Genomic DNA, 244785 nt, shown 5'->3' with positions numbered 1-244785 from the left:
CTATTCAAAGTAATGTTAATGGTTTATTTACATGGCATATAGCATCACAACAGGGTGTTTCTTCACCACGACATATTTTTATTGCGCTGCAAAATAATGACCGGACAATTAATCAAGAACATTCACATATGATATTTGACAATCTTGGAGTTAATGAAGTTTATTTACGGATAAATGGACATCAAGAACCAGCTGAAGATATATTGTTAAATTTTGATCAAAATCATGTAGCGCGTGCATATCATCGTTTAATGTCATTCATGGGACGTGATCAAAATATAGATACTGGTTTGCAAATATCGCAATTAGATTTTACAGGTCTATATCCTATTTATTATTTTTCACTGGAACATCTTGATTTGTCCAAACAGTCTGTCGTTGATATACACTTTCGAGCTCGTGTTACTAACCCACCAGGTGCTGGTGCCTTCTACAGAGCAATCGCGGTCATACTCAGCGATAAAGCCATGTTACTTGAAGGTGGTAGTGGTCGAATGAGAGTCGTTGATGCACCAGTGGAAAATCTTTAATTATTCAGAAAAATATTATTTATATAAAAAGGTCGTATAGTCATGTTAATGTTACTCTGACTCCCGGTCAGGTCAAAAAGCTTCAATCAAAAACCACCAGCAAATGCGGAACTAAAATATCACTAAAACGAGATCAGATGGGTGGTGGTCCAAACAAATTATCGTTGACAAATAATCAGATTAAACATTTCAATAAAGCCCTAGAATCAAAAACCGGAGTTCAATTACATCTTTCTCCGAGCGCCATCAAAGACATGGTTAAAACGGGTGGTATATTTCCACTTCTTGCGGCTATTCCAGCGTTAATAGCTGCTGCTGCTCCAGGTGTAGCAAAAGCAGCCGCGTTAGGTGCTGTTGGAACCGCTGCTGGAATGGCTCTAAAGAAAGCAACAGGAAATGGATACAAAAAAAGGGACGCGGTCTAAGATTACCGGGATCTTGCTGGGGAAGAGGTCTGAGGCTCCCAAGATCACTTCGTTAGATGTTCCAGCATCAAATTTTGATTTACTTGATGTTGCTAAAAAATTAAAAACAAAAAACTTTATAGGTGTTTTTATGCGAGATCAATTACCAAAACAACCAAACAAACTCGAAACAAGTATTATTAATCTCGACTCAAATTCAGGACCAGGTACTCATTGGGTATCATACGCGGTTGATCCACGTGGAATTGTTTATTTTGATTCATACGGGTTAGCTCCACCCGTTGAATTTATCAAGTACGTCGCACCACATCACGCAAGAACCTCTGGTTGTAAAGTTTGGTATTCAACGCTACCCACACAAACAATGACAGATCCGCCAATATGTGGCCGTGAAGTAATTAATGTACTTAACGCTATATCAAAATCATCCAAACCGCCACATAAAGTCGTGCATGATTATACAAGTAACCGATTCGTTTTAAACAACAGATCTTATTATAATGGTTGATATTTACGGAAGATCTTCTTCACGCGTTAAGAAAAAGTCCGGCGACGTTGATCTGTCGAAGTACGCAAACTAAAGATGAACTCGCTGATATCATAAGCCTGGCTGGAGTTGACTCAGATGAGGTTGTTATTTTTCAGGATCGATACGGAAAACTAAAAACGAGCAACATCAGATGGAATGATATAGTTCGACGAGTACTCGGTGCAGTTACGGATAATATTCCTGTGTTTACTGACAACGGCAGAATTAGGGATTCAAGTATATCGTTTACAAACATCAGAGATGAAATTGCAAAAAGTGTTGATAATCGCTTGAAAAACACCGGCGACACAATGACGGGTGAACTCAACATGAACGGAAATAAAATAGTAGTTTTAAGAGATCCAACCTCCGGTGAAGATGCTGCAACGAAAAAGTATGTTGACATTAGCTATGGTACCGTAGATGATAAATTATCCACGTTACGGGCTGAGTATGACGTTCACGTAGGTACATTTTCAAGATTTCGCAGAAACCTTCAAAAACCACTGAAGATTTTTTTGGTTCTCCGCAAACTGTTGTCATAAAACTTTCTGATATCAAAACCAACATTGACACGATCAAACAAACACAGCAAGATATCAAAACCAGCATTGACACGATCGAACAAACACAGCAAAACATCATAGCGGGGATTCCTGATATCGTTAACAAAACCAGTCTGATTAAAATTCCCGGCGGGGTTACCCCCGCTGATATCACAAACATCGTATACACAGTATCATCTGGATTTTCAACATGGTCGCAGCAAAATAAAACTATCAAATATACCGCAACAGTCACTGGCGTGTACAGGATGTCTGTGTTCAGTGCTACAAAATTTGAAATATTTACAACGTTTCCATGGCGCCATTCAACTGATAAGTTTTCCGGGGTTGTATCTGTTATATTAAATAGTGGAACCGAAGAGGAATTTATTTTGGAAGCAGCTGATAAGACATTAAACGCAATAGTTTACTGGTGGTGTTTGGAATTTGTAGCTAAAACACCTCAATTATTTACTGCATAAAAATATATGGACGGTGCACAATACAGATACAATCAAGCGCGTGAATGGCAGGCGGCGCTAAAAGATCAATTCGAACAATATACAGTAAAAGTAAAAAAAATATCGACGACGATTAGTTATCGTGGACGTGATTGTTTATTCAGTATCCGCTGTTGTTGCTGGAACTGGTGTTATATTATCAGCGGTGACAATGATGGCACCAGTAGCTGTAACTATTTGTATTTCAGCAGCAACAACTATTGCAGGTGTGCTTAATATCATCACCAAAAAAAATATGCACCTGCACGAATGAAAAATTATCCGATTACATGATAAGATTACATACAGCGACGGTCGCATACTCGAAGTTATCCTCGTTGTTATCAGCAAGTCTCAGTGATGGAATTATATCTGATTTCGAGTTTTCAATGATGACTAAAATATATGACGAAGGTATCGGTATTAAAGATACAAGTACTAATAATGACAGAATTATTTCAGCAGATCGTGACTAATACAACTCCGTCAAAGATAACGATGATCTCGGTAAGTTCAACTAATCCTGAATTTAGTATTAACTTTCTTACTGCAATTCCAGTAAAGGAAATAGCATTAGCTCAATTACGGGTATATTACAGCTGGCCAAATATCAGAACAAAATCATTTAATGGTACACCAGCAAATAATTCACTTGTATTTGCTAACAAGAACAAACCAGATGGTACTCCTGACTGGATAGATGTTGGAATACCCACTGGTAGTTATGAGATCAAACAAATCAATGAAGAATTTCAACGTAGAATAAAATCAATAACCGGAAAAGAAGCAAACATATCAATTAACGTTCATGAACCGACGCTGTCCTCGACGGTTGAGATACATTCTCCTGATTATGCCGTTGATATTTATCAATCCACGATAAGATCCGTACTAGGTTGGCCAGATGTTCCCCCGGTGTATGAAGGACCACCAGAACCAAAAAAATCTGATTTTACGTCAACAAATAGCTCTCGTCACGATATTGAAATGACACTTATTTGGTGGTGGTGGCGTGGACTTCACGCTTGGGATATTAGTTTGGATGATTTAATTGGTTATAGTGGTGATATATTTTCAGGTTTACCAGAAGGAAAACTTCGTCTTCATATTAATGAAGACGAAATTAAAAGAACTATTGACAGTTCCAATCTTGATCATAAAGATCAACTAAATAAACTGCGTGAACGCCTCACTGAGTATCTTTTCGATATAACATCCCACGAGACACGAGGGGAAATTATCAAGCAAATAGAAATTCTGAATTATATCACAGAAGCTATAGAACGCAATCACAACAAAATTATAGATCTAATTTTAAAATCATCTCCCGCTGCAAAAAAGTTTTTAATTGATAAATATAAAATCAAGGAATCTGATATTGCAACGTTCAAATTTCCCGATTATGACCCGGACGCTCGGAGAAAATCTGTCAATGATGTCATTGATGAATATTTTCCTAAAATACTCGATGCGTGGAAAAAACTAGCCCCACCTCCAACTGTTCTAAGACATAATAATGATCCACACGGCGGCGGCAGACACGTATGTCCGGGAATCGTTAATATAACCAGCACGATTGTGGTCAATCTAGTTTGTGACGTAGTCAATGGCAGCTATCAAACAGACCTCGGAAAATCAAATCAGGCTCAACAAGGATATATTTTATATACATTTACACCACAAGTTCCCCCTGGAAGTTTAATCGTGCAAGAACCAACTAATCTTGTGTATCTGCGGTGTCACAGTAATATGTTAATACGAATAAATTTTAAGCTCACAGACCACCTTAATCGCCTAATTGACATGCGTGGAGAAGAGCTTGTGATAAATCTGTATGTGAAATTTTAATTAATCCAGTAAATATTATATAATGTACCAGCACGTGATTGTTTTTATACATGACAAAGAAGCACTTGAAAACGCCATCAGAACAGTGTTTTCACAAGACACAGAGCAATTTAGCGTTAATATAGTTATTGATGAATAGGGAAGCGAGGATTTCTTATTAACACAAGAACAGTTAGATGAGCTCCGCCGAGAACATATTATCGAGATCATCTGTAACAGAGATCAGATTCTAAATGATACACACTCCTGTATTAAACTCGGTCAACTTAAAAAAAATTATATTTCAGAATAAATAAATATAATCACTGATGGGAAAAATTACATAAATTAATCAATTTTGTACAATCTGAAATAATTCTGAAATGAATCAATCTGATGGGGTAATTGGTACTGAAAATTATACAAATCAATCAGTTTGCTAATTCTGATGGGGTAATTGGTACTGAAAATTATACAAATCAATCAGTTTGCTAATTCTGATGGGGTAATTGGTACTGAAAATTATACAAATCAATCAGTTTTCAAAAAAATACTACCAAAAAAATATTGTATTATTATTCTGAAATTTTTTTATTATTATTCTGAAATATTATTTTTTTGTGAATCAATCTGATGGGGTAATTGGTACTGAAAATTATACAAATCAATCAGTTTGCTAATTCTGATGGGGTGGTTGGTACTTAAAAGTATAGAAATCAATCAGTTTTCCAAAAAATACTACAAAAAAAATATTTTATTATTTATGTAAATTAATTAATTTATTAATTCTGATTGGGCGATTGCTACTTAAAAGTATGCAAATCAATTAATTTATTAATTCTGATGGGGTGATTGCCACTTAAAAGTATACAAATCAATCAGTTTTGTAATTTTGATGGGGTGGTTGCTACTCAAAAGAATACAAATTAATCAGTTTTCCAAAAAAATATTTTATTATTCTGAAATATTTTATTTTTTTAATGTAAATTAATTCTGATGTGATATACAGTGAGGGAAATTATACTACTACTCAGGGTTGCTTTGGTAGTTACCCGCTGACATAATTTTTCTTAAGTATCTTATGCGGGTACTGGTTGTTTTTTCATTTCGTATTCGCTGGATAATCCCGACCTGATCTTTTCTACTGCAACAGAAAGAGGAATAAATTCATTTACTTGATCATCGTTTACCATAGCCAGTGATTATGAACTTATATTGAGATGATAGAACATACTTATTTTCATTTTTAAGTTCTTCTAACGTTTCAAAATCAGATATTATTTTTTCAGGATTTAGTTCATCAGATATATTAATTCCGTTTTCTTCTAGTTTTTTAATAGCAGAAATAATGTCGTTGATATTTTCATGGTTCATTATATAATATATAAATCTTTAAAATAAAAAAAAATTATCCCTATAGACCCCTATCGAGTCTTTAGCGAGTTCGTCGGGATGTTTCAATGAAGAGCCCCTATCGAGTCTTTAGCGAGCTCAGATTATGGATGATTATGGATGACGAGCCCCTATTCGAGTGTCTTAGCGAGCTCAGATTATGAGTGAAGGACGGCACAAACATATATTATGAAATGAACTTCTATTCGAGTTTTTTTAGCAAGTTCATTAAGTATGAAATGAAATATATACAATGAATGAATGAGATGAAATAATTAAATAAAGCACGTCACAAACATATACGCTCAGCAAAACCCCACCCACAATAATCAAGCCCGTGGGTGATACGAAAATATGTATCAACCACCGATTGATATGGTGGTTGAGTTTTGCTGAGCGGAGGGGCTTTTTGCTGCCGCCCCCCAATTATTATAAAAATCGCAACTATGCTCACACCACCGACCAGTTGTCAGCCATGGGGATTCGATCCTGGACCGAGAGCGTCACAGTCCAATACGATACCGATTGAGCTATCGAATCTTATTACAAACATATGTTTCGGAAGTTAATATATAGCTAATAATTATTGAAAAGGATCTAATTTCGAATATATTTACTCAAAATACAATTCTGAATTCAAGAAATACGTTTTCACCAAACAAGTTAGATTTATAAAGCTGGATTAAGGAATTTCCTATTTACTATACCACACATAATCACGCCATCTACGATAGAACATCCGGTCCAGATCATCTAATTTCTAGAGTTTTCCATGACTGTTCAATGGAGAAATATATATTACGAGATTTTCCATTCGTAGTCAAAGGGAGTATTACTCGATAAATAAATAATCACACATACGTACACAATCTCGCATTATATTTCTGCACTGAACAAGAAAAATGCAACTAATTTTTAATTCCAAACACTATTATGCACGTATTTTTGTAATCGAGTCAGTATATGCAGGATCCATGTGCTGTACATTGGATCTAAAATTAACCCGCCACGATCGATACAGACTAGACGCTGGATTCTGCACTCAGTAAGCTGGAATATACATGTCGGTTTTCTGTAGGTTAGATGAAATATACATGTATTCTATGTGTTGCGCTGTTCTAAATGTTTCACGAATAGAACAGAAAATACACGAACCGTATATTTTTGTAAGTTAGAAACCATAAACGGGTATGCTCCACCAGGCATCACAGACCTTGGATGTTGTATATGATTATGACCATATACCGAGGGTCATAAAATTACCTCCCTTTCATGAGTCAAAAAATAAGTAGTATAATAATGATAATTTCTGACCAAAAAAATAAATAAATATAATTCGAGGTGGTGATGATAGTTAACAATACTGAAAGGTGATTCTCTGTTTATATTTTTTTGAGAAAGCAGATCTGGTTATATTTTCTGCTACTCTTTGTACTGAAGACGGATTAATATCAAAGTATTTCGCAGCAGAACATATCGAACGAAATATAATTACTTCGCCAGATTCTGTGTTTGTGGAATTTACCGCCCTTCTAGAAACTGTCTTACATCTTCCAGTATTGCCACGTGCAGAGTTCTGACTTTGCGTGACAACCCTCAGATTGGATAAACTATTGTTCTGAGGATCCCCGTCAATATGATCGATCACAAGACCATCTTTGATCACTCCGAAGAAACACTCGTACGTAAATCGATGACAATGATACATTGTATTTCTTCCAGCGTTGAACCTTAGATAGCCAGTATTAGAAACAACACCAACCGGTCTCTTCAACCTACAATTTCTGATGACACCATTACGATCTGATTCATAGTTTGTTATGACAGGATGTGGGACAAATATATTTTGCTCCATTATAATAATATTATTTGTTTAAATCATTGTTCGTCTGAAATCTTGATATATATAATCCTCCACGGATTTTATAGCGTTTTCACCATTATTATTTTTTTGTCATAATATCTTTTAAGTTCCCTGAACCGTTTTCCACCGCACTTTCCACATAATTCTGTTTTTCCTCGCACTCCAATACCACATCGCAGACACGGTATTGGTCCTAGACTCCCCCGCCGTAAGCCTTGTAAGTGCATCCTACAAAATTCACCTCTACAGGATTTGTTGCATCGATTTACTGAACCGATCATGAGCCATCTGCATTAAGACATTGTATGTATATAATATTCTTTATTTAAATATTTGTTTTAATTATATGAACGAGTTTGAGAGATTATCCCAAACTAGGCCTTCTAAATATAAATTTAATCTCGACAGACTATCTCCCGACTTACCAGTACGAGATTTGGTTGATCCGAAAAATAAAAGTTTGATCAATAAAATTCACGACGCCAAGAAAGAATTTTACACGGATGGTGCATCTCATACATGGTCAACGTTCAAGATTATACGCAATACTGTCAAGGACGCTACAATGAATGACAAGCGAGCGGCAACCATCATTAACTACATCGCTGAATACGAGGGCAATCAAAAATATTTCTTTAGAGTAAAATTTATTGTACTAACAGAAACAGGTAGTTGGATTATCCGTGACAAATATGATCCTGTCCTTGGTAATAATAAAATCGCCATATTAAGTAAAAATTCCAGACCAGGTCTGTTGACGGGTATTGACAAACCGTATTATGAGCGAGCGTATCCTGTAACAGCGGTTATTTATGGAATCTATGAGATAAATAAAAAAAACCAACGTTGATAAACTGACACCCATGAAATTTACAAGGTTAAATTGTGTAGCCGAACGAGTAATAGAACACTTTTCAAACGCGATGCGTGGAAATGGATTAACTGATTTAAGACGTGAAAAAATAAACTCGTGGGCTGATTCAGTTAAGGATAGCGGCGCTACAATAAAAGATGTTGGTGAGTTAGGAAAAATATTAAAATTTCCAATAAAAGTATCAACAGTAACGGGAGAAGTACTGTATGAATCAAAATATAAATCAAAAGGAGCTTCAATAAATATTATTGATCATAATGCGCACGCATGGACCAGCGCAGTAACAATATTTCCACGTGATCGAACTATTAGATTTTACCCCCCAGATATGGGGGGAGGCATGTTTGATTTTATCAACGAAATAAGTAGAAACGATCCTGTATCGGTATGGTTATTTAAAAGTAATGAGGAAGGTGGATTTGATCAGTTTGTTAGACCAAACGGTGAAATATATCGAACAGAATTTCTCCATGACGAGATGAAGAGAAGAAGATTTTAGAGTGCAAGCACGCGGAAATACTGACAAATTACTAACTAATTGCTTTACCGTTCCATCTGTTGCGGCTCATTTCGCTAGAGAAAGAAATTCATGGAAACCAACACGATTTGATTTACTTGAAGATGTACGCGCAAGTTGCGTCGAATACGGACACGGCGGATTGTGGAATACCAAGTATAATTACAATGATGTTATTTCGGTTGATATGGTTGCATGCTATCCGGGAAGTTTTCTAGGATACGGAGATTGTTCTGTATACTTTAAAATATTTGGTCACCCTACAAACGTGATGACGCGAGTGGCAATTAATGGACCATTACCTGATTTTGATCTGACTGGATTCGCTTGTGTTGAATCATTCGAGCTTAACGAAAATCTTCACAAGATTTGTTATGTTTGGTTTGGCAGACATTTTTGTGAAAAACGTTGGGCACCTATAGTTTTATTACAATATATGCTAAATTGTGCGGTACTGACATCGTTGGTGGTTAGTGAGGCAATTATATCATATCATGCACAGACCGAAGTTTGGTTGCCCATGTCAGATTCTATCAGTATTGATGAAATTATTAGCGAGTTTAAGGAAAAATGTCCTGGCGTTTCCGAAGATGATATTATCAAAGAAGCTCCTAAAATTCTCGAGATTAAACTCAAAACCGCAAAAGATCTCGGTAGAAAAATTATAGGTAAATTTACTCAAGGTGGTGCATATGATCATAAAAGACATCACCCACGATTAATTTTAGATGATGCCGAGTACGATTTTATAATCGCTGATACAACAGCCAGAAATATATTTGTAAATCCAGAAAGTGTTTATTTATCCGACGGAACAAAATTGGGTACGATCGTTAGTTACATAAATGATGTATCCCCACAGTATACTCATCTAAAATCTTCCATGTTGGCTTATGTTTCTATAAATTTATTATCGATGATTAATAGATTTCCTGAGACCGCAGTCAGAGTCGCAACAGATTCGTTTTATATTTCGAGTAAATATTTAGAGTCTGTTATGAAATTTACAAGTAATGATGAACGATGGAGTTCATGGAGAATTAAAAAGGAAATATTACACAATTATACAGAATCAGCAGATGTTCCAATGAGACATTTTTATCGTAAGGGTAATAAAATATCAGAAATGTCGAAAGCGCCGTCGTTTAGTGATCCAATAACTAGATATAAGACAGTATATCTCAATGGACCTGGCGGATGCGGCAAAACGACTCGAGCAATTAATGTTTTTAGAAATTCAGATATGATCGTGCTGACACCCACACAGACATGCACGCGAGATGAAACAACGGCAAGTACAATCGTGCACGCATCATAGTTTCTTTCGGTGGCGCGGGGATACATGGACTCCTGAACGAATGGGAGAAAAATATGTACCTAAAATAATTATTTGGGACGAGATATGTACGGTGTCAGTGGATACATTAAAAACGTTTCTTGGTTGGTTGCTGACGAAAAATACCACTATAATAATGTGTGGCGATCATGGTCAACCGCCGCCTTTTGTTGGACCATCTCCACATGATTGGTTAAAAAATTTCATTAATTATTACGAAGAAATAGATGATGATCATAGAGCTCTCTATACAAATTTAAAGGAGTTTAAAAAATTAATCAGATTACAATCAAACAAAATTCAGTGTGAAATAATACGCGGAGTAATCTCAGAGACCTCAATGAGTGATTTTTTGAAATTATGGAGACCCAACGATTTGATAGTAGCAAGCAGAAAAATAATCAGAGACGCTTTACAACATCAGTTATTTCAACTGCATAAAGAAAAATATTCAGAATTACCCGTACCGTTGTGTTATAGACCATCAGATACACGAAAACAGAATATTAATGTTGATATTCCAGGACAGACTGAAAAACAGAATCTCGTATTAAATGATATTGTCGCCGTTGATATCAGTGTGGTCGAAGATGCATTACACGCTGACAAATCTCCATGGGTGTTGGGATACGCTATGACGATCCACTCGTCTCAGGGATTAACTATTTCTGACACACGAGTCTGGATTGTAGACGATCACATCGAGTGGTCAAATTTAGTCTATTTAGCGGTATCAAGGGTCAGAAAAATATCTCAATTACGGAGAATTATAATTCCTGAAATCGTTAATAAATTTAACGTCATTGATGATGATATAAAAAGAAAAAAATTAATTGGATACAAACAATCTGATTGAAAAAAAACGCGACTTTGATCTTGATGTTGAATTTATTATTGAGTTAAAACAGCAGCAGAATAATAATTGCGCAAGTTGCAATTTTATAATGCTGTGGAGGTATTCGAGTAATGATTCAAGACAATTTACTGTAGACAGAAAAGATAATAGTCGCGGTCATACACGAGAAAATGTGATGTTGACCTGTCTTGAGTGTAATCGACGTCGGGGTGCTAGTTAAGTGATCGCGGTGGTAATTGTGTATCCGTGGGAATTATTTGTAGTTGCTCACGTACAAATCCACGTTGAGGAGCAGCCGAATCTAGTCTGTAGATTGCGGGTCTACCTGAGGATCTTGTTACGGTGGATATTTTGTGTGTAGTAACACTCCAAATAGGATCAGTCGCTCTCGCTTTACCACCTTCAGGTTCACCCGGTTCATATAAATATCTAACTGTAACATCACCCAATATTTTTTGTTTTTCAATATTCTTTCGTTGTAATGGTATATTTTTTTTTGTAATTGCATTAATGGGTTTCATGTTGGTTGTTCGTGTAATCTCATTATTTAATGCAGCTATCACGCTTGGTAATCTTGCAACCCATTCGCGAGATCTTTTATCTTGAATAAATTCCCTCACGTATTGATATCCAAATAACCGCTCAGCAAGTGTTCGATTAAATCGCTCAACAATTGCTTGATCACGGTGAATTGCAGTATGACCTCGTCGTATTTTGTTATTATGTTGTTTCATCGACGATGATACTGGACCAAGAAATTCCTTACCAGGATCAACCTGTAGTAGCTGTGGCCATCGCAGACCACCTTGTGGTCCGAGTCCTCGTTGATAAATTCGTTCAAACGCATCGGCTACTTCAGATGCTGTTTTCTTTGATAGAGGCTCTGCCTCTTTATTTCTACTTGCAACATCAACTACAGTTAACGCGTACTTGTACGTTTTTCCACGCACAGTATCATGTGGTAAAAACAGAATATCAGCTTGATGAACTTCATTAGGAACACTAACATCGAAATACGCGTACTGAATTCGTTTCGGTGGTGGTAGATAAATTTGCCATATTGCCTGTATGGATAACCACGCTTTAGCAGTAGAATGTTTAACCGCTCCTGCATCAGAGAGTTTACCAATTGCTGCTTTGCCTCTCCAATATCCTCTTGGTGAATAATAAATTAATTCCATTATATATTACCAGACTCAAACGCTAATTTACCTTTCATCGCGGATCTTACTAACCAATTAGCTAATGATTCTCTAATATTTTTATTTTTTATAGAATTTAATGCATGAATTAATTTCACATCTGCAATATGCCTATCTTGTAGATTTTTACTCTTATACGCAACAGCATGAACATGACAAGCTTTATCAATAGCGTTTACTGGTTCCTCGCCTGGTTTTGGTTGATCTTGATTATCAAGTCTGATATCGAGTCGAGTACCAGGACCGCAATAATTATATCCTGGTAGATGTTTTTCTCCTGGGTATTTAGCCCATGGAGCACCTGGAAACTTTGACATTAAATTAGCAATATCACCACCGCGCTTATTAGGTAAAAACGAAAATTTCTTTCTACCGCACACAGAACATTTTCCACCATACGCTATTTTTTTATTTTTTGTTATAACTGTGGCTAAATCAGTAGTCGGAGTTTTAACTCTACAGCGTAAACAATATAAATTCATGTTATAAATTATATGGATATAATTGATTTCTCAGCGACAAGAAAACGAGAACCTGTTAAGCATCATCCTGCGCTACCTAATTCCATCAGAATGATTATCATAGGACCATCTGGATCGGATAAGACGCAGTTATTACTTAATCTGATAATGAGATGGTTGAAATGGAATAAATTATATTTAGTAGCACCATTCGTTGATGATCAACGATGTTATGAAGTATTAAAAGATTTTAACGAAAATGCAAGATTACTGGACGAAGATAATGATGTCATAGAGTTTATAACAGATACTGATGAAGCACCGTCCGTTGATGTTTTAGACGGATTTATTAATAATTTAGTTGTGTATGATGATGTGATGCTGGATAAACAATCAAATCCAGCCAGAATATTTTCTCGCGGCAGACATAAAAATACAGATGTGATCTATGTTACTCAGCGGTATACACAAATTCCGAAAGTGATCAGAGACAACTGTAATATTTTAGTTGTCTTTAATGGCGTAGACACACACACGCTGCGAAATATTCATCAAACCTGGTGCAGCGGTGACATGGATATAATTAAATTCAGAAATTTCTTCTCACGAGCGCAAGCTACTCCGCATGGATTTATAACAATAAATTTGCACGATCCTAGAACAAGATATCGTGTGGGTCTTGATAAAATATTTGGATAGTAGGGGTGATGATAAAATTATATTTAATTAAACAGATATCATTAATATAATGAACAACTGTGCGTGGTTAATTCAAGGAACAACAGATAAATGTAACAAAAGGTGCCGTGGAGAATATTGCAGGAGACATAATTATATTTTAAAGAAAAATCCTCATGTTGGTTCACGAAGTTGTGTTGAATGTAACAACGGCGTTAGAGGATTATATCAGATTTGTAAAAATTGCGGTGGAGATCGATATCAAAGTTTAATGATATATTACAGAAAAAGAAAGAACATAAATCCAAAAATAGAAAAACCACCATCAGAACTTGAATATTACTTGAAACATAGAACAAAAGATTCCCAGGATTCAGATGAAGATTCCCAAGATTCAGATCAAGATTCCCAGGATTATTGAGCAGCAGGGAGGGTCCTGTCTACAATTCTGTTTGGGACAAACAATAATCGTAGACGTGGTATTGACCTCTATGAAGGGTCACTATTTTTTTTTTTGGTCTAAAAAACGTACGTGACGCGTTAAGTGGTCTGAACGCCCTCTCTGCTGCTGATCATCTAAGATCTGTCAAAAAGCAGAGACGATTAGATGCCTTATAATGCATCGATCACTCTTTTATTCACCCAAAAGAAATTAATGATTTGCAAATGCTTTATTAGTTCAAACTTTAAAATATTGTCCCCTGAATTGGCATTTCTGTAGCAACTAAAATTCTGAAAGAATACATGGGAAAATAACTATAAGGCACTGAAATTGTTTTTGTTTTTTTAAATGATTTTAATGACTCGTGTGATTCTCTATTAGGAGGGGCCCCGAGTGGCCGAGTGGTCTAAAGCGCTCTCCGTTACGGATCACTGCCATCTCACCTCTGTCTGCGTGGGTTCGAGTCTCGGATTCGGCTAATGTGGGTATGTGAGAAAGCTTGCCAGTAGCTTCTCGTGGGTCGGTGGTTCTTTCTGGGGTTTTCCCGGGTTCTTCCTCCACCATTAATACTGGCCGCCATGTATAGCCTATCGTGAGCTGAAAAATGGCGTTAAACCCTACAACAACAACAACTCTTATAAGGAAAATTAAGTCTTCCTACTTTAGTAAACTAAAATGCAGACAACCACACTTTATAAAAGACTTCACAAGAAAACAAAATTATTTAAGTAATCTAGTCACATTCTGCAACACTAATCTCAAATATCACAAGCTAGTCACAATGCCAATGGAACAGAACACAAGTTACATTACGCTTTATTTTAAATTTGGGACATTCCTGGTCTTTGCGTTCTTTCATTTCGGTCGGTGGCATTCAGATTTGTGTTTGTCATATTTCACTGAGTTCCTCTCGTTGAAATCTTGCTCACTTCTGTTTAATTTATTTAAGTGGGTATTTATCTTCAATAACAATTTGAGCACGCTCATTTCTCGTTGTCGGACTTATTAAAATGTAGGCCTAGAAATCAACCCCATACCTATAATAATATTGACTGGCGATTTAGGGGCTCATACCGCCTATTCATTAATACTTGCAAACATCTGCTGCCAATCTTAGCTGCACGCATCGATGTATATTTTATACGCTTAACCGGTATTTCGCGCGAATGTTGAACTACCGTTAGATGAAGGGTTCTTTTGACGATATGTACATACTACTTCCGGACCAAATCCTATGTTTTGCAACACGTAAATGATTACTTTGATGATAAAAATCAACGGCTTGCCAATGAGCACTAGTGTGTTCAAGTCACTGAACACCATAAATTTGTGTTTAAAGGGAAATAACTTAAAACAAAGTTTCTTATTTGTAGTCAGGGTTGTCGGTGATTTTCTATTGCTGTCAACACCGTGTCGAATTCCGCTATGCTAATTATTTTATCCCCAATAGCCAATGAATACAGTTTACTAATCGTATCGAGAGTACTTTGTGCTGTCAGCCCTACCTGTTAACAACAACATCTAAAGACGTAAGGTTCACAACAGAAAAGTGCTTGTCAACTCCTGAAATTATGTTCTACTTGTGGACAAGTCATACGTAGCAATAGTGCCAAGGCACACCTATGTCCAGGAAAGAAACGATGTCACATTTGTCACCAAATCTAGGACTTGGAACACATATGCTACATTCAAAAATACCACCCACCCCCCAGCAGGAAGAAGAAGGGAAGAAGGTAACCACAAGAAGAAAGAAAATTTCATCGTTTTCGATTTCGAATGCATGCAAGAGACCGGCATTCACATTCCTAATTTCTGCGTGGCTCATCAAAGAACCGATCTTTTGTCATTGCCCTCACTGTAGAAAGATTCCTGGAGGACGTGTAAAAATATTCCGGGGACCGAACACTCTGACCGATTTTGCCCAATGGATCTTTGACCATATCGACGAAACGTGCAGTCAAGAGGACATCGAGTGTTATGGAGACAGCCATCTCTATGCCATGGTGATGGCTCACATTTTCTCTGGGCATCGTGGAAAGTTACAAGTTGGTGGACCATCTGAACCCGCGGGAGAGTTTGTATGGAGGACGGACGAATGGCACCTGTTTGCTGCTGTACCACGTCGACGAAGAGAAAGGAGAAGAAATGAAATACCTGGACGTGTGTTCACTGTATTCTTACTTGTGCAAACATTGTCAATTTCCCACAGTTCATCTACAATTGCTAACGGAACAGATCGACGTGGACAACATTCGACAATACGAAGGATTAACTTAATCTAAAGTCTTGCCTCCCACAGACTTATACCATTCCGTTTTACCTAACCATTGTCAAGGAAAACTGATGTTTTCTTTGTGCCGTACTTGTGCGGAAACGTGTAACCAAGACCAACCTTGTCAGCACATCCAGGAAGAACGCGTCTTGACAGTAATGTGGGTCAGCCTGGAATTGTTCAATGCTCTGTACCTGGGATACGAATTGTTAGAAGTGTACGAAATTTACCACTTTCCCAAGACAGAACAATGCCACAAGGGCGACGAGACTCAGAAAGGAATTTTCGCAGACTACATGGATGCCTTTTTGAAACTGAAAGAAGAAGCCAGTGGCTATCCTTACTGGTGTCACACTCCCGAAGACCAAACACAATTCAAAGAGAAATATTTGGAGCGGGAAGGCATCACTTTAGACCACATCGAGAAAAACGAAAAGTCGACGATCGTTTGCGAAAGTGATGTTAAATTGCTTGTGTGGCAAAATGACACAACAACCGTGTTTACCCAAGACGGATTATTTGACAGAACCTTCCCGCTACTTTCAGGTGATTCACGATAAAAACTAAATACATGAAACACGTGGACATCCTTCGTGAGGACTTGATCCTGGTCAGTTACGAAGAAGAACTGAACGTTGTACAGGCTTACAAATTTGGAAATGTCATCATTGCAGCCTACGTGACAGTCCATGCTAGCTTAAAATTTTACGAAGCTTTAGAACTGTTAGGAGATTATGTGCTGTGTTTTGAAACGAACAGTTGCATCCACACATCGATCGCCTGGGTCAACGTCACACTGAAGTTTTCCTAGAGGCGGTCCCAAAACGTACGGCTACGAACACCGGGACCCCAAGAAGAAGTGCACACCGAGTGTAAAGTAAAATGATCGACTCTCAATTATCGCATCAGTCAAGTGGTGAACTTTGGGGTATTGGAAAAAGCCTTGGAGTCGGGAGAGGGTCAACATTTTAAAGTGACCATCTACTAGCCTCACAAGATTGTAAGTTTAGCCACACATCAAATCGTCAGTCGACCTTTGGAAACAGTTTATCAAATCATGTACCACAAGCGAGTGCATCTTCCCAACCACTTCACTTTACCTGGCAGACACACTGATATTGGTTAGCATATAAGAAAAGGAAAACGTCCAAGACCGATAGTTTATTGTGACTACCAGACTGTCATCGACATGGACATCCCCTAAAGGCCATTCCGGGAATGTTCCTGTGTGATTGTGCCAAGTGGTGTAAAGACTCTACGAACATTACAAACTGTCCCTTGGACACCACACCTTCTTCACCAGCAAATTATACAGTGACTTGTTTATATTCCACTTTGATCGTTTTCATGTTTTTTATCAATGTACTTAACTCTTTGGCTTTTATGTATTTTTGTCTTTCGTGTTTCATTTTAAAATGTTTTGAAATAACCGTGTCCTGAAAAAATACAAAAACTCTTGTCTTGTCAGTGTTTGTTTTAAAAGTGACAGTCCCTGCACTATGGCTACCCCTGCTGTCTCTGCTCCCTCTTCCTCCACTTTCAAAGTCATCAACGAAAACTTAGATCGTGCCGATTGGGAAGCCTTGTATCTTTGTCATCCATTTAATTTGTTAATTGCTGGACCGAGTGGTTCAGGCATAACCGAATTTGTCGAACGTTTGATATAACGTAAACATCATTTGATCGATCGTCCACCTCAACGTATCATGTGGTATTACAAGAGTGGCAATCGGCGTACAGTCTCCTGCGGAAAAGTCAAGGCGATTGCGCCGTGTGTGTGTGTGTGTGGAAGGCATTCCTGACGAAGACGACGGGATCATGTCTGACCCCAGTCAAGCCCAACTGGTCATCTTTGACGACATGTTAGGAGAAGACAAAAAGAAAAATTAAACTGTGGTTTACGCGCAAAGAGCATCATCGTAATGACAGTGTCATTTGTATCACCCAAAATGTGTTTTAACAAAGTAAAGCCCATCGCACCATCAGTCTTAGTACTCATTACGTGGTCTTGTTAAAAAGCCCTAGAGATGAATCGCAAGTACAAGTATTAGCCGAACAGTTAGGAACATCTTGACTGAATCATTCGTACGACAGTGCCCTCAAACCCATCATGCATATTTACTCGTGGATTTAAAATCCACTATCCCCGATTATTTGCGATTTCGTACCCATCTGTTTCACCACTGGTGTCGAGACGGAGGGCCTGTCGTGTTCACGTTCCCGTCGATTTAAAAAAAATTATAAAAACTTTGGACACTTTTCGTCTGTCTCACACATCGTCAACATGACTTCCCTTCAGTCTCATCTTCTCGTCCAATTGGTTCGAGCATCAGTCGCGAAAATTCCACAAACACGTGCTCGTATCTTAGAAACCAGTCTCAGAGAAGTCTTATGATGGATTACGGTGACAGCACGTAAATTACTGCAAGGCAATATTCACACCCCTAATCAAACCAAACATTTTTTGGACAGAAACAAAGTAGCCTTGACGCAACTGGCAAATTTCCATATCGACACTCAAATCAAAAAGCAAATCATTTTGAAACCTGGAGGCAGCGGTTCTCCAGAGGTGTTATCATTCGCTCCTTCTTACTGTCGACACGAAAGAGTTCTCCTTCTCCTTCCGAAGAAGCAGACCGTATCCTGTCGGAAAGCCTGCATCCAGACTGGGACGCAATCTTAGACGATAAGAGATTCCACAACCCCCAACAAAGCAGCCCTTTTCAGAACTACCCCAACAATCTAGAAAGGAGATAGTAGTCAAATTGCCAAAATATTTGTCTGTATATGTGTTGGTCTGTAGGTAAAATGAAAATAGAAGTGTGCCAATAACCAATTCGTTTCTCTGGCTTTGTAAAATAGTCTGTGGGTTTTTTTTTTGGTTTTTTTTTGTTTTTTTTTTTTGTATGGATGAGTGATAATAAACTGTATTTGTAGGTTAGAAAAAAAGATGAAAATGAGTTTCTTTTAGGTCCGCTCGTTCCATGTTTTGATGGTGGTGTGGCTTTTGTTAGTTCTTGTGTAATATGGGTGTTTTCCTTCAGGCCCACGCTTCAGGGATAACTAGTATGAAGGAGGATGTTGTGGAGGAACATTTCTTATTTAAAAAATATTAAAAAAACAGGGAAAATGCCGCTTTGCATTTCTCACCCGAATGTTTTCAGGAACGTCAATACATGGAACAGCGAGACTACCTTCCGCAGACAGATACCACAGACAGAGACAAAGAAAATTCATCAATAAAAATTCAGAAATTGCTTGTAGGCAATGCTTCAGGCTAAAACATCACGGTGAGTTCTACAAAACTTGACGGAAAATTTTAGATGGTGCGTTGAACCAATCATTCGATGAGATAGATAAACTCACGGACAAATTAGAAGATACGAAACAATAACTGAAACACCCATATGTCTTACGTTCCAAACATTGTTCAGCTGGCCAGAAGAACTTTAAAACTACTGGAAAAGTAATGAAAACGACTAGTGAAAAACATCCAAAAGGGACCTTACAATGCCAAGCAATTAAAGTTTCTTCATGGTACAATGCGTTACGTACAGCGTATATTTTTGGTCATTAAATTTGTCATACCGCAAAGAGTACGGAGGCTATCTATGTTTGTTCCTTCAGCTTACACATTTTTGAATTTCAAGCATCGAGCACTCTATAGACTATAGTTTGAAGAGTTCATTAAGTTACATTTACCAGAATACTGTGCTGATTGAACCAAAGTTATATCTAATTATTTCAGGTTTGCTGCAAGCTAGATTATTCCTTGTTATCGCTATACTTTCGGTACAAGACTTCTTGCGAAGCAGTATTATCGATGCATATAGGTGGTGCTCATTTCTGTAATGTGATGTACTAGAACATTAATAGACAAGGATCACATAGTCCGATACTGCGTTGGTATTAAATACTACAACAACAACAACAACAACAACAACACACACACACACACACACATACACACACACACATACATATATATATATATATATATATATATATATATATATATATATATATATATATATATATATATATATATATATATATGTTACGTCTTGTTTAGGCTCTCATAAATAGTAACCAGAAGAAGAAAAAAAACAAGGTAAAAATGAAGAAAAGAACTTACGGTTTTAAGAATCAAATCCAAAAATAATACAAGAATTAAAAATTAGAAGTCCTAGTAAAAAAAATGTAATGAATTTGAGTTCAGACTAAAATTCAAAATAAAAGGCGATGACTTATTATGTAGCCATTATAGTACTGATGTGCCTACTGTTCTTTGTTCGACCACAGAAAATAATATTCCAGTTTTGAATTCCGAATAAAATTTCAATAAATTTCTTTGTTCAAGATTTCTGTGTGAGCACTTCAATATTCCCAGGGAAGGAATTAATCTCTTAGAATCCAAATAACTTGAAGAAAAATTAAAATTTAACTCCAACTGGTCACAACAAAATGAACACCTTGATATATATGTTTTTGAAGGCCCGACTGACTAAATTCTCTATATACAAAGTGGTTATACACTAATTTAACACTCAAAAAAGATTCCAGTATGGGGGTCACGTGATCACTTTATAGAACAAGATAGAAACTTTACATCACGTACTCCCAGTATAAATTCGATTTCACTCTATAAATTACACAATAAGAATGAATAAAAAAGAATGAAGTTGTTTACTTCAACTCTTACTAAGTTTGTACCAAGGTCAGGAACTAGGTCATCATTAAGATACTAATATTAGGTGTTTACGAAAAAAACAGTTAGGTCAAACTAAAACGCCAAATTCCAGTAAATAAAATTACATTACAATAGCATGTAATGGAATAATAAAAAAATTAAAACTAAGAACAAAATCAAATATACATAACAATATTTGCCTGGAAGTAACCTAATAAATAAAATACGATTTTAACTAGCAAATATGAGAGATACCACAAATAATATGTAGACAAACGTTATATCACATAAGTATGGTTGCTTAGGATCATAAACTTTAACTTTCCTGTTTGACCCCGGTTTGGGTCACCACTGTATGATTCCTGAATGCACTTATCAAATAAAATAGATTATGCGGCAGTCATTGGGATTCAAAGGGTCACATAATACTCAGATGTCGTAAAATAGATAAAGAAAGGCAAGAGTTAAAGAATAAAATTAAAAACAGATATAGTGTATTTGAAGATAAGCAACTACTATTTACAAACAATATTAACGATACAAAGATTTATAATGAATTAATAACCTATATATTAATTCCATAATGAAAGTAGTAAGGGAAGACTTTTAAAATAATATCTACTTTCAAAGCAAGCTTAAATAAAATTATACCTTAGAGATCCTTATACTTAACTAGCAAACTATTCAAAACAAATACTTTGTATAACTATCACATTATCAACCACCAAAAAAAAAACTTAAAAAAAAAGACAATTACACATACAATGGGGGGCCCCGAGTGGCTCTCCGTTACGGATCACTGCCATCTCACCTCTCTCTCTCTCTCTCTCTCTCTCTCTCTCTCTCTTCGTGGGTTAGAGTCTCAGATTCGGCCAATGTGGGTATGTGAGAAAGTTTGCCAGTAGCTTCTTGTGGGTCGGTGGTTATTTCCAGGGGCTTTCCCTGGTTTTTCCTCCACCATTAACACTGGCCGCCATGTATAGCCTATCGTGTGCTGAAAAATGGCGTTAAATCCTACAACAACAACAACAACACATACAATGGGACAGGAATATGGCCTTGCTGACTAAGGAGCATATAATGGCAGTGCATATGCTAAGTGACTCACGTGTGGTAGTACGACTCGTACCGGATCTCCCCAAAAGCAAGACCAGTAAAAAGAACAATACGAAAACAGAAAACGGGAACAAACACGTAAACAATACCAGGTATAAATACACACACACACACACACACACACACACACACACACACCTAACATGCAAATACTAAATTCAATCTTTTCCTACCTCTCTGTCCTTTTACATAAGCGCATACACTAATCTATACTACAGGTTCCGAAACACCGAGAAGCACGCACCGCCGAACTTCCCGAGTAATAACGGAACCAATAAGTAAATAACAACTCAAAGAATTTGATCTGAAAAAAGCAGTCCAGATAAAAACACAAGATAACTTTTAAAAAAACAAAAACCAAATAGTGCATACATATAGCAAACATAGGACAATACTGATCCCAGACAAGGATCACTTCTGTAAATAAAGTTCTAAGACCAGCCAGGCTCATAGTGAATCTATACACAAGAGTAGGGTGGTGTATAAACCCCTAGATCAAATTAATTAAAACTGAAATTCTAATAAACTTAATACAAACAACACCTACACGATAGGGGAAAAACAAAAACACATAAAATCCTTTAACTTTCGGCACGGTGGGGGGGGGGGGCCTTCTATGATGCAAATCTGAGAGGGACCACACCAATAAACAGAATGAAAAGCTATGACAGGTACATAATATGACATAAACAACGATGCAATTTAGGATTGGACTTTGAGGAATCAATCATTAGTGATATTTTGCATGCCTAGTAAAATGTCCACTCTTCTTAAAGGGCGCCAGCACATAGGGGCAAGGGGCTGGGGGCACTAGAAGATTTTCCTCCTTCCCCGCGAATAATTATGCAATAGAAGTATGAGAAGAAACATTGCACTGATATACCAAAGAATACGGTATTGATCCAGTTATATGAAACTGAAACACCGGCTGTATGAATTAGATAACACGCTACCACTCACTGTTTTTTCAAGATGGCGTATGAAGCGGGTATCCGTTCAAGTCGGGTAATTTTGGGCTGTTTTCTCGTCTTTTATATTTTGTAATACTCTTATATTTAATGCATGTGATGTGTATGTTTACGATAAAACGCGAGAAGTGTAATATACATACCGCTTAAAGTGCATTTTTATTGATAAGAGTGGAAATACTTGTAAACTGATATTTGAGTCAAGGTCAAATGTGCCCACAGTCTGTCAATGACTTACTGGCATTTGCAAACTATTTTGAAGAAAAAAAGCTTGTTTCAGTTACTGATATCTTGTATTTCAGGTCAGCCCGGAATTTTTGCATGGAAATTCCACAAGCCATACGTGGGCTTTCAGTGCAATTGCAGAATTGATTGGTACTTTCTCTTTCATTTTCTCTAGGGTAAACTGGTCAAATATTCCTACTAGTCCTACAATGTAAGACATAGCACATCTTTTTGGTTTAGTGCTGTGTCTTACTACCCAAATAACAAACTTGTATAGCGTGTTCCGATGCCAGTTGTCATCGGAATGAGTAGTCAAACTTTCAGGAATATCGCACACTCTTGGCATCTTTTATCGACACTCTTCCACTAATTTATGTGTAATTAATATACTTACTGTGCTGTCTTTATCCTAGCGGAATGAAAATATGACACTAGCAAATGGATGCATTTTCATGTTCCGTTGACATGCATTTGAATTTGTTGCAATGCGACGGTAGTCGAGGTATGCCAAAGTATGTTTAAGTAGGTTCGTGTGGGGCATATGTTTCTTGAACGAAACGAAACGTTGCTTACAGTTCCAATAGGCACACTATATTTGTATTCGTTTCGTTAAAGAATAATATTTCAACTTGACCCGATTGAAATGTAGGCCAACGAAACTTGAAAACAGATCCATTTCTTTTGTGAGAATTTGAATTTATTAGAGAAAAGACATCAGGGTAAGTAAAGTCTGACAATAACATTATAACTTTACTTTGTAGAAAAACGTTGTTATTGGTTGCCAGTTGTGTGTGATATTTCTGAAAATTTGACTTTCATTACACTGTTAGTCGACATTAAAACACGCTACAGAGCGCCGTTAGTTAGGCTGTAAGACCCATCACCCATCCAGAACAAAAATATCGGGCGATGTTGTCTTACGTTAGTAGTATAGTGGGATACCCTACAGACAATGGAAATCGCAGTCAAAAAGGTCGGGGGAACGTTTACGAACAAGGTTTTTACGGACCCCGTGAGAACGTTTACAGACAATGGGAATTGAACATGGGGAATATTGGGACTGTATACGGACAAGGGAAAGTGGGGTTGTTGTATAGGGTGAATAGGAATGGAACATGTAAGGTGACGTCACGGTACTGGACATTGGCAACAATGTGGCAAGGGTGTGGCCTGAATACGCGCTACTCTAGGGAGAGACAAATGCAGTAGAGATATAGATATATATAACACATACATACATGCATACATACATACATACATACATACATACATACATACATACATACATACATATGTGCATGCATGCATACATTGATGAACATCAAACACATATGGCAAAGAGGATCAATATCTTTTTGAGGCATGTGATTTGCCCTGAAAAGTGCCTTTGGGTTGTTTGCTTATTTTAATTTTATTTTTAATTTTTATTTTTTATTATTTATTTTTTCAAACATCATTACGTTAACATAGAGGGCATCGAATAGATCTTCTTCTCTTCCTCAAGCTTCTTCTGACTTCTGGACCGTAAATGAGGACTCTCTTCAGACAGCATTGTCTGTCCACATAGCTTCTTCTTTTCCAAACGCTCGTATCGGTGATCCGGATGGTTGTCCAAAATAATCTGAGATACATGGGCAAGTCCGTGCGGAACAGCATCGACGATACGAGGGTAGACGATTCAACGTTAGTCCACATCTTGTGACGAGAACAGTTGAAGAGAATGTAGTGAACCGGGATTATTTATAGTGGAAGAGCGGATCGAAACGGATTGAGTTTTTTTTCCTTCTCACCAATCCTAACACGCGTTACAAACTTCAGTCACAGCGTGAAGTCTGTCTTCCAATCCGAAGAGAGCTGCCTATGGCTGTAATAATCTAGGGCAACACAATCATTGTGGATCGAAATGATCAGCAAGTCTGGCCTTTTAACCATGTCAGGACGAAGAACAACAATGAGTGCAATGCCCTGCTTGTCAGCGAACTTTTGTCAGCATTACCTGTTACCAACAACATCTGAAGATCAAGGTTCACAGCAGAAAAGTGTTTGTCAACTGCTGAGATTGTGTCCTACTTGTGGAAAAGGCAGACGTACCAATAATGCCAAGGTACACATTTGTTCAGGAAAGAAACGATGTCACATTTGTCACACGAATGCTACATTCAAAAATACCATTCCAAATATCAAGAGGAAGAAGATGACCAGAAGAAATGCAATTTCATCTTTTTCGATTTCGAATGCATGCAAGAGACCGGCATCCATATTCCTAATTTTTGCGTGGCTCATGGAGCGTGCGAGAAGTTCATCCAATAGCTTATCTTTAGTCACTGTCCTCACTGCAGCAAGATTCCTGGAGGACGTGAAAAAATCTTTCGGGGACAGAACACGCTAGCCAGTTTAGCCCAATGGATCTTAGACCCCATCTACGAGACGTGGATCCAAGAGGACATCGAACGTTAATGGAAATGTCATCGCCGTACCAAGGTGATGGCTCACAATTTCTCGGGATACGATGGACAGTCTTTTCTCAGATACTATACGGAACAAGGTACCGAACGTACGAAAGTAACTTTGAATGAGCCAAAATCATTTCCTTGCAAGTGGGACAAGTGCAGTTTAAATATTCGATGAGTTAATTGGCCATGCCTTTGAGTCGAAGGCCTAAGACGTTTGGAATAACAGAAATGGTCAACGGCTAATTTCCGACCTACGGCTACGAATACCGGAACATACAAAGAGAAGTGCCCACCGAATTCAAAGTGAAAGGATTGACTCTCAGTTATCGCACCAGACGAGTAGTGAACTTTGGGCTCTTGAAAGAAGCTTTGCAGTCTGGACACCTACGAACTACACAAGATTGTACGTTGACCCACACACCAAATCATCAGTCGACCTTTGGAAAAAGTGTATCAAATCGTATACCAGAAGCGATTGAGACTTCCGAATCACTTCACTTTGCCGTACGGACACGTCGGTATTGGTTATCATATAAAAATGGTCAACGTCCAAGATCGATACTTCATTGTAACTACAAAGACCAAGCGAGAAAGATGAATACTTTTAAACAGACATCATTCAAATTCGGTGATTCTCAAGTGGAGTGCCATGCTGTGCCTTGCGATTGCATGGATGCCTTATTCTGTAACCTCAGCAATTCAGTACCACATCATGGGAACTTGAAATGACTACTACTACCACTATACCTACCATGGAAAATGATACTGTGCGTGTCAAACCTGACGGATGCAAAAGCGATGGCACTCGTTATCGTTGACTCTTTACTGGTTTTCATGGTGGATATCATCCTCCACTAGAGACCATGCGTCTACCACCCTACCGGATGTCATCCAACCCTGGTAAGCTACTGCGGATTTCACCGTACCCTCGTCAAAATGAGCTTGTGAAAGACGAATATACGTTCCCTGTGCGCTTGCCTGAATACTGCAACTTTGAATGTCGATTCCAACGTTCCAAGGAAAGTGGCCTAAATATTTAGGAGGATCTACCTCCGAAGAATTAGCCAGAGCCAGATTTATCTGCTTGGACGAAGGGGATAAAGTCAAGTGCTTCAGTTGCGGTGTGTCACTTCACGAGTGGGAGCAGAAAGATTCGGCTTACCTGGAACATGCTCGATGGTCTCCGAATCGCCACTACCTAACTTTAGTGGGACGACCTCAGTATTCTTTGGATGGATACTTTACAAGAGAACATTTGGGGTTTGCCTGTGGAGCTGAGAGAACGCATTTACCGAGAGTTGGTCAAAATACAAGTGAAACGCAAACTCCAAATCATTTCTACATTTTTAAACTATGCTCTTTTCTAAAGTAAACGAAGAATGATTATGGGAGGACACTACTTCAGTCACAAATATAAAAGAGGCTATTGGCCACGAATCAGCGATTCTTTATTCTTGGAAGACAGCGAATGGATACTTTATAAGAGAACATTCGTGGTTTGCCTGTGGAGTTGAGAGAACGCATTTACCGAGAGCTGGTCAAAATACAAGTGAAACGCAAAGAACAATTGCATCCGTTACGTCACCGATGTTTAAACCACTGGTACCTGAATGCTGTAGGAGGATGATTCAGATGAAAGTGTTAAAGTGGTCAGAAATTGTTCAAATGGACGTGGGCGAGAAGGATTGGTTCGTTGTGACTGATTCTTTTTACTACAAGAGAGACATACTGCAACGAATTCCAGAAGAAGAGTTAGAGGATTACCAAACTCTTTTATGCCATATAAACTTAGTTTAAGAGGAAACTTTTGAACAGAGTGTGATGTGCAAGTTAGCGGCTAAACCATTTACATTCGCCACTGGAGTACGATCATCTCTGTGCAGATTGTACAAGTATTGCCTTCGACAAAAAGAGGTAATAAAATGGATTACCATGCCACGACCTTTAGCACTCGTGATAAAACAGATTCCGTGTAAGGAAATCAATGAGAGTATTCAAACGGTGGAGGATTACCAACACTTATTACGAGAACTGTGTCAAATCAACGCATCGTGTGGTGTTACAAAGAGTGGCAATCGGCGTACAGTCTCTTGCGAGAAAGTCAAGGCGATTCCATTGTGTTTGTGGAAGGCATTCCTGGCGAAAACGACGGAATCGTGTAAACATCCCATTCAAACCCATCTGGTCATCTTCAACAACGTTTTAGGAGAAGACGAAGAAGAAATTAAACTGTGGTTCACGCATCAGTCTCAATGGTCATTACGTGGTCTTGTTTAAAAGCCCTAAAGATAAATTGCAAGTGCAAGTCTTAGCCAAACAGTTAGGAACGCCTTGGCTGAATCGTGCGTACGATGGTGTCACTCAAACCCCACACGCCTATTTACTCGTGGACTTCAAACCTATCACACACACACACACACACACACCCCACTATTTGCGATTTTGTACCCATCTGTTTCACCACATGTGCCAAGACGGAGGGCCTGTTGTGTACACGTCCCTGTCGTCGACTTAACAAGAACATCTATAAAAACCTTAGGCACTTTCGGTCTTTCTCAAACAGCGTCAACACGATGTCCCTTCAATCTCATCTTCCCATCAAATTGATTCGTGCCTTGTACGGTATCAGTCGCGAACAAAATCCACAAATACGTGCTCGTGTCTTAGAAGCCAGTCTCAAGGAAATCTTACGATGGTTTACGTTGACAGCACGTCAATTACTGCAAGGCATCACTCACATTTTACATCAAACCAAGCGCTTTTTTTAAACAGAAGCATAGTAGCCTTGACGCAACTGGACGATCCCGCAATGACACTCAAACCAAACAGCAAATCATTTTGAAACCTGGAAATAGCGGTTCTCTAGCAGGTGTCATCATTCGCTCCCTCTTAAAATAGGATCCTAATCAGAAACGGAAAAATCGCAACGGTACGGTCAGCTGTTGAAACGACTGCAACTCTTTCAACAGAAAGCTTTAGACCAAACACTCTACCAACTCTGTAAGATTTTAAGACCCTGATGAAAAGTCCATCGCCACCACCAGCACCACCCCAGTGTTCAAGAAAGAGGCAGCCCCACGGATGCCTCGGGAAGAAGAGGCACGAGAAATCTTTCAAACATCGTCAGCAGCTCCTATCCCTAGGAAGATTGTTGCGTCCTTGTTAACCCATTCTCACACCTCTCAACGATAAGAACTTAAAGCTCGGGTTAAAAAGATGATTTCCACTCCTCCTTTGACAGAAGTCAAAAAGAAAGAAGGGAAATCTGAAGTGAAAAAAGAAAAAAGGCCAAGGGTATACCATTACCACCCCCACCGCCACCACTACCCTCGACATATACTCCCGTGGCACATCAGACACGTAAAACCATTTCCAAACCACCATCTCGCCCCATCCAAAGTAGCATCAGCGAAGAGTGGGTGACATTAAAAAATGGAGAAGGTGTTTGCCAGCATTTACTATGATCCGTCCCATCCTGCAGGTTACGGAGGAGTTCAGAAATTGTATCGTGCTGCCAAAACTCGACTGAAAAGTGTCCGTTTACCTCAAGTGCAATGATGGTTACAAGCACATGCCACGTATAATTTCCAGAAGTCGCACCAGAGTGGAGGGCATCGTTCGTCAGTGGCAAGACATAAAAGGGGAAGTGTTAAAAGGAACGTTTTATTTGCCCGTGTTACTACGCGTGACCAAAAAAAACAGAAGACGAAGTGTACAACATCGAAATTATTCTCGAATGAAGAACCCGAAAAGTGGGAAAACGACATTTCAAAAAAGTCAAAGTACGTTAGAAAGAATATATTCCCAGTTGTGATTCTTGGATCAACGCTTCGCACGTCATCTACTATAAAAAAGTGACCATCATGCCCTTCAACACAGGTTCAACCACAACATTGACCACTTCTTCGCCCAGTTCCTCTCTGTATGATCTACAAAAGCAACCCTTGTGGATGTGGTGTGGAGAATGTGTGCCTAAAACACAACTCGTCTTTTTCTGACAAATCTTTGTGGTATATTGTGTCATCGGTGCGGCCATTGCCAATCTGAGTTTGCAACAAGGAAACAAACAATTGTGGACCATTTTACTCGACAGTTGCATCGGTTACCTTCTCCCTTAATCCTTCTCTGAAATACTCAAACGGAAACTACGGCAGCCTTTCGTCCAACGTCAGTCACCACTCCAACAATCACCGCAAGAGCAATCTATTTAGAAACTTCCCTGGAAAATTATGAACAACAACAACCATTTTTACTTAACGTTATCCAGTGACAGTTCCATGGAGGTGTTTTCCAACAATATTTCATGTTGTTAAAATATGGATTTTTAAAGGGCTTTTGGATCCCAGTGAATTCCGATGTGATGGACTACAACGTAGTAGGGCACTCCTCCATACCGTTACTGCGTGTCATTCCTTTCAAAGTGGATTCTGCCACGACCAATGACAGAAAGGTGGAAACACCTGTTCTTATGTCACTTGTTTAGGCTCGAATAAACAGTAACACAAGAAAGAGTAAAAACGACAAGCTTTTAATAAATTCAATAAATTTTTCCCTGGAAAAATTCTGTAAAAATGAAAAAATATGAACTTACGGTTTTATACATTCAAATCCAAAAATATTCCAAAAATAATCCGAGAATAAAAATATTAGTAGTCCTAATAACAAAATATTATATTGATTTCACGTTCGAATCCCGATAAAGAATCCAAGATGGAAGACGATGACGTATGCTACAATATGTATTGTTGAAGTCTACAGTTCCTTGTAGAAATAAGAATTATCACTCCAGTTTCTGATAGCTGAATAAATTATTTTTTAACAAGAAACTGTCCTTGTTCCACAATATTACATGAGCACACGTATTTTCCAGACAAATAACAGAATTAATCCTTTTGAATCCAAGTAATTTGAAATAACTCCAAACAGCACAACATACAACTTCCAGTTTAACAACCCAGCTTCTCCTGATTAATTCGCCCAAACATGGGTAATAAGGCCTTTCTAAAATGTAAACAATGGTCACGTGATCATCTTCTGGTACTTTATAGAAGCGAATACTTGTTACAGATCACGTTTACCTAGTGTGACCCACACGAAAACCAATCATTTTAAAATAAAATAGAACTTGTTTACGAAGGTTGCTACAAATTATGAAACAAGATCAGGATTTAGATCAACACATGGTGTTTTAAACTAAGAATCAAGATCAAACTATTTTCAAAAGTATCATCTCAAATGAACAAATTTACATTACAATATCATGTAATGAAAAATAAAAAAATGTAAAACTGAAAAACAATTAAATTGAAATAAATATATATTAAATCAGATATAATTAAATCAAATATGCATAACACTATCACGTTCACCGCGAATTTGTACATACTCACTATTTACCCGTCAGTAAGTCGTATTTTGACGCTGTCAGCATTGCTGTAGAAGGAGATGTGGGACAAAATATTCCATTCTCCAAAGGGAAAGTCGCGGTTGAACTCCATTTTCGAAAACAATTCTCTAACGAGTTGTAAGTCATGTATACTGTGTACCGAGGCGTAGCTCGACAGCGATAATATGGTTTAGGAGATATGCTGAAATCGGCCTTTCGTTCGGTGGCCCCGGTTTTGAAACCGATGGTGACACGAGGATTGCACGCTTTGAATGATGCTGCATTGACGCACGGCAAAGAATCTCTCCAAAATGTCATCATCAAAAAGCAAAGCGCCAAAGAAGCTTTCTTGAGAGCAGGCAAAAATGTCTTGCTTCAAACGGGCAAATACATTTTGGACCAACGAGAAACTCCAATAAATGCCCTGGACGCTACCGAGTCAGGCGAAGCAGTATCCAGTCTGACTATCCATTGTTGACTAATCCTCCTATGAAGACGTCTTCAAGACTAGCCAAGCTGAACGAAGTTTACGTGAATTTACATTGTCTCAGACAAAGCCTGATACCCAAACCTGAAGAGATAGAGACTGTCAGGATGTTGAAAGTGACCGAAGACCTGACGGAGGAGCTCTTCAAAGAGGAAATCAAGAAAGAAAAAGAATGGACGGAGAAGTACCGACTTCAGAAGCAGAGACGGCAGCAGCATCAGCAGCTACAGCGGGAATCAGACAGAGGTTTTGTCGACTGCCGTGTAGACACGAAATATCTCTCCTTCTCTTTCCGAAGAAGCAGACTTTATCCTGTGGGAAAACCTGTCGCCAGACGGGGACGCAATCTTAGACGATAACAGATTGCCACAACTCTCCGGGCCACTCATATGCCTCGAAAAGATATTTATTCTCTTTTCCATTTATGTGTTTGATGCTCATCAATCTATGTATGTATGTTGTATGTGTTATATATGCCCATATCTCTACTGTATTTGTCTCTCCCTAGAGTAGCGCGTATTTAGGTCACACCGTTGCCATATGGTTGCTAATGTCCAGTACCATGACGTCACCTCACGTGTTCCATTCCTATTCACCCTATACAACTGCCCCACTTCCCCTTGTCCGTATACAGTCCCAATATTCACTATGTTCAATTCCCATTGTCCGTAAACGTTACCCCCCCCACCCCGTATAAACCTTGTCCGTAAACATTCCCACGACCGTTTTGACTGGGATTTCCATTGTCCGTAGGGTATCCCACTATACTACTTACGTTGTAGAACTAATATTCCTACTAGATGGGTAATTCTGACCACTGGCATTGATTTCTACTTAGATCAATTATTGCATAAAATGTCTTGTCTGTTCGTGTATAAATATGTGCATCAGGTAGAGGTCGGTTCCAGCACGTCGTATTCCCAAGTGCAAATTACGTCATTCCATCATCACTTGCTTGTCCGCAACATCTGCAATCGTCAACTCCAAAAGTAAAATGTGGCTTGCGCAACAAAAATCAGATGTTGAGGACAGACAAACCTATGCCTAGTGAGATGTAGCTGCAAATTAATGAAGTCTTAATTTCTAAAAACAATTATATGCAAAAATGCTGAAGAGACAAAACCAAACAATTTATTTCAAGATTTCAGTTGTGGTTTGATTTTCCGCACGGTAATTTGACCAGTGGGTGCCGTATTTGCCGGCCTATAAGACGATACTTTGTGACCAGAAAATATTAGATTCGTCTTATGCTCCGAATCGACTTATTTATGGATTATATCATCCGAATAGATTTATCGACTTTTTCGTATGGAAAATAATTCTCCAAAAGTACGAAAAATAATGCGTATAAAATATTTCATTTTGGGGAAGAGATTGTGTATGAAAAATACAGGATCCCACACTGAGTATTTTAAACAATTACATGATCGTCAGTATTAAAAATTAATATAGATTAGATGTAACTGCGCTAACGCAGCACTCACCAGTAATGTACGCTGTTTGTAATATACGACGATTAAATTTGATTTTATATATATATATATATATATATATATATATATATATATATATATATATATATATATATATATATATATATATATATGTGTGTGTGTGTGTGTGTGTGTGTGTGTGTGTGTGTGTGTGTTAAAATTGACAAGTTAAAAGATGAATAACCATGACAAAGACAAATTCCATCAAAATTTTCTTCTTGCACCCTATGATCAAATAAAACGTTTGCCCCACTGACAGAGAGAGAGAGAGAGACAGACAGACAGACAGATGTCTACACGATTGTAAATATATACTGTTCACTTATCTGATGACTGATCCTTCTCGAATACAAGTGCAATATCATATTCCATTATCATTTAATACCACTAGGTAAGCAATTCTGGTTTTTGTTGCCACTTCCATTATTAAAAGAATGCCATGGATTTGTAATGGTATTTATATACTAATTATATATGCTACGGCTGTATTCAGTCATTCCCAGCTAACACCTGTTTGAGGTCAAGATTCGGCTGACCAGATCAGATTAGCGAGGCTACCAAATGGGAAATGATGCTACCCATGGGTATTATGAATTCCGTACCATAAAAGAAAGGAAATGACATGTGGATACTCGTGTACATTTCTCAGCCAGTGACATTTTTTAACTTGCCGACGGAACTGAAAGCAATTTAAAGTACATCTAGCATGAGCAATGATAAAAAAAACAATTACCACCTATGTGCAGAAGGAGTACATGCACTTTAAACAGACTCTATTTTTGTTGAGAATGGAGAAGTCGTTATACTTGCAAAGAAAATTAGACGCATGCAAAATGGCAATTCGTGTGATTTAATCTAATGGAATCTATATGACATCACTGTGGTGATATTTAAACCATGAAGGAGTATGGCATGTATTTTCATAGTTTACATTTACTGTTTCATTTATTAATTAAAAGCTTCAGCAACACGGGGACAATAAGGTAAAAAAAAATACCCACAAAGAGCTGAACTTTTCTCTCTCTCTCTCTCTCTCATATGTAGGGGGCCCCGAGTGGCCGAGTGGTCTAAAGCGCTCTAGGTTACGGATCACTGCCATCTCACCTCTGTCTGCGTGGGTTCGAGTCTAGGATTCGGCCAATGTGGGTATGTGAGAAAGCTTGCCAGTAGCTTCTCGTGGGTCGGTGGTTCTTCCTGAGGTTTTCCCGGGTTTTTCCTCCACCATTAATACTGGCCACCATGCATAGCCTATCGTGTGCTGAGAAATGGCGTTAAACCCCACAACAAACAAACAAACTCTCTCATATATCGGACCATATTCTATTTTGTTCACGAGGTGCAAGGAGAAAAATCCTATGGAATACATATGCATCCTTCTCTCTGTATCTCTCGTCCCCCCCCCCCCAAAAAAAAAAAGCGTTTTAGTATTAATGATGCAGTTTCCCTGTCGCTGGTAATCTGAAATAGATAAACAGTTATACTTTTAATATTTATGAAACCGGAAGTTATAATTTAATTCCACGCAGCATCGCGAGTTTTATCCTCTCTGTAACTCGATAAATGTTCGGGTCAGCGTCATTATATGTAACTAAAATTACATAGTGCATTTAAAATACTTCGTGTAAAACAGATTATGTATTTTCAGTTAAACTTAATGATCCTGACTGGAAAGGTTGCTGAGTTACAGATAAGACAAAATTCGCGATTCTGCGTGGCGCGAAGTAAAAACCACATTCCGATGTATTTATCTGGCCTCGTCTTATACTCAACATCGACTTATATACGGATGAAGGATGGAAAATTTGCCAAATTTGCTGATTCGACTTATACTCTGCATCGGCTTATATGCCGGCAAATACGGGTAATTTCCATCGCCCAGGAACACAGACAAGCAGCATCGAAAGGTCGTTACTAAAATTAGGATGATAGCTGGAAAGTTTCATTTTAAAGACATAAATTATTATATTTTCTTATAAATTCATGTGCAAAGATATTTTCACAAATTTGCTTCTCTCTCTCTCTCTCTCTCTCTCTCTCTCTCAACTGTCTGTACTTTGTATACAACAAATGGTTTATCCTTTGAATACCTTGCATCTTAATGGCTCACAAATTGATTACTAAACTTCAAAAAGAAAATTAGAATATACAGAAGTGGTTCATTAATACCTGTGCTCTTGCGGTAGAAATTACTCACTTGGTGGTCAGAATTAGCCAGCTTGATTTGAATGCACGAAAATAATCTTTCTTCTGTTATTTACTTTTCCCCTCACATTCATAGCTAACTTCCACTGCTTAAGTTCTCTCTTTGCAACCTTTATCATGTTTACATAAAGATAACATCTAGCTGCGAATAGAGTATGATCCAAGACATGGACTGAATATGACCAATTTACCCTATGTACAAGCTTTATAACCAGATATTTTGCAATGCTCCCTCACTTGGTTTGCTAGAAAATCGTTCTTCAGCCATTCTACAGTTATAACTTTATTTTCAATTCCTTTTGGGAATTTCATCTTGGGGTTATTTTGATTTGGATTTTTATTCACTCACGTCGAAATCCCATTGTAGGTTCTATAAGATATTTGACAAAAAATTTTTTTTTTTTTTTTTATATCTAATCGACATTAGAACTAATTTCAACATTGGTACGCTATTCTACGTCGGAAAACCAGAGGTTAATGTTAGAGTAGACATTTTTCTCACCAAATTCTACCACTCATTAAATTTGCACCTGATTTCTTAGCAGGTGAATTTCAGAATGAAACAACAAGCTTCTGAGATTGGACATGAATTGCAGACAGATTTTTACATCATTATCGCAATACAGTTATTGCTGGTCCTTTAAAAAAAAAATTGCCTTCAAGTGGCACTTAAAAATTGTACGTGATTCTTTCCTGGTGCCTGAACGTACCACCCTAGATTTTTCAAGTCATTACAATAGGCCGTATCAGGCTGAAACCCTGTCAACTTGATTAGGTCAAAACCACTCGAGATAGACAACTGAAATTTGGTATTCATATATGGATGAACAAATGGATTTTGAGGCCACTACATCAATTTTTCCATTTTTTTTTAAAATGCGTTTTTCAATTTTGGGAAGAAAACAGTATAATAATGTTAATTAAACATCATTTTTTGATTTAGAGCAATGGTATATAGTATGCACGTTATATATTAAGCACGTTACATATTATGCACGTTTTTATATGAACACATAAGATAGTATGATCAGTTTTCAATGTCAGTGTATCTACTATTAAAACTTTTATAACTTTTAAAAAACTTATTAAATTTGGTCTGCAGTGGTAGGTTGCTGATATTCTACAAACACAAATCTAGTATTTGTTTACTTTGTGTGGTTTTTAAAAAAGAAACATTCTAGACACGCTTACTGCTTTTTCACCTAATGCAGGCAAATGTTTAAGTTTGCAAATATGAAAGTCGGTACTTCAAAGATTAGACATTATCACACAGTGTACATTCTGTAAAGAAAATTTTTATTAGACAAGAATGACCATATTATACAGCTTGACAAGAATGACCATATTATACAGCTTGACAAGAATAACCATATCATACAGCTTGACAAAGATGACCATATCATACAGCTTGACAAAAATGACCGTATCATACAGCTTGACAAGAATGACCATATCATACAGCTTGACAAGAATGACCATATCATACAGCTTGACAAGAATGACCATATCATACAGCTTGACAAAATGACCATATCATACAGCTTGACCAGAATGACCATATCATACAGCTTGACAAGAATGACCATATTATACAGCTTGAAAAGAATGACCATATCATACAGCTTGACAAAATGACCATATCATACAGCTTGACAAGAATGACCATATCATACAGCTTGACAAGAATGACCATATCATACAGCTTGACAAAAATGACCATAGCATACAGCTTGACAAGAATGACCATATCATACAGCTTGACAAGAATTACCATATCATACAGCTTGACAAAGATGACCATATCATACAGCTTGACAAAAATGACCGTATCATACAGCTTGACAAGAATGACCATATCATACAGCTTGACAAGAATGACCATATCATACAGCTTGACAAGAATGACCATATCATACAGCTTGACAAGAATGACCATATCATACAGCTTGACAAAATGACCATATCATACAGCTTGACAAAAATGACCATATCATACAGCTTGACAAGAATTACCATATCATACAGCTTGAAAAGAATGACCATATCATACAACTTGACAAGAATGACCATACCATTTTACTTTGCAGAGGAACATTATGGCCAATACCACTTGCAAAATATATTGGTGTGCATGCAGCTTGCTTGCATGGTCTTGAAAAAGTACCGGTGTCTCCATACACATCGAATATTCACCATGCATGCATAGTACTATGCCAGTATTCCAGATGGCTAGACCCCAATACCCGTCATAAAGAAATGTCAGCTGGACAGATTATTCTTGTCAAACTAAATGTAACATCCGGTTGGAGAGTAATGAACTTAAAGGTAAGGCTAATGACTGTCATGCAGATTTGCGGGTGTACAGATTCGGAAATTGATTCAAGCAGTACTGGTTTCAGCAAGAGACATTATTCTAATACCTAAATGTACCAGAACATAATGGACTCCATGTGATAGTGTATCATCTTTATGGTTGTATCAAATCTCTTGAGAGCTGAAATAATGGTGATTAAAACTGTTAATCTTAAGCAAAAGTCCTTAATATATTATGAATGGCTTACCACACTAATATGGTCTGATATTTTGTTCTTAGATCTTCTATTCTTTAGTTATATCATTTGACTGATTTGTTCACCGTAAGCAAAAACCAATTTTGTGTTATTGATCTTTCAATTTAGATAATGCATATGATCCCGATGTCAATGCAGCAGAGCTCAGAATTGACACAAGAGTTATTAACGGAACTGACTGTCTGACCTTTGTCGACAATGGCAATGGAATGAACCAGGAAAAACTTCACAAGATGTTAAGGTATGTCGTTAGCGCACAGATATGCAAATATTGCAAATATATGCTGTTGTATAAAAGTTTCAAATAGTATTTTTTTAAATACCACAAATAAATATTTCCTGTGATACTGTTCATTGTAACCAGGGTTTTTCATAGGAAGGATCAAAGGATTGGTGGCACTAGGGATCATTTGTATCGATACACTGGACTAATGGAAGTATTTTCGCTTTGAAGATTTTTATTCTAGCCTAATTCAGTTTTGGGATAAATAAGGATTTGAAGTCATTCAACAAGGATAACATTTAGAAATGTTGTCAACTATCACAGAAAACAATGGTCTAATGTTACGAAAATATGAAATTGTTATAAATGTAATATCCAATTGTTAATGTTAATTCATTGGCCAAACAATTTAGACATGGTGGCAAGCATACATCAGCAAAGTATGGCATGGTGTTACCATCATACCTAACTGATTTTTGTTTTGGCCTGATAATAATGTATCAATCAATACATTTTACTTCTGTATTCAAGAAAGATGTTTGTTATGATCAGAAATTAGGATGAATTGTAGTGTAGTGTAGAATTTTATATTGTCTCTTATTCCAAAGTACCATCGACAATGGCTGCTTAATTTTTCACTAGTTTTAGCTTTAGTGGTACTAAATTAGGGAAACTTATGACCGGTCTCGTGTGTCTAGTTCATTAGCACAAGTTTGTCATTACTACTCCTCTTACTGGAATGATTGCCATAAAACTTTACACATACATTCACCCCATCGTCTTGTTGGCCCCCATTCAAAAGGCCTCCAGTCGGATATCTGATATAGTCGGCACAGTGATCATCTTGACAAGCTTGTTATCACTGATCCTCGTGAAAGTACGGTGATACTAACATGGCGTTTTCACTAAAAGACCGTAATATAATGTCTAGTTGATCCTAAAAGAAAATGATGCTCATATGGATGAAAAAAAGTTGGCTATCTCGAAAAACGTCTTGTCGCTACTTCGCATGAACGAAAATTTATATTGTCATGCGTTTCTTCACAAGAAGACTTTTTATGATGTCATCTTGGTTTTAAATGAAACGGTGCTGTTAGCTCATCCCATTTGGTCACACATCGACCAAATTTAAATATTTTTAATCGCTACCTGATTTGTCATATCAGCATAAAGTTTTGTCCAAAAGACGTTGTATAATTAACCTAGTTGGTTCTAAACGAAATGGTGCCAATCGTACATCCAATATGGCCTCCACAACGACCGTCTTGAAAATCCTGTTGTCACTATCCCCTTGAATGCATGTCCATACTGACATGAAGTTTTCATCAAAAACTTCTAATGATGTCTACCAGATCCTAAATAAAATGTTGCCAATCAGACCAGTAGTGAAGGGGGATACTATACGTACAATGGGAATTAGCATTACAGACCCCCCTTGGGATACTATACGTACAAGGGAAATTTAACATGGCGAAAAATCGTGGGATACTATACGTACAAGGGGAATTTAACATGGGAATAAATCGTGGGATACTATACGTACAAGGGGAATTTAACATGGGATTTTTTTTTAAAAAATTAAAAAAGGGGTAGGCAATGGAAAGGCTATCTCTTTTCGAGAAATATGGCTGGCCCTGAAAAGGGCCTTTGGGTTTTCTTCTTCTTCTGCTTCTAATTTCTTCTTTTTCTCCACCAAGTTCTTATTTTATCTCCTACACTCTTTCTCTTCTTTTCTTTCTTTTTTTTCTCCTGCTCTTCTTTCTTCTTCTTCTCTTCCTCCTCTTCTTTCTTCCTCTTCTCATTTTCTTCTTCTTTTTCAATTTTTTCGTTCCATTTGCATATTCTTATTCTTTCCTCTTCATCCTCCTTCTCCTCCTTTATCTCTTTCATGACACCACTTATCTTGTCCTTTACCTTTCTTAAGTTATTAATTTCCATCTTTACACGATGGGGACTATAGGAATAGTGGTCTTCAACGAGTCTTATTAACATCTGCTCCATCATTCCTAAGTTGTCTAAAACGTCTTGCAATGTTTGCATTTTGTCAATTTGGTTAGAAGCCATCTTCTTTGTAGAATGGTTTGAACGACGAATACTGTGGGTTCTTATAGTGAAAGCGCGTACGTGAAGGAAAACATCCCCCTAAAACATAAAATTGATCTTACCTAGATCATGACCAAACAACGCGCGGACGTGAAGGAAAACATCCCCTACTTTCTCATTTCATATAATAAAACCAAAACTATACTCTCCACATACGCTAAGAATCAATAAAGAAACCCATAATCTACTATTCACACAAACATACCTGAGCTCTTACAATCACAAACACACAAACACATACCCTCACACAATAAAAAAGGAGTTAGTGTTTATATTCACACTACTCTACCTACACACATTGGCAAATGGATCGTTATTTCTTTTCTAGAGTATTGGGTAGCCCTGAAAAGGGCTGTTTTTTGGAACTTCATGGACACCTGGTTAATGGTGGCACCTTCCAGGCCTGGCGCCACATACACATCTTATCCCCCAGTTACTTTTTACCTTTTGGGGGGAGAGAGCAGAGGCAGGATATGTGGCTTCAGAATCCCAATTTTCGGTTTCTGGGATTCTGAAATTTCTTCTTCTCTCCTTTTCCTCCTCCTCCTCTTCTTTGTATCTTCTCTCCTCCTCTTTGTATCTTCTTTCCTCTTCTTCTTTATATCTTCTCTCCTCCTCTTCTTTGTTTCTTCTTTCCTCCTCTCTTATCCTTCCCTCCTCCACAATGGCTTCCGCGGCCAGTTCATTTAATATGCGCCTGGCATATTCCAGATGCACATGAAGTTCCAACAGTTTCTCCAGTCTCGTGTTCATTTTTGGTGTTGATCAATCAACAAGGGTAGCTAGACTGCCGAGCGAGTTTTAATTTATACTGAAAGCGCGGACGTGATGGAAAACATCCCCCTAAAAACATAAAATTGATCTTACCTAGATCATGACCAAAAAACAACGCGCGGACCTAAAAGAAACACTCACTCACTTTTTTATGCTACCCATCACTATTTTAAAATTTTTTATAAATCACTTCAATAGACTATCCACATACGCAAAGCAATCCAATCTAACTCCAAAAATATACACCTCCAACACCAAAAAAAACCCATGATTTCAATCTACTATCCACACTAACGTACGTGAGCACTTACAAACACACACACACACACACACACACACACACAAACACACACACTCTCACTATCAATAAAGAGTTAGTGTTTATATTCACACTACTCTACCTACACACATTGGCAAAATGATCGTTATTTCTTTTCTAGAGTATTGGGTAGCCCTGAAAAGGGCTGTTTTTTTGTTTGCTATGGCATTCTTTTTTAGTTTCTAAGAATGCGATGTCCTCTGAGGATAGACTTTCTGGCGATAGGTCTGCTTCTTCGGAAAGAAAAGAAGAACTCTTTGGTGTCGATACGGCAATCGACAAAGCCTCTGTCAGGTTCAGGTTGCTGCTGCTGTTGTTGTTGTTGTTGTTGCTGCTGTTGCTGCTGTCTCTGAAGTCTGTACTTCTCTGTCCATTCTTCTTTTTCCCTGTTCATTTCTTCTCTGAAGTGTTCTTCTATCAGGTCTTCAGTGATTTTTAACATTCTCACATTTTCTATTTCTTCTGGCTTCGGTATCAGACTGTGTCTGACCCTATGCAAATTCACGTAGGCTTCGTTGAGCTTAGCTAGTTTGGAGCACATCTTTTTAGGAGGATGAGTCGATAATGGATGGTTAGACTGGAAACAACCCCGGTTCTTAAAGTCAAAGCGCGGACGTGAAGGAAAACATCCCCACACGGTTTTCGAGCCGCAACGTTCAGTGAGTGTCATGAGAGGGATAGTAAGAAATGAAAGAGCATGAATCCAACATTCTTATAGCTAAACAAAAGACAAAGGCATTTTTTTCAAAACACAACATTTTTTATTCAAAAATCACTTAACACTAACCAACAACAACTCTAACATTTTTTAACAATAATCCAACACTATAACATCAAACAATTTTTTCAAATCACAAACATTTTTTCTCAATTGACAATCTACTTTAAACAGGGCTGACAACGTTGTGATTTCCACTGTTGGAAATCATTAGGCCATTGATGGACACTACGTTTCCTAGCTTGAGACAAAAGATAAGCATACTGGTCACAAAACCATCGATCTACTTTCACATCGTTTCTAGAAGAAGAACGAGGATCAAAATGAGTCACTAAATGTTCTAAGGAATAGCCCAGGCTGCGATGATGCAGAAAATACACACAGTACTGTCCGCACACCAAGGAATCTGTGCCTTGTAATTTCGCATTATTGAATCGGGTGGTTTGAGCATTTCTTCTCATAAAGTCAATGATATCGTCTTCCAAAGGGGGCAATCCGTACGAATCGAAATATTCCACACATCCTTCTTGAGGAAAGTAGACGGCTACCCAGTGGGTTCCTGGGAGATGACTGTCGTCCGTGTTGATCACGTAAGCTTGATGGTCTTTAGGTTTGCGATGAGGGAGTTCTTCTTTAGCACAGACGACAGGATTCCAAGAAGCCGTATACGAACTGTGATTCAAAAGGTAATAAAGTTCCCAGGTATCCATTGATTTGTGTTTTTTCTTCTTCTTCACAGGTAATAATAAGTCGTCAATTCGATCCTGACTTTTTGCTTGAAAATGTCTGACGAATAAACGGTTATTCGTTCTGTTTCCTCACTCTGATTCAGGAGAGCTTCGATACGATGGATCTCTTGAGTGGTTAATGGTGGACAAGAATGTTCACGCAAGTCTTTATACCACTGGTGCAACACGTCTTTGTCCGAGATGAGACTCCAAGCTTCGTCCAGATACTCGTCCAATTTTTCTTCTTGACTTAACATCAGGCATTTATCGTGTTGAATTTGACTGGGATGATCGTTTTGACATCCATAGCAATCTTTCTTGATTAATTCCGTCATTTTTTCGACCAAGTGTTTGGCAAAACAGGAGACTAAATGGGCTTCTTGTTCTGGCCATCTCGATTTCATCATGATCACTTCTTCTTCTTTTTCTACGGTCTCCTCACATTTCATGTCCAAAGTTTCTCCACTAGGTAAAGAGGGATAACAGTCTTCCATGGTTTCTAGTAATCTAGGATGACTTCTCTCAAACTGTTGATTTCTATCGTATTATCGAATTCGGCATACAGGATGACGTTCACTGTCTCTGGCAGAGGATTTGCAAACTGAAGTTCCACACGAATCTGGCCAGATTTTACAGGGTGGAAATGTCCCTCGTCGCTGCCTTGGTCTGGAGTGAAATCGAAAGCCCACAAAGCATAGCCTCCTGCATAATCCTCGTACTCAATGCCGTGACTGGTGTTGGTTCCTAACTGGCCGGTGGCTTCGTACAGGGACAAGTACGATCTCAAGTAATTCTTCTTGGCAAAGTCAGGTTCGAAAGGTCGGGTACACAAGGTCTTGCCATCACGAATGACTTCGATTTTCTTCACGTTGAAGTGTTGAAAGTTGAAAGGATTTTCAGGGAAGGCTCCGTTGAAGGCTGAATTCTCGACCATACCAAGGATTAAACGTTTGGGTAACTGTCCTTGAAACAGATGATCTTCGATCATGGAATGATGTTCAGCAGGAATGGTGAACGTTTTCACTTCCACACGTCGTATGGGATACTTGGCGGTCGTTCTGCTCAACGTCTGACTGATGTCGTTACCTACTTTAGGTAACACTTCTACGCGTCGTACGTAGAGTTTGGCCTCCTCGATTTTGCTTTTAGGATTGCCAGCAGTTTTATCAGCCAGCAAATGGAAAGCGGCACTACTGCGATTCAGTCTCAAGCGGACATTCACCCCGTTCAGCAAATATTTCTCTTGCAACCACATGTCCAAATGCAAACGATCCATCAGTTCTAAACTCCTCTTGTTTAAGATTTTCTCTTCTCTTGCCTGAAAGGCGGGATTGCTTCCATCCATTTTTTCGAACTTGCCCGCTTCGTCAGATACCCACAGCACACAGGCATTGAGATGAGTATCCTTGGCATCTATTCCGTACGTCAAGAGATTTTCCAGGTAGGCACGGTAAGGGTAAGTATCCATGCTGCTGCTGACTAGTTTGTTATTCAAGTACAAATCCACTGAGCTGAACAAGGAATGCATGAAATTGTTGACGGGAGCTATATTCTCAGTGTCCTCTACTCCACCATCTTCCTTATCTAGAACTTGGACTTTCAAGTACAAGTAACTGCTATTCAGATCGATGTAATCTTCGGGCTGTCCTTTGATTTCAAACTCGATGGGAGCGGAATCGGTCAGTGAGGAGACGGGGTGAAATTCCACCCACTGGGATTCTTGCATGGTCATCATGGTAGGGGGCATGGCAAACAGATCCAGTTCCGTCTTGGAACAGGCGCAAAACTCTCGGTGCATCATTTTTTTGTTGCAGTGTCTCAATAATCGAAAACGTCTAAGTCTCGAACGGTTCTTCTTTTCCTGGCCTTTCTAGCTTGAAGTCTGGTGAAAGGGTGTTTTCTTCTTCGTCGTCTCTTTATACCTTGTCCTTGCTGAATGCCTGACTAGGTAGCGTGCAGGGCATTTATAGGTGTGTCTCGTCGGCCTAAAATGTCTTTGCCCGTTTGCAGCAAGACATTTTTGCCTGCCCTCATGAAGGCTTCTTTAGGGTTTTGTTTGTCGATGATGACATTTTGGAGAAATTCTTTGCCTTGCGTCAGTGCCGCATCTTTCAAGGCGTGCAATGCGCGTGTCACCATCGGTTTCAACACCGGGGCCACCGAACGAAAGGCTGATTTTAACATGTCTCCTAAACCGTGTCCTCGCTGTCGTGCAACCCCTCGGTACACTGGATACATGACTTACGAGTCGTGAGAAAACCGTTTTCGAAAATGGAGTTTCACCCTGACTTTTCCTTTGGTGAATGGAATATTTTGTCCCAAATCTCCTTTTATAGTAATGTTGACCGTGTCTAAATACGACTTGCTGACAGGCAAATAGTGAGGATGGACAAATTCGCGGTGGACGTGGTAAGTGTTTCCACCTTCCTCGTCAGCGTTCGCGGCAGAATCCACTTTGAAAGGAATGACACGCAGTAACGGTACGGAGGTGTGTCCCACCACGTTGTACTCCACCACATCGGAGTACACAAACATCAAATTCAGTCCTTGGTTCAGTTCTACCGGGGTACGAAAAAACTTGGCAAATGTCTCGTTGTCAGAAATGACTGATAATTCGGGTTGTGTTTTTTGTTCTAATTTCTTCCTCAGGTCCATGTCACCGCCCAACATGTCAAACAATTCAGGACAAAATAAGAAAGATATTATTTTACGCCCCTCAGGAAATTTTATCAGGAAGCGACGAGCTGTTTTGTGGTACTCCAGGGTGACATTTTTGCTGACCAAATGTTGACCACTAAAATAATAACCTGGGGGAATGAACAAGTGATAGGTGGTGTACTTTTGATTTTTTGTGCCAGGGGTTTTCTTGTCATATTTGCTATTGTCATCCATCCACTGTTGCACTTGCTCGTCATGAACTTCCACATCAAATTTATTTTGATTGGGAAGGACATTGAGGACTTGGGTCGGGTGAATCATTTCAACTAAAGCCACTTCCTAATGGGCTTCGTGATCTAAGGGGATGGCCTGAGGTAATTTGGCCGTGTAACAGCACAACGTGTTGTTGGGAAACACCTCCATGGAACTGTCACTGGGTAAGGTTAAGTAAAATTGGTTTTCGTGACTCATAATTCTAGAGTTCTGTGGCTGTCCGAGGGGTTAGTGGATGTCAGAGGCGTGTCTCCGCCCAAAATGGGGTTCTGGTTGTGGTTGTTGGAGTGGTGACTGACACTGGCACTGGACACAAGGTTTCCGTTCGAGGAGAATTTCAGGGAGGGATTGGGAAGCAGGTAACCGATGCAACTGCTCAATAAAATGGTCCACAATTGTTTGTCTCCTTGTTGCAAACTCAAATTGGCAATGGCTGCCCCGATGACACAATACACCACGAAGATTTGGCAGAAAAAGACGATTTGCGTTTTAGGCACACGTTCTCCACACCACACCCACAAGGGTTGTTTTTGTAAATCTTGCACAGAAGAACTGGGTGAAGAAGGAGTGGTCGACGTAGCTGCGTCTGATGTGTGAAAGGGCATGATGGTCACTTCTTTTTATAGTCGATGACTTGCGAAGCGTCGATCCAAGAATCAAAACTGGGTGGATATCCTTTCCAACGTACTTTGACTTCTTTGACACGTCGTTTGCCCACTTTACGGGTTCTGCGTTCGAGAATGCTTTCGATGTCGTACACGTCGTCTTCTTTTTTGGTCACACGTTGTAACTCGGGCAAATAAAACGTTCCTTTGAGCACTTCTCCGTTCATGTCTTCCAATTTATAGACGGCAGGATGACGGCCATGCACTCGTCCAGTGACGCGAAACAATTCGGTCGTCCAGTTAGGTAAGTAACCTTTGTCGAAAGTGCGTTTGGTTTTGCCAATGCGCACCCAATCTCCTACGGCCAACTCTCCACTTTTCTTGGGGACAGCCCTCGTCGGGGACGTACCAAACAGACGCTCGAACACCAACACTTCGTTGTCGGGAGTCACGTCTTGCGGGGCACGTCCGATGCTTCGATGGTAAGATTGGTTGTACGCTTGCACCAGGTGCGGTAAGATGTCGATGTACTTCAGAGTGTGGTGATGCGTAAAATATTTCCACATGCGTTCTTTCAAAGTGCGTTGAAAACGTTCCACGATGCTGGCTTTGGTTTCGGGATTCTCGGTGGTAAAAAAATGAATGTCACGTTTCTTTAATTCTTTTTGGAAAGCTTGGTTCAGAAATTCGGTGCCTTTGTCCGTTTGCCATCGAAGAGGGTGACGACCGCTTTGTTTCAACACTCGTTGCAGTGCTCTCACTAACTCACTGCTCGATTTCGAAGTCAAGGGCACGACCCAGACAAATTTGGAAAAGACGTCGATGACACAAAACAAATATTTGTAGCCACGATTGTAGCTGGCCAAATGAGAGACATCGGCTAAATCGGCTTGCCATTGATGATCGATGCCTTCCACTCGGGTGCGACTTCTGGCAAACTTGCGTCGAATGGGTTTGTGTAAAGTGTAGGTAGCTTGTTCTTGTAACCATCGTTGCACTTGAGGTAAACGGAGACTTTTCAGTCGAGTTTTGGCAGCACGATACAATTTTTGAACTCCTGCGTAACCTGCAGGATGCGAGGGATCGTAGTAAATGCTGGCTAAGACTTTTTCCATTTTTTTGTGTTGGTTGGTGTGTTAATAAGGCACCCACTCTTGGAGGATGCTACTCTTTTTCTCTTGGGGTATTTTCTTGGATTGCAATGCTTTGCGTGTGCGACCAGCAATAGGTGTTGAAGAGGAGGAGGATGTCTGAGCGGGGGATATCGGTTCTTGTTTCACTTCTGTCTTCACTTCTGTCTTCACTTTCTTTTTCTTTTGTGATGAAGAAGGGGTGGCCATCATCTTTTTAATCCATCCAATTCTGGAGGTAGGTGGTGTTGTTAACTTGCGTACTTTTTCTGGTGGAGTTTGAAACCCTTCTTCTTCTTCTCCTTTTTCTGTCTTGGTCACGGGTAGTGGTGGGGCTGGTACTGGTGCTGGTGATGGTGCTGGACTTTTCATCAAGCTCTTAAAATCTTTCAGAGTGGGTAGAGCTGTTTCGTCTAAAGCTTTCTGGTGAAAGAGTTGTAGTCGTTGCAAAAGTTGACCGTACTTTTGCGATTTTTCTGTTTCGGACAAATCTTGGCGATCCATCAAGGACTGCAATTCGTGTTGTAACTGGGACATCTCGCTCAAATTGGGATTGGGAGGTAAATGCGGGGTGCGTTGTTCTTGCCACCGATGGTATTCCATCCATCGTTTGTAAGGCACTAAAGCTAGTTTTCGTCCTTCCATGGGGTTGTCAGGGGTGAATTCTGAGATCTTGGGACTTCCGAGGGCCTTTTTATCTTGCTCCCACCAGTCCTCCCAACATGGTTCCCAAGACTCCTTTCAGTATGGGGCCTAACAAGAGAGGCAAAATGCCTCCACGTTGGACCAACATCTTCTTTTTTTGACGAATGGGAATTTTCTTTTGAACCATTTTCCGAAGAACGTGACGATGTTTGCCTAAGCATTGTTTCTGGTGTTTGGACAAAGGGATTGTGCCTTTCAAAACGTTCAAACAACATTCGCACACGGTATCGATGACCTCTTTGGAGGCCGTTTGAATGAGTTTTTTTCGTAGGGGTGGAGAAGCTTTGGACAGGACAGATAACATGTCCCCATGTTTGGCTAAACGTGGTGGCAGTCCTTTCCTTTTCTTTCCTTGGGGTTTTCTGGAGGGTGACATCTTTGAGTCTTCAGGAGCACCAAAAAACACTGATACCCTACTTGGTCACAGGCCTTTTTTATACTGGAACGCGTCGCCACTGATTGTCTTTACGTCGTATCAGTTTGAGGACAGGCATGACACGTCGTGCAGGGGTACGCAACGGACTAAATCGAGCCAGTTCTTGCTTGGACAAATCCAATAAACTTTGTAACATGCCCGATCTTTCATGGACTTTGATTTTGGGAGAAGGTACTTTGTGAGCAGCAGCCACTGCCGCTAAATTGGAAGGTCCTGCCACTGGGGAAGTTCTTTTGGGGGTCATCAACGGAGAAGTTCTTGGTGTGATCAACGTCTCCAAGTACTCTTCAGTTCCTGGTGTCATCAACGGAGAAGTGGACAAACGTGAGGATGCCGGAGACGCAGTCACTGCCGTGGCAGATCGTGGTTTGCGAGTGTAAGGTTGCGTCCTGGCCGAAGTGCCTCTCTTGCGACTAGTTTTCTTCTGCGGACTTTTCTTTTTCTGGGGACTTTTTTCTGTTTCTTTTTCTGGAGGCTTCTTTTCTTTTTCCGGGGTGGTGGTGGTGTCTGGTTAGAGGAGGGTCCTGCCACTGGAGAAATTCTTTTTGGGGACCTGGTCTTTTTCTTTTTCTTCTTGGGACTTCGTTGGACTTTTGTCTTGGGGATAACTTTGGGGGCATTAGGATCCCATCTTAAGAGAGAGCGAATGATGACCCCTCCTAGAGTACCGCTCCCTCCAGGTTTCAAAATGATTTGTTTTTTGGTCTGAGTGTCGATGCGGGGATCGGCCAGTTGGACCAAAGCGACTTTGTTTCGATCGAAAAAGCGTTTGGTTTCATGAGGAATCTGAATGATTCCTTGGAGTATTTGACGTGCCGTCACCGTGAACCATCGTAAGACTTCTTTGAGACTAACTTCTAAGACACGGGCTCGTGTTTGTGGATTTTTGTCTCGACTGATGCCATACAAGGCACGAATGAATTTGACGGGAAGATGCGACTGAAGGGACGTCATGTTCACACTGTGTGAGACAGACGAAAAAGGGTCTGAGGTTTTTATAGATTTTTTTTATGTGGAGTGAAATGAAGTCGAGGACGGAGACGTGTACAGGACAGGCCCTCCGTCTTGGCACCAGTGGTGAAACAAGTGGGTACGAAATCGCAAATCCTCGGGAGTCGTAGGTTTCAAATCAACGAGTAAATAGGCGTGTGGCGTTTGAGTGGCATCGTCGTACGCCTGAGTCAGCCAAGGCGTTCCTAACTGTTTGGCTAAGACTTGCACTTGCGATTTATCTCGAGGGCTTTTAAACAAGACCACGTAATGCGCATTGAGACTGATGGTGCGATGGGCTTTACTTTGTTGAAACAAATTTTGGGTGATGTAAACGACACTGGCATTACGGTGATGCCCTTTGCGCGTGAACCACAATTTAATTTCTTCTTCGTCTTCTCCTAACATGTCGTCGAAAATGACCAAATGGGTTTGACGGGAGTCAGAGACCATGCTGTCGTCTTCTTTAGGAATGCCTTCCACAAACACGATGGAATCGCCTTGACTTTCTTGCAAGAGGTTGTACGCCGATTGCCACTCTTTGTAACACCACACGATCCGTTGAGGTGGCCGATCGATCAAATGATGTTTATGTTCGATCAAACGTTTGACGAATTCGGTTTTGCCTGAACCGCTAGGTCCAGCAATGAGCATGTTAAAGGGATGGCGAAGATACAAAGCCTCCCAACTGGCACGATCTAAGTGTTCGTCGATGACTTTGACAGTAAAGGAAGAGGGAGCAGAGACAGCAGAGGTAGCCATTGCGTGAGAAATGTCACTTGTGACACGAACAACAAACAAGACAAGAGTTTATATACTTTTTCAGAATACGTTTATTGAATGTTTTTTTTCAAACATGAATACGAAAGACAAAAATACATAAAAGCCATAGGCTTAAGTACAAGAATAAAAGGCACATGATAACTATGAACGTGGAATAAACACAAGTGTCTGTACAACATGTTTTGGGTAAAGTTCTAACCAGTTCTATAGTAGGGGGTAAGGTCACACAAGTGTCCTCCCGAAAGGGTCTTTCAGGTCTGTCCAGGACAGTCCTGTCCTGGGTGACGGGTTCTTCTGGCACCGTCACTAACACAGGTTGAAAAGTAACTTTTTTCCTTGAACAACTCTCGTGCATACTGGGCCACTTCTTAGGTCCAAGCCTCAAAACCCCATTCTTTCCAGGCACGGACATCTGTCCAATGGGGATGTAAGTCACAAGCTACACACACATCGTCATACACGTCTTGGGTAGCTAAAAGTTGACGAATCTTTTTTTCCTGTTGAGGTCGAGAAGTATCCAGATGAAAACGCAAGGGTTTGAGCAAAAGGAGTTTTTCGTGACCATTTAAGGCCATTGAGGTGGTAAGTACTGATCGTAAAGAGTCCACAAAGAATCGGCTGGTAAACGAAATCCCAGAAAACAAGTCACTAAGACACACACCACTTGTCGTCCCAAATTGAATGGATACAGTTCTTGTAATAATTGATGGTAATGATCCACGGTTTGAATATGGTCATTGAGTACCTTCCACGGAATCTGTTGAATGATATGTGACATAATCCGTGGCATGGCAAATTGATTTTATAGTGTCTTTGTTTCGGAAGCAATAAAGGTAATTTCTAACCAAACACGTTCGTTCTCCAGTAGGGAATTTAAATGTTACATACTGTAACTGAAACGTCAGAGTTTGTCTAGATGTTTCGTCTTTTTCTAAGCAGATTCCAGCAGATTGAACATGCTCGTTCAGCGTAGGCCGAATCTTGCGGTTCCCAGTGGTGAAGTGACACACCGCAACTGAAGCACTTGACTTTATCTCCTTCGCCCAAGTAGAAAAATCCGGCTCTGGCTAATTCTTCGGGGGTCGGTCCTCCCAGATACTTTGGCCATTTTCCTTTGAACGATTGAAGACGATTTTCAAAGTCGCAGTATTCCGACAAACGCACAGGAAACGAATATTCGTTTTTCACAGGTTCGTTTCGATGAGGGTTGGGTGACATGAACAGGAGTTTCCTCAGGGCTGGATGACATCCGTAGGGGGGTAGACGTGAAGGTGAACATTCCCCTTTAAAACGAAGCCCAGTAAAGTGTCCAAGAGGACGAGCGGCATCACTTTCGCATCCCACAGGTTTGACACGCACAGCATCACTTTCCATGATAGGGGTAGGGACAATAAAGTTCCCATGATGCTTTACGGCATCGCTCAGGTCACAAGGTACAGCATCGTACACATCGCAAGGCTCACAATCGCACTCGTCTGCAAACTCCGTTACGCAATTACAATGGTAACCACATGGACAATCGCAGTTTCCTTCCGGACATTTTCCGTCGCAATGCCTGGGTCTTATCCATCCAGTATTAGTCACACTAGAGGAAGATACAACTTTTTTACAATCCCCAAACTGGAACGATGTCTCTTTCAAAGTATTCATCTTGTTCGCTCGGTCTTGGTAGTCCCAATGAACTATCGATCTTGCCTAGGGTTCCTTTTTATATACAGACCAATACCGACGTGACCGTACGGCAACGTAAAGTGATTGGGAAGTCTCACTCGCTTCTGGTACACGATTTGATAGACGTTTTCCAAGGGTCGACTGGCGATGTGGTGAGTGGGTAAACGTACAATCTTGTTCGGTTGATAGGTGGTCACTTTAAAGTTTCCATCCTCTCCCGATTGCAAGGCTTCTTTCAATACCCCAAAGTTGACCACTCGACTGGTACGATAATTCAGAGTCAGTCCTTTCACTTTGCACGTCATGTGCACTTCTCCTTGTTTGTCCCGGTATTCGTAGCCGTAATTTTTGGGACCACCACTGACGAAACTTAGAATCTTGTCGTTGGGATGCTCGTCTGTCCAGGCTCCTAAACGGTCTCCTTCGATGTCAGGGTGATGTTGAATCGGGTGATGGATGTAAATGCAACTGTCCGTGTCAAAGTACAGGACGCGTTCCCTTAACAGTTCTAAAGCTTCGTACAATTTTAAGCGAGCATGGGCTGTCACGTAAGCCGCAATGATGACATTTCCAAAAGGGTCGTCTTGTACAAAGTCCAGATCTTCTTCGTAATTGACCAAGATCAAATCCTCTCGAACGACGTCCACGTGTTTCATGTATTTGGTTTTGTCGTGAATCATCTGAAAGTAGCGGAAAGGTTCTGTCAAATATTCCGTCTTGGGTAAACACGGTCGTTGTGCCATTTTACCCCACAAGCAATTTAACATCACTTTGGCAAACGATCGCCTGCCTTCGTTTTTCTCGATGTGGTCTAAAGTGATGCCGTCTTGTTCGTAGTATTTCTCTTTGAATTGTATTTGGTCTTCGGGAGTGTGCCACCAGGAAGGATAGCCGCTGGCTTCTTGCTTCAGTTTCAAAAAGGCATCCACGTAGTCGGCGAAAATACCTTTCTGACTGGGATCACCCTTGTGGTATTGTTGTGTCTTGGGAAAGTGGCAAATTTCGTACACTTCTAACAGTTGGTATCCCATGTCCAGAGCTTTGAACAATTCCACGCTGACCCAGGTTCCCGTCAAGGCACGTTCTTCCTGGGTGTGCTGACAAGGTTGGTCTTGGTTGCACGTTTCGGCACAAGTACGGCACAATGGAAACATCAGTTTGCCTTGACAATGGTGAGGTAAGACGGGATGGTATAGGTTCGTGGGAGGCAAAACTTTACACTTGATCAAGCCTTCGTATTGTCGAATGTTTTTCAGGTCGATGTGTTCCGTCAACAATTGCGGGTGCCCTACAGGAAAGCGACAATATTTGCACACGTAGGGATACAGCGAACACACGTCCAAGTATTTGATTTCTTCTCCTTTCTCTTCGTCGGCTTGGTACAGCAAACAGGTGGCATTGGTCCTTCCTCCGTACAAACTATCCCTCGGGTTCAGCGGGTCCATGAACTGGTAACTTTCCACGAGGCGTTTAAATTCGGGATCGGTTTTCAAACGGTGATCGTACTCGTGTTCCCACATTTCCACCACTTGGTATCCTTCCTGTTCTAACTTTAGGCGCCGCTGACAAGTGGCCTGGTACAAGTCTTCCATGGTTCGTTGTAAAAACTGATTTTTAGTGCTACGATCAGGGTAACAGACGGGACATCCGTGAAATAAGCAGCCGTTAAACTCGTACACGATCTTGGGGTTTTCTAAGTCCCAGCCATCGACCGAATGCGTTCCGATGGTCTTTTCGCCCCCTCCGTTGCGGGCATGCTGAATCCACTTGTCTTCCTTGTCGCACAAGTAATGTAACCAGCGTAGGGCTTTGACCGAGTATTCACGCTTGACATAGTGGGTCGTTTGAGGACTGATGACAGCTACGGTGTTTTCAGGCATGAATCGTTGCCGGTACACTAAGGAACACGCTTTGGCAATGGTGCAAGCTTCTTTCAAAGGATCGACCCCTCCGTGTTCCATGAACAGTTCTCGAAATTTTCCACAGCAACGTCGTAAAATGTCCACGTCGGAACGACAATACTTTAACATTTCTTCCTGAAAGTCGAAAGGGTCCGAGGCGTGAGCCTGGTACCAAGTGTAGAAAGCTTCTCGTTGTTCGGTACGCATGTTGTCGGGGTCGTAATAGTGAGCCTCTGGCAAATGGGGTAGAACGGCGTGTTGATTGGCTTCCGTATTGAAAAAGTGTGGAAAGTACCCTTTAGCCATTTCTGTCATTCCAAACGTTTTAGGCATTCGACTCAAAGGCATGGCCAAATAGCTCATCGAATCTTTAAACTGTACTTGTCCCACTTGCATGAAAATGATTTTGGCTCCGTTCAAAGTGACTTTAGGACGCTCGGTGCCTTGTTCCGTATAGTATCTCAAAAGAAACTGTCCATCGTATCCGGAGAAATTGTGAGCCATCACCGTGGCATAACGATGACAATCTCCGTAACGTTCGATGTCCTCTTGGCTCCACGTCTTGTCGATGGGGTCTAAGACCCATCGAGCGAAATCGGCTAGCGTGTTCGGTCCCCGAAAGATTTTTTCACGTCCTCCAGGAATCTTGCTGCAGTGAGGGCAATGACTGAAAATAGGTTCTTGAATGCACTTCTTGCACGCTCGATGAGCCACGCAGAAATTAGGAATGTGAATGCCGGTCTCTTGCATGCATTCGAAATCGAAAAAGATGAAATTGCCTTTCTTCTTGTGACCGTCCTCTTTCTCTGTTGGGGGTTGGTATTTTTGCACGTAGCATTGGTGTTCCAAGTCCACGATGTGGTGACAAATGTGACATTTTTTCTTTCCTCGACATACGTGTGCCTTGGTATTATTGGTACGTACGACTTGTTCACACGTAGGGCACAATCTCAGGAGTTGACAAGCACATTTCTGCTGTGAACCTTGCGTTTTCAGATGTTGTTGGTAACAGGTAGGGCTGACAAACGTGCGCAGACAAGTTGAACAAGGCACTGGTTCTTCGCTCAGACAGGGTGAAGAGGCCAAACATCCTGAGCATTTCAATCCACAATGCTTGTGTTGCTCTCGATTGTTATAACCATGGTCACATTTCTCACAATAATAACCGTATCGCAGGAATCCGGTGATACTGGTAATGGTATCGAAATGGTCATCGTGATAATAAACATGAATGTATTTTCCGTCCTTAAAATCTTGGCCTCGAAACAACAGAGGCCCGCGCATTTCTTGAGGGTGCACTTTCAAGGTGTATCGTGGAGCTAGGGCATCTTGCAATTTTTGCATCTCAGGAATGCCACAGGGTGTGTCTTTGGACAGGCCAGCTTGTTGCAACAGGAGTTCTGCTTCGTTTCGTTGTTTGGCTCGATAGGAACGTTGAATAGTGTTCCAGGTTCTTTTCCATTCTACCGTGTCGTTCTTGTTGGCATAGGTTCGTGCCACCACGATGGCACGGGCTAAACACATCTGGTCATGAGGATTGTGAATTTGGACAAGGCTACGCTTAATGCTGCGAAGCTCGTTCACCAATAACATCTTTTTGCGTCCGGTCCCTTGAGGAGGAGAGACGTGGGTCAGTGGGTCATGTCCAATGTGGCTTTTCCATCGGTGATGTCAAACTGGTCATTAGATTGTTGCACGTGTTGAATCTTGTCCATGACTTTGGAAGCGGTCAATTCTGCAGGGGTGCTAAACTCGATCCAAACAGGGGATTTCAAACCGTCGTGTTGTATGGAAAGTCTCAAGCGATCGTCTGCTTTGGGTTGACATTGTCGTTTGAGTGCGGTGAGCAAAGAATCCCACACCCCACTGATAAACACTTCTGCTTTCTCTAACGGCACTTCAGCATTGAAATCTTTAAACTTCACCGTGTATTTGTAAGCCGTGGTTCTAAATTTTCTAGAGGAGTGCTTTTCCGTCTCTCGAATGGAATAGTATTTTTCAGGGTTGACTAAGGGTGGTGAACTTAGTTTAGAGGGTTTGGATTCAGGTTCACTCATGTCCTCTTCAAAATCACTGGCATGAATTTGTGCCAAGATTTCAGCCCTGGTACGAGGCGATAGATCACGTTTCTGCCTCTTACTTTCTTCTTCTTCTTCTTTCTTCTCGAATGAATGGGATCGTTTCATTTTGAGTGCAAAACGTCAAATGACTCAAGTTTAAACACCATAGACTAATTTATAGTCATAGCAGACCAGCGTATATAAAAGGGTGTGTGTCTTGTCGTTTCACTATTCATTTCACTCTCAAGCCGAACACAACGATGGAAGAGACTAACCAAATCGAACGTTTCGTCAGAGCTTTGCGAGGGGTCATTAGAAAATTCTCTTCAGACCAGCCCACGGACTACTCTCCTTCCTTTCGAGATAAAAGTCAAGATACTTGCTATATCTGTCAGAAGAAAGGGCATTGGTCTTCAAAGTGTCCAGACCGTCAAAAAAGAACAAAAACAGGGGCTAAAAAAGACAAAAGTCAAGATACCTGTTATTATTGTAAAGAAAAAGGACATTGGTCTCCAGATTGCCCAAAAAAGAAACAAGAGGAATCAGAAGAAAAGAGGAATTCTTCAGAAGAAGAGAGGGAATCTTCAGAGGAAGAGAGGGATTCTTCTGAGGAAGAAAGAAGAGAGGTGAAGAAAAAGAAACAGGAGAAAAAAAGAAGAAGGGAAGAAAGAGAGGAGGAAGAAGAAGAGGAAAAGAGTGTGACGGTGAAGAAATTTAAAAAACAGAGAGACTAAACAAGGAGAAAGAAGAAGTGTATGAACTTTATATTAAAGTGATGTGTTATGAATTGTGAATTGGATTGTAAAAAATGGAGAAAAGAATAAATTAATGATACAAGGTAAGTGTCTTTGAGTTTTGATTTTAAAATAAGAAGCTACACTCATGCACTCATACACAGACACGTACTATAAGGGTAAAATGGGTGGGTTATTTTTTTTTTTTTGAGTTATTGGCAAATTGAAATTGTATTTCTTTTCGAGAAATGTAAGTGGCCCTGAAAAGGGCCTTTTTTATTTCGGTGTAGGGGTGAGTTTAAGCAATCAACTTTAACTGCCTTAAGCCTTTGCCACGGCCAAGGCCTACTTCTGGACTACGTAATGTTGATGATGATTGGGTTGAAATCACTAAGGGTGGTACGGTAGGCTTAGTCACAGGGTTGGCGTGTTTAGCTCGGGAAGGTAGTATTCTCTTCGGTCGTAATAAAGAAGTCTGATACATTTGTTTCAGACTTCTTAACTCCGCTAAAATGTCCAACAGTACCGTGACCGTTTGATTTTCACCCTCTTGTTTCTTTGCTGCTGCTACTTCTTCTTGCTGTTGTTGCTGTTGTTTTTTTTCTTACCTCTTCTTCTTGCTGCTGTTGCTGTAGGAGAAAAGCTTGTTGCGCTTCCTTTTGTCGTTGTATAAATTTCTCCAATTCTTCTTTCTGTCTCTGTCTAAAATTTTCCACTTGCGGTAATGAAGAAGGTAACGAAGTTTCCGGAACAAATTCTTGCGAGGAGAGAAAATCCACAAAATCCCAATTCACCTCTTCTGAAAGTAAGTCCGGGTTCCCTTGGGCAGTCTCCCCTGTTGGTGCACCCCAATGGATCGTTTTCTGAATTTCCGTCATGTTGAATCACTGTCGTATAGATTGACTGCACACAAGCGCTAGCGAATCTATATAGACCAACTGACGTCACAGACTGCTCTCTTCGGATTGGATGCGAGCTGACTGAATTTTGTAACGCGTGTTCGGATTGGTGAATGAACTCAATCCGTTTCAATCCTTCCTCTACCTATAAATAAACGCAGTTCACTGCATTGATTCACCTGTTCTCGGCGCCTCAACATGTGGACCGATGTGCACTCTTCAACGCTTGTGTCAACGATGATGTTCAGGACGGACATGCTCATGTATGTCCAATCGAAGTGGACCATTGTCCACAGGACAAACACCAGCCTGTGGATACGTAGGATCTACGTTGAAAGACAAGGATGCCTGAAAAGAGTGCTAATTTACGGGCCAACAGTGAGACGCAGCCTAAGGACAAGAAGAAGACCAATGCGGTGCCATTTATGTTAATGAATACATTAACATAAACCCAAAGGCCCTTTTCAGGGCCAGCCATATTTCTCGAAAAGAGATAGCCTTTCCATTGCCTACCCCTTTTTTAATTTTTTTTTTTAAAAATCCCATGTTAAATTCCCCTTGTACGTATAGTATCCCACGATTTATTCCCATGTTAAATTCCCCTTGTACGTATATTAACCCACGATTTACTCCCATGTTAAATTCCCCTTGTACGTATAGTATCCCACGATTTTTCGCCATGTTAAATTTCCCTTGTACGTATAGTATCCCAAGGGGGGTCTGTAATGCTAATTCCCATTGTACGTATAGTATCCCCCTTCACTACTCAGACCTCCAGTATGTCTACCACAACAGCTAATTTGAAAAGCTGAGTATCGCTACGGAACAGTAGGGCTGGTTTCAACAATTATCAGCTGAAAGAAATGGTTTCATTTTGAATTCCGGGGGATAAAATTCAGCCAGTAGATTATCATACTCTTGTCTGATACAATATGGCTCATAATAGCCCTTCTGAGAAGATTTGGTGATGCCTTTAACCAGTCTATCCGATGTACTGCACATTAATGCATGGTTGTGTACGAGTTTCTACTCCATAGAAAATCCCATCTGTTTCAACAGAAATGGTCTTTTATTGGGATATCCTCTAGAAATAACAGAACTTGTGGGATTTCAATGATAAAAATGTCTTTCATCAACTTTACTTGGCAAAGTTGTATAACAGTAGCTGTATACCACGTTTTTTGTTAAATGTTCATGCATCAAAATATGTAACAAAATCACAATAACAACAAAAGTATATACTGTATTGTTAATAATTATAACTTTCTTCAAGTGTTATGAAGATAATGTCACTTTATGCCAAAATTAATATGAATCGCTGCCATTCCGCCATTTTTTGCAGTAAAATTTATAAGAAATTTTAATTACAAATTAAAATTTCACAAAATAATTAATGGAAAAAGATTGTCTCCAAAATTATGTCAGACACCCTGAAATGTATTCATGTATTGGGAAATGTTGCCATATGTACGTTTGTAAAGATAAGCCTTTGCGTAAATGATTCACGCTATTTTACCTGACTTATTAATGCCGTCTAGAGACTGGTTTGTACAAAGTGGTACTAAATGCCATTATTTTCCCTCGCCTCGCCAAATGTTACAAACACATTGCTTTCATCAGCTTGTAGAACGGTCAATCCGGATGAAAAAGTTACGGGCCGGCTCTCACAACCATGGGCCGGATAATAAATTTCTGAACATGTCCATGGACTATCAAGATTCAATCTTAACATTAACACTAGTATCAGTAACACACTTGATGCCGTACTAATGACTGATAAAAACTCATCGTTATACAAAGATGTGTCTGCTTTTACCTCTTTAGCTCTTTTGAATGGGAAAATGTATAAATATTTTCATCACACGCGAATATTTGTGTGCCTACCGCCTTTTTACATGTTTCTTTGTTTCAGCTTTGGTTACTGTGACAAGAAACAGATTGGAGAGATCAAGCCAATAGGATACTATGGAAATGGTTTCAAATCAGGTTCCATGCGACTTGGCAAGGATGCCATTGTTTTCACCAGAAATAAGGAATCAATGAGTGTGGGACTTCTCTCTCAGTCATTCCTGAAAACTATTAATGCAGATACAGTTCTGGTACCAATTGTGACTTGGGAACTACCTTCAAATATCCTTTTGTTCACAAGTATTCCAGTTCAAGATTTTAATGGTGCTACTTTCAGATACCTAAATGTTGACTATTGAGGCAAAGTACAAACCAAAGAAATATTTTTCAGGACTTTATTTGTGTTGCATAGAGTTATCAAATCATAACCTGTGAGGCAAAATGTTGTCAAAATATTTTTGAGCATAAAATTTTAACGACATTAGCGACTAAACTCATTATCGCTAAATTTCATGCTCACATGACATGGTTTGATATAATATAAACATTGATGATGACCCCATGTGGATAGTTCTCGATGTTAGTCAATTCAATCTCCTCAAACATCCTCATTCACAGGCGTTTCATCCGTTTCCAGATTATTTTCTACTTCATGCCTGGCTCATGTCAGGACAGCCTTTCGTAAAAAAGGAATTTAAATCTTCAGTCGTATGGTGAATCTATCGAGCATGAAGGTTCTCCACTTTGAAAGCCTAAGAAAGAAACTTGTAGCTATTCAGGGACTTGTATAACGAAAACAGTACTTTACCGTTGAATGCCTTGATCTCGCATGTGGCTAACTTTTTCTCATAATATTTGAGCAGAAAATGTTAGATCTGGTTAATATTGGGATATTGCTGTATGATTTCTGATATTTTAAGGCATCATTGTCGAATGAATACAGGTCACGACAAGGGTCTGTCAGTCTTGGCAGCCAGTTTTGACATGAATCGGCCAAAATAACTGACTCTGTTTCCAAATTTGAATATTTCATGGGTTTGGACTTTGTTCAAGTCTGCGAAGTTCGAGCACTTAACCTAGATTTTCCTTGAATGGTGAAATCCAAGACTATCCGAATGCAAACGGCACTGCCGGACCATTTCGTGTACAGACATCAAAATCGGCGAACAATTGTTGCATTTTCTCCAATATGCCACAAACTGAACGTAGTGTGTCGAGCTGTTTTAAAAACTGAACTATTCTTGATTACGACTGACATAAATTGGAAATTAACAGACGCAGTTAGGACAATCTAGCAGGGTAGGAACAACTGAGGGGTGCGGACTCGTGTCTTCCTTTGTGTTATATTGTTACAGGTTAGACTCCTAATTTTCTTTGTAACGAAACCCTGTGGCCTCGCTGTGCAAGGAGAATGGATTGTACGACCTTCAATGGTTCTGAACTATCTCACGCTTGCGATCGGATGGTTTCCTGGCATAGATGACGCAGCTGGTCTCACAGCTGAGAACTGGTTACCATCTGCGGGCAATCAAAGGTAGTTATCCAAGCTCTCTCCTATGTCGTTTCATAGAGCGGGCAGCTAAGCAAACCCTGTTACATACTCCTAAAATTTATTTTATATGCATGGATATAAACCATCGGTCACGAAAATGTTTCTGCCTTCCCAAGGTTATATCCTTTAAAACTATAACCTCGAGGCTAAAGTGGATAATACACTCTGGGTGTTCTGAATTATCCCTGGACCATATACTCCTTATGAGATTTGGTGATTCTGACATTTGAAATCGCCATTTTGATCCGTCATATAATGGAAGCTACTGGCTGTCATATACAGTCAATTTCCTAAAGCTATTATCTATTATCACATAGATCAGTGCTGTCCAACCTTTTTGACACCATGGGCCACTGAAAAATGTTTTTCTTGAAGCAGAGGGCCGCAGCAGAAAACTGAAAAGCAACGACTGTATAGCTGCTCGAGCTCTGGTGGGCCTTTTAAAATCAGCCCGCGGGCCGCGGGTTGGACGGCACTGACGTAGATATTAGGTCAGTCTGCTGGGTTCTTTGGCTACAACCCAGATGGATACCATGAGGTAAGCACAACCTTCTCATATGCGGGTGTTTATGGTTCTTGCTCGATTCGCCGAGACATTTTCTTTGCTCAGGAAATGGAAAGTCATCCATTATCTTTATCTGAATGTTTTGTGGTCACGGATCACGTAACAGTCGGTTGTGCTACCGACATATTAGGATGGCGGTTTCTCCTTCTTAAAGGGTATTCGGACATTCTTCGCTGAAAGGAGACAATTTATACTGAATGTATTGCATATCCCCCTTCTCTTACCTATTCTCCTTACGTTAAAAAATTAGGAAACAGAAAGCAAATTTTTTAGTATGCAGTTAATTTCTCCGAGAGTAATTACCAGATCACATCACAGTTGCTCGTATCGTTGCTTACAAGTTACCTGTTATACATGTACTATATAATAACTACAAAGAAGGACACTTCTCTCCTTTTTCGCGCGACCTATTTAAGAGTAAACGCTGATATTTCAAGCTACATTTCGCGTAGCGTAATAACTTTGGTACCGATGTTTAGCTCAGGCATTCGACTTTGTATGCGTATCCGAAGCTCGGCTTATTATCATACCTTTAAGGAATGCCAGACCATTTTCCCACGCTACTGCTCGACATGACCATGATCGCGCCTGCTTAATATGCAAGAACAGCGAGCTGAATGAAATACTGCCTTCTCATTGGCCAACTGAAAATAAGTTATACATAAATGCAGGACATCATTTTCGTTTAACCAATGAGAGGACAGTCTTCCACTCAGCGGGTTTTACTTGCATATTAAGCGGGCGTTATCAGGGCCATGTGGAGCGGTAGCGTGGAAAATGGTCTGACATTTCTTAAACGTGTCATATTAAGTCAAACTCTGGATAGGAATTCACAGTCGAATGCCTGACCTAAATATGGGTACCAAATTTATTAGGCTACGCAAATCGTAGCTTGAAATATAAGCATTTATTCATAATTAGGTCGCACAAAAAAGAAGAGAAGTGTCCTCCCTTGTAGTTAATACAGATGTTACGTCTAATATAGCAGCCACAGTGACCATCTTGAACCTTTTATCACTGTTCCTCCTAGCTGGTCCTAGTTGAAGATTGTACTGCTCTAACGCCCAGCATGGCATCTAAAGTGGTTATCATAAAATTATTGCTATGACAATTCCTTCGGAGTGGATATTCCTACTGACATTTGGTTTTTACCAGAAAACTTCTTATGGTGTTTATTTGGTCTCAAATGATAAGGGTGCCAATCTGACGTCCAGTTTGGCCAAAATAACTGCCGTCTTGAAAGTCTTGTTTTCGTTACAAAAACCAAGCATAAAAAAAAATATTATGTCATGGGGTTTTCAGCCAAAGACGTTTTATTATATATATTTGGTTCTAAATGAAAATGGTGCTACGTGCACATCCATTATGGCTATAGACTGCATCCTTATTTAAAGCTAGCCCCTACAAAATGCATTTTCTTTCGGTTATTTATCAATTATCTAATAGAATCTTCACAAACTCTAGGTGTTTGTGAATCATTTCAGCTGACAAGTTGACACATTTCATTAGTTTAATGATCTTTAAAATTCATGAAATTACAGACACTCTGCATTAAAGTGTCTTTAAAATCTTGTCATTGCTATTGCCCCTGAATGGAAGGTCGTATCATCACTTTGGTTCTTCCTAAAAACGTCTTATGGCGTTTTGTTACTTCTGAATGAAGATCAGTCGCCTATATGGCCAATATCGTGGCCATCTTGAAAATCCTGTTATCATTACTCCTGAATGCATGGCGGTATCAGCATGGGGTTTTCACTGAAAGACTTCTAATAATGTCTAGCTGTCCTTAGATGAAAATACTGCTGATCTGATTTCCAAAGTGGCAGCCTCGAAAAATCACGTGACGTGATCTGATTTCCAAAGTGGCATCCTCGAAAAATCACGTGAAAACCTTGTTGCAGCTACTTCATCCAGATAGCTGATCGCATTGATTGATATTGTGCTTTTACCAAAAGACCTCTTATGATATCTAGTTGGTCCTAAATGGAAATGGTAATAGCATGATATCCATCATAGCACCAACTATTATGGCGTCTTGATGGTCTTCAGTCTGATATGATTCAAATGAAATGTTACCAAATCTGTGCACAGCTGCTAATTTAGAAATCGTCCTATTTATTGTTCAAGAACATCGGAGATGGATTCAACAATGAGCAGTTGAAAGAAAGCTATGGTCTTATCATTAATGCCTCGAAATTGTTTTTTGACCAGGATTCTTATACTGAAATTTACAAATGACAGGATTACAACCTTAACAGAGTAGTAGAGAAACGCAGAGATGATCGAAATACAACCTCTAACCTGAATGCAATCCTTACGCACACCATCTTCAAAACAGAGGAGGAACTTCTGGCTGAATTATCAGAGCTTGAGACAATAGGTCACGGAACAAATATCATTATTTATAACCTCAGAATGTAAGTATATATATATATATATATATATATATATATATATATATATATATATATATATATATATATATATATATTACGAACATACGCCAGGAACAGCTGACGTGAAAATAATGTGGCGCGAAATTAAAATACACAGAGTAAGAATATTATCATACAGGTTAGATTATTTTTTAATCTATTCCCTCAATGGTCGCCTTAACCAGAGGACCTGAATTTGAGTCTCGGCATGAAATGAATAAGAAATTATTATTTAACCTGGATGATTCTATTCCTTGTCATTTTATAATAATGTAACTCTGTAATATTACCCATCTTCAACGGAAAGCACTTTTTATTCTTGTGCATATTTGACCTGGGCTCCAGTCTCGGGTAAGGACCGAGATAAAATAAACTCACATCTGTATGATAATATTCTTTATAGTGTATACATATATATATATATATATATATATATATATATATATATATATATATATATATATATATAGAGAGAGAGAGAGAGATGCCCGGTAATGCGCATACATTTTCATTCTTACCCTTATATTCCATTTGAAATTAGCCGTGTTGTGACAGTTAACTTGAGCAAATATAGAAAACTTCCCATTGGTGCTGTACAAGTTCTTTTTGTCCACCTGTTCAAATATGTTGTCCTTTGGATCTGTTCTGGTAAAACAAATGTGTGATATATAATTTAGAATACTGTATCATTTGCATTATTACTCTTTGACTACTCAAAGTATCCTTGCAAATATTTTTTTTTAAAAATCAGTCTGCTTTCTCTTAGTATCATGAATGTTTAAATGGAAGAGCACTTAGAATAATACTATAATATGTAATCTGAATGTTTTAGTCGGTGCATATTATAAGATATTCAAAACGCGTTATCTTTTGAGAGAATACGAGTCAGTTGTCATGCTAATTAATAGTGCCCCATTTGTCAGATGTCCTTGTCTTTTGACCCTTTATTTTAAGTTTATTTCTAACTATGAGAAACAATGAATTGCTTTCAGTCATTTAGTCCTTGTATTGATTCCATTGTTACGTTTGAGCCTCTTCAAATTTTTTGAATTTGTTCCATTCTTGGCTCACTAAATACTAAATACTCTGAATTCCTTGCTTTTCATTATTGATTTACATTTTTGTTAATAGTTACATTACATTTTCAATAGCATGACCGAAAAATCAGGATGGATATCCCTCCTTCCGTTTGGAAAAAGGTGATTGTATAAATAAAGGATTGATTTAATGAGTGAATAATGGTATGGCTTAAAAATATAATGCACAATATTCACACATTCTGTTGATTTTGTTCGTCTTGATTTGTTAGAAATTTGCTCGAATCCTGCGATTGTACATCCTAGAATAGACCTAGAATGTAACTGACAATGATATGTATAGCGTCAGGTAGGGTATCCATAATCTCCACATACTGATCAATATTAAATGGGTCTTTGAATTTGTGATTTGTAGTAACCATAAAATCCATGAAGATTGTTAGCCCTTGATAACCATAAAATCCATGAAGATTGATAGCCCTTGATAACCATAAAATCCATGAAGATTGTTAGCCCTTGATAACCATAAAATCCATGAAGATTGTTAGCCCTTGATAACCATAAAATCCATGAAGACTGTTAGCCCTTGATAACCATAAAATCCATGAAGATTGTTAGCCCTTGATAACCATAAAATCCATGAAGATTGTTAGCCCTTGATAACCATAAAATCCATGAAGATTGTTAGCACTTGATAACCATAAAATCCATGAAGATTGTTAGCCCTTGATAACCATAAAATCTATGAAGATTGTTAGCCCTTGATAACCATAAAATCCATGATGATTGTTGGCCCTTGAAAAAATATTGAATACTATAATATTGAATGTCCCACTTAATGATGTCACATAGTACTGTATTGTAACAAAAAATAGTTACAAAGCACCTGAAATGTCAGTGTTTGACACTTTTTACTCCTCGATCTTTCAGGACTAATAAAAATCTTGAATTGGATTTTAAAAGTGATCCATTCGACATCCGAAATCCAGAAACGTCTATTATCGATCTCAACAGCATTGAGAGACCAACAATTCCAAGCCAGCCTGAGTACAGACGTTCTCTAAGGGTATCTTTTTGCTCATTTCAATCCGTTAGGCAATCTGTCTTTTCGCATTTTCTTTATTTTGTGTCAAGCTTAGAAGAGTTCCAGATTGGTCTATTACCCACAATTGTAAGTTTCATGAAATTGCACAAAAACCACAACATTTCTGTATATATTGCATATTAGATTCCTGGAATATGACATTTCCTGTGTTGCACAACAATACGTTTTTCCAAGACTTTTACTTAATCCACATCGTCTATCGTATCAAAACTAAATTTCTCTCCCTCTTTCATTGAGCTTTTATGAATGCACTTGAATGTAATCTAATAGAAAACTCACCAAAGCTTCATTTACAAAGTGGGTAAAATATGTCAGCAGATGTATAAAAAGTAAGATTTTAACATTTGATCACCTATAGAAGTACCCCACTTCCCAATAGTAGCTACATATGGACATTCAATTTAAAACAGCAAAATATACTCAAAGCCATAAACTCTCAGTTCATATTCTTTTCCCAAGCCTGATCACTGGTTTTCATTAGGTTGTTCTATTTTGCAACAAATAACAATCTTGTAACATTTCAAAAGCAGTAATTATTTCTTTCAAGAATTTCCCTGTACTTATAGTAGAGCGTTTCCTCTCTTTATGTACGATCAGTACACAATGGTTCCTCCTGTTATGCAGTAATGAATATTGATTCCATTAAATTGGATTAACCTTACTTTATGATTGCAGCTCAATTTATTCACTTAGTGTTATTTCTTAGCTAATGATAACATAATTAGTGGAAATGCCTAATTGTATGGTTTTGTATGCAACATATACCATTATCAGACAATCTGTTTTGTATTATGCCTCAATATAAGATGCCCTTTCTTAATAAACTGGAAACATATTCTAATGACGGAGTAATGTAAATGTGTTGTGGGTATATTTCAGGAATACTGCAGTATTCTATACCTGAAGCCCAGAATGAAGATTGTCATCCGAGGCAAGAGTGTGAAGACTAAACTAATGTCAAAAAGCCTGTCACAGACAGAAAAGGACCGTTATAAACCCACCTGGCTTGTATCCTTGACATGTTTAATCAATTTACTAAGCAGAAATAGCAGAAAACCACACCCTTACATTTTTAAAGACAATCCAGCAGCTCTTCAGTGCTTTTAATAGTCTTCACTATATTTCCCAGAATTTTTTTATTTTCAAAACAGATGCATGATTTTGCAAAGGTTATCTTTACTTTCTGCATGTTAAAGATAAGCGAAATATTGGAAACCATAAAACTGGTACATAACTGCTCGTGAAATTTGGTAAGTTCCCCAGTAAGAATCTGACTGATTTTACCCAGTTTATGGTGTGCAATCTTCTGCTTTTCCGTATCGAGCTTTCTAATTCGTGACCGTGTCTGTCTCTGAGAATCATGGTTTGAATGTGTTCCTGTTGTGGCTGTTTATAAATAAAAAAATACAAATCATATGGCGAATAACAGTCCTTTCAAGTGCAATGGATCTAGCAAGTGATATAACACTTGTAGTAATTGCTCACAACCCCAAATGTAGTTCCGAACCAGGAAAGAAAAGGAATCTTACTGAATACGCCGCCTTTAACATTAAAACCAAGCGGTTTAAACCATGAAGACTAGAAAAAGACAGCCATTCACAAATAAAATGACCTTTTTGCAGCCGGCATGTTCTCTTTTCAATGATTCTCTAAACTTGCTTATTAGTCACCCAATAACCTATAATTACAAATATAACAATGACATTTCCGGGATATAATTTGCGCGTACATAAATTTACATCAAATAACAGATGACGCTATGGCTCATCGATTTCTAGGTCAAAATAAAATATCTTTCAGCATCCGCAACAAGTCATATTCATGTAAAGTTTTACAAAGACAATGGTTTGTCTGTTTTATCTGTTTGTCTTGTCGATGTTTTGTATTTGCCTTCGAATTTCGACTCATTAAGAGTCTAAAGCGCTCATGATAGCTAGATACTAGTTTTGCACTGTTCGTAGTCAGTTTGTTACATACATACATACATACATATATATATGTGTGTGTGTGTGTGTGTTGGTATCTCATGCTAACAACAAAAGAAAGCCACCGAACAAGATGTCAGATTGTAATGATCCATGTTAACCATCTGCATTTGCCATATTTTCCGGCCTATAGGTCGATGCAGAGTATAAGTCGAATGAGCGAATTTGGCAACTTTTTCATTCTTCATCCATTTATAATTCGATGCTGAGTATTAGACGAGGCGAGATCAGTACCTCGGCTTTGTCTTTTTCATTTTGTTCGACACAGCATCGCGAATTTTATCCTATCTGTTAACTCAGTAACCTTTCCGGTCTTGATCAATAAATATAACTAAAATTACCTACTTTGTTTATGCGCGAAGTATTTTAAATGTATTATGTACTTTTAACTACATATAATGACGCTAACCTGAAAAATTATTGAGCTACAGATAGGATAACATTTGCGATGCTGTGCGGAATTAAACTATATTAACTTCCGGTTCCATGAATATTAAAAGTATAAATGTATGCTATTTCAATATGTAAATTACATCGTTGATGCTAAAATGCTTTTTCCGCATTTCTTTTTTGTTTTTTTTTTTGGGGGGGGGGAAGAGATACATATTTATTCCCTCGCATTTTTCAAAATAAAATATGGCCCGATATATATATGAGAGAGATTCCAGCTCCTTATGGGTTTCTTTCTTCACCTTATTGCCCCTGTTTAGCTGAAGATTTTGTCAAAGAGAGAAATAATTAATAAATTAAATAGTAAATGTAAACTATGAAAATACATACCATACTCCTTTAGGGTTTGAATATTCGTAATGTTTCTATCCATATAGACTCCATTAATTGGGTTAGCTGCCAAGAATAATCATTTCACATTGATGTCTAGTTTTCTTTGCAAATGTTACAACCTCTCCATTCCCAACAAATAAGATTATTTTTTCATGCGCATGTACTCGTCCTGTACTTAGGCGGCATTTGTTTTTGATCTTTGCTCATGCTATATGTTACTTTAAATTGCTGGCAGTCCTATCGGCAAGTTCAAAAGATGTCAATGGTTAAGAAATTGACACAGTAAACACCTGGCATTTACTTTCATTGTACGGAAGCATATTCATAATACCCATGGGTAACCTCATTTCCCTATTGGTAGCCTCACTAATCTGACCTGGTCTGCCTAGTCTTGACCTCACACAGGTGTTAACTCCAGAAAACCTGACTACAGCTGTAGCATATTTAATTAGCATCTACATACCGCTCCAAAGCCATGTCATTTGTGAACAATGGAAGTGAGAACTAAAACTAGAAGGAATTGCTTACCCAGTGGTATTATTTGATAATGGAATATGGTACTGCACTTTTGGTACTCTCTCTCTCTCTCTCTCTCTCTCTCATAATTGGACATAATATTTATTTGATCATGAAGTGCAGAAAGAAAATCGTGATGCAGTATCTGTCCCTGTCCTGGTTATTCATCTTCTAAGTTTTCAATTCTACAATTCTAACGCACCTGTATCAAATTTAAACAACGTATATAACAAACAACATATATTACTAATGCATGCTGCTTTATCGCAATTACATCTGATATAAGTTAATTTTAATACAATAATAAATCATGTAATTGTTTCAGATTCTGTATGTTTTCATAGACGATCATTCCCCCAAAATGAAATAAGTTTTTACACATCTTTTTCTTACTTTTGGAGATATGTTTCTATACAAAAAATTGTGACATATGATAAAGTGATTAGGATGACAAAATCCATAAATAAGTCGATTCGAAATATAAGACGAAGCTAAGATTTTCTGGTCAAAAAGTATCGTCTTATAGGCCGGCAAATATGGTACTTAAAGACAACATAGGATATCTACACCCTGTGTACATCCTAGTATACATGGATTCATTAAACATCATAATTGATTGTGATGATCACTACATCTGAATCGCATAGTATATCATTGTGACCGTTAGTCTATGCTTCACTGACTTGAATTGAGTCTCAAACACTGTTCATTCCAGAATCATCAAACAAGATGATTGTGTCCATGCTATTACCACGACCATGCAATAAAAGAACTACATTGCACACTTACTGGTTTATGTTATATTTTTTACTTTAGTTCTTGATTTTATAGGGATTTTACTTCATGTGTACATGATGTTCTACCAGGAATCCTAAAATATGTTGAATGGATACATCCTGATGAGTACTACATGCTTATTTCAAAGAAAGGCCACTTTGGTGCATTTGTCATGCTTAACTGACTTTGGATTAATTACCTCTTTGTACCAATCCCATATAAAGGTTGGTGACCTACAATTTATTGGCTTATGAAGTTATGTTAACTCCTTTTGTTTATCTTATAACTGTTGTTTCTTTCTTTTCAAATAGGTTACCTGATCTTAATACCTTAGGAAAACTACCACTACCTTGTAAACCCAGGCTAAAACATTTTAATTAAAAAGCTAAATGATATTTGCCCACCTAGATGACAGTTGGATAGATTGATCACCCCTTGATACATGGATTGGTGTCAAATGCAATGATTACTTCCGTTACTACTTCCATTCTTGTCAAGTAGCACACTCTCGACAGAGAGGCATCACAGTCTGCATACAAACATTTTGAAATTTTTCTACCTTCAAGCAAGTTGGAGTACTGTTCTCTTCGAAAAGAAATATACTTCATCTCTGACTTTGCAACTTTTCTGCTTTTTTCATTCTTCAGTGACAACGTTTCTGGCTTTCCAATGGCATTATTTTTTCCTGTACTTGCATCATGATTTATAATGCCCCAAATATCAACTGTTTATCTCAGGAACGAGCATTGATGGTCAGCACAATGGACCCATCCTGGACAATTTACCCACCTGAGAATTTCTTCCTTGTGCTCATTACAAATGAGTATGTTGTCCAGGACTTTGTGCACTGGACCCACTTCTCCCAATGCGTACAAATATGAGGTTCCAACTTAGAAGATGGGATGACCTCACTGGGCTCATGTCGGGTATAACTCGTATAACACACGCCGGAAATCGCAATATGTACGGATACATGTACATTATTTGATAGCTTATTATAATATTCATGCCATTACTGACAATTTATTTGGATTTTATATTCTGTATTTCTCGCTTTTAATAGTACCTTTAGCACTTTCAAATATATTTATCAAGAGTAAATAAACCCATGATTTAGATAAAACAAGTCGGCAAATTATAATTTCATCAAGTGTAAAGGATATAAATGCATAGACCACAAATTAAGCTTTGTCTGTAAACTTAACTTTTAAAGTTCTTGGATAACTTTGAGTGCTCATGCGACTAAAACTATTAACGATGATTTTATCTTTGGAAAGACATTTTAATAGTCTGTAATCAAATGAATAAACCTTCATGGCTTAAAGTTTAGGAGATATTTTACATAGATTGTGTTATGATAATACTGCAAAGACTGTATAGTGAACGATTAGTTGTTATGCTTTGTAGGTCAGGCAGTTGATCAACTAATTATAGTTCTTCTACTTTGACATAAGAAAAATAATATTCCCTTGTACTGGTTTATATCTTCCATTGATGTTGCAGTGCAGTATGTATGTATGTATGTATGTATGTATGCATGTATCTATCTATCTATATATCTTCCATTCATGTCGCAGTATATATGTATGTATGGATGGATGCATGTATTTATCTATCCATCTATATATATATATATATATATATATATATATATATATATATATATATATATATATATATATATATATATGTATGTTTCAGTGGCATGCCACCACAATGCCGGTAATATGGTGTTAATTAAAACTGAAATTGTTAAATTTAAAAAAAAATAAAGGTTTAAATGTAAAGATGCCAAATTGCATACGCCTTTATTCATGAAAGACAAAATAGTTCTTTGTCAAAATCAGTTTAATCTGAATTTTTCTCAATAATAAATAATAAATATCTACATAGTTGCTACTGCAGACTGTAAAATGCTTCACAGAGGTCAGCTATGTAATAATTGATTTCACTGGTTTTCTTAGCAAAGTGACTCCTACACGTTATCCTCTAATTTTTGCATATTTTCATCAATTTCGTTACTCATTTGATATGATGCATGCCTTTAATTTTGGACTATTGCACAGGTAGACGATTGACCTTTTTCTTTTTCAAATGTTTACAAGATCACATAAACAAATTCAGGTTTTTTTTATTCATTTATTACATGTTGCATCAAATCGCTGAATTGCGAATCATTTTACAATTCGTATTTATTTCAGATAAACTTTCCATTTGCCATGTTTGTTCCTTAACCTACTTTTAGGAACAGAAAATTCACATTACATTTGGATTTACCTCCAGTAAGAACCCAGACGATTATGGTATCATGATGTACCACAACAATAGGTTGATCAAGGCCTTTGAGAAAGTTGGATACCAAAAACAGGTATTCATGGATGAAATGAATCTGGAATGCGTAGAGCAATGATGAAACAAACTAACCTGTACGTTTTATAGATGTGATTCCTGTGTTTTCATTAATTTTTATGGAATGCATAGAGCAATGAAGAAACAAACTAACCTGTACATTTTATAGATGTGATTCCTGTGTATTCGTTGATTTTTATAGTTTTGCATTTAATTTAGATGACTTTTAATCTGTACTTAAAATAGCAATTGGAAGTGGGGTTCATTTATTCCAGACAAGATCATTGTTTGCAAGGCTTTTTAATGTTTGGTTTGTAGCAGCTACAACATCCAAATAGGACTGGATTTCTATAATAGTGGATGTACTCCAAATATATTTTGAGCATATAAGTGTTATAGAAGAAACGGTATTTACTCCACAAATTGGTTTTAAAACCTACATTGTAGATGCTCATCTGCTGCAATATTATATAACAGATCTGACCTGGTTATCATTAGACTTGCTAACTAATGTCTGAGCCTAATATTTTGTTTTAAACAATCACAAGTGAAGTTACTTTTGGAAGCTTATTTTTTATTGATACTGCAAAACTGAATCACCGTTTCATGCTCTGGACGAAAGCAGTTTTCAGTTGTATATGCATAATACAATTGGGTAAACACAGTAAACATGTAATGGTAAGTTAATTGCATTGCCCCCTACAGTAGCAATTAATTTGTACATCCTTGAATAATCCTTGAATTCTGAGAAAACAAAACTAGTTTTATTATTGAAAATCCTTGAATATGTTGGAGTACTTTTTTTTTCCCCTTTAAATAATATCATTTTTCACTTTCCATATCATTTTTAAATTAAGAATTGTAAATTATTTTTCAAACATAGTAAATAAATAAATAAAATGGGATACAATTTGATGTATCAAATAACCTACGAGTAATATCCATTTGTTGTAGTGGAAAGTTACTTTTGTTTTATCTTCTAGTTTTGTACCTATCCCTGCGGTAATAAATGAAGTAACGTAAAATGGATGTTTAAATTCCATATGAATGAACAATCTTTGAAAGCTTGTGGGAGTCCTGACCCTTCCTGAAAAGTCATTGAAAATCAAAATCCTTGAGCATGTGTGAACCATGATTTCAACTTGGCATCACGACTCAATCGAGTCATGATACCGCTTTGTGTATTCATTCAATTCAGGTTCGCATACATAGAATAGCAAACAGAAATGATGTGATTGTCAAATGACTGAGTTTCAATTTACAAATACTGGATACAGCTACAAGTAGTATTGTCTTTAAGTTATAAAGTAAAATATGTTTAGTACAAATACATATGCAACCAGTTTTCATTTATTAAAAAGTGGAATTTAATACTTTATATTCAGACTGAATGACAAAAGAAACATGGAAATATTTTTGGATTGAGGGTATCAATAAAGCTAACCATTATGCAATTAATAATTATGTTACAAAGGAAACGAGAATGCTTCGAGTACTCCAAATCACACAACTTGCTTTGAAACCTTTACATTTGTTTTAAGAAATGTCAGTATTGATTCAACATTGTTTTAGCCCAATGACCTTGGTGTCGGAGTAATAGGAGTTGTGGAGGCAAACTTCTTGGATCCAATTCATAACAAGCAGGACTTCAATAGGACAGAAAAATACAGGTTTGTAAATACATCCAGATTTACGTATGTATGTTATGTACCAAATAGGTACAAAATTGACCACAATCTATCTAAAAAATGCACAATGTGCCTTCAGATCACTGTTTATGCTATCTGCTCTAATGTAGATTTCACAAAAACTGTGTAGATTGTAATTTGCCGATGCATTATGAACCGGTTGTTGTGGGTCCAACCTATTTCCCAGTCAGGAATTTTCTACACAGGTAAATGAAGTGATTTCACCAGTAAGCCTATATTAGTGATCAAAGATATGAATGAGTCACACATCTATACACCCTTTTTATAAACCAACCATAGTGTAGAACATATTATGTTATGAAGTTGTTCATCACTTCGTCTATTGGCTTTTAAAAATGCAGTATCACCTGTCATGATTTTCAGATGCTGGATGTAAGGCTTTGTTGTTGTTGTTGTTGTTGTTGTAGGGTTTAACGCCATTTTTCAGCACAAGATAGGCTATACATGGCAGCCAGTATTAAAGGTGGAGGAAGAACCCGGAAAGAACCACCGACCCTCGAGAAGCGGATGTAAGGCAGGGTATCATAGGATATGATGTACATCTATGATTGTGACCACCTCTAACCTCTGTATGATAACTCAAGTTGTCTACGGGATGCATTTATTAAATTTGTTGTATTGCTTGCACTTGGGGTCATTAATAACATTCAATTTTGGGTCAAAAGGTTAGGGTAACTATGACTAAAGGAAGAAAAACATTTCTTACAGTAACACAAGTTGTCCTCTGCAGTTACTGAACTTTCCAAAATTGCTTGGAATTGGGGTGAGGAATAACTTGCACCGATTATAAGTGTCCACATATAACCTGGCCACTTTAGCTGGAAGAAGAAAAGTGGTTTCCACATATTGGCATTTGTTTTACATCCAAGACCCAGACCAAATTATATTGAAAAGTTCCTTGAGGTAGAGATAAGCTATTGCACAATGCATTGCATCATTATATTTGACTATCTGCACGTCGTCTCTTTATTTCACATGAGTAGCTGGTGAAGACATATATGGCAGTGACCACTTTCCAGTGTATTTCAAAAGCAATATTCCCAAGCTGCATGGACTGAAGTATAAATGGAAATTAAACAAGTCAGACTGAGGTATCTTTCAATCCATTGGCTATTCCTAAACATGTCAACAAACCATGATTTGACGATGCCTTTAAAGACAGTATCATGGAACGGAAAAGGATTAACCAACTTATAATATGAATAGTATATGACAAAGCTTGTCATACTGTTAGAGTAAGCAGGACAAATAGTATATGACAAAGCTTGTCATACTGTTAGAGTAAGCAGGACAAATAGTATATGATAAAGCTTGTCATACTGTTAGAGTAAGCAGGACAAAAAGCATAAAAATTCTGTCTCCAGGTTGAACTTTCACTCCTCGATTAAAGTAAGGTACGAAAACTTATTGCCAAAACTAAAATCAGCTGTATGAAGTATTGAAAGAAATCGGATGAAAATGTGATGAAATGGTCACGACCACACCAGAAATATCAAATTCATTGACTGATTGAAGAACTCTTCAGAAGATAATTATTCCCAAAATTTCAAATTTGCCAATAGTCAATGTTACAATAAATCTTTCACATTTTTCATTCGTTGAGGTTTACAAGACACTCTTCATCGAGCCCATTCCATTTCAGCAGGTACCATATGGTATCCTTTATCAACTTTTGAAACACTTAAGTGATACACTGATAAATGCTTCGTTAAAACTTTGGAAACTGCCAATTTTTCACAATCTTGGCCAGATGCAATGGTGATACCAGTGCACTAACCTAGAAAGGATCAAACTGAACCATCCAGCAATCATCTCAAAGCTGTGTTTCGAAAACCATGGAACAGATGATAAATCATAGACTGCTCGGTTATCTCGAATCCATGAAAATACTCTCAGACATTCAATGTGGATTCATATGCAACACAAGCACAACAGACCATATTGTCATGCATGGAGCACTTATTAGAAAAGCTTATCAAATAAAATAACATATCGTTGCAGACTTTTTTTGAGTCAGTTTATGACACCACAAGAAAGTATGGCAATATAGAATGTTCCTGTTTACAGATGCTTCAAAAGACAGACACAGCATTGGAGCTGCCATTAAAGCACCATATGGCACCATATCGAGACGGTTGTGGATTAAGCCTCAATTTGTACAGCAGAAATTACAACCATTCTCAAAGTTTATAACTAAGTTGAAACCTGAAACAAAAAGTAAATTGCACCAAATTTTCAGATTTCCGCATTGAACACCCTCAAAATCTTAAACAATCACAGATATGACAGAAACATTATATTCTCAAAAAATCTGGGAAAAAAGTACTCTATACTGTTAGCTGTCTAGTCACACTGTCATAAAGGCTAATGAAAGAGCAAATAAAATAGCCAAGGCTGCTCTGCTGTCACCAGTTTCAGAATGGAAGAATCAGTATACTGAGTTGAAATATTGTATAAATTGGCATGTTCACCATATTTGACAAATTATGTGGAAATAAAACTCCGCTATCAGATTTAACAACATCACACCCATTATTGGGAGGGGATGATATTCCTTATATAGAACAAACAAGAGTGATGGGGCGGTATTGTTCCAGTAGCATGTCAGACATATATATATGATTCTTGCATACCTGCTGAAGGTGAGCCTCGACTGGAATGCATTACCCTTCCAGTGTCCAGAGACATTGACCAATTGGTCTAAGGCGCTTACCTTCGCTGATCACTGCCATGTTGCCTCTGACCGTGCAGGTTAGAGCTCGACCAATGTGGATAAGTGGGAAATCTTGCCAGTAGCTTCCCGTGGGTGGATTGTATTTAACGGGTTAAGTAACTGGATGCACATAAGTTACTTCTATGCTGACCGCTGATTGGTTTTATAATATGTGAGTCTAATTTGGGCTCTGTAGTGCTAGTTACAAGTTCAGATTAAGAATTTAAAATTAAAATTTCCAAAGTAAATATAAAAAATTGTACAAAAATCACTTGTTGGAAAATGGCCAGGATTAATTTTGTGTGAATTTATTTTCAATATGATAATGTTTACCACAGCTGCCAGATACTATTGAAAGTAGAGGTGAGTTATTATGTAATGGTTGATACACTCTGGTTTTATTCTCTTTATAGTGCATTTATAACAAATCTTTCCAAAAAATTGAATGACTATTGGAATGAGAAAACGAGTGGAGGGTCTGCACGAAATGGGACTTTGAAAGAAAAGTAAGTAATTGGTGATGATATATCTTCATGTAACATGGTGTATTTTTGTATCACAACTAAACGTTGTGTCCTCTGAAACACTGGAGTCTGTCTAATCAGATGTTTAAGAGCTATCCAAATTCATATTACAATTGTGTATTTCCATTTGTCCATCCCATCACATTTTTGTCCAATTGATTTCACCAGAATCATTGTGATATTTTCATTTAATAACAAGAATGTGTCCCATAAAGGGTTTGGTTTCATCTGATAAGTACCATACAAGTTATCTCCCATTTTCAAAATAAATTGTATTTACACTTCATCTCTACAGAGGGAGGAGGGTCCACAATCACTCACTTGGTCCTGGTTTTTATTATTTTGATTTCTTCCCCGTGTCTTTTACAAATAAGAAAAGTTGCTCCACTTTATACTGATTGTAGAAAAACAATTTTTTACCTTTAAAAGCTGTAATTTCATATAGGAAAAGGTAAATTGACCTATATGGCTAAAAGGATCTCAATAGTGTTGGACCAAAATTCATTATTTACATACTTTAGAGGTAATGCTGAGCAGTCATCTAATGTCACCACCATTGTCAAAATGGAAATACATTTTAACAAATCTAGTTTCCTACAGTCATTTCATTGTGCACATACAGTCAGTCTAGGTTATAAAGTACCCCCATGCATTAGAATATATTTGGGGTTCAATTGTTATATTTAAAATGACTTGTCTCAGTGACAAATGGCTTGTAGAAAATACCATGTATATATTGTATATAAATATGATATTCAGCTAAAAAGCTAGTATACTCGTTTAAAAAACCACCTTTCCAAGGACAAGAACTATAACAAAACGTTTTAAAATTGTCAAGAGAACAAGCTCAAAAATACGGTGATAGTATTTGAGGTTATGATATAATGGAGTCGGCTTACATATACAGTGTTCAAGATAGCATATTCTATTTCCCTGGACATTATTATTTCCTCCTCCTACCTTAGTTAAGTCTTGCATTTAGGGTATTTCAAATATTGTGGTGGAAAATAAATATTGCGTTAGCAACTATTTTTTTATGTACTTTATTACTAAAGGTATTTACTTCATGTTCCAATAATTATTTTGTGAATTATATTCATACGCATGTGACATTTTGCAGTTGTAAACTTCATGGTTTTACTGACCTTGATGAACATTGTTGGGCGTTTAATTGAACATAGTCCATGTATTCTCATTTGTTTAAAAGTAACCAGCACGATTATTGTTATATTTAAACGGTCTTGCAGCATTAGAATTTACATTGACAAAGAAATGCATAATATATGTCTCTCTTGCCCAAAGTGTTTCTACCACTGCTAAATTTGAATACTTTCAGGCTGTTATTTCCGATATTTGGTCATTCTTGCCATTTGCAATTTAAATAATGATGACAGTATGTACCAAAGTCAATAAAGAGATACATGATTAGTGTATCACTTTTCTGTTTTGTTGGTGACATATGTGAACACTTTCGGATTGTTATTTCAGAGGGGTGTGTGTGTGTGTGTGTGTGTTGTCATTTCAGATTGAACAATGTGAGCATTATGTGCTAAAGACAATGAGCACAGTATCTCTCCTACACAAAGTGTTAATCAGCTTCTAACTCTAGTGTAGCTGCGACGAGGTCAGAAGGAATCTGGTCCACAGCTTTGTGAAAACCCTTGTAGGGACAGGTTATCTTGCTGTCGACAGAAAGTGATGTAACCTCCACCAATTGCATGGAATTAAAGGGAGAGTGTGCCTCCTTATTTTTTAATCCAAGTGGGCATAATTCTGAGCATGGCCTTCAGTCCTGAAACTCCAGATACATGGGTATTTGTCAGATTTTGATGATCCGTACTCTCACCCTCCAATCCCATAAGCCACCCATTGGGATGCTCAGCTGTCAGTCAAACTGTTTGGCCATTCTCCACAACTAGTGATTTGGTATTGTTCCCTTTGGCAAGTGATGCCATATACTAGCCATCTGCACCCTGCTATACGGAGTTATACAAGGATCTGGTTAACCATTTTCTTCATTTCGCCACAAGCACCAACCAGATGATCACTGAAACATCCATCCAACCAACAACCGGACTGTCCAGCCAGCCAAGACTCAGACCAAACATTACAGATAATTTATACTGGCAAGATTAATTCTGGCACTTGCTCAGCCACCAATACAACTGATGGATCAATTGTTTATGGCTTACCATTTGGAGAGATACTAACGTGCATATATGCCAGTTATTCAAGGTATATCTGTTAGCTAGGTACCCCGCTGCACATGGAATCGTACCTGATGAGGAAAAATCCCATTGTAAGTGTGGGGATATGAGGACAACTCCCATTGTAAGCGTGGTGATAACCTCAGATAGTTAATTTCTCATGACTTTCACAGATTTTGATTTCATGAGACAAAACGCCTGTCTTCGCTTGTCTTTACTGAAGCTTTGGCATTCCTTGGCTCTTCGTTGTAGACCTTCTAATATGTCATAATTGTTTGGGAGTGTAGTTGATAAATATGGAAACCGGCAGCACAAGGACTTCCTCGAGAGCATATATTGCTTCTCCACCTCAGCAGCAATGGAGATGTCACCTGCAAAATGAGAAGAGACCGAACACTGCTCAACAGCAGTTTGGACCTGAGTCTAATTGCAGGTGGCAACAGACCCCACAATTCCTGAGGCAGTTCAGTAAGAGGATATGAACAATGTTTCTCCTTCCCCATGCCTCCCAACAATCATTGATGACTTTCCCATGCCTCCCAACAGTCATCGATGACTTGCCAATGGCTGCCACCTATCCTGATTTACTCGGGACCATCCCAATTTGTTTTTTCATTGGAAACTTACACCCTAACTGACTGCATATATCCTACTCACCAATGTCAAACTCTTTCATATTCTTCAAGATGCCCCACTCAACTCCAATATCCATTCCATCAAAATGACACACGAGAGGCCGCATGAGATGAGTAGGTCTAGCGAATTAAAGGAAACATTGATTGTAGCATTGTCATTCCAACATTCTTCCCTGATAAATGTTGCAGATGGGTTGACTGAAAGAGTTAGCAATGATGCAGTTGCTCACTTCAGGTCAGAGTTTGGCCATAGGTCAGTCGCAAACATTTGGGCCTGTAAATAAGGTCTTATCAAGCATTTGATGGATCTCAATGATCCATTTCACCATCCTTACGCCGCTGCAGCTTTGGCTGCTGATAAACAACTACATCTTTCCAGCCCCCATACCTATTTTCTAATGACCAGAGATCTGGTGCATCACATATAGACTTACATTTCTTGTCTATGTTGAAACATACGCAAACTAGTTTGCACCAATCCATTTATTTTGTCGTACATTCTACATTGGGGTTCAGATCTGACTTTCTGGGAATATTGCATGCAGACAAGAAGGTAGTGGGTGATGAAGAAAGCCCCCTCCCACAATGACTGTAGGGATAACCCCAATCAAGATGCAGTTTTATAAAACAGATAAGAACTTTTCTTTCAGTGTTATGTCTAAGCTCACTGTAACATTGCAGCAACATATTTCATGCTCGATCTAGAAATGATATACCTTTTTGTGGCAAGGTGCAATCACAAATTGTAAATGCACTATCAGTTAGAAAGGAATGGTTTTAGACCTATGCCTGCTGTCACCTTCCATAATGGCTTGAATACCAATCTAAAGCAGAAATTGAAATCACAACTGAAAGTAAACCTTATCTCAGGTGGAACAAGTCCTGGATGAACAACATTCTACTTGATCCAGTGATAGAATTTCCAAGGAGAATCCACGAGAGGTTGAATCTGCACAAACAGCCACATTCACAATGTTTTTCTTCCCTGCCTGAATGGGTTTCTTCTTCACATCTGGTTCTTGTCTGGAGAGTCTTGCCAGGAAAAGAATTGAAACCATCAAGCATGGCAAACATCACAAATGCTAAGGAAGGTCTACGAGGGACAGTGGCTTGATTTCAGGGACTGTTACAAGGTCATCAGCATTGTCCCTTTGCTTGCCTCATTTCTGCAGTTAGCTGACTCTATTCTCTGGTGTTTGAGAAGAACAAGTTTGCTCCAGATACTATCAAAGGGTGGAAGAGATGATGGTCATGATAAAGATCTATTATACCTGCTAGGAAATTTTGACTTTAAAAGCTCAAACTCTCACCCTAAATAGAATCTTTCATCGATTTTGACATGGGTCATCTCATATCAATTTGAACCTTTTAACCAGTACCCTGCTGAAGCTACTTTCTTACAAGATATAATTTTTTATAGCTATAGCTTTGGCACATATAGTGAGTGAGTAGCATTACCTTTCAAAGGACCCAAACTGTCTCTGATTCAGATTAGATGGCGCCATTATCCAAATGCTGAAACCAGGTTTTGTAACTATGAAAGTGGCAACATTGGAAATCAAAGAGTGGTCAGATACTCTCTTTTCCAGTGATACCCCAAGATTGGCGGCAATCAAGGCCTTATCTGTGCTGTCAAGTATTAATTGAATTACACAGAGTAGACTTGTGGGGCATAACGTCTGGGAAAGGGCTGGGAAAGAAGATATAACCCCATATGCCCAATCATCGTGGCTGAAGTTGTTGATATGCCCTTAATACACTAAAGTCTCGTAATACTCTAAAGTCTCAGATACGCCTCTTAAAGATTTTAGCTCATAAAGTTAGAGTGATATCTGAAAGTATAAAGTTCGAACATAACATTGCAATATTAGACACAACTGAAGCTATTAACTGAAATGCCCTGTCTATCAGCCTCTCCCGTTTTTATCTATGTGGTCTGGATTCTTAGTGACAATAGTAAAATCAGGTGGGTTTTGTGGCTGTGGCCCAGATGACCACCAGATCCAGTTGATAATAGCACACCCTGACATGCCCACTGGTGTGTTTTATCACATCTGCTAGGTTCGCCTGGAATTGTTATCATTGAGAAGAATTCCTGTCTGTCTGTGTATGATGGTCACTGATTACCTGACCATTGGTTGTATTGCTTCTCATCTATAAGCTTACTCGTAGTAGAGATAGTTGATCATATTTACTCCCTAATCTCATAATGGTAATGTGATGGGGAAATGTATTCAAATGAGAAAGCAAATTTTGTTAGTAATGTATTCTCCGAGAAACGTAATTTATAAAAAAAATTATGTACTATTCCTAACAGTCTTCAGCACTCCAGAAAATACCAATATCTCTAATGAGCCACTATTTTTATCGATCTCTATCACCTATTGAATTACCTCACCTATCATGCAGGTATATCAAAGACATATAGCCAGCTGTCATCCATGTTTCAGTAAGCATAACTTGTCACCCGATATGCAGTGGCCTACAATAAACTTGTCTTTTGTATTTGTCATGGAAATATAACTATAAGTGCCCCATTGCAGCCTAGAGTGAATTATCCAACTGCCAGAGCACGAGTGCATATGCAAATGTTTCTCACAGCCCTTGAATTATGGTATTGGTTGGGTTCAAGGGTACTTTTGGTGAACAGTACAACATACTTCTGCATCAAATCCGATGTTTCACAACTTGTAAATCTGCTTTGAATAACATGACCCTACCTTATGTTGCCATATTGAATTATTGTGGTACATCAGTGGATAATCGGCCATTTTATCAATAATGATGATTTTTTACTTGATTGTCTGTTGTTTGTCATGTGGCTGTCAGGTGACGAATATAACTATGAAACTATTGTGATGGATGAACAATGTGAATCCATCCATTTTACCTTGTAACCCAAATCGCTCAGAACACTGAATTAATCTATCCAATTTGTAATTTGGCATGCTGTTTAACATGATAATAGATGTATGTGTTGCTGATGTTATGTGTTTAGGCTCGAATAAACAGTAACACAAGAAAAAGTGAAAATAACAAGCTTTGAAAAATTTAACAAATAATTTATTTCCCTGGAAAAATACTGTGAAAATAAAAAAAATAAGAACTTACCGTTTTAAGAATCAAATCCAAAATTAATCCAACAATAATCCACGAATAAAATTGTAAAAGTCCTAATATTGAAATGTTCTAATGAATTCAAGTTTGAGTCCCGACGAAAAATCCAAGTTGGAAGGCGATGAGGTATGCTGTATCCTGTACTGTGTTGAAGTCTACAGTTCCTTAAAGAAATACAAGAAATAATCTGGTTTTGAATTAATGAAATTTCTTTGTTCAAGAATTCTGCATGAGCACTCAAAATATTCCAGAGAAACGAATTAATCTTTTAGAATCCAAAATAATTCAAATAAATATTAAAATAAACATTAAAATGCAATTCCAAAAATGACACAAAAAAAGAAACACCTTTACCTCCCAGTGTTTAGAAGCCCAACTGAGATCTCTCTATGTCTCTAAGCAATGGTTTAAAACTTGAATATTGTGCAAAACAGATGCCCAGATAAGGGTCACGTAATCATGTTTACGTCACATACTCTCAGCAAGGCCCTGACAAGAACCAATCATTTTACTCAAAGAATAAAATTAAAAAAAGTTGTTTACTTAAATAAAACTCTTTACAAGCCTAGGGTCATGTATTCAATACAGCCCCTATCTCATCTTTAGTATTCCCACAATAAAAATAAATTAAAAAAACTTGTTCACGTGACTATTACTAATTTGAAATTAAGGTCAGGAACTAGGTCAGCTTTAAGTGTTTACAAAATGAACAGTCAAGGTCAAACTATTTTCTGGAAAAGTATCGAGTTCCTAGTAAACGAAACTACATTATTTTGACATATAGTGAAATTTAAAAAAAAAAAGATTTTAAAACTTACAAACAATTATATCAGATGTAAATTAAATCAAATATACATAACACGGACAAATCATTCTTGATTACGGTAATTACAGAGTGTAAGGAATAGGTGGATGCATGCCCCAAACAACCCAATATGCTAATAAAAGTTTTACTACATTAAGGCATTCTTAGCATTTTGTATAAGCGACATTGGCTTCTTGTCAAGCAGAGGTTTATCATGTGAGCATATGTTCTATTCTTCAGAAACCTTCCTGATTGGACATGGGCTCAGTGTGAAAACTGCCTAAAATGGAGGAGGCTTCCTGCAGGGATAAATGCAGAAGACCTTCCTGATAAATGGTACTGTCATATGAATCCTGATGCCAGCTTTAAGTAAGTATTCAGATGCAAATCCAGAGAAACTTGCTGATTACTACTTTTGCGTCATTTATTATACTTTACCTTGTCATAAGGTCAAGATCATGTATGGCATCATTTGTTGTCCATTCACAACATCTACTTTCAGTTTCCTCACAACTTCCACTTGCCACTTCACACAAGATTTGACAGCAATTTGAAATCAAGATCTTTCAAATTTAGTAAATGATGTGGGTCCATCATTCAGTATGTCCACCATTACTAAAACTAGATCAAACTTCAAACAACTTCCCAAAATCTGTTGAACAGAATCTGACCCAAGTTAACAGAAGCATGAAGGTCTTTAGATTTGTTAAAATGATGACAATCCACCTTCAGATATTGACACTATCACTTCAAAAACAAACCTTTCAACAATCTTAAACCAAATTAAACCAAATAAGACAAAAAGCATCCTAGAATCAATGACTGTTAAATTTATAATAACGATGCTGAGCCACCCTCAAATATGGTCACAGACCGCTCCGGTGGCCTAGTAGTTAGAGTGTCCACCTTGGATGTGGGAGATTGTGGGTTTGATCCCCAGCCAAGTCATACCAAAGACTTATAAAAATGGTACTAAAAGCTGCCTCGTTTGGTGTTCAGCATTAAGAGGTTAGTGTTAGGACTGGTCAGCCTGGTGTCAGGATAATATGACTGGGTGGGACATCATGCTACATTGCAGACATTGTAGTGATATGACTGAAAAATTGTTAAAGCTACGTTAAAAATCCTAATCACATCACATCACAAATATGGCAACCATTACTAAAATAGAAAAACTCTCAAAAAACTCCTGCTGACCATGCAGCTATTCACCAAAGTAGAAATGTATGATATTAACAGAATACCAGTTTGCTGCCGTATTTTTCCAGCGGTACTTTCACACTATACCAGTATTTTGTTTGTTTCTGTTAGCAAGTAATCTACACAAATTCCAGAGTAATCTTGTTACAAATTCAATAATAACAGCATCGTTTAAATTTTTCAAGAAAAACAATTCAGAAGCTATTATTATTTTTTTACAAAAACAGTTGTACTTGTCACAAATTCAATTTTAATATTACAAGTATAGTTATATATATGATCCTGTAATCACTTTTTTGACATGTGTCACTTATGCCAACATGGTAACCAAATGGGATGTTTTGAAAGCCAACTTTTGAACTAATTTTGAATTAACTCAAAGTGTCATGTTCAAGTTATTTACTAGTATATGTATTAAGTACATCATTCTTTTGTAAGACTGTAAACCATCCTAAGATTTTCAGGAGAGCAACTAGTTTCTGTTTTAATTTTACGTAATTTTTCAAGTGAACTAAATATTTTATGGACTGTTGAGGAAGTATGTTTAGTGGCCCTCTTTGATAAATATGATGCCCAACTCCAACCAATTTCTATACAGGTGCAGTGTTGCATACCTGTTGTTCATAACCATACAAATTCATGGAAAAGACAATTTCTGTTTTCTTGAGCAATAGCCCATTGACCAGTGAGCCTCTTCTCAGGCTGTAATGACAACTCTGCATAGCACTGGCAGTATTACAATTGTGGAATCAAATATGCTGTTTTCTTTTTTATTCTATTACACCAAAGTCTTTGATTAGGGTGAATGTTATCAATAGATATTGTCATTTATGTTTATGTTTCATTGTAAGTTATTCCTATCGCACTTTTTATGAGATCACAGGTATTTTTGTTCTTTAAAATTGCCTTAAGCTTACTTTGTAAAAGATCAATAAGTGGGTGGGTGTGGAAAAGACTTGGAGATATGATGCTCATCTCAAGTCAAGAAATATTTAGATCAAATATCAAAATTTATCGAGGAAACAAATTTTTCAATTTCATGTAACCCCATATTTTCATGTGTACATATTTGATATTTGGTAGAAATAGCAAATTGCATGTGCACCCCAATAGACTGCTGGGTTTAGAGAATACACATCACTAATCATGATTACAAGAGATAAAATAATAATTAACATATTAGCATGTGCCTGTCTCTTATATAGAAAAAGAAAAATAATATATTTTTAAATGAACGCAAATTGCAGATCTAGAATGGCACTCACTGTACAATGCAGGTTACTGATTTGTAACCAGAGTTAACAGTCATGTACAGCATGCAACTCTTTGGCTAAGTCATCTATTATTGAGTAGTTAGTTCAATGGAAATAATTGAATAATTATTTATTCCTCACACTTTTTAAAAGTTTAGACTTTGTTGCAATATGTGACATTGATTGACAATTGGCAAAAGTGAAACAAATGAAAAATTCTTCTAATTAACATTGCTGTTGTTTTGTAGCATCTACAAGCCATATTCGATCAGCAAATTGGTAATTGGTGGTTCCATGGATCTCATTATACTGTATTTCATGGGAAATGTTTGCATCTTTAATAAATTTATTACTTTGACCTTAATCTATCTATTCTACATGTCTTTCATTCCCTTAATGAATCTGCTAGTATGTATCCTTCCATCATTCTTTGAATTTACTCAAATGACTCTTAACCGTACATAAATCTCCCTATTTCTGACCCCCAGGTGGTCATTACACACAGGCTTGAATGATTATTTTGTATTCCGTGCAGCCGCTGTGATATTGCTGAGGAGCCAGAGAATGAAGATGAAGCTCTGCAGCAGCCAGTATACAAAAAGACATTTAAAAAGAAACTGTAAGTCCATTACAATAAGTACCATGCTTATATGTAGATCCAAAACTTGTGTTCAAAAGCCACATCCTCTAGGACAAGCAAAGAAAGATGGAGTCTGAAGCTTACTTATTATTGGCTCTTTTCCATCAAATGTCCCTAATGCTTTATCTGTCATTTCTGACTGTTATGCCTTTCGAAAGAAGTGATTTCTCCAATTTTTGGAGATTAGAGTTGCTTCTGTGCCATGTTCACCCTGATCTGCAGACCCATTGTGCACTGTTTGCAGTTTAGAATGCACTGAAAATGGACAAATATGATACTATATGAGCCAGCAAATGTTCTGATCTTGTTATTAATGTAAACATATACACCATAAATAAGTTTTGCAAGTTAAATTTAAAACTGTTATTGTGCATCACCATTAATGCGTTAGTGTTACTCTTATCCATCCTTATGGAATTCCAAATTATTTTACTAGTAATAAATAGGTCACTGTGACCCTATTCGATATCTATCATTAACACCTATAATGTTTCTGGTGTAGTTGCTTGAACAGTTTTTTTCTGAAAAGTCTCAAAAAGTAATTTAGTACATATTAATATATTGATATTGAAATAATGATAAATTAGTCATGACATTTTTCAGGTTGATTGAAATTCAGACTAATCCAAAAAGTTGTGCTGAAGTAAACAGTGTGCTCCTATTAAATCTATGTTTACATTACCAACTACTGTACATCCATGTTGGAATTGACGAATCTTGGAGTTTTCTTGTTATTTGAATGAATCATTTCTTCAACACTTAATGTTTTAAACTGTTTTAATTAAGCGTAGAAGTATGTGTATGTGTGTATGTATGTATGTATGTATCTGTGTTTAAGATTAGATAGAAATAAACCTAAACATTCATTAAATTACTGCCTTACGTAATTTACAAAGACATAGTATCACTTTGTTATATTGCTTTTTGATATTACTAGATGCTGTAATACAAGTGTGACATACATTGGTAACCATTTTGAACTACATCCACCATCGACAGTGGATACCTTCCTTTTTATGGCCAGAATGTAACGATGAGTACCCTGTATGTGGTATCTCCACTTACCACTCTCTTGCAGATGTATATCAGTTTAAGCTTATACTCTATACAGTTCATATCCTGCCATATTGCCTCTAGATAGCCAACAAAATCAGTGCTATTTTTACCCACACATTAACACATCCACGTGATTCTTAAAAGAAAACAAATATTATTTTTAATTGCACCTTTCCTACTTTATGTGTAATTTTTTCTCACATCTGTGTTATCTCCTTCTTGGAAGATCACTCTCATAAGGACACTTTCCTACTTTATATGTAATTTTTCTCACATCTGTGTGATTCTCCTCTTGGAAAATCATCTCTTATAAGGGCACTTTCCTAGTGCAGAAGATAAAGCCTTATGAAAAAGGAACCAATGTACAATTTAAAAATTAGCTCTGTTATGCTAACAAAGTGTCATTGTTATGAGTTGATTTTTCTCTTTTCCTTGTTCCAGAAAAGAGAAAAAACGGGCAGAAGAGAACGAAAAGGTAAGAAGTTAATGTAACATTATATTGTTCAGATTTATTGAGCACAAACGTTACTTTTGCAACTGAATAATAAGCATATATGCTAATATTGGGTTCTTCTGGTCATAGGAAATGGTGCCAATCTGAAATAAAATATGGTTGTGAGAGTAGCTGTCTTAAAACTCGTATCACTAGTACCCTTGAATGGAACATCATTTTGACCTTGGGGTTTTCTCAAGAAGACGTCTTAGATATCTAACTAGTCCTGAATAGAAATGGTGCCAATATGACATGCAATATATGGTCATCTTGAATATCTTATTATTGCAACTCTGGATTGGATGGCCATATTGACATGGCATGTTCACCAAAGATGTCTTATGACAACTAGTCTGTCCAAAATAAAAATGGTCCTGATCTTTTATACAGTATGGCCACCAGATGGTTTCAACACTCAGTAGTTGAAAAGAAGAAATGTTACTATCTTCAAGTCCAGGAAATTGTTTTGGATAGATGAATGACGGCCCCTTTTAGAAACTTTTGTTTAAATTAGCGAAGCTTGTATGTGCTATTTTTAGAAATATTTAATTACTGTGAAAAGTATCGTGATGCATTTATTTTCAATGTTACAGTTATTTTGCATGTATCAACCAAATTCAAGAACATATTGCATTAAGATGGTTCATAATTGGAAAGATGAGTTCAAAACAAAATATTTTAAGCTACCGTCCCAGAATCTGTTTCGTTGTAATGCTCGTATTATGCTATACATTTCACTTAATTTCTCTTTTGCATTTATTTGGATGATATTGTAAACAGCTGAAGATGTTGGAGAACTAAGACTTAATAAATAACATGAAAATTAATTAAAATCCAATACTTAAACAATTATGAAACAATGCTATTATGTTATGAAATGTGGAAGGTATATTAAGCTTATAGTTTTGGAATTTATTTTTGAAATTTATTTTAAGGGGAACTTTTTGTTATTAGTTTATCTGATTCTCTTTTCAATTTATTTATTTACTAGGGCTTCATTGAATGCAACCAGCATAGCCCTATAGTAATCATACTGAATGCAGTCAGCATAGCCCTATAGTAATCATACTGAATGCAGTCAGCATAGTCCTATAGTAATCATACTGAATGCAGTCAGCATAGCCTTGTAGTAATCATACTGAATGCAGTCAGCATAGCCCTATATTGATCATAATGAATGCAGTCAGCATAGCCCTATAGTAATCATACTGAATGCAGTCAGCATAGCCCTATAGTAATCATACTGAATGCAGTCAGCATAGCCCTATAATAATCATACTGAATGCAGTCAGCATAGCCCTATAGTAATCATACTGAATGCAGTCAGCATAGCCTTATAGTAATCATACTGAATGCAGTCAGCATAGCCCTATAGTAATCATACTGAATGCAGTCAGCATAGCCCTATAATAATCATACTGAATGCAGTCAGCATAGCCCTATAGTAATCATACTGAATGCAGTCAGCATAGCCTTATAGTAATCATACTGAATGCAGTCAGCATAGCCCTATAGTAATCATACTGAATGCAGTCAGCATAGCCTTGTAGTAATCATACTGAATGCAGTCAGCATAGCCCTATATTAATCATAATGAATGCAGTCAGCATAGCCCTATAGTAATCATACTGAATGCAGTCAGCATAGCCTTGTAGTAATCATGCTGTTCATCTGGTTCCACAACAATTATGTTTTCACAAGCATAATGGATATAATGTTGGAAGTTAATCAGGCTTTGTATACAGCATTATGTTGACGATGTTTCCGACATTATGTATCTTCATATAGATCTCCCTTCTAACTTACATTTCCACATCTTAACTTCAGCTAGGATTGTTGGATTTCAACTAAACTGTAATGTATTCTCCCCTTTTCTTAACCTTCCTTCCATTTTAACTTTTGTTTCCACAATATAACTTTATGAACATTTATTGGATTTCAACTCAAATTGGTATACTGGTTCAAACTGATTAGCCCTTAAATGAGTTTGACGTCCAGGCTACAACTTACAGATGTTTTTGTCAAGTGTTGCCAGTCCTCCAGAATTTGGTTTTTCACAGCATAACATTACAAAATTTTCTTGGATTTCAACCAAAATCTGTCATGCACCTTTATAATGATAAGGCCTAGAAAGAGTTCTGTGCCTATGGTGCATGCATTCCACAATCACATTAACATTAGGAAATAAGCATTGCAACCTCTTGAATCCGCCCTCTGTGAAAGAATACAACTCACTCTCTCTCTCACACACACACACACATAACACAGATGCATATGTGTGTATATATATATATATATATATATATATATATATATATATATATATATATGCGTGTGTGTGATGTGTGTGTGTACACAGTATCTCCACTTAGCACTCTCTTGCAGATATATATCAGTTTAAGCTTATACTTGATACAGTTGAGATATCCTGCCATATTGCCTCTAGATATCCACCAAAATCAATGCTATATATTACCCATCTATCCTCATGGTTTGTATCGTTTATTTTTGGGTCAATATTTGTTCTTTCCTGACATTTTGCTCTAACACAGCATCCTGGTGATCATTTTGATTGTTTGCTCATTAAACTGCCTGGTATTTTCGCATGATTAGTAACAAACATTATATTTGTTACACATGTATGTGAAGACTTGCAAGTTATTTTCTGCTGTATTTTGTCATTCCACTTGTTTCCATTCAAACATGTCTAAATTGTCAAAGTGCAGGAAATGTTGTCATGGATGGATGCACATGATACATGCCTCATCTGTAATGTGTTCATCTGCTTCAGCTTGAAGTGTCTTCACAGGTTGATTTGAAGGGTTAGTCTCCTCAGTTCACTGCAAGAGTAAAGAGATGGGTGAAGTTAAAATTGGTGCAAAGCTACATCTTCACCTTTCACAATAAGACATCAATAGCAATGAACAATGCATCTGCTGAATTCAGATGCAGTTTATGTTCTTGTTTTTCAGATATGTCCAAAGCAGAGTTGATGGCAATTGCAAATCATCCTGCTGTTTTTCTTTGTAATCTACTGGGTTCATTCGCCCCCACCCCTCTGACATGCCTCATGTTTAAGTATGGCCATTGGGCCTGTAAGTTCAGACATATGGTGTACAACATGTTACCAACTTCAAAGGTTTGTACTGCCATTAATCCTTTCCATATGCCACTCTTGTGGCTGCTGACTGGCCAGACTCATCTGCCCGCTGGCTCTACCAATTAACTAGCAATCACAGTCCTATGGGAATATGTCTAATTGGTCCATCAATTTTCTTTTGTTTAAGCTACTGAGCGGATTGTCCTACACACTATCTGGCCTCTTTTCCCACAATCCGTACTGACACTGCAAGCTGTGTCATTTGTCTAGCTGCCATTCTTTCAATTCATGACATTTCCAAATTGATGTATACTGTGCCACACACGCAAACAATGGCACTGTCTATCCATTCCACTGGGTAAGATCTATAGAAACATGGATAAAATACTAAATGTAGAAAGTCCACATAGTGAGTCCTGGGACAGCCTTGATCAACTTCAAAAAGTGTCTGTGGATGAGATCTACATGATTTTAGCACACTCTGAAGCTGAAGTGTACAGGTTTTTCCCCGACTTAAAATAGTGCCCTAAGCCAACAAAATTCAAATCTTGTTCTAGTCATAGACCTTAGCTGTCTCAACAAGTATATAGTCTCATCGAGGTTCAAAATAAAAACTGCATGTCTAGTCAGGCTTTCTGTCAAAAGGGATGAATTTGACACATGTCCCTATTTTCATCCAGCATCATGCAACTTCTTTCAGTTTACCTTCAGAGGAACAATATAAAAATTCCATGTTCTTTCATTTAGTGTCCCAGCATTAGCCCAATGGCAATCCACTTATGTCATCACCTTGTTCCGATCAACTTCATCAACCATTAAAGTAGCGTATTTGGATGACATCCTTGAGAAATACATATTAAGGTCATTTTCTATGAAGGACAGGAGCAACTCTTTTCCCTCTCTTTCACCTGGGATTTCTTGTAAATTTAGAAAAGTTAGATCTTACTGTATGCTAACACTTCACTCATGTCGGTATGGGAATTTTATACCAATCTATAATAACATTGCAGTGTGGATTAATAATAGTGAGTGGATCTCGACAAGAATGTGTGCAACTCCTGAGTTTGCTTAAATGCGGCAGTAGATTTGACTCTTCTCATCCACTCTTTTCAAGACATCCTTTGGCTTGGAATTCCTCTAGAAAAGCCCCAATCAGAGATTATTCTTTGAATGGACACCAGTTTGTACAATATGGGGGAGGCATTTGTTGCCTTGCATCATTACTGTCGAATCTTATAGGAAACACATTTCATTTCAGAAGCAGGAGAAAACTTTTCATCATATTGAACAACTTGTTAGCATCCTACCTGCTCAAATGGGGGAAACGAATTCACCATAGGATGAGCCGTCTGTTTGGTACATTTTACGCCAGTACTTCCAGCTAAAGATCATGATCCACATCAGACACACTCACATTCGACTCATTGTTGGGAAGGGGCGAGAAACTTTACATAGAACGGTCCATTCCTCGATTGTCTTTCAGGAAATTTGTACATTTTGGGGGCATCCAATGATAAACCCTTCTGTTATGTGGCATAACATCAAACTGCCCACTTTCATCTGTCCAGTTCCAGATCGACAGACGCCTGGTCCAGGGCACTTATTTGGCCACTGGGGACTATACCTAACCCTCAAACGTTATGGTACTAAGGATAATAATGAAAATAATTAGAGAGAACTACAAAGTGATTCTGATGGTCAGTCCAAATGGGATAAATCCTGGGTAAATGATGTGCTCAGTCTAGTGATAAACATCCTCAGAACGACCCCAGCAAAGATCAACCAGCACAGACAACCCTAGTTGCATGTGTTTCATCACTGCCTGGACAGCCTTCTCTCTCATGCCTGACTCTTGTCAAAATAGCCTTCCATATCACACAATTTAAGTTTCAGTCACAAACATAAGCTCATGAGCATGAATTTACCTAGTTTTAAAGCTTATTGGGGAAAGTGACAAATTTTCTCTGTGACTGATGTACAAGCAGCAACATATGTAGTTCCACTGATTAAACAGTCCTGGTTGCCAGCATTCCATTCGTATCCACTCAGGATCTTCCATCACAACTGGCTCTTCCTAAGATAGTCTTAGAAAGGAAACAATCATTTAGTTGTATGCAAATTATGTGGACAAAAATTTTGAAAACATAGTCCATGAAATAACTTACATAAGTTTATGCCTTTGTTAGATTTATTAGATTTAAGTAGACAATTTCTTTATACTTTCTACTGTACCATACTATTAAATAAAGCATGTATACTAAAAAGAGAAAGATAAGTCATATAAAATTTTTGATTTAGTTTGATCAGAAATCAGAAGTCACAATCATACATCTGTATTTTCCTAATTGTATGGACCTCATAATATATTTTAATAATCTTTGTTTAATTAAAGTAACGCACGTTAATTTTTTTTCAGAATTTATAATATATCATTGAATTTTCTGCAAATTATTAACACTGAAAATAATCAATGCAGAGTGATTTATAAAAAATACAGGGTCTTTATTAAATAGCCAGTATAAACAGTGAGGAAAACTAGAGAAATTCATTTTCTTAAAAAAAACTAATCCTTTGCAAAATCAAAACTGAAGAGTACCACCAGAAAGGGTCAATAACTACAAACGAAACTAAACAAAATGAAATCCTGGGCTGATATCAATGACTATTAAAAACCTGGGGAACAAAAGAGAAAAAGCAAGAAAACTGGTTTAGCAGGTCAAAATGCCTGAAGGGAAATGAATACGAGCTTTGAAACCTAAAATGGGATAATATTTTGCAAGAGAAAAGTATAACAAAACAAAGACACAAATTGCAGATTCTTAATAATATGTAAAATGTATTATATACACCCCTAAAGCTCTCACCAGTTATATGTGCTGGGACAGGGATAAGGGGGTGTCCGTAAATAAAAAGATTTTACATTAAAGATTCAGATTAATTGATAACAGTAAATTACCATATATTACTGTGTTATGAACTATTCATGTCGAAATTTTCTATATACATGTAATAATAATAATAATAATGAGGACTTTGTGTAGCGCCTAATCTTTAGAAGCTCTAAGCGCTTTACAACATTAGACAACACTTATAAGATAAGAAACATAATAATATTATTACAAAAACAGACACACGAAATTAGAAAAACATTAAAAAATATATAAAAAAACATGCTGACAATATTTCAGGTAGGAAACATTATTAGGTCTTTAAGTTTGTTCTTGCAATCGAAATAAGTGAGTTTTGAGAGCCCTCTTGAATGTGATCACTGTGTCTCTGTGTCTAAGTTCAGTGGGCAATTCATTCCACGTTGCTGGGCCCTGGTATGCAAAAGAACGCTGTCCATATAACTTTGTTTTCATAGTGGGAATAATGAGTATACGATTGTCAGAAGAGGAGCGTAAGTATCTTGCTGGTGTGTACACATTGCTGAGGTCAGATAGGTATGTTGGACTAGAGTCCGACAGTGAAATGTAGCACAGAGAATAAATTTTGTGTTTGATTCTGGATCGAATGGATAGCCAGTGTAGGGTACAGAGCAGCGGGGAGGTGTGCTCTGATTGAGGTACTCTAAGTATGATCTGAGCAGCTCTGTTTTGAACTTTTTGAAGTTTCTGGAGTAGATATTGAGATGAACCAGACAGAATTCAGTTACAATAGCCCAGTCTTGAAAGTACTAATGAACACACAAGTGTTTTAGTGGTATCAACTGAAAGATATTTGCGAATTGAGCTGATGCATCTCAGCTCAAGATATGCAGCCTTGCATATGTTCATGACATGTTGGTGCAATGTGAGAGTACTGTCCAGAATAACACCTTTGTTTCATACTGATTGTGTGAATTTAATGTTAGCGTTGCTGATATTTATTGTTTGAGGTAAAGGATGTGAATGAGAAAGTCTTTGTGTTGTGATCAGAATGGCCTCGGTTTTATCATCATTCATCTGCAGCTTGTTACAAGTCATCCATGATTTCACATCAGAAATGCACCTCTCAACACCTTGGATGGTAGCATCAACTTCATTTGGTTGGGTGGCTAGATCTGTATATTTGGGTGTCATCAGCGTACAATTGGTGAGACACTGGATGATGATCTATGACACTTGAGAGCAACTGAGTGTACAGAATGAAGAGAACAGATCCAAGAACAGACCCCTGTGGAACACCACAATATAGATCAAATGGGCTGGAGTGTATTCCATTTGCAGATACAATTTGTGTCCTGTTGACCAAATAGGACTTGAACCACAGTAATGCTGTATCATGAATGCCAAATACATGCTGGAGATGGTGAAGTAATATATCATGGTCTATTGTGTCAAATGCTGCAGACAAATCAAGGAGGGTGAGGACTGTAATCTTTCCACTATCCAACTCAGAGAGAATGTCATTAACTACTTTTAGAAGAGTTGTTTCAGTACTGTGGCAAGGGCGATATGCAGATTGTACATTGCTAAAAAGACTATTTGAATTTAGATGAGATACAAGCTGGGATAGAACAACCTTTTCTAAGATTTTTGAAATGAATGGGAGATTAGAAACTGGGTGGTAGTTCTTTAAATCGTTATGATCTAGTGTTTGTTTCTTCAGCAGCAGCTTTACAATGGCAGTTTTGAAAAATGATGGGAATTCCCCAGATGAGAGAGAGGTATTAGTAACATCAGTTAGTGAAGGCAGTACTGGATCTAAGCACTCAAGCAGCAGTGATGTTGGAATTGGATCAAGTTCACATGACTGGTGCACTCTTCATCATGATTGTATGTATGAAATCCATAGAGACAGGTTCAAATGCTGCTAATGGTTGCCACTCAAATTCTGTATCCCAACTGTATGGTGGCGATGAGTCAATTGAAATTGTGGTGTCAAGCTTATCTCTAATGGTTTGTACTTTGTCACGGAAGAAATTTGCAAACATGTCCAGAAGGTCGACTGGAGAGAAGGTAGTTGGAAGTGGTGTTGATTTGTTCCTTGACATTAGCTTGTTAGTAATCTCAAAGAGCTCTTTGCAGCTGGAACTTTCCATCATCTTAGTAGTGTATTGGGCTGATTTCGCTGCATGGACTATATTTGTGACATTCTTCTTAGCGACTTCATAGATTTGCTTATGAATAGTGAGTCTGGTGGAAAGCCAGAGCCTCTCAGCTTTACGGCGGTCTCTTTTAGCAATGCGAAGCTGGTCCCTAACACTTCTATACCATGGAGAACACTTTTGAATTGACGTGTTGGTTATTCTTCCAAAAACAATTGCATATGAAATATTAATGAAAACAGGAGCTCCTCAGTCTTTTGCCTTTATCTGAGAAGTCTTCTTCTGATGAAAGTGCTCTTATTCAAGGACTAGAGTGCAGCCTTGTTAATCTTCCTATCAATTGCACACATTTGTCTTCAGACTTAGTTTCAGGACGTGTAACATCAGAGTGGGGACTTCTTCGCCCATTGAGGGTGTTCATTTGTTGCTGCGCCCTGACTTAACTGAAGATAAGGTTGTGATTAATCAATTTGTAACTGACATGCCTTGCTAGTATCAAAACCTTGATTCTATTGAAAATGAAATCCCCGATTTATCCCAGTTTGAGTAGTTATGAGAGCTGTGCCAAAAAGAGCTCTTGAGAGTGAAGTTGATCAGGTTAATATTCGTTTGGCTGACATTTACTTTTGATGAGTTCACTATTGCTATAAGTATAAGTTATAAGGCATTGATCACAGTCATCCCTTATTACTACTCATTCTATCAATTCTAATCAAGGCTACAAACAGTAACAAGATCCTGCAGTCTCATGTTTGTTTCAGCAAGCTATTAGCAAACCCAGTTCCTCAAAGCTACCAACCTGCCATTTTCTTAATAAATGTGGTTCTTTTGAGAAAATACAGACCACCTGAGATATCCACTAGTGGCGAGTAGTCAGTGTTCAATCATTTTTTAGTTTAATCCATGAAACTCCCTTGGCTGATTAATTAAGAGTCATTAATACCGATAGACTGATCACAAGATCTTTAATTTTTAAGCTAAGAATAAAACATGATTTTTCTAAATTCTGCAGATCTTGTCGTACTGGTCAAATGGCAGGTTTTACTCTTTGAACCAAATTTTGTATACCAGTACTTTTCGAGAACCATTGAAGCTGTTAGAAGAGAAATGTCTTTCAACAGAGGATTCAGAAACTGATCTTCTTGATTATGCCTCTGATTTTGAGCATAAGCTATCACGGGCATGTGAAGTAGCAAGAAACAAAACTACAAAGGAAATAACTTTTAAGCCTGGTAATAAAGTTCCCTGTCTCTTGTCCATACCTTTAAAATCCTCTTGGGGCTAGATATTATCGTCCTTATAAAGTTAAAAAGAGTGTAAATAACTTAAATTATAATATCAACACTCCTGAGTGGTGGAAACAGAAATAGCTCTGCCATATAAATATGTTAAAGGAATATGTTGATAAAGATAGCCCTATTAATCATTCAGTCAGTTTAGTTGTACCTTTCCCACACAGAGGAGAGTTAATAAATGGTGTGTAATCAAACTGTAGTGACTTTGGTACAAACAGTTGTAGAATACTGAAATATTAAAAGCTTTGGACCAGAAATATTCACATATAAAATAATGACTTAAAGCAGCTAATATGTGAATATGAGCACGTTTCCAGATGTTCAAACCTAAACAGATACAATCTATATGTAGATTTTACACCTGTAAAACAGCATCTTAACAGGTGAGTCCTTTCAAACAGGAATGTTTGAACAAAGAAATTTGAATATTTGCTGGAGAAAGATTTTATAAAACCAAGAAAAAATAATTAGAATTCACCTTTTGCCTTTCTGTATTAGACTGACTACAGAAAATTGAACAGTATCAGCAAAACAGATGTATTCCAGTGCAAAGAATTGATGACTGCATTGACAAAATTGTAAATGCAAAATATGTCACTAAATTTGAATTCTTAAAGGGGTTCTGGCTGATTCCACTTACGGAGAGAACAAAATAAATTTTGCCCTTTGCAACTCCAGATGGATTTTATCAATATAAAGTAATGTTATTTGGAATGAAAATTCTCCATCAGCATTCCAGCATTTTATGAACATGGTAAAATCTGGTATGAATGCATGTGATGTGTATTGATGAAGTAATTATATACAGTGACACATGGAAAGATCACACAGAAACTATCTGGAAATACTTTGTTTGATGGAGTGATGCAAATTTGACAATTAGTTTAAGTAAAGGCTCATATTGACAAGCTTGTACTACAATATTGAGATAAATTATGGTACGTAGTCCAGTTAAACCTGTAGAAGTTAAGGTTAAAGCTATCCCTATCAGTAAAAAAACAAATGATGTGATTTGTGGGTATGGCTGGATCTTATCAGAAATTTTATCAAAAATGTCTATAATTGCTGAACCCCAAAAAACAATCTGTTGAGTAAGAAAACTAAGTTTTATTGGTAAGAAAAATGTCAGAAAGCATTCGATAAATTAGGCCATACTTAAATGTGCACCAGTTCTTTCAGCTCCAGATATCAATGAATAATAATAATAATAATAATAATGACCTTATTTAAAGAGGGTAACACAATTAGCTAAAAACCAATCTACCTTGAGGCCCTCATAGAAAGGAATTTATTTATTTTAGCTGCATCTCTGAGGCCACTGGATATGTTGGATTTGGAAGCAGGAAATAGAGTAGGCATTTCTAATCTCAACTGGAATACAATTCCAGAGCAGCGTTCCAGAGTATTGGAAACTGTTTTAAATAATTCCTTATTTGGTTTGGGAATTTTATACTGTTTGGTAGACACGGATCGCAGGTGGGAAGTATTACCATGTAGCCTATACTGGAATAGTGATTGTAAATATTCAGGAGTACTATTATTGGATATCCTGTACACTAATTTGACTTTTCTCAAATGGATTTGGTCTTTAATAGGTAATATTTTTAACTTACCAGCTAAATGTTCCTTGCTTTCTTTCTGGATTGATATTAGCCATAATGCTCTTTTTTGAAGATGTGCCAGCTTTGCTATGTTTTTATCATTTGAATTACCCCATACTGTATTACAGTAGTCTATATAGGGTTGTATGTAACTATTATAAAATAGTTTTCTGTGCCTTTCAGGGAGAAAATATCTTATCCTACTGAGAAGCCATAAACATGAATTGACTTTTTTAGTGATATGTTTGATATGTTCAGTCCATGATAGGTTATTATCTACCAGAACACCAAGTAGTCTATCATGACAGACCATTTGCAAATTTGTATCCTTCCATGTCAGACATAGTTCATCACTATCAAGATTTGTCCTTTATTGCCATGTTGAGATAAGTAATATTTTAGTTTTACCAGTATTTACCACAATGCCATTGCATATGCACTAGTTTTCCAGTTTGTTTAGGGCATTCTGTAAAGAAATTTCGAGTTAATGCTTTGTGTTTTGGATGTCTGACAATGTTGTATCATCTGCATAGAGATCTGTAGATGATATTGAGTCTCGTAGTAAAAGTGGTAGGTCATTAATAAATAAGATGAATAGTAATGGACCTAGAACTGAGCCTTGTGGTACTCCATATCTAATTGTTCCAGGTTCAGACGGAACATTATTTATGTAAACATGTTGTGTTCTCTCACTTAAGTAAGAAGTAAACCATCTAATTGTTCTTTCATCACATTGGTAGATTTTCAATTTCTTCAAAAGGATTTCATGATCAACCATGTCATTTGAAATGTTTTTGATGCAACTTATGTTGAAGTTTATGATGTAATAATTCAAGAAGACAGACATGATGTGCATCATCCAGTATACTGTTTCTCTAAAAATTAAATGAGCACCAGAAAAATTATTCCACAATCGAGATGGAGTGCTTGGCATTAATTATGGCTTTATAACACTTTGAAGTATGTGTTAATTCACTTCTTTGCCTTTTGTTGAATTCAGCGATCACAACACCCTTTCTTTCATCAATAAATGAAAACTAAAAATCAGAGATTGTTTAAGTAGACACTGATGTTGCAAGAACACAACATTGATATTAGGTACAAGGGAAAATAAAATCGGGTTGCAGACACTTTCACATGTATAGAAGTTCTATATTACTCTTTTGTATAGATTTTCTTCTTCCTGTGTAATTTTTTTGCTATTGTCATATTCTTAATATGTAAAAAGCTTTATCTCATAAATATTACTTTCCTTTTTAATGAGAGGTTGTATGTATATCTATACTTTTTGTAATTTGTGTTTATGACTTTAAACCATAGTGATTATCTATAGCTATTTTTGCACACGGGTATATATTCTTTTTTTAAGTTACTAAGAGTGTATGTAGATAGCATAGGATCTATAAAAAAGGTGTTCTAAAGTTTCTAATAAGATATTTCCTGTTGGATAGGTCAGTCATGAGGGTTCTTAGAAAAATTAAGTTATTTCTCATTGGATGAGTTCAGGGTCAGGTGGGTTTTTGTAAGATGTGGGGAATTTGCAAAATATCATGTAGTGAGAAGTAGACAATTGCGTTTTAAGACTTTTTGCCAATATAAGTAGGTAGATCTGAACAATTAATTCATTCTTATTTCCTATGTTGATGTTGTATCATCAGGCTGTGTGTGTGTATTTAGTTTTGTGTTTAGATAATTAAAGATTAGACATTTGTTAAGCTTATTCATTTGAATTACAAAGTGCTCATTGGACTAAATTGTTCTGGGTCTAGTGTGAAATTATTCAAAGGAGTTCTGGACAATGCTATATTACTGTAAGTTCCTCTGAAATTTTCATTTTATAACTTTGATACTTAAAGTGTTTGTTAATTTTTACAAAACTTGTTGGTTTATCTTCTTTATGTTGCTTAGTTATGACCATAGCGTTGTAACAGAAATAGATGGAGACTCCGGGTATTAGCCTTAAACGTATCAAATTTTATGCACTTTGCGCTTATAAGATTCTTCTCCCAGCATGAACTGAATTCTCAGTAAAGAAACCTGGACTTATAAGCAGGTACAAATGGCACATTAAATTGATGTGAATTTAATATTTCCAGGAAGCATGATTTGACAAAAAGAGGAGTTTATTTTCCTAATGTTCATGTGATTAGGTAAATATTCTTGGAGAAGCATAATTTACCAAAAAATTTATTTCCCAAATTTGTGTCTGTACAATCTATATACAATTTTTCTTTTTCATCTCTATTTTACCAAGACAGAAAAGAGAACAAATAATCTCATGTACATACTAGCATTAGACAGGCAAAATTTGTTTCCATGAACTTAACAGAACTTTATTCAACCCTATAAATTCTGACCATCGGGTGAGATTTTCCTCTTCTACTCCAGGATAGATAACAGATTCTATTAGTTTCACCTTTGTATGCATGGTGAGACATAGATGTCACTTTGCAGCAGCAACAGTGGCATCAATGCTGAAACTTTTTGACGCTTGTGCAAGTCAGCTACATTGAGGGAGAATATATCATAATATGGATGCAGATGAGACAATGGTCTGATGCTGAACACTTGTTTAAAATGCAGCTTCTGCCATTGATTGCGAAGCTGCCATTAATTGCTTTTGCCCAGTTAGCATGCATATTTATTATGCTATGTCATCTAGCCATTCATCCATCCAGATTTGATCTCCTCTCAATGATTATACATATAGCCCGTGTTACATAGCCAAATTTTGTGGTCAGTTTCTTTTAGTAATGAAGACACCGCTAATTACATTTTTAAGATGATTAGGATTAAAGATAAAGCAAATAGCCAAAAGGAAGTAATTACAGGATTTCAGCACAGTGACAACCCTCTGTTTATTGAATATATGAACCATGAAAGAAATTACATACTTTTACCACATTTTATGGATGGCTAACACATGAGGGAAAATATAAAGCCATTGTTTCTGAGGTCCGAGGTGAAGGACATGCTTATTGAAATATAGCAAAAGGTTCATGTGAGACAAAACCTTTAATTAAACACCACAGAATAGCCCCACAATTGAAGGGTGACTGTCTAGTATGGGAAGGACACAGAAAGAATTGCTTGTTGCAGAATGACGTTCTCTTCTGTAGCATCAGCTTTTAGCAAAGTTCACAAATTGTTTCCCTTTTTGGTAAGCCTGATACCGTTAGCTTATTGGAATGAAAAATAATGGTCAGGATCACTGTGGCCCATTGGTTATTTTTACTGATCAGATTTTGTCTTGTCGTGGAGAAGCCTATGAGTAGAACTGTTGTGATGTAGGGCAGATCCCAGTAAATATACCAGATGGCTCTGACAGTGTACATTATGTCCCTATATGGTTGATTGTACCTCAACAATTAAGCAAGCACTGTCAGACATAATATTACAAATATTATCCACTGAAACATGTTAGTGCTGTGCAAATAATGGATTTAATTGGTGATGTGTCATTTTTGGGAGTTTGATAATTACATAGTCATGATTTAATTTCACAGATTTCAACACCAAACTATTTACTGAAATCGATTCAATGAGCAGAAAATTTGATTTATTGTTGCTAAATATAACAACAACAAACAAATTAGTCATTCATCAATCTATTTTTGATCTCTAAATATTTTACCATCAAAGTTTCATTGAATTGAGCCCCAATGTGACAAATCTTGGCCATGCATGTCATTTATGACAGGATTTCCATGCAGCATAAATATATTTCTAGTTATTATCAAAAATGTGATCTCCAAAGAGATGCTTCACTGCCTAAAGTTTACACTCATACCTGATTTTGTTAGGTTTCTTGTCTCACATGTGAAAGCAGAAAACAATCTTCTCATGATGATGTTAACGGGCTAGACATCATGTTTGCATAATATTTGTCAAGTTAACCAAATTTGTTACACATCATTTCAATGACTCGTCTGACTTAGAATGCCAAAAGTTATTGTGCTGCTTATTTATAAATAACAGATAAGGAAAATACAAGAAAAAGAACAGGAACTAAAGCAGCGAGAAGAAGCCCTCAGACGTAAATCAATACAGTTATCAGAAGAGGTAAGGTGGTCTTTAATTTATGAAAGAACTATCATGGCTCAGTAGTTAGCATGCTAGACTCACATTGAGTGGGTTGTATACTTGAATCCTGCTCAGGCTGGTCATGGTCAGCTGTTTGGTGTGTCTCTGAGTGAAGCTTTTAATCAGATTGCTTCAGTTCAAAGGACTTTTATGTGCTGATGTGTCACTATACACCAAGCGACCAATCAGTTAGTCTAATTTATAAATCATCAGACCTGGTCTTTACTATCAGTAATGGGCTATTTGTTTAATTAAGATTTTATACAACTTAATTACCGAGGAGACATGCTAATTTATTTTCAGTAGAACTAATCTGTTTTTTTTTCTCCATAGAATTTTACTAGCTTTGGCTAATACATAGCTTGCGTAAGATAGAAAGGTAGCCATCTATATTTTATCAGCTATAACATTCTAAATTTGATGTTCCCTTTGAAATGTTTTAAAATCTTTGTCACTGTATATTTTTAAAGGAACTGAACTTTGTACACTGTATTGGCTGTTTCACTCTATCAGTGGCCATTTATGCCATGAACAGAGTGATTTCAATGGAGAATAACAAGTTATTTATGTCCTCTCTTTTTGAAATCTACATGTATCACCAGGCACTGCATGGCTTAAGAAGTGTCTTGCGCTAAGGTCAGCCGCTACACCCATTACTGTAGCTTCCTACTTTCAGTCAACATCAGTTAGTCAGGACAGTTCGCACATATACAAGATACTTTTCAATGTTGCACTGGTGCTTCGAAGTTTCTTGATGTACATTAACTATTGAGAAAAACATATTACAAAACCACACACCTTAAAATTTAAAAGATGTTAGTTTGTAAAAGAGAAAGACTTAGAAATGCATTTGATGTAAAATTCTCATATAATAGTGTAAAACTATTGTCTAGCATATGAAAAACTAAATATAATTATTGTTTATTTTCCCAGTTAGAGACTAGCTGTTTAACTTTATTTAGAAAAAAAAGGTCTAGTCGCCTTTATGCATGCCTAAACTTTTCAGTATATAAATACATTTATCTGTAGACTTAGAATATGACTGATTATTTGAGAGTGCAATAATTTTTTAATGTGCCCAATTCATCTACACAGTATTAAAGTCTTAATATTTGTGTGCTCGATGTTTTCTTTAAATATCTCACTGAATTTTAATGGTTTTAAAAACTAATTTTGCTCATTACAAAGTGACCACATCTCAGAATAAAAGAATATTTTAAGTTAAGCTGACTTAATTATTCCTGTATATAGTTATCTCTTTATAACAAAATCTAATACTGTTTTTAGATTATGAATATTAAATATTCTGTTTATATTATGAATTAAAAATATAAGATAATGAATGCACATTCTGAGAAACAATTTGTATTTGATGACCAAACATCAGATGGACTCCGAAACATGCTGACAAACTGTGGTACTTCTTGATAGTGACTGATTTTAATAGGAAAGGGCCCTAATAAACTACATAATTGTACTAATTTGCGATATTGTACAAGGAATAATATATTTCATTTAATACATAATATTTTGTAAGTTGAATTGACCTGAAAACAAGATAAATTTTAAAAAAAGATTATAGAATAAAACTGAAATATTTGGTATGTGTCATCATCAAAAAAAGTAAAATAAATATTGTGTGTGTATCAATCTATCTATCTATATATACATACATATATATATATATATATATATATATATATATATATATATATATATATATGCATGTGTGTATGTGCAGTTTTAATATTATTCATAAAAATATTTTTATTCTTTCATTTCTTTTGCACATGGAAGTCTTCTTACTTGATTCTTTTTTTTCTCAATCATTTAACAAAATGTATGAAATTCTATGTATGAAAAGATATGATACATTTAATTAATTGAGGACCAATTAGTAGACTTACTTGCTGGTAATTCCTTTCTCGATTTGTGGATGATTTTTATATCACACTGTGGCATTGCTTAGCTGACAAGAATTAGGTTGACAGGTTGACCACGCATTACGCAGTCTATCAGGTTGATGTACCAATAATGTTAAAAACAAACTTCCTTAAGCGATATTATTTACCGTTAGAAATAGATGTTCCATCAGTAGAGAATTCAATGAGTAAAATTATTGTTCACAGAATCATCATTTCAGGTTGTAAGCCATTGCATAATTTCTTGCTATTGTAGATCTTACAAGAAGAATTACCTGGTTATGCACCAGTCTTGAAATGAAACTGTATCATTTAAGATGATACTTCATTGTTAAAATTTACAAAACATGAAATACACAGCAAGTTCAATTTCATTCTATATTGTCATAAATATGATAGAACTGAAATATCGGTATAAAAATTGTTCATTTAGTATAGTATGAAATATAGGTATAAAAGTAGTTTGTTTAGTATGAAATATCAATATAAAAGTTGTTTGTTTAGTATGAAATATCAGTATAAAAGTTGTTTGTTTAGTATCAAATATCAGTATTAAAAAGTAGTTCGTTTAGTATGAAATATAGGTATAAAAGTTGTTTGTTTAGTATGAAATATCAGTATAAAAGTTGTTCATTTAGTATGAAATATCAGCATAAAAGTAGTTCGTTTAGTATGAAATATAGGTATAAAAGTTGTTTGTTTAGTATGAAATATCAGTATAAAAGTTGTTCATTTAGTATGAAATATCAGCATAAAAGTAGTTCGTTTAGTATGAAATATAGGTATAAAAGTTGCTTGTTTAGTATGAAATATCAATATAAAAGTTGTTCATTTAGTATGAAATATCAGCATAAAAGTAGTTTGTTTAGTATGAAATATCAATATAAAAGTAGTTTGTTTAGTATGCTTGTTACAGCTCCATTATCATAACCAAAATTTAGACTGCCTGGAGATCTGGCAATATGTGCTTCTTGTTAGGGTGATTTTTACACAGAAAATTACTAACCTGGAGCAATTGGTAACCTCCACCCATGACACTACAAGAAAATATCATCCTTCAAATAAAACTGAAATAATCCATTACCAGAATTATTCAGCAATCAGGGAATAAATATTGATGTGATTGTATGGTGACATGAAACTGGAAGGAATTGTTTTTCTCTTCCAGGCATCTAGTTCTGAGGATAGTGAACATGATCGAAGACGACCCACACAGGGTAATTTAGACAGGATAACGAAGAGACCAAATGTGAACAAAGATGAGATTGTGGAAAAGCAAATAATTAGGATAAATTCACAGACACCAAAGAAAATAATCCACGAACAGAGTCATGAAATGCTGCCAATGGCTGAACAACTGAAATCCAGTAACATAAACCCTAATGTAAGAATTCAGAATTTTTGTGTATGTTTCTATGACTCTTCTGGGCTGCATTCAAATTGAATTTTTTGTAACACCTGCCTAACAATTATACTGCTTGGTATGTTTGTCCATGTCACTGGATTACAAAGGTCAAAGAGTTAGCTTGTTGCACGAAACACATGCCAATATTATTTCACTTACTTTTTTAACCCATCAACATAATATATAAGGTAACTGAAAATAACTTCCCATATACTTCGTCAAGTTGTGTACATGTATGTCACTGATAAAAAATATGCCTCATTACATTTTATGACTTCACCGAAACAATAAGTTTAGTACATTATCATGTGACCCAACTCTTTCATGTACCCACCTTTCTTTGGACATGACATTTTCCGTCAGTCGATCTATCTTTTCATCTGTCCATTCATTATATTTCCTTCCCCAAACAATAATTTAATAGCTGGACATATTGTTATGACATTTTGGCCAAATATTAATCATGTATACAGCTGCCCCCCACCATAATGCACTATATTACTTTTCAGTCAGCCATTGTGGCATTAACATCAGAAAGATATTGTGTATAATTGACTATTTGATAAACGGCACAGAAATAAAATGCCTCCTCTTTGAATCTTTATAATAACTATGGACAATATTTCTCTTAAAACATGTACCTGCTTTGCATGGAAGAAAACATGTTACAAAAATCAACATTTAAAATGAAATATGACAAGATAGTTCTGCCTAGCAGGTGTTATGCAGTCATTTTATTTGGGTTTAGATGTGCCCTCAAGAGAGGATGTCCTCTTTCTTTTAGAAACAGCATTTTTATGTGATATCAGTATGATGTTGATAACGAGTCATTACAAAATCTCTTGTTAGAAATAAGTATGAACTATTCATAATTAAAATGCATGCAGTTTCATAATTAAAAAAATTACATGAGTTATTATTGTTTCAGCCAAAGATATGCTTGTCAAGTTGACCCTGTTGTTTCTAGTTTTGATGGTTACACTGTTCACATTTTCATTGTTCATTATATTTATTTCCCTGATGATCAATAACCTGTGAGACAAACTTGGTAATTAATAATAAACTTACAGGTAGATCCAGTTTGTCCTTAACAGGATATAAAATTTATGTTTGAAAGTCACATGGACAATGGCTTCTGAATACTAAAATGTACCAACATAAAAAATGTGTACTTTCTGGCCTTTTTCAATGAAATCTGAAGCTATGAAAATTTGTCCCTTTAATTGTTCCAGATAGGTTTAGAGGATTTGTGTCACTTAAATGATTAAACATATTGCAGGTATTAGAAGATTGTAACCTGTTTAGCTTGGAAATGTGAAATGGCTGATATTCCAGTTGTAAAAGTCAATCGTCCATGGTAAAACATCTTGGAAAATATACTTCCCACTTGACAAGAGTACATAGCAATCACCAAGTGAACAAGCCTAAAAGGTGAACATGCTTAAATGCACTTACATTAAGAACATAAAGGTATAAAAGAAGCCAGTTGGTTTTTTACTTCCCTCAGAAGAGATTAATCTGAATATTTTTACTGTTATTGTTTGTTGATACAGGGTGCCATGCTTCTTGATGAGACGAGCTCTTCTACTGTTTCTTTCATCAGGTAAGTGACAAGTACACCATTCATAGTGTAGGGCTAGGCTTGTTAGGTCTACTGATCACACACCAAAAGCTATGGCATGTTGTCTGTGACCTGTCTGTTAGCAGAGCCACAGTGCCTTAGTGGCTAGCATTACAGATTTATGACTGAAATGCTGCGGGATTGAATCCTATCAGTTGGATCGCCTACCATGGTGTGTCCTAAGGCAAAGCGCTCTACTCCAACCGCTTCGCCATTAAATAACTTGTGTTGATGGGAGATAAAATGCCGGATTACTTGATGACCAACCCAGTCACATTATCCTGACACCAGGCCAACCAGTCCTAACACGAACCTCTTAATGCTGAGCACCAAGCGAGGCAATTGTTAGTACCATTTTTTGGTATGAAAAAGTAGTATGGAAAAATAATAGCATATTTTCTTAAAGGCAGACATTTTCTTAATCCCTTTGCAACAAAAAAATTAACAATTTTATTTTTGATCGCTTGCAGACCAGTTAATTTCTTACATGTACCCCCAAAATATAAATTGTTGATTTAACCAGACATAGTATATGTGTTTCGACATTTTATCAGAGACAAGTCAAATAATTTTATTTGACATTTTGTTTGAGACAAGTCAAATTATTTTATGCTCATAATATCATGTCAACTCAGACAAACAAAAACATTTCTATTATCAAATTTTGTATGTTGGAGATTTTAAGGAAAGTCAGAAGCTGTTTCAATATTCATCTGTTGAAAGGAATAAAGGGACAGCATAAATGTTCTTATCTTGAACTCCTGGAACATTTTCAGTCAGTACAACATCTGTTACTCTTGGACAAATTGACTTCATTAAAAGCATGAGTTTCATTATCAATGTATTAAAATGAAAGGTATAAAAATAATAAATGCAAAATTAGAATACACATCTGATATGTTAATTGTAAAAGGATGAGATGATAGCTGCAATGCAGACATGAATGAAATGCAAACGAAATGAAAGCTGAATACAGTTCATATGCAGATGAAGCACAAACACGAATTTGATCAAATTCACCATTTAAGGTCTGTATCATTATATTTTTGCACAATTTTAGTACCTAAAACATATTCCAGATATAGATGCTTTTTAAATTACTGATTGAAACACTTATTTTACAATGTCAAAAATAATAATGTTCAAAATGTTATGTCTTAAATTCACCAAACATGTATGCTCTTGACAATGTTGTAATCTCATCCATTATATCAAACTCTCAATTTTGTAGTTCTTATTCAATGGAATTTCAATTTCTATTAAAAAAATATTGAATGTTTCTTCCAACAATACCTTTCATACAGTATTCACGTGCATTTTGAAGACAGTATGTTGTTATGATGATTATAGCATTTGGCAAGTTTTATATAAAACCGTGTTTAGCTTTTTATTATTATCTTGAGAGATGATGTAGTATTCAATTTTATTTAGACTGGTGTACTGGGTTCTTTGGGCTGTAACGAGTATGACAGCTGATGTAACAGGCTTAGTGGGCTGTGATTTGGTTGATGTAATAGTTCTGAGGTTGTGGTTAGTCAGTGTGTGATTCTAATGTACTTATTTTCAAAAGTTTAAGATCTCACCAAGCAGATGAACATTTTATAGCATGAGATTTATTTGTCAATTCATGATGGCACATACAGGTGAAGCACCTTGAGAATGGCTATTGATGTTATAAGATTTTTGTCTACCTAAATAAACATTAACAAAATCTAGAAACAAAATTCTCAACAAAATATTAAACTGTTAATTTGTGACTATTATTATGTCAACTTAATGCATATTCATGTGGACTTAATGCATATTCATGTGGACTTAATGCATATTCATGTTTGTAACACATGTGGCAAATGAAAAGGCAATAAAATGCTGAGTTCACACAAGGCTGGAAATGACTACATACTCCTGCTAACTAGAAATAATGTATTCATGTTCAAAAAAGTCCAGTTTATCTGTCAAAGGCCCCTTCCATTAAATTTGTTGAATTGAATCATGACTTAGGTAGGCAGATATCAACAATGAACCATTAAATTAATTTTGATGTTCATATGAGTACATATTAAGTAAAAAGAAAACTAATTAGGCTAAAGTTCTGATATGGTGGTTATATAATCATTGACTGTTGGATGACCTGAATGTCCAGCTATATTGTTTGTGAATTTGCCAAGCAAACCAGTGTCACATCTTTTGAGCAACAAGGCTGTAGGTAATAGCACAAGGCTGTAGGTAATAGCACAAGAAAAAGAAATGGGTAGTGCATATATCTCAATTACTTCTATATTCAAATGAAGACATAAAAATACAAACATGAGACTGAGCGTTACACTTCTATTTGTATATAGGAAACCAACATTTTCATAATTATTTTTTATAAATGCCATGGCCAGTTAAAACAAGGTTGGACCTTTAGTCCAGTCAACTTATCATGTGTTCTTGGCATCTCATATTATACTAGTGCTAAGCAAGTGCTACAAGCGTTGACCTCTTTAAACTCACTCTTGGATGGTATGTAATAAGTCGGGTGAAAAAATTATAATTCATTTTTTTCCTCCATAGCACCAATAGTGTGGCACACATTTTCAGTATCTTTTAATATTGTACAACATCTTCATCAGAATAATTACTAAAAATTATACTCTTTTTTTCAGCTCTGTTAAAAGAAAATCAAATGACAAAGGCCGACCTAGAAAGATGTTTATTGAGGATGACGCCACCATAACATTTGCTAAAAATGAAGCAGAAGATGATAATGTTTTCGACCTTGGCAACCTGCAGGAAATGGATGAAGATGAGGAACAAAACATTAAGTATAATATCAGCCAACAAGTCTTGAAACCATGCATGGAAGGACTTAATCATAATATCAGCCAACAAGTCTTGAAACCATGCATGGAAGGACTTAATCATAATATCAGCCAACAAGATGTGAAACCGAGCATGGAAGAACTTAATCGAGCAATTATTGTACCCCATCCAAATGTGGAGTTGGTTCATCAGACAGTTCAGACAATACCAGTAGTGATCGGGCTAGCAACCCAAGATGAGGTCGACTTAGAAAAACTGAGCCCACTTGAGAAGAATCAGCATCTTGTAGCTCAGCGTAGGAAAGTCTGTGAACTGCAGAAGAAATTGGAAGATACCAACTCCCGATTCAAAAGTTTACAAGTTAATATATGCAATCTGTTGAAGGTAATTGATCCAGACTTTGATTATGGCCAACCAGACAATATAGAGAATGTTATTCTAGATTTTATTCAAGTTCGAGTGAATGCAGAGAGTGATTGACAGCTGAATGCATCATTAGATTGCAAAACAGTTTTTTTACATGATGCTGAGAAGTGGTTTGCTTTGACAACGTTAAGGCATAATGAAATATGCTTCATCGGTCTTTCAAGCAACCCAGGTGTTTCTTGTGTTTTATCAGACTCCACTTTTTCCCCGACTTCCGAATTGCCCTGCTATGCCTATTTTTTTCAATCTTATGTTGAAAATCTATTACAGTTTGGGCCATGCAAAGTTAATTCAGTTATGGTCTCTATTACGTGGAGCTGGATGTTAAGGTTTATGTGCCTGGTTTATTTTTTCATTTTGCAATGAGTTTGGGTCATCTATATCTAGCAATTAATTAAAACTGGTAGGACTACTTAGACTACATTATTATAATTTGAATCGGTACAGATATTTTAATTAGCTGTCACTCAAGCAAGCAATTTTATTATTTTTGTTTAATAATAATAATAATAGTAATAACCTTATTTAAAGAGGGTAACACAATTAGCCAAGAACTAATCTACCTTGAGGCCCTCATACTAAGGAATTTATTTATTTTAGCTGCATCTCTAAAGCATCATTAAAACACGGCAGACTAAACCAACATAAAGATATTTTGAAATAGCCCCAATAAATAGACATGACACCACATGAACAGCTGTATTCAAACAACAGTGGTCACTTATTCAAAACAACAGAGGTCACTTATTCAAACAACGGTGGTCACTTATTCAAACAACAGTGGTCACTTATTCAAAACAACGTGGTAATTCACTTAAGCCAATGTAGTTACTGGTGTTATAGAAATGTAACCTTAACTTTATAACTGCATATTTTAATGGGTAATTCAAAACTGAATTTGAATTTGAAATTATGTGACCATAATACATGGTGTAATTACAAAATGGGAACATAAGCTTTAAGAACATAGAGGCAACTCGGACTAAAGTGACTGCTAGCATGCAATTAAGGGCATCCTATTGTTAAAGCTGATGAAATAAGTCCAAAGTAAATGTTTCATTTGTTCAGTAAATTTAATAATATTATTTTTCATTATTAAATATCCGTATTGTCACCATAACTTTTAAAAATAGTAGTCACACATTTTTCTACTGTTTTATTAAAGTGTTTCAGGAAAAACAACATACAGGCCTAATTTGAGATTCTTGTTTACAAAAGTATATATAACCTAACTACTTGAAAATATTTTCAAAAGTTGTCCTGCAGTGTAAAAACATGGTGAAATATGCTGGGTCAATAACATGATTCTAAGCCATAATATTCAGTAATGGATCTAGAACACAATGATGTGGCATGATGTACAGTAATGGATCTAGAACACAATGATGTGGCATGATGTACAGTAATGGATCTAGTACACAATGATGTGGCATGATATACAGTAATGGATCTAGAACACAATGATGTGGCATGATGTACAGTAATGGATCTAGTACACAATGATGTGGCATGATGTACAGTAATGGATCTAGAACACAATGATGTGGCATGATGTACAGTAATGGATCTAGTACACAATGATGTGGCATGATGTACAGTAATGGATCTAGAACACAATGATGTGGCATGATGTACAGTAATGGATCTAGTACACAATGATGTGGCATGATGTACAGTAATGGATCTAGTACACAATGATGTGGCATGATGTACAGTAATGGATCTAGAGCACAATGATGTGGCATGATGTACAGTAATGGATCTAGTACACAATGATGTGGCATGATGTACAGTAATGGATCTAGTACACAATGATGTGGCATGATGTACAGTAATGGATCTAGAGCACAATGATGTGGCATGATGTACAGTAATGGATCTAGTACACAATGATGTGGCATGATGTACAGTAATGGATCTAGTACACAATGATGTGGCATGATGTACTGTATTACCGGTAGGTTGATTACACAGTGTTGGGCTTGATATCCAGTAATGGATCTAGTACACAGTGATGTGGAATTATGTACAGTAATGGATCTAGTACACAATGATGTGGAATTATGTACAGCAATGGATCTAGTACACAATGATGCAGCATCATGTATTACATTACTGGTAGGTTGATTACACAATGCTAGGCATGATGTAAAGTAATGGGTCTTGTATACAGTAATGTGGCATAATCTACTCCATTAAATTAATTACACAATCTTAAAGCATGATGTATAGTAATGGTTCTATAATACATTACTATGGCATGATGTAATAACTTACTGTGTTAAGATATGATGTAGAGTAATGGATCTAGTACACAGTGGTGTGGCATGATGTACTACATTAGGTTGACTGCACAATGTTAGGGAATGCACAGTAATAGAACTAGTACACAGAGGTATGGCATGATGTACTGATTCACAGGGTTAAGACATTATGTACAGTAATGCATTTATGAGATAATCAGACCTTATCATATAAAGTACTAAATGAATTGCACATTGTTTAAGTATGATATAAGACATTTCTGGGCAATTCTAGTGTCAAGGTACACTACGTCATATTTGGCATTAACATACAAACTGATATAACATTATATACAGTATGGGGTCAGTTGTACAGGGTAAAATGTACCTGATATAATCATTTGATCCTTGACCCCAAAAATCTTAAGAGTCAGAATGGAAATCTTAATGGTCATTTCTTTTCAAGTCAAGTTATTGTTGCTGGGATTGTTTGTTATTCATGAAACAAACTGACACTCATGATTTCTTTTCTCATTTTAAATAAAAGGAAGCACTTATACAGTATTTTATAACTGGTGCTTAAGATTTTGTACAAAAAAGGAGATGCATTCTCCTTCTCACAATTTTACTAACGTTCTGTTTCTTTGCAGTCTTAGGATTGGAATAATCATCAGTGGCAGGTCGTTTCCAAGACTAAGACAAGAAAGAGAATATATACATGTACTTCTTGAGCCATTGTGATTAATTAATATGAACTAGTATACTACAATTTAATGAGGGAAGAGGAGTACATCTTGTACTTCACTGCCAAGATATTTAAAAAAGTAAACCTAGCAAGCATTTTTAGTTTCATTCACGAGACACTGACCAGTGACCACTGTTGGGATTTTTATGATTATTAATTTTCATACTTAACAGGAACTCAGTAGTTTTCTGGTCCATATTTCACCATGAATAATGTTATTTTTGAGATGAATGGAGAATATCTTACATCCGTCAGCATTAGAATGTAGTAATGATAAAACATCAACACTCAGCCTGCAAGAAATATCAAACGTAAGTTTCACTGTGGCTGGGTTTTTACAGTTGTTGAATGCTTGTCAATACTCCATCAAGCCAAGCTCATCCTAAGGAGAAAGTTTTAGAGTTGGACATGAGACATACTCCTGAATTCCATATTTCTTAGCCATCCTGTTAGGAATTTCTTCTTATTCTTGTATTATTGTGAAAAACCCAATGCTTTGTGATTGTGACGTCAACTGAACATTTATCAACATTCCTCGAATATTCCACTATAAACATAAGGAACAGTGCAATTACAATTAAAAACTACCAAAAAAATCCAAGGTCAGTTGAATTGAACTAAAAGACTTGACAGCTCTTTATTACCTATAATACCTCATCAAACATTTTACATTTGGCTTCAGCTCTCCAGATTACAACAGTAAGGCAATCAGTTAGCAGCTTGTTGCATACACATGTCAGTTTTCACAACCTGATTACATTGCACTGGTATTACATTTCTCTAACAGACTGGTTCTCATTTGGTAATATAATACGGAGAAAATAGACACCCATACACTGATTATTTTTGTCTTAAAAATTAAATACATTTTTTTTAAATAGTGATAGATTGTAAATATAAAACAGTAGACAACCTTTAAAATAGTATATAGGGGCCCCGAGTGGTCTAAAGCTCTCACCGTTATGGATCATTGCCATCTCATCTCTGTCTGCGTGGGCTTGAGTCTTGGGTTTGGCCAATGTTGGTGTGTGAGAAAGCTTGCCAGTAGCTTCTTGTGGGTCAGTGATTCATTCTGGGGTTTTCCTGGGTTCTTCCTCCACCACTTATTCTGGCCACCATGTATAGCCTATTTTTTGCTGAAAAATGGTGTTAAACCCTATAACAACAACAAAAATAGTATTTTTGTTCTACCACAGGTGCAATCACACCTATGATAATAGGCAATAAAAACAAGTGCTGAAATTTGATTAAAAGTTAATACAGTCAAGTCATTATCACAGTTGACTGATGTGAGCTTAATGTTGAAATAAAGCAATAAACTGAATGGAAAAAAAAGTCATACAAAGTGACAAAATTACCTCAGACTGCTCCCATGTCCCATTCTGACACAGGACCATGTCTATCATACTTAAAAGAGTTATTGCATTTCTTCAACATTAAGCCATGCCTGTCACCAGTGGTCATAATTGATTCCGTCTTCCTCTAGCATAAACTTTGAAGATAATCTCGACACAATTTAACCTTGATTTAGCGATGTGCACCTATGCATGACATCAGTGATACGTTGGTTCTGCAAAGTTCAAATTGATTTTGCATAGGGCCCAATAGGGGGGTAAATAGTAGTGAAGCAAATGTCAATCACTAGAGCATACAATCCAGTCTGTTTGTTCTAGGCAGTGAATGCTCAGTGGGAAACTGTGCCTGAGGCAAATCAAGGGTAAGGCTATACATGGTGGCCATGCTCCAGCAGAAATCAATCTGCATCATACAAACTCACAGATTGGAATTTCCATTCATCAGAAATGGGTAAAATAAAGTAAAAGAAGTCAGTATCCTTCTTTTTGAAAGAAAGGAACAATTTGTGTATGGTTAGATACATTTCAGCACTTTTCCCATTAACTCGGCTTCTGATATCAATGGATCATTCATGACCTATCCATCTGATATGAAATAGTAACAGAGAAATTTTCCTTGAGGCCTGATAATGGAGATACAACCAGAGAGCACAAGTTTATGGTGTGAATGAAAATTAAGATGTTTAAAAGTATTTGCACATAATGATTTGAGAAGTGGTGTGAATTTGTGTTGCTTGTACTGACACAGTTCCTACATTCTCAGAATTAACGTGATATACAAATATCAATGGTTCTGATATTTATTTCACAATTGGTAGATTATGTCCAAGATGAATAAATCCGACTCTTGGACAAGATTTTTAAAAAGTGCAGAATAGTACTCAAGGTACTACATTTCGACTCAAAAACTAGATGCAAACAGTTTTTAATGATTTATATTTGTTTTGGTCTGCAGGACAACTTTTCACAATATTTGGGCTTATAAATATACTTACACATTGAAAAAAGCTCTCAAATTAGACAAGTATGTTCTTTTTCCATGCAGCATACAACATACAACAAAATAAAACAGTTACTTGTTTCTTACATTTACTTTTATCCTCATAATGTATCTTTAGCACATTCATTGTTGTTGCATAATCATTGATGTTACTAAAATGCACCAAACATATTAGTTCTGCCATCATCATCACTTCATTGGAGTTAAAAATAGCATATTTCATATGTGCAGTATAATATTTAGCATATGATTGCAACATTACAATCATTATTTCAAAATCGAAGTATCATTCAGCTGGAATTTCTCGGCACTTTATCTCATTTACATGTAAATTCCTTGTCAGGAAAGTGTTACTGATGTTATATACATGTTAATATGTTTAGACTGATGTTCAATATGTATATTATTATAATTCAGTATTGTTTATTTTTTCAAGTTGAGTGATTGTGATCTGAATAGTGATTTGTTTGGAGCATGGATCCTTGCCTACAATTCAGTTTCATGAATTAAAATTAATTTTTGTGTCCGGTGATCTTTGCGGGAGGAACTCCAGCTACAATATCTGTATGACTTGTACTGTAAATCCAAATATTTTCTCATAATAGTAAAACAGAAAATTGTAAAGCAGCTGGATTGCTGGAGTTCATTTCTCCAGCAAAACAAAAAAAAACCCACTTCATTATAGCGGCCTAATCAATCTGTGACTCTCGCTTTCTACCAAAACTTGCATTCTTCAGATGCATTTGATTCAATTTAGTACATGGACTGACTTGTAAAATAGGTGTGCCTCAGAGACTGAATAGCGCTTGGTCTTAAAATGCCTTTCTGTGCTATTTGTAAAGTCTCAAGAGAGCACGGCTCATAGTCTAACCATTCAGTTTGCAAATTGTTATGAGCACTTCTGCTGAGTGTTCAAATGATCAAAATAATATTTTTAATACTGCGTGTGTCACTTTTTTGTCATAATGCCATCACTAGACATTGTGGATATCAAGTTTCTTTTGTGACACAATGAACTAATCCATATTGTCAACTTTATCATCTCTTCTTTCATAGGCTTACACAGCATTCTTAATGCATCCAGAGACAAATCTATTACAACAAAAGCTCTGGCATCTGCTATATGAGCATAAATTATTTACAGTAAAAAGTAGTTCTTAACACACGATACTATTTTGAGGCACACATGTGCAGTATTGAGAAAGACCGCACAATTCTAACAGTGCAAATTTAATGAAGAATAAAATGAGTATAATATTTGTAATCATTTTTGTATATTTTATTAAAATATTAATCACATTTTGTCATGTTTCTACTTTTTTCTTAAAATTGTATAGATGTATACTATCACTGGTACAATTTGATCTTGATTGATTAGATAATTATGCATGGTAAGCTGATATATAATTGGCATTTTCTTAGGTCCAGATATCAACCAGGAAGTGTATATTAAACTGAATGGGGGTCAAAACTTTTAATTTCACAATGATATGTTGGTCGATTTGAACCACATATTTATAGCATTTTATATTTACCTGCAAAGGATAACATTTTAGTATCAGGAAATAATTCACTTATTGTTGAATATATGATCACGGAGACTTTAATCCACTGCAAAATAAGTCTCAGAGAACTAGCTTATGATTCAACCTAATATCTGACAACATTTATAATCAATCAAAGAATGAATGAACACCGATATGGATGCTTTCACTGGTGACGTCGACAAAAACCAAACCGACTAACAATCTCAATTTAAACATTAACATAAATACTTCAATGTTTGATATTGTTTTTTAAAAATGGTTTTAGCTGCACAGTTCAGATAGAGATGTAGTACGTGAAACATTGCTATACAAGCCTTGAGTATATTTGTTACTGTTTTGCACATGGCACTTTTAAAACATTATAACAGCTAATACTAATATATTGTCAGCATTGCAGAAGATAAGAGATTTAATAAAGATGATCAAAAGATAGAGGGCATCACAACAAAATGAATGTGAATGAAGGAATAATTACACCTTTGATAACAGGTTACAATTTAGTTTGTACGGATTTGAGAGATAATATCGAAATCTCAGAGTTTGACACCAAAACATTATATGTGAAAGCTAAGAAATCGAAAAAAATCAAATACAAAAATGTATGTTGAAAAGACAAATGGTTAATCACATCAGCGTGTGCAAGGTAGTTTTGACTAAATGGCCAAAGGCTGAAAAGATACAAAGATTTAAACGATTTGAGGCAATAGCTGACAACAAACACAGTGAAATAGTTTACAATAAATACAGACGCGTTGAAATCATTTACAATAAATACAGACATATTGGAATAGGTTACAATAGATACACACATATTCAAATATTTTACAATAGATATAGACATATTCAAATAGTTTACAAAAGATACAGATGCAAATGGTTTACAATATATACAGACATATTAAAATAGTTAACAATAGATAACAGACATATTCAAATGGTTTACAATATATACAGACATATTCAAATCATTTACAATAGATACAGACATATTCAAATATTTTACAATAGATACAGACATTTTCAAATAGTTTACAATAGATACAGACACAAATAGTTTACAATAGTTACAGACATATTAAAATAGTTAACAATAGATAACAGACATATTCAAATAGTTTACAATAGATACAGATGCAAATAGTTTACAGTAGATACAGACATATTCAAATATTTTACAATATATACAGACATATTAAAATAGTTAACAATAGATATAGACACATTCAAATATGTGACAATAGGTACAGACACACTCAAATATTTTACAATCAACTCATTCAAATATGTGACAATAGGTACAGACACATTCAAATATAGATCCAGACGCATTAAGATATTTGACAGTGGATATAGACACATTCAAATAGTTTACAATAGATACAGACATATTCAAATACTTTACAATAGATACAGACATATTCAAATAGTTTACAGTAGATAATAATAATAATAATAATAATGAGGACTTTGTATAGCGCCTAATCTTTAGAAGCTCTAAGCACTTGACAACATTAGACAACACCTATAAGATAAAAAACATAATAATATTATTACAAAAACAAACACCATGAAATTAGAAAAACACTAAAAAATAAAAAACATGCTGAGAATATTTCAGGTAGAAAACATTATCAGGTCTTTAAGTTTGTTCTCGCAGTCGAAATAAGTGAGTTTTGAGAGCCCTCTTGAATGTGATTACTGTGTCTTTGTGTCTAAGTTCAGTGGGCAATTCTTTCCACGTTGCTGGGCCCTGGTATGCAAAAGAACTCTGTCTATATGACTTTGTTTTCATAGTGGGAATAATGAGTATATGATTGTCAGAAGAGGAGTGTAAGTATCTTGCTGGTGTGTACACATGGGTGAGGTCAGATAGGTATGTTGGACTAGAGTCCAACAGTGAAACATAGCACAGAGAACAAATTTTGTGTTTGATTCTGTATCGAATGGATAGCCAGTGTAGGGTACAGAGCAGCGGGTAGGTATGCTCTAATCGTGGTACTCTAAGATTTAATAAGATACAGACATATTCAAATATTTTACAATAGATACAGACATATTCAAATATTTTACAATAGATACAGACACAGATATTTTACAATAGATACAAACACAAATATTTTACAATAGATACAGACATATTCAAATATTTTACAATAGATACAGACATATTCAAATATATTTTACAAGAGATACAAACACAGATATTTTACAATAGATACAAACACAAATATTTTACAATAGATACAGACATATTCAAATATTTTACAATAGATACAGACATATTCAAATATATTTTACAAGAGATACAAACACAAATATTTTACAATAGATACAAACACAAATAGTTTACAATAGATACAAACACAAATATTTTACAATAGATACAAACACAAATAGGTTACAATAGATACAGACATATTCAAATAGTTTACAATAGATACAAACACAAATAGTTTACAATAGATACAAACACAAATAGGTTACAATAGATACAGACATATTCAAATAGTTTGCAATAGATACAGACATATTCAAATATTTTACAATAGATACAAACACAAATAGTTTACAATAGATACAGACATATTCAAATAGTTTACAATAGATACAGACATATTCAAATAGTTTACAATAGATATAGACATATTCAAATAGGTTACAATAGATATAGACATTCAAATAGGTTACAATAGATATAGACATATTCAAATAGTTTACAATAGGTACAGACATATTCAAATAGTTTACAATAGATATAGACATATTCAAATAGGTTACAATAGATGTAGACATATTCAAATAGGTTACAATAGATATAGACATATTCAAATATTTTACAATAGGTACAGACATATTCAAATAGTTTACAATAGGTACAGACACACTCAAATATTTTACAATCAACTCATTCAAATATGTGACAATAGGTACAGACACATTCAAATATAGATCCAGACACATTAAGATATTTGACAGCGGATATAGACACATTCAAACTTCTTTACAATAGATACAGACACAATTAAATATTTCATAAAAGATAAAGACATAAATATACATTAAGTAAAGTGTTTACCTGAAGGAAATATTTAATTTTTTCGTTGTATTAGAAGTAAACAGTCAACAAGTTGCTTATGCATTAGAGCTGAAAATGCTCATCTGTAAATATACTTTACAGTGTGAAAAAAATCATACATAACATCTAGAAGACATAAATGTTTTAGTAATTGATTGGAAAGCAAATTAGCTGATCTGATAGTATGTACAATATACAATGGTATCAATACCCGAATCTGATGCTCATAAATAACAGCAAAACAAATGGCCACCACACAAATTAGTATTAGATTAGTATATGTAAAGGCATATCGTTTACATGAAGTTGCATTTTGTTCCAGTTAAAAGCAGAAGAATTAATTAAAAGCAGATTCAGTACACTTGACTACTTGAGTGAAACATTGAGAAAGCAAGGTTATGTGATTTGGCACTTTAACAATATTGGCAATGTTTTCTTGTGTTCATGATTTGAGAAGTACACACGATATCAAATTGCATGGTAGCAGTCTAGCATTAGCTGATGAACAGCACATGGTTTCCACTTCCAAATAAATAGAAAAAAAATTATCGATGTCCACAAAGCATATATATTTATTTCGTGTCTGATGGACAAATATAAATTTTAAATAATCAATCAAAATCAATTATGTTTTTAGTTTGTATAAATGTATTTGAGATAACATCATTGCACGGTAAATTGTGGCTTGCCCAATTGTGGTTAACACTGTTTCTGTTAAATCCGATAGAGACTGAACACAAATATCTTTCGATTACATCATCATCATGTATCCAACCTTTCTGAGAAACAATACTTGTGATAAAAAGTGCTACTCCAAGATGAAATGGTGCTTGCGATTGATCCTGATGATATTCTTGGTAAGCAGTACTTTCTTTCTTGTTGATGTTTGCAAACTATTGATGACCTATAAATGAAAGCTACTAATCTAACGAGAATCACTTTTAATGGCAGACGTTTTGAAATATCAGGATGGGTGATCATGACATGGTACAGCTGTATAACTTTTTGATCAAATTATTTGAGAGAAGATACAAATTTTGGTACTCTACTACAGCAAGAACAAATATGCACTGGAAACAGCTTTTGAAGGGAACCGTACTATTGCAGACGAAGTGAAAGTGGGTATTATTATATGCTTTGAACAGTTTTCATGAGACCAGAGATTTCTTGTCATTACAAGGTGCTAATTTGCCCAATGGTAATGTGTTTGTGCTGTAACCAAACCAACGTTCACCAACATACATCGACAATACCGACTTGTTGTTCGACAATACCGATTTGTTAAGTTTGACACTATAAATCTCTTGATTATGACCCTGAGTCAGTTCATTTCCTGATAATTTTTTCTTTATCATCCAAAATACATTTTTCAGTACATCTCAAAAATTTACTTTTTCTTTGGCTGTTGGTTTTACACCCCTGTAATTGTGAAATAGTTTCTTTTGAAAGGGAGATAAGCCATTTTCTTCTGGAATTATTGTTTCTGCAGCAAGTGGATAGTTCTTCAAGAAAAACCTTAAGTAACTCTAAAAGATATTTCCATGTCTACTTCTAAAATGCAAACAATATTAGTATTGTCAGGGATTTCAAGCAGATTTTCTTCAAACCACTGACCATTATATAAATTATCAACGTTACGTAAATAATGAACTACACTGCACCAAGCTTTACACTCAGCTTCGTTGTTGACTCCCCAACAAAGTGTACCATATGCTGATCTTTGTGATTTCTGTAATTGCAGAACCATCAAGTTTTGTTATTTTAACATCGTCTTTTGAATATAATTAGTACTTTGCTTTGGCGAATGTATTAAGCATTATACTAATTCCAATCCTTATTTCGGATTCCATCATCAGTAATATGTCATAATATGTCCAAAGTTCTAGCTCAACACTGGATGAGAAAAAACTATTCGAGTCTTATAAATATTTCATAGAAACTACTGAGGTACTACATTGATAATCTTCCATGAAAAGAAATGTGTCTGGCTTCATGGCATCAATATGCTTCATTGTCTCAAACTTGTCATTCTTTTAATTCTTAGCTAACTTTGAACTGAGGGTATTTAATATTTAATCGTTCTTTTCAGTTATTTGCATGCCATCCTTCATTAATTATCAACTTTGAAATCCAAGCTAAATGAAATATTGTTCTCAGCATTGTTCCATATTATTTTGCCTCTTCAGCAGGGTGATTGTTTTTACAAATATCTTGGTAAATAGATGAATATCTTAACCATATAAGTTGTGAATGAATGAAGGGGTCACTTTGATATTCGTATTTTAGATTGCACTTGATATATACGTGCCTGTTTAGTAATCGTTTTCACGCACATTAGTATTATTTGTTCCTAGAATTCCGTAGCACGATAAGGTCACAGTAATTCTTAAATTGTACAACAGATCCCTGTTCTATTATTATATATCTCGAGGTGGGTTTTTTTACGCCGTAACAATTTTTTGTTTCATGACACACTGTCTGGTGCATTTAAAAGATCAATCAACAAACAGCTACTTGCGTTATATGAAAAAGTGAACAGATACGTTTGAATGATGCTATCCATTTACTCTATGACAACAAACTGGTGCATAAATCCGCTGTCTTACCGGACTCCCTATCGGAGCACGGCATCCATATTTTGCAACATCCTTCATACATCACTGATTTAGCTACAAGCGATTGTAGGTTAAATCCTGTAATCAAACATTCGCTATGGTCCGGAAGAAAGCTGCCATGTGGATGCATCTGCAGTTTTTGAGTGTATGACCAATATACAAAAAAGTGAATACAAAATGGCATTTAATAATTGGATAACCAGAGACAATTTGTAGAGGTGCATAGGAAGTTCTTTAAGCAGATGCACTGACTTATTGTTCACTAGCAAAGGTCATTGTTGTATGAGGTTTAAATAACCCTTGTAGTATTATGTACTTTACAGGTTATATATTATATTGGTGGACAGGGGACAAATCGTGCATATATAATTCAGTTAATGAGGTAATGTCCCAATTTTTCGTTTAGCAAATTGCTCGTATAGAATCGACTGACTAAGCAATTGGATTGTACAATGTACATGATAATGATACTGGTTTGCCATTTTTGACTGGGAATACACAAACAACTAATTCATGGAAATCCAAGACAAAAAGTGCCTAAAACTTTGAGGAAAGATCAGAGATGAAGCCATCGAGAGATTCATATAAGTAGGGTCGGAAATGGAACTTGGTGGTGAGAGAGATTCATAGATCATCAGGCAAACTCCAAAGAATATTAGTTGGATGGTACATTTGAGTGGGATATCAAAGATAGCGTATGATGCCCGCTAGGAAAATGATTTTGTCTGAACAATTTAGGGAGATTTAGCCCCCGTATTTTCTTTATCAATCTTCTATGAGTCTGGAGTCCAAAGATACATATGAGAGATCCTTAGATAAGTGACCTTTTATTTTTCCCCATCTTATACGTTTCCCTTGTTCTCCTCTTTCCATCTCCGGTTTTCCTTCGTTTTCTTTTTTAATATTGCATTATCTATGGTGATAATGAGAATGCTGCCAACCACTGATCATATTTGTTTTGTGAAGAAAAGTTGTACAGTGATGCAACTATGTTGTATTCCTATATAAATATAATACAGGCCATGTTACCATGTACAGCATTACGTATGGTATATGTTTTGATTCTGGCAAACGATTGTGACATAAATAATTGTATTCACTTGGTCGACCAACTTAATATCGCACGTGCAAAGTGCTGGCAAAAGAAGCCTACTTGCCACATGGTTTCCGTTTATGGTTTACGGTGTTGATTTTAACATGGTCAAAAAATGGCTTGCATGGAATTCATTTTCATGGGCTTTAATTTCAAATCGATCCTTTCTACGTTTACGCGACCCACCCTCGAAAAATCAAGGTAATGTAAATATGTGGCACTAGAAAGTTGCTCAAACCCCACAGGTGTCAGCTCACCTGATGTATCATGTCCTATTCTTGTCTGCATCATAACTGCAAGCATTTTGTTGTTTGTAAATAATACCTACCAACTAGCTTTTGGCAAAGGAACGCTCGCAATAAGAAACAAAGAAAAACGTTTAAGATGAAATTACATAAACCGTACATGAGCGGAAGTCAATATTGATGTTGAAGCATTTATGCAAGAAAAGGCGGCATTTTTAACACGTATGAGTGATTTGCCTTTTTCAGCATCGATTAAATGCATACTTTTAGCATTCAGGTGGAAAAAACGGTATAAAAGCTCGTATTAAAATGACGAAGTTTTAGTCCGTTATTATTAGTATTATTATAGATGCGACATAAAGTAAAATTATGATGCCATTTGAAAACACATATCTTCCTATAATCCTATATGATTATACTTGTTGATAGATTAATGCGTGAACTTGTTATCATATAGTTCTATTTAGTCGTTCTTGATGTTTAAATGTTTATCAACTTTTCTGTTTTAGGCAGATTACTGAACTATTCACTCATGATTTTTAAACACACTATTTCTGTGAAGGGTGTACAGATGTCAAATCTTTACAAATTTGTTTGAAACTTTCTTCACGAACATACACTATGTTAATGACAATCGCTTAAAAGTTGCCCTACGTTGATTGCGCATGCGTTAAATATTGGAGTGGAAATACCCAAATTCGACTTCCTGAAAAAGGTCTATAGCAAACTTGCCTGCATATTTCTCACCCATGCGACAGAGAAATCTAGCTGTCTTGCTAACCTTACTTTTCTTATCTCAGTCTAGTCATCTCAGACCAGTCGTCTCAGTCAAGGTGGCCACGCACTCAGAACTACTTTTAAAAAAGAAACCCTTGTTGTCTTCTGCTGTGCCTGACGTAGTTGTACTAAAATCAAACAGCAACAACAACAGCAACAAATATATAACAAAAACATAGTAACTTAAGGCAAATCCATCTCTGAGAACACGCCATGCAAAACCATTTCGAGAGAGACAAAGACACAAACGCATACGATGTCGAGCTTTTTGGTATTATGCTAGTTCATTCCACACAGCATGATCAATTTTTCCTATATACAGGCCTAGCTCAGTACATTTACAGGTCAGTGTCATTAAAAGTAGCTAAAGCTACCTAACTAGTTTTAAATACTTCATGTGAAACAAATTATATACTGTTAGCTACATTTAACGATGCTGGCCTGAAAAATGACTGCTACAGCTAGAATAAAATTCTCAATGCTGTATGAAATGAACTATGACAAACACTGATCCATGCACATAGGCTATAGACCATTACACTTCATTGCCTCCCACCTCTCTTAACAACTATGGAAAACTTAGTAACAGCCAGAAAAGTGTTATATAAAACATGTTTTATTCTAATTTTGTTAAGCATCTCCATTGTGCTCCAACTGATTCAAAAATATACCTACAATACTTAAAGACAAATAATGCACTTACCAGCCAGAAGGAATCATTTATCCATCAGCACATTAATCCATAAGCAAATTTCACTGTAGTACTTGCCATATTTCCAGGACCGAAAAATAAATGTTCAAAGAATCTGTGAACTTGAAAGTATAGGACATGTTTGTCCGCTCGAGTCCGTTTTTGGAGGGTCTATTATACATGGGGGTAATTTTACAATCAATATTAAGGGCAACACAAGTATGCCACAAACAGTTTCACCTCCTCCAAAGAAAAGAATAGTTATATAGGATAGTGACTCAGATCTCTAATTACCCATAAATAATCTAAAGCAAGATGTTACTCTTCGTTACAGCTTGTACTAAGTACAACTACAGTACAGCCGAGTAGCCAATATCATTTTATTGTTTACAATATAACTTTTCAAAACTGGAACTGATGAAAATAAAACAATTTCTTGTAATAAATATTAATTATTATTGTCAATTTCATATAACATCCATATATTAAATGTGATAATACCTCATTACTATGCGACGTTGTATGTTATTTTTCTTTGCTCACGTGTATAAACTGTGTACTTTGGATGCAACGGTCACACCACAGCCCTCATTAACACATTTATATTCACTCACCACATGTAAACATTGGACGTGAACACTAGGGAAGAATTCTTTTACTTTAAAAGAAAATACTGGGTGAGAGAAATAATCTACGTTGGGGTTTGGACCGAGACAAGGAAATCCCAGTTGCAGGTTTATATTATACGTCTCCACACTCAGGCAAGCCTCATGGGGAGACAAATAATATAAACCCTTGACTGGGATTTCCTTATATCGGTCCAAACCCCAACATAGATTCTATATATCTAGCATAAGTGGCATGTTACAGTGGGGACATTTGTGCAACGTTGTTCAAACTTATTGAGATGGATGCTGCAAAACATGTTAAGTTTCTTATATATTATAAAATTACTTGCACACTTAAACATCCATAATTTATATTACAGAATACATAAGCATACATTACTGAATGCATGTATTGAAGTAAAAGTTATACAGATCACGTAGGCATTCACAAAGCAATATTTCAGTAACGACTGTCACTTTTTAGAATTTGATTACACATACCTTAAATTGGTGATTATTTATTTTAATTTGATTCTAATACATCCATATTCCTTTATAAGTTCATTGTTTACATGCCCTGAAAAGTACATACAACAAAATGTTAAATTATGTGGACTTTTTTGGTTAAGTCAACCTATAGGTGTGATCCAGTGCAAACAATATTAAATGACAAGCACTGTGATGTCATAAGGAAACCAGCAACGTATTGAAATAATTTTGTACCACCCTGTTATTCATCATGTTAGGCCAACATCCTCTTTTCTTGTCCCAGTTTATTACCTGGCTATTATTGTACAAGTCCATAGTGATCAATAATTTTTATCTGGAAGTTTCTTGATGACAGTTAAGGTTAAACAATCTTAGTATTACATTTTTGGGCAACACATATTTCGTTTAAATCAACCTACCTAAATGCCCACATTGACATACACTATAGTGACCTATATCTACAAAAGGATGCATAACATATATATTTGCAATAAAGACTTCATCTTGGAAAGAAAAGAGCAAGAAACAGTTACAATTATAGTTGAAGTATATTTCCCCAAGATGAGAAACTCCTCTTACTTGCTCTACAGTCAAGTACAAGAAACTCTTGATGACGGTTTACAAGGTCTCTCAAGATAGTGTGCTCTAGCATGAGAAACTCCTCTTACTTGCTCTGTAGTCAAGTAAAAGAAACTCTTGACGGTTTACAAGGTCTTTCAAAATAGTGTCATCTAGCATGAGCATAACAAGTAACTGAGTTACAGAAGGGATCTGGCACACTGTCTGACTGCCATCTATGTCGACAGATGACTTTGAGCTTTTATAGCCACCATATACATTTTAGGCTGAAACTGGATTTGCGACAATGTGGTCATACTCCCAAGGTTATTATGAAAGGGTAACAAATTGGAAGAAATATATAAATACAATAATGACAAAAGCATGCCATCACCCTGACAATGCTGGCTTCAAATAATCCCCTCTGGTAATTTCAAAAGTGAACACATAAGAAAAGATTGCAAAGACTGGATACAATAAACAACATACACATGGTAACTGATATATCCCTCCCTCACTATAAGGCCATTAATTATAACAAGGTTCCCTTGAAAAGGTATCTGTAGTCATTGATCCATTTCATTAAGTGTTTGTAAAATTATTATTTCATGCAGTTCATTTTAAAACAGTCTTGTTATAAGGCAGTATACTCTATGACTCCCACGGATAAAAGGGAATACTGTACTTTTGACAAATTCTTCCTGAAATAAGGAATAATCTCCAAGAAGTATGTTTAATAATTACTGCATATGTGTAGATGCACTCAGAATCCACAACAAGCTGTGACCAGATATAATCCTGAGATTATAAAATAAATCATGACTTTTACATATTTAAAAACTTTGCCTCCATCAAAATGCTAAGTTCATAAATTGAAAATGACTGAATTACATGTACAAGACAAACTCGTTGAAGATTGTAATTTTTGTCTCAATTATCAAATTTGTTTCAATAACTAAATCATTTTCTGATACAAAAATTTAATTTTCTATAGATGAATTTAAAATGCTACAAATATGATCTTCATATTCACTAACATATTATTCTGGAATTCAAAGTTTTGACCCCCATTCAGTTTAATATGCATTTTATCAACCATGCCTTTCCCTTGAAAAATATGTCTAATGTATCCATCTTACCATGCATAATTATCCTCTCCAACCAATTAAAACTACGCTGAAGCAACAATAAGCATGCATAACATTTTATTAAAAAAGTAAACATGACACATATATGATTAATATTTTAATAAAATACAAAAAAATGATTACATATCAATTCGGAAATAGTCAATAACAGAAAGCTACAACACATTCAAGATTGAAATACATAATATTAAATTATACAAGAGCTATTTTCTAAAGCATCTGCATCATGATATAAATAAAATGTGAACACCATTTTCTTAAGGAACACGATGTAAAAAATAATGTTAATAGCATTTTCTTAATGAACCACATAATGATATAAAAACAAATACCACCTTATAAATGAATCTTATACTAATGTAAAAATGATAAGAAATTTTACAAGGGCAAGCAAAACCAATAAAGTAAAAGTGACAGCAACAGGATATGACAATTTTGTAGTTTGGCCAGGTATCATTTATATTAAAAAGTTTATCTGATGTGCCTGGATTTATGTGTCCTAATACATGAGGATTATTTTCCTTGAAATCCTATGGAACTTTTTAATAAAAGATCTACTGGTATTAAACACACTTTTGGAAGTAAAAAAAAAAAAAATTACTGAAGAAAGATGCTGAATAAATGTATAGTAAAACCAGGCATGGAAGATTGTCCATCATGATAGGAGGCATTTCCATTCTATTATAAAATGTTACGACCTTTAATGAGAAACCACCTGTCTTGTAAAAACATGTTTTGAGAGCAGATGTGATCTCTCAAGACAGGTGTCTATGTGGAGATCTACAATAAGCTTAATTTTCGCTGTAACAAATGGTGCAATGCCCTTTATATTTAGTCATAATAAATCAAAACAAGTGTCCTCTATCCATTTTAAAAATGTGTCTTTTTTAACCTGAAATATGTTCATGGAACAGAGCTGCCCCACCACAATGACTGAACTACATCGTCATTATGGGGCATACAAAGGATAATCAAACAGGGATTTTCACTGAGAGTTCCTGAAAGTGTCCTTTATGAGCATGTGTTCTTTATAAAGTGATGTCCTTTTAGGTAAGTAGTAATGAATTCAGAAATTTTGGCAAATATATTGGATTAAATGCTTATGAAATTTTGAACACTTGAGGGGCAATGAGCATTATCACAGCAATAAGCAAGTCCTAATCAGCTAGTGATAACTGTCCTGTATGTAGATAACATAGCTAGTGATAACTGTCCTTTATGTAGATACCACAGCTAGTGATAACTGTCCTGTATGTAGATAACTGTTAAATATGAACTAAAGCTATGTTATGATGAACATTGATATTTTCCTTGTAATAAATTATAGTCAGGATAAGAAAAATATTTTTTTCCATATAATAACGATATGACCAAGTCCAATCCTCTGAAATAAAAGAGCATCCTTAATTTATGTGGATGAAATACTTTGAATTCCTACAGTGTGCTTGTCAGTGGCCAATACCAGCCTTTTTCTGTGATAATTTTGTTCATAAGGTAATGTTTGAGTACTAAACAAGACACACATCTAGGCTAAATAGGCTACCATTTTCTATACAGGAAGTAAAAATCTGCAGATGCAAAGTTTAGTATTATTCAAATAGTGATAGTTTCTATGCGAATCAGCCAAATATTTGAAGTTTCATTCTTTTTAGACTGGTTCACTATACATTATTTTAAAAACAGTTTTGAACTTTATTATGAACTAAATGATAATTTAAGAACCAGTCCAATACTTTAGGCACTAAGTAATCATGGCTCTTGTGGAAACTGTATCTATACTCTTCTGGTTAATAGTCCAAAACCTGATAAACATAAAAGCTACATGCATTGAACTTTGTGTTATCAAACTGTAGTCCAGGTCTTGGACATTAATCTGCAGACAGCCAGTTGCCTACTTAAAAGTCCAACTTCACCCCTCTCCCCTCATTTCAGGCTGTGTTTGTATATATATTTCATAAACAAAGATCAATGGAAATGTGTGACTTGCAGAGATAGTTTGCCTCAATATTTATCTGTATGTCTGATAATTATGCATCACCTCACATGTACAGTTTCTGTTAGACAATTTTCATCCTTACCAATGTTGTCTCCAACATAAAAACTATTAAATATGAGACAAAGATGGCATGGAAAAATATCATCAAAATGAGACCAAAAACAAAGAGAAGCTATTTGTATGAAAAAGTCAGGCTACATGAATAAGTTTGGATATATGAATAAGTTAGGATATATGCATGAGTAAGTTCACATGAAGACAAGTAGCATATATTCTTGCATATAAGTTTGGTCTGAATGTAAACCACACAGACCTAGTTTTGCTGTCGCACAATGCACCAGCATATCTGGATCTATGCAGTTTGAAGAAGCAATCAGTAGAACAAACAACAAAAATCCCTAATCTACTGGTGCATTATACAAATGGCAGATCAAGATCGATGTTGTTTGCCACTGGACCAGACAGACAGTGAGCATGTGTTAACCAAGCTATTGACCTCTGCAAGTCTCACAGTACTGTGTATCCTTGTTTTAAAGATATTGGTCAGTTAATGCGGCCACACTTTATACTTTGTGTAAAGCAATTGGCTCTGAGATAAATCTGTTGGTGGAGAGACATCCTGGACTCGGAATAGTTTAAATGGAACATGCCTTAGATTTAGCCAATTATGATATGCATAGAATTGCACTAGAAATTATTATTAGAATGAACAGTGTAGACCTGGATTTGTCAGATCATTATGTGAAGGCATCTATCTTGTCTATTCCATCTTTGGCTGAATGTGCTACATTAAACAAAACAAGGTAATATCCTTTAATCTGTTTAAAATTGTTACCCATTTATAAGTAGATCTGATATGCAGTGATCACTATTCATGTTGTAGTGACCTTTGGCATTTCAAGACCATTTTTAGTTTTAGTAGACTATCAGATAAAGGTCTGCATTTTGTGTAATGGACAGTTATCATCAGTGATTAGTTATTCTGAATGATATTTATCACTTTCAGATATAAGAAATCTGCAATTTAACTGGTGAATCAAAAATGTCAACAAAACATGATCTCATATTGCTGTCAGTAAGAGCTCCATCGTGTTGGGGATATCAATTTTAATCAGACTGCAATACATTTTCAAGTGAACTATCTAATGAGATTCACTGTGCTAGGTGCAGGGTGGTAGTACACGTGTATTTACAACAAGGCATTTACTTGTTAATGCTAATCCCATTGCCAATATATGCCCATTTTGAATAGCTGGCAATGATGACTGCTACAAGGGATTGATGTAAAGGCAAATAGTGTTAAGTGTCTTGCATAGTTATTAGTCATGACAGGCTACCCAGACTGGTCTGGACAGGAACTTAACACATTAACACTGGTTGTGAGTCTAAGCTAAAGACCTAACAATCATGTACATCAAGAAAATATTATAGCATATTACTACTAATTAAGATGCATCAACATGCAAAGTTTCATTAATGTAAGATCAAAAGAGACTCCAAATAGACCAGATATACCTTGGTTAAAGATACAGAGAATGCCTGAAACACATGACTGAAAATACAAATTTGACCCCTGCATTAAAATGTAGTTACAATGACAGAGTTTTCATATTACTGTATTACTATTCATGCAGTGCATACACATACTAATTTTCAGAGCTGAAAAATAATCCAAGATTTTGCGGGTATAATAAACAAACAGCTGAAAATATGAAAGTCATTCAAGCATAAAAATGAGGCCAACTGTGACCTAATTTTGATGTGACTGAGTTGTTTTCAAAAAGTGGCATCCACATACTGATTTTCATGAGTGCAGGTGAAATGGGATCCAAAACATTGAAGTATAATGGATAGATGATTGAAAATACAAATGTCAATGGAGGGAAAAGGTCACCATAACCTAGTTTTGGTGTAGCTCAGTTATTTCCTTGACCTAGCTTTTGTATGGTTGAATTAGTTGCCTTGAGATGCATCCATATACCAATTTTCACAAGTGTAGGTGAAATTGAGTCCAACTTATTAGCATAAGAAATAGCACATTGCAACAACAACAAAAATACAGCAATCACAAGCCTGATAAATAAATCTAGTTTTGGTATAGATGAATTATTCTTTTTAGATGCATCCACATAAAAAATATTTGAGTGAAGGGGAAAAAGCTTCCAAGATTCAGTAGCAAACAGAAAGCTAAAAATACAAACAAATGTCACAGTGACCTACTTTTGGTATGACTGAGTTACTCTTCTTAAGATGCACTAACATGCCAATTTTCAGAAGTGTAGCTGAAATAAAGTCTACAAAACTGTGCAGGCACTTTTAACAAAGAAATGGTTAGATCATGCCAAGGAAATGGGAACTGTGTACCTTTCCCAATGACACACCAAGGAACTCAGCTCTGACAGGCCTGGGCTGGTACTAAACCTGTAACTCTTGGATCAGATGATGCTTCACAAACTACACTTTCAAGGCTCACCAAGAATGAATAAACAAGCTACCAAAGTAACATACACACAATGGAGTGAACAGAAAACAATGGGCAAAACAATTTCAACCTCCAACTTCCTTGATTAGGTGATAAAAATCAGCCAAGTACAAGTGTTCAGTGATGTATATTATCCACAGACTAGAAACAGTCAACACGTGTACCACTGAAATTACAGGGGAGGTAAATCCTGGTGTGACAATCAAAACAAATAAAATTTATTTATTTTGTGGATATCATTCCTGAACACTAAGGACTGGGCAATTTTTTAGAATATATTTCTCATGAATTGTGGCTGGATCTAAAAGCTGCTGTGTAAAATAGTCAAAACATTATAAAAAGACCCTGATTTGTTCTCACTGGGCAAATGGTCACTGTTTATTTAGTATAAAAGGTTTGATGAACATCAATGGCACAGATGAAAAAAGTATGACATGTGATATATACACAAAACTGCATTTATGTCTTGTTCTAGGTCAGAGGAAAGAACAAGTCTGATGTGGCATAGTGATATGTCGAGACCACCAGACCAAGACATATTCATACACCATATCAAATGAGTTCTTTCACCCTAATAAGAACAAAACACAGATGTGGTTTTAGATTTATTAGATAGCCCATCTTTTATGCTTTCTAAATAATGTTGGCTTTACAGTATGAATGAAATTCAAAACATATCAAGATTTATTAAAATTTGAGTTACTGCATCTAAAATATCTCTGTCTGGTCGTCAAAGACACCAAAATAGTTGGAATGTCGGTGTATGATACTGAAATACAGACTGAACAACTGTATTGAACACCAGATCAAGCATGTAACATTAAATGGGTAGGTAATAAAAAAAAAACCTGCTTACAGTATGTCATTTTTTTAAATAAGTTCTATACAGAAAATTGCAAGGCACACACAAGATACATGCATTCCAATATAGGTGGGCATGGGAGGGTGCACCATAGCCTTCGCCAGCCTCACCAAACAAGAAATGAGGGAATAATTCAAGTTTAAGTTTAAATGGCTTGTATACAGGTAAAATGTTATTTCCATCTATCTCCATCATCATTTTTTTTAATTAATCCAAAACAGTCCTTTGCATCAAAATGAATGTTAGACCATATTATGTAACTACAAAGACTATTGTGCAAACAATGACACTGCTATATAATTTTGCTTGGTGTCATGTTACTGTGTGGATGTAATATTGTATTCAGAATGTGATGATATGATGCTAATGAAGGTGAATGTTATGCACAAATAATTGTTACAGTAAACAATTGGTTGGAAATAACAATATGCTAAGATAAAGGCTGTCCATATGTACAAACTCCCTGGTAACTAAATAAATTTGTACAGTGCTCCAAATTGAAATTTATGAGGATAAAACTCACAGACATTTTAATTACACTGACTGTAAAAAAGTACTGTGAATGACAGATTATGGAAACTATATTTATGTTTGAAACAACGATGATAAAATGACAAATTCTTATAATAGCCTGAAAATCTAATCAGGTTATTCACATACACATACCAACTTGCATGCTAAATTTCATTTGTCTACCTTGATTGATTTTTGCTAAGGAAAAAAAGATGTGCTGTTCTGGTTAGCCAACCAACTCTATTTTTTTCTGCCATCCCTATAAAAAAAATTGGGGAGTTGGGAGAAAAAGAATAAACAAAGGGGTGATACTAAAACTGAAATAAAATTCAGGCTACAAATGATGCTTTTTTTTCTAGGTTTTGTTCATTTAAATCCATCAGGACAAATACAAATGTTTGCTCTGACCTACATACCTTAAATATTTTTCCAAAAACCTGAACCACAGATATTTTTTATCTGGCCTAATGCATGCTAAACAACTTCAAGTCCAAAAACTTCAAAATGTGTAAAAACTTGAGAACAATTGTTGAAATAACTTCAATATCATGTCACGGTCATCTTTATATGAATACAAATATGCTTATCAAACTTTATCTCACTACCTCAATCCAGTAATACTTGATCAAGTTAACAAGTATTTTATCCAAACAGTTTACAACTAAATAATTAAAAATGAAATATTGCTGTAATGGCTTGAAAATGTTATGAGTTTTCCACCAATGACCACAATATAACTGGTACCTTTCAAAGATTCTAAATTAGTTTCTGTGTTATAATGCCAAAATGAGTTTATGACTAAATACATGCCATTTTGGTTGGGTGTTTTATGGCACAGGAACACAAGAAGGTTAAGTGCTGACACTAAATAACCTAAATGTGCTGCTGTGCTGTAAAACACCAAGCAAAAAAAGACATGCTGACATACAGGTGTATAGGTATACACAAAAACAGCAGCAAAAACAACATTCTCCCTTCTGTTATCATAGAGGGAGTATAAAAAAGTGGAGTTCATTTCTGTGAATAAAAGGCAGAGAAAAAATATCATCTTTCGGAATATTTACAACAGGTGGCCTACATAAAAATTATGAAAGCATTTTTTTTGCTGCTGTGCTTGCTTGCCATCTATTCAGGGTGCTAAATTACACAGGCAAAGTTTTCATTCATTTCTCATACCTTCTATGCTACACCATCTATCCTGAAATTTGTATGGCTCTTACCAAACATTTTTTTTTAAATCTTTAATATATTACTGACATTTAATATAAAAATACTTAAAAAAAGATATAACAAACAAAGAAAATTTTGATATACCTAATTAGTGCTTTTTCAATCCTAAAATACACTTGGGACCCAGGGAAGGCACTTTTAGTTTAGAGTATTCACCCATTGATGCAATTTAGAATTCTTTTTATTGCTTTCATATAAACTTCTAGCAGACTGCCATGTCATTTATTTTAAGAAAGTAACTTCTGTGGGTGCTTGTATTTTAAAATCATCAGATCTTATTAAATCTGCCAGAAAATGTATCATTTTCGGTTGCAGATTCACTACTGATGCTTTAGCGTTAATATTATCCTTCCATGATTAACTGGCTGCCTTTCAAATTAATTATTTATAGAACATTTCCACTTTCACAAACTATATGACTGCATTTCTCCCAACAATAGTGTTTTATCCCACTCTACTCTTTTTTTTTTTTTTTAAATTAATTATTAATGGACAAGCTGACATACTACTTCAAAAATATTTAAGACATGATTAATGGGCATTTCCAGTACAGACAGGTGATGAAATTTCATTTGATCAAGTCTTGGAGGATGATAATGAAAGGTAGTTGTAGTCTTTTTTTTAAATTTGAGTCTAAGCTTCAAATATTTGGTCTACAGTTAACATGAGCTGACACTCTGCAACACAAACCACATGGTGAGGGACTGATGGAAAAAAATAATGACTGAATACTCTTGTTCAGCAACCCATATATTGATTGTCCAACAAAGAATTAAGCTTAGTTTGTAACATCTTTATTTACTGACAGAATCTGTCTAGTAGACCAAGTGACCAATGAATTTTACCTAATTAAGGTGTTTATTTGCCACAATAATGGACAAACAAATCAAATACAAGCTGATATAATGATATTTGAGAACTCCTACAACTGATGTCAGGTTGCTCGTATTGTGTCCTGGGAGAAAGCCCTTGACCTCCCAGACATGTCTCGCAAATTCAGGTATTTGTTATACACATATGAAACAGATGTGATCCATGCATATAAAACATAAAAAATTCCCCTATGACACATGTTGAACATATGTGCAACACAGTTATACAACATATGTACAATGCAAATCAATTAAAAAATACATGTATGCACAAAAATTGTTTGTGTAGCTATGATTTTGTTGATTTTCGGTTTGCAAGTTTCAAAATGTAAACAAAAAAATGTTTAAACCTGAAAAACAAGCCCATAGGCTTAATATTTAGTTAGTGAAGGTAGTATGCAATTTGTTTTAAATATGTGCTTACAGCCAGTTGAAATTTATTACAAGACATTATATTTCAATATTTATGCCAATTAACATGCATTTATAGAATTTAACATAAAAGATGATTCTAAAAAATGCAAAACAAACCCTGAAGCACAGCAAACAGAAAAAGTCAGTAAAGCAACAACGTTCTGTAAATAAATATATAATTCTTTTATTTTCAGGTATGTGCTTATTATTCAGATTTTATGGCATTCATTTTGCATATATTAACAATTAAATGTGGTGGCTTGAAATTTTTGAAATGTGCAATTACATATTTTTACATAAAATGTAGGCACTTTGATATGTTCTTAATGTTTGGATCACATGTTTTATGCAATTCTGACATAAAAGTGGGGGGTGGGGATGATGTTTTATGTGGGTGAATGCACACTGTTAAACAAGTATGGCAACATTGGCAATTTATAACAGTGATCATCAGATCCACATAATACAGCTAGACATTTCAGCAACTGAATTCTATGCTGACAAATATTACCAAAAGTTAGTCTTACCTAATACTATAGGAAATCATAATTTCTTTCGATAGTAATAATAATGAATATGCTGAGCTTGTATATTTTAGAAACTTTTATCTTTATTTAGAGCACGAAACTGAAATGTATATCAGGAGCCATACTCCAAACAAATGACCATTCATATAACAATCGCTCTATTTCATAAAATAAACAATACTAATACATAGTACAGAAGTTTCACATTAGAATTAACATGCAAATGAAATCAGCAACATTACAAATTACTCATTCATGTCAATGAATCAACATGTTAATGAGATATAGCACCTGAGATTTTCAACCTGAACAATACACTGTATCTGAAATAAAGCTGTAATGTTGCAATTACAAGCTTAATTTTTTACTGCCCATGGATTATGTTACTTTTAAGTCCATGGAAAAAACACTAATGCCAGTGGCAGAACTAATATGCCTTATACATTTTAGTGACATCAAGGCTTGTGCAACAACAACCAGGATGACAAAGTTAAAATATGGTGACAAAAGTAAATGTAAGCAAAAAAAAAGTAGTTCTCCGTTTTATTTTTGTTTTCTGATGTATAGCTTCATGGGGGGAAAAATACTGACCCATGTTTACCAAAAAGTATATAAATGTATATCAATCTAAGCCAACATATTGTCAAAAGTTGTCCTGCAGACCAAAACAAATATATAACAATGAAAACCTATTGCCTCTCATTTTTGTGTCTAAGTGTAATACCTAAAGTACTATTCTGCAATCTTCTAAATCTTGTCAAAGAGTTGAAATTATTCAACTTGTGCATAATCTACCAACTGTAAAACAAACACCAGAACCTTCAACATTTATATACTATATTATTGTGAGAATAGAGCAACTCTGATGATACAAGTTGTGCACAGCAACACAAATTGATACCCCTCTCAAAATCATTATGCATGAATACCTCTATAGATCTGAATCTTCATCCCCACAACAAACTCAAGCTTACTGGTGGTATCTCACTTGTATAACCTCAAGAAAAGTTTCCTAGTTAATATTTTAATTGAGATAAATAGGTCATGAATTATCCCTTTTTTCACAAATGAAGTTACTGAGAAAACTGCAAAAAATGTATGCAACATTAAAGACATGGTATATTCATATAAAATGAAGATAATAACATACTATGATGCTGATTTCCATATTGTGAAAACTAGTGTTGCTTTCATTTTCCATTATCATTGCAGTTTTATCATTTATGGACCTAATAAATAACAGGTAAGAGTAGTTACCAAAACATTATATGAACAATCAACAATGGATCCAGAGGCAAGAAAATCTGAGGATATTTACAAACTACTTATGACTTAGAGGTGTACATATTAATATAATACTGTGTAATCAACCTCCATTTTAACATAAAAATTACTATATCAATGTATACATTGTCAAAATATTGTTTACAATACCTTGACACTGTGTAACTGTCCAAACATCTTGCATCATGCTTTAACTATGTGCAATTCACCCAATATATTAAGTATAAAGATACCTCACTGTCTTGTAAATCCATTACTGTACATCATGGCTTAACCTAACATAGTACATCATGCTCAACACTGAGCAATCAACAGTTGCTCATGCCCTAACACTGTGTACTAGAACCTCTACTGCACATCATGCCTTAACACCACTGTAGTTGATCCAACACAGTTCACCATGCTTTAACACTGTATAACTGATGAAACACATTTCATTATGTAACACTGTCAAAGCAAACCACTACTTAACACGAAGCCTAAACACTCTTTGCAATCCAGTGTTGCATTCAACTCTTTGAATCAGTCTCTGCATTCACTCGAATAAAGTCCAAAATAACATTCTCTATATCATCTGGCTGGCCGTAATCAAAGTCTGGAACAATTATCTTCAACAGATTGCATATATTACCTTGTAAGCTTTTAAACTTGGTGTTGGTATCTTCCAATTTTTTCTGTAGTTCACAAACTTCCCTATATTTAGCTACAAGATGCTGTCTCTTCTCAAGTGGGCTGAGTTTTTCTAAGTCTATCTCATCACGGGTCGCTAACCTGATCACTACTGGTACTGTCTGAACTGTCTTATGAGCCAACTCCACAACAGGCTTTGAGTCCTTAATAGCTTGATCAAGTCCTTCCACCTTTGGTTTGACATCTTTCTGATGGGTAGCAGCTTGTTTCTCCTTCTCAACATCTTCCTCTTCCTTTTCCTGATCACTGGTAAGGTCGATAACATTATCATCTTCATCCACTTCATTTTGAATGACAGTTACCGTGTCCCCATCCTCTGTCTTAATGAACATCTTTGTAGGTCGGCCCTTGCCATTGGCTTTTCTTTTAACAGAGCTGAAAATAAGAGCATAAGTTAATGGTATTATGTTGAATAAGAAGATGTACAATATTAAAAAATACTGACTATTGTGCCACACCATTGGTGCTATGGAAGAAGAAACCAAATTATAGTTATTTTCACCTGATTTATCACACATCCTACAAGAGTTGGTATAACTGGTCAACACTCATAACACCTGCACAGCATTGACGTAATATGCTTTGCTTAAAACATGCCAAGACAATATGATACAATTTGCATGAATACATCCAATCTCTGTTTAACTTTTTATAACATTTATACCCAAAAATCTTTTTGAAAGGGTTTGTTTCTTAATTAAAACTACAACTTAATGATAAATTGTGATAATAAGATTTTTAAGATGACTTCTATGATGGCCATATTGGCAGAATGTTTATTCAGGACCAATTAAACCATGAGATCAATGTATGTGAAAAGTTTCATTGCAGTCTTTCAAGCAGTTTTGGAGGAGTAGCTGCTACAAACTTGTGCTAACTGACAAAAAATAGACAAAAAACTATCCCATAAGCTATTCTGGTCTATGAACAGCAGAGCTGAACATCTTCTAATAACAACAAGTATTCTGCTATTACTATACTTGCATGTATCATCCTGCATTTTTATGTAAGTTTTATAATATGAAATGCTAATATGCCTGTCCAGAGCTTAACATTTAGCACTATAAGTGTTTATTGAAAACCCCATGTATATAAGACCACTAGTTCTAAAAGAGCCGTATTACGATTTTCAGGCTGCCATCAGTGTAGCCATTATAGATCTGCATCATTTTAATTCAGTCACAAGTAAATGCATTTTGTAAATGTCAGTTTAGGAGAAGCAGCAGTTACAAGTTTTCCAATTCTGTGATATCATCAAATCAGGATTTTCATTTTTGTCAAAGCCACATGTCAATACAACCATCTCTTCATGTAGGGTAATGATAAAACTGACAATGATTAACCCATCTTTATTCTGGACCAACTAGATGTCACTCAGATCATCAATTCTGGAGATGCAGCAATAGCAAGTTAGTAATAGAACTGATGATTTTGAGCAGAAGTGGACAACTATTTTTGGACTATGATTGTTTTTCCTTTCATCTTAATACTGTTTTGCATAATCATGTTTCACAAATGCAAACATCACATTTAAAGAAAACAATTTAATAACACCTTGGGAGATGTGTGTATGCTCGTGTGTGTTTGTGTGTGTATGGGAATATATTTAGCAATCAGAATATTAAACAATTTAAATTAATTCTCTTGATTTTAATAATCACTGCTTTGGTGCACATACTGTAAGTCAGAATGGCACCATCTTTACTTAAAACAAAGTAGACATCATAAGGAGTCTTTTTGTGAAAACCCCAAGTTACGTAGCGATAACAAGATTTTCATGATGACCATCATGGCAGAATAATGCTGGATATTGAATGGAACAAAAATCTTCATTTGGGATTAACAAGACATCTTAAGTTTTTTTAGAGAAAACCCCATGTCAACAAGACCATTCTTTCATTTCTGGAAGCAACAACATTAATTAAACATGGTGCCATGGTTGTTATTTTGTACATCTATGAAGCAAAATCTTCATTTAGAAACAACTACACTTTATAAGAAGTCTTACAGTGAGAACCCAGTGATGATCTTACCAGTAGCCTTAACAAGGGTTTCAAGACGGTTACCATGGCAGTCATATTGGATGTCAAATCAACACCATTTTCATTTAGGACTAAGTAGACATCATACGAAGTGTTTTCATGAAAACTCCATGTCAATATGAAATCATTTCAGGCGGTGCATCAATAACACAATTTTCAAGATGGCGAGCATAATGTGGCTGCTATACTGGATATCTGAGCAATAAAATTTTCCTGCAGAACCAACTAGGCTTTGACATATATGTACGCTCAAAGTTTCATGGTAATCTTCCAAGTAATACTGGACAAGCTGCAATAACAACAAATCTGTGCTAACAGACAGTTTGGTGTGGTATTTTATGGCACATCAACACATACAGGCTATTTAGTGGCGAGGCAGTTGGAATAGAGTGGATTGCCCACGGACACAACATGATCATTATTCCAGTCTGATCCAACTGGATGGATTTCACTATTTCAAAACTACCAACCCAACCCTACCAAGACCTTTCTCAGTAAGGCAATCAAATTTTTTTCTGTAAATTTGACTGGTTTCAGTACAGTGTAACAAAATAACAAGTACTATATTTTCAAGCTGGAAAACATGCATTAAAAAGTCCAAAAGTGTGAAGAATGAAACAGTAATGGTAAACAGTGTGTTCAACTCAGAAAGTTTGTAAAGTTTACTTGAACCTTAATTACCTCCAGTACAGTTTCACAAACTGCAATTCCAAACCCCATGGGGTTTAATCACTTGTTTCTCTATACCTGATGTAAAACATATTAAAGAAAAAAAAGTCACATGGGCCTGATGACAATCATCATTCCCACCATGTGACATAATGAAATCAACACATGATGACCACTAAACATAACAGTTGCCCTTTCTGACTTTTTCCCCAAGAACCCAAATATTCCCTTTATTTCTTCTGAATTATTAAATCTTTTTAAGAGGTTTATTGTCCCTTTCATCCTGACATGTCACTTGTTGGATGCCAATTTAAATAACAAAAGCAACAGCTTGATTGTGCAGATGTTTTGCATCACAAAATATGCAGTTTAAAGCATCGTATTTCCATAAATTTTGTGCTTTTCTTCCACAAGTCCGTATTTTAATGGTCATTTCTGTAAGACTTGCAGTAAAATCATAAGTGTGGCAGGTCTGCTATTTCCATCACGAATCTGTTATGCTAACCACTAAGACACCATGGTTCAGAAGGAACACAGACAACAGGCCCAGTGTTGCACATAAAGCATGGGCATGGGGACTGACAGCAAATTTTTTGTCACATCTCCCCCAAATTCTGACTTAGTGCAACTTCCTTAGTGCAAATTGGTGTAACATATTTTCAAGGTTAAAGTCACCCTTACAGCAAGGAAGATCTAATTTATTTTGAAGGGAACAAAAGTGACTAAATTTACAGTTTGTGTGTATGATTTGGATTTTTAATGTAGCTTTAACAATTTTTCAGTCATATCACTACGATGTCAGCAGTGTGGCAGTTTATAGTGACGTCTAGAACTGGGGCTAAATGCCACAGACATGTAACATGATGTCCCACCCAGTCACATTATCCTGACACTAGGCCGACCAGTCCTAACACTAACCTCTTAATGCTGAGTACCAAGCGAGGCAGCTTTTAGTACCATTTTTTATATGTCTTTGGTATGACTCAGCTGGGGATTGAACCCATGACTTCCTGCATCCGAGGCAGATGCTCTAACCACTAGGCAACCAGAGTGGTCTACACAATCTGCCATGTAATTAATGATTTGTTAATTTGGAAAGAAGGTAAGTCGGAGAACATAGGTATTTATTATAATAAATTCTGGTAGATAATGAGTGTACACTAAAGTTCAATGAAAGAGAAAGATCTGAAATGGAAAAATCCATGATGCAGGTAATGTTTTCATGAGTTAACTGAGTATATGATAAATTGCAATAATTAAGTGTTCAAGGAAAATATGATAGAACAGAGCAGACATCAAAGTAAAGGTTACAAAACTGTTGAAGTGATCAAGATTATTTAATTTTTATAGCACTATATTTTCATTTATCTCTCTATAATGGTGTGCCCCTAGATTTGAAAGGAGGTGGACACAGTGTCCCATGGCCCTGGGATCCTATGTGCAAGAATGAAGGCCATAGCAGCTATTCTGGGTCTGTGATCAGTAAAGCCAACAACATTCAAACCTAGCCCAAAACTATGTATGATCTACTGTAACTTACCTGCTAGAAGAAACAGTAGCAGAGCTGGTCCCAGCAAGAAGGTTAACATTCTCTATCAAATTCTGTAACAATGAAAAGAATGAAATCAATAGCTTCTGAGAAAAGTAAATAACAAATTGATATCATTTATATCTTTATCGTCTTAATGTAAGCACATTTTCTTATTTTTTGTTTACTTGGTGATTGCTAAATACTTTTGTCAAGTGACAAGTAGTTTCTACAGGTGTTTTTCCCTTGTATACGGAGTTTTTACAACAGGTATACCACCCATTTCACACTGTCATGTGAAACACAGGATTTCAAACATCAAATGCCCACAACATGTCCAATCCTTCAAGTAACACAAATCCTCCAAAACGTATCTGTAACAAAAATGGATTGGGCATACTTTCAGATTCAAATTTTTTTAAAAACCAACCAAAACATAAAAGTTGTTTTGAAGACTGACAAGTTTTTTTTCATTTTCTGAAGCCATTTGTTCATACTAGCGTGGGTACGTTGGAAAGCCTGCCAGTAACTTCTCGTGGGCCGGTAGTTCTTCCCTGGGTTTGCCAGGGTTCTTCCTCCACCAGTTATACTGGTCGCCGTGTATAGCCTATCTTGTGCTGAAAAATGGCATTAAACCCTAGAACAACAACAAACATTTGTCCATAAGACAAGCTCTTGTAATCTAACAATTTGAACCCTGTTAATTATACGAGTTACCTTAATCTGGTTCTAGTAAGTAAATTCTTAATTATCAAGACTGTCTTGCAAAACATTGGTTGTCAGGGGAATAAACATGATGATAACAAAATGAAGAATACAAATGTAAATACTGTAACCATGGGTTCTGGAAAGAACAAGGTCAACTTGACAAGCATATTTGCAGATGAAACCATAACAACAGGTGTAATATTTACTTTGAAACTGCATGATTAACAATGATCACTCATAATTATTGCTAAAAAGAGGTTTTGTAATGACTTGTTATCAACAGTATAATGATATCACATAAAAGATGCTTTCTTAATATCTAAGGATATCATTGCTGGAAGGCACATCTAGCCATGCACTACGTGACTACATAACAGCTGCCAAGCAGATTTATCTTGCCACAATTCATATTAAATTTTGTTTTATAATGAAAATGTTCTCTTTTACAGGAAGCAGTTAAAACTTCTAAGAGTAACATCTCTTATCAATGGTTATTCCAAAGATTTAAATAGGAAATATAAGTCTGAATTTATGAAAAAGTCCATTCCACAGTAGCAGCCAGGAAAGTTATATGGTTATTCCATACATGGCAGTATATGAGAGGCAGCTGTATACATTAAATATAACAGATGGACAGGTGAACATATAGATCAACCGACAGAAAATGCCACAGTGTGATATGCCCAATTAAAGACAGGCATATAAAAAGTTGGGTGATGTCACAATGAATCAAGCTGGGTGGCATCATAAAAAAATGTCATGTCACATTTCCTTACCAATGACATATATGTATACTGTTTGACATAGTATAAGGGAAGATATTTGTCCATTGCCTTCCATATTAAGTCTATGTGATGTGTCAAATTAGAGGATATAACAGTAAGATAACGTTGTCAAGCGACCAATTTGAAACACATTATCAGAATATTAATGATACACATTATTTTATGTAAATTCCAGCTACATACTGAAGTTCTCATTAGCAAGCTCTTTTGCAAGTGAGATAAAATCAACATGCATTCTTGTAACAATCTAACTCCTGAACCTTTCTTATCCAATACCATAGACAAACAGTCCATACAGTAGAATTGTTAGCCAAGTGCTACTTAATGCTTCTTTATTGCAGATCAGAAGAGTAATTGAAACAAGGAAAATTCTGGCTTCTTACATTAGTGTTGATGTTACTGAGTTTTAGCTGTTCAGCCATTTGTAGCATATCATGACTCTGTTCCTCAATTACTTTCTTCTGTCTCTCTAAATTCATTATAATTATTTGCTGTTCTATCAACCGTTCTTTGTACACGTCAAGTCTCTTCTTTGCATTGTCCAAATCACCCACTGTCGGTCGTCTCTGGCCATGTTCACTGTCCTGAGAACTAGACACCTGGAAAAGAAAAATTATACCATCCAAGTTTTGAGTCACGACACATTCATGATGGTTGCTGAATAATTCTGCCCAAATATTATCTCAGTTTATCTGAAGGATAGTTTTCCATTGTAGTGTTATAGGTGGCTACTATCAACTGCTACAAGCTGTTAACTTTCCTTGTACAAAGCACCTTGACAGATGTTGAAAAATGCCCTGGCAGTCTAAATGATGGTTAGGACAATGGAGCTGTATAAGACAAGTCTTCTACATGTAGTATCAAATGGAACATCAAGCAAACCACTTTTATGCTGATTATTTCAGTTCTTTCAAATATATGACAAAATGGACTGAACATGAACTCAATGTGTATTTGTTGTATAAATTTAAAAATGAAATGTCATCTTCACTGACCCAGTTTAATTTCCACATGACTGGTTATGTACATTCTTCTTGTAAGATCTATCTACACTGAAGAGAAACTTCTAAATGGCTTACAAACTTGAAACGATGATTCTTTGAAACAACGCTAATCAATGAATGTTCTGAAGAAGAAATCCTTTCCCAAAGGTAATTAATGTAGTCTTAAGAAGTTTTTTTTGTCAGCATTATTGGTAAATCAATCTGGTAACATTGTTTAATGCATGGTAAACCCAATTTTTGTCAGCATTATTGGTAAATCAATCTGGTAACATTGTTTAATGCATGGTAAACCCAATTTTTGTCAACTTGGCTCTTTTCCTAGCAGTGTCAGATTTTGATATGAAAATCATCCATAATTCATTAAAACTGGACGAATACCCGCAAAGTGGTACTCTGCAAAAGAGATTAAGAACCCTCTAATTTATTTTACTCTAACCATACATAAATAATAATTAAATATCCAATATTTTTGTACACAGAACTTTATATTTTTTATCAAATCATTTAACAAAATAGGTCTGAACAAGAATATTTAAATGTAAAAAATAAGATAAAAATACAGCTGAATTACTTTTATAAAAATTGAGATTAAAATACATATGTTTTTGTTTTAATACTTATTATTTTTTACCTTGCATTTTTTAATTTTATATTTGAATGAAGACAAAATAACAATGAACAATTAGATACATAAAGTAATGAATGTATTATTTGCCAAATATGTCTGACCAAACCTCACATCAATATTTCTTAACTTTGGATAAATATTTAATTCAAACACGGAATATATCCAAGCTAATAATGCATAAAAGTAGGGATTTTTGTAATTACCATTTTATACTTTTCCTTTCATATTGTTGGCATCATCTTGGTCATTATTGTTATCATGCATAAAATAATTTTTTTTATACTTTTGTTATTTATATTAAATTTATTTTGTGTACTTAACTTTTGTCCATGGTTGTAAGTTATAAACAAGCTGTTTACACAGGATGAGTTCAAAGTCAGTCGTGTTTACAATTAGACCAGGTTTAAGTTATATGTTAAGCGAAAATGTGCATTAATAAGGATTAGTACACTTTACTTTACTATTCAAGTCAGGCACTGTCACAAAGGACCAAAGAATGGCTTGCATGCTCTGAAACAAGTTTTCATCCCATATGATGTTCTGTTACCAAATATAAATTGATGAACAATACCTGCATTCCTTATCATCTTTTTTCCCTAAGTCATAATATAAACAGAACATAAATATAATATCAGTTCTTGCTGGAAAAAAGTAAACACACAGAGGACTAATTAAACCAGTTTATATTAGAATATGCCTATATAGTCAGTGCCTTGGTTACTTTTCTTTTAATAGATGTTTATTCATCTTCAGGAGGTCCTTTTCTACTTCCCTAAGGTGGAGAGTTCATTTTTATCTCAAGTCTGTAGGAACCTTGCAAAGTACAGTAATTATTTAATTATCTTTTGTTATATTTAGTTATCTGTGAAATATTTCACTGTATATCCTATGGTCACCTTAACCAATCACTGCCATCTAGTTTCTCGAGCTTGGTCAATGTGGATATGTGACAAAACTTGACAGTAGCTTCCCATGGGTCATTGATTCTCACCTGGGTTTTCCTGGGTTCTTCCTCCACCAGCCAAACAGGCCAAAATGTAGGGCACATATATTTTCCTGATGCAAATATTGTTCTCAAACCATGAATGTAATCATCTGTTCATGTCCTTTCATATTAGAACTATATATGGTTACAAGTGCAATCTCAATGTTATGCTATTACTTTAAGACGCCCTTAACACTGCCACCTGTTATCCTATCACTTAAAGTTGCCATTGCCACTGCCACATTTTACCTCAATTCCCATGAGCACAATTCAATACTGTAACACAGAATGCAAAACTCTACTGGTTTGTCAAATTTATTTCCTCAAGAACAATGAAGAAAAATGCACCATGTTTGAAATGTTATTAAATAAAATAAAACTGAATAAATTAAACTGTTTTTCATCAATATATAGTCTCTAACTTGCACAACCTGGTATTCCTGAATATCAAGGAGTGTGCCCCTAAAGACACTTAAAAACCACATTTTCTCTTCCACAGCCTCTTATATACACAATCTTAAGATGATCAGTTCATATTTAGAAAATTGCGACTTTGCATTTAACTAAAAAACCTGGTCTTTGTTACTTTATCATTTATGGCTGACTTAATATCCTTTGAAAATATCATGCTAACTTTACAGATTAAATTGTAGTCACCATATTACTCTATAAGGAGGAAATATGTGGGAGGTCCTGTCACAGTTATTCTGAAAAACAGGAGACACTTGATGGAAAAGATGCCCTACTGGACAAAAACAATTTCCAGGAATTCAAGATGAGACCCATTTTTACTGACAAGTGTTGAAAGCACTTCTGATATTCTTCAGTGTTAACAAGATTTTAAATTAGCTGCTGTGGTGGACATATTGGATGTCAGCTCTTTCATTCAGAACCAATCAGACATCTCACAGTACAAACCCCAAACCAACATTATAACCATCTTGTTCAAAGGGGTGGGGTGTGGACAACAAAATTTTCAAGATGGGCCATTGTGGCAGCCATACTGGATCATAATAAGTCTTATGCTGTTTGATTTGGCCATTCATTATGGTGGAGCAGAGATAACAATATTTTCAAGATGGCCACCATGGTGGCTATATTGAGGGTCAGCGTGCATCATTTTCATTTAGGACAGACAAGACAGAATATGAACTCTTCTGGTGTAAACCTTATGTCAAAATGACTTACTATTTAGGAGGAGTAGCATGAATAAAATTTTTGATTGGTACCATTTAATTTATGACAAACATGATGTCACAAGAAGTCTTCTCATCAAAACCCTATGTTGATATGCCTTTCCATTTTGAAGGAATAACAGTAATAACATTTTCAAGATGGCTGCCAAGGTCGCCACATTAGATTTCCGATTAGCACAATTTCCATTTAGAATCAACCTGACATTATAAGAAGGCTTTTGGCAAAAGTACAATGTTGATATCATCAGCTATCACAGAGAAATTGTAACAAGATTTTGAAGATATCCATTTTCATTTAGTACCAACTGTGTATCATAATAATTCTTCCAGTGAAAACACTATGCTGATATGATCATTGTGTCAGAAGTTGTCATAAGAAAATTTTCATGATGGCTGCTGTGGTGGCCATATTGGACAACAGAATATGTATTTTTTTTTAAAATACCTACTGCAGTACTCTGATAACTCTTCTGATTATGACCAATCATACAGAATTCTAATATAAACCTACCAGTTTCTTTTCTTGATAGGTTAATGGCTTTGTTGAATGACTAAATTCAAAAGGTTACAATTTTTATTTAAATCGAGCAAACCACACAAGTATTAAGTGGTTGAAGGCAACAAATGTGATCAAAACAATATAGTAAAGGAGTTTTGACTAAAATAAGTTTGATGATAGCCATGGTGACATTGATAGAGCCACCTGACACTATCTGTGCAGATACAACAATGCACCTTGGATTCAGTTTAAAGTACATTTAGGGCTACTTTTAGTTATGACCATAAAATTAAGTGCTACTAAGTTACCCTGCATAGCAAATAACATATCAGAGGATGGAAAGGAATGAACTTAACTAGAAAGGAAACAGAATTATGACCTTTTACATGGAGTCAATTTGTGTAATGACAACCGCAACATGGCTTCTGAAATGACAAAGTGAACTGTACAATTTGTTCTATGCAAGTCTTTTGTTTCCTTATTTAAAAATCAATAAAAAAATTTTTAATTTAACTTGTTTATTTTTTAAAATACTACATCATTGTAATCAATCTGTATGGAATATTTAAGTGAGAATTATGACCACAGCTGTTTAGCTTTTATGGAATTATGAGCTACATTCATCAACGGTTTTGTATTATAGGATAAAACAAATCCTTATCAGCCCTAGTTGGACATTTCAAAGAAAACATAAACATGACTATAATTTTTTGAACACCCTATCCAGTAAAACCTGTCTTGAAAGACCACTGCTACAAGACCACCTTTCTAGGGTTACCAGATTCTCAATTCTCAAATTTACTGATGATATCAGAGCTATGATCAGTTATCAGAAACAACCTGTCTTTAGGAACCACGATCTTCTGGCAGAAGGTTGGTCTTTCATAACAGGTTGTACTGTACAATGTTATTTTGCCAATTTTCTACCAACATTGGAAATGTAAAATTTTACTGTTTCAGAAATTTCACGGGACAAGTCAGAAGAATAATGCTGTGAACTTTCAAACTGGTATTATTCAGTAATATTAACAAATTTCATGTCTGCAGACCTGCCAACTCTAACAAGACCTTCTCAGTAAGGCAGTCAATTTTTTTCCTAAGCTGGACCAGTTTTCAGTAAGGTTTAACAAAATATTATATACTGCTATTGTCCAGCTGAAAAACATGAATTTCAAATCGTGTACAACTCAAAAGTTTGTCGAGTTTACTACAACCTTAATTACCTCTAGTACAGTTTCACAAGCTACAGTTCCAAATCCTATGGAACTCAATACCTTCTTAATATCTCTCCACTCGATGTAATCCGAAAAAAGTTAAAATTCACGTGGTGATGACAGTCATCTTTCCTGCCTCAAATCAACACATAATGTTCACAAAATGTAATTGTTGCCTTTCAGCTTTCTTCCCCAAGAATCTGAATATTTCCATTTATTCTTCTGCATTATTAGAGCTTTATTGCCCATTTTTTTGTGACAAGTTGTTTTTGGGATGCCATTTAAAAAAACAAAAAAGGAACAGCTTGATCATGCAGATGTTTTGCACCACAAAATACACAGCAGAAATTGTCTCAGGCACTCCAGTAAAACTAGTCTGATTTCATGACTAATTTGCTATTATCCTAATCTAAAACCTGGATCCAAATCAATAATGGACAAGCCAGTATCCAGTTTTACTGCAAATAAGTGTATTTCCATAATTTATGCTTTAAATCTTTAATTCCGCAATTCCATAGTCCACTTGCAGCAAAATTGTAAGGGTTGGTAGGTCTATGTCTGATGACCACAATTTGACACCTGAGATTTTATTTATCATGTACCTGTACAGATTTTGCACATCTCAAATATGATAATACACAATGTTGCTAAGTGGAATATCAGAAAGTGGAATGTCAGTAAGTGTTGTTGTTGTTGTTGTGGGGTTTAACGCCATTTTTCAGCACGATAGGCCATACATGGCGGCCAGTATTAATGGTGGAGGAAGAACCCGGAAAACCCCGGAAAGAACCACCGACCCACGAGAAGCTACTGGCAAGCTTTCTCACATGCCCACATTGGCTGAATCTTAGACTCGAACCGCCGCAGACAGAGGTGAGATGGCAGTGATCCGTAACGAAGAGCGCTTTAGACCACTCGGCCACTCGGGGCTCCCGTCAGTAAGTGTCAGCCTATATTCAAGTAACAATTCTTTTTATTGCACTTACATAAATAGGAATGTTATGTAGTAAATTCTATAATCTTGTAAAAGCCAGTATCTGCACAGATCCTTGACCTTTCACAGTTTGAAACATTTATTAACAGGAATCCCCAATGTTAACTGTTGTGCCAAGTTTGATGACAAAGAGCTGATACAAAGAACTACAAATATGTCCATGAAACAGTAGATGTTTAGTAAATTACGTTTCTCACAAATACTTACCTGATCACATTACATTATGATAACTTTATTTCTTACCCTTGAATCAAGTCCTTCCAGAAAGATGGAAAAAGCTAAAGGAAAACAAAAAAGTGTGTGTGTGTATGTGATATGGATTTTTAATGTAGCTTTAAAAAAAAATCAGTCATATTGCTACGATGTCTGCAGTGTGGCAGTTTATAGTGATGTCTAGCACTGGGGCATCATACCGCAGACATGTAGCCTGATATCCCACCCAGTCACATTATCCTGACACCAGGCCGACCAGTCCTAACACTAACCTCTTAATGCTGAGCACCAAGCAAGGCAGCTGTTAGTACCATTTTTGTAAGTCTTTGGTATGATTCTGCTGTGGATCGAACCCACGACCTCCCACATCCGAGGTGGATGCTCTAACCACTAGGCCACCATAGGGGTGAAAACAAAAAAGTCTTTCTGCTTATATGTTATATAGACAAAGGGACGCAGCTCTTATGGGTTAATCCCCTGCTATGTAGCTACTGGCATATGTGGTTTAGAGCAGTTTTGTTTCTTTTAAGAGACATTAAAGGATGTCTCACATTGAAGGGAACATGGAAGGGATTATTTGTAATGTGATCAGGTAAGTACTATCAGGGAATCAGAGAAACATAATTTAATAAGAAATTTATTTTCTCCTGCAAATACATTACCTGATCACATCCTACCTCTACCTGTGTCATCCAGGAGGGGCACAGCTGCTCTATTAATTGACAAAATTCTCCAAATTTTAGTTTAGCAAAACAGGAGATCTTAGTTCTAAACATGTCAGGAAATACCTATGGAATTCTTCATTTAATTTTTCTCACCTTTATAGTTTTTACCAGGCAAAACCAGTTACACAGTTGTACTGTCATAAGTGGGAAGTGGTTACTGTCTGTGCAGCTACCAATGACCTGATGAGGTTTCGTTCTCTCCTCTTGAAGGCTACAGATAAAACTGACAAAAGTGGTCTGGACACGATATCCAACATACTCCACTATCAGTCAAATGGAAACATTATGTTCTAATGTGAGGCAAGTGGAAATTGCATGTATTTTGTGGGCCAAGACTTTCATGAGATGAGAAGACCTACTGACAACCTTGGTGATATGGTTCACCGAGTCCCACATGTGAATGCTTCACAGCACAGCCAAAAAATTACCTGGAATGCTAAGTCAGGTAGTGAGGAAGTTAATAAATGTTCCTCATTGGCTTGGAGGTGGCACTGAAGACTTGCCAGACCACTGTATAACAAAGTGGTCTAATCATAACAAATGTGCAAAACATCCTTGTCAACACAAGGTATTTCCAACCAGTACGCATCAGCATGTGATTGATACCAGTGAAACAAGAAGCTAGTTGCAACTGACTCAGACAAAAGGCTTTGGTATTACCGGAGTCACAATTTTTTCTGAGAGATGTTCCATGAGTTCTGCAACTTCTGTTGACTGAGGAAATGTCAGACCTGCCAACCCTGAAGTCCGTCTCAGTAAGGCAGTTGATTTTTTCCACAAGACTGACCAGTTTTCAGTAAGGTGTTAATAAAATATCAATAACTGCTATTGTAAAGCTGGAAAACGTAATTAAAAGTTCGACGCATCGACGATAAACAAGACTAACTGATTGATTGTTTGGTGTATAATGACACATCAGCACATAAAAGACCATTGAGGTGATGCAATCCAATTTAAATGCTTCATACAGAGAGACACACCAAACAGCTGACCAAGACCAGTCTGAGCAGGATTCAAACATACAACCCACTCAGTGGGAGTCTAGCACAATAGTTCTCTCATCAATTAGAAGACTGCCTTACCTCTTCTGATAGCTGTATTGATTTACGCTTGAGGGCTTCTTCTCGCTGCTTCAGTTCCTGTTCTTTTGCTTGTATTTTCTTCATCTGTAATTTGTAAATAAACAATAAATTAACTTTCGATTTTCTCAGGTGGCTCGTTGAAAGGATATGTAGTAAATAGATTAACTTTACAAATGTTCTATGGAACATTGTGACTAGCCAGTGAACAGTATTAGAATAATGTTGTTTCCTGCTAACAATGTGAGACATGGAACACAGTCAAATCTGAGTGTAAACTTTGGGCAGTGAAACCTGTCTTTTGAGATCACCTTTCTAGTAACAGCTAGAAATATACTGATACCACACAGATATGCCTGCAAACAGGAAGCAATGAATGATCAAGTTTTAAGTCACAAAGGAGCTGCATGTAATTCTATTAAACTTTGTTAAAAATGTTCAGAATCTGTACAATAGTTCAAATTCAGTATGACCTAGTTCTTTTAGCTTTGACAATTGATGTCTCTTATGAAATCTCATGTCAGCAAGAGCAATTCTCAGAATCAAGTAACAGGTGTGCAGATGACAGTTGTGGATGCCGTAGCATGACTGAAAGGTTATCACAGATTTTAACTGCATGCTCATGTTTTATATATCACTAGCTCATCATAGTGCAAGTGATTTTAATAAACTTATCTCTTCTGCTTAATTTCCATACTACATGAATAAGGCATCCATTTCAACTAATGCATTCACGAGATTAGAAATCTTAGTGCGAGATCAACTTTTTTGTGTGGGCAACACGTTCAAAATTTGTATTCCACCATGAAAAGTACAACTGTAAATTGGGCACAAAGGTAATGTGTAACACCTATGAAAGTACATCCTCAAGAAATATGTTTACTGCCAAAACATTACATTTCAGCCCAAAAAATACTTTTGGTTATTTTACAGGATACAGATAAACACTGAAAAGGTGCAACAATGGAAACAGGTCTTTTATCAATTGAAACTAATAACTCTTTTAGAGCCATTATTTCTTCAACTCCTTGGTGGTTTTACAAATTCCACCAGTCATCAATCAATCATAAACATTTTTGCATCGCAATAAAAACCAGCCCATTGAAAAGAAAATTCAGTCTGTTTGGTGTATTTGTACTTAATTTTGTTAAAATATCACAACAGCTCTTTGTAAATAACATATCACATTTTTAGCAACATTATGACAAGATTTTCCACTTCTTGAATAATTATCAGGCAAAACAATTGTGGTGAAATTTGTCCATTGAAATCTTGACCCATTATTTATCGAACTCCCAAAATGACATCATTTACCAAAACTGACACACCACTAACTGGTTCTAGTATAATATCTGTAATATTATCTTTCAAATTTGCTTGATTGACCTAATCAACCATAAAGAAAATGCTGGAGGTCACGGGTTCGAACCCCAGTCAAGTCATACCAAAGACTAAGAAAAAAATGGGACTAACAGCTGCCTCGCTAGGTGCTCAGCATTAACAGGTTAGTGTTAGGACTGGTTGGCCTGGTGTCAGGATAATGTGACTGGGTGGGACATGCTACATGTCTCTGGCATGATGCCCCAGTGCTAGACATCACTATAAACTGCCACACTGCAGATATCATAGCGATATGACTGAAAAATTGTTAAAAGCTACGTTAAAAATCCAAACCACACACATACACACTTTTAACTATCGTGCCATCGTGGCATGCAGTTCATCCATAATGCATGTAATTCCATTGAAAAACTGCATACAGATTTTAAATATTCAATAATTTTGTCTCAGATCATTGTGTCTCAGTTCAACATCTAATATATAGCATGAAGAGAGTAGTTTACTTGCCGTCTGATATTGTACTGTTGGGGCTTGCAGTTAATCCATAATACATGTAATTCCATTGCAAAAATTGCGTACATATTTTTAAATATTCAATAATTTTGTCACAGATCATTGTGTCTGAATTCAATGGGAAAAAATAACAGCAAAATTAGGTTAAGAAAGATGAAGCACATGTACGGTTCATTACATTCCAGGGTCTATGAATGGTGTCTGTACAAATTTTATTCTGCTAAAATTTTCTCATATGCGTTTCCATGTACATTTATCCATTGTCAATTTCCAATATATAATGCTTGTACGCCTATTTGTTTGAATGACTACAGCAAGAATAATTAACAATCAACACATGCTTTCAGTGTGCATATAACTTTTACTTAAGATTTTGTGAATATCGAAAGAAACATGTGAAACTATTATACTAACCATTGCACAAAGTGGATAAAACGACTTGGTTTTTGTGAACTTGCCTTTTCATAATGGTAAAATATCTTTTTAAAAATAGGAGATTAATAATGAGTTCATAAGCCAACACCATACATATGTAAAACCCGGGAACTAAGTGCAGTAGGCCTGCATTGATCAGAGTCACTTTTATAAAAAAATTTAAGCTGAATGCATTCACAATTTCATACCCTATCAGTTGACCAGCTAATAAAGCGGACATTATTTACTGGTCAACTGACTGCATCTAACAACACCACAAAGCCCAGCAAACATGTTGGCGGTTTTCATTTTTGATGTTTTTTTGATGTTTATTAAATTGTGATATCTTTTATCAACCACCGCATTGTCTGCTGCTTGGTTGTGTATGCAGTTAAAGAAGAAACACATGTCGGCTATTATTTGAGCAATGATTGTATACAGAATTAATTGAAGACAATCACAAAGATGACTTACTGGCTTTACTCATGGATCAATAATAAATAACATTTCCGATAATGTATATTTTTGGCATAACACATCAAGAACCTGGTGAAATTGTTAAATTTCAGAAGCCAAGCCACAATTGTATTACGTCAGAATTCATCCGTGAACTCTTCCCCAAAATGATAATAAATGTTTTGCACACTGTTTCTTGTACTTTAAAAATATATATTTTTCCGGGTAAGAGAAAAATACATGTATATGTATTTCAAATTTCAGGAACCGGGGCAACGATCATATTTATATTCAAATTCATACGCAATCTCTTCCTCAAAATGGTAATACATTTTTTTTATGCACTATGTCACATACTTTGAACAAAAAATACTTTTTCGCGTGCAAATTAATATATACAATTTCGGGAGCCACGCCACGACCGCATTATATCCAAATTCATGTTATTGCAGGGCACATTATAGCAGGGTCGCACTGTACAGGCAAAAACACCAAATCCAGTCAAAATTGACAGTTACCAAAAATAAAAAAAAGTCTCATTTGATCTTTTTTTTTTGCATCAGTTTTCATTTATGGGATTCTTGACAGAATTCCAGGATTAAATTAAAATTTAAGCCTTTTTCAATAACTTCCATGATTCATTAGGAATTCAATGGTTTTCAAGGTTTCCAAGGATCCCTACAAACCATGATTAATGTAGGACTCTGCTGACTTCACTGAGCAAGGCCCTAAATAATTAATTAATTAATAAATAAAGAAAGAAATAAACAGAATAGAGAACCAGTCAAACTGGTAACAAACATTTCTTATAAAATTAAATTCCAAAATTATAAACTTACCCAATAATGTAGATTCCACTTTTCACAACTCTGAGGATATTGCTAATAGTTATTAGCTATGAAAAGCATTTATTTTTTAAATAATTGTATTTTAGTTAATTGTAATATTACATTTTAAATATTTAATCTGTTCACTTTTTAGAGTAAGCAAACTACTCCAAGAATGTTTGACTTTGCAACTAAACTTTGCTGCCAAAAGTATGTATACTATAAACATTACTTATAATAAAAGATGTAGGAAAGTATATCAGACTGAATTTGTCAATATTTTTCATGTGAATGACAGTAAAAGTGAAACTACAGTCAAGAAGTATAGTACTTATAGAACTAGAGTTTTAAATACAATATTGTCTTGAATACAACATTCTACTTAAAACTAACCAACCCTCTTACTGCAATATGTCACCAAGATTGGTTGATACAATGAAACATTGCATACAATTGTGCTGTGAGACTTTTCAGGTTCAATAAACATATCTCAGAAATAAACAAATACAACTTCACTAATTTAAAATGTCTATTGAAGGATCTTGCACTCAACTAGCCAAAAGTAATTTCCAGGACTCCAAGATAAGGCTATTTCTTCTTGCTAACTGCCAAGTGCTGAAACCATCTCATGGCCATAGCAGCATTTTCATTTAGGACCAACTAGATATTGTAGGAAGTCTTAAAGTGAAAACTCCATGTTAAAATGACCATCCAATTAGGAGTACCAATAATGAACTTTCCAAGATGGTCATCACAGCAATCATAGTGGATGTCAGATTGGCACCATTTCAATTATGACCCACTAGATAATCTAAGAAGTCTTCTGGTGAAAACCCCATGTTAAAATGATCAACATTCAGAAGGAGCAGAAATAACAAAATTTTCAAAATGTCTGTTAATGATGGCATAATTTACAGAACATCCACATGAAAGAAAATATTGGATGTCAGATTGGCACCATTTTCATTGAGGAACAACTAGACATCCAAAGTCTCTAAAACCCTGTGTTGATATTTTCCTCCTATTTAATTTAGTAGTTGGGAAAAAATTTAAAAATGGCTGTCATGGTGGCCATTTCAGATGCCTAAAGGAAGCCATTTTCATTTAGCACCAACCAGATCATGGGACAAATATATCTGTAAAGTTTGGTGGCAATCCTTCTAATAGTTTACATGAAAAAACGATAACAAACTTGTGCTAACAAAAGATCATCAAATAAACTCTTCTGGTGTATGACCAGTAGTATTAAAAATGAGCAAATATACTTATTATTATTAAAGTATGGTTTGTGTTTAATGAATCACAATAATTATTGTTTCATCAACTGCTTACCTTTTCATACTCCTCTGCCCGTTTTTTCTCTTCACTGGAATAAGGAAGAAAAATTCAACACGTAAGATTGACATTTTATTAGCATAGTGCAATTAAATCTTAAATAATATGGTGATTCCCGTCTTAAAAGGCCACCCTTTCTGCAGTGTGAAAGTGGCATTTTAAGAAGGGTAACCAATCTAGAGGGGCATTACATAGGTGTGAGTACAATTACACATAAAGTGAGGCAGGCGTTTACATTTCCTATCAATATCCTTAATGAAAACAAATCACATTTGCCACATGCTGCCAGATCTAGCATGCAGTTAGATTAATCACATAAAAATGGGACCATTTCATATTCCAATGGTCGTGTAAACATTTACATGCATCTATATTGGTATCCATTTACTAACTTTAATTGATATGTTATGAATAATGACAGAGTGAAATGAGAAAAAGCATAAGGTATTCAAATATTAATATTAGTGAAAATGAAAGAAAGAATAATATATGGCACTAGTATATGAAATTTGATTAAATACTAATTCAAACAGATTCTTCATTCAAGTGAATATTTAAATCCAAGTAAAAGCATGTCTCATTTTATTCATGCATGCTTAATACAAATGAATATCATGGCTGTAAAGTACTAGAACTAATGCATGAAACACAATTACTAAAGAAACATTATGTATATGCACTAATTACGGAAGCATACTGACACTCATAATTCACTGATTTTCATACAAAACCACAGAATCAACATTAAGTCAATCAAAGTCTGCTGGTACATAAAAATGTTTGTCAGGTAAACAAGTCCAGCATTCTCAAAGTCAAAGATAAATCAGTCTGATCTTTCACATATTCTAACATGAGCCACAGTTATCCATTCTGCATGAATCAACCTAACCGATAAAATTTTGATTAAGTCTAGTGGTTAAATTTGGTTCATACACGAGGCAGGCTCAAAGAAAGGATTTTAGTAACCATCTTTGCATGACGGACTCTGTACACATCAAATGTTGGTGGCACTGCTTGCTAACTGCATTGAGCATGGGGCAGTTGGTCACGTTTCATTCATATATTGAAAAATGACATTACCTGAACAAATAGTGATCTAAGTTGAACTTTACGAGTCTTTAACCTTTGTGTTAATGCCTTTATTGTCAGAAAGTAATTGACAGTACAACTTTATGGATAGTGTTTTAGGAATGAGATGATATATGTGTACTTTAACCATTTACCTCATAGAGTGTATGACTTTTTAGCCAGTTGATAAACAAGTATCAAAATTACATAGTGCAGGGTACTATAAATAGAACACCAGTTATCTATTTGACTCCATACACATAGGCCTGCCTGTTAACTGTTAAGCAGTGTAGCATGTTACATTTAACATCTATTTTAACCATCTTACATTTTTGGTACATACCTGTAGCAAGTTTTATGAGAAAAATCCAATTATTATAGCTGTATAATTATTTTTCACAGAAGAATTTGTATGTGCTTTAAAATCGTGAGAGAACTCATCGAGCATCAAGCCAGTGAATCTGGGTGATGAGCCATAGCTGCCATTTCTCATACATCTACATCAAAAAATCTGAATTTGATAATTTATAAAAACTAACTAATGCCTACATCAATATCACAGCCTTTTCCTAAGTTATTGATGCTTTCATAGTAATTCTAATAATGCAAACTCAAGAAAGTACCAGACAAAATCTGCAACCTCTATTTTGGAGAGTGGAGAATATGACCCATTTACTTCAAATAACAGACTACAACTAGATCTTAAACAGCGACCATGTGATCTGGCATAACGGTCATACACATCACTGAATGTAGTATCTAAAGCGGGGGGGGCCAAAGGTGGCACTATGCGAACCAGCACAGAATGGCTGATGTTTACAGCTGGCATTGAATGGAGCATTCATGAGAATAGTGTAGAGGTGTCAAAATGTGCTTTCATGCGAATTGGGTAGAGGAGGTGTCCAAAGGCACTTCGTTGAGAACGGAGTAGAGGCGTCCAAAGGCGCTTACATGAGGTAAAGGTTTAATAAGTGACTGATCTTGACAGGTGTTTGATTTGCGATCATAAAGTTGGTAGTATTATTTTAATCATTGAAACAACCACTGTTTTCAGTACAGTTCTGAACATCTGTATTTTTTATTTGGGTTATTTGTAGAGGTTAACCAATGAAATTAAATACCTACAAATATGCACACTTTAACAGGCAAACCACAAAATTAAGTACCTTTGATGTCTTTTTTAAAATACAAAACCAAGAAAAATGAGACCCATGAATATAAATGATAATATAGTCTTGTTATGGACTTACAGTTTCTTTTTAAATGTCTTTTTGTAAGTTGGCTGCTGCAGAGCTTCATCATCATCCTCAGGTTCCTCCTCAACATCACAGCGGCTGCAAATAAAAAGTAATATAGTCAAAGAATAATGACTACTTGGGGAATTAGGAATAGCGACCTTTATATACTGGAAAGAATAATGAGAATAAATTCAAAGAAAGACTGAATGACATATACAATCTAACTGATGAATAATAAGTGGCTAGACTAATTTTTATTGTGGACACTTCTGAGAGAGGACCAGATAATCTTGTCACTGATAAAGGGGATACCTCCATAAAAAATGTCTGTCAAAAAGTCAGAATCTTACAATTTTAATTAGAAACACCTGAATTACAGAAAACAACTGTGCAAAGGTGCAGCTGGTCACAAGTTACATTCACATGTGGAATGATGACATCCAAACCAACAGGAATCTAAGCTAATGGTGAATTGGCATCATCTGTTTAATTCTAAAGTTAATAATGCATGAATATTTTCTGACAAATGTGGTAAAGTTCTGCCCTGCAGTTTCTGAAAAGTCACTTAAAGTTGTTATATTGTTAGTAGCAGTATCCAATATTTGATTGCAGATTGGAAGAATTTGTACAAATTTGAAAGGCCTTTATCCCAGTATGCCAATATGGGTTCCATCAAATTTGGTTGCAATATGGTGAGTTGCTCTTGAGAAGCTGTCTCAAGGTTTTTCTCATTTTAGTAATGGTGGCCATTTTTTATTGCAGTTCGGCATAATTTGTCCAAAATGAATCATTTCATGGCCAGCACGCATTATGCTGCACTTAGTAAAATTCTGTTCATGAGTTTTTGCAAAGTCATTTAAAGGTTTTTCTTTTTTTTTTTAATGGTGGCCATTTTTTTATGGTGGCTTGGCATCATTATTATACATTTTAAAGCCATCTATTCTGGGATGCTTTTTGTCAATTTTGTTCAAACTCTGTTTCAGTGTTTGAGGAGGTTGTTGACAAATTTTCTGCTTTAACTAATGGTGGCCATATCTGACAGCAGATTGGCATCATTTGAAGAAATCTGAAAGGCTTTCATGCCAGGCCAAATTTGATCAAATTCTGTTCAGCAATTTTTGAAAGGTTGTCTTAAGTTTCTTCTATTGTTATTAATAATGGCCATATTGACTGATGGAATGGCATCATTTTGAAAAATCTGAAAGGCCTTGATGCCTGAAAACTCTCTGTAAAATCACATGCAAATTGAGGAAGTGGCAAGTAGCTTTTGCGACGATATTGCAAACAGCAATTATGAATGAATGAGACGTGATTGACCATACCATACATTTTCATGGCCTTATGGCCAGGTGAAGTAAAAATGACCATTTGAAATTAGTTATCAATAGGTTTCACTTTGTATTTTAACACTTACTTGAAACTGGCATCAGGATTCATACGACAGTACCATTTATCTGGAAGCCCTCCCGCATTCACCCCTGTGGGAAGCCTCCTCCATTTCAGGCAGTTGTCACACTGAGCCCATGTCCAGTCAGGAAGCTTTCTGAAAAAAACAAGCCATAATACTCACATGACAAACCTGTTTGATGATACATATGGATTATTCTCCCACTTATTCATTCAACTCTGCAATTACACACATTTGTCAGCAACACAAATGACTATTATCATGTTCAACAGCATGCCAAAAGTGACAAGCTGAACAGAATAATTGACAGTATCCTAAGCTATTTGGGTTTCAACGTAAAATTCATCCACTGTGTAATCTGATGCATTCAACCATAATAACAGTTATATGACAAGATATTCATCATGTGATAAACCACAACTTTAATGTACCTCCATGATCAGCGATGTATTTCAATAGCTGGCACAAATGGATTACAAGAGTCACTCATTTGAAACATAAATAATTTTGAGTGTAACACAGCCTGTTAGAAATCGCAAATTATTTTAGTAAATTATGTTTCCCTGACAAATTACTAAAAAATCTTATTTCTCCTTTGAAAACATTCTCTGATCAAATTACAATTCGAAGAATAGGTACATGCAATCTATACTTCAGCCAAGCTTCAAAGAAATAATGATTGGATTCCTCACTGGAGGAATAACATGACAGCAACACAATGAACAGTTATAAAATCAATGTATACTCCACCACAATGACTGAAGCAACCTAAATACATCACACGGTTATGTCAGACATTTTATGGCAACACTATATGCCCCAACAAGTGTCATAGTGTGGCATACAAATGTAGATCACAGTAATCTACATTCCCCTGAAGTGGTACAGAATGATGTGGGAACACCCTAAATTCCATGAAAAACTTGTGGATAAAGTTTACAGTAGTGACAGTAAAACAAAATCTTTACACTATTAACCTGACTGCAAATAATGCGAAGACGGTGTGATAGCAAGGTGTACAATTTAAGTTTTCATAAACTTTGCACATGCAAGCTAACTTCTTTGTAATGCAACCTAACATATTATGAACTTATTTTCAAGTATAATCCAAGTTTTGATCATTGATTAGCATCATCTTTTTGAAATGTATATTTACAGGAATCAATTTAAAAGTTGTATGAAGGGACATGACGATTCTCCCATGTGCTTATTCCTAGAAAATGTAGCTTTGAAAAGCTGTTTTAGTAATATATGTTTCTCAGAGTGTACTTACCTGATCACACTAACATTTGGGGACATAAACCTGCTACCTCCCGAATCAAACCCTACCAAAATAACAAAAATTCATCTTTTCTTTCTATTATTACGTAGATAAAGGACAAAAACTCTTGTCCATTACCACACCTTACCACTTCTAGGTGTTACCAGTTTCTAAGCTAAGCAAACTACCAACGAGGATGTTCACATAGTGGGGTGGATGGGAGGGTCTTAAAGTAATGTGATCAGGCAAGTATTCTCTGAGAAACAATTTACCAGAAAAAACTTGCTTTTGTCTTTTAATACACTGCCAGATCACATTAACATCAGGAAAATAGGTCATAGGATAAGAGAATGCTGAACATCCTTCCTATACCTCGGGTATCTTTCAAGGGAAGAATGCCTGGATTCCGTGTGTGAATGGTAAACCCTTCCTGTACTTAAAGCATCACAGCCTATGGTCTCATGAATCAAGAGTGCTCTATCAGGTTAGGATGAGTACTGAACTCTTTAAGCCATCAAAATTGACTGGTGAAACCAGCTAAGATAAGAGTCTGTGTTGGCTAAATTGGATATGGTGGTCATCTGGGCCATAGCCATAGGACCCACCAGATTCATGTTTTGTCTCTGTAGAGCTAAATCCCTGTGATGAAGACTTGAGAAGGTTGACTGCATGACAGTCAGCACCTACAACTTTCTGGATCAAACAGTATGTCCCAACATTTTAAGCTCACAAAGACTGTTCTAATTTCATGAGCTGAAATCCACACAAGGCAACAAAGTACACCAAGCATATACATAGCTGCCAACCTTCCAGGCTCACAATTACTGAAAATAGGGATAAAAAGTCGTGAATTTGGACACGAATTCATGAAAAATACCATGACAATAACTCCATCCACTCTGACTACTCTGACCGTCAATACTACACTAAATCAAGTTTGCAAAATAAAAATAAAACACTACATATATGCAGAAATATTTATTTATCAAGACATGATACTGTGACAGACTTGAACTTCCTCAACTGCTTGATCGTAAATTTGTTTTCTAAACAGTTCCGACTTTTTGCCTGCTGGTAGATCTTGGGGACTAAAATTGTTGACAAATTTTCTGCAGCTAAGGTTGCCCTAAAGTCTGTCTTTTTTTTCCTCACTAAAGAAAATACTCTTTCGCTGTCACTGTTGCTGTGAGGAATGCACAGGAGCTGCAGCATTTTTGGTTCTTCAAAAGGAAAATTTGGAAGCGATTTTCGAGACCGGGAACATATGTCAGAACAAATGTTTAGCATGGTCTCCAGCTGATAAAGGTAGATTGTGTTCGACACAAGAAAGCTCACAAATAATGCTTAAGCGTTGGTAGCCTGCGGGTCTTCCGCCAATGGTTTAAAATATTCCAGAGCTGAAATCTGCGAATTCCTAATTTTCCCAACTTCTACGTGTTTTTTGCAACTGACATTCTTCCTCACATCGTCTCTGCGATGGCACACTGAGTGCAAAAAGCATGAATGAATATCAATGTTTAATGGCAGAATGCACGGCCAATTTTTGATGTATTCCAAATTAAATTTCACTTTTTGAGTAATACATTTCTTTTTCCTTGGTGGTGAAGACATTTTCAAAATCTTACATGCGATGCTGAACGGTAACTCAAATCAGTGTTCTGACACATGCGCGGAGCAAATTTCCGGTTACACCCTAGTTTCTCTCAAAAGCACTTGTAAAACTAATCTTATACATATAAATTAAAATAGGCTAAAATGCTTGCGACCGGGCCAACTGTACTAATCGGCTGTAGATCTATTAATATCGTGACCAGCGGTACCGGGCCGTTTCGGCAACTGGAATATCATGACTAGCGCTTAACGGGAAATCGGTTATTTTATTAAAGATTTAAAATAATTGAGGATCGGAAAATTCGTGAATTTTTGTCTTGCGTCGTGAATCTGTGAATCGCTGAAAAAGTCGTGAAATTCACACCAAATTCGTGAGGGTTGGCAGCTATGCATATAACCCACTTATGCTCTGAAGAGCTGGGGAAACAGGGTGAAGGTTTTTCGTCTATTCAAATCAAAATTGGCTTGTAGCTTGGACAGATCTTTACCATTACAGATATCTCGTTTGTCATGATGCCTGAATGTGTCAGATATCATGGAGTAGTAGCCTTTAATTGGTGCCCACTTTTTCTCTTAGATGAGCCACAGAAAAAAAGTCAGCTAGTTGAGGGATTGATGCACTCCAAGAGACAATGTTACTAATTTGATACAAGTCCCTGAAAACACAACACTTTCGCTCATAAAACTTCAAAGTTCAAGGTCTTCTGGCTCATCAAGATGCTCTCCGAAATGAAGGTTTAAATTATTTCTCACAAGGTTGTTTTGACAAAAACCAGGCATAAAAAAAAGATGGTATGGGCATGGGTGGAAATGTTCGGAAGTAATATTTCTGCATAGGTCTACTGCTAAACTGAGAAGATCGCTGACCCAAGACTTGTCTTATCTGACAGGGGCTATAGGAATCATCTTGCAATTCTGTCCCTTTGTTTTCTGTATAATTTGGGGTACTAAGACGATGAGGGCTTTGGCAAATGCCCTTAACCCCTCTCAACTGACCAGAATAGCATACACTGCCCAAGTTCATAACCAGTGAGACAAGGGTGGGCAATCTTGGTTCCATCTCGATGCAAAAAGGCCCATCACCAGACACACTGAAAGCGCACCAATCAAATTAAAAAAACCAAGGGATGAAGGGACCCTTCTGTATGGATAACCTGACCCTTTTGGGGTGAAACATCAGCCAGGATATTGAATCTGCCAGGGATGCATCTCATTTCTTTATTGATCTGAAGCTGGCAGCACCAGCTGCTATACCAGCAAGCATAGGTCAGGCAATTTGATGCCACCACCTTACCACCCCAATCTGAGTTTTCCAATACCATCAGGACTGACTTTGAGCAATCAGTTCTACTAGAACTGAAAGAGTTTAAAGACAGCTTTCATTTCAAGATTGATGTTACAAGATTGTTCCTCTGGTTCCTATTTGCCACTGTATCAAAGTTCAGCCACAAGTGGGTTCCCCAGCCATACATACTGGTGTATGTACATACCATCACTTCTGGCTGGGGCTTCTCCAGAGGAATTCACTCTTATTCATACTTACTGTAAATTCTAATAATTCTGGCATGTAATATATTGATTACACTTTTTACGCCCAAATTATGCTTAAAAAGCTGGTTCTAATATACCGCCCCTTCTCCCCACCACTTTGTAATTGAGGAGGTATAACAATTGCTAATATTAATCACCATTTACTTACACTTGAGTTTCAGTCCTATTTTGTGCAGATCCTCCACTCGTTTTCTCATTCCAATAATCATTCAATTTTGTGGACACATTTGTTATAAATGCACTGTAAATAAAATAAAATCAGAGTGTATCAATTATTACAAGGCTCACCTCTACTTTCACTACTTTCCAGTAGCCACTGCAAACATCAATATGCAGAAAATAAAATCAGATGAAATTGTTCTTAGTCCTTCTTTCAATTAAAGATTTTTTCCAATCTTCTGAACCAACATTAGATAGTTTTATATAACAAAAATTATATTTTGAGATTTGAACTTTAAAATTATCACCATAAAGCTAGTGTTATGCTGACATGTGAAACCATCTACTGACTAAACCTACTGTGAAAGACAAAAAATAAGGAACAGTCCTTTCTATCATATCAACATTGATGTGATCAGCTGATAATATACAAATTAATGTTATTCTGTAGTAGCTTTTAAAACAATTTTATTAAAAATCTGCTTGAAAAGCTATTTTCATTGTCTATCCCTAGAAGTAGGATTTTAATGGGCAAAAGTCCCAGGCTTTAAGAAAATCTTGGAGTAACAGCATGCAGTACGTAGTTTATGCCTCAGTAATTACTTTGATTAACCACTAAACATGAAGTCTCAGATAAAAAGCACATAGCCTGAATTCCACACACCTAATTCCTACAATACAGTTACCGGCCATGGGTAACATGGTATGCAGTGTATAGTCATTAATATGTATATAAATATATTTATTCCTACTTCCAACTGGCTGGTCAGGAAGGGCCTTCTGAGAAGGATAGGATTATACAGGTCTAGCATGGATGAGTGATAATAAAAATCAAATAGCAGAACTGTTAGATGAGCAGTTAGTTGAGAACAAAATATAGGTAACAAGAACCTTCTTTGGTTTTAAGGGTGAATTGGTAACAGAGATGCATCATATTATTGGGTTTCAAAAATGAAGCATGTAGAGGTGAGCTAAAAAAGACATAGTTTGTGTCTGAAATATGTGGAGTAAAACCATTTCATTAGTACCCCCACCCCATTCCAGTAGTCCTTTTAATCTATGGCCACAGTTGTTACAAATGTTTTCTGAAGAAACAAAAAGTAAATATTTATGACCAGCAGTGGATTGCATAATTCACTTCATCATCCTATACCAAAGCAACTGGTCCAGTTCTTAATCTTTTGTTCAGAGGCATTCAGGCAGAAGAGGCTTTGTAAAAACACAAATGTGAAGAAAGAGCGTATGCCCAGGGCCTTTTGTAGTCCTGATATATTGGTCAACCTTTCTGGATTGGTTTGGTTTTGGTCTGATGCTTGATGACACAGAAACTCAAGTGAGTTATCTGGTCCTGAAACATTTGGAATAATGTGCAGTGCCCAATGCCATGCCATGGCAGTTGACCCTGGCTTATATGATGCCAGGGTTCACATGTACCCTTTCAGTTGCAAGTCTGGCATGTTATCGACTAAACCTAGTGGCTATTTCCATTAGTCACCTCTCATGACATGTGGAATGGCACCACAATGGACCTATTCTGCACCCACAACAATAGGGGTTAATGACTGGCCTACTCAAATCTGGTTGCTCTGTAAGTGATATAATACACACTGTAATGGACACTAAGACCTTCTTGGTATTAAAATTGGTTAACACCTATATATAAAAACTTATGTCCGAAGACAAAACAGTTTTTATTTAAGTTAAAGCAGATGCTACAACACTGCCAAATGATGATAAGGAATGTTGAAGAGCGACTACCCCATAATGTCAGATTGTAATACAAGCTTTACATTCAAAGTGGTTCAAATCCAACATGAACAAAAGAGATCATTGTGCTGCTGAAATGAGACTACTAATCATATAATTCATCCAAGAGTGACAAGAAATGCTGATGATACAACTCACACCAGTATTAAAATCAGCAGTACATCAGAGTACAAATATAAATTTATTTTCTGCATACGATTTTCTAACAGATCTTAAGTTTTAAGTGATATAGGATCCAATGTCAAAGATTAAACACAATATTGAAACTCACATGTTCAGAATTCTTAAGTCATTTGACCCCAGAATTAATGCACAAAAAACATTCTTTCAATCATAGTGATCCCGACCTTTGACTTTTCTTCCCAAAACGTATAGGTGTTTAGTGCAAGCCTTCCCACAAACATTGGTCCAGGTCAGTGATGTAGAACTAATTTTACTGCATGGAAACCTTTCTTCTTCCAGTCACAGTGACCTTTACCTTTTGATCCCCAAAATCTCTACATTTTTTCCCTTTCCCCAAGTCCAAGCCATCTATAAAGTTTGGTAACTGCAGGGCCAGACAATAAAGAACTCAAATTATTGTGTGGAAAATGATTTTTTTTCTCAGTCACATTGTCTTGGATCATTTGACCCCAAACTTGATAGGATTATTCACTACCCCAAGTGAAAGCCATCCACAAAATCAGTAGAGCCATCATAATGTAATAAGCTCTGCCTTATGTTGGGCATCCAAAAATCAGCACAGGTTTGTTGCATATTCTAAAGTTAACAGATGTATAAATGTACAACAATGTAACATTATATGTACTGCCATATATTGGCATATAAAAAGGGTGGACAGAAGTGTGAATCATAACATTTATCACTGACATAGTATGGCTAGTAACATTTCCTCATTTACCCATGTATAAAAAAATCTGGCAGGGGACAGACTAGAACCTGATCTGCCATTGCATAATGCATCAGCTAATTACAATCTAAACTTTGCTTGAAATCAACAGCTGAACAAATAGCAGAAAAATGTATCTGCTGGCATGTTGATAAATTAAAATGTGGTCAATTATTTTTACATACCTATATCTTTCTGTTCTACTGAAGTCCTGCTTGTTATGAATTGGTTCCAAGAAGTTGGCCTCAACAACTCCTATTACACCCACACCAAGGGCAGTGGCCTAAAAGAAATATTGAATAAATACTAACGTCTTAAAAATAAATGTAAAATCAAGTTTGGAGATCTTGAGCACTCTTCAGTCTGATTTATTTTATAACATGAATTTGATTGTAAACTTGGTAGCTTTATTGATACCCTCTAGCAGAACACCTCCTTTACAGCTTTTTTTTTAAAATTCTGATTTATTTTATAACATGAATTTGATTGTAAACTTGGTAGCTTTATTGATACGATCTAGCAGACCTCCTTTACAGGTTTTTTTACACTCTATCTGCAGCATAAAGCATTACATTTCAGGTTTTATATTTATCATGATTTGTTGTGTATGTATTTGTACCGTTTACTTTATAACTTGAAGAGGCAATACATATTTTAGTTTTCTCCAAAAACTAAATTTAATCATTTGACATTCTTATTTCTGTTTGTTATTATATGTACGAGAACCCGATGTGAATGAATGCAAGTGTCATCATGATTCCTGTGAATCTAATTTATGGTTTGAACAATCTCAGGACTTGATTTTCAGGGACTTTACAAGGAGTTTATAATACTACCAAAAGCTTTCAAGATGTATTTGCCATGTGGCAATTGAATGTCCTTCTTATGTTTCTTTGTTAATCACTGCATATTTCATAAAAAGGTACAAATGCAGAAGAAAAAAAACTAGCACTCCACAACAACAAAATGACACTACTCATATGTCATCTGACCCACCAAATTTTATCCCATTGCACTTATTCATGATTTAAAGGAAAATATATGAAAAATTCTGAATTTTAAAAATTATTTGTTTAGTTTTAACATTTGCACTACTTGAAATGCAAGGAGTTTATGGAAAAATTCAAAGAGTAATTTAACATATTAAAGTACTTTTCAAGGATAAAACCAAAGTTTTCAAAATTCAAGGATTATACAATGTTGTACAAACCATCCATCTGCTACTGTTAAGGACAAGCTCATTAACTTACTATCACATGTTTACCTTGTTCACTCATGTAATATGCACATAAAACTGCAAAATGCATACATCAAGGCCTGGCAATTGAGTGAACTAAAGAACCTCCTTCATAATCCACCAATTTATGTACAGACAAAAAAGCCCATCTAGTAAAAACCATAAAAATGAATGAATACAAAGTAATCATTTCTATAAAAGAAAACAACTTATTTTGTCTATTCATTGTTATATATATATATATATATATATATATATATATATATATATATATATATATATATATATATATATATATATACTCCATCCATCAATACCTGTTTCTGGTATCCAACTTTCTCGAACGCCTTGATTAATCTATTTTTGTGATACATCATCATACCATAATCCTCCGGGTTCTTACTGGAGGTAAAGCCAAATGTAATGTGAATTGGCTTATCCTGAGCACAAGTTAAGGATCAAACATGGCAAGTGAAAAGCTTTTCTGAAATAAATAGGGATTTACAAAGAATACATGGTTCAAAAATGTCCTGCAACATGAAGAATAACTGAAACAAATGGGCTTGAGTTTGTAATCAATCATCTCCTATTTCAAAGAAAAGGGTTATATGGAAAAGACTCTTCTGCTTTTTGTTTTTTTATATTTAAAAAAAGTCCATTGTCTACTTCTAAAAATAAAAGCATGCGTAAAATGAAATCAGTAATAAAATCTTTCAAACTATTCAGAAATTTTGTGTTTTTATGCTAATACTTTTGACCACTCTGGAGCCTGCAACACAACACTATATCCCAAACTTTATATCATGTCAATTTACCTGTTTCATAAAAAACACTCTTCCCAAAGATAAAAGCATCGTTAATTTACACAGTCTATACCTATTACCAGTCTCTTTAAAAGTTAAGTTTACAGACACAGGTTTAATTTGTAATCTACAGATTGACACAGTAAACAAAATCATAATTTACAGGTTGTTTTCTTTTGGTCATGGAATTCTATACTCTTTGTAAATGAATTTGGAAGTGCTCATGGTGAATATAAATTCCAATAATTTGTGAGTAATGGCAAATTTATATGAAATGCCATAAAATATTGCACTATACAAAGAAAATGTTTCAATCCCTTACACATGCCAATTCTAGCAACTGTCAATTGTTATTTAACCAAATATATCAAACTTGCTTCTGAATAATTAAGAATTTCACATAAGTTTATAAGCTTAGACATAGCTTTTACAAATTATGTTTTTATTGGAGCTAATTAATATATATAAAAAATATAATTACTTGCAAACAAGGATCAATAATTGTGTACAGAAATTTGGATCATGAACACTGCATCTAGTTTAACTAGCACACAATTGTAAATTTCTCCAACAGTATTTTTATTATTTACTTTTTCTCAGACATAAATTGCAGATTAATTTTAATCTGTAAGATGATTTTTTTTGTTGCTATCTTCCATTAAGTGTTTTATGGAAATTACACATTTTATATTCAAAACTTTATTGTATATCTGTTAATTTTCTTAATGTTTGCAAGCTGAAGAACTGTAATCCCAACCTATGGTTCTCAATGGTCAATATTATTTGTTAATTCCCTTGCTTAAATTTAGACTGAGAGTGAACAGGTATTTTTTGTTAAAAAAAGTTTCAACTGTACAAGACTTGAGAACTATTTCTAATTTTGCATAATTTTATTATTATAAGCAGATCTTACTCATAATCAAACTCTGGACATCATGATGAATTAATTCTACTCACCAAGTTTTCTAAAACTCAGATTAAAAGAACAGTCTCTAGAGTGGTTACAAGTTCTGCCCATTAGATACAAAATTACCTCAATAGTATGTGGATATTGCTCATGTCCAACAAATGCAAGATCTTAATCATATCAGTGTATATTCTAAAAATACTTTTTATGAGATACAAGATCACCTGGATGTATGCAAAGCAATCAGTCAAACTCATCCAAAAGCTTATTGATGTAGCCCATATTTCAAGTTTGATCAAATCAGATCTGAAATATGGCATCCAGAATGGTAACAAGCCCAACCAATTGAATGTAAGATCATCTCATTAATATAAATATGCCTCATTCATATGTGAACTTGTCCGAGTTATTGATTACATAAATCGATATACCAATTTTGTGAAAAACTAACATGGACTCCAAAGCAGTAACAAGTCTATGCTGATGGATGGATGAAGGTCACCAGGTGAGCCAAAAACCAGACATTAATGTTTCTATTATTTTTCTTAAATTGTTTGCTTACAATCATGCCTAGATTTTACTAACTGAAAGTCACAGGAATCGAGTGATAGCCAGTAGTACAAGCACAATTCAGGCAGAAATAACGATACTGATGAGCCAATAAAACGTATCATCCGAATATCTAAAATTGTTCTCTGCCATCCTTGGGATTTGTTCTGCCTTATATCACCAGAGGGTGAATTCATTCTATATGGCAACATTCTACATGTGCAGTTTGGACATCAACTTGACATCATTTACCCTATTTTACACCTGCAATACAATTACTGTCTTAAATGCAACAGTGGTGTGCACGAAGATGTCCTAAATCATAGAGAGGGTGCCCTCATAAGAAACCTAGCTGTATTTGGAATGCCCCAACAGGAAACCATGAACAGTGGTCTCTAGTCAATGCTGGGCCATGTACTGTCAGATACACATGGGACCTGACTTTTTCTTACTTCAATCTATACTGGTCTGTTTTGCTTGGATGGCACAGACCAGAATGTTGCAGTGACTTGAAGTGTTGGCCAAAAGACCTTTTCTGACATCAATATATGCTTGTCTGTTGCTCTGATAACACAAACTAGAAAATGAAAGCATCCAGAACTTTAAGCTGAAAGATCTTTTCTGACATTAATCTATACTTGTCTGTTGCTTCAATGACACAACAAACTAGAAAGTGGAAGTGAAAGTAAAGTACCAGTCAAAAGACCGTTTCTCACATCAATCTATACTTGTCTGCTGCTTCGATGACAAACTGGAAAATGAAAAGTGAAAGTGCGGTACCAGCCAAAAGACCTTTTCTCATATCAATCTATCAATCCATACTCAATTGTTTCTGGGAGGAAACAGACCTGAAAGTGAAAGCATCAAGAAGTGCCGACTGAAAGATCTTTTCTCCCAAAAAGCCTGTACTCATTTGCTGCTTGGGTGACACAGACCAGAAATTTAAAAGTGATAACCAAAAATGATATTTAAAACTAGCATGAAATTAATAATGTGTGTGGCATCTGTGGCCACAATAAGAGTCCATAATTCTATCCCTATTTAAAAGTCCATGGCCAAGTGGTCTATAACAGGTATCTCTGAATCCAGCAGTCTTGAATATGAGCCTAGAGAGAGGCAATGCTTTTCTTAAGGAAACAGACTTCCAAGAAAAATAACTATAACAGAAAGAATAAGAAGTTGGGGTTCTCACAGACATACAGTTCACAACTCTGAAAGCCTTATGTATGAGATCACATACCACAAACTGGTTAAATTTCATTTCCAATGTCCTGATTATCTTTAGCATGCAGAAAATTAGAAAAACAACCTTTATAAAATCATAATTCTGGTTGAAAATTTCTATTATATGACAAATAAAATAGCTAAAATTTTCAAAAAAGTATTTACGATAATACATGAAGGCTGTGGGATTCACTGATGGGCAGCCGAGTGTTGTTTAGAAATGTAAGGGTTTGTCCTTGTGCAACTTCTTAGGAAATTCACCAAACACATAAAGGATACAAGCCATGTTGGTTTATAAACATCCATTTCTGTCTGTGACAGGCTTTTTGACATTAGTTTGGTCTTCACTTTCTTGCCTCGGATGACAATCTTCATTCTGGGCTTCAGGTACAGAATACTGCAGTATTCCTGAAATATATCCACAACACTTTTACAATACTCCTTCATTATAATAAGTGACCTACTTAGTACAAAAGACCATCTTATAATAAGACATGTTACAAGTAAGACTGTGATAATGGAGTATCTTGCATACAAAACCACACAACTAGGGTATTCACAGATTATAATTCATTCCCATCAAGAAAAAAAACACCAAGTGAATAAACTGAGTAACAATGATATAGTAATGTAAAGCCAATTTAATGGAATCCATGTTCATAACTGCATAAAAGGAGGAACTAAAGAAAAATGAAAGTCATTATTGTGAGGAAAAAATAACTATTGCTTTTGAAATGGAACAAGAATTGTTATTTCTTGAACATTAAAAACCAGAATCTCTCTAATGAAATAGTGGTGTCATTAGGTGCCAGAGTCCAGGGATTTACCCTGGCCACTTTGCCGCTAACCCCTACCTATATTGAATAAATCAATAAACGTTTTTGAAGACAAGAAATATCAATACCTCTCCTAATTTTGAGGAAAACCTTTGTCCTTGTAAAATTAATAAACACACTGTGACAACAGTACAAAGACTTTGGAAAAGTAATACAGATCATGAGCAGCATATTTTCAGAGATCTTTTGCTCATTTAAATGAAATGCCCAAATGTGGCTGTTACTGGGAAGCAGTCTCTTTTTTAAGGGTGGTCAGATGTTGAGATCTTTACATATTTAAGACTCAAATCTTTGTTTTCAATTAGATTACATTCAATTAATCTTCCACCATCACCTCATTTAGAGAGAGAGAGAACTCAAAATCTGTAGAGATAGACAACCTTGCAAGATAAAGCAGTCTTGGAATGCATTTTTTAAAAAATTAAATGATGTTTCTCTGATAATATTTACTAGATCACACTAACATTATGATTAGTATCTGCTAATCCAACCCTCCCTAAAAAATAATAAACATCTGTGTATATATATATGACATACAGACAAAGGAAGCAACTCTTACAGATTAACTGCCTTTCTACCCACTAGGTGAATACTTACACCCAGATATAGTCCATTTTAACTTGGGGAAAAGCCTACAACAGGATCTTTGCTTGAGGAAAGAGTGGGTTGGATTTTCAGCAAGGTGATTAGGTATTACAGAGGAAACATAATTTGCTAAAAAAATCTTGCTTTCTCTGTCAAATACATTACCTGATCACAATGACATTAGGAATGAGCATCCTATGTCTACTGGCATCATCCAGTAAGAACATAACTGCTCTACTACAACAATGAACTTTTCTCCTACCATAAGTTTAGTACAACAATATACAATTTGTCTATACACATGCGAAGGAGATCCCTGTTGGATTCATACTTATTACTGTCTCACCATCAAACATTTTCCAGGTGAATCCAGCCCAAGTGGCAAATTAATGTCTGGGTGTTAGGCTGTACACTGTGCGTTCATGAATGGGGCATGATCAACTTCAGTGCAGCTACCACTAGCCCAAACAAGATTCAGTTCTCTCCTTAGTGAGAACATGTCACACATATGGAAGCAAGGGAAGGCAAACTGGGTGTGCCGGTCAACTTTCTCTGCTTCGTCCAGAATTGAGACAACTCGTGCAAGACCAGACTCACTGAAATTGCTCATTTCAGTCATACCTGATTCTGCGAGACTGCAGAGTATGCTGATTTAATTCCATAACTGAAGCTCCAAACCCCTTTCCAATGAAGTCATCATGGAAAGAAGCCAAGTGTGAAGGAGTTACTCTAGACATGTATGGAAGAGAGGCAATGTTGACTGCTTGAGCAGAGTGGAGGTTACTACAGCTTGTCTGGGTGTGTCTGACACTAAATAGAGCAGATAACAGATCCAGGATATTTCTTCATTTTAGTGGGGCAATCAGAACTATCTTCAATCTGTTCCTCTTTTTTTCTGAACTATCTATAACATGAAGACTTATGGAGAAAAGGCACATGCCAACATTACCTCCCTGCTGACTGAAAGAGTATCAACAACTCATGTTCGGTATCCAAAAAAAGGTCAAGCATCAGACAACTCTAAAGAGCATATACCCAATACAAGATTCATGGAGGGAGAACTCTGAATTAAGCAGTTGTCCTCCTCATATGTAAAACTTACAATATTACCTGATACTGGCAGCACCAATGAGGGTATCCCCATAAAAATGTGGTACGGTTAATTGACTCACACAAACACCCATTTCACAAGGTACATCACTGCAATATACTGATCTACATAATCAGGACCATGTTTCTTCGAATCTGTTCCACCCATTGAGAATGGTTTTTATTTCCAAGAGGTTGATATGAAGAGCCTCCTCTTCAAGCATCCACATGCCAATGACCACCACAAAGTCCAGAAGTGTTCACCACTCACCCCCACATCCTAACAAATTAGCATTGTAACAGGGCCATCGATGCACTGAGGGACTGTAAGAGACTTTCTGACCCAAACAAGATCTTATTTAATGCATTTTTGAACACATGCTTTCAATCTGTTTTGGGGGAAGGGGGCCATATTATGTGTTTAAGTATTCCAAATCTAGATGGCTAGTGTTGAGAAGGAATAAGGTCTGACTTCTCCACAGTGATTATCTTCCCTGAACCGTGAATGAGGGAAGGATGGCTGTACATGTCATGAGCCAAAACCACTTATCTGTAGTATGTCCTCCAGCAATGCAACCATCTCTGGGGAGGGTACTCAAATAGGGATACAAGTCGGAATGCAAACCTTCACATCATACCTTACAGTTTAGTCAGTTGGCCAGCCAGCCAGTCATAAAAGTCCTGCAGCTGACATTGTTCAAATTGCACACCTACAAATCCAGCTTGTTCCTTAATATTTTAATACACTGATGGGTTAATGATACATGCACACACTCATGCCTCATAGGCTGGGGACAAGTTTAAACCCCCACGCATCACTGATGGTGTTATATCTAATTGCAAGACCTCACACCCCATGGTCCTGGACCTATTTGTTTGTGAACCCTTATGTCTCAATGACAGGGTCCTAGGCTTATCCCCTAGTGGAATTACAATAATCACACCATGACAAAGCATTTTGAATCCTTTGATAAAACAGATTCCAATGCTTAAATGGAATCACTTGAGGTTTCCACTGCATGCAAAAAAATACAATGTTTTGGTGCTGTTTCTGAACTTCATGTAGGGTGGAGAGGGCATCTCGACATCACCATGAGATTAATTAATGATTCAGACATCGGTGTATATTTAAATATTCTCACTCAGATCTAATGGAGCATGCTTGTGTTTTCAATCCTTCAGCTGCTTCTTTAAAATTCTGGACTAAGTATTTCTGACCAATGTGCACAGACATTATGTTTGCCAGCAAACAATTGCACATGAAGACATGTTTTATATCCATCTTTCAAAGACCTTACATTGTTTACAATTTGTGCACTTGACTGTCACCCCTGTGATAAAGAGAAACCAACTGCAAAATGTATAAGAAAGTGTAAACTGCCCAATCAAAATAACTTAGAAGTTTAATAACTGAAAACTAAAGCACCAAAAACGTGTCACCGGTGAAACTGTTACCAATCAAAATCTCATGTTACAACAATGAACTGTATGATATTGCAAAAATATGAATATTTTCATAGGAATTCACAAAAATGATGTATGTGCCATATACAACATTTTGATTTACTATACCACCAAAATTTAACAGTCAGTGGTTGAATTTGAACTCAAAATAAATTGGATTCCTAAAGATACATGTTTACAGCATTAAGTTAATGATGAAAACTGGTTACATCCTGTTATACCATTATCAACCTAGCAGGTAGAAAGGGGAGTTAACCTATAAGAACTGCTCCCTTTATGTATATCATACACAGACAGAAAGAATTCTTTTTGTCTTTCAGGAAGGGATGGATATTGAGGTAGCAGAGAGTAATTTTAAAGTTAATATGATCAGATAATGTATTTGATGATACTATACAAACTGACAAAATTCTCATTTCTGTTCAATTTTATGAAAATTATATACATCACTAAAGGACCAATCAGGAATTTTTCAACCCTTAGAAAGAGATAAACAGCAAAAATAGACAGAATGACTAATGTACAGGCAAAACAGGATACCCTTAAAGAACGTCTGTATTCTGGCTGGTACTGAATTATCGGTCTGTTGATGCTGGTGAGATCAATGATATGAGTCTCTGGGTTTCGGATGTCAAACGGATCACTGTTAAAATCCAATTCAAGCTTTTCACTAGTCCTGGAAAACCAAACAGTAAAATCATTAAACACTTACACTACAAGATGTCTGAAACTATTTCTTTTGGTAATAAGGACATAAAGAAGCTGACCACTCTGGTGGCCTAGTGGTTAGAATGTCCACCTCAGATGCAGAAGGTCACGGGTTCAAACTCTGAGTCATACCATAGACAGCATTAAGAGGTTAGTGTCAGGACTGGTCGGCCTGGTGTCAGGATAATGTGACTGGGTGAGACATCATGCTGTATGTCTGCAGCATGATGCCCCAGTGCTAAACATCACTATAAACTGCCACAGTGCAGACATCATAGCGATATGACTGAAAAAGTGTTAAACCTATGCTAGAAATCCAAATCACACAAAGACACAAAGAAGCAGTAAGTGACATCCACATTATTATATTCAATACCTTTCAAGTATTAATAATTTTAAATGATTTTATGGTTGCTACAAATCACAAATTCAAAGACCCAATTAACTTTGATCCTTCTGTGTAGATTGTTGGACCACTCCTGAATCTAAAAATTTGTGTAAGAAAACAGGGTTTATTCTAGGATGAGTGACTGCAGGATTTTAGCAAATTTCGAAACAAATTATGGATAAAACATGCAACAAAATGCATGATGCATTATAATTTAAAGACTTAACTTTGTTTTTTTATTAAATCCCTCTTATATTCAGAATGGAAGAAGGAATTTCCACCTTAAATTTTCAGTTCCAGAAACAACCCTACCATTGAAATGTACCTGTTCACAAAACCACAAAAACCAATATCCATGAAAAATCAATGAATTCACATTATTTAGTGAGCCATGTGAGGAAGAATGGGACAAAGTCAAAACATTTGAGGAGGCAGAAATTAAAGTTGGAATAAAGACTTAATGACTTCAAGAAATTCATCCTTTCCCTAGGTTAGATCAAGACTTTAAAAATACATCTAAAAATAGAATGAAACACGACAAATGAAGCACTTTTAATTAGCAAGAAAACGTATTCATATTTTGTCAAAAGAACCATCTGAATTTCATCATTTAATATGCACAGACTTTCTGATTCTGTATTGTGCTTAGCTTTGTTTCATTTAAACATATATGACCAAAGAAAGGCAGTTTTTTTTCCGTTTAAAAAACCCAAAGGCAAGGGTACTCTGATTACTGAAAGTGCCTTCCCCAAATCCTAAGTATTTTTTTACTGAAGGTCTTAATAATAGCAGATCTGAAAATGAGGGGGAAAAAAGAACCTGTCTATATACAACTTTCTGAGCATTTTCAGACATTTTCTGATCTATGTAAGAAATTTTTAAAAAACTTTTCCAGGCTTGTAAAGTTAAACAAAATTGAACCTATCCATAATATAATAAATATACTTACATTTTGAGGTTATAGATAATGATACTTGTTCCATGGCCAACTCGATCTAGCCCTGACAGTTCGTTCAGCAACTCCGCCTCTCTATGAAAGATGGAATGCGTAAGAATTGCATTTAGATTAGAGGTTGTGTCTTGATCAACTCTGCATTTCCCTGTTCACTGTTAAGGCTGTAATCCTGTTATTTGCAACATGAAAACCTAACAAAAAAACAACATGAGGCATATTCTCTGAGACTGCAAATTACACACATAATGTCCAAACAGTTATCTTCCAAGTCTGTATTTATAATCAATAAGTCTTCAATGAAGCTGTAAATGTATTCATACATGTATGACTCTCCCAATGTAATTAATTAAAGGTAAAAGTTCTAAGTCACAACAGGGGCACTGACTATTAAATTCTGTAAGAAAAGAGTGAAAATCTACCTTGATATGGGTCTTCCTATCATAAACATTCATACCAAATCTGATCCAAAGCATTTAAGTCCATTGAAGGGACTGACACTCTACTGGACAAATTTTTTTTCCTGGAATTCAAAATTAGACCAATTATACCCTTTAACTGCTGAGTGCTGAAACCATCTTTGATATCCTTCTGTGATAACAAGATTGTCATGTTGGCAGCTGACAGACTCTGGATCCAATACTTTTGTCAATTACATTTACAATTACGATGTGCAGATATCAATTACAATTTCAATTACTCAAAGTTATGACTGTTTAATTATTACAATAATTACAAATATAATTACTTTTGAGAAAAACTAATTAGACACGAAGAAGACAAATAATTTCTGTTCGAGTATTTTATGCATCTATCAAAAATATATATTAGAAGCAAACATAAATATACTGACCTAAAAATGATTATGTTTGACATCATTTTTATAAGAAATATTTGATAAGGGGTACAAATATGCAAACCAGTTACATAAAATGCTGACAAACACTCATTTGACAGTCTTCACCTTTCTGGCATAAAGCTCTAGCCAGCGATTGAGAAGTGTCATTCTAATGGCGCTGATGAGACGAGGATCGAGACCGATAGACATTCTGGTGCCTATAAGCCCTATATTCACAACAAAAACAAATCCCTACAGTCCACATGTTGAAAATCTTTTATATACAGTTTTTTTACCTAAGGACTTGGCCTTATTTCTTCTTCTATATTAATGCCTATATTTTTAGTGTAATAACATCTCAGGTTAAGACAAATATGTATATTTTCCCTATTTTATAATTTGTTTGAACTTTCAAATTACATTTATCTTAGCTGTTGTATTTGACTTGTAACTGAACAATTTTCATCTGATTTTGTATTTCAACACATTCAACATTTAGCCAAAATATATTATTGCTGTTTCTAAAAAAGACTTTAAGTATATATATATATATATATATAGTTTTCTTAACTATAACTTAACCTTATTGCTTATTCTATATTAATTCCTATAATATTAATCTAACACCAGGCAGTCAAGATAAATATGTATATTTTCTCAATTTTTATAATTTGTTTGGAATTACAAAACACATTTATCTTTGCTTTTGTAACTGACTTGTAATTGAGCATTTACACAAATCTAGACCTTCAATTACAAATACATCATATCAGTGATGTACAACGGCATTTACAAATACAGTACAACTGTAATCAATTACTCAATTACACCAATTACATTGTAATTAAACCCAAGTCTGGTGGTGTACATATTGGATATCAGATGGGCACCATTTTAATTTAAAACAAAGTAGACAACATTAAGGGGAGTAGTGACAACATTTTCACAACAACTGTCTAGTCAGTTATACTGAATGCACAACTGGCACCATTTTCATTTAGGACCCACTATGTATCATAATAAGTCTTTATGTGAAAACCATGTGCTGACATAACCATCCATTTGGAAGCAGGCATAAAAATATTTTCAAGATGGCCACCCTGGTGTGTGTGTGTGTTTTGGATTTATAAAGTAGCTTTAACAATTTTTCAGTCATTGTTATGATGTCTGCAGTGTGGCAGTTTATAATGATGTCTAGCACTGGGGCATCATGCCACTGACACCAGGTGGACCAGTCCTAAAATTATCCTCTTAATGCTGAGCACTAAGCAAGGAAGCTGCTAGTACCATTTTTATAAGTCAAGTAAAATCAAGAAAAACATTTCAAGAGGACTTTTAGTGGAAAGCCCATGATAATATGCCCATTAAATCAGGAGGAGTAGTGATAACAAGATTTTCATTCTGTCCAGTGTTCCAGCCATATTAGACCCCAGATCAGTGTCTTGGAATTGTGTATAGTTACATATTTATGTATCATATATGAACAAAATACACTCAGGTTTCACTGCTGCATAGGAGTAGCAACAAGATTTTGAAGACCACCACTGTTTGGCAGCCATAATGGATGCCAGATTACCACCATGTTCCTTTAAGACCAACTGGTCACCATAGGAAGTCTTTCTGGTGAAAACCCCATGTCAATATAACTTTCTGTTCATGAGGAATTGCAATAAAATGATTTCCAAGATGGCTGCCATATTAAACATGTCTTGGAAAATAGCAGACTGGCATGTCTTGCTTGTAATGTGCCACTACTAGGTATAAAATATCAGAACTAAAATCTTTAATATTGTAAACTAATCTGAAAATTTTATGCAAAAAGGATATTTGAAGGTAGGTCCCAAGTCACAATTGGTACCAGAACTGATTCGGCATTAATATTTTTCAGGAATGTCTGGGAGAGAAGTCCGACACTCATTGAGTCCTTATTTCTGGTGAAAACTATAGCATCCTTGCCAAGTCGCATGGAACCTGATTTGAAACCATTTCCATAGTAACCTATTGGCTTGATCTTTCCAATCTGTTTCTTCTCACAGTAACCAAAACTGAAAAAAGATAAGAAACTATTATATTTTCTTAAATTTAAAAATAATGACAATTTTAGTTTTTGATATCTAGTGCTTTTCTTACACTATTTTTTATTTATAGTAGACATGAAAAATTAAATATTGAAATCATTCGCCTGAAAATAATTTTACATAGCAATATAGATAAACATCCATCATAAAACATTCAGATATATACTTGAAGATTACATGTACATGTATCAGCATATAAATTGTACAGTTAACTAAGGTAATGTATACTTATCCTGTCCATAAGTGAACATCACTTCTTTTAATTATATTCACTTCTTTCCTCCAGTGTTAAATATTTTCTTCTTTTTTTTTGACAATACATACCATTGTTATAAAAGTAATAATAATATCAGTGATCAGTTGTAATAATGACTGTAGCAGTTTTGATCAGGCTTTAGGTAAATAATAAGGAGAATATACAGACAGAGAGTGCGTACTTAATTTTTGTCCATGACTGAGGGCTGTGCCTACCTGATTTTGGTCACAACATTTCTAAGAATTTTCAAAATGTTTATTTGGGTTTGAGTTCATGACCTGATCTTCTTTATGAGTTAGGGTTTTTCCAGAAATTCCATTGTGCCAAATGAAATCTGTATAAAGGATTGGATAAACAATTACTCATTCCTGTTTTATGAACTGTCTGTGGAATCACTTACAGCCGTGTTCAGATATAATTCTAGAGTAATTGTTTATTTAAATTATTTCAAATGTTTCTTATTATCTACTGTCAAATCTGGTGATATTATGTACAAACTTAAAGTTTCCTAAACTGAACAGATCAAAAGTCAGACAAATGTGCATTACTGCAATAATCAAAGTGAACACAGTGACAATATTAACACTGGCCTTAAAATTAATATGAACTGCTCAAAATAAACTAATCGGAATTTGCAACCTTCAAAACCAAAACATCCTCCGCCTCCTGTCTTGAGTAGTTAAAGAAGTTCTACTGCGGATTCCTATTTAAAGCCATGAAATATATGAAGCCAAGTTAGTGAAAATAAAGACAGATTTTACAGTCTTGTCAAACATGTGGTTTAGCGATGTCGGACCATATACAAGGCATTACTGACAGATATTATGCGTTCAGCTCATGTTTAACACAGTAAAAGTTAAACAATTAAACAAAAGGAAACAAAAAAGAAACACTAACAAGAAATTCCACTTAGATAAAGCTAATACCAAACCAATATATAAAACTGGAGGCTATTTGTTTACAGGAAATACAAGTTTATCTATTGAAGATACTCATTTCACTACTATGTTTACATAGTCATAGTAGGCATTTTGGTTGAATTGCAAAAGTTAAGATGATACATGTCCAAAAGAAATTAACTGCTACTGCAATAAGAAAAAGAAAAAAACAAAAACATCTGCACATACCCATAGGGGTGCTGAAATCCATTATCCATATTGTATGAGTCAGAAATTTGTTCATACAGGTAAGCAACTTTTGAAAGGATATTTGTTCAAATGGGCAAGTAAACCGTGGCCTGTAACTTGAAAGGAGGCAGTAGTTCTCATTCTGTCTTAGCGATCTTTACATAAGTGCCATTCATAATTAATAGCAAGTGCCATATGGGTGCGTTGTATATTTACGTAGTGTATGCTGAAATTTATTGATTAGCCAGGAAACCAGCTTCTATGAATAGAAACAATGGAAGCAGACTGTACTGATTTAGGCAATGTCTTTTAGTGGTTACATCTAAAAGAATTTCATTGGCTGGAGGAAAGGCTTCCTTGACGAATCTCTGGACTCCTTGAAACCACTGTGAGTGACTTAATTTCCCCAAAAATGCATCTGGAGGATCGTTTTCTTATAATGCTAGGGCCTAGTGGTGAAACACTGAATGAAAAGTCCACAAAATGGGCTAAATTCAAACTGGACTATAACAGAAAATACAATAAACAAAAGGAAAACTGAAGTTAAAAGATTCTTGGCTGCAGACAAAAAAAAGGTGGATTGTTAACAGGACAGGTTTTCACAAAGGAAAAACAAAGCAAAATACATGTTGGTACAACAAAGGTCCTGGAACAAGGTATCTCGCACATAAAACCAAGCATTCAAGTTCTCAGCCCAAAGCACAATATTGTACTATCATCTGAGTTCTCAACCCAAAGCACAACATTGTACAAGCATCTGGGTTCTCAACCCAAAGCACAACATTGTACAAGCATCTGAGTTCTCAACCCAAAGCACAACATTGTACAAGCATCTGGATTCTCAGCCCAAAGCACAACATTGTACAAGCATCTGAGTTCTCAGCCCAAAGCACAACATTGTACAAGCATCTGAGTTCTCAGCCCAAAGCACAACATTGTACTATCATCTGAGTTCTCAGCCCAAAGCACAACATTGTACAAGCATCTGGATTCTCAGCCCAAAGCACAACATTGTACAAGCATCTGAGTTTTCAGCCCAAAGCACAACATTGTACAAGCATCTGAGTTCTCAGCCCAAAGCACAACATTGTACAAGCATCTTAGCCTGAGCCAGCTGATGTAAGCATTATGCAGGATGTCTCTGATAATCAACAAACAGTGTGGACTGACATTTCTGTAGCCATTTAACTTTTTTCAAAGTTAATTTTCTCCTTATTTAAATTGCCAACACAATGATTCAAAGGTTTGTGTAAACTTTATTGGTTCCCATGTTTGTAGTCTAAATATATCTTTCACCAAAATACTTTACATTTCACCAATCCATACTGCATGCATCTAAATGGTGCAGCTTAATAAAAGTAATGTTATGTATATTCAATCTGCATTGTTTGCTAGGTTTTTTTATTCATCATATGCGATGGGTATGTAAAATTGTATTTTGTAGTTGATTGTCACATTTGCTAAGCCCAGATATTAAAACATGTATAACTGTCGCAGAATTGTGTTTGATGTCTAAACATTGGTGCGGACTAGAGTTAATCTCTTACGCATGGTTACTGTGACCCACCAGAGAGTGGAATCTTGAATCGACACAAGCGATAGATCATGCCAACTGGACAAAGGCTTGCCGTATCACACCTACATGTTAACGTTTTGTTCAAAGATCAGAGGCAACCCGCAGGATGAATGGGGCATGTTCTCATCCATCCCCACATGGACAGACAGCAAGAAGGACATTGTCCGCTAAGTTTGATTGGATCAGTTCACAGCGATATACAATCAGAATTGAGGTAGAGGACATGATTACAATTTAGATCCAACTAGCAAGTGAAAATTTAGTCTTGTCTAGGAAGATTGCTGAGCAATATAGGCTTACTCCAAGAAAGCCACTCGTAATTTGGCAGTAGAACTTAGAAACAAATTCAAATGAAAGACAAAGCTTCGAAAAGGTGAGTGACCCCACTATAACACAGTAGTTTGGAGCCATAGAACCAGACTGTGTTATAATACCGAACCGTGTTATAAGCAATCAGGTCAGTTAGCTGAAGAAGATCATGCATGTACCCCAAAATATCTGTACGGGGGAGGTAGATAATAAATGCAGACAGTAAAATAAGTGTTTCATTGGCAGTTACCATTTTAAATTGATGCCTATTAAATGAGAAATACACCTGTAGTAAAAACAGAGAAGGCATATACATTTTACTTAATTTAGAGAAACATGGATTGGTACACATACGTGTATACTGTTTATATATACATGTTTAATGTATAGCATAAATAGAGTATCAATACCATGTACTCACCTACAAATCTCATCACATACATTGAATTTCACAATACAAGTAATTCCATAGAAAATATGCACACATAAAGATTTAAAATATTCAATAATTTTGTCACAGCTCATACAAGTCTGAATTCAGTGGAAAAACAGCACAATCAGGTAATGGATGATGAAGCACATTTACTTTTCAGTACATCCCAAATCGGTAAAAATTAGTTTGTGTTTTAAGTCGCCGTTGGTGGCGTTCGTAAGCACAAACTTTTTTCCTGCAAAAAGGAAACCTTTCACAGCTGAGTAAACATGTTCCAGTCATGTTGGAAAATGAAAACAATCCATCAGATTCCATTGCTTTTATTTAAGTTTGGTACTGACTTCTTTTGAGGAAGGTTCCTTGTTTTTACTGAAGATTGAAGTTGGCTTTTGAAGTCACCACTAAAGGACAGCTTTGGAGAACCAAACAAATGCCCATTTGTTATTGTGGTGGCAACATCGAATAACTGTACTGCACGATAGAGACATATTTTTTTCATTTGCTTAGTATGTTTTCATAGTAATCAGTGCTTCAAAGGTAATCTGTTTTCTTTGAAATTTCAGCAAACTATTTTATCTGGGTACAATTTTTAAAAAAGGAATTGGCTGTCATTTGGTCGATTGTAGTTACTGTTCCTTCCTGCCTAATGAACAGACCAACAAGAGGGGAAAATGTGAGTCTTCTGAGTGAAAAGATCCACGTACCATCCACATATAGATGTCAGTATATGTAAATATATTACTTACTAGCGAGTGGCCGCAAATCTGACAAAGATAGATTACGAGATAATGCCTCGTCCGGTTGATCTCTGCTACCAGAAATGTCAGCAACAAAAACAAGGTGGATATCTCACAACATACAGTACTCATGCTAGGTGTCAACATAAGCGGATTATGATATAACAATACACTGTTAAGATGGTTTGGCAATATGGACAAAGAATTTGTTAATGTAACAATTTAAATTTCATATAAAATCAGGTTTGCAGCTTCCTTTCACGGGGCCTCTAAATTTCTCCACTCCAAACCAATGGTTGGATATACAAGTTTAAACAGCCAACAATGTCACCAATAATTCTTTTTTATCAGCAGATGGAATATTTTGCTCCAATAAGGGGGAAAAAAAAACGCAGTTTGCAACATTGGCAAAGCCCTGCACGATCCCAGAATAAAGATTTTACATGTTATTTTGCATACTTTTAAGAAGAAAAAAAACTATTTTTTTCGTGTACAAGAAAAATAAATATAAAATTTCAGAAGCCACGCCATGATTGTCTTGTATTACGGTATTCATTCGCGATTTCTTCTCCAAATTGATATTAAACTTTTAATGTTTCGTAATTTGCAGAAAGAATTTTTCCCATGTTCGAGAAAAATACATGTATATAAAGATTCAGGAACCACACCATGACCATGTTATATCCGAATTAGTGTTATAACAGAGCATGTTAATAGAAGGGTCACTGTACATAGAATTACCTTTGTAGTGTTTCATTAACATGCGCATTTGAGAAATGGGCTTGAGTTTTATGAAGAGAATTATGTAGATTGGTAGCTTGTGGTCATAATTAGTTTTGTAATTCGCTATTAGGTTACTTCATAGTAAACCAGTACATTTATTAATATGCTATGTTAGAATTTATGCATGCTTGTTTTGGAAAATGGTTGAAGTAGGTAGGATTAGTTACTATGAACATATGGATATATCAGAGCATGGATATTTGTGTACTCGGCATGAGTTGTAAAGTAAAGAAATGCATCTGATTGTTGTGGTATTGTATCCGAAGAAATTTAAAAGCCGTTATCTGATGATAGGCTGGGTGTAGTGTAAGCTGAGAGGGCTAAGGAAAATTTTTACCATCCCTGTGTTTTCACAGGAAGCTTTTTTTGGGACAAAACTTCCAGCTGAGTCTCGAGTCTCCAAGAGCTGGAGACAGAAATGAGACTAGCAGAGCAGTCGGAGTCGACCAAAGTCTAGTCAGTGGCAAGAGGGTGTATAGAAGGTGGAGGAAGAGGAAAAGGAGTCAAGGAGAAGAAAGTGGAGGGGGAGGAGGAGTACAGAAAAGTCAAAGAGGAGAAGGAATTTGGAGAAAGTCGGGAGGAAGAGAAGAAATTGGAAGGAATAGGAGAGAAGATACGAAGATGAGTAGAATACAAGGAAATCTATTTCACACTACTAATCAAGTGATGCAATAGGCTATTACAGGGTCAAGCAGAAGGAGAGTACAGTGTACTTGGGAAATTTGAATCATTTGACTATTGAATAGTTACTAAATTGTTATTCACTGAATTTCACTTTTTTGTATATTCAATCATTTAACCATCAGCATTGCTGACTGGGGGCTCAGAGCTTCACATCCATCTTTCACTAATTTAACTTCCAACTAAAATCGAACCTAGACAGAAGTTTATTTTGAATAGCTCTGTGTATATTTCACTGTAAGAATATGTTAAGCAAACAATTTAAAAGTGACTGAGGGAAAGAAAAAGAAAATCACACCATTTCTCACAATTTTTAATTTCAATAACTGAAACAATCTCGCTAATACTTACAAGTGATTTCTTTTCCCCTTATTTGCTTAAAAGCAGAATCTCTCTTTCTCTCTCTCATTACAATATTACACTTTGTATATTCTGTCAAGCACCTAAATAGTCTCAGGATTATTTGCTGGAAATGTATCTTTCATCTATCAAATGTATCAGTGTGAAATCATTTTAACAGGGAAGTCTCTGAATATTAAATGGCACTGTGTTCATCTTACAAAAAGCATTCTGCAACATGTACTGTAAATGAGCTGGCAAATTCCTTGCACTGTAGAAGGCATCTACTATTACATAATTTTATTTCTGTAACTTTCTAATTGGGGTAATAAAATTTAATCTGTCCACTATGAACCAAGATTTGAATAAAATACTAAATTAATTATGTCATACTACAAATACTCCAAATTTGTGTTCATGATAAACAGCTTTCTTTGATTCAAAAGGAAAGTATGTTAACCAAATAGTTGGTTATCAGATCTATCCACAGGTCATTTAGACATGCCTACATTCCTTGTCACCATGCCTTAAAATGTTCAATTGGATATTAAATTGCAATTTCAAAGATTTTACGCTCAGATTATTGTTTTCTTTGATTACAGGCAGAATTTCTTAATTTAACCATTGCTGTATTACCTCAAATACCTATTTATCTCCACAACTGCTTCGAGGTGAAAGAAATCTTAAAAGTGACAAACTATAAATGGAAAAGACTCCTAATCACACAATACATACATGATCCACAGTGCCACCAATTATTAGATCTGTCCTTTGTAACCCCTGGTTATAACAAAGAAAGCATCACAAAAAATATCTTATATGCAGCATTAATTTTTCATTATAGTAAAATATTTGTTCAAATTTGTATACATCAAGTTCAACATATATTTGCAAGATCTATAAATCTGTGCAGTAATGGCATACCTTAACATCTTGTGAAGTTTATCCTGGGTCATTCCATTACCATTGTCAACAAAGGTCAGACATACAGTTCCGTTAATAACTCTTGTGTCAATTCTGAGCTCTGCTGCATTGACATCAGGATCATATGCATTATCTAAATTGAAAGATCAAAAACACAAATCATAATTTTGCTTATAAAAGAAGCCATCAAATGAAAAACTTAAACTAAGGCGTAGAAGATTCAAGAAAAGGTAGTAGCCTACTGCCAAGCGCTGTAGCGTCAAGGTCATGTGTGACACACTAAAGTGGGTGGTATTATAGAAAGGTAGACAGATGTAGCTCTACAGTGATACCAAATAATCTGGACGTTTAGTAGCACTACAAAATAAAGAGGGAAAAACCTAATTTTTTCACCCAAAATTTGCTCGCGGTCAGAATACAATTTCAGTCCAGATTTTAGACTTTTTGGCCTCAGATCTAAGGCAGATCAGTCTGAACTGCAGAGACTGGTGAACCTATGCAAAAAGTAGGATCAGGTGGGCATTTGGAACAAAGAGTGATCTCGAAGTGATAATGACGGGTTCATTATGCAAAAAAAAATAAAAACTTTTACCCTTCTGCTCATGCGTGAGCAAAATAACCAATGAAAAACGATGTTTTTAACACAACTAGGCATTAGGCTAATGGAAAATCTCTTGAAAGTTGATGTATTATGATGTATTCAGAAACAGTAACCAAAATGTGTTTCCTACTAACATTTCAAGTGAAAACGACATAGAAAGTCCTTTATGCAAAAAATAAATAAATATAAAATCCAACATTTATCTTTCTGCTCATGCGTGAGCAAAATAACCAATGAAAAACGATGTTTCTAACACAACTAGGCATTACGCTAATGGAAAATCTCTTGAAAATTGATGTATTAGGATGTATTCAGAAATAGCAACCAAAATGTGTTTCCTACTTGCATTTCAGGTGAAAACGACAAAAACCTCCAGGGGTTAATGAGTACATTTGGATGACGTCACCAAAATTTGAATATTCCTTGTGTATTTAATCACTTGTGCATCGACATTGCACATAAATTACAAATTTAGCCATTCCTTGACAATTTGAAATTTTTTCCAAAATCATTGTTAGCTCATTAACCCCTGGCACCGCGGTTACGTGGCAGGAGGTAGTAGCCTACTTTTGAGCTCTGTAACGTCAAGTGTAAGATACACTAAAGTGGGTGGTATTATAGAAAGGTAGACAGATGTAGCATTACAATGATACCAAATAATCTGGACTGTCTAGTTGCAAAAAGTAGGATAAGGTGGAAATTTGGAATAAAGAGTGGTCTCGATATGAAAATGATTGGTCTGTTAAGCAAAAAATAAATTAAAAAATCCAGGAGTTAATGAGTTAACAGATTTTAATAAAGCTTTTGATAATGTCTGGAGAGTTATCCTACAAAATTGTTACCTTCTGGAGTCACTGGCAAATGTTTTATAGTTATATAGTCTTTATCCAAACATTATCATATATTTTGAAAGGTATATGCCCGTGATGGGTCAGTATATACAAAGCACAAATTAATTTATGTGTTTGCCATTATTCAAATAATTCCAATAGCCCAATGCCCGGGCTCCTCTAATTTTAGTTCAAGCCTATCCTGTATTCTAAGTGAGGCACCCGTCGAGCTTGTCGATTTTTTTAAAATTTACCTGAGGAAGCTTAGATCGCGCTGATGAAATGCGTAAATTAATTTTCAAGATGTTGACATACCTGTCATAACATGGCACAATCTAAATCAGATTGAAGCATGGCGTGTCATGTTAAAATTATGATTTTGTACTCCCAAACCCAATGAAAAAACACAATTTTCAGTAATCTTCAAAAACAAATTGGGGCCCCGAGTGGCCGAGTGGTCTAAAGCGCTCTTCGTTACGGATCACTGCCATCTCACCTCTGTCTGCGTGGGTTCGAGTCTCGGATTCGGCTAATGTGGATATGTGAGAAAGCTTGCCAGTAGCTTCTCGTGGGTCGGTGGTTCTTTCCAGGGTTTTCCTGGGTTCTTCCTCCACCATTAATACTGGCCGCCATGTATAGCCTATCGCGTGCTGAAAAATGGCGTTAAACCCTACAACAACAACAACAAAAACAAATTAAATAAACACCACTTTTAGTATATGCCCATTAAATGTTGCATGTATAAACAGTAAACAGTCATGATTGGAGCTGATGTAAAACTATCCCTTTGTCAGTTTCAATAGCGGCAATTAAAGGCAATGAGGTCAAGTATAATCAAGTATAAACTGTCGTTTCACATATTACTTAACTGGCTGACAATAGCTAGTGAGATGTGTTTGAAGGCTACAGTCGATGAGTCCATTGTGCTAATTTGCATAGGTAGCATCAGGAAGTGGAACAACCCATTATAGGTAAATCAATCAGATGCAAGATGCCTATACAAGAACAAAAGTTATTTCACATTGATGCCTTGAATTAGAATGTTTAAGCCATAAGTATTTTATTTTTGACAAGTTTCTTTGAAGTCAGATTTTACTTCATAAATAGAATCCAAAGCATGATCATTTCAGTTGTTGGAATAGGTTTCAAGTATAATTCATTTTTTAAGTCAGCTATTGGCAAAGCCGAACAAAATTAAATTTCAGAACTCTTGGTTGATGGAGTTTTACTTTGTGAAGCATGCCAGCATAGCAATGAACACTAATGACACTTGCATTACCTTCAAACCCCTTTGAACCTAGTCACCAGCGAACTATAGAGACAAACAAAACATTTCTAACTCTTATATATTAATTTTTTTATATAAATTCTGTAATTTTGCCTGTATTTACATGTGAATGGAAGTAATAATTCAAGGTGAAGAAAATTCAACTTATATAAAGTCAGAACGAAAATTAAAAAATGAAAATTTTTCCACAAAAAATACATTCTAAAAATCTACAACTATTTAAAACATAAATCATATAAACATATCTTAATTTCTTTAGATTAAACATGTTTCAATAACAAGAAATTTCCAATTAAGTAGTTTTAAAATGTTTGTTGAATTCGCTTTTTCCAATGCTTACTCTATGCACATAAAAAATATACTCACAATGAACTTTTTCCATAAGTATTGAGATAAAATATTTTACAAATAATGATGAAAATACTCCATTGTGTTTACAAAATGTATTTAATCAATATTTAACATAATTTATTACTAAGTTGATTGCATATGCTTCAAAAAAAAAGAATGAGCAACACCTAGACAGACATTTATAATTCCTATATATTGTTTTTTTCATCAATTTTATACAAAAAGTAACTAGTTTCCATTATTGTAACATTTAAAACGTCTCTTCACTGTCCTTGTTCGTTTGTGCGGTGTTTAGAAGATCCATCCCTGGGTGGTTACAATTACCACAGTAGCCAATATTACCAGGGTGGGATTAAACCACACCCGTAACACTGACATATAATTGCCTATTCTGTCTTTTCAGACCTACATTTTTCGATCAATAACTCCGTTGTCGGAATATCTGACCGACTAACCCTTTAAGAAATGAAAGTAAAATTACCTATCAACTCCGCAATAGCGCTGAATGCCCAAGTATGACTTGTGGAATTCCCGTGCAAAAATGCCGGGCTGACCTGAAATATAAGAAAAGATAACGAAATGAAACAATTTTTTCAAAGAGTTTTTCATGTCAATAAGTCATGAGTACCTTACTAGACTTCATGGCCTATATTAGAACGAACCTTGAAGCATGACCCGAATCTCAAGAGTTTACGAGTAATTTGACTATTTTTTCAATGAAAGAGCTCCATAAGCCAAACGTATATCACACAGTACACGTTTTATCATAAACATACACATCATATCCAGGGAATATCAGTTTTAGCAGACATAAATGATAAGAAAACATCCAAAATTACCCGACTTGATCGGATGCCCCCTGTCGCCATCTTGGAAAACGAACAGTTAGTAATTTTGTTCCGTTGCATTCTCTTGATCCGGAGACGCGTCGATAGCGATAAAACGCAGGGGCACGGACGGTATGAATAATAAATAAATAAATAAATAAATAAATAAAAAATAAATAAATAAATAAATCATAACCACGAGACTACAAATACTTGAAGTCAGTCAGTCAGTCAGACATACATACATACTACACACACACACACACACGCACACACACACACCAAGTCAATGTAAATACTCAAAATGGAACCAACATTTAAATGCACTTTAATACAAAATACAAAACATGAATAGTACACTATGTAAGTTTTAAAATGTAGAACTTGTTAGATAGATAAAAGCACAAACACAGGACTAAAAACTAAAAGTAACATTTTCATCTAATTTGTTATGACAAAAATCATCATTTTCATCATCGTCGTCTTACTTTTTATACAATTATTTTCAAATTTACCGCGTAACTGATTGAATGACGAAAAGTAGACGAGGATGATAATGATGATAATATTAATAGTAATAATAATGGTTAAAAGTATTTGCAAAATCGCTCTCAAAAAGTAGCGATTACGGCAATTAATTGGTTGACACGAGCATTAATATATTATTTATTTAAAAAAGTCCAAAATGGTAATAGGGATGACACAGGGACAGATGGACCCATATGGAGATAAGCAGAGTTTAACATTACGTATCTATAACGATGAAAACCAAGGGCGCCCGCATACAATTTTTTTTTTGGGGGGGGTAAATATGTAGTGGTCAGCTATTAAGTTTTACTTATGTAGGCCAAAACACTTTTAAATTTCTTCACTTTCAAGGTTTTTCCTCCGCTTCTTCCTCACTTTCTCCTCGTCGTCTTTTCTTCTCATTTTTCTCTTTCTGCACGTGTCTGATTTCTTCCTTTGGGGAGGGTACATCTTCTTCTTCATGTTCGGAATCCCTCTTAATCTTGCTTCTATTGTTTCTTAGGGCATTCTGAAGACCAATGTCATTTTTCCTGACAATGATAACAGGTATCTTGACTTTTGTCTCTTCTGACACCTGTCTTGCTTTTTTGACGATCTGGACACTCTGAAGACCAATGTCCTTTCTTCCTACAGATATAGCAAGTATCTTGACTTTTATCTCGAAAGGATGGGGAGTAGTCCGACGGCTTGTCTGAAAAAAGTTTTCTTATGACACTTCGCAAAGCTCTGATCAAAAGTTCGATCTGTGTGGGCTCTTCCATCGTTCTGCTCAGTTTGAGAGTAAAATGAATATTGGAAGGGAAGTCACACACCCTTTATATATATGCTGGTCTCACATGGATATAAAGTTACCCATTGCGTTTAAAATGTAATCATTTGACTTTTCGCAGTCAAGATGAAACGATCACATCATGTCGTGGAGAAAGGAGAAGATAGTAAGAGGCAGAAACGTGATTTATCGCCTCGTACAGTAGCTGAAGTCTTGGCACAAATTTATGCCAGTGATTTTGAAGATGACACGAGTGAGCCAGAATCCAGACCCAGGAAAAGCGACCCTCTAGAAAATTTAGAACGACGGCTTACACTTACACGGTGAAGTTTACACATTTCAAGTCCAAAGTACCACTAAAGTAAGCAGAGGGCTTCATCACCGAGGTGTGGGATTCTTTATTAACCACACTGAAGCGAGAATGTCAATCCAAAGAAGAGGATCGCTTGAGACTTTCCATCATCACGACAGTTCAAGTCCCCCGTTTGGATCGAGTTTAGCAGCCCAGGAGAATTAACAACTTCCAAAGTCATGGAAAAGATTCAACACGTGCAACAATCCAACGACAAGTTTCACGTCACCGATGGAAAAGCCACACTGTTCATGACCCACGTCTCTCTTCCTCAATGGACCGGGCGCAAAAAGGTGTTATTGGTAGACAACCTTCGTAGCATCAAGCGTAGCCTTGTCTAAATTAACAACGCTCAAGACCAGATGTGTTTAGCCCGTGTCATCGTGGTGGGACGAACGTATGCCAACAAGAACGACACCGCAGAATGGAAAATAGTCTGGGAGAACATTCGAAAATCCGTCCGAACCAAACAACGAAGTGAAGCAAAACTATTTTTACAGCAAGCTGGACTATCCAAAGACACAACATGTGGCATTCCTGAAATGCAAATATTGTATTAGGACAGAACTTTAAAACAGGTGCAGAAACCCATACATTTCACCACACGTGGATGAAGCAAAATTAATCACAGCAGTCACCCATAAATATGTTCTGCTTATGTTACACAAGTAAAAAAAAGATAATAACAAGAAATAGAGTAAACTAATATAAAAAATAAAAATAAAGAAAACAAGAACTGCATACTAATATTAGTGCTATAATTATTTAATAAGACTAGTCGTAAATGTAAATAACGTAGAATTTTATTGTAATATTTTAAAACTCTTTTTGTTTGTCATTGTATCTTTTCAATTTTTATTTAGTGTCGTGCCATGCTTTTTTGCTTGTAATTTTGAATTTTATTGTATGTCGTGAAGTGTTCTTTTCATTCTATTTTTTATTTGAATTTTACTTTGCAATGTATTTTTCAATGTATTTTTTTCTTCTTCTTTTTTGGTTGCATTACACTGAGTATTTTGCAGTTTTCTCGATGTATTTTTGAACTTCACTAAATGTCTGGCAATGTTTTTTTTTATTGTATATTGTCAATTTTACAGACTTTTTAATTATTATTGTATTTTTGATCTTTCACCTTTATGAATGTAATTTATTTTTCCTCTATCGAGCCTCGAGGACTCGGCTCAAATGACCCGGAGGGTATTATTAGGACAGAACTTTTAAGTAAAAGTATTACGATTGAAATTTATTCTAAATTGTATTAAAAGTAATTTTTCATTAATGTATATGGAAAATTAATTTTCCACTAAAATATATGGAGATAAAATTTATATATCTGTGTAATATAACTGAATGCTATTTTATAAAGATCGCACTTTACAAGCAGGTGCAGAAACCCATACAATAGTACAATACATTTCGCTCGTAACTAAATATCAAGAAATTGTCAGCACAAAATATACAATACATTTCGTTCCTAACTAAATGTCAACAATTATCCAGGGCCGGCGCTGCCAAATAGGCAAACTAGGCAGCCGCATAGGACGGTGATTTCAGGGGGCGCATTTCTCCAAATCAACAACAGTTTTGAAAAATAAATAAATAAATTTCAGTTTTATTAAGGGTCGTTTTTTATCCTGGTTTATTTAATACAGGGACAAATAATCGGGCAGATTCAGTCTGACCGAAACACCAGGCTGACCGGAACAAGCAAAATGAGTGAGTGAAAATCGCGCGTATACGAAACTTTCAGGACGTAATTACGTTCGCGTGTTTTTATAGGCCACGAGTGTTTTCGTAGAATCACGCGTATACGAAACCTTCAGTTTGCCGCGGAAACCAAATGAGGGCGGGGTAACTACTTATTTTAATGGTATAAACAAGGAAAGAACTGGGCAGACAAATTTGCCCATTTCATGAACTGGGCAATTTGACAGATCGGCCATAACATATATATATTCCAGCATGCCATGGCGGAAAAAAAGATAAAACCCTCTGGAGCCCAGTACCGCAAACGAAAAGCAAAACAAATTAAAGGGTTAGCAAAGCAAGAGGGGTTCTTCCTGAAGTACCTTCGTCCAGAGAAAGCAAAACAAGAACATGATGAGGGTGCTCTTGCTGAAATTAGCACTGGGGGCACTGAATGTTGTGAACCTACTACACATGATCAAAACTCTAAAACTGAAGTTGCTCAAACTGGGGATATTTCTTGAAGTCTTATAGAGGAGGAGGAAGAGGACAGCAAGAAAAGTGAGAGTCCTGCAAAGTCCCCCCAAAAAGATGTTATAGCACCAAGCTTGGATTACAGTGATCCTGTCACATGGCCCTCCTGTTGTAATGATAATTTGCGACAGCTTCTAGTACAACATGGTCCACATCAGGTTGTATTATATGATTTTCTCAAAGACTAAAAAGACAGAAGATTTCTCCTATACACAAGATTTCTTCTATACACTACAAGAGGAGACTGACAAATGATGAAGAAGAGCGCCGTCAGTGGTTGATATATTCAACCTCAAAAGATGTGGCATTTTGTTTTTGCTGTAAGTTATTCAGCAAAAGATATGGCGCATCATCTCTCCAACAAACAGGTTCACAAGACTGGAAGAACATTGGGTCAATTCTTTCTTCACATGAGAGGACTGCTGACCATTTAGAAAACTATCAATCCTGGCGTGAACTTGAACTGCGCTTAGCTAAAGGAAAAACAATTGATGATATCGACCAACAGAAAATTAGGCAAGAGGAACATTATTGGCATAAAATTTTGCAGCGCTTAATTGCTTTGGTACGAGTTCTTGGCATACAAAACTTGGCATTCCGTGGTAGAAATGAAAAGTTGTATTGCCCTGGCAACGGAAATTTTTTGAAGTTTGTAGAATATCTAGCCCTTTTTGATCCTATCATGAATGAACATTTGCGTAGAGTTAAGAATCACGAAACACTGGTTCACTATCTTGGAAAAGATATCTAAAATGAGCTTATACAGCTTCTAGCCAATGCTATAAAAAGCAAATTTTAACTCGTGTAAACTCTGCTAAATACTATTCCATAATTCTGGATTGCACACCTGATGTAAGTCATATTGAGCAAATGACAATGATTGTCCGTTTTGTTGATGTAATCTGAACATCAGATAATGGGATACCTGAGCCTGAAGTCATCATACGAGAACATTTCCTGGGATTTGTTCCACTAAAGGAAACTACAGGCGCCTTTATAGCAGAAACTCTTCTTGAACAGCTTGGGCAAATCGGATTATCAATTGAAAATATGCGTGGTCAAAGTTATGATAATGGGAGTAACATGAAAGGCAAAGAAAATGGCGTATAAAAGAGGATCCTAGACATAAACCCACGTGCTTTTATTGTGTCTTGCAATGCACACTCTTTAAACTTGGTAGTCAATGATGCTGCTAGGTGTTGCCTTGAAGCAACTACAGAGGCGTAGCGGGGGGGGGGGGGGGGGGCAGGGGGTACATATGTCCCCGGGCGCCAAGGTACAGAGGCACCAAAATGAGGCTTACAACGTTACATTATAATAAGTAAACAAGGGTAATATTCAAAAATGTCATTAAACGGGGAGGGGGCTGGGGCGCCAATTTTATAGTTCGTCCCCGGGTGCAAAATATCACAGCTACGCCTCTGAGCAACTACTTTCTTCAGTATTGTTGGACAGATCTATAACTACTTCTCTTCATCAACTAAGCGTTGGCAAATTCTAGCCAGTCATATATCAGACTTGGGTATAACTGTTAAACCATTGTGTGAAACGAGATGGGAGAGTCGGATAGAATCTCTGAAGCCACTAAGATATCATCTAGGTGATATATATGATGCTCTGATGCAGATCTTTAATGATACAAGCTTAACAAGTCCCTCTGGCAATAATTTCCGAGATGAAGCCAAGGCCCTTGCTGGTGCAGTCAGTAAGTTCAAATTTGTAGCATCACTCGTTACATGGTACAACATCATGTTTGAAGTCAACCTTACAAGCAAGGTACTATAAAGTCAGGAAGCTGATTTAAATACAGCTACAAGACAGTTGCAGACAACTAAGAAATATCTTGTGGACTGCAGGTCTGAAGAGGGATTTCAAAAAGTTTTGGTAGATGCTACTGAAATTGCAAATGAACTAGAGATAGTACCAGACTTTGAAACAGATCAAATTAGAACCAGGAGAAAGTAACGGCAGTTTGAATATGAGGCCCAAGAAGAGGCACTACAAGATCCAAAACAGAAATTTAAAGTAAGTTTTTACTATGCAGTTTAAGACATGGCCATACAATCTATTGATGAGAGATTCCTACAGCTACAACATTATAATTCACTCTTTGGCTTTCTGTATAATACATACAATGTAAAGGATAAATCTACCGATGATATACTTAAGGACTGCAAGAATTTGGAAAAATATTTGATGCATAATGTAAACAAAGATATTGATGCTGAGGATCTATGCTGTGAACTTTTAGCCATAGCTCGAAGACTCCCAAAGTCTATGCCACCAAAAGAACTTTTGGATAATTTCCCTAATGTTACTATTGCATTGAGGATCCTTCTCACACTTCCAGTAACATTGGCAACTGGTGAACGTAGTTTCTCAAAGCTCAAGCTTATAAAATCTTACATTCGCTCTACAATGTTGCAAGAGAGACTAGTTGGCTTGGCAACTATAGCAATTGAACATGCTCAGGCTTCATCACTTGATTTAGCTGAATTGGTTAAAACCTTTGCTGAGGAAAAGGCACGCAAAGTGAGATTTTGAATTGTCTTTCTGTCTGCATTTAGCCCTCAGCCAAATTTGGTTTCAGGTGTATTAGTATTGAGTGTCCGTTATGCTGTTAGTTCATCACTAATGTCTATCTTTATGTTTGTTTATTCTTGTCTTAATTTTGCAAATAAAATAGTATCAAGTAGTGCTTTTTGGGGGGTGTTCGGACATTTGAGCACAGAGTGGTAATTTTTTTTATAAATTACCCTTGGTCTGTGCTCAAATGTTGAAATATTTGTTTAAAAAATTTATTGTTTATAAATTTTGAAATTGATATTTTCGGGGGTGGGGGGTGGCGCCAGAATCTAACCTTGCCTAGGGCGCCAGATAGTCTGACGCCGGCCCAGCAATTATCAGCACAAAATACATTTTGCTCGTAACTAAAAGTCAGCAATTGTCAGCGCAAAATACATTTCGCTCGTATCTAAATGTCATCAATTTAGATTTGGGGGGGGGGGAGCTGCAGAACATTCAAATTATTATATCAATATGGGATGCGTTGCGCAGATGGTTCACACGATCGCCATGTAAAAGTTCAAAGGGGGATGTTCTCCCTAAGACTGAGCCAACGAAAAAACTGTGTAAATATCAGGCTTACGAAGAATTAATTCGTTCCTCCAGTCAGAACAGTTCTGTCGTTTCCTTACAGCGATTCCGTTCCTCATTCCCCAAGATGTAGTCGTATCTTCACGGCTATTGGTGACACCCTTGTTAGAGAGCATGAAGTACGTCTTTTCTCTTTCTCTCTCTAACCATGGGCAAAGACATTTTTTAACTTATGAGTTATCCCATCTCATAGCAAGAGATGAGAAGAAGGTTATGATGCAACTATATCATAACAATTGCAAGACGTCTTAGCTCCACGCTACACCTTGAAAGTGCACCCTCAAGAAGTCCGCGGACCTCTCTTGCTTCAAAGCAAATATTTCAAAGACGGAAAGCACATTCACCGTCTATTATCAAGATGAACATTTCGATACCATCACCAGTGTCACCGCATTCTTGGGATACGGTTATTACTGTGAGAAATGTGACTATGGCTATAACAATCGAGAGCAACACAAGCATTATGGATCGACATGTGAGGGATGTTTGGCCTCTCAACCCTTTCTGGACGAAGGGCAAATTTGTCACCAAATAGTGGACTTGGAACACGAATGCTACATTAAAAAATACCAACCACAACGAGAGGAAGATGACCAGACGAAAGGCAATTTCATCTTTTTCGATTTCAAATGCATGCAAGAGACTGGCATTCATATTCCTAATTTTTGCGTGGCTCGTCGAGCGTATGAGAAGTAGATCCAAGAGCCTATCTTCAGTCATTTCCCTCACTGCAGCAAGATTCCTGGAGAACGTGAAAAAGCTTTCGGGGACCTAACACGCTAGCCAATTTTGCCCTGTGGATCTTAGATCCCACCGACGAGACGTGGAGCCAAGAGTACATCGAATGTTATGGAGATTGTCATCGCTATGCCACGGTAATGGCTCAACATTTCTCGGGATACGATGGACAGTTTCCTTTAGATACTATTATACGGAACAAGGCACCTAACGTCCGAAAGTAACTTTGAATGGAGCCAAATCATTTCCATGCGCGTGGGACAAGTGCAGTTTAAAGATTCGATGAGTTACTTGACCATGCCTTTGAGTCGAATGCCTAAAACATTTAGAATGACAGAAATGGCCAAAGGTTATTTTCTGCACTTTTTCAATACCGAAGGCAATCAACATGCTGTTCTACCCCATTTGCCTGAGGCTCACGACTACGACCCCGACAACATGCTCACCGAACAACGAGAAGCTTACGGACATTTTACGGCGTTGCTGTGGAAAATTTTGAGAACTGTTCGTGGAACACGGAGGATCGATCCTTTGAAAAAAGCCTGCACCATGGCCAAAGAGTGTTACTTAGTGTACCGCCAGCGTGTCATACCTGAAAACACCCTGGCTGTCACAAGCCCTCAAACGACCAATTTTGTCAATCGTCAATACTCGGTCAAAGCCCTACGCTGGCTACATTACTTGTGCGACAAGGAAGACAAATGGATCCAACATGCCCACTACAGAGGAGGCGAAAAGACCATCGGAACGTATTCGGTAGATGGCTGAGACTTAGAAAACCCCAGGACTGTGTACGAGTTTAGCGGTTGCTTATTTCACGGATGTCCCCTCTGCTACCCTGAACGTGACACTAAAAATCAGTTTTTACAACGGGATATGGAAGACTTGTACCAGGCCACTTGTCATCGTCGCTTGATGTTAGAACAGCAAGGATACCAAGTGATGAGAACGTAGGAACACGAGTACAATCACCGTTTGAAAACCGATTCCGAGTTTAAGCGTATCGTAGAAAGTTACAAGTTATGGACCCACAGAACCCGAGGGACAGTTTGTACGGAGGAAGGATAAATGCCACCTGTTTGATGTACCAAGCCGGCGATGAGAAAGGTGAATAAATCAAATACTTGGACGTGTGTTCGCTGTGTCAGTACGTGTGCAAATATTTTCACTTTCCCGTATGTCACCCGCAATTCCTGACGGAACACATCGATCTGGACAACATTCGACAATACGAAGGGTTGATCAAGTGCAAAATCTTGCCTGCCATCGACTTGTACCATCCCGTTTTACCTCACCATTGCCACGGAAAACTGATGTTTCTCTTGTGCCGTACTTGTGCCGAAACGTGCAATCAAGACCGACCTTGTCAGCACACCCAGGAAGAACACGCCTTGACGGGAACGTGGGTCAGCGTGGAATTGTTCAAAGCTCTGGACCTGGGATACCAACTGATAGAAGTGTACGAAGTTTAACACTTTCCCAAGACAGAATAATATCACAAGGGCGAAGAGACTCAGAAAAGCCTTTTTGCAGACGGCATGCCTTTTTAAAACTGAAACAAGAAGCCAGCGGCTATCAATTCTGGTCCCACACTCCCGAAGCCCAACAGAAATTCAAAGAGAAATACCACATCGAGAAAAACGAAGGAAGGCGATCGTTTGACAAAGTGATGCTAAACTGTTTGTGGGGCAAAATGGCAAACGACCGTGTATCCCCAAGACAGAGTATTTGACAGAACCTTCTCGGTACTTCCATATGATTCACGACAAAACGAAATACATGAAACACGTGGACGTCGTTCGTGAGGACTTGATCTTAGTCAATTACGAAGCAGAACTGGACATTGTACAAGCCGACGCAATTGGAAATGTAATCATTGCGGATTACGTGACAGCCCATGCTCGCTTAAAATTGTTCGAAGCTTTAGAACTGTCAGGTGATCGCGTCCTGTACTTTGACACGTACAGTTGCATCTACATTGATCATCCGGGTCAACGTCACCCTGACATCGAAGGAGACGGTTTAAGAGCCTGGACAGAGGAACACCCGGACGAGAAGATTCTAAGTTTTGCTCGTGGTGGTCCTAAAATTTACGGTTACGAATACCGGGACCAACAAGGAGAAGTGAACACGGAGTGTAAAGTGAAACGATTGATTCTCAATTATCGCAACAGTCAAGTGGTGAACTTTAGCGTATTGAAAGAAGCCTTGCAGTCTGGAGACGATGGAAACTTTAAAGTGACTACGTACGAACCGCACAAGATTGTACGTTTACCCACTCACCAAATCGTCAGTCGACTATTGGACAAAGTGTATCACATAGTGTACCACAAGAGAGTGAGGCTTCCAAATCACTTCACTTTACCGTATGGAGATGCCGGTATAAAAAAAAATGGCTTCAACAGGATAGTCACCAACAAGAAGGATGACTTCGACACAGCAAGAATCGAGTGATGGACCCACTGAGGACTCAAGTTAAAACCATGCCATTTTCATGTCTTCTGGCCTGACTATTGTGATTGTACCCGTAGATTGGAAACGTTTCAAAAATGGCCCGTGGATAGTGAAGGATTACCTACTTCGAATGTTTTCGCTAAAACAGGATTAGTCTGCTTGGGACCTGAGACTGGATTCTCAGATACGAAGTACAGTATTTCAGTTGTGGTCTGAAGCTGCGAATGGATCAATGTATTGTAATAGACCTGGGGCTCTAAAGCTGTAATAGGATGGATGGGAAAGGTGGTTTTTCTATGTCATACATTTAACATGTTGTTCATGTCAATGAATATATAAACTGCTGCAAGAATGAATTTAAACATTGTAATATATCAGAAGTATATAGATCGCGACTCACCTTGATATCTGTGTTAAACCGTTCATGTTTATGTTTATGTCAAGTGTGATTGCCGGTCATGTGGTAACATGCGTCATCAAATTCAACCTCGCACATTGTTAAATACCCACAAAATCTTCTGGAATTTTATTTCATATGAATTTGTCACGCGAAGAAATATGTTTATCACCCTTAAATTCCCATGTCAACTCATCATTTGAATAGCACTCCAACAGCTGATATCACGAAAATACGTCTGCAGGCAAGATGGCCGACACTAGATCACATGACCGGTTCCACACAGTATATTTGTCAAGTGCACATTTTTAAAATTAAATTTCACTTGTTGATTGTAAATGCTGGCCTTCTTTTATACTAGAATAAGTATGTTTTGAATATTTAATGGTGTATTCTTCGTTTTTATGCTGGTCAATATATTTTCAATGTTATCAGCGTTCATCGGTAGTTGTGTACTCTTCACCCAAGCTTAGCTGTCTTGGTTACGATCAAGTACGTTGACGTTTGACGGACACGACAAAATACGTAATGTTTATATATTTGCTAATGACAGAGTGCGAACGGACAAGTGATGATAGTTAAATTGTATATTAACCCTCAGTTTGTGTCGCTGGTTGTAGAGTATCTGTTCGGCACCAGCAGACCTGTTCGGCGTCCCGGACAAGGAATGATTGGTTATGTTTACATCACATGACTACTTTCCGAAGAGTATAAATAGGAGTGAAATTCGAAATTCGGCAGATAGCTGTCAACATTAGCGTTTCTATCAACATCTCTCCACCATATAAAAGAGCACTGCATTGAGGTAGTTATAATTACATCTTTATTGGATGGCATTAAAAAATTCATAGATACTTATCAAAATAAGACAAGTCTACAAATTTTAATTTATTTATTCTCAAAAATAAACTGGAATTATATATAGTACAACAATAGGAATCAATTCGATTCAAACAGTTTCAATTCACTGCTATTGATTCAAGCTTAATATAAAAGTAATATGGTGCCACATAAATAAGCAGCTATCTCCCGCCACACTAAGAATTTCGGATTAACTTTCAAAATACTCCGTGGGTCGTCCATTTCTCGCTGAATGATTGTTAAGGTTATGAAGGCCAACATATTATAGCATTTGTGTATTGCATACGTTACACGTAATCAAACACATACATTCATGTTTTAGTCATATTTCTTGTATTAAGCATCTTATCGCAATTTCATAGTCAAAAATAAAATGGTCCTGACTTTGAGCATTCTTGCAATTTATTATTACGTTTACACAAGTTAGCCCATACCCCCCACCTCACAATCTGTTACAGTATCCATAAAGTTTCAGCTATTCTGGAACATATTCGATAGTCTCCGCACTGTCTTTACCTTTCTATAGCCTTTCCACCCATCACACTGCAGTACATTTATGACGGTACCTTGGAGAAGGTAGTACCTTTGTCCAGGAAGAAAAAAGAAGGAAGACTTCCAAAACAAGGCAGAAAAAATGAACGATGTACAAGCTCGAGACTTCATTACGACTAGTATAAAAAGGATAACGTCCAAGACCCATAGTTCATTGTAACTACCAAGACAAGGCGAGAAAGATATATCCTTTTAAACAGACATCATTCAAGTTCGGTGATTCTCAAGATGAGTGCGATACTGTGCCTTGCGGTGGGAGCGATGCCGTTTGCTGTGACCTTACCTATGCAGTCAGTAAAGCATCATGGGAACTTTGTTATAACTACTACTACCACTACAACTACCATGGAAAGAGATGCTGTGCGTATCAAACCTGATGTCAACCTTCACACGAGACCATGTGTCTACCACCCTACGAATGTCATCCAGAAATGAGCAAACTCCTGTTGATTTCACCCTGCCCTCATTGAAACGAAACTGTGAAAGACGGATTTTCGTTCCCTGTGCGTTTGCCTGAATACTGCGACTCTGAAAATCGTTTTCAAATGTTCCAACGAAATGGCCTAAATATCTGGGAGGACCTACCCCCGAAGAATTAGCCAGAGCCGGACTTTTCTACTTGGGCGAAGGGGATCAAGTCAAGTGCTTCAGTTGTGGTATGTCACTTCACCAGTGGGAGCCGAAATATTCGGCATACCTGGAACATGCTCGATGTTCTCCAAATTGCCACTACCTACCTTTAGTAGGACCGAGTTATTTAAGTGACATACCATGTCGTTTAAGAAACCAGACTGGCCAGGAGTCAAACGTTGGACCCCACTGAGACCAGTATTTAAACCCCATTTAAAATAAGATATTAAAGGATTACTAAATGAACTGCAAGAGAAGATCTACAATTAAGTTTGGCAGGGACTTGCCAGAGAAAAATCTCAATGGGTGACTGTACAACTTTTGTGTCGAGAAATTCACAAGAGGAAAGTGAAAAAAGTCAACAAACGGGTCACATTTCTCTGGATCAAGTGTGCATTCATTATATTATTCCGCTTTAGACCATTTACATTAGAAGATCTTATGGACATTCTTGACCGTTACCCTGAATAGCAGTGGTCAGAAATTACTCACTATATCCGTTACTTTCGCTCATGGAGAAGATTTTAAATCAAATAATACTGACTGACATGTTCATGGATACTTTAGAAGAGAACATTCGTGGTTTGCCCGTGGAGTTGAGAGAATGCATTTACCGAGAGCTGGTCACAATACAAGTTTAACGCAAAGAACAATTGCGTCCGTTAGGTCACCGGTGTTTAAAGCACTGGTACCTGAATGCTATAAGAGGACTGATTCAGATGAAAGTGTTTCAGTGGTCAGACATTGTTAAACTGGGCGTGGGCGAGAAGGATTGGATTTCTTTTAACAAGGTAGACATACTGCAACTAATTCAAGAAGGAGAGTTAGGGGATTACCAAAATCCTTTTAAACAACGTAAACATAGTTCAAGAGGAAACGCCTGAATGGCGTGTGATGTATAAGTTACTGACTAAACAATTTATATTCGCCACTGGAGTAAAATCATCTCTGTGCAGAAAGTACACTTATTACCTTCGACAAAAATAAGTATAAAACAGGCTACCATGCCACAGCCTTTATCAGAAGTAATACAATAGATTTCGTGGAAGGAAACCAATGACACTATTCAAACAGTGGAGGAATACCAACACTTATTACGATAACTGTCTCCATTCACTTGGGGTCGACGAGAGGTGTGTCTTCGTGACTTATTTTCTGGGATTTCGTTTACCACCCGATTCCTTGTGGACTATTTACGAACAGTACTTACTGCCAAATAAAACATGAAAGTGGTCCCTTTAAATATCCACGAGAGATTCATTTTCTTACAAGCCTTGCGTTTTCATCTGGATACTTCTCAACCGCTACCGGAAAAAATTCTTCAACTTTTAGGTACCAAAGATGTGTATGACGATGTGTGTATAGCTTGTGACTTACACCCTGATTGGGCACATGTACGTGACTGGAATAATTGGGGTTTCGAGACTTGGACCAAAGAAGTGGCCAATTATGCTCAAAAGTTGTGATTCTCAATTCAAACGTCCAAGGAAAAAGCAACTTTTTAAACATATGTTAGTGACAGTGCTAGAAGAACCGGTCACCAAGGACAACCACTCCCTTCAGGACAGGAGTGTAATGGACATTCCAGAAAGACCATTTCTGGAGGAAACCTGTGTGACTGTACCCAATGTAGAGACTGTGAGAACATTACACACCGTCCCTAGGACACCTTGGTTAACAAAACATGCTGTACAGTGACTAGTTTATATTACACTTTGATCGTTTTGATGTGTATTTTATCGCTGTACTTAACCATTTGGGTTTTATGTATTTTTGTATTTCGTGTTGTTCCATTTTAACTTGCAATAAACGTGTCCTGAAAAAGTATAAAAATATGTCTTTGTGTCAAAAGTGACAGTCCTTTCACTATGGTTACCTCTGCTGTCTCTGTTCCCTCTACCTCCACTTTCAAAGTCATCGACGAACACTTAGATCCTTCCGGTTGAGAAGCCTTGTTTCTTCGCCATCCCTTTCACATGCTACTTGCTGAACATAGTTGTTCAGGCAAAACCGAACTTGTCAAAAGATTGATCGAACATAAACATCATTTGATTGATCGTCCACCACAACGAATCGTGTGGTATTAGAAAGAGTGTCAACCGGCGTACAGCCTCTTGCGAGAAAGTCAAGGCGATTCCATCGTGTTTGTGGAAGGTATTCCTAGTGAAGACGACGGGATCGTGTCTGACCCCAGTCAAATCGATCTGGTCATTTTCGACGATATGTTAAGAGAAGACGAAGAAAAAATACAACTGTGGTTTACGCGCAAAGGGTATAATCGTAATGCCAGTGTCATTTACATTACTCAATTTTTTTCCCAACAAAGCCTGTCCTGTACACGTCACCTTCGTCGATTTAACATAAAAAATCTATAAAAACCTCGGACACTTTGTGTCTGTCTCACACAGCGTCAATATGTCGTCCCATCAGTATCATCGTCCGTAAATATTAATCGTACTTTGATCGGATTGGCATCAGTCGAAAAAAAATCCGCAAGTACGTGCTCATGTCTTAGAAGCCAGTCTCAAAGAAGTCTTACGATGGTTTACGGTGACAGCACGTCAATTACTGCAAGGCATCATTCACATTCCTCATCAAACCAAACGCATTTTTTTTTACAGAAACAAACAAGTCTTGAGGCAACTGGCCGATCCCCGCATTGATACTCAAACCAAAAAGCAAATAATTTTGAAACCTGGAGGGAGCGGTTCTCTATGTTGTGTCATCATTTGCTCCCTCCTAAAATAGGATCCTAATGCCCCCAAAGTTCTCCCCAAGACAAAAGCCACTCCCACAAAAGCCAAACGAAGCCCAAAGATTGAAAGAGCAACGGTGTCAAGACCAGGACACAACCACAGAAAAAGAAAAGCCCACGGAAAATGAAAAAGAAAAGTCCACAAAAACAGTTTCTACCTGCAAGAGAGACACTTCGGCCAGGACCCAACCTTACATTCGCAAGCCACGAACTGCAGCGATGGTTGCCGCGTCTCCAGTAGCCTCAGGTTCTTCCACTTATCCGTTGCTGGTGATATCAGCCAGTCCCAGTTTGACACCCGTTCTTCCTCAGGTGATGAAACAATGGAAACCCGCGTCTCCAAAAAATTCTTCAGCGGTGACACCCTCATCCTCTTTAGCACCAGTGGCTGCTGCTCACAAAGTACCTGCTCCCAAAATTAAAATCCAAGAGAGATCGGGCATGTTACAGAGTTTACAGGATTTGTCCAAGCAAGAACTGTCCCGATTTAGTCCGTTGCAAACCCCTCCACGACGCGTGATGCCTGTAATCAAGTTGATACGACGTAAAGAAAATCAGTGGCGACGTATTCCAGTATACAAATTACCTGCGGTAAAGGATGGGATTAGTGTTTTTATGCTCCTGAAGACCCAAAGATGTCACCATCAGAAGCAATCCCTCTTCTAAACCCAAATGAATGAAAAGGAAAGGACTGCCTCTTCGTTTAGTCAAACATGGGGACATGTTGTTAGTTTTGTCCAAAGCTTCTCCACCCATGCGAATAAGACTTATTCAAACTGCCTCCAAAGATGTCATCGATACCGTGTGCGAATGTTGTTTGAACGTGTTGAAAGGTACGATAACTTTTTCTAAACACCAGAAAAGAAATACTTAGTCAAACTTCATAACGTTCTTCGCCAAATGGTTTAAAAGAAAATACCCATTCGTCAAAAGAAGAAAATGTTAGTACAACGCGGAGGAAATGTTCCTCTGCTGTTAGGACCCTTGCTGAAAGGAGTATTGTGAACCATGCTGGGAGGACTCATGGCAGCAAGATAAAAAGGACCAAGAAGATAAAAGGGACCTCTGGAGTCCAAACATCTTAGATGTGACCCTTGAAATCCGATGGAAGGACGAAAACTGGCTTTAGTGACTTACAAACGATGGATGGAATACCATCGTTGTCAAGAACAACGAACCCCGAATTTACTTCCCAATTATCCTTTGACCGAGATGTCCCAGGTACAACACGAACTGCAGTCGTTGATGGATCGAAACGTTTTGTCCGAAACAGACAAATCGCAAAAGTACGGCTGCAAATCTTTCACCAGAAAGCTGTAGACGAAATAGCTCTGCCCACTCGAAACGATTTTAAGACCCTGATGAAAAGTCCACTACCACCACTACCCCCAGTGACCAATACAGAAAAAGGAGAAGAAGAGTTTCAAACTCCACCAGAAAAAGTACGCAAGTTAACAACACCACCAGAGAAAGTACGCAAGTTAACAACACCACCTACATCCATAATTGGATGTATTAAAAAGATGATGACCACCCCTTCTTCATCAGAAGAGAAAAAGAAGGTGAAGGCAGAAGTGAAACAAGAACCGATGACCCCTGTTCATACATCCTCCTCCTCGACACATAACGCTCGCCGGACACGCAAATCATTACAAACCAAGAAAATACCACACAAAGAAAGGAGTAGCATCAGCGAAGAGTGGGTGATGAACAAAAATGGAAAAGGTGTTAGGCAGCATTTACTACGATCCATCCCATCCTACAGGTTACGGATGAGTTCAGAAATTGTATCGTACTGACAAAACCCGTCTGAAAAGTCTCCGTTTACCTCAAGTGCAAAGATGGTTACAAGAACAAGCCACTTACACTTTACACAAACCCATTCGAAGAATATTTTCCAGAAGTCGCACTCGAGTAGAGGGCATCGATCATCAATGGCAAACCGATTTAGCCGATGTCTCTCATTTGGCCACCTACAATTGTGGTTACAAATATTTTTTTGTGTCATTGACGTCTTTTCCATATTTGCATGGGGAGTGCCATTGACTTCCAAATCGAGCAGTGAGTTAGTGCGAGCCCTCCAACTGGTGTTGAACAAAGCGGTCGCCACCATCTTCGATGGCAAACAGACAAAAGCACCGAATTTCTGAACAAAGCTTTCCAAAAAGAATTAAAGAAACGTGACAATAATTTTTTCATCACCGAGCGAGAATCCCGACGCCAAAACCAGCATCGAGAAACGTTTTCAACGCACCTTGAAAGAACGCATGTGGAAATATTTTACACATCACCACACTCTCAAGTACATCGATGTTTTGCCACACTTGGTCCAAGCGTACAACCAATCTAACAATCGATGCATCGAACGTGCCCCCCAATAAGTGACTCCCGACAACGAAGTAACCGTTTGCGAGCGCAAGAAATGTGGAGTGTTGACAGTAGGAAATTGGTTGCGCATTGGCAAATCTAAATGCACTTTCGACAAAGGTTACTTACAACTGGACCGCCGAATTGTTTCGTGTCAGTGGACGAGTGCGTGGCCATCACCCTACCGTCTATAAATTGGTAGACATGAACGGGTAAATGTTAAAAGGAACGTTTTACTTGCCTGAGTAACAAGGCGTCACCAAAAAGAAGACGACGTGTACGACATAGAAAGCATTCTCGAACGCAGAACCCGTAAAGTGAGAAAACGCCGTGTCAAAGAAGTCAATGTACGTTGGAAAGGATATGCATCCAGTTTTGATTCTGGGATCGACGCTTCGCTAGTCATCGACTATAAAAAGAAATGACCATAATGCCCTTCTACACAGCCTCAGCTACCGCTACTACCGCAGTGACCACTCCTTCACCGAGTTCTTCTCTGCAAGATCTACAAAACCAACCCTTGTGGGTGTGGTGTGGAGAACGTGTGCCTAAAATGCAAATCGTCTTTTTCTGCCAAATCTTTGTAGTGCATTTGTTGTGGCCATTGTCAATTTGAGTTTGCAACAAGGAGACAAACAATTGTGGACCATTTTATTAAGCAGTTGCATTGGTTACATTCTTCCCAATCCTTCAATGGAATACACATCGAACGGGAACAACGGAAATCTTGCGTCAAGCGTAAGTCACCACTCCAACAACAACAACCACATTTTGAACAGAGACACTCCTCTGACTTCCAATGACCCCTCGGACAGCAGAATTCTGGAATTATGAACAACAGCTAATTTTACTTAACCTTACCCAGTGACAGGTGTTTCCCAATAACACTTTGTTTTGTTGCACGGCCAAATTACCTCAGGCCATTCAATTAGATCATGAAGCCCATTGCGAAGTGGCTTTGGTGGAAATGATTTACCCTACACAAATTAAAAACATCACTGAAAAGCAAAACACTTTCCATGTCGAAATCATGAATGCCCAATTGCAAGAAGTAATAAATAAAATTGGGTTTTTAGTGACACAAAGTCAGCAAGAAATCCATCATTCAGCATCTACACGTTGAAGATTTCGTCAGGCTATTATATAAGTGGTGAACATTTGGTGGACACCATTTCGGACAGGTTCGAGTTAGCCTTTGGCAAAGCCCTGAACAGAGACAAAAGAAGTGTTAAGATTGAGTATCATAAAGCGGCTTGTCGCCTAATGATAAAATTTCAAGATACCGACAAATTGTCCCTCAGGTTTAATGGTAGTTTGCTTGACATTTTGGGTGTACATCTACGAATTGTAGAACAGACTTTTGGCCCCAAGATTAACAGTAATATGGATTTTTACAGGGCTTTTGGATCCCCGGTAGAACTGAACGAAAGACTCAATTTGAACTTTGTGTACACCGATGTGGTGGAGTACAACGTGGTGGGACACACCTTTGAACCGTTATTGCGTGTCATTCCTTTCAAAGTGGATAATACCACGGCCAATGACCAGGAAGATGGAAACACCTATCACGTTCACCGCGAGCTTGTACATGCTCACAATTTACCCATCAGTAAGTAGTATTTCGACACTGTCAACATTACTATAAAAGGAGATCTGGGACGAAATATTCCATTCTCCAAAGGAAAGGTCACGGTAAAGCTCCATTTTTGAAAACAATTCTCTAACGAATTGTAAGTCATTTATCCACTTCACCGATGAGTAGCTCGACAGCGAGGACATTGTTTAGCAGATATGTTGAAATCTGCCTTTCGTTCGGTGGATCCCGTGTTGAAACCGATGGTGACACGAGAATTGCATGCCTTCAAAGATGCCGCATTGACGCACGGCAAAGAATTTCTCCAAAATGTCATCATCGACAAACAAAACCCTAAAGAAACTTTCTTGAGAACAGGAAACATGTCTGCTTCAAACTGGCAAAGACGTCATGGGCCGACGAGAAACTCCTATAAATGCCCTGGGCGCTACTGAGTCAGCCATTCCCGCTTCTCTGGCGTCACAGCAACAGCAAGGCAGAAAGAGATGACAAAAACACCCCTTCAGAAGACTTCACACTTATAAAGCTAGAAAGACTAGGAAAAGAAGAGCTGCTCGAGACTCAGACGTTTTTGATTATTAAATCATAGACACAAAAAATGATGCACCGAGAGTCTTGCGCCTGTTCCAAGTCGGAACTGGATCTGTTTGCCATGCCGCCTACCATGATGACGATGCGATAATCCCAATGGGTCGAATTTCTTCCCATCTCCTCTTTAACAGCCTCAGCTCCCATCGAGTTTGAAATCAATCGACAGCCCGAAGATTACATCGATCTGAACAGTAGTTACTTGTATTTGAAAGTCAAAGTGAATTATTCGGATGATAGCGATCTAGATGCCGACAAGGCAGTAGCTCTCGTCAACAATTCGTGCATTTATTGTTCAGCGAAGTGGACTTGTACTTGAATAAGAAACTGGTCAGCATTAGCATGGATACTTACCCTTATCGAGCGTACCTGGAAAATCTTTTGATGTACGGAAAAGAAGCCAAAAAGCACCCATATGGATGCTTGCGTGTTATGGAAACCTGACACAGCGGGCAAATTCGATGAGGTGGCAGATGAAAATTGCACCAATAAGGGATTTGACGCACGTCAAAAGAAAATTCCTCGAAGTCGAAGTTTAGAACTGATGTATCGCTAGCATTTGGACATGTGGTTACAAGAGAAGTATTTGCTGAACGGCGTGGATGTTTGCCTGAGACTGAATCTCAACAGTACCACTTTCCCTTTGATGGCTGGTGCTGACGATTGCAAAACCTACATCGAGGAAGCCAGTCTCTATGTGCGACGTGTGGAAGTGTTACTAAATTGGAAAACGACGTCAGTCACACTTTGAGCAGAACGACCACCAAGTATCAGATACGACGCGTGGAAGTGGAAAATTTTACCATTACGACTGGACTCCGATCCAAGATCGAAGATCATCTGTTCCAAGGACAGTTACCCAAGCTATTAATCGTTGGTATCGTGAGCAATGTAGCCTTCAACGGAGCCCACAATCAAAATCCTTTCGAGTTTTAGCACTACGACGTGTCCAAGATCGAAGTCAGTCCTGATGGCAAGACCTTGTGTACCAGACCCTTCGAATCTGACTTTAGTGTCAAGATGAATTACTTGAGGTCGTACTTGTCCCTGTACGAAGCAACCAGACGGTTAGGGACTAACACCAGTCATGTCATTACGTGCAAGGATAATGCAGGAGGCTACGCTTTGTGGGATTTTGATTTCACTCCAGACAAAGACAGCGACGAGGGACATTTTCACAATATAAAATCAGGACAGATTCGTGTGGAACTTCAGTTTGCTAAAGCCCTACCTGAGACGGTGAACGTCATCCTGTATGCCGAATTCAATAATACTATAGAAATAAACAGTTTGAGAGAAGTCATTCTAGACTATTAGAAGCAATGGAAGACTGTGATCCCTCTTTCAATAGTGGAGAATCTATGGAATGGGAGGAGTACGTGGAAGCAGATCCCAAAGACAAAGACGAAAACGACATAGTCATGAAGTCCAGATGGCCAGAACAAGAACAACATTTGGTCTCCTGTTTTGCCAAACGCCTGGCAGAACAAATTATGGAATCGGTCAAGAACGATTGATATGGATGTCAAAACGATCATCCCAGTCAAATTCAACACGATAAATGTCTGATGATGAGTCAAGAAGGAAAATTGGACAAGTATCTAATCGAAGCTTGGAGTCTCATCTCGGAAGAAGACGTGTTGTATCAGTGGTATAAAGACTTGCGTGAACATTCCTCTCCTCCACTGATGACTCCAGAGATCCATCACATCGAAGCTGTCTTGGCTCAGAATGTAGAGACGAAATAAAGAAACGGTTACTTGTCAGACATTTTCAGGCAAAAAGTCAGGTTTGAATTGATCACTTATCATTACTTGTGAAGAAGAAAAACAACAGGAAAAAACAACACAGAAAATGGATACCTAGGAACTTTATTACCTTTTGAACCACATTTCGTACACTGCTTCTTGAAATCCTGTCGTGTGTGGTAAAGATGAAATTCCTCATCGCAAAAAGGAGGAAAAACCAGATGCTCTCCAAAAGCCAATACTCCACAAACACTGATGATTGGACCCAAACAAAAGCTTTACGCATATGCACAGGCAACTCCGAAATACCTCTAAAGAAGTACTACAAATCCTAACAGGCGAAACATCTTTAACAATAAGGAGAGAAGAATTGATATTAAGATATGCAGCCAGAATTTCGTTACAAAATCCGAACCACCCATGAAGGAACATCATTAACAAATGCAACATCCCATTCAGTCGGATGAATCGTCCCCTCCCCGCCATCTGCGAAAATGATCCACACATTATGTAAAGAACTACAACTCGACTGCCTTCGAGCAGAATCAATACGATATCCAGACCCTACCCCATCGTCAGGGAAAAAACCAACTATCAACACCCTAGCAACAACCTTTGGATCCAAAGAAGAACATCCTTTGGAAATAAAATCAAAGATCCTCACTATATTAGACAACTTTTAGAAAGACTTTGTCAAAATATACACAAACGAGTCCAAATCAAATAACCCAGACAGAACTTCTGCAGCACTCACTATACTGGAACTGAACAATGAAATAGGAAGCCGACTCCAGGACAAATGCTCAAAATACACAGCAGAATTCTGGGTTATATTCGAAGCAGTAAAGATAGCATATCAACAGAAAATTCAGAAAATACTAATAGTAAGCGATTCACTTAGTGTACTTCAAACACTGGAAACAGGCAACTCAAGGGTGCGTGAAAACCTCCTTAAAGAAACCTATTTGCTAAATAACAACATGCAAAAACAAGGCCAAGTTGTAGAATTCGTGTGGGTTCCATCACATAGAAACATCAAAGGCAACGAGAAGGCCGATCAAGCAGCAAAGAACGCACAAAGCGAACTTGAACCAACCCACATCGATTACAGCGTCCCATAATTGTACAGCATGATAAACACAAAAATTGTCTCTAGATGGCTAACACAATGGGATACATGCCTCAAAAGACGTACGCTGTACTCGATTAAAAAGACAGTGAGTCGCAATATCAGAGCACCGAATACCAATATCAAGCATCATCAACGGATCATTAACCGAATCAATACAGGATAAACCTTACTTGCAAGCAGTATTGGGAAATATGTCCTGGCTAATCGTGGATTTGGAGCAAAGTGCCCCAATTGCTTTGATGATGAAGATCTCCGGCATGTTTTCAATATATGTCCGAAATATGTCGAACAAAGGAAACAATTGGTCAATACACTAAGGACAATTAATTTGTCATATACCTACCCCGAACTTCTTTACCAAACTAACCCAAACCTCAATCAAACAATTGGTGCTATGTTGATTTTCCTTAAGGAAATTGACAAAATCAATAAATTATAAGCCAACCAAAGCCATACTCAGACCGACCGGACACCTAGAGCGATTACATAAGTAATATATTCTAAGGCATAATTTTAGAAACAGGACAAATGAATAAACATCCATACATCATTAGACTGTACACTAACGGATACCGGATGTTGGGTGCATCCATTCAACTGAACCCGACCCTCCTTTGCCGCCTCCATATGTGTACCATCTAGGTGAGTGTGTGTGGACCATTCCCACTCACCACTAGTCCCGTGAGACATAAATGTCTCGAAATCGGACCAATCAAACAGCACTTCTTAAGAGCATTGATGCGGTGTAGGAAGTGGCACCATTCCTTCCCCTTCGAAAAAATCAATCATTCCCAAATGGGAAATAAACCAGTAGTACATGCCCGAAAGGGCGATAAACGACCCAGATTCAATCAGTCAGTCAGTTTGGCTACCCTCGTTGATTCGTGAGCTACGAAGAATGAGAAACAGACTAATCAAGCTTATTGAACTTCATATGCACCTGGAGTACGCCCGGCGCCTGCTGAATGAGTTGAAAATTAAGAGGAGGAGAAGAAAACGAAAGAAGAGGGGAAAAAGAACTATCCTACCTCACGTAATGATAGGCCTGTGTGTGAGGTCAAACCTGAGGTGAGGATACCTCAACAGGCAGCACCACCACAACCACATCAGCTGCAGCCATTGACACAGCCATTACCACCAGTAGCAAGAGTCGTAATCCCACATGGAAAAGTGGGAGGAGGAGTTGCGAGAGCAACCACGTAAATAACATAAACAACAACATCATCCTAGGGTCTGGCGTAGGAGAAAACAGAGGGATGCTTTCACTATCCCAGAGACGTAAGATTAGAGTGTTGAGGCCACTCAAGCTGCATCCGTACTCCCAGCAGCTACAGTCGATTGGGATAATGACTGGAGCCGACGTTGTGTCTGTGGCGCAAGACCAGGGAGGTGCCACCTTTAACCCGGTGCATCTGGAGTTAAAAAAAACAAACAGCCTTTCTCAGGGCTACCCCAATACTCTAGAAAAGAGACTATTCAAATTGCCAATTTGAGAGAGTGAGGAGTAAAGTGATTATAAACACTCACTCCTTTACTAATGTTATTGTATGTGTTTGTGTGTGTATGTGTGTTTGTATGAGCTCATGTACGCTTGTGCAGATAGTAGATTGTGTGTTTGCATAAGTGAGCATAGACTTGTGTGAATAGTAGATATTTTGGTTTTGTAAGCGTTCGCGTACGTTTGTGTGGAAAATAGAATGTGTGTGGGTTTTTTCCTTCCCTTCTTTATGGATGTTATATTTGGGTTTGTTTTTTTTTTTCTCCATCCCTTGTGGGGATGGTATATTTGTGGTTATTGATAGTACATTTGGGATTTGTTTTTTTCTCCTTCCCGTGAGTGGATAGTATATTTTGGTTTTGTTTTTTATCCTTCCTGTGAATGGATAGTATAATATGGTTTTGTGAATAGTATAGGAAGGATTTATTTATTCTTCTTCGCGTATGTGGATAGTATATATTGGGGTTTTTGATAGTATATTTTGGGTTTGTTTTTTTTTTCTCCTTCTCGTGCGTATGGATAGTAGATAATATGTGAAGTGAGTGTAGGGGATGTTTTCCTTCACATCCGTGCTTGACAAATATAAAGTCAGAGTTCGTCGTTCGCACCATTCTACACAGAATAAAGAAGATGACCACGGAATTGTTTAACCAGTTAAAGGTCGGTTTGTACTGGATAGTGGATGCCGCCTATGTGGTGGAAAGGCTACAACATAAATGGAGGTATCCAGTTACTAAAGACTTTGTGACAAGTCAAGTGACCAGCCTGAAAGTAGCCAGAGATCTGGTCCAGGGCATGATCGAAGAGGAAGTCGAAAAGTTGAGAGGCTTCATTCAATTTCCGTATGTGAGAGTGGGCACACTGAAGGAGGCCCTTGATAATGTAATGAAAGTCAAGTGTTTTTAGAAGACATACTGCTTTGGACTGAGTGGTCCTCTGTGAAGTAATGGTTGAACCAGCTAAACAAAGCAGAAGAACTGATGAGGAAAATGAATGAAGAAGAAGTGAAGAATATAAAAGAAAGGTGGTCTAAGAAAAGAAAGGAAAGAGAAAATAGAAAGAAAAAAGAGGAGTGTGACAGACTAAATGAAAACTGGATGAAGATGCAGGAGAAATTTAGATTGATGGGCCATCCTGACTGGATAATAGAGAAAGAGATAAAGAAGAAGAAAGGAATGATTGACAAAGTGAGGATATGGTGGAAGACCTGGAGAAAAGAGAAGAACCCAAAGGCCATTTTCAGGGCCACTCATATGCCTCGAAAAGATTTGCTTTCTTGCCTAAAATTTTGTTTTAGTTAGTTGTATAGTTGTTTATGTTTGTATGTTGTCTGTGTTATATCTGTCTCTGTCCCGCCTGTCCCGTTCCCGCCAAACGTTCTATGTTTATTCCCGCTGTTTGGTCAATTGAGGTCAACTCCTTGCAACAGTGTTGCAAATCGTCAGTACCGTGACGTCACCTTCCCTGTTCCATTCCTATTGTCCCTATACAGTCCCAATACTTTTTTGTCCCTCTATAGTCCCACCCATGTTAAAATTCCCTTTTTCCCTACGATACAACCCCTGTTTTTCCTTATATGTTCTCATTTGGCCGACGGTATCCCCGTTAACTACTGGGGGTCAAGTGCACCACCCACCCTCTCTGTTCATATGTGCGGGCGCCCATAAACCAAAAGATTAGAGCCGTGATAGGGACAAAAGAAAATAGAACTTTTTAAATGGGCAAGATGATATTTATGTGGACAGTGATCAATATAATGTTGAAATAACATGATTGTTCGTTATCTTGACAGAGGAAAATGTAATGTTTAAATAACATGATTGTTCGTTATCTGAACAAAGGGAAATGTAATATTGAAATAACATGATTGTTTGTTATCTGGACAGAGGGAATTGTAGGACTCAAGGTACTAATTCAGTTACCATAGTAAACCTATGCAAACACCATAATATTAAAAATTCAATAACTTAAAATTATTGAGTGCTCATGATCAAACCTATATTTATCAGTATAGACGAAACCTTGATGTCAGCTTCTGTGTAGAGGAAAGGATATGAGCCGCCGCGGTATTTTCTGGACCTGCATGTGTTTGAAACATGTGCTTTCAATTCCGCATCAAACAGTCGGGTGCTAATTTTAGTAACGAGTGTTCCAAACTCAAGACTGTTAAAGGACTAAAATTCCATCAATAAAACAATGTCTCAATATTTTTTTCACTTACAACTAGCATAAGATCTCAGAAGGTTCTTATTCCTAAAACTTACATTATTAACCAATCCTGGTCAGCCAAACCCATACTCTATTTTAGGTTCACCCATTTCCAGGCTGGTTCCCATTTTTCCATACCGTTAGTACCGTGTGTCCTGTAATGTTGAAGTAACATGAGTGTTCGTTATCTGGACAGAGGGAAATGTAATGTTGAAACTTCGCCTACATAGAATGCACATGAACAGAGATAATGGCGAACAGAGGCTGGTGAACAAAAAGGACGCAAAACATACATAGAGCCGTTGGTATGACCAACGCATGGCAACATGAACTATATGTGACACATCGTGATGTTTTTTATGTGCTAAAAACTGAATATTTTTTTTGTAGTTGTAGTCACAATATCAACAAATCATGACATGGGGGGGGGGTAATCGACCAAATGGCGAGAAAACCAAGTGAAAAGAACGCAAAAAATATACAAGGCAGTGTTTCAGTAACCAGTCACTGAAAGAAAAGCTTGTTATTGTCCCCGATGTGCAATTTCGTGGCTTCGTTGTTGGTTTCTCATGAATCCGTTTTTAGTCATCGGATGACCAAATGTTGGTCAAACTTTTTGTTGTATAATTATCACATCGATTTAAGCAGCAACAATAGACAGTAAAGGCTGAGCTTTCTGTTTGTGCCAGTTTAGTTGCGAATTTATTGCCAGTTATACCAATCACGGGGTCACTTCATTGGGAACCACGTGGTCAACTTAGTCGTCACTTGATCAAATTTTTATGTATCCCTCCATGTAATCCTCGGCGTTTTTATTTTTATTTTTACATCATCAGACGCATTTGATATCTCAAAATATCTTTTCAACGTACGATATCTTCTTCCGTCAGAAAGCTCCACATAACTGTCTCCTACCTTTAAATCCGACGCCACAATTCAGACAAGGTTTCGGTCTGGTATTTCCTTTACTGACTCTTTGTAAATGGAAACAACAATAGTCACTGCGACATTTTTCCCCACAGGGTTCCTCAGATCCCAACACCAGCAATTTACAACTATTATATATTTGGTTATTCATTATATTATTTTGTGAAAGTTGTTGTTGTTATTGTGGTGTTTAGCGCCATTTTTTAGCGCACGATAGGCTGTACATGGCGGCCAGTATTAATAGTGGAGGAAGAACCAGGGAAAACCCCGGAAAGGATCACCGACCCACGAGAAGCTGCTGCCAAGCTTTCTTACATACCCACACTGGCCGAATCCGAGTCTCGAACCCACGCAGACAGAGGTGAGATGGCAGTGATCCGTAACAAAGAGCGCTTGAGACGACTCGGCCACTCGCCCCCATTTTGTGAAAGTCTAATTAGATAAATATTATTATATTAATGTTTGGTCAGGCCCGGCCCTAAGATGTGTGGGGCCCAAACACAAATACGCACACACACACACAATCATATCTGGAAAGGAGTGAGTGTTTATAGTCACACTACTCCACATTCACGCCAATTGGCAACATTGATAGTCTCTTTTCTTGAGATTTAGTTGGCCTGAGACGGGCTGTCTTTTTCTCAGCGTCAGATACACCTGCTTAATGCTGACATCTCCCAGGCCTGCTGCCAATTTACATTTGTTCTTGGGAGCGCAAAAGCGGGTTGAGTGGCCTTATCATCCCACTCTTCACTTTGTGGGATAGTGAAGACTTCCCTCTGTCGTCTATTTTGTAGTCGGGGATGATGAGGTCTCCTCATCTCTGACAATGGTACTGGTGGCTGGTCGTCTATTTTGTAGTCGGGGATGATGAGGTCTCCTCATCTCTGACACTGGTACTGGTGGCTGTAGCTGACTTTGTTGTGGTTGTGGTGTCATGCTGGTTGTAGTGGTGGAGGCGTCCTCACTTCGAACTTGACCTTACACAGAGGTCTCAGTATGAGGTGAGGCAGGATCGCTCTTTTGTTTCCTTCTCTTCTCTTTCTTTCTCTCATCTTCCTTCTCCTCTATCCTAGCACTTTCTGGAATGGACGCCATGGTCAGTTCATCTAGTATGCGCCTGCGAAGATAAAAAGACAGAAGTTAAAAGACACAGAAAAAGACAGAGATATTTCCAAGAAAGACTCACAGAAACAGTAGTGACTCCAAACATTATCTTGTATGGGTACAAAACATTTATTAAATTACATACACGAACTCTACGACCTGTTCTTTGGTCAAAGCAGTATCCATTTAATACATAACAATTGGACATGTAACAAACATATTTACATGTTACGTACATATTCATCTGTATATCCCGGTGCAAAGTACTTTACATATTTCTCATTTCTCAACACGTTTAATTTTATAAACTCTCAAATCCCAGTTACACCATGGTCTGTCATACTTCATAGTCTTTATACAAATCATATGTATCATTCCTATATTCCTCACGATTATCCGTGTAAAGTCTGTACATATTTCCTTTCCATGTACTACTTTTAGCCACATGTAAAGCAATAAACTTTCGCTGTCTTTTCTCTTCCACCTTTCAGTTTAAACCCTTTAGATTCACTGAACTTCACACCACAAACGACACTGTTAAAGTGTTAGTGAATTAATCTCAAATTCTAACTTCTACTTCCTCATCTTCTTCCCAAAACAAATACCCAGCCTCATTTTGAAAGTGAAGGAAGACGGAGCAGAGACAGCATAGGTAGCCTTAGTGCAGGGAATGTCACTTTTGACAGAAGACAGACAAGAAGTTTTATAATTGTTCAGGACGCGTTTATTTCAACGCATGTTTAAAATGGAACAACATGAAAGACAAAACTACATAAAAGCCAAATGGTTAAGTACAAAGATAAAATACACATCAAAACTATCAAAGTGTAATATAAACAAGTGACTGTACAACATGTGTTTGGTAACAAAGGTGTCCTAGGGACAGTGTGTAATGTTTGTACAGTCTCTGCATTAGGTACAGTCACATAGGTGTCCTCCCGGAACGGTCTTTCGGGAATGTCCATAACACTCTTGTCCTGAAGGAAGTGGTGTTCCTCGGTGTCGGGTTATTCTTATTCTGGCACTGGCACTAACACATGTTTAAAAGTTACCATTTTCACTGGACGTTTGAATTTAGGATCAGAACTCTTGGGTATAATTGGACACTTCTTTGGTCCAAGCCTCGTAACCCCAACTATTCCAGTCACGTACATCTGTCTAGTGAGGGTGTAAGTCGCAAGCTACACACACATCGTGGTACAAATCTTCAGTACCTAAAAGTTGACGAACCTTTTATCCCGTAAAAGTCAAGAAGTATCCAGATGAAAACTCAAGGCTTTTCACAGAATGGGTCTCTCGTTGACATTTAAAGGGACCACTTTCATGTTTCGTTTTTTGTGTGGTAAGTTTTGTTCTTAAATAGCCTACAAGGAATCGGCTGGGAAACGAAATCCTAGAAAGGAAGTCACTAAGGCATATACCACACGACGACCCCAATTCAATGGACACAGTTCATTTAATAAGGGTTGGTAATCCTCCACCGTCTGAATACTTTCATTGATTTCCTTCCATGGAATTTGTTGTATCACTTCTAATAAAGGCCGTAGCATGGTAACCTGCATTTATATCCTCTTTTTGTCGGAGGCAGTAAGTGTACTTTTTGTACAGAGATGACCGTACTCCAGTAGCAAATCCAAATCTTTTAGTCACTAACTTACACATCACACTCCGTTCAAAAGTTTCGTCTTGAACTAAGTTTACATTATGTAAAAGATTTTGGTAATCCTCTAACTCTTTTTCTGGAACTCGTTGCAGTATGTCTACCTTGTGGCAAAAAGAATGAGTCACAACAAACTAATTCTTCTCGCCCACGTCCAGTTTAACAATGTCTGGCCACTGGAACACTTTCATCTGAATCAGTCCTCTTATAGCATTCAGGTAACGATGGTTTAAACCTTAGGCACGTGACGGATGCAATTGTTCTTTTTGACCAGCTCTCGGTATATTTTATATTTCTGACTGAAGTAGTGTCCTTCCATAATCAGTCTTCATTTACTTTGGAAAAGAGCATAGTTTACAAATGGACATATTATTTTGAGTGTGCGTTTCACTTTTATTTTGACCAACTCTCGGTAAATACGTTGTCTCAACTCTACTGGCAAACCATTAATGTTCTTTTGTAAAGCATCCATCCAGAGATTACTGAGTTTGTCCCATTAAAGGTAGGTAGTGATAATACGGAGACCATCGAGCATGCTCCAGGTAAGCCGAATCTTTCGGCTCCAACTCGTGAAGTGACACACCGCAACTGAAGCACTTGACATTATCGCCTTCGCCCAAGTAGAAAAATCCGGCTCTGGCTAATTCTTCGGGGAGTAGGTCCTCCCATATATTTAGGCCATTTTCCTTGGAAGGTTTAGAATCGACTTTCAAAGTCGCAGTATTCAGGCTAACGCACAGGGAAAGTTTATTCGTCTTTCACATGCTCATTTCGATGATGGTACGGTGAAATCCGCAGGAGTTTGCTTATTTTTGATTAACATCCGTAGGGTGGTAGACGCTAAACATCCACCATGAAAACCAGTAAACAGTACACGATAACGAGTGTCCTCGCTTTCGCATCCGTCAGGTTTTACACGCACAGCACACTTTCCATGGTAGGTATGGTAGTAGTGGTAGTAGCAGTCATAGCAAAGTTACCATGATGTCCTGCTGAAGTAGTTATAACGAAGTTCCTATGATATTTTACTGAATCACTAAGGTTACAACGTACGGCATCGCAAGGTACAGCATCACACTCTACTCCAAAATCCGCTACGCAGTTACAATAGTAACCACATGCGCACTTATATTTTCCTTCCGGACAACTTCCGTTGTATTGCATGGGTCTTATCCATCCACTACTAGTCACATTAGATGGAGGTAACAAAAATACAATCCCGGAGCTTAAATAATGTCTGTTTAAAAGTATTCATCTTTCTCGATTGAAGTTGATAATTACAATAAACTATTGGTCTTGGACGTTTTCCACTTTATATGCTGACCAATATCGGCATGTCCGTAAGGTAAAGTGAAGTGGTTGGGAAGCCGTACTCGCTTCTGGTACACAATTCGATACACTTTTAATAAAGGCTGATTGACTATTTGGTGTGTGGGTAAACGTGCGATCTTTTTGCGGTTTGTGGGTGGTCACTTTAAAGTTTTCATCTTGTCCAGACTGCAAGGCTTCTTTCAGTACTCCAAAGTTAACCACTCGACTGGTGCGATAATTAAGAGTCAATCCTTTCACTTTACACTCGGTGAAAGCTTCTTCTTCGTCTCGGTATTCGTAGCCATAAATTTTAGGACTGACGCTACCAAAACTTAGGATCTTTTGGCCGGAGTGCTCGTCCGTCCAGGTTTCCTTCGATTTAAGGGTAACGATGATCATCAGGACGCTGAATGTAGATGCAAATGTACGTGTCAAAGTATAGGACACGATCTCCTAACTGACAGATTACATCCAAATACCTTCTCAGAGTGAGAGGCATATCTACACATGTCATTACATTGGTTAAATTCTGTTTAATTAGTTAGTCATCGTTAATCTTTAATTTTATTTTTTGATGCATTTCTTTTTGTTAGAAGATTTAAGTCTTTCTATTGTTGTAACGGTATTTATATTGTTTAGTCTGTTGCGGAAATTATCTATAGCAAAGTGTTTAAGTTTGTTCAGTTTTCTTATTTCAAGCCCTACAAAAAGATAACAAGTTTGTCTCGAAAGAGGATTGAAACTCTAAGATACACGGATGTGAAGGAAAACACCTCTTTGTTATTACAATTAGCTATCGTTGTGTTCATTCTAATTATGCTTGCCGTATATGTTTGTGTTTTAGAGGGCATACTTCTTCTTAAGTGAATACACGCATCAATAGACAGTCATCTTGGGTCATCATCCTTGAGGTTCACTGTACTTTCGCTTCTTTACTACATACAAATCTTAAATTCACTAGTTTGAAGTAAGAAGAAAAAAACACACAAAAACATGCCACTCAGTACTGTACATAGCACTTCTGACTCTACCGATGTGAGTGTGAGTGTGAGTGTTTATCTCAAAATGTTTAAGTGAGATATAAAAAAATTGTGAGCTTGTAAACGCGAACCAATACTATGACCGCGAAACTTACCCTTCAGGTCGTTGATTTAATGAGAGTTATACGAAAGTGAATAAGTGCTGATGAAGTTTGATACATCTGCTAGGTAAATGGACATTTGTCTCCAGAATAGCTGCTTCGTCCAAGAAAGAGAGACAAAAGTCAAGATATCTGTTATCGTTGTCAGGAGAAATTACACTCGGATTCACAGTGCCCTAAGAGAAAAGAGAAGAAACAGAAACAAGAAGAGAAAGCGGAGAAGAACTTGTGCCAGTGAAGAGATGAAAATGGAACAATTGACAATTTGAGCCGATGTGTTGGGCCTGATGTGAAATTTCATACTAACATCTAAAAGAGAATAGACACGAAAGAAAACGTAAGTGTCTCTTGGTCTTGACTTTTTATAATAAGGATGGTGTGTTTTGCTTTTATTGACCCTGCATAAATATGTTCTTTTCACCTCTCTCTATCCCTCTGTGTCATATTTAGTTAGAATTTAAATGGAAGGGGTGTTTTCCTTCACGCAGTCTGTTCATCAATCATTTTGTGTCTTGCTTTTTCTAAAATCACACACAGACGCCATAGAATAACGGCATAAATTGGTTTTGGAGTGTGTGTGGGTGTGGGTGTTTGGTAGAGTTGGTTATTGTAGGTGAGGGCTTCGGTGATTTAAAAACAAAATAACATTTTCTTCTTCACTCTGTGTTAATAGTATATAATGGGTTATTTTCTTCCCTCTGCGTTGGTAGCATATAAATAACGAGTTAGTTATTCACTCTGTCTAGATAGTATATAATGGTTTTCTTCTTCCCTCTGTGTGGATAGTATATTTGGAGTTTGTTTCTTCCTCTTCCCCTGTGTAGATATTATATTTGGGGTTTGTCCCCCACCCCCTTCTGTGTGGAGATTAGATTTTAGGGTTGTTTTGTTTTTCTCCTTTCCGTGTGTGGATAGTAGATTTTGAAGTTTGTATGCGTTCGCGTACGTTTGTGTGGATAGTAGAGTGTGTTTTTGTATGCGTTCATGTACGTTTTGTGGATAGTAGATACTGGGGTATATGATAGTAAATATTGGAGTATTTTTTTATAGAGTGGATAGTAGAGTGTGTGTGTGTGGATAGTAGAGTGTGTGTGTGTGTGTGTGGATAGTAGAGTGTGGATAGTAGTGTGTGTGTGTGTGTGTGTGTGTGTGTGTGTGTGTTTGTAAGCGTACATGTACGTTTGTGTGGATAGTATATTTGGGTTTCTTTTCTTTTTCATCTTCCCGTGTGTGGATAGTATATTTGTGGTTTGTATGCGTGTGCGTACGTTGTGTAGATAGTATATTTGCTTTGTTTTTCTTCTTCCTGTGTGTGGATAGTATATTTGGGGTTTGCATGTCTTAGCCTACACTTGCGTGGATAGTAGATATTGTGTTTGTATGCGTTCGCCTACGTTTGTGTGGATAGTATATATTGTGTTTGCATGCGTTCGCGTACGTTTGTGTGGATAGTATATTTTGGATTTTTTTCCTCTTCCCTCTGTGCGGACAGTATAGTTTAGGTTTGTTTTTTCTTCTTCCCTATGTGGTGTGTGTGTGTGTGTTTGTGTGTGTGTATGTGTGTGTGTTCGCGTACGTTGTGTGGATAGTATATTTGGTTAATTGTTCCTCTTCCCTCAGTATGGATAGTATATTTGGGGTTTATTTATTTTTCTCTTCCCGGGAGTAGATAGTATATTTGGGGTTGGTATGCGTTCGCATTCGTTTTTATGGATAGTAGATATTGTCAGTGGCGTCGCTAGTGGGGTGCGGGGGGTGCGGACCGCACCGGGTGACACCATCTCAGAGGGGTGACACCAAAATGAAAAATTGCAAATTTTACAGAGCACACACTGCTCGGTCTAGTCGGATTTCATAAGCGGATAACCGATCATAGTTAAATACATGACTAGCAGGCACAGCAGTGTGGATAGTATATTTTGGGTTTGTTTATTTTTCTCTTCCCGGGAGTGGATAGTATATTTGGGGTTGGTATGCGTTCGCATTCGTTTGTGTGGATAATAGATATTCTCAGTGGCGTCGCTAGTGGGGTGCGGACTGCACCGGGTGACACCATCAGAGGGGGTGACACCAAAATGACATTACGAAGGATTCTGTATGGTCTGTTACGGAAGGAGGACCATGGGGGTGACACCATGAGCTACCGCACTGGGTGACACCAACCCGAGTGACGCCACTGGATATTGTGTTCGTATGCGTTCGTGTACGTTTTTGTGGATAGTAGATATTGTGTTTGTGTGAGTTCGCGTAAGTTTGTGTCGGATATTATATTTGGGTTTGCATGCCTTCGCGTACGTTTGTGTGGATAGTATTACTGAGGTCTGCTTTTTTCATCTTCCCCCTGTGTGGAGAGTATATTTTGGGTTTGTTTATTTCTCCTTCCCGTGTGTGGATAGTATATTTGGGGGTTTGTATGCGTGTGCGTACATTTGTGTGGATAGTAGAGTGTGTGTTTGTATGGATAGTAGAGTGTGTGTTTGTATGCTTTCGCATACGTTTGTGTGGATAGTAGATATTGTGTTTGTTTTTCACCTTCCCGTGTGTGGATAGTATATTTGCGGTTTGTATGCATTCGCGTACATGTGTGGATAGTATATTTGGGATTTGTATAAAAAGACAAGACTTGCTTTCTTGCCTAAAACGTTTTTAGTCGCTTGTATAGTTGTTTGTGTGACAAATTGATGTTCATCAATCTCTATGTGATATATATGTATATGTCCCCATTGTAATGTTCTCTCCCGATTCAGGTCAGCCACTTGCAATAGTGTTGCCAGTGTTCCGCCCAACTGAGATCAGCGCCTTGCTTCATTGTTACCAATCTCCAGTACCATGACGTCACCTCACCTGTTCCATTCTTACTGTCACAGAATTAGGCAAAGAAATAACTTGGTTTTGCCTTAGAACTATTTGACTATTTCTCATTGTACATGCGTACAACGTTATCTAGGGTGAATACGTGTTTTTCCAGGTAAGCGACTGTATTAACATGTACCTCGCCAGAAATTACTTGTGACGAAGGAACATTAATAACATGATATGCACGGGTATTTTACCCTGACTTTTGCTCACTCTCCTATGGATTTAAGTAAGATCAATTTCTAAACCCGACACTGGTCGTTTTGGATCACGTCAAGGAGTGTACGCTCTCCATTGTTCTCCAGCCATAGGGGTAAGTGTTAAATTTACATTTCATTTGATATGCGAAGCTTATTCGGTTTGTAATGTCTTATCGCGTAATAATGCATTTATTACAACGCAGATTTGAACTTTGAATTACAAGTCACTATTAGAGGTTAAAGTATTATCATATATCTAGAGATTTTACAGAAACTATTATTATGACTAATTTGGTTTTATTGTAGCTGATTGTGACTGTCGCTGTGATTATGACTGTCGCTGTGATTGTCACTATCGCTGTGATTGTGACTGTCACTGTGATTGTGACTGTGAATATGACTAGAGCTATCTGAAGCTGTCTAAAGTTGTTTAGAGCTGTCTGGAGTTTCCAGAGTATTTAAGGCTGCATGCTGTCGATACGTATGTATGTACGTATGTCTGTGCCACGGACGTAGACGTAGCAAGTTCAGAAAGGTGCTGTATGCTGTCTGTACCTGTATACGTATGACTGTACATGTGGTGGATCCATAAAGGGTGCGAGCGGCCGATAAGAGTGGGCCAACCCAAGGAATCGTGCGACTGTTCAAGGGGTCTAGAAGCATACGTTTGGTTCAATTATTGTTCCAATTGCATTTTTGTGTTCATAAGATTATTTTGAATCTTAGTTGTGTTCATAAGATTATTTTGAATCTAAGTTGTGTTCATAAGATTATTTTGAATCTTAGTTGTGTTCATAAGATTATTTTGAATCTTAATATGAGTTCATATTCGAGATTATGTGAATCTCTCTTGTAGTGTAAAATACTGTTTGAAGCGTATATGTAGTCCATGAGGTTTCTTGGATCTGTATTTCATATTGATTTAATATTTTTGGTTTATTTTCAATGTGTGAATATTGTGTAGAGTGATTTGAGTCAGTTGTATGTTGAGAGCGTGAGAGAATCATTATATTTTTACATCATATATTTTTTTCTTAATTCATTTTATAAATTTCCATCTTTCTCACATTGTGTTTGTCTTATTCATTTAGTCCAAAAACCCACTCGGTTTCTATTCTGCGACACTTACTGTCCCTATATAAAAACCCAACCTTTTGTCTTGTCGATATTGTGGCCCAGGATGATTTTAAAAATGTTGTCGTTATAGTGGCGCCTGGGGGTCTTGTAATGCTAATTCCCATTGTCGCTAAAGTGGCCCTATTCACTGCTCGCAAGCAAATATTTACATTGTGTAGTTGATTTCCTGAAAGCGCGGGGCCCTAGGCTGTTGCCTCGTTCGTCTTTGCCTAGGGCCGGGCCTGTATTTGGCAAATAAAATAGTTGGTGTTGGAATATTTATTGATTCAACAATGACTCATTAAACAATACAAAATCTACAGGACAACAAGAATTATTTTTTCAGGATACACTTTATAGCTAAGCAACAAACACCAGATGGATCACAGTGGATCATACCTGATAAACTGGATCCGGTAAAACAATCAAGACCAGCATCAATACTCACTATGGACAAAAATACCAAACCAGGAACACTTATCGGGATAGACAAAACCTACTACAAGAAGGCTTATCCTGCTACAGCCGTTGTTTACGCGATGTATTACCTGAATGAACCAGACACATCCGCTTTTGTTCCGATGAAAACAGGCCGCAAAATTGTGTTGCTTAACGTATCACTGAGCATTTTGTAAACTCAAAACATGGGAACAAATTAACAGAATCAAGAATCAAAAATAAATAATTGGGAAAAACATGTCACTGCGATTGGAACTCACATAGATGACATAGCTGAGTTTAAAAAGTTATAAATGTTTCCGATAATTGTAAAAAAAACAATAACGAACGAAGTTTTATATAATGCGGTGCTCCAATAACATTAATTGATCATAAATCACATGCTTGGACTGAGTCTGTAACACAATTTCCGAGAGAGAGAATACTACGATTTTACTATGGTGACATCTGCGATGAAATCTACAATCTTTTAGTACTATTTTCTTCGGAAATCCCAGCTGTGTTCTGATCGATGACTTATACATATATACCAATGGCGTAATTTGAATCCGCAGCATACCCCGCTTCTATTTCAATGGCGATATTCAACGTTAGCTCGTGCACTTTGATAGCGATCTTTCTTTCCCTGTTATTGATTTAATTCTATGCTGAAGTTCATCATTGATTCGTTCGATTTGATATGATCCTCCTGGTACGCTAACCACTTTCTAATCTGGGTTTGGCTGACCATTCTCACCAGGCTTGGTTTTATGCGAGAACACCTGTGTATTGTTGGCGTCTAATCCACCAAATGATTCTTCTCTGATATTTGGCCAACTATAATAAAGTCGAAATTGTGCCAGTGCGATTTCAAGTAACCGACCATTAGGAACTTTTCTCGGAGTTGGAAACCATTCTCGAATTCAGGCCGTGTTGGCGTCGCTGATATTACTGTGGTCGTCGGCGGTGTTGTGTTAGCGATGATCTGCTCCTGTGGTGTCGCGTCGTTATTTTTGCGGTCATTATTATCCATACGGCGGATTCTACATGTGGTGCTGGCAAGGTTGGTTCTGGTGTTTTGGCGTTCTTGTGATATCGATAATAAATATTCCTAATTGCATTAAATTCATTGTCCGATATTGCACCATCGTTTAATCCCGCTGTCATATGTAGCGGCGTAAGTTATTTCTGTGTGCTCGTGTAATTGTTTACTGTTATATGTAGATATTTTTTCGCGATAATATTGAGTATAATAGCAACACCAACAACAACAGAGACACCGATTCAAACCACAGGTGGTATCACATGCGTCGCTGATAATGTACCGATTGACGACGTTGTTCCGGCGACCAGCGAGGAAACCGTGTATACAACATTGTCGATGACGATGATTCGTCTACGATATGTTTTTGTTTTGTCATATGCTCGTGCATGATGTCTTACAGCGATGTCTTCCATGCACATGCTTGATTATACCGAAAGGATTGTGTGAGATTCATTTTGGTATATACCAAATTACCTATTGATGTATTTTCGCGACGAATGCCAGACACAGCCAATATGTCGTTAGGTTTATTATTTTATTTATTGGTTCCAGTATGAATGCTTCCTCGGTATTTTGATCTAACACGACCGATAAGGTTTCGGAAAATCTATCGGTAAGATGACTCCTTAGATATGTCGTATAAATACCTCAAGTCTAACGGCGCCATGCATGGAGAGCCTATACATCCCTGTAGCCTGAACGACATGTTTGAAGGAGTTGTTTTGAGGTGTCCATGTTGCTGATCCAGACGCTATTGTGTATACTATGTTGATGAGAGGAGTTGTGTGAATTACACCATCGGCAATCGTTTTGATTTTATCGAGTTCACTGTTTATCGAATTGATTCTTGAGTGATGTTGCTGAGCTCATTGTCCATAATTTTGATTGTTGTTTTAACGTTGACGAGATCAACAAGTTGTGTGTGAATTTCAGGGAGCTTGGTGTTGATGACCGTTGGATATCCAAAGAAATTATCCATGGCTCTTTGTATGTTCCTACGAAAATTTATAAACGCGGCTAATGATTATTATATTCAGATCTCAGGGTGGTCAGTCCATCATTGATTGTCATTAACGAGATTAACATCAGGATATTGCTGTTATCCGCGTATTTCTTCGTTGCAGCGGTTTCGTCTGATTCTGGTTCTCTCAAATTAGCAATGCTATTTCAGCTCATCTTGAGATCGCCAGTCATTACATTACCGGTTTTAGAAACGCTTTTACTGATCTCAGTTCTGATTGTGGTGTTGTTACTGTCCGCGTAAAAAAAATTGTGTTGCCACCTCATCGTCTGATTTTGATTCTCTCATATTGATAATTGTATTTCTGCTCATGTTGAGATCGCATTACATTATATCTCCAATTCTTCTAATACGTCTATCACTAAAAACTGCCACACTGCATACATCGTAACGATATGACTGAAAAATTGTTAAAGCTACGTTAAAAATCCAATTCACGTACACACACACTTTAATACGTCCAACAATCTCTCCCATGATTGTTAGAATTGATTCTTCCGAGTTTTTAATTTTACCGGTTTTAGTAAACACCACTAAGTTATCTTCAGTCGCCAACATAACTCGCAGAATAATATCTGTCAACGAGATATTGCTCGTCTTTAACCGTCTTGCTGATCCTGAAAAAGAACAACTTCATTTGTGTCAACACCGGTGAGACGCAAAAGATTAGCAAGTTCATCTCGTGTTGCGTATTTGGATAAATCAATGTCACCCTTATGGATTACCGTTAACAGATCTTCCGTAAATATCTACCATTATAAATTAACAACATGTTCAAAACGACGTTCGACGGCTATGCCGTCTGGTGGTATACTTATGTACAAGTTTATGAAGCGGCGCTGGTGACCTTAACACGGCGTTAAGTACAGCAAGTACTTCTGGACCGCATGTTGGTGGATCCATTACTTTCTGTGTTGGTAATGATGAATGCCAGATTGGTATGTCACCTGCTAAGACAGTATACCGTAAAATAAAAAATTAATGGCGTCAATCCATACGAATCGAAATAAACAGTTCCAACTGGATCAACCGCGAGAATAAAATCCATCGAGTACCTGGACCAGAACGTCCATTGAGATTAATAATACCAGTTTCAACATGGTCTGGTTTTCAGGTATTTGATCACGCATAAAAAAACGCCACTGAAGTTTTTATATTTAATCACTGAAGTTTTTATATTTAATCGCCGAGTAGCATGAAGTAAATCAAAATTGGACACGGAAAGCTTTAACGAAGCGTGCCTGGCAGCCTCAGACCTTGACCGTACCACTTTCCTGGTAATCTTAGACCGCGTCCCATTTTTTCTACGGGCGTAACAACGATTCTCATTCGTCCGCCAACACCTTCAGGCAACATTGTTTTGTCTGACAGTATGACAGCAACTGCTCTAACCACCTGGACCAGCCCGTATATCGTTAACAGCAGCTCGCACATGTATATCAACGACAAAATTGTCAGAAAAATCGAGGTGTTCCAGTTGGAAATAATAGATTGGATACAGCGTTGAGAAATCACGCTGAGATATCTACAAACCAGAATCAAAATTCTGATCAAGCCCCATAAATGTCATCAAACAATGATACGCCACATTCAGTAATAAGTCTTCAGATAGTTCCTGATGTCCATGTATCCTCAGCGAAATCGTGGACAGAGCTAATATATCAAACACCGTCGGGTTTCTTTCTTGATTTTCTAATCTTGTGTTCCCTTGAAACGCAACCAGCATATGTCGTGGTGCTGAAATTCGCTGTTGAGACCCTAACATCCGCACAAATGAATTTGCTGTGGGTGTAACTGAGCCTGTGGTCATTGTCAACCACGACAGCGTTGACTTGCCGCCATTATTCAACAACGTTAACAAATAAGTTTCTTATGTGATCGATGGAGTCATTGTTGGCATCCACAACGCAAGTTTTGTTAGTATTACTTTAACTGCAGCATTATCTCGCCAAATAACATCGTTGTCAGTGTACTTTCGGACTAATTCAACTCTATGTTTAGCTCCGAAGATAACTTTTCTAACATGTCTGCAGAATCCAATGATGAGCGTCTGATAAACGCTACTGTACATGGCGACACCGGTAAATAAACGCTGACAAATATCAGCTGCTTCATTAATGATTTCTTGGGAATTTGCCATCTCGTATCCACCCATCAGAATTTCTAGTTGATCAACGTTAGCGAGGATGTTATTTGGACACAGATTATCTTGAATCACCGGCAATTCAGATATCACATTACCAACTTTTTTTCTACGACGTCGATGGTGAGTTGCAAGGCCAATGCCGGTTGCTTCTTCTTCCTGTACGCGAGGCGGTCCAAATTTTGATCTTTTCGGCGATAATATATCTCCAAGTAATGGGGCTTCTCTAGCTTCTTTGACTTGTTTCTGAAATTCTTCAAAATAAAGGCTTGTATTTTTGTGATTTTATTTATACCGTGGTATTTTCGAAATACAAAATGAACCTAATTTGATTATGGAACATCGGCGGTCTCTGGGTCTAATACTTTATCACGAAGCGAATACCCTACTGCAGCAGCACTATAGGGTTTTGATAAAGTTTTGCCGAACCTTCCTCGGTAAATCGGGAATGTGTTTTTTAAACAGATTCTGGTTCTGGTTCAACAAGAAGATACCTTAAAGGAAACCAGAAACCAATGGAAATACTGAATAATAATAAAAGCACTATAGAAGAAAACCTGATTCTGAAGTATCATCTGCGACCGTAATGCCAATATTTAAATATTGGCACATCTTCTAGGAGCTGAATTTCCGTGACCTCGTATGCAAAATTTCCGCGTCTATTCGGTTACTTTCGGGGTGTGATGTCATAGTAGCGACTCTAGCATCCCAACTGGGAGTTGCCAGAGTAAAAGACAATGTCGTTTTGCGTTGCTTACGAGTGTAATAGCACATTAAGAAAAGCCTGTGGACAACATTTTTGTTTTCTTTTCCAAAGATAAAAACATAAAGAAAGTATGGATACATTATTACAAGCGAGTCGATTTCAAAGCAACACCATACATCACTCTGTGATCATTACATTTCTAAAGGAATGTTACGAGAACGATCCTGAAAAAAATGATAGCTCTAGGATACGCAAATGCTAGGCCAAGACTAAAAGTTTTCGCTGTTCCAGAAATACTGTTGGATATTTTAAAATCCTGGGAAAAGTGTAAAACGTGTGAGTTACGAAAATAGGCAGAAATCCGAGTAAGTGGCCACAAAATGGAACAATCAGTTCAGAGATCTTTAATATACACAAGCAGTGCTAAATATGTGATAGCCCGACACCCGGGGCCCTTCTAATTTTAGTTCGGGCCCATCCTGTATTTAAAGTTATGTGCCCGTCGGGTCTGTTGGAAAAAAATTGTTTTCCTGAGGAAACTTTGATCGCGCTGATGAAATGAGTAAATGTATTTTCAAGATGTTGACAAACATACCTTTACATGGCACAATCGAAATCAAATCACCTGTCCTAAGTGAAATTGAGATCTGATTTTAATCAAATGGAAGCTTTGCTAAAAATAAGATTCTAAACCTCTGCCACGGTCATGTTTCGAGAAAACACAATTTTCAGTAATCTTAAATAAAAATTAAAAATTAAAAAAAAAACTTCAGTCTATGCCTGTTACACGTAGTATGTATAAACGGTAATCTGTAATGATTGGAACTGATATAAAACTATCCCTTGGGATGTTTAAATAGCAGCGACTAAAAGAAAAGAGGTCAGTTATAAAATCAAAGTTTCAATTTAACTGGCTGCCAATAGAAATTTTGGGGAGGCTACTATTGACCCCACCCCTTGCCCCAATGTGAAAGCGCCCATGGGACGCGCCATTTCTCCCTGTGATACTCATTATTATCCCCCAAGACAAGAACTTGTATCTTATTCTGGTCAGCTGTGGCTAAACTGCATAATAGCTAAAGGTTAGACTTGAGTACACAAGCATATGGCCAGTGTGACTAATTAACAGTTAATCCTTATCAATTTATTTATCTTGTGAAAAGGACTGCCCTTCGGACATACTTCAAAGAAACCATGTTCTACAATATGTATATGTAAACATCAGCATTGATTGGCAAATAAACGATGTCATATTTTATTGTAACTTATTATGCCTAGGTCTTCATTTTAACAGTTAAAATCTGTTTTTCCCACATTTAAATCCCACCTTATTTCATAAGGTTTAAGTCTTAAGGCGTGTAACACTGTTTACTGAATAAAATATTTATTCTGAATTAGTTATTTGGGGGCACATACACTGCGTGGCATATTTTATTTTATTCCTTCTTTTAATTTAATCATTGTAATTAAACTTTACATATACAGTAGAGAAATGTCAGGTGTTAACTGGTCGAGTTTCTTTGGTGGAAATGGAGATTGATTTTGTTTGCAGAGAAAAGTAAGCAACATTCACAGTGATCATTCATAGGATTTAAGCTAATTGGTGACAATTTTATTTTTTAACGTTTTTATTGCCACAGTTATGTTGTAGTGTTTTAAAAAATCTTAAATTTACGTGAATAATGTTTAATCTTAACATTCTATTTACTGAAGAAGAAAACTCGTGTGATATTTATTATTTCGTCACTACAATATTCACAAGTGAAAAAATAGAATATGGCACCGGTGGACTGTATACGTTTTATCTATTTATGTATGTTTTTTTTTTCTTTTTCTTCTAAGAAATGAAAATTGGCAGACATAATATAATAATAGCGAGTTCTCTTCGAAAACTCGGGAGATAGTAAGAGATCGGGAGGTAGGTGTGGAAATACCAAAAAAATCGGGAGTTTTTTCTCCCGGCTTGAGAGTTGACAGGTATGAACTGTCCGAGCTTGTGGAATTTCAGTCAGGGCTAGTGAGTTTATTTAAGTCACCAGCCCTGGGCCTGGGCCTAAAAAAATACTTTCAGCACTGACCAGTAGGTACATAAACTATTTATACTAGACATGTATATACTATCAGATTTGTCAATACGCTATCTGTAGCCTGCATGTAAAATACACTGTTATTTAATCATAAGAAGGACGCTTCTTAATGTTTAAATTAATTACTTATGATTTCTGCTTTGCATATTTATTTGTGGGGGTTTTTGTGTGTGAAAAACTAATGCTTAAGTTTCAACCGATAAAAACCGTTCTCAATGCCTTTTACACTTCCAAAGTAATGGATATTGTTTCACACACGTCTGTCCCCGTTCTAGTCTCTTCGCCCAGAATTCAGTATTATCTCTCGGAAGCATATTCAACTTTTGCATGAGCAACCCAAATCTTGTCTCCTCCTGTCTGTCTCGCTCGCCATGTATATGTTTGTATTTGAGGACTGGCTAGTATTGCGTCACGGGACCACGTGATATGTCGTCTCATCAAAGCTCGGAAAAACTCGGCAATTTACGGAATCGTGGTATCTTCCGCGCAATATAATCACTACCTGCCTACGATATTTAATTTATAAACATCACAGTCCAATTAAAATTTGTAGAGAATTACATACATAAAAGGAAATTTTTTGTTTCTGGTCTCCTTTAAACCACCATTCTCAGCACGGGCTTGATTGATACCCTGAGCAGGAGCAATATCAGCTAACAATTCTCGGATAATCGTTTTGGTTTTTTAGTTCTTTTCGCTAAGTTTTCGGTTGATTTAGAGGTTTGTTCCAACGACGGAAGAAGATCTTTGGTGCCCTTTGTGACTGGTTTAAATAACTGTTCTGTAGCCTCTGTAAATTCCACATGAGCATCCTGGCGTTGTTTCAGCAGCTGACTGGAAGATACTTCTTAATTGCATATAGTCTTTGTCGAGCTAATGTTGCTATAGGAGATTCTATAGTAAGCACAGAATCACGCACACCTATTATCACTACAACGATTTAATTAAGATCACTAAGTCAGCAGATATACAAGGTTTTACTGTATTACAGTAACGTAACGTAATTTTTTTCCAAATACAATGAAATGCCGGATCTAAATTTTACTCAATATTTAGATATTTCCCTGGTCACGTGGGTGACTGCGCTAAATATACATATCAGCTAATAATAACACGCAGGGTATCCCTTATGAGGTCACGTGTTTGTGTGCTAAATCGCCATGCGCTATTAATAACTCGCAGTGATTTTACAAGGTAAAAATCGATAATTGTAGGCCTATATTAGTTAGAGACATCTGTACCTGTTACATTAAATATAAATTTTAAAATACTACAATAGTTGATAAATAAATTATACCATCTAAATGGGTGTGCACATTTAAACTTATATGATTGTTTATCTGTCTGATAACAAATACAATATATTGATATATTCTCTGTGAAAACCACACATTCTGCCGCATTCTGTTTAGGAACTTTCTCGAGTATGGTGATAGTTATAGCGAGCCACACCTGTTTCACTTGACTGACTCTACCTGTGGACTTTATATTCTGATGATTCTCCTGCTCGGCAATATACTTAGTAGGAATTTCAGTTCAGTCAGTTTTGCCCGTTGCCCTGCCGGGGCTATAGGCCGCCCACAAAAGATCGCCAGAGACTTCTGTCCTGTGCCATCCCCTCGAGCTGACCCAGCTTAGTGATCAAGGTCGCGTTGCCATGTGTTTCTTGGTCGGTCCCTTCTCTGCTCGCCTTGAAAGTTCGACCTCAATTCCTGTCTGGTAATATTGGTTAGCGGCTTACGTATGGTGTGTCCTATCCAACCCCACCTTCTCTTCTTGATCTCGACCTCTACCGGAAGCTGGGATGTTCTCTGCCACAAGCTGGTGTTGCGGATGGTGTCTGGTCAGCGGATCTGGATAATTCTAATTATGCAGCTGTTGATGAAGGTCTGACCTCTCTCTACGGTCGACTTGGTGGTTCTTCATATAGTAGGACTGACTTCACGTTGGATTTCAACAGTCTGATCTTGATAGTCCAAAAATTTTCTTTGGAGCTCCAGATGTTCTTGAGCTGTATGAAAGCAGCCCTCGCCTTTCCGATCCTTGCCTTGACGTCTGCGTCTGTAACACCATGCTGGTTGATAATGCTGCCCAAGTAAATGAAGGACTCCACCTCTTCCAGAGAGCTTTTCATGCAGTGGGACTGGGTTGTTACTGACATAACTAGTCTTGGGGATCTTGGTCTTGTCTATGTCGATGCTGAGACCAAACTGTGCTGATGTGGCTGCCAGTAGGTTGGTCTTGTCCTGCATTTGCTGCTGACTATGGGCAAATAGCACTCGGTCATCAGCGAAGTCCAGGTCCTCAAGTTGACTCTACAATGTACACTAGCTCCCCTATATGCGCCCATTGGTGGACGTCTTCACAATCCAATCGATGGTGAGAAGGAAGAGAAACGGCAATAGCAAGCAGCCTTGCCTCACGCCAGTCCGCACTAGGAAGCTGTCTGTGTGCTGTCCTGTATGAATGGTTCTGCAGGATATTCCGTTATAAGCGTTCTTGATCAGGTTTACCAGCTTGGATGGGATGCCATAGTGGCGAACAAGTTTCCAGAGTGTCTCTCGGTCCACCCTATAGAATGCCTTCTCATAATCGACAAAACTGATGTAGAGCCAGGAATTCCACTCCAACGATTGTTCGACTATGATGCGAAGAGTACTATTCGGTCCGTACACGATCTGTTCTGCCGGAAGCCAGCCTGCTCGTCTGGTAACTGTTGGTTTACGGCCTCCTTCATCCTCTCCAATAGGACCCGGCTGAAGACTTTCCCTGGTACGGACAAGAGTGTGATTCCTCTGCAATTGCTGAGGTCGACTTTGCTCCAACTACAGATGAATCACACTCTTGTCAGTTGATATTGTTACTAATAATTCAAATAAAAATATTCACATTTTATAGCACATAAAAAACATCATGATGTGTCACATATAGTATATGTTACCATGCTCTGGTCATTCCAACGGTTGCATGTATTGTTGCGTCATTTTTTACCCACCCACCCCCGTCCGCCACTTTCTCTGTTCACCCTCTCTTGCTGCTCTTTATAGGGGCAAACGCGATACTTGAGTGACTTACGGAAATTAAATCTGAAATGGCACTTGAGGGATTACGGTAATTGAACACTGAGGATAAATGGTAACATTGTGAGAAGTGATTGACCTACACTTGGTAAAAGTATTATAGGTTCCAGCGGGAATTTAAGATGGAGAGATATTTGCGGGGGTCACGGTAAGTTAACAAGGAGAAGCTTGAGAGGTCTACATAAATTTTAAATGTAGCAGAATTTAAGGAATCCAGGAAAAATTAACACGGAGCAGAAGTTTGACCGAAAATGAGAATGGTAATTTAACACTTTGATATACAATTCAACACACTCCTCTAATATCGATCACCCACTTTTCTGATTACCATCCAAAACAAATCCCTTCTATCCTGCACCCGCCTTTTTTACAATCCAATCAGCGCTCAGAAAAAACCACTCATCCTGTTGTCCTGACTGGGTAAAATTGGCTGGGCCAAGTAAAGCTTTATTATGTAATCTTCCCTGGTCCAGGTTACCAATATTTTCATGTCTGAAGCTTTATTGACACATTCTGACGACAAAAGAAGACGCATGCCGATGGTTTTATAAGTATGTAGCGACATTGTACTAGACAAATGTCGGCAACTTACATTCCGGAATAAGTAGTTTTAATCTCTCAGCGGATGCTACCAACTTTTACACAATGCATGCTATTGTAATCTATTTATACAGTACATATCATATTGGTATCTTGACCTAGAAACGTTCCAGTTATTTTGACCAATCAGCATCTTGGCTAGCGAAGATGGCCAATCAGTAATAGTCCCTTTCATGGATCTCTCAAGTAGCTCTCTAGAAGAAAAACTTGACTAAGATAAATCATTTACTACTTAAGTTGGTGGAAAATGAGAGGAAGGATTTTTTGTCGAATGCGAATTACAAACCTTGTAGCTGTGAAAAGTAACTACACATACAAATATTTGCTGGCATCTTTCATTTGACTTGACATTGTATTAATAAAGTTGGCTTGATAATACTGATGATCTTTAACAAGCGTTACACTGTCAGACCAGACAAGTATCATAAATTTTGGACATCTCTGTCTCTTAGCTTATCCAGTATGTAACTCTTAATAATATGTAATAGCTCGTTATGACAACAAAATGTAACATTAACATGACAGCGATATTTATTACAGAAAGATGTGACGGTATAAATATCAAGGGTTATGTATGCAACTGCGAGTTCACAAATTACAAATTTCGTCTCTTAATATATGTCTAATTAAAACACAATATGTTCAGGGTTTTGACTCATTTTAATATCAAGCTTGCATCACGTACATGCATTTCTTAAGTAAAAGCATTAGCAGTGCTGTGGAGAAGTGGACGGTGTTCGAGTACAACGAGGACAAGGACGATTAAATGTTG

At 36.8% G+C, this 244785-nt stretch overlaps 3 protein-coding genes across 3 annotated transcripts; 2 read left to right on the top strand and 1 right to left on the bottom strand.

Moving 5' to 3' along the window:
* The first annotated feature begins 22980 nt into the window (after window positions 1–22980).
* On the top strand, window positions 22981–118786 carry LOC149801244 (MORC family CW-type zinc finger protein 3-like). The gene is made up of 17 exons (XM_089955317.1): window positions 22981–23061; window positions 23327–23399; window positions 37949–38081; window positions 59463–59681; window positions 63783–63932; window positions 65918–66053; window positions 66972–67100; window positions 72399–72521; window positions 74075–74172; window positions 77338–77430; window positions 84453–84581; window positions 87201–87284; window positions 88803–88836; window positions 103858–103941; window positions 107053–107268; window positions 108843–108892; window positions 111559–118786. Exons 1-17 carry the CDS (start codon window positions 23029–23031, stop codon window positions 112193–112195), a joined length of 2421 nt encoding a protein of 806 aa, XP_089811443.1. The 5' UTR covers window positions 22981–23028; the 3' UTR covers window positions 112196–118786.
* An 11629-nt stretch (window positions 118787–130415) lies between these two features.
* On the bottom strand, window positions 130416–196108 carry LOC149801243 (MORC family CW-type zinc finger protein 3-like). Its single transcript, XM_089955316.1, is given in 17 exon segments — window positions 130416–141576; window positions 145453–145514; window positions 147317–147532; window positions 155474–155557; window positions 160354–160387; window positions 162675–162758; window positions 164077–164205; window positions 168642–168734; window positions 171494–171591; window positions 172863–172985; window positions 176308–176436; window positions 180543–180678; window positions 182048–182198; window positions 184686–184933; window positions 192132–192264; window positions 195683–195755; window positions 196041–196108. Coding segments are annotated over 17 exon segments (2379 nt in total). The 5' UTR covers window positions 196071–196108; the 3' UTR covers window positions 130416–141020.
* A 5841-nt stretch (window positions 196109–201949) lies between these two features.
* LOC149801242 (uncharacterized) lies at window positions 201950–202441 on the top strand. Its single transcript, XM_089956781.1, has one exon. The coding sequence runs from the start codon at window positions 201950–201952 to the stop codon at window positions 202439–202441; it is 492 nt and encodes a 163-aa protein (XP_089812907.1).
* The last annotated feature ends 42344 nt before the right edge of the window (window positions 202442–244785 follow it).

The sequence above is a fragment of the Sinohyriopsis cumingii genome, chromosome 4 (assembly GCF_028554795.1).
Source record: "Sinohyriopsis cumingii isolate HCF-2022 chromosome 4, ASM2855479v2, whole genome shotgun sequence".
NCBI lineage: Eukaryota > Metazoa > Mollusca > Bivalvia > Unionida > Unionidae > Sinohyriopsis > Sinohyriopsis cumingii.
The sequence above is the reverse complement of the archived record's forward strand: the minus strand, read 5'-3'. Positions and strand labels throughout refer to the sequence as shown.

Coding starts and splice junctions, on each gene's coding strand:
- LOC149801242 (XM_089956781.1), top strand. CDS start 201,950: ATGGCCATACAATCTATTGATGAGAGATTCCTACAGCTACAACATTAT.
- LOC149801244 (XM_089955317.1), top strand. CDS start 23,029: ATGGCGTATGAAGCGGGTATCCGTTCAAGTCGG. Junction 67,101..72,398: donor GTTATAAACCCACCTGGCTT/GTATCCTTGACA, acceptor ACCTACTTTTAG/GAACAGAAAATTCACATTAC. Junction 84,582..87,200: donor AATCCTGATGCCAGCTTTAA/GTAAGTATTCAG, acceptor TATTCCGTGCAG/CCGCTGTGATATTGCTGAGG.